The sequence below is a fragment of the Megascapheus bottae genome, chromosome 10 (genome assembly GCF_031878675.1).
Source record: "Megascapheus bottae isolate mThoBot1 chromosome 10, mThoBot2.hap1, whole genome shotgun sequence".
NCBI lineage: Eukaryota > Metazoa > Chordata > Mammalia > Rodentia > Geomyidae > Megascapheus > Megascapheus bottae.
Genome location: NC_143518.1, coordinates 44,945,607 through 45,185,339, shown reverse-complemented (window position 1 = coordinate 45,185,339; position 239,733 = coordinate 44,945,607). Strand labels below are relative to the sequence as shown.

The 239,733-nt window shown below is 39.5% G+C and overlaps 3 protein-coding genes and 1 non-coding gene across 6 annotated transcripts; 1 reads left to right on the top strand and 3 right to left on the bottom strand.

Moving 5' to 3' along the window:
- Positions 1–938: 938 nt before the first annotated feature.
- On the bottom strand, positions 939–25,624 carry Bpnt1 (3'(2'), 5'-bisphosphate nucleotidase 1). Of its 2 annotated transcripts, XM_090341172.1 has the most exons (10): positions 24,760–25,624; positions 17,985–18,112; positions 15,841–15,945; positions 14,399–14,506; positions 13,148–13,196; positions 10,292–10,383; positions 9,187–9,231; positions 6,518–6,715; positions 4,291–4,396; positions 939–1,777 (listed from the first exon to the last, which is right to left on the bottom strand). In XM_090341172.1, the coding sequence occupies exons 2-10, from the start codon at positions 18,102–18,104 to the stop codon at positions 1,629–1,631; spliced, it is 972 nt and encodes a 323-aa protein (XP_090197298.1). In that variant the 5' UTR covers positions 18,105–18,112; positions 24,760–25,624; the 3' UTR covers positions 939–1,628. The 2 variants fall into 2 exon arrangements, with proteins under 2 accessions (XP_090197298.1, XP_090197299.1); XM_090341173.1 differs by lacking the exon at positions 9,187–9,231 and having other exon boundaries at positions 24,760–25,620.
- A 1,809-nt stretch (positions 25,625–27,433) lies between these two features.
- Iars2 (isoleucyl-tRNA synthetase 2, mitochondrial) lies at positions 27,434–68,098 on the top strand. Its single transcript, XM_090341171.1, is given in 24 exon segments — positions 27,434–27,809; positions 29,645–29,767; positions 30,074–30,233; positions 32,329–32,477; positions 32,562–32,611; positions 32,694–32,803; positions 32,882–32,972; positions 33,760–33,875; positions 36,486–36,655; positions 38,334–38,424; positions 40,388–40,539; positions 42,647–42,807; positions 53,923–54,025; positions 54,638–54,731; positions 56,942–57,050; positions 58,741–58,843; positions 59,283–59,408; positions 60,410–60,541; positions 61,580–61,660; positions 61,662–61,687; positions 62,598–62,743; positions 63,515–63,702; positions 66,279–66,423; positions 67,611–68,098. Coding segments are annotated over 24 exon segments (3,039 nt in total). The 5' UTR covers positions 27,434–27,539; the 3' UTR covers positions 67,754–68,098.
- A 2,765-nt stretch (positions 68,099–70,863) lies between these two features.
- Rab3gap2 (RAB3 GTPase activating non-catalytic protein subunit 2) lies at positions 70,864–142,642 on the bottom strand. Of its 2 annotated transcripts, none has more exons than XM_090341169.1 (35): positions 142,414–142,642; positions 128,881–128,948; positions 121,755–121,878; positions 120,636–120,717; positions 118,115–118,162; positions 117,966–118,041; positions 117,605–117,706; positions 116,224–116,323; positions 115,715–115,813; positions 111,229–111,377; positions 109,620–109,699; positions 109,412–109,501; positions 107,418–107,557; positions 106,308–106,524; positions 105,631–105,774; positions 105,298–105,380; positions 104,972–105,036; positions 98,158–98,248; positions 95,751–95,878; positions 93,537–93,750; positions 92,914–93,011; positions 89,291–89,396; positions 87,665–87,825; positions 86,148–86,376; positions 85,056–85,226; positions 84,851–84,957; positions 82,648–82,714; positions 80,851–80,921; positions 77,289–77,324; positions 75,987–76,061; positions 75,364–75,582; positions 73,378–73,467; positions 72,950–73,171; positions 71,962–72,120; positions 70,864–71,155 (listed from the first exon to the last, which is right to left on the bottom strand). In XM_090341169.1, the coding sequence occupies exons 1-35, from the start codon at positions 142,526–142,528 to the stop codon at positions 71,000–71,002; spliced, it is 4,182 nt and encodes a 1,393-aa protein (XP_090197295.1). In that variant the 5' UTR covers positions 142,529–142,642; the 3' UTR covers positions 70,864–70,999. The 2 variants fall into 2 exon arrangements, with proteins under 2 accessions (XP_090197295.1, XP_090197296.1); XM_090341170.1 differs by having other exon boundaries at positions 128,881–128,945.
- Positions 114,262–114,393, bottom strand: LOC150058378 (small nucleolar RNA SNORA36 family). The gene has a single exon (XR_016536910.1). It is a non-coding gene; the product is annotated as a small nucleolar RNA SNORA36 family (small nucleolar RNA).
- Positions 142,643–239,733: the final 97,091 nt, after the last annotated feature.

Here is a 239,733-nt window from a genome sequence, read left to right as displayed (position 1 = left end):
TGATGGTCTTGACTCTTGATAGGTACAAAGTATAAACACAATGCATTCTTTTTCCTATAAACATTTTGGAGTATGTGATATGTGATCTGGAGTTGGCACAAGTCCTAGACCCAAGCTAGACTTTTCTTTGGACCACCTGTGCTGTTTAAGGTCAGATGAGGATTTTTGATGGACCTTTTATTTGTGGCCCCTCATTTCTGTGACACAGTGAGTGATACAAAGAATAACCTCCCCCCAAGACCTACAGTGCCTCTCCCTGTTTGAGAAAGGGTTATTACACACACAGTATGTATACACTGCTACCCTATCTTGGGTTTTTCATAAGTGGAGTGACATCTAAGCAAATCCACTGTGATTTCCCCACTGAAACACCAAAGGAAGAGGCTGGGAGTTTTGCCTAGTGGTAGAGTGCTTGCCTAGCATGCACAAAGACCAGGGTACCACATATATAGAAAAGCCGGGAGTGGTGCTATGACTCAAGTGGCAGAGTACTAGCCTTGAGGAAAGCCCAAGGATAATCCTCAGGCCCTGACTTCGGTCTCCAGGGCTGTAAAAAAAAAAAAAAAAAAAAAAAAAGAATGAAATACCAAAGGAAGTATGCATGCTTCATGTTTTTGTTTTTTTTATTTTTTTATCCTAAGTAGCTAGGATTGCATGTGTGAGCCACTTGTGTCTGGCTTTATTTTTGGGACAGGGCCTTATGCTACTTTTGCCTATTCTGGCCTTATACTTTCAGTCTTTCATTTAACCCTACACAGAAATTTGTTTAAAGGGATAGAGATTTAAAAAATGAAAATCTAGGAATAATACCTGACAATATCTCCCATTGGAGGGAAGTAAGGACATCTTGCCTCAATGAATGAAAATGAATTAATCCCATCGTAAATAATTTATAATTTTCAAATACTTCTAGAAATCTGATAAATAACATAAAAAGCTAGAATCCAATAATTTATTTTAAACTTTCCCCACAAGTATACTGTCAACATACATAGTATTCATAATTGGAGTAAGAATACTTTAGAAATTATAAAAGTGAACTTATTCAACAATTTATATTTTGTGCCCTAAATGAAATCTTGCTTAGGAATGTTGATTATATAAATGATCTAGACAGTTAGATAGAATTAAACTTCCCCCTCCTACTTTTCCACATAAAAGAAAGAGAAGAAATACAACACACCAAATTTATAAATTCTCCATATGTATAAACCTGTCTGGCTGATTAGTTCATAAAATTAAATTTCTTGTTTTGTTTTTTCTTCTTCTTCTTTTTGGACATAGTCTCCTATATAGTCCAGGCTGATCTTGATGGCTTGAGTTTGAGGTACCCTTCCTGTCAAGTAGCTAGTATTTACAGGTATGTGCTACCATGCCCAACAGGAAAAGAATACACACAAAAAAATATATGTCCAAGGATTAGGAGTATTAGATACCTATAAAGCTAAATTATTTAATGCTATTTTCCACTCATAAGTATGAACAGTGAATAATTCCTTCCAATCAGCTTTAAAATGTATTGTTTGAGAGATAACCAAGTAATAAAAGTAGAGTTCTAATTCCTTCCAATCAGTTTTAAAATATATTGTTTTGTGGACCAAGTCCACTAGGCTAAGTAAATGATTCCTTTAAGGAACAAGTGCTTTCTTAACAGACTCTGGGACTCGGCTTGCATAGTAGTCATAATTCCTCAGAGTGGCCAGGACGCCTGCAGAGTTCATATGCTTCACCTCCTTATTGTACTGAAGGGCATTCCCATGGACATCGGTTAACTTTCCTACAGGAAAACATGAACAAAATGTTAGTAGATAATTGGATCATGTTTCAAGTATTTTTGAGGGGTGGAGTAAGGTGCTATATATTGAACCCAGAGTAGGGCACATACTAACCACCATCTCTACCACTGAGCTACCTCTCTGACATAGCCCTTCTAGTTATTTTAATTATTTTATTTTATTTTGTTGTTGTTGTTGTTCGTAGGGCTTGAGCTTGGGGTCTGGGTGCTGTCCCTGAGCTCTTTTGCTCAATGCCAGCGTTCCACTTTGAGCCACAGAACCACTCTGGTTTTGTTGTGGTTAATTGGGGATAAGAATCTCACAGACTTTCCAGCCCCAGCTAGCTTTGAACTGTGGTCCTCAGATCTCAGCCTCTGAGTAGCTAGGATAAGTAAGTCTGAGCCACCAGTACCTGACTCCCTTCTAGTTATTTTTAAATGACCGCTGCTTCTTTAAAAGTATTCAAAAAATTCTGGACTAAATAGTGAATGGCCATAAAAGGTTAACTTAATTCATGTGAAGTTTAAGACGCTTAAGAGCAATTTTAACTAAAAGGACAAAAGATTATTTTCCCTGATTAAAATGAATTTCATTAAGTACTTTCAATTTGTATTTCTTTTTTCTTGGTGGTAATGCTTAAACTCAAGGCCTCATGCATGCTAAGTACAAGCCACCACTAAAGTGCTATATCCCTACTCTCCTAAATTTTATTTCTTAATTATCAGTTTATTTTCTCACTGCTATTCCTGTTTTCAATTTTTTTTCAGCTTACTATATAATTTTAATAGTTTTACAATTTTTTAGGCAAAAATACTTATAAAATATAACAGAATGGTATTTCAGTTTTAATTTTTATCCTGTTATCAAATATACAGAAACACAATCTTACCTCCTTATCATATAATATGCCAATATTTGCATGAGAGGCCGGGAGTTTGGCCTACTGGTAGAGTGCTTGCCTAGCATGCACGAAGACCCAGGTTCCATTCCTTGGCACCACATACACAGAAAAAAGCTGGAAGTGGTGATGTGGCTCAAGGATAGAGCTCTAGTCTTGAGAGAAGTCCAAGGACAGTGCTCAGGCCCTGAGTTCTGTCTCCAGGACTGGCAAAAAAAAAAAAAAGATATTTGTATGAATGGATATAAAATACATTGCATATAGCTTGGTCTAAAAATCTGGGAAGTATTATATCTTATGTTGGAGATTGAATGCAAGCATATGCTAGGCAAGGACTATATGTTGAGCCAGTCTCTGATAGGGAATGAAAAAAAGAGTTGCTAAGAGTATAGTGGTGTCTCTTTGAAGCTGGAAAAAAAAATCATCTTACTAGGTATATATCTACAAGAAATTTTCCATCATATTGTGTGTGTGTGTTTGTGTGTGTGTGTGTGTGTGTGTGTGTGTGTGTCTGTTCTGGGGCTTGAACTCAGGGCCTGGGCTCTTTCTCAGCTTCTGTGCTCATAGGCTAGCTCTATGACTTTGAGTCATAGCACCACTTCTGGTTTTATGGTAACGGATTAAAGAAAAAGCCCCATGGATTTTCCTGCCCAAGCTCACTTGGAAACTCAATCCTCAGATCTTAACATCCTGAATAGTGAGGATTATAGGCATTAGCTACTGGTGCATGCCTTTCATCAGATTTTTAAGAATTTTCTAACTGTGATCTTTAGCACTGATACTGAGAGATTCAGCGACTCCAGCTTACAAGAGACTAAGTGGGTGATGCCAATGGCGGTAAACATTTTACTTTTCAAGGTTAAAACAAAACCTCTCAAGGAATTAAAACCATAGGCTGGGCTCTGGCTATCCTAGCCGCTCAGAGGCTGAGGCTAATGGGGCTCTGAGGATTGTAGTTCAAATCCAGTCCATAAGACTCTTATCTCCACTCAACTACCAAGAATGCCAGAGGCAGAGCTGTGGCTCAAATGGTAGAGGGCTAATCTTGAGCAAAAGAAGCTCAGAAAGTGTCAGACCCTGACTGAGTTCATGCCCGAGGAGGGGGACTTCCCCCCCCCCTTATCCCCCACCCCCGCAAAAACAAAACATAGATAAGGGTTAAATTAAATTAACTGTGCAGATCCAAGTCCCCTCCACCAAAAAAAAAAAAAAAGAATTAAAGTGAAAACAAATCTGCTGAAAATCTATTTATCTATGAAATGAATAGTTGCACTGGATAATCTCCACATTTCTCCTAGAAATCTAGGTAAAGAACATTACTGAAGCTGGATGCAGTGGATAACACCTGTAATCCTAGCTACTCAGGAGGCTGAGCCTGCCCAGGCACTTAAGTCTGTGAGACTCTTATCTCCAATTAATCACCAGAAAAACCGAACTAGTACTGTGGGTCAAGGGGTAGGGCAGTAGCCTTGAGATGAAAAGCTCAGGGACAGCATCACAGGCCCAGAGTTCAAGCCTCATGACCGACAAAAAAAATTATTTAAATGTCTTAATAGTTTTGTGCTATAAAAATGGTTTTTATAATATAGAAACTATTCCCAAATAAAATGGACTAACCTCCCACAGCATGTAGGATTACTTCTGGGGCACAAGTATCCCACTTTTTACATCCAGGACTTGCAAATACATAGGCAGAGGCTTTGCCTTCAATCAGCTGGATAATCTGAAAGATTAAAAATATTAATTAACCTTCAACATGAAATAGATACAAATTAAACATTAAATGCTAGTACTATAGAGCACTTCTCATCAGTTCCTCTGTCCAGTTTCAGTTAAAACCTTTAAATGACATAACACTATGAAGAAATAACAAATGTGCAATAAAATATGGAGACCTAAAGGAGAAAAACATGGGCCAAATAAACTATAGGGAATATATCTGAGTAGTGTTCATATCCCAAGTTAAATAAAGGCTTATTTATGTTATTTTAATGAAGGTTTTTAAACTTCAGTGCTGACCATTATTAGTAAAATATAGGGAAGTAGCAGACAGTACACCAGTAATTCTTACATAGGTGCATGGATGACCAGTCTAACAAGTCTTTCCACAGATCTCAGAGCCAGAGCTATTGCTATGACCTTTTAAGGAGTCATCCCAACCTTTTCTGTAATACTTGTACAACTATGGCCCCTGATACAGCTTGCATGACTATCTAAATAGAAACTTGCTACCAAAGTGACTTTTTTTGGTTATTGTAAAATAATTATTTTTAAAAGTCTCAGAGTTCATATATTAAGAAAACAGACCAAGAAAAAAAAATCTCAGTAAACATAAAATGACTTCAGTACTATTTATGAAAACAAGGTATTTTAATCCTACTGTAGGCTTTTGAATAAACACTTTTTTTTCCCACCTAGCAAATGTGCCAAGGCTTTTATTGTGTGGATAATCATTCCAAGTATGCCTTTTTTGATGGGTAAGGAGCTGAAGCTTTCGTCAGTTTCTTAAAGGGTTCCTGACTGAAAAAGTTACAAACTGCCAAGGAAGGCTTTTTCAAAACAGAAAGGTATGGAAGACTGAGGAACTAATGCTTTGTAGGCAAATGATCTCCCTTGGAAATAAAAGAGGTGATCAATTTTTCTGATTACAAAAGGCAAAGACAAAGAGAAACCATTCCTGTCACTACTTCAGTGAATACAGGAATATATTTCCATCTTAAAATGTTTGTATTTTGACAGGCTCTGGTGGCTCATGCTTGTAATCCTAGCTACTTAGTAGGCTGAGATTTGAGGATCAAGGTTCAAAACCAGTTCTGGGTAGGAAAGCCAGGAGACTCTTCATCTTTGATTAACTACCAAAAAAGTCAGGAGTAGAGTTGTGATTCAAGTAGTAGATTGCTAGCCTTGAGCAAAAAAGCTCAGAGATAGTGCCTAGGCCCTGAGTTCAATCCCCAGAACCAGCACACACATATCTTTTTTTGTTTGTTTGTTTTTCAAGTCCTGGGGCTTGAATTCAGGGCCTGGGCACTGTCCTTTGGGTATTCTCAAGGCTAGAGCTCTACCACTGGAGCCACAGCACCACTTCCAGCTTTTTCTATGTATGTGGTACTGAGGAATCGAACCCAGGTCTTTGTCCATGCTAGGTGAGCACTCTACCACCAGGCCACACTCCCTTGGAATATGAGACTCATGGACTTTCCTGCCAGGGCAGGAAAGAAAGAATCTGGGGTGACTTTCATGTATCAATTTGGAATAATTAGGTGAAGGTGATCAAGTCAACCACATAGCAAATAGGGAGAGGACGGGTGGAAATTAGGCATGCTGAATCTGAGATACCTGAGGGATGTTATCATAATGACATCTAGGGTGCAAATAGATGAGAAAAATCAGGGTTTATGGGGGGAGATCAAATTGGGACCAAGATACTAAACACCTGGATGAAAGAATGGAGGAAGTATCCAGAAAGGATGCAGACAGGTCTATGCTTGGAATCTGTGGAAGGACTAAGAAATAATCCAGAAGGTTCTTGGGAATTACAATCGTTAGCAAGAAGCATGGGCCGTTAACTCAGATACGAAAAATGCCAACCCTAAATGCCACCCCTCTCCCCACCCTGTATGTCTCTCTTTTTATGCCCTACCAAGATTCAATCCAGGATCTTGTGCACACTAAGCACCTGCTGTATAACTAAGCTACATCCCTTTAACCCATTTTTTTTTCATGTTGTTTTACATTTTTAAGCAGATGTTCCCAGCCCAGCTCTATTCTACAGTTTCAAAGAAGTTCATTATTTCCTTCAATGACTCAGTTACATTTCAGAGCAGATGACACATCTTCTTCATACCTTATTTCCAGCTCCTCCGACTCGCAGCACATCATCAGGGTTCATAGCACTAATACAGTCGGTGACCAACTTGTTGCTGTGGGATCGGGTAGTGGTGATAATGTGCTTCCCAGCAGGGGCTTCTTTCAGTTGAAACCCAAAGGCACCTAAACCTAAAACTCCCCAGATTGTCCTTCCCAGCACAGCTTCTGGTCCTGCCTATATAGACAAGGGCAGGGGCGGGGGGGAAGGGGAACAAAGTTTGTAATGATCTGGAGAAGGATGTCAGCTATAAATGGAGTCTTTAGTTGCAGACCGACCATTTCAAACATAGGGCATGTAGTTATAAAAAATAACAGCATGATAATATGATAAAAAAATACAAGAATAATAACACTGATCAAGAACTTGTGCTGAAAAAATAGGCTGATCATTTTCATTGTTATTTTGGTTAGTAGTGTCAAAGGTATTAAAAGGAATTTTTTTTGGTCAATTGTAGGGCTTGAACTCTCAGCCTGGGTGCTGTCCCTGAGCTCTTCAGCTCAGGGCTGGTGCCACTTCCTGTTTTCTGGTGGTTAACTGGAGATGAGAGTCTTTTGTACCCAGGCTGCCTTTGAATTGTGCTCCTTAGATGTCAGCCTCCTGGGTAGCTAGGATTACAGGAGTGAGTCATCAGTGCTCAGCCTTAAATGGTATTCTTGAGTCATTAGCAAAGGAAACATCATATACGGATTTATGATTTCTTGCAAAATGGTTCAGTAATAGCTAATAATACTGAAATTGCCATTTTCAAAAAGGGTACTGAAGTATCAAGGAAAAAAACATTGATCACTACTTTTAGTATCCAAGAAACAGCAGGGACCATGTTACTATGATGAAAATGTATTTTGCTTCCACAGAGATACAGCAAGTACATAGGCTGATACTGAACAGTAGCTCTAAATAATGAGGTCAAGCTTAACTTTTGTACCAGTACATAACAATAGAATCTGTAATTTCCTTTGCAAGAGCTCAAAGAATTTTCAGACACACTGGTGTAAATGGATACATGGAAAAATAGAATCTATATGTCAGAGAAAGTAAATCCAGTACATAAAATAATTATTTTAAAGCCAGCAAAACATATTAATATAGTATATATGTTGTAGACAGGCATATATATCTATATATATATTCTATTCAATGCCATACAAGTACTAGACACCAAACTAAATACATGCATTATCTCATTCACTCAAAGCAATCCAAGGAAGTACAGATTACTATCCACATTTTAAAGAAGAGGAGGAGCCAAGAGCATGGCCTATTGGTAGAGTGCTCACCTAGCATGCATGAAGCCCTTGGTAGCACCTACACATACCTGGAAATGATGTTGTTGCTCAAGGGTTAGAGCTCTAGGCTTGAGAAAGCCCAAAGATAATGCCCATGCCCTGAGTTCAAGCCCCAGGACTGGCAAAAAAAAAAAATTTGCTGTCACTAGGTAAACTGATCAAGAACTCTAGAAAATTCATAACCAAACCCAACTCATGTATGTTCAAAAGTGTCTCTCCTTTGTTCTTTAATTTTTAATTTTTGTTTCTTTTCTTTCTGTCCACTCTCCCCCTATTGTTTTTGATTTGTTTTTCAGTCTTTGGCTTGAACTCAGGGCTTGGGCATTGTCCCTGATCTCTTTGTGCTCAAGGATAGCTCTCTATCACTTGAGCCACACTTTCACTTCTGGCTTTTGTAACAGTTAATTGTGGAGATAAAAGTCTCATGAACTTTCCTGCCTGGCTGGCTTAAAACTGAGATCCTTACATCTTGGCCTCCTGAGAAGCTATTATAGGCATTAGCTACTGGTACCTGTCTTTCTCCATTTTTTAAAATAATTAGGTCTCGCTATCATGTCCAGGCTGTCTTTGAATCCCTTCATTCGTAAGTTTCTCCTTTCCCATCCTCCCAAGTAATTCAGATTATAGGCACATGCCAATTAAAGCAGATAGTCTTTATCACTGAATTAGGCAGCCAGAGTTTACTAGTCAAATGTTTTCATAAGCATCATCTTACTTCTCTTAGGGCAGCACACTTGGTGCTGTTTGAGTGAAGTAAACTCATGTTGTAGGTAGGATTCCCTGGGAAGCAGACAGTGAGACAGGAAGTTGGTTACTAAGGAGTGTGTGTGGTATCAACACCTGTGATCCAAATATTTTAGTAATTCATCTTGCTCAGGAAAGCAATGTAGAATAACATGAAAGTTTGTATCTGACTTTTAACCCCAGGTTTGCTATTTACCCATCTGTGACATTAGCAAGTTAATTGCCTCCGTTTCCTCTTCTTTAAATGGGGATATGGTTTCCTTACAGAGGGTGATCAATATTAAGTCTGGAGTCCATAGTAAGCTCTTATGTTCTTGATAAATTTCAGCTATTATGATGATGATCATGACTGACTAAAATGAAATATTTAGCCTTGAATATCAACACAGCTGAGCCAGTTTTCTGTTTCAATGTGCTGAAACAAGTTTTATGGCATAAGCAAAGAGAAGGAAAAGAGAAGCTAGAGTACAGAAGGGAATGTTGCAAAGGGAGAGGAAATGAGCAGAACAGAAGAAAACACGCTGGTGCACGGGATGGACAACGATGCTCTGGTGCCACAAGTGTCTACCTCTTTTCTATCTACTGGTTTGGCCAAGCCCTAACTATATGTCTCACCTTTGCTTCATTCCTGTGTTCCCTTAACTTCAGCTTTTCATCGTTCTGTGAAAGATGAATACAATTTTTTTTCTAATCTCAGAAAAAAGGGATGGAAATTATTAAGTCCTAAGCATTTAGGTCTTTATTTCTGATAAAAGGTGTCATGCATTAGTGTCTTTAAAGAATTAAATGCCCTTTTTTAAACTATTACATAAAAATCACAATACTGTATCCACATTAAGTCATATTATAAAAATTAATGATCACTTAAACAATTTAGAATGAAAGACTTTCCTAACAATGTATAACTATTTTGATAAGTCTGAAGAAACACATGGTTATAAAGAAGAATCAGGAAAAAAAGTTATATTAGAAGTAAACATGAATCCTTTTTTTTTTTAAATAGAAATTGAAGAAGTAATCATCTTGACTCTGGTTAATTTTCTTTCTCCAAAGGTCTATTGAGGTCACATTAATATAAATACCTCAAGTGTTTCAAATGTTTTATTTCAAAATTTTAGTTTAAAAATTAATATGATTTAGCAGTGTATTCTTGGTTTGAAAGTAACACTAGTCTTTTATACCTAAGGAAGACAGATTCTTTGAAATATAATGGGCAGTCAAAGCAGATTAGAAGAGACAAAGTAAGAAAGAGTGCAAGGGCGTATATCCATTATCACATTGACTCTAATAGGTACCACACAGCATTACCTGGATAGCAATACGGCTAGCATCTTGTCTTGGATGACATGGTTTATTCCTTCAGTTGCTTCAAGAACTACCTAGAAACAGGTGTCTTGATAACTAAGCTAACCAAGAACCATGTCAGTGATTCCCAAACTTTTGCATTTCAATCATAAGTAAATAATAAAATTCAGTGTAAACAATTTCTATATTTGAATATATGAATATATTAATATAGATACTAATAAATGCTTGGTACCAGTACCCCCAGAGATTCTAGTTCAGTAAGTCTAGGGTATAACTGAGGGAAATCTGCATTTTAAAAAGTTTTCCATACGGCTGCTTGTGAAATCATGCTAGAAAACAGTGGACTAGATATCTGGAATGATACCACGGTATACTTACTTAGTTAACATTTTTGTGTTACTGATAGTAATACCTGGTAGTTGTAATAAGGCTGGTTAATGATTCCCGCTATGGCTTTTCCTTCATAAGCAATTCCAATAAGAACCGTAACATTATCAAGAAGACCTATAAAGAAGAGATATCAGTTATACCACTTCTTTGCCTTATGACTCATCACAATACATGGAATGCTCCAAGTTATTTTTCAGTAAAAAGTAAGGAATTGGAGCCAGGTACCAACGGCTCACACTAGTGATTCTAGCTACTCAGGAGGCTGAGATCGTGATTTGAAGCCAGACCAGGCAGGAAAGCCCACAAGACTTTTATCTCCAATTAATCACAGAAAAAGTTGGAAGTGGCACTGTGTCTCAAGAGGTAGAGTGCTAGGCATGAGCAAAAAGGAGCTCAGGAACAGTGCCCAGGCCCAGAGTTCAAGCCACAGGATTGGGAAAAAAAAAAGGAATTGGTAATGATTTGCACACAATTAATTGTACTAAGGGCATAATGCACAAATTATAAGAGCCGACTAGATATAAACAGCCACTTAACTAAAGTAATAGTATAGTTTGTAAACCAATAAGTAGAGCAGCCATAACTCAGCACGTGTGTGTGTGTGTGTGTGTGTGTGTGTGTGTGTGTGTGTGTGTGTGTGTGTCCTAGAGCTTGAACTAAGGGCCATAGTGCTATCCTGTATCATTATTCCTTAAGGATAGTGTTCTGACAATTGAGCCACTTACCACTTCCCAATTTTTGGTGTTTTATTGTTGATAAGTCTCACAGACTTTCTTGCCATGCTGGCTTCTGTGATTCACACGTATTTATTAGATCCCTCTATACCCCTTTAGCTACCATCTAATTCACTCTTTCTTGCTGAATCTCTTGACATATCTGAATTGTTCTCCAGAGTTGCATAACAAGCCTCTAAAGCAAGATTCTCAAAGGTGAAGACTTTTAAGCAGTATTAGAATCAACTTGGTATGAATGTTGCAATACAAATCTCAGGTAATTTCTCAGCTCTAGCAAATCAAAATCTCAGGGGTAGGAGTTAGGGTGTAAATAAGCTTTCCCCTCCCCCTAATTTGTTTTTTGTTCCAGTACTGGTGCTTTTACTCAAGGTTTTACTCTCTCTCTTGGCTTTTTTTGCTCAAGATTGATTCTTTACCACTTGGGCCATAGCTCCATTTCCAGCTTTTTGGTGGTTAATTGGAGACAGGTTCTTTCAGAATTCTCTGCCTTGACTGAATCATTCATTATAGATATGTCTCATCTAAGCACTAGAAAGTTTCTTTCTAGTAATTATGAGAAATTGTCTTTTCTTAAGCTATTCTTGTTTCTTAAGCTATAAGCTGAACCAATATAAGAACACTTATGGGCTGGGAATGTGGCTTAGCGGTAGAGTGCTTGCCTAGTTTGCATGAAGCCCTGGGTTTGCTTCCTAAGTGCCACATAAACAGAAAAAGCTGAAAGTGTCACTGTGGCTCAAGTGGTAGATTGTTAGCTTTGAGCAAAAGGAGTGCAGAGACAATGCCTATGCCCTGAATTCAAGCCCCAGGACTGACAATAATAATAACAATAAAGAAAAAGGAAAAATGGAGTTTTTTTTATTAAATTCTAGTCAGGTGCCAGTGGCTCACACCTGCAATCCTAGCTACTCAGGACAGTGAGCGCTGAGGATTGTAGTTCAAAGCCAACGGGGGCAGGAAAGTCTATGAAAAACTCTATTTCCAATTAACTAGAATAATCCAGGTGTAGAGTTGTGGCTCAGTGTTGGAGGGTTAGCTTTAAGCAAAACAAAACTCAGGGACAGCACCCAGAACCAGCACAAAAATTAAAAAGCTTCCAAAATCCCCAGATTTTGGCTTCTCAATATGATGTTTCTTACTTTTGTGTTGTCAGTTTTGTTTTTTTCTTTATTGCAATGCTGAGATTGGAAATCAGGTCCTCACACACTTGCTAGGCAAGTGCTCTACCACTATAATTTGCTGCTTTCTAATTTTCTTCTTCAAATAACTTTAGATGGGAGAGCAGGTGGGAGGTGCATGGGACAATGGTGGTGACATGGCAAGGGCAGAAGGAGGTACTTGTCATTTCTTTTCTACCTAAACAGAACTGGCATTGAGTGTAGTTCTTTTGGGAACACTGGTTTAATATGATTGATATTCTCATGTACAAATAGATTGTCATATTTGAAGATGAATTTTTCTCCTGAATTTTTAGTAGTTATTTTTCTTGGTATATATGAACTCATTGTGATATTTCATTCATTATTCATAATATGTATATGTAGTCATTATATCATTCATAAATTATTATATACATATATCTAATATGTACTCTGATCATAGTTACCTCCTTCATTTCTCTTTTATTGTCCTTTGTTCTCCCCCCACCCCCACTCTTGTTTTTATTTTTTGAAGCAGCACTTCCCTATGCAGTCTAAACTGGCCTTAAACTTTGATCCTCCGTTCTGATCTCTCAAGTACTGGAATTACAAGCATGGATCACCATGCTTAGACTCCTTCTACTATAACAGTTAACGGCTATGAGTACAAATACAGCTTTAAGAAAAAATCCTGGTGGCTCACACGTGTAATCCTAACTACTCAAGAGGATCATGGTTTGAAGCTAGCTTGGGCAGAAAAGTCACTTCTCTCTAACTGACCACTCAAAAAAAAAACCAAAAAAAAACCCCTAGAAGTGGGGCTATGACTCAAAGTGGTAGAACACTAGGTTTGACCTACAAGAGCCCAGGGACAGCTCTCAGGCCATGAGTTCAAGCCCCATGACCAACAAAAATAACAAAAGATAACAGCTTTTCATCCAATATAGAAGAGCCTGTGTGCACAACTGAACTTCCCATCTAGTGCGATATGAACACAGGAGTGCCGACCTTCAGTGTATTCCTTGGTACCATCCAGAGGATCCACCCAGACGACAAGCTGTAAAGTAAGGATGGAAAAAGAGGAGATATACAAATCAAGGGTATACTACTCCACACATAGATTTGAAAGTTTGAAGCCATTTTTTTCATTCAAAAAATTTAAGATGGGGCCAGGAGTCTGGCCTAGTGGTAGACTGTTTGCCAAGCACACATGAAGATCTGGGTTCACGGGTACCACATACATAGAAAAAGCCAGAAGTGGTGCTGTGGATCCAGTGGTAGAGCTCTAGCCTTGAGAAAGACCAAGGACAGTGCTCAGGCCCTGAGTTCAAGGCCAAGGACTGGTCAAAAAAATTACACACACACACACACACACACACACACACACACACACACGCACACGTGTTGGATGGTATTTTGTAACAGTAAAATACTTTAAAAATTTGCAAACATAGATTAGTTTCATTTAAATTAGACACAAAAAAGGGCACAAGCTCTAGGCTAGCCTAGAAGTGAGATTGTATCTCAAAAAATAAAAAAAGTAAAAGAAAAGTTCCAATATGAGATGTTTAACTGATAACCCTTTGTTGTCACTTGAATGCTAAGCACAATGCTATGAACACACTGAGCTCTAGGTGGTGCTACAGGAGAATTTTCAAAGAGGCATCAAGAATGCTTTGAACCAGATATAGGTATCAGATTTAAAAGTAAAACAAGCCTGGCACAGTGTCTCACACCTGTAATCCTAGCTACTCAGGAGGCTGAGATCTGAGGATTGAGGTTCAGAGCCAGCCCTGACACTAAAGTCCATGAGACTCTTATCTCTATTTAACCACCAGAAAACTGGAAGTGGCACTGTGGCTCAAGGGATAGGGCGTAGGGCGATAGTTTGAGCTAAAGAGCTCAAGGACAATGCCCAGGCCTGGAGTTCAAGCCCCATGACCAACCAAATAAATAAATAAGAGTAAAAAAAAAATAATCAAAAGTCAGCTTACCTTAAAGATACAATTTACATAAGCAGAACAAAAAGTGAATAGTCTATACAATTAGTAGTATTCGAAGAAAATAAATAGCATCTGCTTAGGACTGTGAATGAATCAGAATAGGCTGCCATGAGCCACTAAGATTATACTTGACATGGGTTTTGAGTGAGAGCATACTGCTGTCATGCAGTTCTTATGAACTGACTTACTTTCTGTATCCTCTACACCACAAAACAAACCCCTAGGTGAACAGGTACAACATAAAACTGAAGCTTACATCTTCTTCTTTAATCCGACTGTACTGCGATGGGCATGGCTGCTTCAGTATTTCCTCCCACTGACCGTCTTCAATCAGCTCTTGATCCACTTCCTCAGAAGGCAGGTCCTGCGGGAGAAACACCACTACCAGTTACTGAAGCTGCTTAGTGTTTCCAAAGTACCTTCTGTGTTAGTAACAGAGGAAGCTCAGTATCAGTTTCTACTAGTCCTTCCCACTTACAGCCATGGTTATAGAGCTTTGTAAGTAAATCTAATAATTAAAATCCCTAAAGCAATAATCCATATGTGACTTATCCAAGCTGACTAAATGGTCACAACTTGAGTAAAGCTTATTTAAAGAAAAGAGGAATGAAGACTGAAGTGAAAAAGGAAGTAGGAAAAAAAGAAGGAAGAAAAGAAAGAAGGAAGGAAGAGAGAGGGAGAAGGAGAGAGGGAGAAGAGGGGAGATATTTTTAGTAAAAAAAGAAATGACAATACTGGGCAATGAACTCAAAACTCTGAGCTTGCTAGAAAAGTACTCCACCACTTGAACTATACTCCCAGTTTATGAACATAGTTTAAAAAGAGAAGTAGTTTTATTAATTTTTTGTTTCATTATTTTTAAAAATTAAGTTCATAAGCTTGTTTTAAAGAAATTTGTATTAGCACTGGGGACATGGCTCAGTGGTAGAGTACTTACATAGTCATGAGGCTCTTGAGTGCAATCACCATTCCTGAAAAACAACAACAACAACCAAAATAAAGTAAAACAAAATTTATCCTAGAGCTAGCATGGTAATGAATGCTTTTAATCTCAGCACTGGGAGGCTGAAGCAGAAGAATCTTGAGTTCAAGACAAGACTGGGATACCTAAGAAGATTCAAAACAAAAACAAAACAACAGGAAACTACCAAATCCACCTTATTCTCTTTTACAATTTTAAAGACAAACTAAAACCAAACAATGGAAGTCATTCTATACATTCTATTACATCCCATCCTAGTTCTAGAACTCTTCCTATTTTTCCTGTTTTATTTTGGGGGGGCTGAGAATTGAACCTACAGCTTCACTTATGTGAATCAACTGCTCTTAAACCTAAATGATACTTCTTACCCCTAAGCTTGCTCATCTCTTTTTCTGTGTGCAGATGATCCAATCTGTGGCAGGGAAATGCTCTACCTCTGCTTTACCTGCAGCCCCTCTGTCCATGTCATAGTTTGTATGCGGAGTCCAAAAATTCTAACAGTAAACATATTTCCTCCAGCTAAGGAACTGAGATTTCTGGACTAAAAATGGACTAAAATATTTTCAAATGAGATACTTCCTTCAAAGTTCATGGATATAATGTTACTTAGCCATAATGCTTAAAACTCAACACTGGCAACAAATCAATGACATGTCTGTTATAAATCCACAGTGCAAACAGAGATTAACAAATACTATATCCCTGACCACTCTTACCTCCTCTCCTATAATGGTTAGTTTAGGGAATTTCCGTGCCAATGAAGAGCATATGCTCATTTGTACCAATCGGTCAGCTTTGGTCTGTAGGTCTGTTGCAGAGGTCTGTAACAAATACAAATCTACTGATTTCTAAATTCACGAATTTCTTGTCTCATATATGTGACACTTCGTTTTTAGATTCACAGAACATAATAAAGATAAAGTAGGAATATGATAGCAAACTGAATTAATATGTAATAACATATATTAATATTTAATAACATAAGCCACCTATAGCACCCTACTCCATCTATATCCAGGTAGTCAGATTTCGGACAATGGACAGTTTTGCAAAGGATATCATAACTTCCTTTGTTTTCAGAGTATTATGACCTGTGGCAATTTATAGAAGGCTAGTCAGATGGATTACTTTATCTGAAAAAGAATTCTTACAATACTTTGTAATGAAATAAGTATCACAAAAAAGAGATGATACAAAGGACAATAATAATAGAACTTTTCTTTCTAACTCGGACCCTATATTTCTATTTTCATTAGCTATTGGGCCACAAAGCTGGACCACATAAAATCAATTTAAGGAAAGTGATGCCAAAGGAAAAGAATAATGATCTGGAAAGAAATTATCCAAAATGTTAGCGATGATAATGTGACAAGTAATTTCTATTTACTACTTGTTAACTTTTTCTCATTTTCTGATTTTTCAGAAAAGGAAAAACTTCACCAAAAGAAAAGACAGGGTAAGGAGTGTTGCTCAATGGTTGAAGTCCAGAACTGCGTCCCCAGCACCAGGAAAACACAGCAAGATTAGCAGCCTACTGAAAGCAGCTTCTACTGCTTGCCTCACATGCAGTCATTGGAAAACCTTTTTCTTTTCTTTTATTTTCTTTTTGGTGGGTTGTGGGGCTTGAATTCTCAGCCTGGGCACTATCCCTGAGTTCTTCAGCTCAAGGCTAGCGATCTACCACTTGAACCACGCCACCACCTCCCATTTTCTGGTGGTTAATTGAAGATAAGAGTCTCACAGACTTTGTTGCCCGGGCTGGCTCTGAACCTCAGTCCTTAGATCTGAGACTCCTGAATTGCTAGGATTATGGGTATTAGCCACCAGCGGCCAGCAGAAACTTCTTTTTCAAATCAGTTTTAAGATCTATCCCATATTATGGAACCCAATTATAGGACTTTATGTAATTAATCCTGTACATAGTATTGAATTAAGTCTGCTTTTCTCAGATGATGCAACTGTTTTGAACATATACCCTGTGATCTGACACATTATATTGTTACATTTTATTGACAAACTTGTTAAATGTGTTTTGCTTCCTTTCTTCTCTTTCTTCCTCCCTTCCTTTCTCTCTTTTTTCAAACTAATCTCACAAGAACATGAACATGGATAATTTTGAAAATGGAGAGTCTTTCAGTAAGCAAACAAAATGTGATAAGGAAGTAATAGTAACAGTTAACTAGAAATTGATACTAATCTTTTCAGTTATACCATTAGATACCTTGTGAAATCCAAGAAACTAAGGACTTTAGACAAAGCTCCAGGCTTATGGCATGATTTGCCTATCATGTTTTATTGATATACAACTTGAAAAGCCCCAAGGATATTTTATGATCTGTTAAATGCATATCTAAAGAAAATTCTTCTTTCAGTCTAGTTTATAGGATCTCTTTTGCTGACTCTATACTAGCATTTTAACTCTGTGTGTTGTTTCAGAAGCTTTCATTATTAACTACTAAAACCCTTAAGACCAAATTGTCTTTAGCATTTTCTAAGAAGATACTCATTTATTTTTCCCCAACATTATATCTTGTTTTCTTTTTACATCTTTGCACTGATGTAACCTTGAGTCTAGACATTGGTCAGAGGACATATCATATAAAGATCTTAGAAAAAGCGTGGAGTCATTTTCCTTCTTTTCCCTTTCTCCCCTCCTTTACTTTCCCTGGCAGAGCCTATACTTGTCAGTTGACCTATGCTCTCAGTCTTGAAGGAATTTTCAAAGCAGATATAAAGCTCATTGACCTAAAGATCTTGCAATCTCCATAAAGGAGCCATCAATAACTCTAAGTAGTATTAATGTTTATCCAGATTATGAAAGAATAGAAATCAGGCTCTTAGGAAACGAGAGTGGCAGCACCTTCTCCACAATACCCAGATCTCCTTCGGCAATGACACGTCTGACTATCGTTCCTGCCTTTTGAGCAATGGCATACGATGAAGCCACCAATCTCATCAACACAGTAGGACTGGATGCCATGATCAGTCCTGAAAAGGAATCAAGAAAAATGTCACGTTAATTTAAAAGCCAAATTAATAGTACTATCTACTAGAACTCAGTTCAACACATAATTGTCAAATGCTTACTTGGGACTATCTCAATTAACTGAGTAAAATAGTCAATTATTTATTAAGAGCTTCTTTATTCTACTCAGTAATCTGAATAAATAGGCAGTAAAAGAGACGTGGAAAAACCCCATTTCAGTATTAAGTCTCTCAACACATCTTTCTCACACAGATGGGAAATTTCAAAGCACAAGTAAAACCAGACCAGGCTGCTTAGCCCAGGGAAGTTTTGTATGTGTGGTATGTAATACGCTGTGAAAGATGCTTCTGGGCTTAAAGTACAATACTGTCTGCATCTGAGAAGTTAATGTTTTGGTGAGTTCAGGTAAGAAAACATAAAACTAAATATAATCCAGTGGTGGTGGTATATACATGTAATTCCAGCACTTAAGGGACTGAGATAGGTATAGTGAATAGTACAGTATAGTGAGGGAAATCTTATTACAAACAACAAACAATCCCACAAGAAATATACAAAACTGGTAAGTACCAGAGAACTACAAACAGTACCAAGAATTTAAATGTGTATGTGAGAAAAGTTTTAAAAGAATGAGCATTGTAGCTAAGTGGTAGAAAGCTTATGTAATATATACAGAACCTGCTTGATTCCTAGCACTGCAAAGCAAACAAAACAAAACAAAAAATATTCTAGCCAACATTCTCCTTTGGCACATGATGCCAAAAACATTTCCTAATAAACCTCTTGTACTCTAACAATAGCAACAAGAAAAGATACTCTCACGCTGGCTGGGTGTGGCGACACTATCCTATAATCCCAGCACTCCAGAGGCAGCAGCAGAAAGATTTTGAGTTCCAGGCAAATAGCAGGAACATAGCAAGATCCTGTCTCAAAACCCAAGTAAGGAAAAGGCCTCAGGCTGAAGATACAGCTCATGTACACAGTTCGTATAAAACATTGGGTTGGATATATAACATGGCAAAACAAAAAGTCTACCACATCTAAATAAAATTAGGTGAACATTATTTCATCACAATAATGTAACATGTTATTATCCTCTTTGTTTAAAGACTATATTATATAAAAGATACTATATATTTCAATTCAAAACCTTTTCATGCTACTCTATGAGGATATGCCTTTTAACCTTTTCAAGATTTTTTTCCTCTTTCATCCACATTACAGAAATTAAGAATACTGAAACAAGCAAAGTGTTTGAAAACCTTCAAAAGATGAAACTGAAATTGGTGTACAATAATGCATAGTACCACAATGTGACCAGTAGCTGTCTTGAATTAAGATAAAAATAAAATGGACTTCTTTATGATATTTGAATTGTTTGTCTTATGTCATAATCATGCTGGATATTTTGTTGTTGTTCATTTTTGGTACTGGGGATTGAATCTAAGGCCTTGCCTATGGTATAAGCAAGCATTCCACCACTTGAATTATACCTCTACTATATATACCCCCAGCTACATTAATTTTTTTGACATATGGGGTGTTGGGCATTACACACAGAACAAAGTAGTTATGGTCATTGCTAATTAAGGAACATGACAAATAGAATACAGGAGTAATAAGTTCAACAAACACTTTTTTCTCACATGATTTTTTTTTTGCCAGTTCTAGAGCTTGAACTCAGGGCCTAAACACTGTCCTTGGGCTTTCTCAAGGCTAGTGCTCTACCATCAGAGCCATAGCACCACTTCCAGCTTTTTTTTTCTATGTATGTGGTATCGAGGAATAGAACCCAGGTCTTCGTGCATGCTAGGCAAGTACTTTACCACTAAGCCAAACTCCCAGTCTATCACATGATTTTTTTTTTTATGGCTGTTGCTTTAGCACTTGAGCAATGACTACAACATAGCTTTTGGCTGTCTATTTTAGAGATGGAATCTAGAGGATTTTTCCTGCCTGCACTGGCTTAGAACTTCCTGAATTCCCTTATATCCCAGACCCCTAAGTAGCTAGGATTACAGGGCATGAGCCACCAACACTAGGCTTAACAAACACTTCAACTCCTTTATGTTCATGCTCAGCCATGGATCTGGCAACCCAGACACTTACTGACACGCAAAACCTCTAGCCTTGTCTAGGGATCAAACCCAGGACATTGTGCCTGCTAGGTAAGCATTATACCACTAAGCTACATCCCAGCTCTGGCAAAAGTCTTAAACAAAGGAATGCTTTAAGGTATTAGCACACTCCTTTTGAGTTTTTTGTGCTATATGACTTGTTTTGTGACAGGAAGATCATTTTCTTTCACTGTATGGTGTTAAACATTTGCACCAGTATCCATTACCTTTGAGCTAATTGAGCAATCACTTGAGCCTTGTGAGGCTCAGGAGTGAATAAGCCACTTCCTGCTTTATACCTACAACATCCCTGCAGCTTTCTACTTCCAAAGAAAATCTTTCAGGTACTCACTGCATATTACCTTCCTCACAATGTGTAGCCTACATTTCCAAACTAGAACATCTACTTACAAGAAACATAAACAAGGTTAGATTTAAAGGAGAGAAACAATCTGTAAAGCAATTCCACAAATCATTTGTAGTCGGCAAATAAGGAAATATTTCTACTATTTCTTTCTGAACTATGTACTTTCCTGGTCCACTCTGAATTAGTTATGAAATGTAACTGTCCCCTAGCCCTAAGAGATTTCCTACAATTTTTTTGTTTGACAAATGGATATAGTTTGTTCTTAATATAAAGAAAATATAGTTAATGATATTATCCAAACACAAAATCTGCCAATTATGCCCCTTCCCAGGTCCCAAGGGAGAATGATTTACCTTTTGATGTTAGAGCAGGAGTAAGAGCAGGGCCAACACAAGCTACAGGCAAGTAACTTCCTCTTACTTTGAGGCAGTTCAAATAACACTCTAGGTACTTCCTTTTATATCTCGTTTACACCTTCTGGGTCCTAAAACTCTACCCTTCGGGTACTTGTCCAGAAACAAGTCCAAAACAGCATCTTTGGCAACAGCATGAAGGGTCCAGCTAACAAAAAGGGTCTTTAGGGATGAATATGGTCTTTGTAGTTTAATTGCATGTACGAGAGTAGAAAGATGAAGCCTGTTGAAATTGCTTTAAGAAAAAGGGAGAGTGAAGATTTATTGGGGGCGGGGGAGGGAGAGTACTTCCATCAGGATCCACAGTCTACAAGTGAAGAAATATAACAAAATCTCTCCTTGAACAACTAATGTATGGTAATAAAAACAATTAAACAAAACCCCCAAATCCTACAGAATGGTGATTACCTCTGGTCCATTAGTGATTAATCACTATTTCTGTTTCAACCCTGGTTCTGGTATACATTAGCTGTGTAACCTTGAGAAAGTTGCCTAAATTCTGTGTTGGAATTTGTCATTGCAATTGATAATGGAGCCTTTTACATGAACAACACATGTAGAACATTTGACTCCATAATCATGAAACTATACTGGCTACCTATATTAAAATGATTGCAATTTTTAAAATGGTCCTTATTAGCATATATTAGTTGAAAAGCATTTCAGTGTCATTTCCATACATACACACACACACACACACACACACACACACACACACACACACACACAATGTACCATGAAGCTTACCACCTCCACCTCTCTCCCTCGTTTCCCCTTCCTCTTTCTTTCTCAAGGGGTCAGGGCACTGTCCCTGAGCTTATTTAACTCAAGGATGTCACTCTACCAAGTGAGCCACAGTACCACTTCCGGCTTTTTCTATTTATGTGGTACTGAGGAATGGAATCCAGGGCTTCATGCATGGGAGGCAAGCGCTCACCACTAAGCTACATTCCCAGCCCATCCCTTTTCTCCCCACCCCATCTCCTTTTATTTTTGCCAGTCCTAGGGCTTGAATTCGGGGCCTGGGCACTGTCCTTGGGCTTTCTCAAGCTTTACCACATGAGCCGCAGCACCACTTTCAGCTTTTTTCTATGTATGTGATACTTAGGAATGGTACCCAGGTCTTCGTGCATGCTAGGCAAGCACTTTACCACGAGGCCAAACTCCCAGCCCCGCTCTTGTCCCTTCTCAAGGCAATTTTAGCAGGTCTTATTGTTCTACTTTCATATGTGAATACAAAGAGGTATGTATGGTCCTATTCACCTCATCACCCTCCCCCTTGGCCTTGCTCGCATCCCACTAGTGCCTGCCCTCCAAAATAGCCTATTTTACTTTCCTGTGATTCATTTGTCTTCAGTGTATATTAGAGAGGTTTGTCATGGTAATTCACACATGCATTGTAATTTAGTCAGATAAACCTAATCCATTGTTCCCCAGTCCACCATATCCGACTACTGTTTAATAACTTTCAGTGCATTTCCTTACGCTCTCTTTCTACCTAGTCACCATATGTTTCAATATTATTTATCCTTCATCATTCTCTATCTCTCTTCCCTTTCCTCCTAGTAGTCCCAGACAGTCCCACAGTTACATACATATTCTCTATACACGGATGAAGCATTTGTGTTTCTACATGTATTTATGTGTGTACATGTGTGTGTACATCTATGTGTATAAATGTGTGTGTGTGTGTGTGTGTGTAAAGGCTAGATTTCACAAATGAGCAAAAATTGATACTTAACTTTTCTGAACTTGGTTTATCTACTTCAACATGATCTCCACCTATAACTACGATTGGTTTTTCTAACTATCCAGCAAAGACAAAGGAGAATGGTAATGGTAAGGAAAAAGAATGGTTTACTATAACTTCTGAAAAGGCATTCTGACCTTAAGTATGTAATGTGATAACCAATATGACCCTGAATCTTAGGCTGAGTTCTTTCTCAACATTCTGGGCTCCAAGCTTGAAGTAAATATGAAACAAAAAAAGATTATACAACTCATAAGGCAATTAACCTAACCTTCACCTATTTTAGGAATCTTTCCTACTGCCAGAAGAACTAGTGCAGAAGAACAAAATAAGAGGAATCAAATTGCCAACTTCACATAGCTTTGAAGAGGAATTTATAGTGAGTCCTTTGATAGCTGGTACAGCAGAGGACTATAGTGGAAGAGGTATCTGTAATTCAATATGAAGATGGTAATGAGAATCAGGATACAAAAATATCAGATGTATTCATAATCAAAATACTAAAATCATTTGTTTTGGAACATGGCCAAATAATGCTAAAGTTCAAGGGCATCACAAAAAATAATTTAAAAAAAAAACAACTGTGAGCATGATGGCCAGTTCTAAAAAATGAAAAATAATAGCCCTGTGCCCTTTATCAAAATAGGACATAAAACTTTAGAGAATTTTAGCTAAACAGACAAAGAAATAGAATCACATAAATCCAAATACACTAAAGGTGGTACATTCTCCTCTCTCTCTCTCTCTCTCTCTCTCTCTCTCTCTCTCTCTCTCTCTCTCTCTCTCTCTGTCTCTCTCTCTCTCTGTCTCTCTGTCTCTCTGTCTCTCTCTTTATAGGCCAGTACTGGAGATTGGATTCTGGGCTTCAACCTCTTGCTCAGTTTTTTCTGATCAAGGCTGGTGCCTTACCTCCCACTTCTGGCTTTTTTGGATGCTTAATTGGAAATGAGTTCTCCTGGGGCTATCTTTGAACTTTGATCCTCAGATCACAGCCTACTAACTACTTAAGACTACAGGAATGAGCTTGTAATACTTTCAATCTGTGGCCCAGTGGTAGAGTTCTTGCCTAGCATGCACCAAGCCTTGGGTTTGATTCCTTGGTATCACATACCCAGAAAAAGTCAGAACTTGAGCTGTGGCTCAAGTGGCAGAGCGCTAGCCTTGAGCAAAAAGTGTCCAAAGACAGTGTCCAAGCCCTGAGTTCAAGCCCCAGGACCAAAAAAAAAAAAAAAAAAAAAAAAGAACATTTGCTATTACAACCAGGCTCCAGTGCCTCACACCTGTAATCCTAGCTTCTCAAGAGGCTGAGATCGGAGGATCACTGTTCAAAGCCAGCCAGGGGAAGAAAGTCTGTCAGACTTATCTTCTAATAAAAACTACTCAAACAAAGCCAAAGTGGCCATATGGTGAAAAGTGGTACAGTGTTAGCTTTGAGGACAGAGGCTTGGGGACAGTGCCCAGGCCCTGAGTTCAAGCCCCAAGAATGACCTCCCCAAATTAATAATATTTGCTATTATTATGAAATTTAGTGCCAGGATTACATTTTTCTAAGTTTTAGTGAAGTAAGTTCAAATCTAGTTTTGCTTCCTTGCTTCTACAATCACACAAAAATACCCAAGAGCATGAAAATAACTAAAACAAGAGCACTAAAGAGTATAAGGCTGACAACTACAGCATGTTGACTGTCATACTCGGAATCTAGATTTAAAAGACATGAAAGTACAAGGGGAAAAGGAAAAGGAACCAGGATGGGGGGGGGGGGACAAGAGAGGAATGAGCGACTCAATGTGATCAAAGTATTAATGTCATGATGAAATCTGTTTTGTATACTTAATATTAATTTTTAAAATCAAAGGAAACGATTCTAGATCTGAGATTGGAGAATATGGAGTCAATCTCATTAACCTGTTAAAAATAACAAACCAAACCATAAATCCCTTGAATCTCATCAGTGAAAGGGGGTGGTAAGGGACCATGGTTTGTACCCTGACAGGAAACGTACCGTGAGTCAATCTGCAGCCACGTGAGGAGACAGACCCCGAGGGGTTAGGAAACCCGCGCTGGGAAGCCACCGGTCCCTCGTGGCGTCCAGTACCGCGTTTTCCAGGAGTCAAGAGGTCAGGAGTGGACGGAGGGCAGCGCTGACTCAGCTACTGAGCGTGCGCGAACTGCGGCGCAGGCGCACACCAGCAGACTCCCGGCCTGCCAGGCAACTCCACTTCTCCGGGTTTTAGGCAAAGCTCCCAGTAGGTGTGGGTCTTCCGAAGCCCGGGGTCTCCCGGCTCCACGTGCCCCGGAGCCCCGCTGTGGTTTAGACTCAAATGATGTGGTCTTCAGAGCTGTCAGCTTTGTTATCCATCGACATCCTTTTCGATCTAAAATCTCACTTTGAATTCCTTCCTGTGTGCTCTTTTCTGCCACTCCCAGGGTTTTAAAATGAGAGACAAACCATACCATTGCAGTTGTGTCCGTGGTTAAGGACGGTGACAAATGATCTGGGGCCAACGATTCCATCAATGAGAACGTCAAGGGAAGAAATAAATGAATTTGAGTCCAGGGAGAAGGAAGTTCGCCATATATTATCTATCCATCGATGCCTGTCGAACGCTTGAGACCTTCGTCCAGACAGAGATGCAATGCAAATCAAATTGAGAAGACAGTATGAAAAGAATGTAAAATGTCTGGTTTTGTTGTAGTTGTTGTTTTGGGCCCTTCTTTTTGTGGGGCTTCAAATCTAGACCTGGGCACCGTTCCTGAGCTTTTCTGCACAAGGCTAGCATTCTACCATTGTGAGCCACTGTGGAAACAGAAGGACATCGCCATCACTCAGATAATAAGTTTTAAAAAGAAGTGTGGGGGCCGGGAGTTTGGCCTAGTGGTTAAAGTGCTTGCCTAGCATGCACGAAGACCGGGGTTCGATTCCTCGGTACCACATATATAGAAAAAAGCCAGAAGTGGTGCTGAGGCTCAAGTGGTAGAGCTCTAGCCTTGAGAAAGTCCAAGGACAGTGCTCAGGCCCTGAGCTCAAGCCCAGGACTGGCAAAAAAAAAAAAAAAAAGAAGCGTGGGACTACACAGATGGTAGAGTGCAAAGCTGGCTTTCCATCCAGTGGGATTTTTTTTTTAAAGGCATAAACCACGGGTAGGTGATGTGTATGAGCAAGAAAGCAAGCAAGCAAAGTTACAGAAGCAGAAATTAGCAGTTAGTAATAGCAATTACAAGTCATTAAGCAAACCAACAATTTCAGCAACCATCATCAAGTAGAGCAAGGTTCGCATTCCAGACTGTTCAATTTTCGATTATTTCTGGAATTTCCCGGTGACGAGCTAAAAAGCAAGCTAAGTGTAAAAGTAATAATAAGGTAGTTATGCTCAGTTTCCTTCATTCCTTTCCTTTACTCCTTTTGGTTCCTGCTATTCTCAGCTTCCTCCCAGGGTGCAATTTTCCAGAACTTTCACATTTCGACAGGGCTTTCCTTGGGGTTCCACATTCCCTGATCCTACCTGAAAGCAAGTTGGTTTACAGAAGTGAAATTTGAAGTTAGCCTTATCAGGAGCAATCTTCCCTTTCTCTCTCTCTCTCTCTCTCTCTCTCTCTCTCTCTCTCTCTCTCTCTCTCTCTCTCTCTCTCTCTCTCTCTCTCTCTCTCTCTCTCTCTTTTGCCACTCCTGGGGCTTGAACTCAAGATCTGGATAGGGCTTCATGCATGTTAGGCAAGCCCTCTACCACTAAGCCATGTCCCCTCTCAGGAGAAATTTCATAGGTAATTTTTATAAGCAAGAGCATGAGGTAACCGGTTGGAGCCATTAGGGGTGGGGCACTTCTGCAGCTGTCCAGGAGTTCCACGATTGGGATCACATCTGGGTGGACAGCATTCTGCTGATGCCACTGGAGACTAGGGGTACGTGCAGTTTGGGGGAGGGGGCATGGGGGGTAGCACAGGTTACATCATTCAATTCTGGGAAGGGCTGAGAGTTTAAAAACTACATCTGAAACTAGGTTCTTACACTTGATGGAAACTATATCTAAAACTAAGTTCTTATACTCTATGAAAACTATATCTAAAACTAGGTTCTTACAGTCACAGCACCACGTCTGGTTTTCTGATGGTTAGCTGGCTTTGAACCGGGATCCTCAGATCTCAGCCTCCTGAGTAGCTAGGATTACAAGTCTGAGCACCAGTGCCAGTACTTAATTTTTTTTTTCACAGTGCTGGGACTCAAACCTAGGTTCTCATACCTGCTAGGCAAACACTCTACTACTGATCTGCATCCCCAGACCTAAACAGTCGTTTTATTTATTTGTTTTCTAAATTGTCATTTCAGTCCTAAACAATTAGGTATGTGGATCAGGCTAGCTAGCTAATTGCAAACCTCCTGCTTCACTCGCATGCCGCCACCCCTGGCTATATATATTTTTTTCTAATTATAATATCATAGAAGCGATGTCATAGGTACATTAATCACTGACATAACCCAAAGCAGGGCCCTAGGATTTGAAAGAAGAGGCAGGCTGGAGGTGGGGGGAAATCACCCTTGCCCCGCCCCCCGGAGTCGCCACGCCCCTCTCGGCCGTAACAAAGACCCGGATTAGACTCTACCGGACCGGCCCGGGGAGCCAGCGCGCCCGGCTCCAGGCCTGCCCTTCCAGCCCGAGGCGCCTGCGCACTCCCGGACACCTGGCCCAGGCCTCTGGGGTGGGCGGGGGAGTCCGGAACCCGGGTGGGAGCCCCGAGGAGCCGCGCATTCTGGGGGCGAGGGTGTGCGGCCTGGCTTGCCCCGCCATGCGTTGGGGGCTGAGCCCTCGCGGGCCGGGGGCTGCGGCTGTGGCCGCGGCGGCCGGGAGGCTGTGCGGCCCGCCTCGCTTCCCTGGTCGCCTGGGGGGTCTGGGGACGACGAGGAGGCTTCTGGTGCGCTCGGTCACGGGCGCCAGTAACCAGCTCACTAACCCGAACGGCGGCAAGTACCGGGAGACGGTGCTGCTGCCGAAGACCGGCTTCCCCATGAAGCTGCTGGGCCGCCAGCAGCCGGACGTGGAGCTGGAGATCCAGCAGGTACCGGCGGCGTGGGGCCTGCGGGGGGTGGGGGGAAGCCACCCCCGGGGCGGGAGGGCGGGCCCCCGGGCGCCGGCCTTCGCGGACCGGACTCTTTTTAAGGGCGGACGCGCCTGGAGGTGTCCTGGCCGAGGTGGCGCGCGGGTCCCCCTGCGGGGCCTCCCGGGGGCGGGGGCGCTGCGGTGACAAGTGTGAGGGGAGGGTGCGCCGAGGCCACTTGTCTAAAGGGACAAGAAAGAAAACCAAGCCGAAGCCCAGCTCTGACTCACTGGAGGATGCAGTGGTGTTCACTGCGAGCCACTGTCGTAGTCGGGGCTTCTTCCCACTCCGACTGAGAGGGCAGAGGCAGAGATTCAGGGTGTACTTTCTGTAATGCTTGATAATCTGGAATTCTGGTAGGCTTTAGCCTCAGTATTCCTAGGGCAGTTCGAAATCATAAGTTTGTTTTATGATCCAAAGTGTGTTCCTTTCTGTACTGGTGATCAAAGACAGGATGGATGGATGGATGGATGGATACATAGATACATACATAGATAGATACATACATAGATACATACATAGATAGATACATAGATACATACATAGATAGATACATAAATACATAGTTTTCTTGCTGGAATTGGGGGATGAACTCAAGGCCTCTTACTCTCTCTTTTTTTTTTTTTTTTTTTTGCCAGTCCTGGGCTTGAGCTCAGGGCCTGAGCACTGTCCTTGGACTTTCTCAAGGCTAGAGCTCTACCACTTGAGCCTCAGCACCACTTCCGGCTTTTTTCTATGTATGTGGTACCGAGGAATTGAACCCGGGTCTTCATGCATGCTAGGCAAGCACTTTAACCACTAGGCCAAACTCCCGGCCCTACTCTCTCTTTTTGTGCAAGACTGGTGCTTTGAGCCATGCATCCATTTCATCTTTTTTGCTTGTTAATTGGATTAGACTCTCCAAAAATCAGTATGCCCCCCCTGACTTGGACCCATGATTCCCACATTTCAGCATGTTGTAGCTAGACTCCCAGGCCTTCTGAGCCTACCATCATCGTAGGCAGGCACTCTACCACTCAGCTGCATGCAGCTATGTTTTTGTTTCATTTTTCCTAATTTTCTTTTAAAGTTTTTTTATTTTTTATCTTTTTTACCAGTTGTAGGGTTTGAGCTCAGGGCCTGAGCACTGTCCTTGGGCTTTCTCAAGGCTAGAGCTCTACCACGTGAGTCACAGCACCACAGCTTTTTCTCTGTATGTGGTACCAAGGAATCAAACCTGGGTCTTCGTGAGTGCTAGGCAAGTACTCTACCACTAGGCCACACTCCCGGCTCCTGAAGTTTTTTTTTTTGTTGTTGTTGTTGTTGTTGTTTTTAATCTGCCATCTATATACCAAGAAGTGTGATCCATTTCTCTTATAGATAGTTAATATAACTTCTTTTTCAGATGAAACAAGTCTTTAGGTGATTTGGTCCCCCTCATCAAGGTGAACATGTGGGACTTTAGTGTGTTGATCCAGATTTAGAAAGTGGTAAATATTGAGCTCAAAGAATAACAAGAATGAGATGTGGGGGGTACATGTCCTATAGCCCTGTTAAGATGGTAGAATGAGGGAATGCTGATACACTGTCCAAGAATTGAGTGGTACTGCTAAGCTTTGTAAATTGTGTAAAGTGGATGTCTTTCTGAGTTTAGATTTCAGTCTGAAGTATGCAGTGAAACTAAGGAGAAACATCAGAAACTTAAGCTGTTTATATTTCAGAAACAAATAGACTGGAGCAAGATAAGAAATAAGCATGTATTGGCTGTTAGTCTGTTGTACATATTTGTATGATGTTTAGACTTTTTTTTTTAACAGAAATGTGGGTTTTCAGAACTTTACTCATGGCAGAGAAAAAGAAAAGTAAAGAAAGAATTTTGTCTACATGATGGACCTCCATATGCAAATGGTGACCCCCATGTTGGACATGCTTTAAATAAGGTAATTATAATTTAGATTATGAAACTGGAAGGAAAATATTGCTTAAGTACTCTAGATGAAGGATCACATGATAATTATGTAAACTTACATTGTTGTGTAAACTAAAAAGGTTTTGAGGGGTATTTCTTTTCCATTTCTTTGCTACTTTCTCAGTTTTGGGTGGCTAATTGGAGACTTTCCTGCCAAGGCTGGCTTCGAACTCAGAGCTCAGCCTTCTGAGTGGCTAGAATTACAGGTGCTCAGCTGGATTATAAAAGTGTGAGCCACATGCTTTATATGTTTATATGTTGCGTTTGATCTTTGCAGATTTTAAAAGACATAGCCAATCGATTCCACATGATGAGAGGCTCCAAAATCCACTTTGTGCCTGGTTGGGATTGCCATGGTTTGCCCATTGAGCTAAAAGTACTATCAGAACTTGGAGGAAGAGCTCAGAATCTTTCAGCTATGGAGATTAGAGAAAAAGGTAATATCTCCTTTTAAATGATTTTGTAAATACTTAGATACACTGGAAAAGTCAGGATTTTACCAGCCGGGCCTTTGTTTTGTTGTTTTGGTTTACTTGTAATGAGATCTGTTCGGAACTACTATGTGCCAGAGGGGGGAAAAATTAATTAATTCTTTTGAGAATTTCTGTTTAGAGATGGAAGGTGGAACTTTGTGAGCATATCTATTGCAACCCTTCAGTTGTGTAGTGTCTCTATTTTATTATATTATTTGCTACTATTAAATTTTCATTTTACTACATAGAGCTTAGTGTCTCACCTCAAACTAATAAACCAAAAGTCACTTCTAAAATATTTGTATTTAAAAGAATCATACTTGGGGCCGGAAGTGTGACCTAGTGATAGAGTTCTTACCTACCATGCATGAAGCCCTGGGTTCGATTCCTTGATACCACACACACAGAAAAAGCAGGAAGTAACTCTGCGGCTCAAGTTGTAGAGCTGCTAGCCTTGAGAAACCTCAGGGACAGTGCCTAGGCCCTGAATTCAAGGCCTAGGACTGGCCAAAAAATGAAAAAAAAATATCAAACTAATAATTGTTATTGAGTTTCCCTCCCTCTCTCTTTCTTTCTGCTAATCTTAGAGCATGAACTGTTGGCTTGGGTGCTGTCCTGAACTTTTCTGCTTAGCACTCTACCACTGTGAGCCACAGCTCCACTTCATTTTAGAGATAAGAGTTTCCTGGTCAGGGCCAGGAGTTTGGCCTAGTGGTTAAAGTGCTTGCTTAGCATGCATGAAGACCCGGCTTTGATTCCTTGGTACCACATATAGAAAAAAAGCCGGAAGTGGTGCCGAGGCTCAAGTGGTAGAGCTCTAACCTTGAGAAAGTCCAAGGACAGTGCTCAGGCCCTGAGCTCAAGCCCAGGACTGGCAAAAAAAAAAAAAAGAGTTTCCTGGTCTTTCCTGCCTGGATTGGCTTTGCACAGGCATCCTCAGATCTCGCCTCTTGTGTAGCTTGAATTACAGGGATGAGCTACCAGTGAGTGCCCAGCTTTGCTGCTTATTTTGAAAATGGAGTCTCATAATTTTTTTTTTTTCAGCACTGGCTTTAAGCTTGATCCTCCTCATCTCAGTCTCCTGAGCAGTTAAAATCACAGGCATGACTTACTTGTGCCTAGCTAGAAATTGTTCTATTTTCTGATCACCTTCAAATAAAATATTTTAAATTGCTATTTTAAATTGAATAAATCTGTATTTGCAGAAGTATGTGTCAAATCTTTCTGAAGAATTTTGAGTATAATTAATATATGTACATGTGAAAATAACACAATGAAACCTTTTTTTTTTTCCAGTCCCGGGCTTGAGCTCAGGGCCTGAGCACTGTCCTTGGCATCTCCCAAGGCTAGAGCTCTACCACTTGAATCACAGCACTACTTCTGGCTTTTTTTTTTCTTTTTTTTGCCAGTCCTGGGGCTTGAACTCAGTGCCTGGATACTATTCTTAGACACTTTTGCTCAAAGCTAGTGCTCTGCCACTTGAGCTACAGCACCACTTCCAGCTTTTTCTGAGTTTGCAGTACTGGGGAATCGAACCTACGTCTTCATGGATGCTAGGGAAGCACTCTACCACTAGGCTGTACTCCCAGCCACTTCCGGCTTTTTCTATGGATGTGGTACCATGGAATGGAATGCAGGTCTTTGTGCATGCTGGGCAAGGACTCTACCACTAGGCCAAACTCCCATCTGACAATGAAACTTCTTTGCAGTTAATATGTGCTAATAAAAAATTGAAAAGAGCCAGGCGCCATGGCTCACATCTGTAATCCTAGCTACTCAGGAGACTGAGATCTGAGGATTGCAGTTGGAAGCCAGCAGGGCAGGAAAGTCCCTGAAACTTATCTCCAATACACTATTCAGAAAAAGCCTGAAGTGGCACTGTGGTTCAAGTGGCAGACTATTGGGCTTGATCAAAAGAAGGTCAGGGACAGGTGTCCAGGCCAGAGCACTAGGACCATCAAAAAAAAACATGAAAAAAATAAAAACCCCCAAGAAAATTTTTTCATAGTTACTGGTTTTCAAAAGCCTTTCCTTTTCTTTTCTTCCTCTTTCTTTTTAGCTAGATCATTTGCTCAGGCAGCCATTGAGAAGCAGAAAGCAGCATTTACCCGCTGGGGAATAATGGCAGATTGGAATGATTGCTACCACACCTTTGATAGAGAGTATGAGGCCAAACAGCTGAGAATTTTTTACCAGATGTACGATAAGGTAATAGAGGGTTTCTCTTTTCTTCTCCATAGTAAAGTCCACAGCACAAACTTTCAGCTTCATCCTAGTGTCTCTGTCTTTTAGGGATTGATCTATCGATCTTACAAGCCTGTATTTTGGTCTCCTTCATCAAGGTACGCATGTATGGCTTGGTAATAAAAGTGGAGAAATGGGTGAAATTTCCAAATATTTATGTTTGATGTTTTTAAACCTTAGGACTGCTTTGGCTGAAGCAGAACTTGAATATAATCCCGAGCATGTTAGTCGTTCAGTATACGTAAAATTCCCTCTCTTAGAACCTTCTCCTAAATTGGCACCTCTTGCAGGTAAGATTTATGTGCTTGGGTTTATTTCAAGCTATGGAATTGTAATATGTGCTAACAATTACAACTTTATTTTTTCAGATGGTTCATCTCCCATTAGTGTTTTAATCTGGACCACCCAGCCTTGGACAATTCCAGCCAATCAGGCTGTGTGCTATATGCCAGAAGCAAAGTAGGTATATTATGACATTCTTTAAATAGGAGTCATGCTGCCTTTAGTGTTATGTTAAATTTATTTTTTTCATTATTATCCCTTTAAAAATCAATTGACTTATAACATACTATGTTTGTATAGATTTTATTAATCAGTAGAGGATTCCATTTAAGATCTAACTTTCTTTGGAACATGAGGCATGAAGTGCTTTCTATTCACCAGTAATGGTTTTTAAACTCAGGGACTCAGACTTACTGAGCAGTCATTCCACTGCTGAGTCACACCTCCAAGCTCCCCCCCCCCCCCACTTTTTGTTCTGGGTACTGTCCCTGAGCTCTTCAGCTCAGGGTTACTGCCCTACCCCTGAGCCAAGTCCCACTTCCCATTTTCTAGAGGTTAATTGGAGATAAGAGTCTCAGGTCCTTTTGTGCCTGGGCTGGCTTTGAACCTTGATCCTCAGATCTTAGCCTCTTGAGTAGCTTAGGATTACATGTGTGAGCCACCAAGCCTGCATGGACTTTTCTATCTAGGCTACCATGGAGTTACTGTACATCTGATCTCAGCCTCCTCTTTAGTTAGGAAGACGAGGTATTTGCCATGGCATCCTACCATTGGTTGAGAAGGGGTCTCATGCTTAACCTGCCCTCAAACCTCCGTCCTCATCTCAGCTTTCTAACTAGCTAGAGTTATGTGCATTGAACCATTGCAAATAATGCTGTTTACTCTTCAGGTTTGTTTTTCTAAAAAAATATTATGGCATGTCATTTTCCATTGTTAGTAATTTTCTCCTCAAATTTTATGTCAGGTATGCTCTCGTGAAATGTACCACTTCTGGAGACCTCTACATTGTGGCTGCAGATAAAGTAGCAGCTGTTTCTTCTACTTTGGATACAACTTTTGAGGTTATTTCAACATTTGAAGGTAAAGATTTATAGCTATTCTGTCACAGTCAGATTAGATTGATTTGAGTTCGTTTTGTTGAATGTTCCCTTGGTAAATTGAAACAGATGTGACCTGTAGCTTTCTAACTTTCTGGCATTCTACATTAGATACTATTTTACATTATTCTTTGAAGGAGAATAGATGTTAAATGTGTTAAAAGTTTAGGAAAATATTGACAGAGAGAATAGGTGTAACATTATTTCTGGCAAAAATCCAGTAATAACTTCATAAAATTTTATGCAAAATTGTTAGATTTTTAACATTTTTAATGCCAGTCCTGGGGCTTGAGTTCAGGGCCTGGACATTTTCCTTGAGCTTTGTTGCTCAACGCTGGCACTTTGCCACATGTGCCATAGTTCTACTTCTGGCTTTTTAGTAGTTAATTTAAGGTAAGAGTCTAAAGGCTCCATGCCACAGTTCAATTTCTGGCTTTTTAGTAGTTAATTTAAGATAAAAGTCTAAATGCCTTTCCTATCTGGGCTGGCTTTTGAAGTGTGATCTTCAGATCTCAGCCTCCTGAATAGCTAGGGTTATAGACATGAGCCATTGGCACCTGGCTATTAAAATTGTTTCTTTCTGATTTAATACAACCTACAGGAAAGGCCATAAAGCTTATGTTTTAGTCTATCATTTTAGTAAGAATTAAACAAATTATGTAAGTCATTTCAAAGATGTAGTACTCATTCTACTGGAAGAATTCTTTGTAAACTGTAACTTAAGGTTTTAACATAGTGACTGATTTTGAAATACTACTTTGGAAGTCTGGGAAAGTTTAAAATTATATGTGATCTTTAGTGATGCATCTTTCTTGCTAAAATAATGATAGTATAGATAATGGAAAGAAAAAAAGCCAGACATGATAACGCATGCCTATTATCCTAGGTGCTCAAAAGGATCATGGTTTGAGGCTAACACCCAGGTAAAATTTCTGAGACCTTGTCTCAACCAATGAAAGTGCTTCTTGATGGCATGCTCCTGCCATCCCAGTTCTGTAGAAACTGAAGTAAATAAAATTAGCGTCCAAGCCAGCAGAGGCAAAAAAATAAATAAAATCACTGAAGCAATTAGCGCCCTGAACATCATACAAAAAATGGAAAGACTTACCTAAGTTAATAGAAAAGTCCTCCCCTGTGCTGGGAGTTTGGCCTAGTGGTAGAGTGCTTGCCTAGCATGCACGAAGACCTAGATTCGATTTCTAAGTACTACATGCATAGAAAAAGCTGGTTCAAGTGGTAGGGCTCTAACCTTGTGAAAGCCCAAGGACGGTGCTCAGGCCCTGAATTCAAGCCCCAGGACTGGCAAAAATAAAAGAAAGTCCTCCTGTGAATTTATTTCAAATGTGAGTTTATACTTGTTAGAACTATAAACAAATAATGTTAGCAACATAAAGAATTACATTAGGAGCCAGGAGTCTGGCCTAGTGGTAGAGTGCTTGTCTAGGATGCACAAAAACCTGGGTTCAATTCCTCGGTACCACATACATAGAAAAAAGCCAGAAGTAGTGCTGAGGCTCAAGTGGTAGAGCTCTATCCTTGAGAAAGTCCAAGGACAGTGCTCCGGCCCTGAGTTCAAGCCCCAGAACTGGCAAAAAAATAAAAGGAAGAAAGGATAATACAGAATATTTAAGATCAGATTTATGAAATGGTTTGTGATTTTCACTAAGTAACTTTAGTTGGCTTAGCACTCTCTGTGTAGCACAGGCCAGCTTTGAATTTTAATCCTCCTCAGCTTCTTGAGCACTGGGGTTACATGCGAGTGCTTCATACACGGCTATTTAAGAACATTTGATCTTGTTTGTGTAATAGAGGACTTAGTACTTCTTGCTGAGGGCCTGTGGCATTCTAGACAAGTGTTATACACTGAGCTACATTATGTTTTATCTTTGAGAGACAGTTTTGCTCAGCTACCTAGGATGGCCTCTGATTTCCTGCTTCAGCTTCCTGAGTATCTGAGATTATAGGCTTGTACCTTCTGTTCCTAACCTTCCTATGTTCATACACGTTGCATTCACTTCATATATTCATACACTTTTTTTTTTTTGGTGCCAGTGCTGGAGCTTGAACCTAGGGCCTGGGCACTGTTCTTGGACTTTCTCAGGGCTAGCATCTACCACTTGAGCCACAGCTTCACATTCTGTTTTCTGGTGGTTAATTGGAGATAAGAATCTCACAGACTTTTATGCCCCAGCTGACTTTGAACCACAGTCCTCAGATCTCAGCCTCCTGAGTAGCTAGGATTACAGGCATGAGCCACTGGCATCTGGCTATATGCCCAGAATTTTTGTTGAGATAGAGTCTCAGTAACTTTTTGCTTAGCCTGGCCGTAAGTTGCCATTTTCCTGATCTTGGCCTCCTAAGTAGTTGTTATTGCAGGCATGAACCACCTCAGTAAACTTAGATCCTGTGTGTTCAGCCTCATGTTCTGCTGGGCACATAGCTCATTGGTAAAGCTCTTGCTTAGCTTACACAAATTCCTGATTTTAATTCCTAGCCCTGAAACAAAGAGATGATAACTTGATGTTTTATTACTAAGTTAAAATAGATGAAATTCTATGAAATAATTCTTAATAACGGCTTCCTTTCCCCACAGGTGTAGATTTAGAGAATGGTACTTGCAGTCATCCTTTAATTCCCGATAGAGTGTCTCCTCTCTTGCCTGCAAATCATGTGACTATGGCAAAAGGCACAGGATTGGTTCACACAGCCCCAGCTCATGGTATGGAAGATTACAGTGTAGCATCTCAACACAACTTGCCCATGGTACTAGTCCTTTTTTTTTCTTCCAAAATTTTTTATCTTGCAGAATGAAAGTAATAAATCCTAACAAACATTTTTATTTCTTGCTAAGAATAATCTTTGGGAATTGCTTAAGTTTGTGCAACATCTTAAAGGTTCATTAATTCATACTAATTGGGAAACATTCCCCAGAATTAGCAAAAAAAAAAAAAATCAGCACAAAATTAGAATTACAGAGTACATCTTACTTGAGGACACTTTTTAAAAGTATGCATGCAAGCCTTGGTTTATTGTGTTTTGCAGATAAGTATTTTTGCATTTTGAACATTTGTAGCAAACCTGTGTTCTCCAGTAAAGCAGCTCAGATGACTGTTAGCATTTTTTAGTTGTAAAGTATTTGTTGTTGATGTGGTTTGGTTACTTGTAGGGCTTGAACTCTTGCTCAAGGCTAGCATTCTACCACTGTGAGCCCCAGCACCACTTCTGATTTTCTGGTGCTTAATTGGAAATAAGAGTCTTGGAGACTTCTTTCCTGCCCCAGCTAACTTGGAAGCGTGACCCTCAGATCTCAGCCTCCTGGGTAGTTAGGATTACAGGCATGAGCCTCCAGTGTCAGACTTAAAGTATTTTTTATTAAGGTGTGTACATTGTTTCATATATAATGCTGTCACATGCATAGTAGCAGACAGTATTGCTTCACTGTGATATTCATTTGCTTGCTGCAGTGGTCTGGAGCCAAACTCACAGTATCTCTGAGGCATGCTGGTACTTAAGCCTAAGTGACAGATACAATTAACTTTCAGTCCCTGAAAAATAGCCAGTGCATTTTAAGAATTGAAAAGGACAGCTGTAGTTTGTTCCTTCCTTACAGCTCTATTCAGATTTATTTTTGTCCACTTCGTGTACTTGGGAAGTTTTTCCATTGAGTTAAAACCTCTCTACTCAGGAGACTGATTCTGAAATACTCAGGGTTTTGGTTGTTCTTTTTTTTTTTTTTTTAGTAGTTGTTTGTGGTAGGTCTTTTTTGGCCAGTCCTGTGGCTTGAACTCAGGGGCTACGTACTGTCCTTGGACACTTTTTACTCAAGGCTAGCGCTCTGTCACTTGAGCCACAACACCACTTCTGTTTTTTTCTGTGTATGTGGTACTTGCTGAGGAATCAAACTTGGGATTTCATGCATGCTAGGCAAGCACTCTGCCCCTAGGCTGAAGTATTTGCTCCTGGCCTAAAGTATTTGAGTTTTAAAGCCATTTTGGGCTCCATCTTCAGTTAATCAGCAAAAAAGGTGGGCCGGACACAAGGATCAAATAGATTACCAGCCATGAGAAAGAAAGGCAAGAATCAGAATATAAGGCTCTGAGTTCAAACCTCAGTACCAGCAAATAGATAGATGGGTAGGTAGGTAGGTAGCTAGGTAGCTAGGTAGGCTGATAGAGTAAGCTACCAGTGAGCTAAGATATTTTATTATATTTTATTATTCCTTGTTATTAAACCTTAGGTATATGCTTCAAGAACACATTGTGTCTTTCGTGATTTAAATATTTAAAACTTAAGCATTTCTATTGATTGAATAAAAAGTATCCAGGTTTTTCATACAGACAGGAACTAGGCTGAGATGTTTTAAGTGGATTGTTTTATCAGCAATTATTATATGATAAAAATGACTTGATTGTGTTAATTGTTCAAAAATGATGCCTTGTAGGATTGTTTAGTGGATGAAGATGGAATTTTCACGGATGATGCTTACCCTGAACTTCGAAAGAAGGCCGTCCTTGAAGAGGGAACTGATGTGGGTAAGTATTGCTCCTTTTAGTAGAAATTGTTTTCTAAGAAGCATCCAGAAGTCACCCTTCTTGCTGTTTCCCTTACACTTCCAACAGAAATAAAAGCTAAATAAGTTTATTTAGCCATATGGTTTATTTTACTTATTTATTTTTGGCAACTCTGGGGTTTTAACTCAGGGCCTTATACTTGTGAGGCAGGCACTCTACCATTTGAAACATGTCCCCAACCCCTCTGGAATAGTTTCTTTTTTTTTTTTTTTTTCTTTTTCTTTTTTTCCTTGTGGTTGGTCATAGGGCTTGGACTCTGGTCCCAGGCGCTGTCTCTGAGCTCTTTAGCTTAAACCTACCACCCTACCCCTTGAGCAACAGCGCCACTTTCTAGTGGTTAATTGGAGATAAGAGTTTCTCAGTCTGGGTCTGTCGTGCCGGGGCTGGCTTTGAACTGAGATCCTCAGATCTCAGCCTCCTGAGTAGCTAAGATTACAGGCATGAGCCCCGTGCCCGGTTTTTGTTTTGTCTTTATTTTTGTTTTATTTATTTATTTTTTTTTTAGACAAGATCTGACTATGTAGTTCAAGGCTGGCCTTGAACTTGCTGTGTAGTCAAAGCTCAAACTTGTTGTCCCTCAGTCTTAGCACTCTGGAGTATTGGTGTTATAGATATACATTACCAAGTCCTGGTTACATAGTTTAAAATGGAGGTTAGAAATTTTTTTATTTTGTGCTTCGGAGTAGCTTTATTCAAGAAATGGAAACAGTCAACAAGGAGTAATATAATTTTGGGATAATAAAGGTAATAGTCAATGATATGACTTTTTTTTTTTTTTTATCAGTTTGAGGCCTGGGTATTGTCCCTGAGTTCTTCAGCTCCAGGCTAGTGCTCTGCCACTTGAGCCACACTGCCATTTCTGGTTTTCTGGTAGTAATTGGAGATGAGAGTCTCAGAATTTTGTGCCCTGGCTGGCTTTGAACTTTATCCTCAGATCTCAGCTGCCTAGGTAGCTAGGATTACAGGTGTGAGTCACCAGCGTCTGGCTGGTGACATGATTTTGTACAAGAATTAAGGTCCAGTATAGGCTCAGTGTTGACTGAATGAGACAATCTCTCCCTATTGGACCTCCCCCGCCACAGAGCTGACCCCACCACATGCTTTCTATTAGGATCTCGATGTCCTCCAGGCTGGCATTGTCTTTCTGCCTTTCTTCATGAATCCAGCATGTTAGGAATCCTTTCCTTGCCCACGGTAGTACTGAGGCTAATTTGACCAGGTGGATTGCCTTTCCAGGGTGACTATAACAAATTGCCAAAAATCTGAGGGGTAAACAACAAAAATTCATTCTTTTACATTCTGGAGATTAGATACATGTGATGAAAGTACTGGCAAAACTGTGTTGTGGCTGGAAGCCTGTGGAGTAGTCTCCATCTGCTGATCATGGTTCTGGGGCTCCTGCCGATGCCTGGCTCTCCTGGTTTATAGCTGCAGTATACCATTGTCTGGTTCTGTTGTCATGTGCTCCTATCTCTTCTCCTTTGGAGGACAGCAGTATTGCACTTAGGCCCCACTCTCATCCTGTGTCATCGCTTTTTAATGGCATTCTGAAGACATGCAGTTAAGTAAAGTTACATTCATGGATCTAGTGTTGTTAATCTTTTTAGGGAGAACCAGATCTGGATTTCTTGTGGTTCCTGCAGATCTCTGTAAGACTTATGGTATCAAAGAGTATGACTTTAAATTGCACATTTAGAATCATAGATTACGCACCATCATGAAAGCTATGGCAGTAGTATTTATCTAGGGTCTGATTAACGTTTTACATTTTCAGCCTTTCTTTACCAGTAGATATATAGATTATGTCTTTGATATTTGAAAAAGGGGCTATAAAAGGGGCATCCATTGGCTCAGATTTAGTGATTTTGCAGCTTAAAGTGTTATTCAATTTTCCAATTTTATCTACTATAATTTTTTTAAAAAGTTATAAAGATGCTTCAGAGTGCAAAGAATTTGGTGAAAGAGGAAAATCTGATACACAGTTACCCCTACGATTGGAGGACTAAGAAACCAGTGGTCATCCGTGCCAGCAAGCAATGGTTCATCAACATTGCAGAAGTTAAGACTACAGCAAAGGTAACATGACACCCTTTCATAATGGATTGGGTTTATCATTCTTGCAGCGTCAGCATTGCACTATAGAGTTTGCATATAGAGGGGATTTTTTTTTTTTTTTTTTTTTTTTTTTTTTTTTTGCCAGTCCTGGGCTTGGGCTCAGGGCCTGAGCACTGTCCTTGGACTTTCTCAAGGCTAGCACTCTACCACTTGATCCTCAGCACCACTTCCAGCTTTTTGCTATGTATGTGGGGTACCAAGGAATTGAACCCGGGTCTTCGTGCATGCTAGGCAAGCACTCTACCACTAGACCAAACTCCCGGCCCCATAGAGGGGATTTTTGTTTTTATGTTTTTGCATTCCTAAAATGATAGCATTTTAGACCTTAAAGGACCTTATACTTTAATTCTTTGGTTATACATACACAGCTTGAAGAGGCTATGAAAGCGCTAATGGCTCATACCTGTAATCCTAGGTACTTATGAGGCTGACATTTGAGAAACACAATTCAAAGCCAGCCTAGGCAGGAAAGTCTGTGAGTCTCTTATCTCCAATTAATCACTAGAAAACTGGAAGTGGCACTGTGTTAGTCTTGAGCAGAAGATCTCAAGGACATAGATCAGACCCTTAATTTAAGCTCCCACAATGACTTTGTCCAGTCATTTTCCTACCTAATAGAATAAGATAAGGGAGAAATCAGCACAGAACAGAGTTAGCAAGTTTAACCTTTTAGTGTCTCAGTCCTGTGGTCTCATCTATATCAAGGCAATCATAATGTCTGCCTCAGTGAGGACCCCAAACAGTGACATGTAAAAGGTGTCTCATAAAGTGATTTAAGCTTTGGGTTTCCTTAGGATTGAAACTACCATCTATTTAAAAAGTTGTTGCTGGGGCCGGCAGTTTGGCCTAGAGGTAGAGTGCTTGCCTAGCATGCACAAAGACGTTCGTTCGATTCCTTGGTACCACATACATAGAAAAAAGCCAGAAGTGGTGCTGTGGCTCAAGTGGTAGAGCTCTAACCTTGAGAAAGCTCAAGGACAGTGTTCAGGCCCTGAGCCTAAGCTCAGGACTGGCAATAAAAAAAAGTAAATAAATAAAAATAAATTTAAAAAAAATAAATTAAAAAGGTGTTGCTTTAACAATACCTTATAACTGATGCTCTAGTTAATATATATTTGAGCTCTTTCATTTAATACATACATATATATATACTTATATATATGTATATCTGTGTGAGTGTATTTTTATGAGTGCACATCATCCACAATTAATTTAGTTCTACTTAAAGAAGGAGCTCAAGTATGGCTTCGATAGGTTGAATATATCATACTTTGTTCCACAGCTTGCAGCTGTGGATTTTTCTATAAGCTGAGTTGTTGGTTAGCCTGGAAGTTTGGGATCTTTGGAAAAGTTGTGTGTAACAGTTTATATTTACAAGACTTCTATGTTACAAAGCTTTTTGGTTTTTAATTCCTTTATAGCTAGTTTTTCTTACTGAAAGCACTAGCATTTGTAGCTTGCAGCTCTGCACAGATAACTGGGAAGGTTTTTCCTGAATTGTAAACCATGATATCTAAAATCAGGTTATATTATAGTTCTTATTTGTCATCATTTATAAAATTACTGAGATAAGCTTACATTAATCTTAACTGTAGTTCAATGAAATATACTTAGGTTAAAATTTTTATAGCCAATTTTAGAGTTGGTATAAATCAGAAATACATGTAAAAATCTACTGTTAGATTATTGTTGTTTTGTAGCCCCCTACGCTGGTATTGGACTCAACTTCCTGAGTGCTGGGATTATACCAGTGCACTTACATCTGGCTGTGTATTCTTGCTAGTAATTTGTGACTTTGGTTTTATTTGCCACATTGGTTCTAAATTTTTTTCTTTTTTTTCCTTTCCTTAACTGTCTTGTACTGGGAGTTGAACTCAGGGCCTTGCACTTGCTTGGCACTACCACTCTCGGTGTCGGGTTTGTTTTGTCTTGGTCACTTTTGAGGTAGTTTTGTAGGGGTCATGTGAATTAATATAAGCATCAAAAGAAGAACTACGTTAGGAAAGACAATGCCAGTTCTGATAAATGTATTCTGCCTTTCCTCGCTTGCCTGACGGACCTACTGCAGGAGTTGTTAAAATCAGTGAAGTTCATCCCTGGAGCGGCATTCAACGCCATGGTGGACACAATGGACAGACGGCCATATTGGTGTATATCAAGACAAAGAGCTTGGGGTGTTCCAATTCCCGTATTCCATCACAAGACAAAAGATGAATACCTCATCAACAGGTAGAGCATTTTCTGTCATTTTTCATTATCTGAAGTGGGTTCCTTCAAAAAATGAAACATAGTTTAAACAATTGAGTACAAAATCCTTATGTTTAATTACTTAATTAATTAATTTAGATGAAGTCTCACTAAGTGAGTCCTATGCTGCCCTGCACTCGTGACCCTCTTGCCTCATCCTCCAAAGTTTTGGGATTAAAAGCATGTGCAACCACACCTAGCTATCCAAGCAGGCTTTAAATTGAATATTGTAACACAGCAATTTTTAGAAAAGATTCTTTTTTTTTTTTGTATCAAGGATCCAACCATGATCAGTGTTTATTTAGTTTGATAGCCTGAAATAAAATTTTTCTCTTGGCAGTTAGAATCAGTTTTCTACCCTTTTCATTAGAAATTGAATTGTATAATTGTTTAATACTTAAACAAGTAAGGTAAATGCACACAGTTGCTCTCTCTCCCTCCCTCCCTCCCTTCCTTTCTTTTTTTTTTGCCAGTCCTGGGCTTGAGCTCAGGGCCTGAGCACTGTCCTTGGACTTTCTCAAGGCTAGAGCTCTACCACTTGAGCCTCAGCACCACTTCCGGCTTTTTTCTATGTATGTGGTACCGAGGAATCGAACCCGGGTCCTCACGCATGCTAGGCAAGCACCTTAACCACTAGGCCAAACTCCCGGCCCCCTTCCTTCCTTTCTTTTTCTTTCTTCCTTTCTTCCTTTCTTCCTTTCTTCCTTTCTTCCTTTCTTCCTTTCTTCCTTTCTTCCTTCCTTCCTTCCTTCCTTCCTTTCTTCCTTTCTTTCTTTCTTTCTTTCTTTCTTTCTTTCTTTCTTTCTTTCTTTCTTTCTTTCTTTCTTTCTTTTTCTTTCTTGTCCTAGGCTTGGGCTCAGGGACTAAGCACTGTCCTTAGGTTTTTCATGAGCCCCAGCACCACTTCTGACATTTTTTTTGGGGGGGGGGGGCATGTCATGGGGCTTGAACTCTGGTCCTGGGCTGTCCCTGAGCTCTTCAGCTCAAGGCTGCTGCCCTACCCCTTGAGCCATAGCCCCACTCCCATTTTTTAGTCATTAATTGAAGATAAGAATCTCTTGGTCTTTTGTGTCCAGCCTGGCTTTGAACCTAGATCCTCAGATTACAGCCTCCTGAATAGATAGGATTACAGGCGTGGGCCACCACACCCAGCTCATGGCATTTTTTTTTTTTTTTATGTATGTGGTACCGAAGAATGGAACCCTGGTCTTGGTACCACTGTGCCAAACTTCTGGCACCATATTTCTTGTTTTTCTTGTTTGTCTCACCATTTAGCTCAAGCTGGCCTCAAAATCCTGATCCTCTTGTTGTATTCTTTCAATAGCTGGTGTTGCAGGCATATTCAACAACATTCATCTTGTTTTAGACATTTGTGAAAGATATTGTTTGAAGTCATTATCCCTACCCTCCCTCCCTGTACTGGGACTTGAACTCGGGGCCTTCTCCTCTGTCCCAGCTTTTTCCTTCAAGTCAAATACTCTACCACTTAAGCCACACCAACATTTTCAGCTTTTTGCTCATCATTTTCTAACTTTGGGCCACGATCCTTGGATTCTGGTCTCCTGAGTAGCTGTAAATAATGATGATACTCTGATGAAGGTTTTTTTGATCATTTTTAGACTTAGTGGTATTTATTTACTTACTTTTTTTTGTTTGTTTTCTGGAGATTGATCTAAGAACCCTACACATGCCCTACGGTAATTTTTGAGTTCTATTAATTTTTTTTTTGTGCATTCGTGGGCCTTGAACTCAGGGCTTGCACATTGTCCTTGGACTTTTCTCAAGGCTAGAGCTCTACCACTTGAGCCACAGCACCACTTCCAGCTTTTTTCTATGTATGTGGTACCGAGGAATCAAACCCGGGTCTTTGTGCATGCTAGGCAAGCATTTAACCACTAGGCCAAACTCCTGGCCCTAATTCTTTTCTTTTACTTGGTAATTCTTAGCATCCCTGTTAGAAAGCTAGGTTAGTCCAGGAGTTTGGCATAGTGGTGGAGGGCTTGCCTCAAATGCACAAACACCCAGGTTCAATTCCTCAGTAACACATACATAGAAAAGCCAGAAGTGGTGCTGTGGCTTAAGAGGTAGAGTACTAGCCTTGAGGAAAAGCCCAAGAACAATGCTCAGGCGCTGAGTTCAAGCCCCAAGACTGGCAAAAAAAAAATAAAAAAGAAAGCTAGGTTGTACTATTATTTTATGGATGATAATGACACTGATAAGCAACAGGACTGAGAGAAAACTGGAGCCCACAGAGCTAGAAAACGGAGACTACTGGCTTCATCCAGTTAGTGTGGTCTTTCTCTTGCGTTTCCTGGTAATGTAGAAACGGGAAGGTGTGTCACAGGTGATAGAGTTCACAGGAGCTGAAGACCTGAAAGAGACACTAGCATATGTGTGTGTGTAGCATGCTTGGGAGAGCAGAGTCTCAGGAACTGGAATATGGACACATGGAATATGGTTGGGAAAAATTGGAAGACATGTTAACAAATGAGATTTGACAGCTTTTTTTTTTTTTTTTTTTTTTACTAAAGACTGGTGCTCTACTACTTGAACCACAGCTTCACATCTGGCTTTTTCATAGTTAATTAGAAATAAGAGTCTCAGGGTCTGCTGCCTGAGCCTATACTGGCTTCAAACTGTGATCTTCAGATCTCAACTTCCTGAGTACAGCCATTTGCCAACAATGCCTGGCTGAATTTCAACTTTTATGTAGACATGAGTAGGACTAAGAATGTGTTCTAGTGGAAAAAAAAAGGAAAAAAAAAATCTACTTTCAGAAAGCGGAGAGATTGTTATAAGGTTATTTTAGTATTGTTACAATTTAAAGCTAACTTAAGACTAAATACTGTAGTTTTGCATTTGTAATAATTAAGGGTTTGGTCAATTATGTACTTATAATTTAATACCTTCACTAAGAATTTACAGTGGAGTTCTCATTTAAGAAAGCATGATGGGGCCGGGAGTTTGGCCTAGTGGTAGAGTGCCTGCCTAGCATGCACGAAGACCCGGGTTCGATTTCTTGGTACCACAAACAGAAAAAAGCTGGAAAGGACCTGGTGCTGAGGCTCAAGTGGTAGAGTGCTATGCCTTGAGAAAGTCCAAGGACAGTGCTCAGACCCTGAGCCCAAGCCCAGGACTGGCAAAAAAAAAGAAAAGAAAGCATGAGCTACCGCCAGTGTTTTTCATTCCTTTCAATATTTAGAGGAGAGAATTTCCTTCAAGTGAGAGGTAGACTATATATGTATATTCTATTAATAGGTAAAGCATACTGTGTCTTGTTTTTCTTTTTTTTTCTTATGGTGTTTGAGTTTAAACCCAGAACCTCCTAAGTGCTAAGCACACACCATACCACTTAGCTACACCCCAGTCCTGAACAAACTGATTTAATTGAACATTACTTCAGGTAAAAATATACTTAGTGGGAGTGGTTTACAATTCAGTCATTTATAATTACTTTAGTAAATGTCACCTCTGTCAGAAAAACAAGCAAGTTTCCATTAGATGTCATTTGCCTTTTATTTAGTCAGTTCATCTACCTGGTAGCGTTTACAGACTCATGTCCATTATCTTGCTGTGTTGCTTGCATGGTTGATTTCTGGTTGTGAAGTAGCAGAGACATACAGAATATTGGCCTATAGAAGTGACAGACAAATTCAGCCACACCATCTGTCAATTCATAGGTCATTTTTCTGTACACCATTTGTCATGATGACTCTTTTCCTATTGCATTGTTGGGTGCATTACGTGACATAATGCATGAATTTCCGATATTCTTAATGGTCAGCTTTAGAAAACAGAATGGGAAGTTAAACTTTTTCCTCCCTAATCAAAGGAGAATCAGGAGGTCATCTTTTTCTTTCCTCTTAGGCCTTGCACTGTAGCGCGGTGGTGGCCATCAGAAGTAACAGCAGTTCCACTGGGAATTGCTTTACTGTCCACGTGGAGTTGCTGTTACACCTGATAGCGCCATTACACTCCTCAAATTCCTTCTACTTATTTTTTATTTTCTTTTTTCTGTGTGGGTCCGAGGATGAAACCTGAAGCTCGTCACATGTTAGTTAGGTGTGCTCTACCACAGGTCCTAGAGCTACATTCTCAGTCCTCCTCTCCTCCCTCCCTTCCAAGAAATAATCCCGTTTTTGAAGTTAGTGTCATTAATTATATATTTATTGCATCATTTAGATTGAAATATGATTCTAATTAATAAGAATGAAAAAAATTATCACAAAAAGAGCCTGGAGTTTGGTTAAAGTGCTTGCCTAGCCTGCACGAAGACCCAGGTTTGATTCCTTGGTACCACATACATACAAAAAAGCTGGAAGTGGTGCTGAGGCTCAAATGGTAGAGCTCTAGCCTTGAGAAAGTCCAAGGATGGTGCTCAGGCCCTGAGCTCAAGCCCAGGACTGGCAAAAAAAAAAAAATTATCACAAAAAGATAAATTTAGAAATATTGGTTACAAGGAATGAAAATACATTGATTAAATTTCTTACATTATTTCAGATGAAACTAACCATTGCAATAGTTAACATATATTTAGGAAACTTCAACTTCTAGAAATGAGAACTCTAGTGGAATAAGGCAAGACATTTCCAGTTTAATTGAAGGCTACCTGAGCTCCTTTCAGTTTTTGTTTCTTATAACTACTGACATTTCATTGCAAAATTTTATGTTCGAGAAAAAATACTGAAATTTGTTTTCCATAATCTTTAAAACAGATATGATTAGAGTATAGACAGAATTCTCCCTTGCCAATTCCTTTGTCCTTAAATTCAAGCTTGTCAACAGGTAGGAAACAGCCTCTTACCTCATTCTTACCCTAGGAGATTGCAGAAGAAAAGTCTTAGCGCCATTAATATTTTGCTCCTAAAGACAAAGCACAGTAAGCAGTGGAATGACAGCAGTACTTTCATTACCTGGGAGTCTTAATGTTGCCTGGTTTCCAGTAACATAATAAGCCTTCAGCCCCTTTGATAGCAGAGTATGGAATGGTTAGCTGGTGGTGTAGTTACTCCTACTGGGTTTTCACTGATTGAAACCAAAGAAGGGGCACGTAATACCTATGTTTAGATAAGGCCTCTGAATAAAGTACAAAGTTTTATGATGGACATGCTGCTCTATGACATACAGCATTAAATGGAAGTACTTAGATTACATAGAGATAAGTGGTCACTCCCACCCTTATCAACAGTAATTTATACTGATCTGTAGGTTACAAGTTAACTGTGTATTTGTTTTAAGTACAGGATATTGTTCACAAAATAACAAGGATTCTTATGTTCTAACTGAATCTTAGGGAAATGCTAAGACAAATGCTTTTAGACATTTTAAAGTATGCTCTGTTTCATTAAGAGAAAATTCCACTTGAGTGTTGTGTGGTATAAAAGATATCCAGCAGAGCCATGTCAGGTAGCAGCATAGTGCTTCATGCTTGGCTAGGACCCTGATAAAACTGTAATGATCAGAACCTAACCAACATGTATCTGCTCTGCATTTCCTCACTGTCCTATGAATATCTTCTGAGAACTTGTGCAGCTTTTATTTGTATTTTTTTTCAGATTTTTGTATGTTTATCTCAAGATTTTAGGTTAGTATGTGTGTTTAGTTTTTTATTTAGCTAGTTAGTAATTATTTTTATATTAAACATAGGGTCTTCCTCATGTTTAACAAATGCTCTACCACTGAGGTACACTCCGAGCTTCAATTTTAGCTTTTGGCTTTTTATTTTTGCCAGTCCTGGGCTTGAGCTCAGGGCCTGAGCACTGTCCTTGAATTTTCTCAAAGCTAGAGCTCTACCACTTGAGCCTCAGCACCACTTCCAGCGTTTTTCTATGTATGTGGTACTGCGGAATCGAACCCAGGTCTTCGTGCATGCTAGACAAGCACTCTACCACTAGGCCAAATTCCCAGCCTTTTTGGCTTATTTTTGACACAGGGAATTGCAGTCCAAGCTGGCTATGGACTTGAGATCCTCCTGCTTTACTTTGCGAATGTCTGAAATTGTAGGTGTATACCACCATTCCAAGATTGGTTTTTAATAGTTATACAGACTTGATTTCCATTTATATAGATACCATTTGTGGTTATAGAATTTCTAAAGTGTATTACTAGTTAATCTAAAAGAAAAACAAAACCAAGCAAACTTTATTCTTTGCTGAAGAGACCTTTCTTGAAAAGAAAAAAAAGTATAATTTCTGAATAAAACATGTGTAATATGCAAGGTTAAGGATTTTGGGGGTATCATTGGCATCAGGGATAGAGAAGTCGTCTGCATGCATAAAACCCTAGGTATGAGGGCTGAGAATGTGGCTTAGTGGCACAGTGCTTGCCTAGCGTGCATGAAACTGTGGGTTTGATTCTTCAGTACCACATAAACAGAAAAAGCCAGAAGTGGCACTGTGGCTCATGTGGTAGACTGCTAACATTGAGCACAAGAAGCTCAGGGACAGTGCCCAGGTTCTGAGTTCAAGCTCTAGAACTGGCAAAATAAAAACAAAAAAACCCTAGATATGATCCCTAGTATAATAGGGAACTAAATAGGAGGAAAAATCAAGATTACATTTCCTTTTATGTGCAGAAGTAAATTACACTACCTTCATAAGAAAATATAGTAATTTAAATGACTGAGACTAGAAATGTTTATACTTGATGGGATTTTCCAGTTACCTTAACAATATGTCAGCTACAAAATTGAAATCCTTCTTTGCTTCTTTTATAGACTCAGAAATAGTCTTGAGTATAGCTAAGTAAGTCTTAGAGTATACTTTTAAGGCATTACTGAGTTACCTGGAAGTTAAGGATATGAAAAAAAATAGATCCATTGATTTGAATTAGACATTCTAAAATGCATGTGGATTATCATTTATGGTAAATTTATTCTGTAGTTATTAGGACTTCTTTTCAGAATAACACTTTTCAGATAGCCTTCTTTGCTATAATGTTTTCCTACTGTTTGTAGAAACTGAAGCTCAGAGAAATGCTGTTCTTTATTCCTGTCATTGGGCAATAACTGGCAGGTAGAGTGGTCTTTGGACTCAGTGCTTGCTCTGTCAACACATTAATCTCCTGTGTCGCCGCTGCTTCCCAGCCTCCTGTGTGATTCACAGTCTGTATTAGTCCTTATTAGTCCTCTCCAATGCTCAGTCAACTCCAGAGAATAGAAGTGCAAGTCCACGGGCAGGGCTTGTCAGTATAGATCAGGTAGAGGCGGAAGAGAGAACTAAAAGCAGCTCTGGCCGATGACTTAGACAGCACACTTTCAAGGCCTGCGTGACCGTGACTCTTCTTGCTTGTTATCCCTCATGATTTGAAAAAACCCCAAGGCATAGGCTAGCCCCCTGGCAACTGAATTCCTGTAAATCCCCTGAGGGAATGCTTGCAAAATGTTTGAAAAGTGTATTATGCAAAGCCTTTGGATTAAAGATATTAATCTCATTTTAATATTTCTACCTTATATATGTATATTTCATCTATTTATTTCAATGTATTTCAACTTTAATTTGCCTGAATTAATAAAGGGCAAATGACATACATTTTTGGAATTTCAGACTCATTCTTTTTTATTGAAAATGTCTTAGGTGGTATCTGAGTACAGTTACTATACTTATATATTTGTATATACCTTGTGCCTTTGTGACTGTGCATGTATCTTTTTCATTCTTCTGTTTGGGAGGTAGGGGCAGAGTTGAATTTGTTGCATAGTCCAGGTTGACCTTAAACCTCCAACTACTGGGGTAGAGTGGCACACTCCCAGCTCTCTCTTTTTCTTATGGGCATTAGATTTATTCTGACTTCTATGTTATAGTTGATTTTCTTTAGTTTTTCACATTTTTATTATAGAGCCGCTATACAAAGGGGTTGTAGTTATGTGAATCAGGTAATGAGCAATGAATGCAACTCTTTTTGACCCATGTCTCCCCTTCTGTCACCCTCTCCCAGTTCATTTTCCGCATCATGTCTAGTGAATATTTGTATTCGCTCACCCTTGTACCATGTGCTCTCCCTTAGTTTTCCAAGGTAGTGCATTTTCTTACCTGATATAATGTGCAAATTGTCTTATAGCTCTGTACTTATTTCATAAAAGTTTTTATGATCTTTTTTTTCATGTTTTATGGTCTTATAATAGAATTTTATCTTCATTGCTAAAGTCCATCTGAGATGAGTAGCTATCTTAGCAATATGCATTTTGTGCTCATTTACATTCCTGTCATTTATAAATTTTTTTCATATATTTTTTATTGTAATTAATAGAAGGGTTACATTTTATTCACCAGATAGAAGGTGCATTACTTCACATTCATTTATAAATTCTTCAAAGTCTGATGGTAGCATTATACTGTTCTCAGTCCATCTTTCATAAAATCTTTTTAAGATCTTGTAAATTTCAGTTTTAACTCATCCTCTTTTTTTTTTTTTTTTTTGCCGATTGTGGGACTTGAACTCTGTGCTGGGGCGCTGTCTCTGAGCTCTTCAGCTCAAGGCTACTGCCCTACCCCTTGAGCCACAGCGCCACTTCAGTTTTCTGGTAGTTAACTAGAGATAAGAGTCTTACAGATGTTAGTGCCTGGGCTGGCTCTGAACCGCAGTCCTCAGATCTCAGCCTCCTGAGTAGCTAGGATTACAGGCATGAGCCACTGCACCCATGTTTTGTTTTATTTTGTTTGATTGTTTAAACATTTGATTTACCTATGAATGATTTGCTCTGTGCAGTCAAGATGGCTAAGACACAGATGCAAATTAAGAACTTGGCACTTTTTGCTGTCTGCTTCTCTTTCCACCTCCACGGTCTCTGTGGACCACAGAAAATTCCTAGTTACTTGCACTAATGGAGTGTGATCCAAAAGAGGGTATTTTAGAAGTTAGCTTTATTAAATGTACTTTAATCTTTTATGTGTGTGCCAGTCCTGGGGCTTGAACTCAGGGCCTGGGAGCTGTCCCTGATGTTCTTTGGATTAAGACCACTTCTGGCCTTTTCTAAGTCATATTTGAGATACTGCCAGGGCTGGCTTTGAACTGCGATCCTTAGATCTCAGATTCCTGAGTAACTAGGATTCAGGTGTGAGCACCTATCACCCAGCTCAGTACTTTAATCTTTAAATAGTAATATGAATATATGTTGTGCTAATGATTAACATAAATTTAATTATCTAAATTTACCTGACTTAAACCAATCAATTTATATATATATATATATATATAGAGAGAGAGAGAGAGAGAGAGAGAGAGAGAGAAAGAGAGAGAGAGAGAGAGGGGGGGGGTGAGAGTGAGTTGTGGGCATTGTAGGCATTTTATATATTAGTTCAGTTGATATTTATAACAAGTCTCTTAATAATGCTGCGTTGGAAACACAAATGAAGATTCAGAAGTACAGAGATGCTAAAATGCCTTTCCCAGTGTCACATGAGTGGTTACTACCCCAGGCAGTTAACTATTTTAATAAACTAAGTATGTTATTGATACACTTTTCTGAGTTTAATTTTCAGATAATTTTATGATCAGTTTCAGCGTTCATAGTCTATGCAGTTGGTGGTGTTTGTCTTGTATCCAAGACACTACCCTAAATTTACTGGTATAATCTCTTCTGAGTTTATTCTGAGGGACATATGTAGGTCACTGAATTTAGTCCCATTAAGGCCAGATTCTTTGTGTCGGAATCATGCCCCAGGCTGGAGGTGCTGAGCAGGTTTTGAACAAATGAGTTGGGTTCTTTTTCTTGGCTGAACACTTGTGCGTGGCCTTATGATGAGTCAGAACCTGAGCTTGGATAGTTGCAATCCATTCCATTCTCTAGTCCATAGCTGCTTATGCAGGCAGGTTTGCAAATAGTGATGGAGCTTTTAAGCAGAGAATTCATGTTTAAAGAATGCATCTATGCCAGCATGTATCGTGTAAATTAAAGGATTGAAGGAAAGGAAATTTCAGATCATTGCATAAATCCAGATGAGGAAGGTGAACTAGCATAATGCCATCTGTAGTACTTGAGAGTCAGAAGTGATGAAACATTTTGATTTAATTTGGGCAGGAATTGCTAGAGAGAAAGTAATTAAAAGGTTTCAGGTCTTGATAGGTGGATAGCAAATAGAGAGAAATAGGGAAAATCAAACTGAAAAGGAGGTCAAGGAGAAGTCTTTTTGTTTTTCTTTTGGTTTTATATATCCATTTGTTTTTATTCATATTGAATTTAAGATGGGGACAGTAGCCAAGCAAGCAATAGAAGATTTTGCTAAAACGTGTGAGGAAGTTAGTAAAGATGATTGTAATCCTAGTAGTTAGGAGGTGAAAGCAGAAGGTTTGGGAGTTCAAGCTTAGCCTGGGATAACAAGTTAGGGGCCAGCCTGGGATACGTAGCAAAACCCATACTCTACAATCCAGAACACACATGGTGGCTTTCATCTGCAGTCCAGCTACTAAGGAAGTAGAGATCAGCAGGATTATAGTTTGAGACCAGCCCAGGTAAAAAGTTAGTGAGATCCTGATCTTAGTACACAAGCTGGGCATGGTGGTACATACCTGTAATTCTAGCTGTGCAGGAGTCCAGCTCTGGGGAAAAATATAAGACTATCTGACTTCCTGAAAATAACTCAAGCAGCAAAAAGGACTTGGCACCAACGGCTCTCACCTGTAATCAATCCTAGCTACTCAGGAAGCTGAGATATTAGGATCTGGGTTCTAAGGCAGCGCAGGTAGGAAAGTCCATGGGAATCTTGTATCCACTAAATTGGCACAAAAACATGGAAGCATCCTGGCCCAGAGTTCAAGCCCCAGGACTGGCAAAAGGAAAACAACAAAAGAATATAGACAGGACTCAAATAGCTTGCTAGTAAGTGCAAGTCAAACCCCATTATTTCTGAAAACCCAAAATAGGACTCAGGATATAGTTCAGTGGTAGAATGTTTGCCTCGCATGAACATTTTCTGAATTTTATCCTGAACACCACACACGCACACACAGAAGAAAAAAGTATAAAAACATAGTACCACATTTGAATTTTTAAAAATTTACTTACGGAAGAAAGTAAGAAAAAAATACAATAGGAAATTCCAGTAATTGTAGATTTAGTAACACTGAATAATTATGCGTTTCACCTCCTCCCAAAAATAGCCAAACCATTGAGCATATTACTAAACTAGTGGAACAGCATGGCAGCGATATCTGGTGGACACTTCCTCCTGAGCAACTGCTTCCAGAGGAAGTCTTATCTCAGGTAAGTTTCTGGTTTTATTTAGCTGGCTTTGTGGTATTTCATGACTGAAGGACACTGAAGGACTGTTAGAGTCACTAGTGACCATTTATTAATGGGACATGAGTGAACGGACGTACTGTGAATGGGAAGCAATGCAGTCTGGGAATGGGGATGGAGTTTGGCAGCCAAGTGTTGCATTGAACATGGCAGTGGCATGGTAGACTCATTTGTGATCCCACTGGGGGTCAAGACTGATTCCTACGCACACAATCCATACATCAGGTGTACTTGTGTCAGAGAGACAGCCTCCCACATGACACTCAGAACTGTTCATGAGGGATCTGGCCGGAGGCTGATGGCTTCACACATCCAAGAATTCAGGCTAGAGATTCAAGAGAATCTTAACGAAGGAATTCTCACTACCTTGGTCAGCAGATAACCAAGTGGGCTGAAATTGGTTTTACATGCCAGCGGAGGGAGCTGTGCTGACCTGTGAAATGCCTCTGATGCTTGATATTTTCTTGGGAAATGTGTATTTAGTGTTTGTATTTCCTTATCTTCAGTCCTTAAGACAGTCCTCACTGCATAGCTGTGGCCTCTGTGTAAGAGAGATGTTTTTCCATTCTCCTCTAGGTTGGCAGTCCTGATGCCTTAGAATTTGTGCCAGGGCGGGATATCCTGGACATATGGTTTGAAAGTGGAACCTCGTGGTCTTATGTTCTCCCAGGTAATTCCTAACAATCAACACTGCTAATTAAGAAGTTTTGAGAGTACAGAGGTGTTACTTACAAGAGATCTGTCTATAATCAAAAACTTCTTGTTCTTTTGCTAATCTAGAAGAAGATACAATTTTAGACCTGGAAGCCCCTTAGAAATTATTTAATCCAGTAATTTCCAAATTTGGTTAGCATTGTTGTTGTTGTTACTATATTGAGAGTTGAACCCAAGACCTTACAACACATTAGGCAAATGCTATACCACTTGACACCCGCCCCCCTCCCATCCCTGAAATTTCATTTAGAACTACAACAGATAGGATAGATAAAAATGGGAATTTTTAGCCAGGCATGATGGTATGCACCTGTAATTCTAGCACTCAGAAGGCTGAGACTGAAAGATTCCTGTGATGTTTCTCCCTCTGCTAAACCAGTTTTCCCTCAGCCTACTCACTACATCAAGCCATCCAGTTTATAACTGAAATAGCAAAGTCCTCACCTTAAAAAGAAATAGAATGGCTGTTTGCTGGTGGACATATGCCTGCAATTCTAGCTACTCAGGAAGCTTATATCAAAAGATTACCATTCAAAGCCAGTTCAGGCAGAGAAGTCCACAAGTGCTATTCTCATTTTTGTTTTTGTTTTATTGTTGTTTTTTTGCCAGTCCTAAGCCTTGAACTCAGGGCCCTGGCACTGTCCTTGGACACTTTTTGCTCATGGCTAGTGCTCTGCCAATTGAGCCATGGTGCCACTTTGGACTTTTTCTGTATGTGTGGTACCAAGGAATTGAACCTTGGGCTTTGTGCATGCTAGGCAAACACTCTGCCACTAGGCTACACTCCCAGCCCCTAGAGTGCTATTCTTGAGCACAAAAGCTCAGGGACAGCACCCAGGCCCTGAGTACAATCCCCAATACAAGCAAAAAAATAAAATGATAGAGATAGAGCCTGAAAACAAAAACCAGTAGGAGTTGGGAGGGGAAAAGGAGAGGATAAAGGGGTGAGTATCACTGCAATATTTTATATATGTTGAAAAATAGAATAAAGAAGCACTAAAATTATTTTTGAAGTTGGAGAGAGGTGATAAAAGTAACAAAGGAGCCAGGTGCTGGTGACTCATACCTGGAATCCTAGCTACCAGGGAAGCTGAGATCTGAAGGTCGTGGTTCAGAGCCAGCCCGGAGAAAAGTCCTTATGAGATTCTTACCTCCAGCTACTCAAAACCCAGAAGTGGAGCTGTGGCTTAATTGGTAGAGTGCTAGCCTTGAGCACGGGCTCAGAAACAGCAACCAGGCTGTGGGTCCAAGCCCCACAGCCATCAACACAAAAAGTAACAGGAGGTGAATTTGCTCAACGACAGTGCATACATGTATGGAAATAGATTAAGATCCCTTGTACAAAAAAAAAAAATTACGGAAGCATCAGTTTTCATTAGTGAAAATGTGACTGTAGGAGAGCCAAATACGGTTATTGTCACCTTGCTTTTTGGGGGGTATTACAGTTCCTCTTACAGATAATGCTGTGCACTGGTCATTAGTCATCTGTCCAGACTTACCCTGAGCACTCCAATATAAATGATAAGGTGTCACATTATAACCAATGTTCCACTCTAGCCAACAACAACAAAAAAAGATTAAAGCATTCTGTATACATTCATATGAGATAATGATATATAGACATTAAATGGAGTATTTATGTGCCAATGGAAGGTTTTTTGTTGTTGTTGTTGTTGTTTTGTGGGTCATGGGGCTTAAACTTGGCCTGGGTGCTGTCCCTGAGCTCTGCAGCTCAAGGCTACCATCCTGCCCCTGGGCCTGGACATTGTCCCTGAGCTCTTCAGCTCAAGGCTTCCACCCTGTCCTTGCACCAAGCTCCACTTCCCGTTTGCTAGAGGTTAATTGGAGAAAAGAATCTCAGGTCTCTTTGAGCCTGGGCTGGCTTTGAACCTTGATCCTTAGATCTCAGCCTCCTGAGTAGCCAGGATTACTCTCCAGTTTCTTTGGTTCTGTGTTGTTCTTGTTGTTGTTGGGTTTTTTTTGGTAGTTGTGGCTAGTTAATGATGAGAAGCATATGGCTTTTCCTGCTGCAGCTGAGTTTGAATTATAACTGTCAGCTCTTGGCCCCTGAGAAACAAGGATCACAGGTGCAAGCCACTGGGGCCTGACTAGACATTCATTTTTGTCACTTTTATTAAGTGTCTAAAACAATTTTTTGTTTTTTAGGTACTGACCAAAGAGCAGATTTGTACTTGGAAGGAAAAGACCAACTTGGGGGCTGGTTTCAGTCTTCTTTACTAACAAGTGTGGCAACAAGAAAGAAAGTACCTTTTAAGTAAGTACTTATCACAGGAAGCCCTGTGCTATGTAATATATATGTATGCACAGGCATGATGTTATATTAGTACAACATTTGTAATATTAGAGTTGTTCTTCTATAAGAAAACAGTATGGTCTTCTTTCACATTAGAAGAAGAATTTAAAGTAAGAAAAGAAGCTGGCATGGTGGCATATACCTGTCATTCTAGCTACTCAAGATGTAGAGACAAGAACATTAATTATTTGATATCAGTCTTGTAAAGTTGGTGTGGATCCATCCTATCTGAAAGAACAAGTAGACACAAAATGGGCTGGGGCATGACCCAAGTGGTAGAGCCTGTGCATAGCAAGTAGAAGGCTCTGACTTCAAGCCCCAGTACCTCCAAAGAAGGAAAAAACAAAAAAAACCCAAAAACTCCAGCAAGCAAGAAAGGTAAGAGAAAAAAAAACGGGAAAGAGACGGGACCTCACCAAAGAAGTAGATGAGGCAGATAGTCATCTTAGGAATTATAGAAACAAAAGCCATGTAATGAGCGATTGCTGTCCTTAATGTACTATGTTGTCTCTCATCTCTTTTGCTGTCCCTTGATTATCTCATATTGTTACAGTATCTTACTTTGTTATCTGATATATGATATATTTGTATTTGGTTATTTGAAATTGGATAGGGAAAGAGGGAATACAAGATGAAGGGTGGGGGTAGTGGGGAGGGAAATGGGGACCAAGACATGAGAAAGGGTATCAGTGTATGTGAATTAATGTACTTTCTATCTGGCAATGTAACCCTTCCATTAATTACAATAAAAAATATATGAAAAAAAAGAAATGGGTCATCAGCTGGAATACAGGGGAACAGTTGTAGCTCTTGGACTGTGTGAACTCAGGTGAGACTTAACCCAGGAGTCTAGAGAAGAGTGCTTGGGCCTTCCTTGTGCGACCCACAGCGACTAGTGAACTAAAACATACTTAGGGAATTTTCTTAAACAATGGGTTCTTGGCTAGTACAGTTAATCACTCTTCTTATTCAAATGGGTGGGAAGTTTAATCAGAAAAGTTACCAGCAGCTTAAGATTTTTGCTGCCAATAGTGAAAATCCATCCTAAAACAACTTACATATCTCTTCTCTAATGTGCTTGTTAAATACTCATCAGAACAGCGGATACTAATTCTCTGGGTGTCATTTCCAGGTAATTTTCAAGTGATTAGTGTAGGACATATTTTTCCTTGGTTGGTTTCAGTGACTAGAGTCAATATGTAATAGGCCAGGAAATAATGCGTTTAGTGATTAGAAACCCCTGCAGTTTTCTGTGTGGAAGTGGAGAGCTCACTACTGAGCTGCCCTGAATCAGCCTTTAAGAAAAGCTTTCACTTGGGCAAGGAGTTTGGCTTGCCTAGCATGCACGAAGAGCCGGATTTGATTTCTTGGTACCGCATACATAAAAAAAGCCTGGAAATGGTGCTGTGGCTCAAGTGGTAGAACTCTAGCCTTGGGAAAGTCCAAGGAGCGTGCTCAGGCCCTGAGTTCAAGCCCCTGGACTAGACCCCCCCAAAAAAGAACAAAAAAAAGGAAGATAAGCTTTCACCCATAATCTGTCAAAAAAAATATCTGACTTTTAGGTTTAACTGAGATCTCCTTTAGATTGTACTTTTTCTTCAAAAAGAGCTGTAAGCATGCTGTCGTTAAAGGAGCTGCCTTGCCTTCTTAGGACAGTGGTTGTCCATGGGTTTACCCTTGGAGAAAAGGGAGAGAAGATGTCCAAGTCCCTCGGGAATGTCATTGACCCCGATGTTATCATCAACGGAGGACAGGTAGGTACTGCCAGGAAAAGCCATTTGACTTTTGTTCAAAAGTTCTTAAATTGACAGCCTAAACCTAAAATGAAGTTACTTCAGTGTAAACACACACGTAAAAATAAAACTATCAGTTGGGAGTTGGTGCTTCATGCCAGTAATCCTAGCTGTTTAGGGGGCAGAGATCTGAGGACTGTGGTTCAAAGCCAGCCCTGGCAGGAAAGTCTGTGAGACTCTTTGATTATCTACTAAAAAGCCAGAAGTAGCACCGGCACTCAAAGAGGTAGAGCACTGACCCTATGCACAAAAGCTCAGGGACAGTGTCTGGGCCCTGAGTTCAAGCCTTCCCCAACACCCAAAAAGAAAAAAAGAAAGGAATCAAACTGTCTTATCTCAAGTGTAGCTCCCCTCGTTGGGATTGAGGTCATGCTGTTTTTGTGTCCTTCCTCTACTGCAGGATCAAAGCACGCAGCCTCCCTATGGCGCCGATGTCCTTCGCTGGTGGGTCGCCGAGTCCAATGTCTTCAGTGAAGTCACAATTGGCTCATCAGCACTCAATGCTGCCAGAGATGATATTCATAAGGTTAGAGCCATTCCTCTTCGATTTCTCAATGAAAACTTCCCTCACTCATTGTTAGAAAAATCGATATACACTTTCTTTGGCATGGAAAGACTAAATGAAAAAGAAATTACAAGTTGTGATATTCTGAGTTAATTTGCTGAAAGCATTACTAGTAGCCGGGCCTGGTGGTTCATGCCTCTAATCCAGCTACTTGGTAGGTGGAGATTGGGAGGCAGGCTGAGCAAAAAGTTAACAAAAAGTTAGCAAGACTCCCTTTCACCAGAATCCCAGCACGGTAGTATAGATCCGCAATCCTAGGGGAATTTATTTGTTGGTTTTTTTTTTTTTTTTTTTTTTGTCTTTTCTTTTTTGGCACTGGGGATCGAACCCAGGACGTTGCACTTGCTAGGCAAGTGCTTTGCCACTGAGCTACATCCCAGCCCATATAGGGGAATTTTTGTCTAAGGCTAGCCTAGGCAAAAAAAAAAAAAAATGCTAGACTCTAACTGAAAAACAAAGCCAAAAGAGTTTAAAGACATGACCTGTGTAGTAAACTGCTTGCTAGCCCTGAGTTGAAACCCCAGTACATCAATAAATAAATAGAAAGATGGACAGACATAGATTGATAGATAAAATAACTAAGCTGTAGTCCCAAGAATTTTTTCATAGTTTATTATCACAAAAATACAAGTCTGATGTAACCTTACTCATTTTCTATAACAGACATTTATAATTTAGTCATAAAAATTCAGTACTTGTTTGTATAAGGGCCACCCCCTTTATCATTCTCCATCACTGCCTACTCCACCTCATTTTTTTCTGGTTCCCTTTGCGCATACATACCATTGAATATTATCACTACATTCATCCACCTTTTCTCTCAACAATGGATTTAAAATACTGAATCCTATAAAGTAAGTAAAGGTTGGGTTAAACTTACAGAATTATAGATCAGCTCTTCAATGGAATCTGAAGGACTTGTGACATTTATCTTACTGTACTCTTTTTCTTGCTGTCAATAGCTTAGAAACACACTCCGCTTTCTTCTGGGAAATGTGACTGGTTTCAACCCAGACACAGACTCCATACCTGTGGATGATATGTATGTCATAGACCAGTATATGCTGCATCTGCTTCAGGACCTGGCCACCAAGGTAACACTCGCCAGTCAGCTTTGGGAGGGCAGAAATTCCAGCTGTGGGGTGCTGAATTGTTGAATATTTTGTCTGAATGAGGCAGACCTTGTAGAAACAGCAACTAGAGCTGCTTACACTTGCTAAATTGCACATGCTCTGTCCCTCTCCTCGGTGACATTTAGTATGAAGTGTTTCAAAGGACAAGGAGACAGACATAGGAGGCGGTAGACTAAGCTTTCCCCAGACCTCACTTTCCTCTTCCAATCAGCTTTGGTCCTGAATATGGTTGTACTTTATTTATCTGAAGATGCATCCCTCAGAGGAAAAGAAAGACAGCTGAATTAATCATTCCTGTGTGTCTTACAAAATTTGCTTATTGACATATTTACATACATAGACACAAGGAATTTGTGCTTTCTCAAAATCAGTAATTGTGTATCCTTAAGACAGAGATATACATGTCAGCTCTACTCAGATCAAAAATAAGCCTGGCAGCTGGATGCCAGTGGCTCACACCTATAATCCTAGCTGCTCAAGAGGCAGAGATTTGAGGATCTTGGTTCAAAACTAGCCTGAGCAAGAAACTGTGCAAGACTCTTACCTCCAATTAACCACCAACTAGCTAGAAGTAGAGATGTGGCTCAAGTGGTAAAGCACCAGCCTTGAGTAAAAAAAAGCCAATCAAGAATGCGAGGCCTGAATTTAAGCCTGACACCAAAAAAACATAAAAAACCCCAAACCAAAATTGGCAGGTGTAGTGAGTTGTTGGTAAGTTGGACTCTTAGCTATTTAAAAGGGATGTGATCCTATCACTTAAGTCAGGGGCTGGAATGTAGCTGAGTATAGCTCTTGCTCAGTATGTGAGGGTAGTGGGTTTAGGCTTCCACCCTGCAAACTCACAGGAAAGCAAAACAGCCCGGCCCTCTCCTCCCACCGCAGCCCTGTGCTCTTTTATACCTCCCAGAGTAGAAAAACATAGGAATTTTTCTAAAGGAACATGTGTTATTACATGAACATAATTCCACCTTCCACATTTCTTTTGACTCTGTCCTCTAGATTACCGACTCCTACAAACAGTATGATTTTGGAAAGGTGGTTCGGCTGTTGAAAGCATTTTACACCAGAGATCTCTCCAGTTTTTTACTTTAGCATCATTAAGGACAGGTAGGTATGACTGTCAGAGTAGTTAGCGAGGGTTTCTTGAACATGGGCGTGGGCCTTGCACTTGCTGGTGACCGGGATGGGCCCAGCGCACGATGTGGGTGGCCACAGCCAGCGGCGATGGCGGGAACAGTGGAGGACATGCTCCATCAGTGATGGCTGCTAGGACTGAGTGAGTGCCATCATGCTGTGCTGGGGGGCTGGCACCTCTCCAGGGACACAGTAACATGGCCCTGACCTGGCCTCCTTTAGACGGTGCAGTGCTGAGCCTCAGTGCTGTGTGTGTGGTGTGTGCGGGTGAAGCGCCGTGTGCTGTCCGTCACTCGTGCAGTGGGAGGGAGATGTCGGCCTGTCCAGGCCATGGTTCCCAAGCCCCACGTCCAGGGACTGTGGCAGGGGCGACAGGGCAGTTTGAAAGGCCCCCAGCTTTTTAATCCAGACTGTAGCTGCCAGTCCACCTGAAAGCCAGAACTGGACGTGGCGTGTGGTTTTCTTAAGAAGTGGGCCAACCTGAACATATAAAATAATATTTATCAAAATGAACTCAGGGACTGGAAACCAGGGTTGGTTGGTTGGTTGGTTGGTTGGCTGCTGTTTTTCTTTTCTTTTTGTCTTGTTTCCTCATTTATGTGTCTCCGGGAGGTGGTGAACAGACATAGCCGTGACACTCACTTGTGCAGTTTGGGGGGGGGAGAGGGATCAGGAGGGCAAAACTGGAGAAAACCTGACTTTTATGTAACTGTAACTCCTCTGTACCTCACCTTTATGATAACAATAAAAAAGACTAAATGTGGGCACCCAGGAAGCTGGTAAAGTGGGATCTTGTAGTCTATGAGGCTGTAAGCCTAAACTCCAGCTGGCCCGATATGTGCAGCGCAGGGTGGGGGGGGCGCTGACAGCCGTTCTCATCCAGGCTCTACTGCGAGGCTGAGAGCGACCCCAGGCGACGCTCCTGTCAGACAGCCCTGGCTGAAATTTTGGATGTGCTCGTTCGGTCCTTCGCTCCCATCCTTCCCCACTTGGCTGAAGAGGTGTTCCAGCACATACCTTACATGAAAGGTAAGGCGATGTCTTCTCAACGTGCCCTCCCTTCCCCCATGCGTGAGTTCGCTACTCCCTCCACAGAGCTGCATGCATCTGGCCACTGGGGCCTTCGAGGATGGCAGAGTACCCCCAACCATCTCTAATGCTCCCCAAGTCACAGTAGCAGCTTCAAATGCTGACAAGTCACTTGGCCTTGATGTGCTCATACATGTCCCAAAGGATATTTTACTTTCAGGGCCGGGAGCATAGCCTGGTGGTAAGAGTCTCACCTAGCATGCACAAAGATCCGGATTCGAATCCTCAGTACCACATATTACAGAAAAATCCAGAAGTGACGCGCTGTGGCTCAAGTGGCAGAGCACTAGCCTTGAGTAAAAAGTGTCCAAAGACAGTGCCCAGACTCTGAGTCAAGCCCCAGGACTAGAAAACAACAACAACAACAAAAACCCTTATACTTTTGTGGTAGCTTATTGTTCTCATTATTGAATTAAGCTTTTAGAATAGTAGAATCTATGTAGAAAGGGGGGGGAGGGAAGAGTCACTGTAAATATTATAGCCATAGACAACACTGTTCATATTGGGATAGGACTCTCTCTTTCTCTCTCTCTCTCTGTCTGTCTGTCTGTCTGTCTCTCTGACATTTCCCACCTTTCATGTTTTCAGAGACATAGCCTGCCCCCATGGTAGTTCATCACATGAGTCCCAGAAATACCAATCCCCACTTCGCAGCAGCACGGAATCCTAACGGGCTAGGCACACGTCAATCCGCCCCTCCCTCCTTTACAGACCAGAGCGTCTTCCGCACGGGGTGGATCAGTACCAGCTCCATCTGGAAGAAGCCCGGGCTGGAGGAGGCGGTGGAGAGCGCGTGCGCCATGCGCGATTCCTTCCTCGGAAGCATCCCTGGCAAAAACGCCGCCGAGTACGAGGTCATCGTCGTCATAGAGCCCGGGCTGCTCTTCGAGATCATGGAGGTAGGCTGCCGCAGGGGCCTTTCTTGCTTATAAACATCGTCCTAAGAAGCTGTCGCATGCATTTAGAGGCCTGTGGTGCGGGTGTGCCTACATCTTGTCTTAGGAAGGCATCCTCTGCTGGTGTGCCCGGGCATGCTGCTCTCTCTGGAGGGAGTGGAAGTTAGAAGAGTTTCAGAGGTGAAGGGTTAGAAGGTTGCATGGAGGGAACGTAACAGCAGTCATATCGGAATACGTGAAATTCTCTTGCTTTGTAGTAAGAGTATGGTGTTTTTGAGAATTTTGCCAATGTGGACCAGATTGGAAACGAACTCAAAAGTTTCATCTTTCATTCCATGTGATCTGGAGGAAATGTTTTGTTTTGTTTAAGAGTCTCACTGTGTAGCCCAGGCTGGCCTTGAGCTTTCTGCTTTAGTTTTCTGCGATTACAGTCTCATGTTACCAAGCCCAGCAGAAAATTCGTTATTCTAGCAAAGTATCCTTTACATCTCAGAGCACACATCCTGTTTTTATTTTCCAAAGGCCCATCAAAATTTTCTTCCAAGGAATTTTCTTCCTAATATTCTTAGGGTTTGATTGCCTAGATTAAGCCTAGCACACTAACGAGATCTTTCCCCCTCCTCGGTTAATGCTTAAGAACAGGATTGGCACTGAATGTATTTTTAGTTGTTGTTTGTTTCATTGACAACACTTTAAAAAAAAAAAAAAAACCAGTGTGGCCAGAAAATTCCTTGAGATTCCATCTCCAAAACTAACAGAAAGCTGGGCTGACGTTGTGGCTTCAGTGACAGCACCAGCCAAGCAGGCATGAGACCCTGAGTTTAAATCCCACTCTTGCCCTGCCCCCGCTCCCCAAAAAAGGCTACTACCATCTTAAGATTTGGAGGCTAGGAATTGTTAGCCTGTTCTTTTTTGTTGTGACCTTCTGCTGTCGTAAATAGTAACATGAAGGTTATAGCTTGCTTTGGAATATACCAAAAAAAAAAGTATTTTGAGACTTTTTTCAAAACCACGTGTATTTTCCCTGAAGAATCACAGGAAGTAATTGTCACTTAAAAGTCCTCCTTCTAGGGCTGGGAGTTTGGCCTAGTGGTAGAGTGCTTGCTAGCATGCACGAAGACCCAGGTTCTATTCCTTGGTACCACATACCTAGAATAAAGCCAGAAGTAGTGCTGTGGCTCAAGTGGTAGAGCTCTAGCCTGGAAAATGCCCAAAGACAGTGCTCAGGCCTTGAATTGAGTCCCCAGGACTGGCAAAAAACAAAAATCCTGCTTCTATTCATTCCTAATTGGGTGAACTTGCTGAAACAAAGTATTCGCAGTGTGACAGGTATATATTTTAAGAACGATCTCTATTGAACAACTCATCTGAAGGCCAAAATGACAAGTAAAAGCTGTGCAAGTGAGCCTGGCATGGAGATTCACACCTGTAGTAGCTGCTTTGGAGGCCAAGGATGGGAGGATCATGGTTCCAGGCTAGCCAGGCAGAAAAGCCTGGCAGACCTCTGCTCAGCTAGTAGTTACACACTTGTTGGCAATAAAGTCCAGGAGTCTCCACTTCAGTGAAAGAAGCTGAGCACAGTGCCACAAACTTGCCATTCCAGCTGCTGTGGGCAGTGAAATAGGAAGATGTGCTTCTAGAGACAGACGAGAGAGAGAGAGAGAGAGAGAGAGAGAGAGAGAGAGAGTGAGAAGAGAGAGAGAGAGAGAGAGAGAGAGAGAGGGGGGGAGGAGAGGGGGAGAGGGGGAGGGGGAGGGGGAGGGGGGAGGGGGAGGGGAGGGGGGAGGGGGAGGGGGAGGGGGAGGGGAGGGGAGGGGGAGGGGGAGGGGAGGGGAGGGGGAGGGGGGGAGAGGGGAGGGAGGAGGGAGAGGGAGAGGGAGAGGGAGGGAGAGGGAGAGGAGGAGAGGGAGGGAGGGAGAGGGAGAGAGGGAGGAGAGGGAGAGGAGAGGAAGGGAGAGGGAGAGGGAGAGGGAGGGAGAGGGAGAGGAGGGAGAGGGAGGGAGAGGGAGAGGGAGAGGGAGGGGGAGGGAGAGGGAGAGAGGGAGAAGAGGGAGAGAGGAGAGAGGGAGAGAGGGAGAGAGAGAGAGAGGAGAGAGGGAGAGAGGGAGAGAGGAGAGAGAGAGAGAGAGAGAGAGAGAGAGAGAGAGAGAGAGGAGGGGGAGGAGACACCCCATCAAAAACTAGTGCAAAAAAGTATTGTTCAGTGGTAGACTGACTGACTGCCTAGCAAATGTGAGATCCTGAGTTCAAACTCCACTGCCACATAAAATACCCACAAAAATGTAACAGACATGTAGTACATTCAGTGTACTTCAGGCAGTTTCTGAGTTATTACAGTGCTAAAACAGGTCTTTGTTTAAATATAATATCTTAATCCCCTGCAAATGTCAGAATCATGATACTGGAATAAAAAGAATGGGACTGGACCTGAGCTACAGCTTCACCATTTATTGGTTGGAATCATTTATAAAATGGAGATGGGAAAGAGCATGTGGTGTGTGTGTGTGCGCTAGTCAGGGAAAGCACAAAAGATACTCCAGTAGATAAGCTACCTAGTAAATTCCTGTGTTCATTTCCAGATGCTGCAAGCTGAAGAGACCTCCAGCACCTCTCAGTTGAATGAGCTAATGATGGCTTCACAGTCAACATTACTGGCCCAGGACCCTCGAGAGAGGACTGCAGATGGAATTGAGCTTACTGGGACATTCCTTATCAATTTAGAAGGTAGGAAACATGTGAGAGGAGCAAGTAGTATCTGGAGAACTGAATTATCCAGCTGTTGGTGTGAACTATTCTAAGGGCGCATAGCTGAAGGCGTTGGGAGGTTAAGGCCAGCAGAGGCATTCACTGGACCATGGAGTTACTAAGGTGGAAGCTAGGGCTATGAGCTTCTCTGCATACCTCTCCTATGGGAGCCGTGTGCCAAACCCTCTTCTGTTTTGTTTTGTATTTTTGCCCAGGCTGGCTGCAAAGTTTTTTTGTTTTGTTCTGTATTTTTTCCCAGGCTGGCTGCAAACTCAAGATCTTTCTGCTTCTACCTCCGAAGTATCTAGTCAAAATCTTAATTTTTGCATGACCAGAAATGTTTGTTTTGTACTGTACTTTTCACACCAGATTCATATCTAAGTTTTAGTATTAATGGCCTTTTGTCAATCAAAGGTTTTTTTGGTGCAAATATAGGCTTAAAAAAACCCTTAGTCATTTGGACACTAGTGGCTCACATGTGTAATCTTTAAGTCATTCAGGGTTGTGAGATTTAAGAACTGTCATCCAAAGCCAGCCTCAAGCAGCAAAGTCCATGATACTCTGTTCTTGTCAATCCTGGGGCTTGAACTCGGGGCCTATCCCTGAGCTTTTGTTGAAGGCTGGTACTCTATCACTTGAGCCACAACACCACTTCCAGCTTTTTCTGTGTACATGGTACTGAGGAATCAAACCCTGGGCTTTGTGTATGCGAGGCAAGCACTCTACCACTAGGCCATGCTCCCAGCTCCATCACACTCTTATCTCTTAATTAATAGCAAAAAAAAAAAATTGGAAGTAGGCTTGTGGCTCAAGAGGTAGAGCTCTAACCATGAATGAAAAAGCCAAGCAACAGTGTCTCTGGAGAGAGAGTGTTACTCATCAGAACTGGACCCAGACAGAAAGCCTGCCATGGGTGAACGGGCGTAACTCAGTGATGGATAAAAATCAGCTAGATTAATTTCGTAGGGCCTCCATTCCTTGGCAACCTTCAGTTGCCCAGTACTGCTATCCTGTTATTTTGGCAGGTTAGTATCAAGTCAAATGGTACAGAACCAACCAGGGCAGAGAAAGTCTTAGAAAAAGGAGCACCAACTAAACCAGTTAAGCAGCAGTGATATAAATTGAATGGCCTGTTTGAAATAGTCTCCCTGTATTTTTGTCCATAGGTGGTGATATTCGTGAAGAGTCTTCATATAAAGTAATTGTGGTGCCAACTTCGAAAGAAAAGTGTCCCCGCTGCTGGAAGTACACCGCTGAGTCAGCAGACACCCTGTGTCCCCGGTGTGCAGAGGTGGTTGGTGGAAAGTAGGACTCTGGAGCCAGCAGCTTTGTGGGAACACTCCCACCAGTACTAAGGGGATGTACTAGTACAGTACTGGAAAGACATACAAGGAAAAATAATTGCTAAAGGATGAGGTCAAGGTGCAAATTATAAGAGGTATTTCCTGTTTCTAGAGAAATAATGATGCATATATATACATGTGGTATACATATGTATCTGTATACATATATGTATCTATATCAAAGTTAACACAGACACTAAAAACACTGCCTTCAGTATGGCTCCACAGAATGTTTTATATTTTCTAAAAACCTCTTTTTGACTCAGTGTTTTAGGTTCTGTGATATCTGAAAATAAAGACACTCTGGACAACTTCTGAATGGTGTCAATGCGGCGTTGTGACAAGGAGCGTGTGACTCTGCTGGTAGTGGGATGAGTGGTCCCCAGAGGTGATCTCACCTCTGCCCATGAGCAAGCATCAAGCCTTTCAACAGCTAGTGACAGCTGTATTAGGGAAAAACCACCACATTTATTATTTAAGAGATGAAATCTCTTAATACTTACATTTGTGAATGTTAATAACATGAAAGCTGAAAATTTATTTCACTAATATATAAGTTCACAACAATAAACACAGAAAATAGCAATATATACAGAATTTCACTACTTATAGTACAACAGATAAAAGAATATTTCATAAACAATCCAGTATTGGATTAAAATCTTTCTGAGAATGGCTAATTGACTCAGCAGACGTCTGTCTGTCAAGCTCAGAAACCCTCTGCCCCTGCTGTTGCCAGGAAAGGCCTGTCACTCTTGCTCTAGAGCACTGTGAAAGTACTTGTCTCATAATCAAAGAGGAACACAGCAACTTCCAAATAACATATTGTAAGCTTTTTATTAGTAAATCTTAACTTTCCTGTGATTTTAAATTGCAATTAATCACAGTTTTTTAAAAAGGCAATTCAAAGGATTTATTTTGACCTCTGGTGAAATGTTATAAAACAAAGATTCTCCCCCCTCCCCCCTGCCCCTTTTCCAAACCTGAAGCATTTAGGAGCCTGGTGCTACACTTTTTTATATTTATCTACATCTTCTTTACCTCCTTCACTATGTCTGGGTACAATTGTAACACACAAGTTATAATTATTTGAATATCTTTTTTTCTTTAGCATTATACAGTAGACCATAGCAGTGTAAAAAGTATGTAACTTGAAGGAATGGAGTGTCTACAGAAAGCACTCCTGGTTATTAGCTTCTCCATAGCTGGGCTACCTGTATATTCCTACTTGATGTAAAACTTAATTCTGCTATTTGTAGCTCTTTGTTGTTCTAGAGTGTATATACACACACATATATATATATTAAATTATTATTATTATTTGTTGTCATCCTGAGGATTGGTCCAGGGCCTTCAAACTTTTGGGGGGCTGGCCTAAAACTTGAAATCCTTATGTTTGCCTCCCTAGTTGCTGGAATAGTGGCATGTGCTAAGCCCAGCTTGGTTTTTCTTTCTATCAGATTTATTTTAAAGCCCTTAATGAGGCAGTAAAACATTTAACTGCTATTACCTAACCATAAAACTCAGAATTCAGATTCTATATTGTTAAGTTTTAGGATGTCAAACCTAACAGCAATTCAATGATTTGTTGGTAAAGTTCTTTGAAGTATATTTCAGCTTTTTCTTCAGTATACCTAGATTTGATTATGGAACCTACCAGAGTAAGTTTTTATATCATTATCTAAGATGCAAGTCATTCCCCCCCAGAAAAAAGTGTTAATGGAATTGGAGAATAGTCTCTATGACCCTAAGTTTTTTGACCAGCCTTTTAAATTCTTCTAAATTACTTTCAGAGTATTTTGAGAATGATAAAAACAAATTCCTTAGAGCACATGTAACAAGTGATATATGAAGCTCGATGCGCCTACAGAATCCTAGGCTATGTCTGGCAGGGGCAGGGGAGTTCAGTGAGGCAGGAGAATGGCCTAAGCTCAGGCTCTTTCCTGTGCTGCTTCTCTACACCACCTGCACCTCACACACAATGGTTCCACCACGGCCACTCAACACCCGAGACCTTTTTCTTTCTAGACTTGAAAGTTGATAGCTACACAGACAGTGAAGTTTGAATATTCTGTGTCCTTGAAGGACGTCTTCCTCACCTGTGCTCAAGGCTAGAGGTGGCCTCTGATAAGTGAAGAAAGCAAGATCTGTACCACACGTGACTGAAAAACTGACCCACGGTGGATACCATGGCTGCACAGCGGGGCTACATTCCAAACACACACCACAATACATACTTGTAGAGTGGAGTTCAAAACACCTCTTACAAACTTGGTTAGTTTGGTTTGGATCAAAAAGTATTTATTTAGCACTTGGACTGCTCTAGGCACTGTAAGGTACAAAATCAGCTATACCGTATCCTTTCAACCGGGCTGTGAGGTAGGTTTGCTAAAGCTGGAACATCAATAAGCGCTTTTCCTGAACTTTCCTAGGGGCAGATTACACTACCAATCCTAGAAGCAGACACTTCTAAACACTTGTAGGAAAAATAAAGGTGGACTTAAATATTTTAGAATCCCCTCCCCACCTTTTTACACAAGTTTTACAAGATAATACATTTTTTACAATTTCCTGATGTGGATATGATTTGGCAAAAAAGCAAATCTGAATTACATTATGTTGATTTTCTGGAATTTGCATCTCAGCTCCTCAATTTTGTCAAGGACTACAAGAGTGTTACTTGTGTTCCTTCTGAAGACCTCAGACTCGTTCTCCTCCTCCGGACTGCAGCACCTCAGGAAGGAGCCTGGCGGCACCCAGCACACCCAGGAAGAGAACTGGCGCTAGGGTCAGCCTGTTAACAAACGTGCTGGGCACTATTAAAGGAAAGCAGGGTGTTCCTCTAGCTTTACATATCGTGACTAGACATGAACACATTTAAATTTTGTCACAACAATACCATGAAATGTAGACTTCTATAAGAGCATTCTACAAATTAAAACCACTTTAAACAGCAAAGTTTAACAACAAAACTACTTGAGTTTGAATTAGAACCAAACAATACCTGAATTATTAAGTATAGTATAATTCATATTTTATCTTCAATATTAACCAAAGGAGTGGATTTTACCCAGGATTGCACTTTTTGAAAGTAATATATATTTTTATTTTACAAAAACAAAAAAAGACATATTCCATGTAACCCCAGGTCTTACTATGTAAAATGGCCATGCACTAATTCACGTTTTAGTCACACAAGTTTAGACTAAGTGTCATAAAGAAGGAAGACGTATGGCTTCTACAGCTTCGATGAGGTGTAAGGCTAGACTATACTGCCCGTGGTTTTCTGGTAAAAGCTCCATTACTTTATTTACTAGTTTAGCAGTTGTTGCAATGGGCACTTCAGTGTTTTGCAGATCCTGAGGGTTCTGTAAATGAGATACCAAACAACCCATTAGTTATACACTACCAGGCAATAATGGTGAATGGCTTAAGACCTCACAGTAAATATTTCCCACTAAAAACAAGACAAAACATGCTCTAGAACTAAATGGATTCAAATTGTAGCTGTGTGTGTGTGTGTGTGTGTGTGTTGAACTCAAGGCCTGGGAGCTATTCCTAAGGATTTTTTTTTGGAGTGTTGATCATGGGGATTGAACTCTGGGTCTGGCTTCTTGTCCCTTAGCTATTCAGTTCAAGGCTACACCACCTATTATCCCTGGAGCCACAGCGCCACTCCCAGTTTTCTAGTAATTCACTGGAGATAGATTTTCTCAGTGGTCTTTCATGCCTGGGTCGGCTTTGAACGTGGACCCTCAGATTTCAGCCTCCTGAGTTGCTAGGATCACAGGCGTGAGCAACTGCAACCAGCCTGAGCTTTTTTGTTTAAGGCTTAGTACTCTACCACTTGAGACACTTCCCACTTTTTTCGTACTAAATTAGAGATAAAAGTCTAGGGCTGGGATATAGCTCAGTGGCAAGGCACTTGCCTAGCAAGTGCAATGTCCTGGGTTCGATCCCCAGTACCAATAAAAAAAAAGACTGAAAAAACGAAGTGTCACAGACTCATGCTTGGGCTGGCTTCGAACCCAGATCCTCAGATCTCAGCCTCCTGAGTAGCTAGGATAATAGGTGTGAGCCAATAGTGCCCAGCCAGCCTTTCTTCATGACTATGAGGAAGTACTAATTTACTAAAACTTCAGTGAGCTGATGGCTGTCACCCTCCCATCCTTACCATGGCCTTCAGCCAAGTGCAGAGTGTGGGTGGAAGTCGAGCCAGCAGCTCCATCCCTTCTTTGGTTTGGGTGTGGAGGAGTGCATGGGCCAGCCTCTGCCCCGTCAGCACCAGCAGCTGAGAGGCAAGTACCTCTTTGTCATGAACCTGTAGAATGGCCTGAGGATGTGAAGCAATACCGTCAGCATTAGTTAGTCACTTATTCTAGAAAGTACATGTTGGTGAGGAGACCCTAGCTAACTTTTTAGCAGTGGCCACGTTTATCACCAAAGTAAACTTTGCATTTAAATCTGAATCTCCAGCATGGCGATATTTTCCCTTCATCTCATAGTTTTTCAGTGCAGGACTGTACAGTACCTTGTTTTCAGTGTTTGACACAGAAGGAATTCCAGTAGAGAGGATCGAGCCATGACTGCTGAAGGCACACAGCTGGCTGCGGAATGTACTTGGAAGGACTATGCATGACACGGTCCCTTTTGGGTTCCCCCAGGCTCCCTCTTGCCAGGTACTTCTTTATTCCTTACTAGGTGGGCTTTCCAGTCCTCCATCTACTCAAGCTGGGCCCCACCTGGGGCCTTTGCACAAATAGACTCTGTACTTCTCTCCTTTTCTGTGTGGCTGACTGCTTTTTACCTTAGGGATTCAGGAGTTGTGTCCTCTCACTACCCATTATGGCTCTGTTTATTTTCTTATAGCACTTAGTGCTCAGAGGAACACAATTTATCATGCTTTCTCCCCCTCTGGAAGACTGGCTATTTCATGAAGAACTGCCTGCTTTGTTTACTGTTATGTCCCTGTGTCCTGAGCAAGCCTGGTGGTACATTTAGGAATTTGACTACAATTTATACTTCTTTTTTTTTCTACTTTTGTGCCTCAAAGTTCTAACAAAAGGAAGAGCAAAAAGGTGTATTAGAGACTTTCCTGACTCTTTACTCCTCCCAGTGGTTTTGTAACTTGAACTTCATTAACATTCCCGGGTTGTTATTACCTCTTCTGCTAAGTGGTCAACTCCATAGTTGTAGAGCTCCCCCACGTAATGCCTCCTCACAGCGTCTTCGTTAACCTGAAGGTGATGGGATAAGTCCACAGCCAGCCCCGGCCAGTCCAGGTCTTTCCCAAAAGGAGTGAGTGCTGCCTCTTCTGAAGATTCCCGGTCCTTGGTCACTGAATGCTGGGCTTGCACAGCTGCACTAACAACTTTCAACAAGAACTTGAGAATGGAGAGAGGTACAGCAATGCCTCATTAGTATGGCTTTTTTTCAGTGGTTCTTCCATCAAAATTTTTGGTTACCAAAAAGGAAACTAGCCCTTGAGAATACCTTGAAATACCTTATCCTTTTAAAGGACAGCTAGACCTTTTACTCTCCTGTTTTTCTTCCCAAGAAATAAGCATGGAATTCAGTAACAATAATTTACCTGTTGTCGTATAGAAATAAAATTTGGATCCATTTCCCCACTTGGTAATAACTGAATTGAAGTTAGGTCTTTGAAAAATGCATTTTTTCCCTGCAGAGAAGGAAGTGAAAATGTTGAATATGGTTTAGTAACAGAGGACAAAAAAAAAGATTTTAAAAACCAAGTCACTGAATTATAGTTTATGGTTGACTTTAGCTCTCACCTTAAACAGCAGGGTTTGACAGTTTTACTATTAGTTTTTATGACAATGCTGTAGAACATGGTGGGCAGCCAGTAGTCCCCAGTGACCCCACCTCCCAGGCTGTTCCCGTCCTACGCTCTTTCCCTAGGAGCTGGTGACTGGCTGCTAGCAAATGGAATTAGAAGTGACAGCATATCACTTCCCAAATTAATTTACAAAAGGATTGTGGCTTCTGCCTTGGATGCTCATATTCCCTGTGCCTGAGGAGAGCTGCCCTGTGGAGAAGAACATGTGGCCAACAGGCCCACGAGTGAACACTGCCCCCATTCCAGTTGAGCCTCTACATGAAACACTAACCCACACCACCATGTTACCAGTCACCAGAACTATTACACAAGAAGCATCTACATAACAGATTCCTGATACAAAAACTGAAATTAGGAGGCCTAGAGTTTGATCTAGTGGTATGTGCATGAAGCCCTGGGCCCAATTCCATATTACCATATATATAGGAAAAGCTGGAAGTGGTGCTATGGCTCAAGTGGTAGAGCTCTAACCTTAAGAAAGCCCAAAGACAGTGCTCAGACCCTGAGTTCAAGTCCCAGGACTAGTAAAAAAAAAAACAAAAACACCACCACCAACAACAAAAAACCTGGTGGTAAATGACTGTAACCCCAGGTCAAGACAGCAGGATGTTGACTGTGAGCATACAGAGTTACAGAGTAAGGCCCTATTTCAAAACACCAAGGGCTGGGAGTATAGGTCAACAGCAGAACACTATTGGCCATATTCAGGCTCTGTATTAGATCCCTATTATTGAAAAGCAAATTAACAACAAAACTGTTGGTAGTTTTCAGCCACCAAGTTTTTAGATCATTTGGTAAGCAGTAAAAGTACTAAATCTATGCAATACAAATCTTTTTTAAAGAAAATACTTGTTGACCCATTCAGAATACCTTGTTTAACAAGTAGAGGTAAATCAGAAGACTCACATGAGAAGTTTCTAGGCAAGAAATATACTGTAGAGCAAAAAGCATTGATCTTTTTTTTTTTTTTTTGGTTGGTTATGGGACTTGAACTCTGGACCTGGGAGTTGTCCCTGAGCTCTTCAGCTCAAGGCTACCACCCTACCCCTTGAGCCACTTCCGGTTTTCTGGTGGTTAATTGGAGATAAGAGTCTCATGGACTTCAGGGCCCGGCCGGCTTTGAACCTTGATCCTCAGATCTCAGTCTCCAGAGTAGCTGGGATTACAGGCGTGAGCCACTGTGCCTGGCTAAAATGCATTGATCTTTTAAGTTGGAAGACCAAGTTTCTATCTCAAAACCCACCATTTTCAATCAGATTATACCTTGAGTGAACCACCTTACCATTATAGGTTATCTTTTTGTGATACTAGGGATTGAACCTAGAACCTCACACTTGATAGGCAAGTACTCTACCAACCATTTTTTTTTTTTTGCAAATTACCCTGAATATTTTCCGAAATATCTTCCACATTTTAGATGTAAATGTCTAAAACCACACTCTTTATTATTTACCATGTGGCAAACTCGTTAATAGGTACTTTGTTAGATGGTAATTAACTCATGTGGAAGGCACTAGAATCATCAATCATCCAAGTCAAGGAATTCAAGAGAAAAAGCAAAATTCAGTCAGAACACAATTTCCATATGAGGAATCCTAAGTCCCTTAAGTACGTTCAAAGAGAGAGATATATGTACTGAATACATAGTTCAAAGGGAACTGAATGACTTTTATTGGTCACACCCAAATGGCCCTCCCATCCTCTAGGATATGCACTCACCTTGCTATCAAAAAGGGCCAGAGGCTTAACAGTCTTGAGAGAAAAGCGCATGACTGCATAGAGGATGGAGCACAGGATGGAATGGTGTTCCACCAGCGGGTAGTGGATGTGCTTCTGCTCAAGGGCCAGTTCCACTATAGAGATCGGGCCTTCCACAGACAGCCAAGCATCCTCGGTGTCCAGGACAGGCACTTGCATTTCATCCCTGCTAACGTCTGCCTAAGGGTTTGAAGAATGCAGGACTGCGTTAAGAATTGGACAAAGGGGCCAAGAGTTTGGCCTAGTGGTAGAATGCTTGCCTAGCATGCACAAAGACCCAGGTTCAATTCCTCGGTACCACATACATAGAAAAAAGCCAAAAGTGGTGCTGAGGCTCAAGCGGTAGAGCTCTAGCTTTGAGAAAGTCTAAGGACAGTGCTCAGGCCCTGAGCTCAAGCCCAGGACTGGCAAAAAAAAAAAAAAAAAAAAAAAGAATTGGATAGTTTGCTAATAACCTGATGACTTCCTGAAGCAAAGAGCAAACCCATACTCTGTACCCCCCATTATAGTAAAAGAGTATCAAATCTAATAATAAACCCATTGTTGTTAAGTCTCAAAATGAAAAATCATCTCATTACTTTTACCTCCAATAATGTCTGAAGAAGATCTAAACAGGAGCCCAGGAAAGATGTCATTGCTGTGTCACTCATCCCCACATCCTGTTTCAAAATGGAACATAATCAGTCCTGAACCAAAACTGTTGTTGTTAGAATCAGAAAACAAGAAGACTGCACACATCTATTCACTCTACCCAGAACAAACAGGCAAAAATTTGAAGGCAAGTCATGGACATACTGAAGTTCCCTAAAAAACAAAGTATTCTCCTTTATTCTAAAACTGTGTTATTGAGAAGTAATACAGATGATGCTAATGAATAAAAACAGATGCTAAAAAGTTGTGTACTGGAGAGGAGTGCAGCATGGTAGAGCATGTGCTTGGACTATACAAAACTATGGGATCAGTCCCCAGCATAGACACATCAAAAGGGTACATAAAACCTAGTATTCTTTTTTTGGGCATGGGAGGGGGACTTGAACTTAGGGACGGAGTGCTGTCCCTAAGCTCTTTAGCTCAAGACCAGCATTCTACCACTTTGAGCCCAGCACCACTTCCAGTTTTCTGGTGGTTAATTGGAGATATGAGTCTCAAGGACTTTTGTGACCAGGCTGGCTCTGAACTGTGATCCTCATATCTCAACCTCCTGAGAAGCACTGGTACCTGGCTAGTATTCTTTTTGTATTAGAAAGACAGTACTACATTGCTATCCAACTAACCAAGAAACATGGTAAGATACAGACAGGAGACATGAAATGCTACAATTGAAGGGCCTTGTCTGGTTTCACTGCATCTTTTAGGGACTGAATTGAATCTTCTGAACAAAACTAAAATTCCTTAGCTTCAGAACCAAATACTAGATTCATGTGTCCCAGCATTTCTTAAGCCATTTTTAACAAGATTATTTCAAAGTTTTGAGTGAAAGTACCTCTACTGAGTATATGCCCAATGTCTGTGGATTAGAACCTTATTTAGAGCAATGTTATAATTATACAATGGCTATTACATATATGAAGATTTAAAAAAACTACTCATATATCTCTGCCTCAATCTGATTTTGGAAGGCATAGCATGTTATCTTCCCATTCCAAGTCCAAAGGTGGATGTGTCTTAAGAAGACTTGGTTTAAACATGCTAGCTCTACAATCTGGAAAGGTGAATTAAAATTGGTCATAGTTCAGGACCATTTCTTTAATATAATATTCTCTAATTTTCTTATCTCCTGATATGTCATCCAAATGCTAAAAGGCATAGTTCACCCCTTCAGTTAATAAAGTAGAACATTACCTTTAAGATTAACAACTCTACTTGTAATTAAGATACTCACTTACCCTTCGGCATAATCTATCCTTTGGTGATTTTCCAACCTGAGACAAAAAGGACACAAAATGTTATATTTAAAATTTGTAATTTAAAAGTAACCAGACTTACAAACTACAAATACAACAGTAAATGTATATGGTGACCTGTAACTAATTGATTACCAGTAGGAGGTACAATTAATTTTATGATGCAATTCACAAGCATATCACAAAAATATGACATTGAGCTCCTGTTTTCAAGAGTTTTGTAAGTATTGTGTGAGGGTGGATGTGTGTTTTCACACAGGGTCTTACTACCTAGTCCTGGAATTCAGAATGATTCTGCCTCAGTCTCCTGTGTGGTGGAACTGTAGGCATGTATAAACTCAGATAAAATAATGTACTTTTAAACTACTAAGAAAAAGTTCTTGCTGGGTGTGGTGAGCCTGTAATCCTATAATCCTAGGTCTCAGGAGGCTCAGGGAGGAGGATCTTGAGTTTGAGGACAGCCTGGGCTACATAATAAGACTGGCGAGTGGCGGGGGGCAAGGGAAGAAACGGACAAAAAGAAAAAGGAAAAGAAAACCTCTAAAACTGTGGCCTGTACTTTATACAGCAAAAATAATCATGTCATCTAAAGAACCCAGAACTGTACTCAAGGCTTGTTGATAAAGATGAAATAGTCTTAATCAGAAAGATGAACACTTTAACACGGGCAAACTTGTCTATTTTAGTTATCTTTCCAGCTATAGAATACTTCCTTGATTTACTAAATATATATTAGGATTCAACTATATACATTTACAGTGGGTGGGGGAGGTGAAAATTCTGCTCCTAGAAGCTGCTTCATAAGACAAGAAATTCAGACAGCAGTGGAGAAAGAACTCTGATACAAGTCTTCCTCCCCTCATTACTCTTAAGATTAGTGCATAGACTTTGGACAACTTAGCGCAGCCCAGTCCAACAATATATTGATAGAATATTGCCAGAATTATCTTTTAAAGCACATATCTGAGCAAGTAACTTACAATGTGCCAATGTTCTTTATATTAAGCAATGGATTCTATTTATTCTGCTAAGCAGAGCCTAATTCTGTGCAGTTTACATACATAGAAAATTCAAACACACTGTGTACACACTGTGTGCAAAAGAACATCCTCAAACTCAGATAATTTTACAAATTATTTTTTTTTGTGGAGTTACTCAATTTTTACTCAGGAACTTGCATTTGCTAGACAAGCACTCTACTACTTGAGTTATACTTCCATCCCTTTTGGGGAGTTATTTTTCAAATAGGGCCTCATGCTTTCTGCCTGGAAGCTGGCCTCAGACCATGATCCTCCTATCTATGCCCCTATGTACCTGGGATTGAAGGCTTAATTCATCATGCTCAACTCATGTGTTGAGATGGAATCTCACTAACTTTTGCCCTGGTTTACCTTCCTGCTCTCTTCTTCCTGAGTGGATATGAGTCTCACATGAAGCACACAGTATCCACCTCAATCCTGTGGGTTGACTATGAACTGTTCTCCATAGGCGTGCGTGTTGAGTGCTTGGTTTCCGCTAGCGGTGCTCTGGATACTTTAGGAGATGGGGCCTAAGGTAGGAGATGAGGTGCTTTGAGGGTTTCCAATCCCTTTCCACTCCTCCCCCTCTCTGCCTGCTTCCTGTCTGCCATGAGGCAAGCAGCCTCCTCCTTCAGCATGCTTCCACCACAATGGTCTCCTTAGTACAGCTTACAATCAAGATAGCCAAGGATTAAGGGCTGAAATCTCTGATATTATGGGATAAAACAATCTTCTTTATATTGTTTATGCCAGGAATTTTGTTACAGAAATAAGAAAAGTTACTAATAACACTTAGCTTCTCTTTTATTGCTATAGCCTAAAATCCAAGTAGTTCTTTGAATCCAACAAGTCACCTCCAGTACTGGAAGACATTTTTCTTCTGACCTGCTTCAAATCATCTACCAAGCTTCAAGACAGAAGTTTTACTACTTGTCTTCTTTTAGCACTCCCCAAATTCCTTATATTACTTTCTCCAATTAAAAGAGGGAAGTCAGAAGTGATGTAGAATAAGAAAATATCACAAGGATCAAAAGAAGCAAGTTGTAAGGAAGTAGTTAAGCAGGCAAGGAAGAGAAATACGGGAAAAGATGGTAAGATTTTTTTTCTGTGTATGTGAAATGCTAAAGCTGTTTAATACCAGGACCTTATTCACACTAAGAATGTGCTCTACCACAGAGCAATAACATCTGCTTCAAAACGGTTAGAAACTGATCAGTACCATCAGGGCGTGGTCACTGTCACTGAACTCTTTTTGCTCAAGGCTAGCACCTACCACTTTGAGCTACACACAGCTTCCAGTTTAAGCTTCCAGTTTTCTGATAGTTCACTGGAGTAACTGGAAATTTTTCAGCCCAGGCTGGCTTTGAACTATGATCCTCAGATCTCAGACTCTCAGAAGGAGGAAGCCATAAGCTCCCAGCACACAAAATATTTTCAAGGGAAGCAGGAGTTGTGGTGCTAATCATGACATCAGAGTGGTTGCTGTCCCTGTACATTTAAAAGACAGCTGTCAACATATGGCAGTTCTCTTGATGACAGATTAGTCTACATCACTGACTGGTCAGTAAAAAGTACTAACTGGTCTCTCTGACTACATGGCTTGATGTTGGACAGATATTCCAAGAGGCAACCAGATTCTAGTCTTAGAAGTTGAATTCTATGTTCATATGCTGAATTCTATGTTCACATGTTACATTTATTCCCAATCTACTCATGTGCCTGCACAGTCATTGTAATTATATGACTTAATTAAATGATGAGATATGAAAAAGGGAGTTGTTTACATCAGTGCTATGTTTAAAACAATTTACAGAGAAAAACTCTTACAACTCTTGGAAGACATATACTGTTAAGGATAGATTATAAACAATTTTAAGATTTTGCACTTAGATTGTATCACAGCTTCAAAGAAATATGATCTCAATGTGGAGACATTTATTATGAATGAGTTTATTCAAGAAAATACCTTGACTATAAATGCAGAGATTGGTAAATTAAGCATATAATCATGTTTGCATTTAAAGTAAAATGTAAGTCCTTATTAGAATGAATCAGTCATCATGTCTTTTGCCAAAAATGTCTTTGGACAAGGCATTTTTGCTAAATACTATGCTCTGGCTAGGGAATCCTCCTCAGCACATTAAAATGTCAGCACTGGAAATTAATTTTAACACAGAGTGAATGAACTGAAAAGACAGCAAGAAAAAAAAAAGATGGGGGCTGATGGCTCATGCCACCAGGCTGAGATCTGATTGTGGTTCGAAACCAGCCCAGCCAGGGAAGTCTGTGAGACTCTTATCTCCAATTAACCACCAGAAAACTGGAAGTGGTGCTGTGGGCTCCAGGTGGTAGAGTGCTAGCCTTGAGCTGAAAGAGCTCAGGGACAGCACATAGGCCCCAAGTTCAAGGCCCAAAATAAAAAAGGGTCAACAAGACTCAGTGGTAATGATCTTTCTTACACAAGGCAATTAAATTAAGGGAACTAATGAGTAAAACACAATACATAACATTCAAAACTACCTTACCTTATCCATTAAGTATGTAGCAGAAGAAAATCTTTTAGCCAAGAATGTATTCCACATCATCAGCGCAATGCCTAGATGGTAGGGTGAAAGACAAGTTGGAAACAGAAAGCTTATGTGTCACTGCATTGTACAAGACAAACTAATATCCTAAACTAAACTACTATCATTTCTTATGTCTTACACAATGTTTATGAGGTTAATGAGACCTTTTTCTTAAAAAAAATCATCATTTTAAGTGGTTGTACAAAGAGGTTACAATACCATATATTGGGTTATAAGCACAGTAACCCAACTGGTGGTATCATGTTGATCAATACCACCTCTCCCTACCTTCGAGTGACATAGTTCACTTCTTACATAATATACCATGAATATAACGCTGCATTTGTTCTCCTGTCTACCCTCCTAAACATGTTGCTGCTGCTTGGTATTCATCTTTTAAAGCAGTTCATTAGTTTGAACTCTTAATGAAAGTCAAAATGAGTCTGTGGAAGAGTACATCAAAATGGCCAGTAAGAAATGATTTACACCATGACTGACGAAAAAAAAAAAAAATAGAAAACCAGGGCCGGGAGTTTGGTCTAGTGGTAGAGTGCTTACAAGCATGCACAAAGACCCGGGTTAGATTTCTTGGCAACACATACATAGAAAAAAGCTGGAAGTGTTGCTGTGGCTCAAGTGGTAGAGCTCTGGCCTTAAGAAAGTCCAAGGACACGCCCTGAGTTCAAGGTCTAGGACCGGCAAAATAGAAAATCACAGTAAGATAGTACCATGTAACTACCACAAACACTTTGCCTGTCTACCTTCCTGTCTATTTGTCTTTGCAAAGCTGGGGATCAAGCCCAGGGCTTCATAAACACTAAGCAAAGCTCCACCACTGTGACAAATGTTTTAAATAGTAACACCAAATGCTGATGATTATGTGAAACAAATGGAGAATATATTACAGATAGAGTAAACTGACAAAAATCACTTTGAAAACTACTTGTGCAACATGAGCAACAAAAGATATGTACAAGATTAAACATTTGAGGAATGCCTAAGTCACAATTTAAGAAAAAAATAAAGTTATAAAAATGACTTAAATCTGAAGCAAAGTTTCAAGCTTTCTATTGATATATTCACTAAATGGTATCAAAATTAAAAGAGCAAAGATCTAGGCAGCATAAACCTAACATTTTAACCTGGTTGACAGATGAAATTACCACTAATGCCCTTTTCCCCAGGAGAACATTTTTGTAAGTTAAAAGGGCAGAACTTTGCATAGAGCAAACATCTAAGTTAGAAGGTTGGGTGAACAAATAAAAAATTATGAGAATAAGGTATGTGAAGACTCACATCCTGTTAAAGCAGGACTTTTCTTCTGAACTGACTTTTTTTTTTCCAATACTGGGGCTTGAACTCTCAAGGCCTTATACTTGATAAGACAAGCACTCTACCTCTTAAAAGCTATGCCACCAGCCCAATCAGTGACATTTTGGACCTTAACGCTAGCAGTAGGGACTGAACTCAGGGTATGGGGCTTGTTAGCAGGAATAAAATAGAGCCTTTTGGCATTCGCCAGTTTGGAGGTAGGGTCTTGCTTTATGCCTGGAATGATCTGCTTTGCTCCCTGCCCACCTCCTGTGATTGGGATGACAGGTGCAACCACACCACCCCAGTCCCCACTGGTTGAGATGGGAATCTCACAAACTTCTAGCTACGGCTGGCCTCCCTCAGTGCCAGCCTCCTAAATAGCTAGGATTACAGGCTTGCGTTACCACACCCAGTTATTGTTTGGGGCACCTATTTACTTACCATTCTGAACATGTGCATTAAGAATGTGCTTCAAGTGTTCTATTGACCTAACAAAATAACGTGCTTCCTTATGAACAGAAAAAAAAAGAAAGGGGGGGGGGGAAAGTTATTTAAGAAGTGCTTCAAATACCAAAGGGAGACTTCTTACATACATTTCTGCATAAAGCAATTTAATGTCGCAATAAAAACATGTTAACTAGGTAGAGGTGGGAGCATCACACCAATCAAGGCCAAGTTATTCTATATAGTAATTCCCAGACCAGCCTTGGCTATATATCAAGACCCTGACTCAAAAATCAATCAAACAAGCAATTACAACAGCAGGAAACTATAGAATTACTTAGGTAAGAAGTTTCTTGTGATCAAACAACATGGTTAATTCCTTGAATCTCCCAGATCATACATACTGGCATGAAGATTCAAGCTCATTGTTTTTTGCATAACCACACAAGTTTTTTCTCCAGTGAATTCTTCAATTTCATACAGATGGGAAAACAATGCCTTTACTCTTACAAATGAAATCCCTTCATTCAGGAATAGCACCTAGGCCCTCAGTGTTAAGCCCCAGGACTGCTTCTCACCCCCCAAAAAGTAGAGATTTTGTTGACTGTAGTGATCCATGACTATAATCCTAGCACTTGGGAGGTGGAGGCAGGTAGAATGTGGATGTGTGGACAGACTGGGCTAAACACTGAGAGCCTGTCTTTATCAACAAACAAACAACAAATAGTTATGATTCCCATTCAGGGGATAAAAGATATGGATCAAGTAGCATTAAAACGATTGCCCTATGTAGATACCATTATTTGCTTAAGATTCAATTGATTAAGACCAATCCAGTATTATTAGTGTCTTCCTTTAATATGCAAATAATTATATACTAATGGTTTAGGAGGCAGAAAGGATACTACTACTACTATTAAAACATTAGTGTAAACTACATTATCTTGGACATTATTTTTTTTGCCAGTCCTGGGGTTTGAACTCAGGGCCTGAGTGCTGTCCTCAAGAGCTTTCTCAAGGCTAGCATTCTACTACTTAAGCCACAGCACCATTTTTGGCAATTTCTATGTATGTGGTACCAAGGAATTAAACCTGGGTCTTCATGCATGCTAGCAAGCACTCTACCACTAGGCCAAACTCCCGACCCCTGAGATTTTTTTTTAAATGAGAATTAACCTAATGTACAGAAAATATAGAAAAAACATGTTGATTAGAGAGGGGTAATTTAACAACACAAAGTAGGGAAGTCTAAGTAAGGGGCTGACTGACAAAGAGATATCCTGGTGTCAATCGGAAGGGCAGACTCCTTTAGGAAAGGGGTCAGGGTGTTAGACAAAAAGTAGGTCATAAATCCTGTGATGAGATGGGATCCAATCCATGTGGGATCCAAACCCAAGCTTGGGGCCTCCTTATGATGCAGCTTCCAAACCATGAATGCTCAGAGAGACATGTGGCTACAGAAAGTAGAGGAAAAGGAAGCCAGGGCAGCAAAGTGTTGAGAGGGCAACAAGGCCAACTGTGTACACCTGACGCTTTCTACTATTCTTCTGAGACACAGACATCTGAACAATCGCATAGTCAGCTGGCATCAGGATTTTCAACTTTTCTGTCCAGTACTGGACCTTGAACTTGGGGCCTGAGCACTGTTTTGGGGCTTTCTCAAGGCTAGAGCTCTACCATTTGAGCCAGAGCACCACTTCTGGCTTTTTTCTGTGTATTTGGTACCGAGCAGTCTTCATGCATGCTAGGCAAGCACTCTATCACTAGGCCAAACTCCTGGCCCCTGGGATTTTCAACTTTTATCAAGATGACTTTACTAAGAATATTTTATTAGGTAGATGGCATCTCACACTGAAATTCAAAAGGATAAAAAATGTACTTGTTACAATTCACTAAGAAGTTGAGCAAAACACATAAGCTTTGAATAAAGAGATAAATTATGATGCTTATTTATTGGTGGACATTTAGCAGATAAAACTTCTCTGTGCCCTACTTTTCTAGAGTGAGGATAATAACTCCCCACTTTTCACAGTGTAGAGTATTAATAAAGGTAACTGAAAAAGGCTGAGTACAGTTACTATACAGAAACACCACAACAGGGGAAATCTAATGTTTACAGTAAGTTGCTCCACAGTCCCATAAGCACACACCAGGAGCAGAGAGCATATGAGATCAGGATGAGTCACAGTAGGGATCTTACCTCTGGGTCTTTATTCCACTGAACAACGTACTCCCAGCAGCAGTGTGCATGCAACACATCGAGCTCGAGGCTACAAGGAAACTGCTCATAGGCTAAATGCAGCAATTCTGAAAGTCAGAAGAAAGGGTTATATTATTCTTTCCCAGTGAAGACTCCATGCTTCTTTCTACTCTGGATTTCAAAATTATCATTATTTGAGTATCACCTGGTATGGCGCCTAAGTCCGCCTCCTCCTCTGACATGTCAAGGAGACATTTGTTAATTCCTTCTTTGAGTTCATCTGGATTTTCTACATCTCCTTTATTAGCCAGTTTTAGCAGTTCAGGACTGAAGTCCTGTTTAAATACCCACTTGGCTACACTGTCTGCAATGCCACCTACAGGTGAAGGACAAAAGACAAAATGAAAACTTGTAGAACATGAACCTGAGGGCTTGGTAAATGGAGCCAACACAGTGCTTAGGAAGTCTATTTTTGAGTTCAAAGTTTACAGCACTACTGGACTTCAGCAGGTACAATTTGAAATACACCTTTTCAAAACTCTTATAGGATAACTCTTGAAAAGACCTGCCCATCAAATCTCTTAAGATTACCTGTGATTTAAATACAGCTAATTAAGACTTCTAATTTAAAAAAATGAGAAAACAAGTTGATAAAATAAAGACCTAGAAATACTTGGGTATTTATAAACCTAGAAATATAGGCATCCTGGTATCAAATGGCTAACAGAGCTGATAAGAAAAGTGAGCTCCCAAAGAAGATAGAAACTGAATGATACTCATAATCCTGAACAATCTAAACAAAGCAACCACAATGTCTCTGCCAGGGTAGAACTGATACAGAAGAAAAAACAAAAGCCACATGTCCTCACTTACATGGGAAGCTACAAACATGATCTTCCAGAAGCAGCAAATGAATGAGATCAGTAGAGGCTGGGATGTATATGTGTTGGGGGAGGCAGGAGAGGAATGAAGGATGAAACGAGGGAGTTCATAGGAGGAATAACCTCTACTGTTAGACATAATAGGGTCAAAACAATCAATTAGATTTTTTTAAAAATATCAAAAGCCGAGAGCTCTGACTATCCCTAACATAAAGAAATCAATCATCTATATCTGTTCATGGCAGGCTGCACACATATTAAAACATCACACTATACCCCATCTATGTGTATGATTAGATTTTATATTTAAGAAAATAAAAATGCAAAAACAGTAAGAATGAAAAGAGGAATAAAGTTTTGTGGAGATCAAGAACAAAAAGATACAGATACAAATGCTGAAATAAATTTAGGTTTACCTTTTCCTCCTTCTAGCAATTTTTTAACAGAAAGCCTGGGTAGTGGCTCTGCTTGCAGCAATGATACTTTGGAGGTTTGAGGGCTGCCCTTCGTGTGAAGCAGAGTCTGAAGTAGCAGACAATCCTCCAGCTGTTTCAGCAGAAGTTTCCAGTATTCCGTGTCAAGAGAAAGAGCCTCCCAGGAATCAGTGAGGGCCTCGGCATCAGCACCCAAAGCTGTTTGGGAAAACTAAGAGAACATACTGACGTGAGTCCCTGCTTTTAAGGAGAAAGCATGGACAATCAGGGCAACATACAAAGGCCGTCCCATCTCATTGGATGAGAGGAGGATGCTTACAAGGGGTCCAGTAGTAATGGCCCAGTTCAACCTTTCTGGGTCTTCTTTGGGAAAGGTCAGCTTTTTCTTTTACTTTTTCTTTCTCCCCCTGGTGCTGGGGCTTGCAGTAGGTCCTGGGCACTATTCCTGAGCCTCTTTATGGTCAAATCTAGCACTCTACTACTTGAGCCACAGTACCACACTTCCGGTTTTTGCTGAGTACTCTATTGGAGATAGGAGTCTCACAGACTTTCCTGCCTGGGCTGGCTTACAACTATAATCCTCAGATCTCAGTCTCCAAGTAGGATTTCAAGTGTGAGCCACTGGCTCCTGGCTGGGTCAAGCTATTTCTATCATTCCCAATCAGGATATTGACCCAATCAGAATGCATTGACCAATGTAAGAAATACATCTAGAATTTCTTTCATCATTATAAAACCTGTCAAGCTAACTATTAAATTAAGGCTAGGCGTGGGGGCGTGGCCTAGTGGTAGAGTACTTGCCTAACATGCATGAAGCCCTGGGTTGAATTCCTTGGTACAGGGAAAAAGCCAGAAGTGGTGCTGTGACTCAAGTAGTAGAATACTAGCCTTGAGATGGCACAAGGACAGTGCCCAGGCTTTGAGTTCAAGCCCCAGACCTGACAAAAAAAAAAAAAATTTAGCCTAAAGTTACAAGACTGACAATGTTAAGCGAATCTCCACAGGTCTATTTAGGTGTCTCTCCAAATCAATGTAACAGTGAAGCAACAAATAAAAAACACTATTGATCCATTATGAAATATCAAACATGTTAGATGAGTTGTTATAGTAGAAATTTAAAAGCTCAGGAGATAAGGAAAACTGCCAGAGCCAAAGGTAAGTAGGAAATTCCTATCTGAGTTGTTCAGTGTGAGGTTAATAAGAGGTGGAGTGAAGAAAGAGTGAAGACAGGTTTAGGATAAACCTGAGAAATGACAGAACACACCTTGACCTCTTTTAGATGAGGACACTGAAGCTAAGAGAGTCACTATAAGGGACATGGCAAAAAATCAACACCAACTTCTCTTCCTCAAAATACTCTGAACAAGTAAGTACCTGCTGGGCACACATTTCAAATTCTTCATATCCTTTAACAGCAAAGGCAATGCACTCCCAAGAGAGGACAAGCATCCTTTAGCTGACTGGACAATATGGAGTAAAGCCAGACAGTGCCCACTTACTTTTTTCTCTATTATGTTGTTTGATATCTGCGCAGCCACAGAATGCCCAACGTGAGCTGACAACAGAGCAGCTCCATTGTTCTCAGACTGAACACAGGCCACACGCATCTGTTGCCACCAAGGGGACACAGACTGGGAATCCCAGGTGTCATCGATGGCCACTAGGAGACAGGGAGGGAAATAGAAAGTAAAACCTCGCCTTGCCAAGTTTCATTTTACTTGTCTAATTTTTCATATTCAAAACTAATTTCCCCAAAAACATACTTGCTGTTTCCAAACATAATGGAAAATCTTGCAATGTATTGTATTCACAACACTTTTTATTTTTTCCAGTCCTGGGCCTTGAACTCAGGACCTGAGCACTGTCCTTGGGTTTTTTCAGGGCTAGAACTCTACCACTTGAGCCACAGCACCACTCCTGGCTTTTTTTCTATGTATGTGGTACCGAGGAATCAAACCCAGGTCTTAGTGAATGCTAGGCAAGCACTTTACCACTAGGCCAAATTCCCAGCCCTATTCACGCTTATACCCATTTGTTTAAGTCATCATGTTTCTGAATCAAGTGTTATATCCTTATTTTCATCACTCCTAAAAACTATTATTGAAAAAAATTTTTTAGTCAGTCATGGAGCTTGAACTCTGGGCCTGGGCGTTGTTCCAGAGCTCTGAAGAACTCAAGGCTACCACCCTACCCCTGGAGCCACAGTACCACTTCCAGTTTTCTAGTCATTAACTAGAGATAAGAGTCTCAGGGACTTGGGGCACAGCCGGCCGGTGGCTCACACCTGTAATCCTAGATACTCAGGAGGTTGAGATCTGAGGATCAAGGTTCAAAGCCAGCCTAGGCACAAAAGGACCTAGACTCTTATCTCCAATTAATCTCTAGAAAATGGGAAGTGGGGCTTGGCTCAAGGGCAGGGCGGTAGCCTTGAGCTGGAGACCTCAGAGACAGCACCCAGGCTAAGTTCAAGTTCCATGACCCACCAAAAAAAAAGTCTCTGGAACTTTAGTACCTGGGCTGGTTTTGAACTACGATCTTCCAATTTCAGATTTTAGCCTCCTGAGGAGCTGGGATTACAGGTGCGAACCACCATACCTGACTTGAACATTTTAATAAACTATTGCTTTGGCAATTCCATTGGAAATAAGCAAAACATTTTCTCTACCAAAGACCACCATTTTCTTACTGAAAAAAATATCTTGTTTGCATTAGGTTATATTTTGCTAATAATTCTCATAAGTATTTTATTCATTACAAACTCCCTATTAATCTATTTTTTTAGACTCTCTACAGTGAAGTTTTGCATATATGTGTGGTACTGGATTTGAACTCAGCACCTTTGTATTGTCCCTGGGCTGTTTTGCTCAAGGCTAGTACTCTACCACAGCTCCAATTCCGGCTTTTTGCTCAATAATCAGGGGTAAGAGTCATAGACTTTCCTCCCTGGGCTAGACTGAACTGAGACCTTGGCCTACTGAGTACCTAGGATTACAGTTGTGAACCAGTCACTAGGCTTTACAGTGAAATGGAGAAGAAATGTTCCTCCTTCCTTGTTCTTGTGGTATTTCCAAGAACAGCAGCACAGGTCCTGAGAGAACTGACCTACACATATAGCAACATCCTACCTTTCATCTTGCTCAGGAGGGACAGCATTGTATGAAGACAGCAAACAGACTGGGGTTTATCCAAAATGTCTTTTTCCTTGGAAAGCCATACACTCAGGAGCAGGGACTGAAATCAAATTTAAAATCTTGTTGAGTCAAAAACAACAGTTAATGCAGACAGTATCTCCTGTTGTTTAGGACAGCACACACATATGTAAAGACAGGCAGCCTTTTCAGTTGGTAGTTGAGTCTACATCCAGGCAGTGCGAAAGCCAGACCAAAGCTACCTACTACCTAAGAGACTCTGTGCCATGTCGCTATCTCTCCTTTAGCTTATGCACAGTCTATGAAGGAAGGCGGTACTAGGAAGGACTCTGCTGTGTGTGGATCTTGCCTTGCTTGGCCCATATACATGCTGGGGACATGACAGCAGTGAATAAGCATTGAAAACTAGCAAAGTCTCTCTCTCTCTATTTTCTTTTTTGCCAGTCCTGGAGCTTGAACTCAGGGCTTGGGCACTGTCCTTGGACACTTTTTGCTCAAGGCTAGCACTCTACCACTTAAGCCACAGTGTCATTTCCAGCTTTTTCTATGTGTGTGGTACCAAGGAATCGAACCCAGGACTTTGTTCATGCTAGGCGAGCATGTTACCATTAGGCCACACTCCTGGCCCCAAAACTAGCAAACTCTGTTAACAATAGTAGTAAGTAACATTTCACACAAAATCATGTAAGGCAATAGGAGTAACTTTTAAGGTATGCTGGAACCAGTGTTACCTATTTAAGTTTGCATTCTTAAGTTACTCCTTAAATTTGTTTGTGGGGAACTGTGGGATAATGAAAGCTTAACAGCACGCTATCACAGGTATAGCACCTGTAAGGTGCCTCAATGGCTCCCAATGCTGTGAGAATGACGCTAAAATAAAATAAAAAGATATACTCGACATGCATGTCACCTCCCCTGAGCTTAACAACCTCTGTGGCAGGGGTGGACATCAGATCTCAGAACTGATAGACCCAGTTCCTAGCTTACCAATACTACACACTGAGCAGGTTAGAACCATAATGTGGACCTTAAGCGGCTTGGCTCTTACCCAGCTATCTTCTCTTCCTTTAAAACTTTGCGGCGTCGATATACAGATACACAAATATACACATAAATTTTTGTACGTCTTTAACTTTTACATATATAAAATCACATTCTCTACTTAACAAGAACCAAGTTCCTTCCTTACTTCCTTTCTTCCTCTACCTGCTCCCCTGCCCCCCTTCCTTGACAAACTCTCATTACATAGCCCAGGCTTACTTCTAACTCATGATCCTCGTGCTTTAGCCTCCCAAAGTGCTGAGATTATAAGTGTGCACCTCCTTACCAGGTCCTAATTTCCTTACGAATATAATTCCAATGAAATTATCATTTAAAATGATTTTAAAAATCAGAAAACAGAGACATAGACAACGCAAATGTTGCTCAAATTAACTCAACGCAATACAAACTAGTCTGTGCTTAACTTATTGAAGTATCTTAACTCTGAACTTCTTTCTTTGTAACTTTTTACTATGAAATGACTATAAAGTCACTGGTGATAAAAACAAATACACAAGGAAATTTCACTAACTCTTCCCACTGTCTCTCCTAAGATTGAAATCAAGATTTTACTCTGGTAAAATGCACAGAACTCATTTAGATTCCATCAGTTACATGAATATATGCATTAATTTGTATATGTACATCTGTATAATTTGATTAATCTGTGTAGTCTGAGAGTAATCATCATTATAATGAAGACATCAAGATTCTTTGTTTCCCCTTTAGAGTCACAAACATCTCCTGCCTCAACTCACACTTAGCTCTGACAGCCACAATTCTGACATCCATTTCTCTCATTGTGTTATTTCTCAACAGTTACATAATAAAATGACAGCAGGATGTATCTTTCCTCACAGAGGCAAAATGTCCAAATCCTGCCTGGATTAAAAATGTGTGAAAGGGGAGTGGTGGTAGATATGTCTGCATGTGTAGTGCAGGTAAGGGAAAACTGTTGATGAAGGTAACTTCGCTTGCTCTATTCAGAATAGGCAAATTTAGTATTGTAGTTTTCTCATTAAATGGGAAAATATCTTGCAAAGTAATGTAGACAGGCCTGGAACTCACAACTCTCTTGCCTCTACATCTCAACTGTTGAAATTACTAGGGTGTGAAATCATGCCTCATTACACGATTCTTTTATATTACATTTGTTAGTGCATGAAGAGTATATCTTTAAGATATAAGTAAAATCCAAAAATAATAAAATCTGTTTTAGCTTATTCCTTTATATATATTTTTATATATTATATATTATATACTATTTATTTATTTATTTTGCCAGTCCTAGGGTTTGAGCTCAGGGCCTGGGCACTGTCCTTGGACACTTTTGCTCAAGGCTAGTGTGCTGCTTGAGCCACTTCGGCTTTTTCTATATATGTGGTATCAAGGGCTTCATGCATACTAGGTGAGCACTGTATCACTAGAGTACACTCCCAGCCTTTAGTCTTTTTTAAAAAAAAAAAAAAACAGCAACAACAATAACAACAACAACAAAACGCTTCTTTTGAAATGCTGGGGATGGAACCCAGGGCCTTAGGGATAGCACTCCCTGTGTTGCATCCCTGAGCTGCGGTCCTGGCATACCATTTTTAGTTCTACAATACCAACTTTTACTGATGTTTGAATTCCACTGTGAATACATTCACACCTGACAGATTCTAAATTTCTTATAGGCCAACCACAAAATATGCTTACTGAAGTTCACAGAGAAATGGGGCTGAGGATTGAGCTCAGTGAAACAAAACCTTCCTGACAAGTGCAAAGCCTTGAGTTCGGTGCTTAGCTCTGCAAAAACAAAAGAAAGCCAAGCATGGTAGCTCATGCCTGTAATCCTAGCTACTCAGGAGGGCTGAGATCAAGATTCAAAGCTAGCCCAGGCACTAATGTCCATGAGGCTCTTATCTCCAATTAACCACTAGAAAACTGGAAGTGGTGTTGTGGTTCAAGGGGTAGGATGCTGATGAGCTCAAAGACAGCACCCAGGCCCAGAGTTCAAGCCCCATGAGCAGAGTTCAAGCCCCATGAGCAAAAAACAAAACAAAACAAAAAAATTTACAGGGAACTAACTGGCATAGCATTACACAGCTATAATCCCAACATCTGGGAGTCTGAAGCAAGACTGAAAATTCAAAATCCATGTAAGTAAGCTGCACAGTGTAAGATGTGATTCAAAAAAAAAAGGCAGCGCTGAGAGCGTTGCTTAGTGGTAGAGTGCTTGCTTAGCATACACGAAGACTCAGGTTTGATTCCTCGGCACCACATACACAGAAAAAGCCAAAAGTGGTGCTGTGATTCAAGTGGTAGAGCACTAGCCTTCAGGAATGCTCAGGACCATGCTCAGACCCCAAGTCCAAGCCCAGGACTGGCAAAAAAAAAAAAAAGAAAAAAGTAGACAGGTAACATAAAAATACAATAATCTCATATTAAATATGGTGATTACAAGTTTCTTCAATCATTTTTAGAAGACTTTCATGTATGCTTTATGGTAGGCTAAAGAGCAAATACAAAACTCTTCTGTGTAACAGTTGTAAGGAAGGACAGCACAAGACCCTTACCAACAACTGCTGAGGGCTAAGGCCAGCAGACTCTAAGGTGTGACACATATCCCCCGTGGAGCTTTCTCCATGCAAACATTTCCAGAAGAAGAAACTACCTAGTGAAATGAAAATGGAACACATTACTCAATGACAAATTAGCATTTGGACTAGTATTCTCACTGAGCGGCAATCTAGAATTCTAGCACAAGAGAAGATAAATTAATGTTTTTTTATTAAAGCAGAAAACAAATCATTACATGCCTCAACTCTGTTTCTTCAGTACATTCAGTAATATTACTGGCATGACATCGTGTACACATCAGCTTTTGCTAACCAAATTACACATTAAATTCTTTGGTAATTATTACCAAAAGAAAAAAGTATTGTGTGCAGAGTCTGGCTTAGTAGTAGTGTTTGCCTAACAAGACCCCCTGGGTACCACATACATAGAAAAAGCTGTGCTGTGGTTCAAGTGGTAAAGCTCTAGCCTTGAGTAAGTTTAAGGACAGCGTTCATAGCCTGCGTTCAAGCCCCAGGAATGCCACCTCCCCCACCAAAAAAAAAGAAGTCTTTGATATGCTTTATATTCCCAGGGTTTCTTCTAGAAGGGGGAGGCAAGGAGAGCTTATCACTTCACCTACCTAAAGCCACATACTCGGCCTCACTAATCTTCTTTATGTTGAGCACATCTTTTTCATATTCTAAATATTCGAGGAATGTCTTTACAGGCAACACACCATCCTTATCATCGGAAAATCGGACACAGGTTCTGGTGGTCTCTTGCTTGTATTTATCTAACAGTGTCTGGAGCTTATGTAGTTCTTTTTCATCAAGCCTTAGCAATACAGCCAAGTCCTTAAAAATAAGGAATAAAAGTTCTCAGACAAGTATATCTCTTTCTATAAGCCCCATTATCGAAACTGAAATTCAAGGCTGCAAGCAAAAGATGACTATTTTATTAAACATGTATTATAAAGAATACAGAAAAAGAAAAACTCTAAGGGATATCATCTGTAACTCTTATCATTATGAGAAAACTGAAGAACAACTTGAAATTAAATGCTTTATATATTAAATAAGGTTGACAGTATAGATAATTTTCCAATAATTCTTATTGTATCTACAAGTAGGTCCTCTAGATGGCTCTTAGGGATCCAAAGATTTCAAATTCATGGAGAAAACATGCCAATGTTTTTCAAACTAGTAGTCAAACTATTTGTATGTGCCATATACATAGAAACAGTTCCTGAGATTACTGTCATCTTTGTGGAAACCATATAAATTCATCATGGAAAGCAAATCTTCCTTTTCTGTATGTAACATAAAGCAGTCTTTGGGTCTTGTCATGTAGCTTAGGCTGGTTTGAACTCTCCATCCTCCTGCCTCAGCCCCCTCAAGAACCAGGTACCAGGTGTGTGACACCACACCTGTGTATAAAGCCATATCCATAAATAAGAAAAGTTTCTTTGTTATTTTAAGCTACTTTTTTTTTCCCCAGAGCTGAGGACCGAACTCAGGGCCTTGCACTTGCCAAACAAGGGCTCTTCCACTGAGCTAAATCCCCAACCCTTAGGCTACTTTTTTTAAGTACAAGCCATAAACTCTCAAATGTATATTAGCAGTTAAATATACTAAATTTACAAGTGAGTTTCTATGTCCTATGTCCCAGAATCAGTCTAGAAATTGGTTATCTATTTTTGAAGGATCTGAATAAAGATTTCTATAGGAAACAGGATTTTAACTCTGAAAGTGTGCTTTAAAAATAGCAATGTACCAAATGATTTCTTTAACATTATCTCTATATCCTTTGGGGTCTCTTGTGCAAATGTAAACCTGCAATGGTCTATATATTGAATAGCCAAATAGAAATTATTTCTGCACACACACACACATGCACACAGTAACTACCAGGGGCTGGTAAGCTCACACCTGTAATCTAGCTACTCAGGAGGCTAACATCTGAGGACCAGGGTTCAAAGGTGGCCTGGCTTTAACAGTTCATGAGATTCTTTTTTTGCCAGTCTTGGGCTTAAGAGCTCAGGGCCTGAGCACTGTCCGTGGATTTTTCTCAAGTGCTCTACCACTTGAGCCTAAGCACCACTTCTGGTTTTTTCTAAGTATGCGGTACCAAGGAATCAAACCCAGGTCTTCATGCATGCTAGGCAAGCACTCTACCACTAGGCCAAACTCCCGGCCCCATGAGATTCTTTTTGTTATTGTTGTTGGTCACGGGCCTTGAACTCTTGGCCTGGGCACTGTTCCTGAGCTCTTCAGCTCAAGGCTACCACTCTATCACTTGAGCCACAGCACCACTTCCGTTGATGAGAGTCTTATTTTCAATTTAGCACCAAAAAAGTTTAAAGTGGAAATGTGGCTCAAGTGGTAGAGCACTAACCTTGCTCATAAAAGCTTAAAAATAGTGCCCAGTCCCTCAGGACTGGCAAGCACACGCGTGCGCATGCACACGCACACACACACACACACACACACACACACACACACACACACGCTCACACACACAAAGGCATCTTAAAAAATATGTACAAGAAAAAAAATGAGTCTTGAGTAGGAAAGATGAATTACCAATAAAATTTGATGGTCATGTATAAATACATAAATTTAGCAATAAGGCACAGAGAGCATCAAGAGGCCTGATAGAGTAAGTATACCTGTAATCTTTGCAAAAAAAAAAAATCCTTCATTTTCTACTTGTTTACTAAAAACTTTAAAAATAATCAGAGATTGCTAAGATTCTAAGATATACAATATAGATATAGAATATAGATTATTATATCTACATAAGTATAACTACATAGCTATATATAGATATAATTCTAAGATATAGAATTACTCACATTATCAGAGAATGGTGTGTCTGAATGAAAATCAAGAGAATTTAATTGACTGACAGACTCATAAAGATGTAGTAATTTCTGTTTATTGGCACAAAACTGGAACAATCCTTCATCCACTGACTCAAGCTCTAAAAATAGAAGGAAAAACATATTAAAAAGATAAACTGAACAGGTTTTTATCAACTTGTTTCCTGGATATACTATTATACTAATTACGAGAAGCTTAAGCAAAGGTACTTTTTCCATTATGGTAAAAGTGAAGCAAAGATATTTTTGTAAAAACAAAAGGTATTTTTTCAATTATGATAAAAGTACACAGCTTTTAAATGAAATGACCTGCTCTAATAGTAGGGGAAAGAGAAATGGGGGGGAGGGACAAAAATGTTTTTGTGGGTCTGGGAGTTTGGCCTAGGGGCAGAGTGCTTGCCTAGCACACACTAAGACCCAAGTTCAATTCCTTGGTACAACATACATAAAAAAAGCTGGAAGAACTCGAGCCTTGAGAAAGCACAAGGACAGTGTTCAGGCCTTGAGTTCAAGGCCCAGGACTGACAAAAAAAAAATCTTTGTATAATACCCAAGTAATCTGGAAACATGTTTCCCAATATCCCACTCATCTGTAACTTCTATGCAAATACAGAGCCTATGCAAATACAAAGCCTCCTCTTATTATTGCAGTGGTCAAAGATAATGAAATTCAACCTGAAACTGTGGACTGTAGCAAATGTACCCTAAAAAAGGCTAGCAAAGTGACTGAAAGTAGAATTTTATTTCGCTTAATATGGTTTAATTTTGTTCAACATTAATGCCAGGGAAATGCATTCTACAAAATATATTTTTGACTAAGTGTGGTATTATCCATTAATGATCCTAGCTGTTGGGAGGCCAAGGCAGATGGATCATGAGTTTGAGGTCAGCCGGGATTATACAGAGAGTTCTAGATTAGCCTGACCTCCACAGACAGTGAGACTATTTCAAAAACAAAACAAAAAACATTTTGGTAAAATAATTCAAGTATTTTATCTAATATAAAACAAATACTTGTTCTGTGAAAAGGCAGACCATAAAAAAAAACTTCAAGTAATCTTATTTAGGATACAGTAACATGGGAAACTGAGTTCTTACCATGATATCAAAATCTGGCATAAAAACTAGAAATAGTTAAAATTCTCATGTGTAAGTAAGACTTGAAATTGTGATCACCTTTATAGTTTGGTTTACTCCCAGCCCCGTGCCAAGTAATTTTTCATTTAATAAATTTTGATATTTTATTAAAGTCTTTGTAGAATAGGGGGCTATCTTAAAAGAGGTTATTCCTAACCCAAAAAAAAAAAAAAAGAGGTTGTTCCTAACAAGCTTTGTGTATCTGTCGATTAAAAGCCAGCTTTATATATTGAAGGAAAAAGTAATGAAAAAGAGTTCTCAAAATTAGAAGCTTAGTGATCACTTCGGCAGCACATATACTAAAATCAGAAAATTAAAGTACAGGAAGAATGAGGAATGATGTATAAGGTCGCTATGGCTTAACCATAATTAAATACAATGTTGTTTTTATGTAGTTAATATGACAACCAAAGAATCATGACTAATTGAGTACTAATTGAACCCTACAATTTGGATTTGGGAGGGCCAAACTGTGCTCATGAAAGAAAAGGGAGGACAACATTGATGCTAAACACTAAGAGAACATTGACTTAAAGAATGTTTTTGATCATTAGTTCAGTCAAAATGGGATTACTGGGCCAGAAGCATGGTCTAGTGATTGAATGCTTGCCTAGCATACATCTTGGGTTTGATTCCTTGGTACCACATACACAGAAGAAACTGAAAGTGGTGCCATGGCTCAAGTGGTAGAGCAATAGCCTTGAGAAAGGCCACGGACAGTGCCCAGGCCCTGAGTTTAAGCCCCAGGACTGGCCCAAAAGAAAAAAAAGAATGAGATTACTTGATAATACATGTCTGGAATTTCTTTTATCCCACAAATTAAAGCAAAAGATAATGGAAGCAGAGAACCTGGCCACTGTTTGTATATCAATGGTTGACTTCTCTAACTGCCAGGGCTTTCACAATTTTTCTCCAACATGATTCTCACAACTGTGGAATGAATAAAAGCACTTCCAACAAGAAATAGTAATACATTGAGAAACAGCTTTAAGTGAACATCAACTGCATATATAGAGAACAACAGGGCCCCCAAAGATTAAAAGTATGAATGTTTAATATATATATATAGCTTTATATATAAATAGGTCTATATAAATATATTACATATTTATATATGAACATAATTCATTATATATAAATGAATTTCATTATATATAATGTCCACATTAAAATGATACTACAAGCTATAATGACATATGTAATTTGAAGGGAAGCAATTACCTTCATCAGTACAAACTATTACCTTGATTTTTTAAGGTATCCATTAAAGTCTCAGTGATATTTTTAAGACAGGAGAAAGGTAAACGTTCACTTCCCAAAATGCTTTCCAAAGCCTAGAAGAAAGACATTGAATAACACTAGTAAGTATAAGGCAACAGTTTAGTTTTCGGTATTTTATATTAATACTTTAATCATCCCTGTATTTCAAAAGGAATTTCATATTTAAGTTGTTATAATCTATTTACCAGAGGACAAAAGTGACTTGAAGTTGAGCAGTAAGCAATATGAATCAGTTTTACATCTCAAGAAATAATGTGGTAAGCAATATGAATCAGTTTTACATCACAAAAAATAATGTGGTACGGTGAAAATCCAGATTGAGAAGGATACAGTTAGGAGAGAACTAATACTTACCAGAGTAGCAGAGACAAAATGGAAACAGACAAAGCTATTCACCAATCAGAAAAGTATGAGTAAGCCTTCTCAGGTATAATGAAAAGCAGAGGCTATTGTCATGCCAATAATGAGAACTACCCAACTTAGAGCGTATTCAGTAGATATGTGTCAAGTCAGGCTGAGTATCTCCATTATACCGCCTAACCTGTCTGCCACTCTTGATACTAAAGTCTTCAAATTCAGAAGCTCCAAACTTTCTCCTCATGTCCAACATTGCAACAACATAAGAGTTAAAGTTCACATCTATTCTTTCATTAAACTGAATTATAACTGATGAGACAAAGTAATTTAAAAGTAGACAGACAAAGGAATCAAATCGGACAACACAGTAAGATCTATATTTGTGGGAGGGTGGCCTGTGATTACTACTTGGAGGAAATAAAGCAACCAAAAGACCTCAGGACAAACATAATCTGTCAACTATCACACAGGTGAGTTTATGTTTTTCTCAGTATCCTGCTGACTGTTCACCAGAAGTCCTTTCTAACCTCCAGTAGGGAAAGGTGGTAAAGAGTTGAGAGTTTCCCTGAATCATGTACATTCTTTTTTTTTTTTTTTTTTTGGTGGGAAGGGGGTCTGTTATGGGGCTTGAACTCTGGGCCTGGACACTATCCCTGAGTTCTTCAGCTGAAGGCTAGCGCTTTACCACTTCAGCCACAGCACCACTTCCTGTTTTCTGGTGGTTAACTGAAGATAAGAGTCTCATGGACTTTGGTGCCCAGGCTGGGTTGGAATCCTGACTACCTAGGATTACAGGTGAGAGCCATTGGTGCCTGCTTCATGTAAGTTCTTCAACAAAGATTCTTCCCTTCTTCTAATTTTTCTAGATAATTAGCAATTTTGCTATTGGGTTTGCTAACATTTTAAATAAAATTCACACTTTCATAAGTGATTCAGGAGCATAGCTTAAAAAAGAAAAAGATGAACCCAAGGAGAACCCAAGAAGACAATTTGTACTAGGCTAAAGTCCCTCAATTTTGTTGTTTCATCATGTAAGAATACCAACAGCATCAGAAACGAATTGCTGGGTTAGCTGGGTGTGGCGGCTAGGCCCAGGCCCAGAGTTCAGGTCCACAACCAACCCCTCCTCCTCTTGCCACCCCCCAAAGAAAAGAATTGCTGGGGGCCAGGAGTTTGACCTAGTGGTAGAGTGCTTGCCTAGCATGCATGAAGACCGGGATTTGATTCCTCGGTACCCCACATACATAGCAAAAAGCCAGAAGTGGTGCTGAGGCTCAAGTGGTAGAGTGCTGGCCTTGAGAAAGTCCAAGGACAGTGCTCAAGCCCTGAGCTCAAGCCCAGGACTGGCAAAAAAAAAAAAAAAAAAGTATCGGTGTTTTGGGCCAGGAGTTTGGCCTAGTGGTAGAGTACTTGCCTAACATGCACAAAGACCCAGGTTCGATTCCTCGGTACTTAGAAAAAGCCAGAAGTGGTGCTGAGGGTCAAGTGGTAGAGTTCTAGCCTTGAGAAAAATCCAAGGACAGTGCTCAGGCCCTGAGCTTAAGCCCAGGAGTGGCAAAAAAAAAAAAAAAAAAAAAAAAAAAAAAAGAATTGCTGGGTTATGACTCTCCTGATTCCCTCCCTGCTTTTCTCTGGATGCCCACCTTATCATCAGTGCCATCTTTTTTTTTTTTTTTGCCAGTCCTGGGCTTGAGCTCAGGGCCTGAGCATTGTCCTTGGACTTTCTCAAGGTTAGAGCTCTACCACTTGAGCCTCAGCACCACTTCTGGCCTTTTTCTATGTATGTGGTACCAAGGAATTGAACCCGGGTCTTCATGTATGCTAGGCAAGCACTTTAACCACTAGGCCAAACTCCTGGCCCTGTGACCAAGCTTTTTTACCCTGAGAAATATGAAAGCCTATGAACAGTCTGTGTAATGGAAAATCACATTTTACAATGAGACAATAAGGTATATATATTTTTTGGTGGTAGTAGAAAAGTCTTTGAAAAAAATGAGGGCAATAAAATCACTCTTCCCTAAATTCTCCTGTGAATGTAGCTATACAATAAGAAGAAATAAACATTTTAATTTCTGCTGTGACACACAGCTTCTAACCTCCTGTAATATCTTGAGTGCCGAGAGTGCTAAAAACATCTTTTTCTTTCTTTCTTTCTTTCTTTCCTTCTTTCTTTCTTTTCTTTCTTTCTTTCTTTTTTAAAAGCTTGGTCTCTGCTCCAGTTCCTAAAACCCATTCAGGCACAGATGCTTTTGTTTTAAAACCCAGACCCTGGGTTTTACCAAGTGGTCTCCTGGATAGTTTCAGGATGGGGCTGGGAATCATGCCACACATGTGATTACAGAATTGCAACTTTTAGCCCCACCTTTTACCTCCCAGGAAGTTTGCCAAAGGGTGGGTTGATGGTTAATAGTTAATGCTGTAATCAATCATGCCTAATGAAACCGCCATAAATACCTGATAGGGCAAGGGGTGGGGGAAGCAGCACGGTGGCTCACACCTGTAATCCTAGCTACTCAGAGGCTGAGATCTGAGGATCAAGGTTCAAAGCCAGCTCTGGAACAAAAGGATCTGAGACTCTTCTCCAATTAACCTCCAAAAAATGGGAAGTGGGGCTTGGCTCAAAGGTAGGGTTGTAGCCTTGAGCTGAAGAGCTCAGACAGGCCTAGAGTTCAAGCCCCATGACCACCACCCCAAATAAAAACAAAAACAAATAAAAACCCTGATAGGGCAGGGTTTGGAGAGCTGCAAATAGCCGAATACACAGAGATTCTCAGGCATGAATGGCCCTGAGAGGACAGGAAGCTCCGCACCCCTCCCACATGTCTTGCCCCATGCATCTCTTCCTTCTGACTGATTGCCTGAAATCCTTTGCAACATCCTATATGATATGTGGGTAAGTGTAAGAGCTGCCCTGAGATCCGTGAATTCTGTACCAAGTTAAACCCAAAGAGAGGGCACAGTAAGACAACCTGCTACTTGTAACTGGTGAGTGAGGCAGGGTTAATATTACAGGAACTAACCCTCATCTTGTGAAGTCTGGTGCTCTCTCCAGGCAGATATTCGAACTGAAATAGACTGGAGGACACCCACCTATGCCAGGTGGAGAGATCAGTAGGGAATAAGAAAAAAACACTGGTTTATTCCCTTATATGCTCATAGTAGCATTATTTTAAATTCCATGACTTATGAAAATTAAGTATCTGGCAAGGCTCCCACTTGAAGAGTAAAAAAAAAAACTTGGAGAGGGGCAGGAGTTTGGATTAGTGGTTTAGTGCTAGCCTATGTGTGTGATAGCACACACATAGAAAAATCCAGAAGTAAATGAAAGGACCTCCAGGATATAGAAACAAAAGTCATATAATGAGTCATTGTTACCCTTAATGTACTATGTTATCTCTCATCTCTTTTGCCGTCCCTTGGTTATCTCATATTGTTACAGTATTTTACCTTGTTATATGATATACTGTATATATGCTTATTTGGTTATTTGAAATAGGATAGGGAAGAGGGGAAAACAAGATGAGGTGTGGGGTGGGGGGAGGGAAATGGGGACTAAGGCATGAGAAAGGGCTATCAATGTTTGTAAAGTAATGCACCTTCTATCTAGTGAATATAATGTAACCCTTCTATTAATTGCAATAAAAAAAATATAAGAAAAAAAAGAAAAAGCCAGAAGTGGTGCTGTGGCTCAAGTGGTAGCATTCTAGCTCAGGCCCTGAGTTCAAGCCAAAAAAACCAAAAACCAAAAAAACCTTGGAGAATTATGACTAAGGTACACAAAGTAATTAGAAAATAGTAGTCTAAAAGTTAACTGTAGGGCCGGGAGTTTGGCCTAGTGGTAAGAGTGCTTGACTAGCATGCATGAAGACCGGGGTTTGATTCCTCCATATCAAATACATAGATAAAAGCTGAAATGGTGCTGTGGCTCCAGTGGTAGAACTCTAGCCTTGAGAAAGCCCAAGGACAGTGCTCAGGCACCAAGCTCAAGGCCCAGGACTGGCGCAAAAAAAAAAAAAAAAAAAAAAAAAAGTACAAAAGTTAACTATATAGACAGAGCTGGAAGTATATCTCACTGGTAGAGCAGTTGCCTAGCATGATAGAAGCCTTGAGTTGGAACCATGGCACTACAAAAATAGAATAGAAATTGAGAGATTGCCATGGGATTGAAATGTCACATAAGAAGTTATGAAATCAAGATATGAATAGACTTATGAGGGCCGTGGCTAGAAATAAAAGAAGTCAAAGCTGATTATAGTATTATAACCCAACCTCAACAAAGCTAATAAACACCTGGCAATTCCACTTTTAACTAAATGCTCCAGAAAAACACTTGCAGATGTGTTCCAGGAAACATGTACAAGGATAAACATGGAATTATTGTCTAAATAGCAACATCGGAAGCAACCTACCTGTTTATAGACAGAAGAAAATGAATAAACAACTTAGTCTTAGAGTGAATTCACATGGCATAAGAAATGAACTATATCATTTCAACTGTAGCTTCATATATCACATGGATCATTCACAGAAATAGTAAAAAGAAAGTATGTTAGAAGAAGACACAAAATATATGCACATTTATACAGCTCAAAACAGTAGAAAATATACCAAGAGTGTTACAAGTGATGTAATTCATAGGGAAAACACAAATTTTGCATTGGGAGATCACAAGGATGCAGAGGATGAAGCTGAAAAGGGATACCCAAGCCTCTTCAGAGTTCCTGGTAAGATTCTGTCTCCTGGGTCAGGAGCATGGCCTAGTGGTAAAATGCTTGCCAAGCATGCATGAAATCCTGGCTTCCATTCCTCAGTACCACATACCCAGAAAAAGCCAGAAGTGGTACTATGGATCAAGTGATAAAGTGCTAGACTTGAGAAAGCCCAAGGACACTGCCTAGGCCCTGAGTTCAAACTCCAACACTAGCAAAAAAAAAAAAAAAAAAAAAAAAGATTCTGTTTCCTAAGGAGCCATATATACTTGTGCATATTATTATTCTTCTTTTTTCAGTGTTTATTTTAACAGTCAAGGAGATCATTGCTCAGCTAGATGGTTGAAATCTTTGCTTATTTCTTCAGATTGCTTATTAAAGAAAATTTGTAGGAAAGTTAAAGAAAATTTATAAAGTTAGTTTGTTGGTTTTAGTCAACATGTTTTAACAAACATGTGTTTTCAGCTAAAAGCCTTGGTTATTATACCTAGCTTGATTTTTTTAACAAAAGATGATTCACATATATTTGCTCATTCTGTTGATACGCACTCTTTAATTTTTTTTTTATATTTTTTATTGTAATTAATAGAAGGGTTACATGATATTTGCCAGATAAATGGTGCATTAATTCCCACACATTGATACCCTTTCACATGTCTTGGTCCCCATTTCCCTTCCCCCCTCCCCCACCCCTCATCTTGTTTCCCCCTGTTCCCTATCCAATTTCAGATAACCAAATACAAATATATCCGATATATTAGGTAACAAAGTAAGATATATTATTATTCTTTAAATATGTTATGTATGAGAGAGAGAAAGGAAGGTAGAGAATGTGAGAGCAAGTACTTGTCTGTGTGTGTTGTATAATATAAAACATGAGCACCTATGTAAGGCAGAACTAATGAAGTTATAAAAAAGAGACAATAGGGGCTGGGAATTTGGCCTAGTTGTAGAGTGCTTGCCTAGCATGCCCGAAGACTGGGATTCGATTCCTCAGTACCACATACATAGAAAAAGGCTGGAAGTGGTGCTGTGGCTCAAGTGGCAGAACTCTAGCCTCAAGAAAGCCTAAGGACAGTGTTCAGGCCCTGAGTTCAAGCCCCAGCACTGGCAAAAAAAGAAAAAAAAACCCTGAACCCAGAAAGTTCTGGGGGTGTGGCTCAAATGGTGGAATGCTTGTCTAACTGAGCTTAAACCCCAGTACTGCCAATACATTAAAATATATATAAATATATAAATATATATATATAAATATATATATATATATATATATATATATATATATATATATATATATATATATATATCTGGCCAGGTGCCACTGGCTCATGGCTGTAAATTCTAGCTACTCAGGAGGTTGAGATCTGAGGATCCTGGTTTGAAGCCAGCCTGGGCATGGAAATCTGTGAGATAATTTATCACAGAAAAAGCCAGGAGTGGCACCATGGGTCAAGTGGAAGAGCACTAAGCCTTGAACAAAAAGAGCTCAGGGACAGTACCCAGGCCCAGAGTTTAAGCCCCAGGACTGGGAGGAAAATAAAAATCAGAATCTTAGACAGAAAAAAAAAAAGTCAATAGACTCTGGAAAATGAGATGGGATAAACATCAATAAAAGGGAATTTAAATTTGTCATGTGTGGAGAGAAATAGGCCAATAAAGGTTTTCTTAGGAGTGATGGTTAATAGCCACTTAATGGGAAAGTTCACTTACTTGTTTTTTGGTTGCAGGGTACTTAATATCAAGAATTAATTCCTTTATTTCTGTTTCCATCATATCTATAAAGAGAAAAATCAAAGTAGAATTTTCACTTTTTATTTCAGTAAAGTATATCTCTGAAGAAAATGGCACATGTGTATTGTCACTCTAAATGCTATTGCTTACATCATCCTTTTATTGCTATAGCATCCCCCAGATGGCACACTTCATCCTTACAGCTCGTACCCAAGAAAAAAATATGGGAGATAGCAGGCAACTATCCCCCTGATTTAGACAATGACAGGATAGTATGAGCTATTATTTCATTGACATTTCCTTACCTGGATCGGGAGATTTGACTTTCAGTAAAGCTGCTAGTTTCTTCACTAAGTGCATGTCCTTGGCTCGTTCACTCTTTTTATCACTACAATAGTAAATACAAGTTTACACACACACACACACACACACACACACACACACACACACACACACACACAAAGGGTACAGAATATGAAACTATTTCTGCAAATTCGAATAAAACCCAACTTTCTTGCTTCTTTACATGTTCCCTATTTAATGTTAAAGTAACCTTCTGGTGATGAAATGATAAAGCCTTCACTACATTACAAGGCACAGTGAGCTAAGGGAAGTAGAAGCTAGCTTAGTAAGTTTACCTGAGAGCTAAATGGAAAGGAACATTCACTGTTTTCACGCTTGCTGAGATGGGGTCAACAAGGCAGATCTGGTAGGTCTGCGGCTGCCAACTCTGACTGGTAACGTTGTTCAAACCCATTATTTTATAGCCAGGATACAGTAGCCTAAGGAAATAATATGCAAAAAATGGCAAAAATATTAGAAAAACAAGACATGCCAAAAGGTGCTTTTATAATAGCCAGGGGACACCACACCATCATCAACTCAGGAGCATTAGCAAATGAATATTGATGCCAAAAGCCAGTAAAGTAGGTCTTAACTGACAGGCATTGACCTTAAAAGGATCTAGAGAACTAAATAATGAGGCCTGTGTTCAACAGCACCCATCATCACTAGGAGAACATGAAATAAGCTTTCATTTTGTGTCTCTAATTCTGAAGAAAGGGACAAATGGCTATGCCAAGCTAACTTTCAATCAACTGTATCATGGCATTTTTAAAGTAGTATTTTTTTGTTATTAAATACTTAATGACACATCAGGTACTCACAGGAAAAAAAACTATATAAAGATTTTTATAATTCTCCAGCAACTTGCAATCTTTCAAGTTGCTTTAATAAAAAAAAAAAAAATGTTTTCAATGAAAGCAACCCTGTATTTCTTTTCACAATCAGCAAAATGCTAGAGGTTGCAGCTTACCTGCAATGCTTACCCACGTTGAAAGCTCCTACTCTAGGTCCTTGCTGTGTGCTCCAGACTTCTAAAATTCCCCTTCTTGGTGCATAAATCACAAGGAACTGAGCTACTCGACTGGGACCCTGAGTATTTCCAAAGGGTGAAAAATCCACTTTCTCTGGTACTCTTTCATGAAGGTCCTCTACAATTTGAATCCATCCAATTTGTGCATCTCGGTACCCTTGGAGACGCAGGAAAAGAGAAACTATTAGTTATTCTGGACTTAATGGTATCTTCTTGAAGCAATGGAATACTTAAGGAAGAGAATCAGAAAAATTATAGAAGTATATTATCTCTATTATGAATAGATTCAACAGAAAGGATAATATAACCATCTGTTACAGAAATTTACCAAATTGTAGTTTTTTATCATCTATATTTGCTTCAGAGTATTTGTCTTTAGAAAGAAGTACTGGGTATCATTGAAGCTTTCTGAGACATTTCCCCAAAACTAGCCCTGCTCCTATTCCCTTCCTCCCATCTCTGAAAGATTCCTTCTTCTAAAAAAATTCTGGAAAGATCACTAAGTTTAGCTTCCAAATAAAGACCAAGTTGAATATGAGCATATATTACTTCTTTCCCAGCATGAAAAAGTAACTGACAGAACTATGAGTGGGGCAGCTTCATGGGGGGAGACTGGGTCTGAGGAATCCATGATGTGACTGTTAGTCCTGCACTTGAGTATGTTCTACTTACACCTGAAAGACACTGGCACAGTTACTGGTAAACTAAGTGGACTGATGTAGTCATACAGGTGTAACTAAGTCAGTGATGATGGAGTCTGCCCATTTTACTCCCTTAAATCTGAAAGATTCGGCATTATACGTTTAGGGGAACCTCTGATTCAAGAGTAACTTTGTGAGGGAAATGAATGGAGAAAGGGCAGGAAACTGAATTCAGACATTGAAATGACAGTGAGAATTGAAAGAAAGTGCATAAGGTAGAGGTAGAAATTATAAAACTCAAATGTTGCTGACATACGTTTCTGTTAAAAACAACAAATATAAACATAAAAGATTAAATACTCTTATCAATCCAAATGAATTAATTTTTTCTCAATTCCATAGGAAGTACCTTTCCACATACGTATTGCAATTCCTCTAGTTACATCCAATAAAATCACCCTGCCAAAATCATCTGTTACTGCTGCCAGTGTGTTACATGGAGACAGAGAGATGCTTTCCCCGTGGCGTCGAGAATCTGGAAGTCCAAATCTGTTACAATTAAAAAAAAAAAAAAAACTCAAATCACATTTAAATCAGGAAACTTAGAATAAATGAAATGCACAAATAAAATACACTTCTGTTTTTATATAAAGAAATACGAATCTTGACAAGGTTACTAGTTAATTTACAAGCTAATTACATATAATAATATAAAAATTTGCAATATAAAAATGTATAAGAGAAATAAAACACAGTCCCATGTAGGTTTCTGTACAGCTATTCATATTTATAGACACCCCTTCATAATCAAGTAAAGTTTAGAATGCTCTGCTCCTACCCAGGCATCTTTTGTCTATTTTAAGCTCTTCTTCCTAATCTGTGCTTTCTGCTAGGTAGCATACTATGCTGACAACATGGTATCCGCCTGAAGCAAGAATTTTCCTTTCAATGTTCTTTAAAATGCTATTTATTTAAAATCAACTTTGCTAAGACTATGAGTGAAACAGATGTACTGAAAAGGATCAGAAGAGAAAAATTCCTGAGCCAAAGTATTCAACATTCTGTTATATTTTACTTGAGATACACAGAGCAATCTGACCGATTTCTTGACTTTTCAGTGAAGTGTGTAGGAAATGTGATATGCTACATATGCTACAACATCACTTTTTTTTTTTTTTTTTTTTTTTTTTGGTGCTGGTCCTGGGGTTTGAACTCAAGGCATAGGTATTGTTCCTGAGCTTTTTTTCCTCAAGGTAAGTACACTATCATTTGAGCTATAGCTGCATTTCTGGATTTTTTGGAGTTGACTAGAGATGAGAATCTCATTGACTTTTTCACCTTGGGCTAGTTCAGAATTGTACTCTCTGTAATCTTCAAATCTCAGCTTCCCAAATAATTAGTTGTAAGCCACCCGCACCTGGCTGCTAAAATACAATATATACATACATACATACATATTTTTTGACCAGTCCTGGGGCTTGAACTCAGGGCCTGAGCACTGGCCTGGGGATTTCTCAAGGCTTGAGCTCTACCACTTGAGCCACAGCACCACTTTCAGCTTTTTCTATATATGTGGTACTGAGGAATCAGACCTGGGCCTTCTCAGATGCTAGGCAAGCACTCTATCACTAGACCAAACTCCTGGCCCATACAATATAATATCTTAAAGTACAGTGAAAAAAAAACTTCAATATATTTTATTAACAGCTTGCTTTGTTTAGGTGAATAGCTTTAAAAAGAGAGGTAGGAGCTACTGTTTCCTTTAGGATGGTACTTCATATTAGGTAAAAAGAGATAAGACAAAAGTAAAAATCATGTTTCCTCTCTACAAAAAAAAAAAAAAGAAAGAAAACAAAAATAAATCTCACAGATCCAATAGCATATCCTAAAGCCCTACTAAGGTAAGAAAGGAAGTACTAGTATTCTGAAGAGTGTTGGAATACAAATGGCTGTTTATTCACTCATTCATTTTCAAGACAGGGTCTCACTCCAAAGTCTAGACTGGCATCAAACATGTGATTTTTCCTCACTCAGCTTTCCAAGTACTGACAAAAAAATTTAAAATCACTAAACAGCTTTTAAAGTCTGTACAACTCGATGACAAACTACAAACACATTTTAAAGTAAGAAACACAAGAGCTATTGTTAGACTAAATTTTTCATGTTTAAAAGCAGTTTACACATGAATCTTGAGTACTTGCCACGTGAGAGCCAGCTGTGTATGACATAGGTAAGAATCACTACTCTTCTTTTGTATAGTTAGTGAGACTAAGATCCACATTGACGGTTTTCAGATGCTCCCCAAGATTCATGAAGTCAGTAATCAATTATGGGCACTAAAAGGCCATAAATGCAATAAGGCACATCTATGAACACTAAAAGGAGAAACCTGGCAGAACTTGCCTTACAGCTAAAGGGGTAGCCGGTTCCATCTTGGGCTTCTGCTTCTGGACAGCTTCTTCTTCATGCTTGCTTTTCCAACCAAGCCAACCACTGAAAAGAAGAAAAATTAGAATAAAATTAGAGCTTTGGGGTTTGTTTTTTAGTAAAGACTATCAAAATATAAGCTAAAATCAAGATACATATTAGATTATCTCTGTTACCAAGTTACCTGGCAGCATTAAATAGAGCAGAAGTCAGTTTACTTGCAACTGCTAGTGCAACATGAGATAGTAACGGCTGTGTGCTTCCCTGTAAGACACAACACACATACAGAAAACTTAGTAGCTCCAAAGAAACAAACCTAATGTCTAAACAAGCCTACTTTAAAAAGGAAAGAGGGCTGGGAGTTTGGCCTAGTGGTAGAGTGCTTGCCTAGCATGCATGAAGACCTGGGTTCAATTCCTCGGTACCATATACATAGCAAAAAGCTGGAAGTGGTGTTGTGGCTCAAGTAGTAGAGTTCTAGCCTTGAGAAAAAGTCCAAGGACAGTGCTCAGGCTCTGAGTTCAAGCCCCATGACTGGCAAAAAAAAAAAAAAAGAAAGAAAGAAAGAAAGCTTTGAAAAATTGCAAAACCTGGACTAGCAGCTCAGATTCTTTCAGATAGTTAGAACTTCATTGTAGGAGTGATTAAAAAAAAACAAAACAAAAAAGCCAAACTGGCTGTGCATGGTGGCTCATGCCTGTAATCCGACCTACTCAGGAGGCTGAGATCTGTGGCTCATGGTTCAAAGTCTTCCCAGGCATTAAAGACCTTGAGACTCTTATCTCCAATTAATCACTAGAAAAGACGAGTGGGACTGTGGCTCTACGGTTAGGGTAGGGTGGTAGCCTTGAGCAGAAGAGCTCAAGGATAGCACCCAAGTCCAGAGTTCAAGCCCCATGAGCCACACACACAAAAAAATCTTACTCTTAATTTTAAAATAAAACCAGTAGTCTAACCTACCTCTAGAATTTCACTCCTTAAAATTAAAATTTAGTTACACTAATTGATGATGTAGGCCATTAAGATAATATTATTCGAGCTGTGCTACGGATTTCCCCATCTGCATACAACTGGCTCTTGCCCTTCTTTGTAAAAAAAAACTTTAAGTATTTTTACAAGTTTGGCAATTCTGAATGCTTTTTAAGTGAGAAATAAGAACTGTGAAACCTAAGGCCTAATTTTTCCCCTAATTTAGGAAGCAATTTTCACTACATATATCAATATGCTGGTAGCTTGTTCTGTCTTTACAAGCCTTCACTCATTCAAATCCTCAGTAGGCTGACATAATTAACAATCTTGAGCTTTTGACTACTGCAGAACATAAAAAAAAAAAGCTACAAACAAACTCAAGTCTTCAGGAACAAAGGTTTTTTGTTTTTGTTTTTGTTTTTTTTGATTATTTAATCCTTTTCAGCTACTCTAAACAACTTATAAGAAATGTAGTTGTGGGCCAGGAGTTTGGCCTAGTGGTTAAAGTGCTTGCCTAGCATGCATGAAGACCCGGGTTCCATTCCTTGGTACCACATACGTAGAAAAAAGCCAGAAGTGGTGCTAAGGCTCAAGTGGTAGAGCTCTAGCCTTGAGAAAGTCCAAGGCTCTGAGCTCAAGCCCAGTACTGGCCAAAAAAAAAAAAAAAAAAAAGAAATGTAGTTGTGAATTATAGCGTCAACTGAAACATGGAAATATAAACTACAAGTCTTTCTAAGACTACATCACTGTATCACTGTCTGCAAATTTTAGACAAGCTGCAAACAGAAAGTGTCCCTACTTGTGATCAGCGCTGAGACACATACCTCGAGAGCATAGAAGAAGCCAGTGAATGGATTGGATCCTACAGTGATATACTGGGACATGGCAGGTGGGCTGTTCTTAATTGCTGCATTAAATCCTCCTATATTAGAGGCAGTCTTCATTTGATCAAAAGGCGACAATGTCATAATACCTAACAACACACACACAGAAAAAAACTTCACAAGATTTGAATATACTGAAATGACACTAGCATTGTAGATCATTCTGTGTTTACTTCAGTTGTAGTCTAAGATACCATGTGTTTAGTTTAAGACAGTGAGGTTGAAAACTACAAAATCAACTTGCTTTACATGTCTTTGTATAGTGAATTGTTATAAAAAGAAATGTAGTGTGGGAGAGGATCTGCCTTTTCTTTTTTTTTTAGACAGGGTCTGGCTATGTTGCCAAGGCTATCCTTGAATACCAGGGCTCAAGAGACCTCTCACCTCAGCCTTCTAAACAGCTGGGACTACAGGAATGAACCAATGCACCTTGCTTGGAAACTTGTATTATAAAATTTGTTATTAAGGATACTGTATTCTGAAAAGACGTTAATAATTTATACTCCACCAAAAATGGCAGAGGCACCCGAGCTCCGTACCACCCCAACTCAGTGGAAATACATTCTTAGTCATCTACTTTGCAATGCAAAACCTCCAACCTTTTGTAATGCAGTTACTTTCTCCAAGCCTTTAAAAATAAAGAGATAGTTGGAATTGCTGATATCTACATGCTTGTATGCATCACCGATTCTTCTGAATGGCAGAGAGAGAATCGGGAACAGTGAGCTTGGAGATCTAGGAAATGTAGGCCTGCTGCTAAGTCCCAAAGTGATCTCAGGCAATGTCTTCAAACTTGGGCATTTATACGGTATATAAAGACAACTGATTGGGAAGACGTGAGCTCGGAAGTAGCAGAATGGAAGAGCTATTGTCCCATTTTCTATTATCCATACATTAACTTTCATATGTAAGTACTGCCGCCACTTTGCCCTTTCGCTGTCAAAAGACACATTGTTCCTGAAGAAAAGTCCTGGAAAAGGAAATTATTTTAGTAATTATAATAAACCATTCACTGCATTTAGAGGTTAAAATGATCTAATAAATCCTTGTAAGTCCTGGACTATAATAAAACATCAGAATACCTACCTCACATTTGTGACTAAATTTAAGATTCAGCATACAAAGCAGTGGCCCTGTATGATAAGACTCACATATGTACATAAAAAATGTTCAAAAAGGGAGCTAGAAAAATGAATACGAAAACCAAGGAAAAATAGGTCAGGACTGGAAATTTCTTATAAAAAAATGGAGATGTGACAATTCTTTTTATAATTTTCCTTGCTGTGATTTTTAAATTAGGAAGCAGAAATGATGATGAAACCTAAACATAACTCAATTTGACTTTTATCTTCACCATTCCACTTCAACTGCTCCCCCAAAATAGCCAATAGAGTGTTCTGTGTTGTCACGTCCAATGGCCCTTATCCTTTCTTGAACTCTATAAGGCATTCCATAGCTAACCCCGCTCTCCCCCCAATTTGTTGTTCTGTTTTGTTGTGTTGTTTTTTTTGTGTTATCTTGATTTTTTCCATATATTTTTTATTATAATAGAAGGGTTACATTATATTCACCAGATAGAGGTGCATTACTTTACAAACATTGATACCCTTTCTCATGTCTTAATCCCCATTTCCCTCCCCCTACCTCTGCCCCTCATCTTGTTTTCCCTCCTTCCCTATCCTATTTCAAATAACCATATATGCATATATACAATAAATCAGATAACAAGGTGAAATACTGTAACAATATGAGATAGCCAAGGGACAGCAAAAGAGATGAGAGATAACATAATACATTAAGGACAATAATCACTCATTATATGGCTTTTGTTTCTATATCCTGGAGGTCCTTTCATTTAGCATCATACTATATGGCCTTATGTATCAAGGTTTTGCTCTATAGCAAATCTCTGCTAGGAGAGCCCAAGGTTTCTACTGATTATGACAAATGAGGGAAACCATTGAGCCTATGTTCCTTTGAGTCTGGCTTACTTCACTTAATGTGTTTTTTTTCTAAGTCTTTCCATTTCCTTACAAATGTCTCCCCAAATTTGTATCTACAATCACACTTCTTCCCTGAACCTCAGACTCATGTATTCAGTTTGCCTCCTTGATACCACTAGCTCAATGTAGAGCGACATCAGAATTTAATCTGCACAAACACAACTCTTGCAAAACACACTTCACTCTCTCTCTACTCTCCAATTCTCTGCTTCCACACGCTTTTCTTTTGCCTTAAGCAGTACCCAAAGGAATATTTAAAAATATATTCATTCCTCTCAATTATAATCCACCAATTTCACCCACTGAATTTTTGATACAACTCAAACTCCTTATCCCTGTGTGATTTAAACCTAAACTCTGACTCACAGCTGCCACTCTTCCACCTCATTCCTACCTCTCCACTTGGGGCTTTTTGTGGGTTAACTAGCGGTAAGAGTCTCAGGGATTTGCCTCCCTAGGCTGCCTTTGAACTTCAATCCTGAGATTCCAGCCTCCAGAGTAGCTAGGATTACTGAAACGAGTCAATGGTATCCATGTGTCCTCTTCGGTCCTAACAGTCAAACCCTACCAACCCTTCTTTTTTTCCTTGAATACTCTCAGAGCTTTAAGGTGCCCAGGCAGGCTTACATTCTATTTTTTTTTTCTCCTTAGAATGCTTTTATTACAGTTCTTCTCAGAGCTCCTTTATCCTGCATATCTTGATATCAGTATGTGTTCCATAGATAGACCCGTCCTTACCAGTCTACTTAAGTGTGCATCTTACTCTTTATTACAGAACTATTTTAATGACACCACCTTTTTGCTCATTTAGTTCCTCTATTTGTCCCTCATCACTATATAATGAACTTCATCTGGGCAGGGGTCTAGACTATTTTCTATTCCTGGCATCAATATTAGGCATAATAGTTTCTTACTAGACTTTTGTATAAAGATGTACAAAATAACAAAGTTCTTACATCTTTGATTTTTTGTTTGTAGGCTGGGGATTAAATGAATAGAAATGGGGTTTCTATCCAATCATTTTCCCCAGCCAGTTTCAATGTCCCAAAGTTTAATTAACAGAGCAGGGAAGACATCCTGAACTGAACTCAACACTTTGGAATTTTTTTTTAAACTTTTTGGTCCTACTGAGGTTTGAACTTAGGACCTCACGATTGCTAAGCAGGCACTCTACCATTTAAGCTAAATTCCTAGTTTGACACTTGGGGATTTTTAATGTGAGCATTTGTTAGAAAAAATGTAAAGATATAAAACAGAATGCAAACATTAGATGGATCTTAATTTTGATCCAATCTGTTATTCTTCTTTTGATTGGAGAATTTAGTCCATTAATATTTAAGGTTATTATAGAAAGAGGTGTCATGTTTCCTGCCATTTTCTTGATTTCCTGTATTTTATTTTTTTCCTCTTCCTGTGCTAAAGATCCCTTTACTAAATGGATCTTCTAGTGTTTTTTGTCTAATGCGTTTCTTTGATTCTGTTTTCTTGAGATTGTATTCCTCCCTTTAGAATTCTTTGCAGTGCTGGTTTAGGGATCATCAATTCCTTTAAGTTTTGGTTCCCCATTTAATGTAAATGATAGTGTCTAGGTAGATCAGTTGGGATTGACAGTTGCCTACAATAACAATCACTATGCTAAAGTACTACAGTGTTGTTTTTTTCCCAACTAGACAATGCTTCTAGGCAACAGACAGGGTATCTTTCACCTCCATAGTCTCTATTGTCTCACCAAGTAGCCCCGACTGGCACTGAATTTGCCATCTCTTTGCTTCAGTCTCTTGAATGCTGTATTACAGACATGCACCACCATATTTGGCCTTCATCCCTGTACTCTTGATGCTGAATCCAATAAGTCCCAAAACACTGTTATAAGCAGCAATGTAACAATGTGCCTTTTTTTTTTTTTCCCCCTTTTGGCCAGTCCAAGGGCTAGAACTCAGAGCCTGGGCACTGTCCCTGAGCTTCTTTTACTCAAGGCTAATGCTCTACCACTTGAACCAAAGCACCACTTCTGGCTTTTTTGTGTATGCGGTATTGAGGAATCGAACCCAGGGCTTCATGCATACTGGGCAAGCACTAAGCCACCGTCCCAGTGAGGAAACTTGCTTTTAATATATATTCTGCTGGTTTGAGGGTTAGATTTTTAAAAGAATGATTTATATGATCAGTATAAACAAATTAAGTAAAATAGTGAATGACTTAAAACTGTACGATACTATTGTTGAGAACATAATTAAATCCTTACTAAAATAACTACAATCTCTTAAAGACACAAGCCCATGATTTCTGGTCTGAACTAACTTTCCAATGTGTCACTGAAGGCACTTCATTTTTTCATACAAGAGAAACCCATTTCTAATAAATGAAATACTTTAAGCATGTAATAAGTAAATGAAAAAAGAATTTAAACTAGTAATGCTTACCAATACTAGCATGATCAATAATAGTGTCAATGTCTTGTAGACCCCATTTCTTATAAGCTAAGGGTGGTGGTTGTATGTTCTCATTCCCTGATGCAGCAGCTGTCAAACATAAAGACATTCCATACTTAATTATAATAGATAAGATGAAGTTTTACCAAGAAAAGTAAATATATAAGTTATTATTTTAGAACTAAAACTAATAATAAAGCAAAGTAATGAGAGAAGGCATAAAGTAGGATTTCTTTCATAACATGGTAACATATACACAAAATGCAAACATTTCTTTGAAAGAATAACTTGGTGCAGGAGATTTTAGAACAATCAAGCTTAGAATTTAGAGAAAACCACAGAAATACTAGAAAACAATTAAAGTCAATGTGAACTTAACCTGCATCTGATGCCATGTAAGCCATTTCTCCTAGCACACTGAGTCAGTGAAGATTCTGCAAGCATGGCATATTACTTAAAACTATCAGCAAAAGTGAAATATGTCCTGACCAAAAAGTTACCTTTTGCTACCTGATTTCGACAAGCACGAAGAGACTGAAAAAGGCTAAATCCATCAATAGTCACAATGGCAGCTGGATACAAGATACTCAATTCTTCATTCTATTTGAGAAATAAAAAGTGAAGAAAATAATACATTTTCTTGCACAGATATAGCAAATAAACATTTATTAATACAGAAAGGTTATGAGTAATATAAAATTAAATACTATGACCAAACTGTCAACTATCTGATTATATCGTTTCCTTTTCATATCTTTAGAAACTTCTCTAATCTCTCAAGTTAATTCTAAATTTTATTTAGGTTTTAACTTAATTTACAGTTGGCCAGTCTGCCTATTTACCAGATTCTTGTTATTCTGTAACACAGGTTATCTTTGTTCTCAGATATTTTGAACATTTTGAATATTCCTTCATTCTTCTATCTGACACACTTTCCCCTTTCTCCATTACTCAAGGTTTAATTCAAAGCTCACCTCCCCATTGAATTTTTCTTATTATCCTGGTTCTACCATGCTCTCCTTCTCTAAACTTGTATGGTTTATTCTGCCTATAAAAAATGGCAATAAACTGGGAATTTCTTTGTACTGATTAATTCATTCACAGGTATTAATAGATATCAATCTACTCATATTTATAAATATTAATCTCTTACTAAGTCTAGGTCAGTTCTTCTATATCTCACATATATGTATCCTGCTATTTAAATCAATATTACATGCATATAATACATGCACCAATTTACTTGAAATCTTTTGAAAATTAAATAGTCAAGAAAGGAAGGTATATATAATACATTACATAGAAAGATAGGTACATTATATAGTTTGACCATAATGATGCACACCAAATGAAGGCATATTGTTAAATGTGGCTTTATAATGACTTTTTTTGGGGGGGGGGGTTGTCATGGGGTTTGAACTCATGGCCTGGGTTGCTATCCTTGAGCACTATCCCTTAAGGCTAGCACTCTCCCATTCTGAGCCACAGTGCCCTTCCAGCTCTAGAGTAGTAAACTGAAGGCAAGATTCTCCCAGGGTCTTTCCTCCCTGGGCTGATTTTGAACTGTGATTTTCAGACCTCATCCTACTGAGTAGGCAGAATTATAGGCACATAGTGACTTTTTAACTATAACACCAGAACTTTTCTTCTGCCACATGTACTTCTGACACTTAAAATTTTAAAGATATAGTTATATATGCTACATTTTACATAACCAAGAGTACGATGTTTCATTTTAAAAGACAAGTGAACTAACATTTTAAACTCAACTTCAAATAGATAAAGCACCATAGTTAACTGTGACAAGTATCTTTGTTTGCATTCCAAAAAGCAGAAACTGCTTCCAAGTAATGCCACTGTTGCTTCACTCTTTTGCACTACCTGCTCAGTCACACCAGGATGTCGAGGGATTTCATAGGTTCTGCATTTAAGCTGAAGCACTGTGTCTTCATTCAAAAGTTGTGCGAGCAAAAGCACACCATTCTAGGAAGAAGCACAGAGGATTCACCTTATTTTCTCATCAATATGCCTGAACAAGAATTGCAAAATACATACATAGTACCATTCTCCAGTAGTTTCCCATGCATATTAGCTGTTCTTTATTCAGAAGAATACAGTTTCCCTTCTCTGTATCTTGAAGCAAACTCTCTCCTGTCTCTCCTGGCCTTAAACCCATGCATTACATGCATTACTACATATTGCAATCAACTAGTGCTTTCTTACTACTGAAAACCCGACTCACCTCAGTGTAGAAGCGTACGTAGCCTGAAGTAAAACCCACCACAATGCAGGTCCAGTCAGGGCGTCCAGTGGAACTCCTGTAACAAAAGAAATTTATGATCCTAATGGCCAAATATCAAAACGAAGAGATTAACTCTAATTTATTCTTACCTCTTTTGACTTGCTAGTGGGATACAGAGGGCACTAGTTACACGTTCCCTAAAAATGAAGAACAAAATTACAAGCTTATCCATTGAGCTTATCAACTACTTTTATTTCTTTATAATTTGATGTTAAAAGATAATAAGGGAAGGGGACCTTGTATAGCAGTTTTATTGGATATATAAATAAGAACACAGGGCCTGGAGTTTGGCCCAGTGGTAGCGTGCTTGCCTAGCATGCACGAAGACCCAGGTTTGATTCCTCGGTACCACATACATAGAAAAAAGCCGGAAATGGTGCTGAGGCTCAAGTGGTAGAGCTCTAGACTTGAGAAAGTCCAAGGACAGTGCTCAGGCCCTGAGCTCAAGCCCAGGACGGGCAAAAAATAAATTAAAAAAAAAAAAAAAAAGAACACAGTAAAATTCTAGCCAGGCAATGGTAGCTTATACCTATAGCTATTTGGAAAGCTGGGACCTCAAGATCACAGTTCAAGGCCAACCTTGACAGGAAAGTCCATAAGACTCTTATCTTTAACTATGAAAAAGTCAAAATGGAACTATGACTCAACAGTTAGAGCATTAGCCTTGAGGGGAAAAAAAAAGCTCGGGGAAAGGCACTGAGTTCAAACCCCAGAATTGGCACCAAATTAAAAAAAAAATACAGAAGATTAAAAGAAACCAAACCACTTCATTCACATAAAATATAACATCACATTCATTTGAAGTTCATAGCTGTTAAAAGCATGAAAGAAAACAAAACTTTATACATTTAACTGATTGTATGTAGAAGCAGAAAATCTCAAATGATCACAGTTATTTCTCACAACTTCCTATCAGCTAAGAACTTAAAAGGCCATTCATTGATAGAAATGATATTGGGGAGAAGGTAGGAAAAACCATCAAACGTAACATGCACGTTGTATCTATTTTAGGGATTTACTGTATTTCAACTATTTTGCTTTTTTATGTTTGTAGAAATTGACCCTGAAAACCAAATGTAAGAAGATTAGGGTTGACATTCTTTTAAAAAAGATACCTTCTTGATATGCCTTTGTCAGGGCTGGGAACAAGTGGTTTATGCCTGTAATCCTACATACTCAGGAGGCTGAGATCTGAGACTCATGGTTCAAAGCCACCCAAGGCAGGAAAGTTCATGAGACTCTTATCTCCTTAACCACCAGAAAGCCAGAATTGGATATGGCTCAAAGTGGTAGAGCACTAGCTTTGAACAAAAGTGGTCTGAGACAAAGCCAGGCCTAGAGTTGAAGCCTTATGACTGACTCACTATCCCTCCCCCCACCAAAGAAAGAAATACTGTCAGAAGCTGAGCAACCAAGTCCTAAGATCAAAACAACTCCTATTAACTGATTTTTCTTTTAGCTTGCCGAACCTTGCGACCATCACCTGAATAAAAACCTATAAACACTCCCTGCTCATTTATCATACCTATAATAATCAATAAATTCTTTTGCTTGTTATATTTCAAGTAATAAATTGTACCTTATATTTCAGACAGAAATAAATGTCATTAAAATGCTAGACTAAAGGACTTTTTATCTTTTATTTTGATAACAGTAGAAAATGTTCATTGAGTATCTACAATGTACCAGGCAAATACTAGATACTTCCACTTGTCTTTTATTTGAGTTCAAAGTCTAAAAGACCTTCTAGTTCATTTTGATCAGATGCTTTAAGTCATGAAAATAGTATTTGGCTCAGGGTTCTAGACCAATGGCTCCATCATGCAATATTTAGAGATCATAATTTTAGAAGTTTCACTAGGTAAGTTGGGAACTGAAAGGTACTTACTTCCCTAAGTACTTACAACTGAGAGAATTAATGTACCGTGGGGCCAAGAGTATGGCTTAGTGGTAAGAGTGCTTGCTTAGTACGCTTGAAACCCTGGGTTCGATCCCTCGGTATCACATACACAGAAAAAGCCGAAAGTGACACTGTGGTTCAAGTGGTAGAGCACTAATCTTGAGAAAGCCCAAGGACAGTGCCCACGCCCTGAGTTCAAGCCCCAGGACTGGTAAAACACACACACACACACACACACACACTTAATATATCACTTCAGACAAAAGCTCTCTACTAGTAAAAGAGAAGAAAATGACTGCCCTTGGTTTTTCTGGATGAATAAAATTAGTAAGGGAAAAGACAAGAAGTTAAAGGATTTTATGGGGATCTTTCTGAATTCTTCCTTAATTCTTCACTAAACCAGATTTTAAAGAAAATAATCAGGGACTGGGGACTGAGCTCAGTGGAAGAGCACTTGTCTTGCAAATGCAAGGCCCAGAATTTGGTCCTCAGCTCTGCCAAAAAAAAAAAAAAACCTACATGATGAATAAAATTAAAAATTTTCTGACTGGATCATCTCTCTATAACGTCTAAAGCTACAATGCATATACAGTTATATACAGTTACTATAGATTTCAAATGATAGAACTACTTAATCGGGTCCCTTGCAAATATATGTATTTCAACAAGCATTTAACACTATGACACACCCAGAATTAACTCAAACCTACCCTTCTTCAACATTCAGAGAACCACTCCAACCAACAGCAAATTGCATTTCTTCCTTTCCTTTATCACTGCATTTCCATTTTGCTGGAAAAAATTAAGATACCATATAAAATAACTACACAGAGAGAATAATGTTTACTCTGCCCCTTTAAGGTGATGATTATAAATTTTAATAGCTCAATTATTAATTGACTTGGGTCTTTTTATAGGCAAATATAATACTTTAAATTTAAGTGATTTTTCTTAAACCACCTGGTTTCCTAACCCTCCTCCAATTAAACCCATGCAGTATACTATTTTATGCATAGTTCTTGCAGTACAAAATTATAGTCATTCCCATACACCATACCACTCATCTCATTTATAATATTTATATTCAGATGGTAGACATTTTTCTATTAGATCTGTGTCACTTGAGATAAACTTAACTTGATAAGACCATGCCATAGTCATTTTACATACAATCTTATTTTGTTCAGTAAGTAGTCCCATATCTTATAGATACCCAAATCTTAATTTTAATCTTCAAAGTCTATGAGCTGAAAATCTATGCCCCCAAAACATACGTATAGTATTTTAAGTTTTTAATGGTAGCTAGAAGTAAAACCAGTTGTACTGTTATTAAAAAGAAGTCAGTGACCTTTTCAGCACTATCACTTGTAATAAATGGGCAGTAGGGGGGCCGGGAGTTTGGCCTAGTGGTTAAAGTGCTTGCCTAGCATGCATGAAGACCCGGGTTCGATTCCTTGGTACCACATACATAGAAAAAAGCCAGAAGTGGTGCTGAGGCTCAAGTGGTAGAGCTCTAGCCTTGAGAAAGTCCAAGGACAGTGCTCAGGCCCTGAGCTCAAGCCCAGGACTGGCAAAAAAATAAAATAAAATAAATGGGCAGTAGTCAGTATTGTCTCTGAAGGGTCATATAGTGATAAAGTATCTTATAGCCAAAGAAGGGAGAGGGAGAAGCAAACAGAATTTTTTAAGGAGGGAAGGAAATAGAAGCACTGCTTCTATTTATAGATGCCACTATATAGAATGAACAAGAGAAATATTTGGAAATACCCTATATACTATTCCAGTCTACAGATTCAAATAAAAATGGCAGAAAACATTAGAGCACTTACGCACTAGAAACACAGCTTTTTGTTCCCGAGCAATAACCATAAGATCATTGGTTGGAGATAAGGATAAAACACAGTCTTGAAGCCAGGAAGTTCTTTGTGTTTTGCACGTATTTCCTTCTTCTTCCTACGAGTAAAAATAAATTTGTCAGAAATATTGTGTGCTTCAACTCAGTCTTAGTGTGTAAGGGGTAAAAACAGAGGAAAAAGAAAATCTTCAATTGTTTTACAGTATATAATATTCCTTATCAAAACATGTCAAAGATGATCAACAAACAAAATATACAATATAAATTAATCTGTCTTGAACACTAATGAAAAAAATCTAAACAAACAAGCCAAACATTAGAAGAAGGATTATTTCTGGGAACCAATCTTGGGAAATTCAGTAAAGAGCATATTAAGAACAAGCTATGACACAAGCAGCTAGATGGCGAAGAAAAAATAATCATTACCTTATGACAGCTATGGTTTTAGGACCTGTGAAAGTATTTGATAAAGTATGATGCTTGCTTTTTGTTTGACCTACAAGGTATTATCTTTCATAAATTGGAAACTTAATATGTAAATCTTTATGATTACTCAAAGAGTATAAAAAGGTTTTCTTTGAAACATCTCTCTCGTATTCCTGTATTCTAGCCACCTAAGGAATGGAACCTAGGACTTCATGTATGCTAGGCAAGCACTCTACACTAGGCCAAACTCCCAGACCAAAAGATGTAAATTTTCTATGAGCAGTTTACTCTTCTCCTTGGTACATTTCCTGTTTGGTTGCTACTTTTTTTCCTAACTGATTTGTCCACTGAGACCTTATCTCTGAGGTGAGTCAACAGAGGAACAAAAGTTCCTGAAAAGTCAGCTCAGTGAACAAGGCAGGAAGCAGTAGAAATATAAACAACAATAACAACAAAAAGAATGTGGATCTGTCTAAAGTAGTTCCTGTGTCAGATCTTTTTCAAGAGAGCCTCAAGTCAAATGAATAAGCACCTATTTCAGGATGGATCACAATAAACAACAATTAGCTTTTATAACAAAATTTCATTTCTTTTTCTTTTTTGTCAGTCATGGGGTTTGAACTCTGGGCCTGAGTATTGTTCCTGAGCTCTTCAGCTCAAGACTAGTGCTCTACCCCTAGAGCCACAGTGCCACTTCAGGTTTTCTGATGGTTAACTGGAGATAAGAGTCTCATGGACTTTTGTGACGGGGCTGGTTTTGAACAACATCCTCAGATCTTAGTCTCCTGAGTAGCTAGGATTACATATGTGAGCTACTGGAGTCAGGCAAAATTTCATTTCTAATTCATCAAGAAAGTTCAGGCATTAAACAGGCTCCACAGAACAATGCTCTGAGAAGTTTAGTAGAGCATAAACACACATTTGGTGGCTGACAAGCTGCTGGCTCAGCATTTTGTTTCATACTATAAGGATATCTGCCTACCTATTACATTTTTAGAAAAATCTTCCATACTCATTAGGACCACAGTCACTAATATTGGTCTCTTGAAGCTAGTGATCTTAAAATAAAAGCATTAACTGGCAAGGTAGTTATTTTCCCAAATAAGTCAAGACATTGTAAAAAAAGAATTCAAAAAGCATCTTACTACTTACTTAAAGGTACTACATCAAAATGACCTTAGTTTTCCACAAAAACTAGTCTTTAATTTTTTTATTAAAGAAGTTATTAACACTGATTTTTACATCATATTTCAAATGACATGTTTAACAAACAAGTGTTCAAGAAGGGAATCTCTATATACAATCACTGGCACTTAGTTTTTAGAACATAATCATAAAACATTATGTCTATAAAATCATAGGTTTTTATGTCTATGTAGTTGTGTTTATATTTCCACTACCATGTCCATAGCACTGGGTATGCAACTATTGAGTTCTCACTCTTGTACTGTTTGGATCTAATAGCCACATATTAAGGATACCATGCGCCTTTTGTTCTTTTTGATCTTGACTTGTCTCACTCAACATGATTCGCTCTAGATTCATCCACTTCCCTGCAAATGTCATTATTTTATCTTGTCTGTTGGCTGTATAGAATTCCATTGTGTGTGTGTATACCACATTTTCTGTATCCATTCATCTGCAAAAAACTAGTCTTTTTTAAAATCTTAAAAAATGTATCTACATTGATAAAACATAATCCCCGATGGGCTGGGTTTGTGGCTCAGGGATAGAAAGCTTGCTAGCAAGCAAAAGATCCTGGGTCCAATCCTTAACACTACAAACAAAACAAAACAGAAAAACACAAGGAACATAATTCCTATTTGTGGAAGAAGTCTATAATTTTATTTAAGTGAGGCCTACACTTCAAAACTTCATCTTTCAATTAAGACCACTGAAAAATTTTCTTCAGTGCACAAATATGTAATCCACTACTGTGGATTATGAAAGAACTCTTCTTAAATAACAACAAAGGCAAGCCCAGGCAGTGTAACTGTGTTTCTACACAGGGCTCTCTTTTCCAAAGCAAGGTAGGTGGATGGAGAACCTGGCTGAAAAAAATCAAGAGTGGCCGGAAGCTCTTGAAGGGAGTCTGGTCTGTCCCTTCTGAACAAGCCAGTCTCCTACAAGAGCACAAGTTTTGGGCCCAAATACAGAGCTACTTTGGTTTAGATCAATAGTGTAGTCCCAAGCCCTCCAACACATTGCATTGTGACCCAGCCCATGTGAGTTTTTTGTTCCATAATCGTACTGGGAAGTAGGTTAAACCCCTGTTTAAGTGTGTCACAGATTTGAGCTGTGGTTACCTGTTTGCTTATTCCATACTGATACAATATCCACAAAAAAAACAGAGACCATAACAACCTGGACCTTTTTCTCAATCATGAACTAACTGTTCCCACAGTACAATGAGAATCCCAGCAATGGGAGGCTAACCCTTTTGCAGGTGAGTGATCCATTTGTCACCATGTTTATTTTCATTATCTCCCATATGGATATAATAACTTCTTGCTGAGATAAAAGTAATTATGACCTGAATCTGGTCCTTGGGATATGCCATAAAACCAGAACCGCTCCACAGAGACAAAAGATTTCTTCTGTCAGACATTCTGTTCATGGGCCTGTGAGCTGGCAGGACAGCCCAGGGTCCTCATGAAGTGCTAGGATATAGTCATATTGCATACTGCTCTGCTGGTCTGCAGACAGCAACCTTCCTCTAGTTGCTAGCTTTACTCCTGCATTCATTTTTCACTTCTCACCATGTCTCTGTGTGCTGTTCTCTTCATTTCACTGTTACTATCTTTCAAGACTTGATGTTCTTCTTGCTGCTGGTGCTATCACTATTTCAGAGATACAATGCTGGGGCCAGAATGCATTTTCTTCACTAAGCCCTTACGATGGCTGACACCTTGGGAATCAAAAAGGCTAAAGATGCTTTCTTTCCTAAAAACGGCTTTTCCAGATCCCTGGTACTAAGTCTCTCTAAATTCAAAACCCTTTTACTCTTTAATGCCATAAAAATAATAAACTACTTCAAAGAACTAAGGGACTTGTAGAGATAAAAAGAAGTGTCCTGGGGTTTTAACAGTTTGCTGCTGAATTCAGTAGAAGCAGTTGGCCTCCAGGTCAGCCACATTCAGTGGTGGTAGCTGTCACTTATCTGTTCCCTATGACTCTAGTCATAAGGACTAAACCAAAACAGCTCTCTAGAACCAAACTAACAAAGAATAAAGCTTGATTACAATAGTCTCAATACAATGGCAACTGACAAAACCCAATTATTATGTGTTTAGTTATAAGCCCTTGATACAACCATAAGCCAACCACAGTCCACGTCAAGACGTTCTACTATGTTGTTGGCATCGTCACTAGTGTGAACAGACCTCAGCTATACTTTCAGGGAAGGTAGGTTTTGAGTTTGCTGATATTCCTAGCAAAAGAGAGTAGAAATTTCCTTTCCGTTCTTACCCCCTACTGGGTGTGGGAGATCTAGTAGAGCTTTAATGTAAAATAAATAAAAAAATCCAAGGCAACAAAGATATAAGCAAAAACCAGTCTTTAATTATATATGAAATATTCAGAATAGGCAAATTCACAGACAGAAAGAAAATCAGTGGTTCCCAGGGGTTGGAGACAAGGGTAGCACAGGACATAGATGGCTGATAGACAAGGAGCAAAGAAACACTACAGAATGCCAACATTGGTAATGGTTGTGTAAGTTTGTGAATACTAAAAACACACTGAACTACAGGGTACATGAATAAATGGTGCATGGATTATATCAAAACTGCACATTAACATGAAAACAAAACTGCTAAAATCTGAGTAATTAACATACACACTAAAACAACAAAAGAACCAATGAAAGAGTAACAAAAGAACTAAAAAGACATGAGGCAATAGACAATAACAAGATGGCAAATATGAATTCAACAGTACCAATAATTACACTGAGTATGAAAAAATTAATCACTCTAAACAAAGGTCAAGTCAGACAAGATCCAACAATCTAGTTTCTACAAGAAACATCATTTAGATTAAAAGTCTTGAATAGATTAAAAGTAAAAGGATAGAAAAGAGATACAGCATGATAAAAAGTAACCAATGGAAAGCTGATGTGGCTCTAATAAAAATCAGACAAAATATGTACTAATATAACAACAGACACTAGATACAAAGAGAAATGTCTCAGAGTGAGAGCTATCAGGAACATATGACGACTATAAATGTGTATGTACTTCACAATAGAATCCCAAAATACATGAAGCAAAATGTGACAAAGCTGGAAAGGAAATACACAATCCCACAGTAACAGATGGAGATTTCAATGTTTGTCTTTCAGTAATAAAACTAGTGGTCAACCAGAAAGAATATAGAAGATATGAACATTACTGCCAACTTAACCTAGTTAAAATATATAACCCTTTATCCATCCATAGCATAATGTATATTCCATTCATACATATGAAACATTATATAGGGAAGGCCATATATAAAGCCATAAAACGATACACAATAAATATGAGGTTCAGAAGAATACAAAATATGTTCTGATAACATCAGAACAAAATTAGAAGTGATTGATACAGCAGTAGGACAGCTGAGGGGATGGGAAATTCATTTCTTCAAGCAAGATTTTCAGAGTCAGCACATCCCAGTCTTCCCAGAGGTCTTCCAGCATGGTTACCTGCTCTTCCTCTGCCTATGGAGTTCTTCCATACATCTTTACTCCCTGAGTATGTCTCTACTTCTTAATACATTCTCCCCCAAACTTGTTATATCCTCATCTCTCCCACTCAGTATGACACATCATTCACTCAGTTCTCAAGCCAAATATCCAGGAGGGTGGGTTTTAAAAAAGTCTATTATAGTTATCCTTAAACATTAGCAAAATTAAAAGTACTCACTTCCTAGGAGTTGTAACTTATCCCAACTGTTTTATTTATTCCACACCAAACCCCAGGTCAAAAAAAGTCCACTCTGGGGTTTTTTGTTTCATTTTTGGTGGAAATGGGGTTTGAACTCTGGGCCTCATGATCAGTAGGCAAGTATTCTATCCCTGAACCACACCCGTAACCCCATTTTTTGCTAGGTATTTTTGAGAGAAAGGTTTACTTCCTGCCCAGATATGGACCTGGACCACAATCTACCTATTGTAAGCTTCCTATCATTGATGGAGTCACAGGCATACACCACCTTACCCAGCTTCCTCCAAGATAGTCTCACAGATGTTTATGCCAAGCTGTGTTAAACTTGAGTCTTGTCAATTTGAGCTTTCCAAGTAAGAGGCACACGTCACAATGAGCAGCTATGGTTTAAGAAGGAACCTCTCAAGTAGCTACAATTTCAGGCATAAGCCTGGTGAAAGAAGTTACTATTATTTTTAATCTACAAGTAGTATTCAGAAGTTTCCGTTTGACATGTCAGTTACAAGTATAATGCACCCCGACCTATGTAATTCCTTTCATCATTCTCCCCTATTTTTTGAACCCCACCCACATATTTTTAAATTTTTAATGTCACTTGCCTCATTGGAAAGTCTTATTGTTATCTACAAAACGTACCCAGGGCTCACCCACTTCTTATATTCACTAACACTACTTTAACCAAGCCACCATCGTTTCCTAACTAAACTACTTCAACAGATACCTTATTGGCTTCTGTGCTTCTGCTTTTTCTCCCTACTTCAACTTATTACTAAAAGCAACCACAGTGAGCTGTAGAAATCAAAAATCATGAATGTGTGTTCCCATTGCAATTAGAATAAACTTCAAACGCTTTTCATCAGGTCTGCTTACTTTTCTGACACCTTCTTATAGCAGTTTCAATTCCACCAGCCTGTTCCTTCAAACAGGAAAGCCCTTCCTTCCAGGGCTTTGTGTTATTGTGATGGGTTGCCATGATGGGTTGCCATGGCCTAAAATACTCTTTGCCACATTTTCACATCATTGATTATTTATTGTCTTTTACATCTCAGCTTAAATGTCAAAACCCTTGAATGCCTTCCCTAACCATAAAATGTACAGCAGTCACTCCTTATTATCTCAAAACCATTTTAATTTTCTGCATATCTATCACCACCATTTGATACTTTTATCTCTCCTTTTTATTTCTTTCTCCCCACTAGAGTATAAGCTCTAAGAGGAGCAGGGACTATAAGACCTACAATATGGTGGGCACAACAGATTTTGTTGAATTACTAACAATAAAATACAATTTAAAAAAGGCCTAAAATAGTAAACTATAAAAAATTTTAATCCTAAAATGAGCATTCTCTATCTAGCCCATTACTACGGTTGGAATGTGGCCCTTAAAAGGCAAGTTCAGATCTTAATGTGAGGAAGTGAGACCTAATGAGAAGTCAGAAGGTCCTGAGTTTAAGATCCAGGATCTGTACCAAAAAAAGAACATGAGGTCCTACATTCATTTAATACTCAATACCACCATGGAGGTAAAAAAAGAAGAAGAAGAAGAAGAAGGAGGAGGAGGAGGAGGAGGAGGAGGACAGAAGGAGGAGGAGGAGGAGGAGGGGGAAGAGGAAGAGGAGGAGGAATAAGTACAGATGTCTTTAATGAAGATTTTAAAATGTCAACCTAATATGGGAACCTGTTACCATCACTGGAGAAGAAAAATGTCATTGTCAAAATAACATGGGTACGTATTAAAAGACTTACAGGTTCTTGTGGGTCTGTTTCTTCCCATGCTCCCCAGCCATCATCTTCCCAGTTTGTTGATTTACCTGCTTAAAAAAAAAATAAAAATGCTTACATAAAATATACAGCTTCACGTACTTTAAAATCATTTCCTCTAACTGTAATAGAACCAATCCCCATATAATGCTGATGTTAAAAAAGAAAATAAGCCAGGTGCTAGAGGTTCATAACTACTCTGAAGATTGTGATCTGAGGACCATGGTTTGAGCCATCCTGGGCAGAAGTTTAAGAGACTCTCAAAATAACCAGCAAGAAATCTGAACTCCTGAACTGGAGGTATAGTTCATCAGGCAGAGTTTCAGATGTAAGCAAAAAGCTGAGCCAAGAGTGTAAGGCCCTGAGTCCAAGACCTGACTTCTGAATATGTGAATAAAATCATGTACACATTATTCGAACCTTAAGATACTGAACATAAGTGGATCAACATTTATCAAACTGCAAATGGCAACTTAAATTTTTTTATTTATGTGCTGCATGTCTGCTAACTTAAGACATTACAAAAAATACCGTATTACAAAATCACCTAAAATTTTATTTATTTTTTTATTAAAGAATTTATTAACATTGATTTTTACATCATATTTCAAATGACATGTTTAATAAACAAGTATTGAAGAAGGGAATCTCTATATACAATCACTGGCACTTAGATTTTAGAACATAATCAAAATTAGGCTAAGGGTTTGTATATCATAGATACATATTAATCTATGTAATAAAACATTATGTCTATAGAGTCATAAGTTTTTGTCTATGTAGTTGTGTTAGTATTTCCTGTACCATGTCCATAGCATTGGGTATGCAACTATTGAGTCCTTGCTCTTGTACTGTTTGGATCTAATTGCCACATATTAAGGATACCATGAGCCTTTTGTTCCTTTGGTCTTGACTTGTCTCACTCAACATGATTCAATCTAGATTCATCCACTTCCCTGCAAATTCCATTATTTTATCTTGTCTGTTGGCTATGTAGAATTCACCTAAAATTTTATACAGATGCCTTTCAAACCAAATGTTTCTTCTTCTTCTTCTTCTTCTTCTTCTTCTTCTTCTTCTTCTTCCTCTTCCTCTTCCTCTTCTTTTTCTTTTTGCCAGTCCTGGGCCTGAGCACTGTTCTTGGGCTTTTCTCAAGGTTAGCACTCTGCCACTCGAGCCACAGCACCACTTCCAGCCTTTTTCTATGTATGTGATAGCAAGGAATCAAACCTGGGTCTTCATGCATGCTAGGCAGGCACTCTACCACTAGGCCAAACTCCCGGCCCCCAAATGTTTCCTAATAAGACAAGGTATCTATGAAAAAGAAAATTAAAGCTTTGAAACCAGATCAATTCAGTACCTCTTTCTCATACAGAGAGTGCTATACTTGACACTAAATATTGGAGGGGTGAGCAAAAAGTGAATTAAGACTCTAAACATGAGTTAAAAACTTTTCAGGTATACTTGGAAAAAAAATAACAGCACCAATAAGAAAAAGTAAAGAAGCAGAAAGATGCAATATACACAACTAACATGAACTGGGAACATTTCTACATGCCTGAGTGCTTATAGACATTAATTCAACTAAAACATTACAAGGAACCTCTGAAAACCCCATTTTACAAGGAGAAAAACAGAGTTTAAGCAGCTTGTCCATATCACATAGGACTAAATGGTAAAGCAGAATTTGAATTCAGGACCACACAAGTTCCACAGCCCATGCTCCTAAGAAATATACTACTCATATTCCTACTATTGCTCATGAGGAAGGAAAGATTAGGTTTGGTACAGTTTACATTTAGAGCCAAAAGTAAATAAGGGCTTTTAATTTTTTAGGTTTTTTTTCCTGATTAAAGTATGAACATTAAAGTATGTCCAAGAGCTTCTTTTTTTGTTGTCTCTCTTGTTTTTTTTTAACTGAGAAGATCACAGTTTGTTCTTTGCAAACATAATCCAGATAGGAAATTGAATTCATTTCCTACTGCACCAAGAACAGCTGTCTTATTTTGACTTAATGGAGGCAACTAGACCAACTAGACAATCCCATTTACAGTTTTAGAATATGTACTGTCTCCTGCACAGGAAATTAAAGTCCATGACTCACTTTGGAATTGGCTATTAAAAATAATGTGTATACCAAGGTACCAATATATCAAGAAAAGCATGAAGGTCAGCTAATCACCCACTCATTCACTTCACAAACAACATTTTTCATGTGCTGGACATTGTGCTAAGTGCAGGATATATAAACGCAAATAAGACTTCAAAAGGCTCAGTTTGAGCACAGAACCTCTGTTGAATTCTGTTAAAAACGATTTTAAAAATCACATTTTTTCCTTTTAATGGTATAAAAAGTACCTGAGTCAAGTCATAAATGACTCATCCAATCAAATTGAAGACAGCAGTAATTTGGACTTCCTACCCCTGCAGAGAATCACTATTCTGTGACACAATTAAAAATATTCAAGATTTAGAGAAATATTTTAAGCAAGAATTTGTGCTCATTAAGAATTTATCCATTTTTCGGTAGTAGGAAGCTTGACTAGGCAGCTTTTGAATAGGAAGCTTTTCTCAACTAGAAAGGAAATTTTTGGTTTTGGGTTTTTTTTTTCAGTCATAGGGCTTGAACTCAGGGCCTGGACACGGTTCTTGAACTTTTTTACTCAAGGCTAATGTTCTATCACTTTGAGCCACAACTCCACTTTTGGTTTTTAGGTGGTTCACTGGAGATATGCCTTTCCTGCCCAGGCTGGCTTCAAACTACCACCTACAGACCTCACCTTCCTGAGTAGCTAGGATTACAGGTGTGAGCCATCAATGCCCCAATAAAAGATAATTTAATTGGGGGTGTTCCCACTAACATTTTTCAAAAGGAGTCAGGATAAAAACAGATTAAAGGTGTTTTATAAACTGATGTAGCATTCCAAATTCTGGTCAATTTAAATATGGGAAACATTTTACAAATTAGACATTACCCTTATGGCTATTTCTACACAGCGCCAGTGATCTAAATTTTGTGGCATCCTTGAAAATCATTTAGTATGTTTTGCAAACTGTTATTTGACAATTATAGTCAGGTGATAAAAAAGTATTAGACTCCCAACACTTTACTGAAGTTATTCCTCATATTGTTATTTATTTTTTTTTAGGTTTTGTTGTTGTTGTTTTGCCAGTCCTGGGCTTGAGCTCAGTGCCTGAGCACTGTCCTTGGACTTTCTCAAGGCCAGAGCTCTACCACTTGAGCCTCAGCACCACTTCTGGCTTTTTTCTATGTATGTAGTACCCAGGAATCAAACCTGGGTCTTTGTGCATGCTAGGCAAGCACTCTACCACTAGGCCAAACTCCCGGCCCTCTCATATTTTTAAATTATGCAAGCAAGCCAAGAATAATCTCTAAAGGGAAAAAATTTAATAAAGATGTCATTCATGTAAAAAGTTTTATTCAGGCACAATTTCTCTTTTTGATAACTTTTTTTGAAGAACAGCGTTCTTCTACTGATACAAGTTTAACTTTTGTCTGGTCAGCACTAGGGTTTGAATTCAAGGCTTCATACTTGATGGGCAGGCTGCTCTACTTTTTGAGCCACATTTCCAACCTGTATCCATATAATTAGTATTGCGGGGGTGCGGGAGGAGGAGGAGGTCAGCACTTGAGTTTGAACCCACTTATTCCAGCTTGCTCTCAGTTTGCTTGCTTGTTCCACTAGCATTCTACCACCTAGAGGGTAATTTTAACTGGTTTGTCCTATTTATTGAAGCAGTAGCAGCCACTAAATATCCCATAGGCACTTCTATACGTAACAATGACATCAACTGCCTCCATCTTTCACTTAGTTAAAGGCAATCAAACAAAACAGACCAGAAAACTGAGAAAGCAGCAGTCATATTCACTGCCGTCATAAAAATAAAACTACAGAATCTTTTGTAGATCTCCCTCTATGGGCATCCTGAGAATCTTTACAATAAAGAAATTCAGATGAGTTACAATTACTATCAAATTTAAGATGGTACTATTGTCAGGGACTGTGGTTGGGGGGTTTTGCATGGTTCCGGGAATCTGAGTTTCTTCATCTCTATCTCTGCAAATCAGATCATGGATAATGTGCTAAGGTACACTAAATTAGAAATTAAATGCAATGCCATTCTAATCTGATCCTCAACATCCCTCTTCTCTAGGCCCTCCATCATTCTTTTCCTAGTTGGACTATGATTCACTAGTGGGCAATCTAACAGTGCTGCCTAACAGAAATCTAACGTGAGCCACATGTGTAAGTTAACTAGTCACATTTAAGTAAAACTATATAAAATTAAACTTGATTTTAATGTTTTGGCATAATTTAGCAGTATGTCATAATTTTATTGAAATCGGGGGAATTTATAATCACACACACACACACACACACTGCATTTTACATTTAGAGTATGCCTTGGTTCCGGCTAGCTATTTTCCCAGTGCTCACTAGTACATGTGGTTAGCATATATTCAGACAGAGCAGGTCTAAAACAAGTATGTATCTGGAATAAGATTGCCTGAGTTAGATGTCCAGTTGTATTCTAAAGAGTTAGAGGAATTGGAGCCAGTTTCCTCTTTAATAAAGTGGGATTAGTAACTATATCCCCTTTACAAAATTGTTACAAACTAAAGCTCTAAGAACATACAGAGCTGGCATAGGACAGAATACTGCCTGTCATAAAGACACCTAAATATTGCTGTTATAATGATGAACTTTCAAGTACACCATTTTCACACACATATCTCTCTCATGTTAGCTAAATGCCTTCTCATTTGCCTTACCTCTGCATATCCAACTTCTCCAGGATGAAGATTAAGTCCTCATGAAGTTTGCTTGCATCCAACAATGATCTCTCTCTCTCTGTGAAACTACAGCATTTTTTTCCATATAATTTTCATTGTAATTAATAGAAGGGTTACATTACATTTGCCAGATGGAAGATGTATTACTTCACATACATTGATACCTTTTCTCATGTCTTGGTCCCCATTTCCCTCCCCCCCACCCCGAAACTACAGCATTTTATTATGTTTCTCATTCAGAATTCAATTATATTCTCTTCTAGATCATATGTGGCATTATTTATTAACTTATAAATAATTATGAGAATATTTAAATCAGACACTTATCTGATTTAACATAAATGTACATCTATTTGATCTACACAACTATTAAGCTCTAGAAATACATGAAATGAGCATCTTGTACCTGTGCATTTACACATGTACATGAAAATTATGCTAACTACATCATAAGCAATAAATACTTGCTAAATGAATAGTCTTTGTCTATAGAAATTGTTATGGAATTTCCTCAACAAACAAGATTAGAACTACCACACAATCCACCATTCTTGGGTATCCAAAAGAATCAAAGTCAGCTGCAATAGAGATATCTACCACTCCTGTTTAACAAGAGTTTATTTCTATTCACAATAGCCATGTTATGGCTACACTACCCTACGACCCAGACATACCACTCCTAGGCATCTACCCTGAGCATCATAACCCAGGATATGATAAGGACACCTACACAGCCATGTTTATGACTGCGCTATTCACAATAGCCAAGCGATGGAAACAATCCAGATGCCCTACTGCAGATGAATGAATACAAAAAATGTGGCACATATATACAATGGAATCCTACACAGCCAACAGACAAGAAAAAATAATGGCATTCACCGGGAAGTGGATAAAACTAGAGCAAATCATGTTGAGTGAGGTAAGTCAAGATCAAAGAAACAAAAGGTGAATGGCATGAGAAGGGGTATCAATGTATGAGAAGTAATGCACCTACTACCTTACGAATGTAACTGTAACCCCTCTATACATTATCCTGACAATAAAAAAAAAGGGGCGAATAGTCTCCTTGATGTGTGGATATTAGATCCAAACAGTACAAGAGCAATAACTCAATACTCAGGTACTCAAGGTCATTGACATGATCTTGGAGATATAAATATAACTACATTAGACAAAAAAATCTATGATGGGATATATACTCTATAGACATAATGTTATATTACATAGACTGATATGTATCTATGACAATATAAACTCTCAGCTTAATTTTAATTTTGTTCTTAAATTTATGTGCCAGTTATTACATATAAAGATCCCATTCTTGAATACTTATTTGTTAAACATGACATTTGAAATATGTAAAAAGTCAATATTAATAAAGTCTTAAAAAAAACTTATAACACACTGCGTTATAGTTCTTCATTTCAAAAAAAAACTTGTATCACCTCTAACAAGAGATCCAGTATACTGTATATACATTTATTTGATTATTTGAAATAGGAAAGGGAAGGGACAAAAACATGAGAAGGGGTATCAATGTATGAGAAGTAATGCACCTACTATCTGGTGAATATAATTGTAACTCCTCCATATATTTCAATAAAAAATTAAAAAATAACACAAAATCAATTTGCTTACTAAATTACACATAACTCTCAATTCCTTCTCTCCCTATCTCCCTCCCGCCTCTTCATTCCTTTCCTCTCTTCGTTGTTACAGGATCTCCTTTATAGTACAAGCTGATCTTGAATTCACCATCCTCCTGCCATTACCTCCAAAGTGTTAGGATTACATGTATGGTGGTATATACAACCACACCTGACACACTCCAATTACAAAGGCCACTGAAATCCAAAATAAGCAGCATGCCATTCCAAAGAAGAAAAAGCTTATCATATCATTCTTAATTAAGTTGTACCAGTACTCTATTGCACAAAGTTTATCTTTCCAACAGTAAATAAAACAGGTAATACTAAAAAGAGCCCCACATGGCAAATATTTCCTACTGGAGAAATAGAAACACTGATGAGAATGCTTCTTGTTACTTTTATATCATTATTTATATCCAGATGTTGCTTCCAAAGTAGTCATTTTATGACAGGTAAAATTCTAGATATAAGCAAAGTATGGTATATATGTGTTCTGTTTTGTTTTAGCAGTACTAGTGACAGAACTTAAGGCCTCTCATTTGCTAGGCTCTAAAACTTGAGCCAAACAAATCATTAGCCCATTTGACACCGGTTATTTTGGAGATAGAATCTGATTTTTATGCCCTAGTCTATCTGGACTACAATTCTCTTATTTGTTGTTCCCCTATAGTTTGCAAAAAAGGTGCGTATGCACAGCCAATGTCTAAGATGGAGGTCTCCATGCTTCCTCAAACCACAATCCTTGCATTTCTGCTCTCAAATAGCTCAAATCTTCATATTTGAACAGAGCTTCTCCATTTCCTATATAACCTACTGACAAAACTATATTTCTGGCTATAAAAGTAAACATATCTAAATAGTTTTAAATCTTTAATCTTCTCCAATCAACCCTTAGGGGGATGAATTTTCCTTAAAATTTATTTTCTTCATATTCTCAGAACTTAAAATTCACACATGATCAAGGTTTTTGTTGAGAATTCTGAGTCTTCAAGAAGTTTGCCAGCTTAAACTATTTTATCTAGCTCAGTTGCTGAAATTATCATTCACTCCTTTCATTGCACAGACTGAATCAAAATTTCTCCTAAATACACTGATCTCCAACTAACCTGAGATGAGAAACAAAGGAGCAAGGTTAAATTACAAAGTGATTAAAAATACTACCTCCTCACTGGTCATTAACCTGATTTGCAATTTCTGTTTTTTAATACCCATCAATGAATAGGACTGTTCTGAATCATTCATTAGTAGCAGAATCATAAATTTTTGTTTTTACCCTTATCAAAGTTTTGCCTTGGGCTTGGAGTGTGGTCTAGTGGTAGAGTGCTTGCCTTGCATTCACGAAGTCCTGGGTTCCATTCCTGGATACCAAATGCACAGAAAAAGTAAGAAGTGGTGCTGTGGCTTAAGTGGTAGAGTGCTAGCCTTGAGAAAAGCCAAGAACAGTGCCCAGGCCCCAAGTTCAAGCCCCAGGACTGGGGAGAAAAAAAAAAAAAAGGCTTTGCCCATAAATAAATGTAGCCACAATTTCCTACCAGAAATAATTCCATAAAGGGATTATACTAGTATAACAAGCTGTTCAGTATCTCATAAATAAACTAAATGTTCAAGCTATGTAGAAAACAATCTTAATTATCAAAGAAATTTCTGACACTACTGAGGATTGAACCCATGGCATCCTCATGCATGCCAGGAAAGCACTCTGCCACTTGAGCCATGGCTCTCCAGTTCCTAGATGTCCTAATTAGGCATATTTCCAATGCATGAACTATTCTACTAACAAAATCTAAATAAGAAATCCAATTTTTGCTTTTGTTTTTTGTGGGTCATTGGGGCTTGAACTCTAGGCCTGGGCTACCACCCTACCCTTGAGCCAAGCCCCACTTCCTGTTTTCTAGTGATTAATTGGAGGTAAGAGTCTCACATTCTTTAGTGCCCAGGCTGGCTTTGAACCATGACCCTCAGATCTCAGCCTTCTGGTACTAGGATTGCAGGCATGAGCCACCGTGCCTGGCTCAATTTTTGCTTTCTACAACTCTATTTACTTCCCCAAATGCATCATTCTAATATGCCTTTGAAGAATCTGTTATCCATAAACTGAGTATGTTTTTCATTTAACAAGAACCCGAAGCTAAAAAGGAAATTGAATCTAGAAGTAATACAATTAATTTGACAATATTTGAATGAGTATGTTAAAATCAAAAACTAAATGAGGAACTGAAATGTACAATTAATTTGACAATATTTGAATGAGTATGTTAAAATCAAAAACTAAATGAGGAACTAAAACCATTAAATGTTAGGAAAAAGAAAACAATTTAATTTCCATGGTCTAATAAAAGATCTTCTTAGCACAAGGCAAATTCACTTCCATTTTTGAGACAAGAAAAAGATAATGTACTTGTTTCTATAAACCTCTAGAAGATATGACTTATAAATAATTCAGAGTTCAACAAATTTCAGTTAGCTTTTTGGGAGGGGCTCAGGTAAGGAAGGCTTCACAGAGAAGCAGTACAAAGTCAACAGTAACAACACAAAATTATGTGGTAGCCCCATACCTCATAATTTTCTTTTCTTTTTCTTGCCAGTCCTGCAGCTTAAACTCAGGGACTGGGCACTGTTCTTGGGCTTTCTCAATGCTAGCACTCTACTACTTGAACCATAGCACCACTTGTAGCTTTTTCTGTGTATGTAGTACTGAAGAATCCAACCCTGGGCTTCACGCATGCTAGGGAAGCACTCTAACACTACGCCACACTCCCAGCCCCTACCTCATAACATTTTTTTAAATTGTCAGGGTAATGTATAGAGGGTTATGGTTACATTACTTCATAACTTTTTATGCCGCACAACTACCAGGCTTTTTATATTTCTAGGGAAATAGACGAGAAGGAAATAAACTTCATATTAACATTTTTCCTTAGGAAATAAATATGTAGTAACCAAAAATTAGGTAGTCAAAAATGATAAACCTAAAGAAACTCTAAATGCCCCATTCTTTTTGTTAAGTACTAATATATTATGGCACAAAGCAGCATTTACTATATTAACTCATTTTACTATAAAAATTTTATGGACAGCTGTGGAAAAATTACCAACATAAAAAAGATGTTGTAATTTTAGTCTACTGAGTTGTCTGATAAATATTCTCTGTAGAAAAATAAGCATTTTTAATAATAGCTATTCAATTGGGATAGGATGACATTTCACTGTGGCTTTGATTTGCATCTTCCTGATAATTATTTTATTGTGTATTTTGTCATATACTTCCTGGCCATTTGTATGTTTTTTGAGAAATGTCTATGCTATGCAAGTCCATCTATCATTTTTTAAAATAAAAATCATTACTATTTTGCTATTGAGTTGCTTGAGTTCTATGTATTACTAATCTTAGAATAGTAAATGTTTTCTCCCATACTGTAGGGTATCTCTTCAACTCTGCTGATTATTCCTTTGGTATATAGGTGATCTATAGTTTGACATCATCTCATTTGTCAGTTTTTGCCAAGTATTCTGATACATTCTGTATATGTATTTATTTACTTCTTGTCCCTCTCAAATGTGAATTTCTGAACTGTCTAGTCTAGAAGTCATTACCCTTTAAAATTATGTCAGTATATGTTAAGTGAGTCTTACTACTACCGGTCTAGAAATCAGTCTTCCTCAAAATTCTGTCCATGTGTATTAGGTGGGTCCTCACTATGTTACTGACACCCACTCCTGCAATTTCAAAGCAGTAATATCATGTTTCAAATCTCAATAGATGGTATTTGATTTAACAAACAACAATGTGGTAGTTTTCATTTTTGTAACTATTGGGAAATAATAGTTTGTGATCTTTTAAATGTACAAATGATTGTCTCATTTTATAACTGCAGATACAAAGAAGCAGATGACCATACTGTTTATTATCTGACAAAGTAAAGAATTTGGTGTATTATGATCTGTGTACCTATGTAACCAGATTTCACAATATCTACAGCTGCTGTCTATATTAAAAGTACTACTATTAAACCAAATGACAAACCTCTATAAAATGCATGATTAGGAGTTTTGGTTTTACCTATTTTTTAGATATGAGCTATATGAATGAATTAACACTATCAGATTAGAAAAAAATTAAAAACCTCAAGAGTTTTGCTTCTCAATAAAACAATCAGTTACAATATTAATATTTAAAAAAAAAAAAAGCAAAAGCAATCACCATCAGCAGTTTATGTCAGATCCTACTTCATTTTGTTTCCCTGGTGTCAGGGATGGAATCCAGAACCTTACACACGCATGTACCATGGACTCTAGCAAAAGATACAATTCTAGCTCCATTTTTTTTTTTTTTTTGGTCATGGGGCTTGAACTCTGGGCCTGGTTGCTGACCCTGAGCTCTTCAGCTCAAGGCTACCACCCTACCCCTGAGCCACAGCCCACTTCCCCCAGCTCCACTTTTTAACTTTTTAATATTTCACTGCAACAAAGGCTCAGGGTGCTTACCTCCACCCACTTTTTTTTTTTTAAATACTATAGGGTTTGAATTCAGGATGGAATGGCTGGTAGGTAGGTACTCTACTGCTGAGCCTCCAGGCCTTTTTTGTACTGGTCATTTTTTTTTTTTTTTTTTTTGCCAGTCCTGGGCTTGGGCTCAGGGTCTGAGCACTGTCCCTGGATTTTCTCAAGGCTAGGGCTCTACCACTTGAGCCACAGCACCACTTCTGGCTTTTTGCTATGTATGTGGTACTGAGGAATCGAACCCGGGTCTTCGTGCATGCTAAGCAAGCACTCTATCACTAGGCCAAACTCCCAGCCCTGTACTGGTCATTTCTGAGCTATGTACTCACATCATGTCCAGTTGTGAACCTGAGCCATAATCCTCACAATCTTTGCTTTCCACCATAGCTGAGATAACAGATTCATGTCACCATTTCCAGCTTTGATTGAGAAGGGGACTTGAATATATGCCTTGGCTAACCTGTCCCCTTACCTGCTGGAGATCAAATCCAGGACTTTGCAAATACTAGGCAAGCACTCTACCAATGAACTTCATCTCCAGCCCTTATTTTTCCTGAGACAGAGGTTGAGTTCTATAGCTCTTGCTGGCCTAAAAGTTGCAATTATCCCACTTCACCTCAAGGTCTAGGATCACAGATTGTACCTCCATGCACAGCCTAGTTTTTCCGTCTTTGATATACCCTTTCACTCTTCTTCTCAGTAACTTCTAGTTGAATCCTAAACTTCAGTGTTCCTGTAAGGTCACATCTTCCATACCCAGTTGATTTCACAGTACATAAAGTCCTTTAGACTGAAATGGCACTTCTGATGACTACCAAATTATTAGGTCTGATTGAGGAATCCATACTGAGTTTTTTAGACTTTCTGTTTCTACTGCTGGACATACTCACCTAGACACAATACCAACATTATAAATGGGAAACATTAAAATGTCTGTTTCCCCCTCTCTTATCATATATCCTTGCCAAAGCCAAAGCCAGTCAAATTCTTTCTTACCAACTACATTTCCCATTACCACTTTCATTAGATCTTGATCCTATACCCTTAGTATGAATTCTAGCCTTCCCTCTCAAACGCTAAGGCTAATACAAGCTCTGGTGATTTCTTGCTTGAATAACTGAACAGTCTCCCAACCCATTTTTCTGCTTCCTATTTTCCTTCCCCACTGTTGTCACAGCTGCTTACCAATATTCAACAAACTGTGTTGATTATATCAGGTAGACACCAACCAATCATGTTATTTCTCTGTTTAAAAGTATAACAGAGGCACCCCACAAGCTTTATGCTTGATTTAGCTCATGATAGCTTTATCTCTCCTCCTCCTCCTCTCACATCCTCTCTCCAGCCATTTACCCTTTCTGAGTTCTCTAAATGCTATGCCGGTCCAGGCCTTCTCCCTTCACACATGCTGCTATTTTACCTCCAGCATGGTACAGCAATTACTTACATGTGCCTCTATTAAAAGCCATAAGGGCGTAAAGAACAGAAACTACCAACCTTAATTAGGTTGTCACATCAATGATTGCCACAGAGTAAATGTTTATGCAAGGACACTTTTGATGTAATTACCTTCCAAATTGTGTTGACAGGCTGAGACTGGCTGGAACCCACAATTCTACTGCCTGAACTTCCTGAGAGCCTGAGATATCCCCTGAATTTTGGGTTTTGTTTTTAAGTGGGCCTGGTGGCATTATTATAAAGCAAAACGTACTTCATATTGGAAATGCAAATAATAAATAAATAAATAACAGGAAACATATGCCCTTGCAAAAGACAGCAGGTAAGGAATTCTGAGGAAGTACAAACCATTTACTAAGCCAGCCTTGGCCTTACTGTTTGGTAGTAGGAAGGCATCTCACCTCCGTAAAAGCATATTAACTTTTCTTAGTCATGTCATTCATTTATAACCTCTTCCCAACAGGTTATTTTTTCTTTTTTGGACTTTACTCACCACAGTAAGAGTCCCTTTTACTCATCAAGCATCCACTTATTCTTTAAATCTGAATGAAAGGCAGGATGAGGGAGAGGGAGAATGTGGGGTGGGGGGAATGACCAACATCTCTGATAAGGTAGGTGACATAAGCCACAGTTCCAGGGATGGAGAAGAGTGGGCAGTGGGGCAATAACAGGGTGGGAGGGCCGACATCTGACATGGTCACCGTGCGAGTAGCAGAGCACGCGGGGGTGGGGAAGAGAAGAAACTCAGGAAGAAAGCTAGGCATGGGTGGGAGGGGGTGGGAAGCGGAGGAAGGGCAGAGGCCCTGAAGATGCCAGACGCAATTTGGGAGCGGACGGCAGAGGCGGAGGAGGAAACGGGGGAGGGAGGAAGACGAGCGCGACGCGGCCGGGGCCCCGGGGCCGCCCAGGATTCCAGCGGCGGCGGGCAGGGCTGTCACCCGGGGCGGGGAGGCACCGCGGCTGCCCCCCCCCGGGGCCAGAGGGCCGGGCCCCGCGACAAGCAGAGGCTGGAGGACCCGGGACTGTCAAACCCCGGCCGCGACCCCGGGGGGGGGCACTTATTGGGGTGACACCGGGGGTGGGGGCACTTACTGGGGTCCCTCCGCAGGGCGCCGCTGGGGGTCTCCTCCCGCAGCTCAGGGAAGAGGAAGTCCCGAGCGGCCTGGAGGTCCTGGAAGTAGCAGAACTGGACGATGGAACAGGCCATGGCGGTGGGGGAAATCCCACTTGTGAGTGTGGGGGGGGAACTCACTTCACCTGATCACGCCCGGCCCCCCACCAGCTCACCGCGGCCACAGCCAAGCCTCAAAAAGCTTCTGCCAGCCCGGGGGCGGGGGCGGGGGCGGGGAAAACAAACCGGAAGTTGTCAGCGCACTTCGAGCGCGGCCCAAGAGCACCGCGCATGCGCGGGGCCTCCCGGACGGCGAGGGGAGGGGGCGGTGCTTAGGCCCTGGTCCGAATCACGTGACGAAGGACGCCGCAGTGGGAGAGTCGGACGACGCCTACGTGGCTGGCTGTGGGCTTGGTTCCAGGGCCGGTTCTGCTCCGGCAGGGTGAACCCCTTTCATTCATTCTGGCTTTAGCCGGAGATGATGTCATTCACCTGTCTTACTGTCAGCCCTTCCACCGCTGGGCATTCAGACGTCGGACCTGTCCTATTTAGGAAGTGCTTAAAAATAATTTGCCCTGGGAATAGGCGGAACGCAGAGTGAACACGCATACTAACCGGATTCTTTTGCAAATGCACACTCTTTTTGGAAGTTCTTCTCCGTCCCTCGTCCAATTTGAGTCATCAGGAATGCCGTTTGGGGGAGTGACTTTCTTTTTTTTTTTTTTTGCCAGTCCTGGGCTTGAGCTCAGAGCCTGAGCACTGTCCTTAGGTTTTTCTCAAGGCTAGAGCTCTACCACTGGAGCCTCAGCACCACTTCTGGCTTTTTTTTCTACGTATGTGGTCCCGAGGAATCGAACCCGGGTCTTCGTGCATGCTAGGCAAGCACTCTACCGCTAGGCCAAACTCCCGGCCCAGGGGAGTGACTTTTTGAGACCAGATCTCATTTTGTGGCCTGCCTAGCCTCCCTCCTCAGTGCCCCAAGTGCTGAGATTAGGCACAGGCACCACCATACCTGCTTTAGAACAGAGGTCAACCCATTTTTTTTTTCATGAAAAATGTGGTGATGTTCATATTAGCACAGAAGGAGTATAACCAAGTGCACACTTGCCAAAGAAAATGGTCCTCTACTTTTTGGGACAGAGAAAATGACACAGGAATAAGAGAAAAGGGAAACATATTTGATCCATTGATACATTTCTGCCTTGCCCATATGTGTACATTGCCCTTATAATAAAACAGCTGTGATTGAGTGCCCAAGTTCTTAATTCCTTCTTCTAGAGCAGAATGATTTTTTATTGTGATTAATAGAAGGGTTATGTTATATTCACCAGATAGAAGGTACATAACTTCACAAATATTGATACCCTTTCTCATGATGTGGTCCCCATTTCCCTTCTGCCCTCTCCCCCTCCCTATTTGAAATTGGATAGGGAAGGGGGGAAATCAAAATCAAAATCAGAATGATTTTTTTTACACAAGATAACAATTTTATTTTATCAGATTGCCAGGGATCAGTTCTGTAATGTAAGGGCTGAATTAGATGTCCTACAAGGTTATTTCAAATGGCTGTGACTAAAATTTTATAATCAAAGCTTCATAGAGAAACACTGGTGGTGGCCAGTATTCTTCCATCTAAATAAATGTAGCACTCAGTACAGCAATGGAATTCTGATAAGATCATTCCCTAAGACTCTAGCTGCTAAAACGAACTCGGGAATGAAGATTAAATTTAGATTCATAGCTTTCTTGAGTGAATAAAGAGCACATGACACTTTGTGGAAAAATACAGTGTCATTTCATGAGGATTATTCAAGTCCCTGTTCAGGTTAAAGCATTTTGTGGAAGTAATGCCCTTGACGGGTTCAGCTGGTTTTTGTTCTGCCCTGAGGCCCTCATATCCTTCCTGGTAGTGATCACTTAATGTCAGTACTTCTTCCAAGTGGTGCTCAAAAGGCTCATTCATGTGTTTTGAAGGACTTTAAATATCCTTCACAGAAATTACAGCACATGCTGAACTGAACTCTTCCTTGGGAAGTTGTAAAATTGCAGGGGAGTTTCTGCTGCCATGGTTTTTGTGGCGTGTGGGAGGATTGTGCCAGACTGTGAATATCACTTAACCACAGAGCCAGCAGAAAGCACATTATGGAAAACAAAGACAGTGGGGCACGGTGGCTCACACTTGTAATCTAGCTACTCAGGAGGCTGAGATCTGAGGATCAAGGTTCAAAGCCAGTCCAGGCACAAACGGAACTGAGACTCTTTTTTTCCAGATTTTTTATTGCAATTAATAGAAGGATTACATTATATTCACCAGGTAGAAGGTGCATTACTTCACATACATTGATACCCTTTCTTATGTCTTGGTCCCCATTTCCCTCCCTTTACATGTCCCAGCATAGACGGCATTGCTCCTAAGCATGAGTTTGGAAAAGTTCTCAGACCAGAATAACAAGAAGGGTTCAAGTACTAACGGAACTTTCCTCCAGTTTTTATTTCTGCGAGTTCGTTCACCAAGAACTGATATAAGAAGCTTAATGAGGATGTTCCTTGTTAGTCCTTAACAGCAGCTTGAAAGCAAAGGGGTTGAGCTTCAGGACTGGATGCAAACTGGGAGAGATAAAGCAGGTACTTAGTAGAGTGAGGAGGTTTCAAGTCTGTCTCAGTTCCACAAGCAGTCAGTTTCATGACCTTGGACAAGGCATTGCCATCTTTTGTTTGTTTTTCAGTTTATTCAAGAACTACTTCTGCATGCCCATAGGAATAGCTGGAGTATCTATGACCATAAATACCAATAAAAATAGTCATGTTAGAGACGGAGACAACCAGCATAGAGACAGGTAAAAATATAACAAAGTCTCAGAGCAAAGAAAAAGACCTTATGGGCTTGAGATTCAATAAAGGCTTTTTGGAGATCATGTCTGAGTCTTGAAAGCTAATTTTAGGTAGCTAGTCAGGGTGGAAGGAGGACAAATATCCCTGGCACAGGAAGAATTACTAAGAGAAACTTGGGAATAGCAACTGCTTGTGTGTACAACAGACAACAGCACTTGTTTCGAGAGTGTAAAGTATGATAGGGTGAGTTGGGGGCAGGGAGTTGGCCCACAGAGATGGCCTGAATGATTTTTTTTTTTTTTGCCAGTTCTGGGCTTGAGCTCAGGGCCTGAAGACTGTCCTTGGATTTTTCTTAAGGCTAGAACTCTACCACTTGAGCCTCAGCACCGCTTCTGGCTTTTTCTAAGTATGTGGTACTAAGGAATCGAACCCGGGTCTTCGTGCATGCTAGGCAAGTACTCTACCACTAGGCCAAACTCCCGGCCCCTGGCCTGAATGATTTTATGCTTCCTCAAATTTCATTTCCTACAGAAATTTAGTACTAATTAATATTTCTTAATGCACTTAAATTTGATATCTTCTTTGGTTCATTTTCCTCATTAATGCTGATTTTTTTTTCATATCCTGCTTGTAATCTGTGACTGTAGGAGGGGACAGGGTTTTATAGGCTGGGAATGGGAGTATATTCCTCTGATCCAGCTTCCATAGTATACATAATTTACACCAGAGGCACTATTTCTGTTGAATTTTCATTTCTCTTCCCCTTTGCTAAAACAGTCTCAGCTAGTGTTTCCCATAGCTCAGGAGCTCTGCTGAGTGTCCCTCCCCACACCCTCTGATTTCTCTCCTTATATTGACTGACAATAATCAATCAAATGTCTTTACTCTTCTTTTCCAGGGGTGACTGTTCTGCTAGCAGCCACTGATGTCCCTTTTACATAACATTCACATTTGAATTTTTTTACAACTATGATATTGTCTATTGTCCTAATTTAGCTGAGTCTTTTTTTTGTAGCCATGCTCTGTCTTTCACAAGAAGGCATCTAAAAGATCTGAGCCATTCTGAGATATGGAGTCACTTGTGTAAGTAGTTCTTTTACTCAGAAAACTTGGAAATCTTAAAAAAAAAAACAAACCCAGCTGATTCCTTTGTCTGACTTCCCAGGCAAAATTAGCCACATGGGGCCTCTACAACATTTTTTTTATTCATTTATTTAGACAAGGTCTCAGTATGTGGCCTAGGCTGGCCTGGAACTGGCTATATAGCTCAGGTTGGCCTTGAATTCACACTTTTCATACATTTACCCCCAGAGTGTGCCATGATCCTTATCTTCTCCATGGCTTTTAAATCTATGTATCTATCCTGTCTTATGGTTTATCTGAAGTTCTGTCTCCCCCACTAGATGGTGATATCCTCAAGGGCAGGGATCATAACCTATTTGAAAAATTCATTTGTTCAACATTTAAAAAAAATTTAATAGCCTACTAGGTACCAGGAGCTAACTATATGACTCGTTCCTAACAGGAAAGAAAGAAATAGATAGGATACATAGATAAACAGACAAATAGATCATTTACTCCAAAGACAGACACAAATAACTCAACACACAGTCACAGTTCCATTTGGGGGATTCAGTGCTGGGGTGGCACAAAAAAAAAAAAAAAAGAGGGAACACATTCTGAAAAAGACACTTCTTTCTGGTGATTCACCCTGGAAAAATTATCTTAGCCAAGAATAGAAGATTTGAAGGTTTGAACAGGTGTTAGACAGGCATAAACAGGAGGGCGAGTAGAATGGGAGCAGAAAGACTATATTCTTAGTCACAGAAGAAATAGCTCTGACCTGGTCATGAAAAGAAATAATGTCCGTAGAGAAATGTTCTTTAGCTTGTCTGGAACTTAAAAGGAAAGTTTTAAGATGAGGCTGGAAGCTATGAATGATGGTACATGGCTATAATCCCAGCACTTGAGAGTTTTAAGTTCAGCATTAGCCTGGACTACAGAATACATTCAAGACCACGATAAGCTATGCTACTAAACTCTGTATTAAGAAAATAGAAAAGAAGAAAAAAGACTGGAGAGGTAAGAAAGGGTAAAATGACTTAAGGGCAGAAACTATAGTCAAATTTGTGTGAGCCTAACAAAGCACTAGACAGGCAAATGAATAAATGCTGTGGAAGGGAAGAAGAAAAAGGAAGAATGGTCTAGCATTCTTTTGAGTGGTGGGTAAGTGATATGAAACACAACTCAATCTCATTGGACAGACAAGTCTTACCCACAAAAATAGGTCAATAGTAGGCTCCCTAAAATACAATTCCAAAAGAGTATGATACAAGTGGATATCATTTTTTGTCTCTGTGTTTGTTTGTTTGTTTGATTGATTGGTTGCTCTTATGAGACAAGGTTTCACTATGTAGCCAATGCTGATTTATAATTTGTTATGTTTCAAACTCATGATCCACCTGCCTCAGCCTCCTGAGTATGCTAGGATTATGGGCATGCCCCACTCACTCCACCCAGCATTGTAGAAAGGTGACAGGACCAGATGTTGTCAGGGAAGCCTGCGTGAAGAAGCACCTGAATTGTGGGATGGTTGTGCTTTAATTAAGAAGAAACAAATAAATCAAGAATATGGGAGAAATTCTAAACCTATATAACAAAACAACAAATAAATATCTTTATTAAAAATGGGGAATTAAATAGATATTTGTCCAAGGAAGAAATATAAACGGCCAATAGGCATTAATAAAAGACAAATCATTAGAGCAATACAAGTCAAAACCACAAGATATCACCTCACTCCAGGATGAATGGCTTTTTTTTTTTAAGACAAAAGAGGGTCTGGGAATGTGGATACTAATTCATGAAGTCCAAAATACAAATGGCCAATAGATATTTTATGGCACCTCAAAGCAACAAACACTGCTTCTTTTTTCATATTTTTTTATTTATAATTTTTTATTGTAATTAATAAAAGGGTTACATGATATTTGCCAGATAGAAGGTGCATTAATTCACATACATTGATACCCTGTCATATGTCTTGGTACCCATCACCCTTCCCCCCACCCACCATGCACCCCCCCCCCCCCCCCCCCCCCCCCCCCGTCTTGGTTTTCCCCCCTTCCCTATCAAATTTCAAATAACCAAATACAAATAAATTCAATATATCAGATAACAAAGTGAGATACTGTAACAATATGAGATACCCAAGAGACAGCAAAGGAGATGAAAGATAACATAGTACATTAAGGACAACAATCATTCATTAAATGGCTTTTGTTTCAGTATCCTGGAGGTCCTTTCAATTAGCTTCATACTATATGGCCTTATATATCAAGGTTTTGCTCTATTGCAGATCTCTGCTAGTAGAGCCCAAGGTTTCTACTGGTTATGACAAATGAGGGAAACCATTGAGCCTAAGTTCCTTTGAGTCTGGCTTACTTCACTTAATATGGTTTTTTCTAAGTCTTTCCATTTCCTAACAAATGGGTCGATGTCATTTTTTCTGACAGCAGCATAAAATTCCATTGTGTACAAATACCACAACTTGTTAAACACTGCTTCTTAAAAGATCCAAAGTCAAAGTAAACTGAAGCATTTAATTCATTCAGAAACCACTTATTCTGAAGTAACTTTGAGTCTGAAGAGACAGAAGAGACAGAAGTTTGGACAACAATTTGTAAGCATGAATGTAAAACACTATTTGTTATTGTGGTTGAAAAAAACCAAAGCTAGGAATTTCAGATTTTTCAGTAATTTCCGCTGAATCAGTAGGGTTTTTTTGTTGCTGTTGTCAGTCCTTGAACTCATTGCCTGAGCATTGCTCTTCGGCTTTCCTCAAGGCTAGAGCTCTACCATTTGAGCCACAGTACCATTTCTGGCTTTTTTTTTGTGGTACTAAGGAATCGAACTCAGGTCTTCGTGCATGCTAGGCAAGCACTCTACCACTAGACCAAACTCCCGGCTGGGACCAATAATATTTTACATGTAGCTCTAACAGTTTTCTGTTTATCAAGAAATGCTAATGAGGGGCCAGGAGTTTGGCCTAGTGGTTAAAGTGCTTGCCTAGCATGCATGAAGACCCGGGTTCAATTCCTCGGTACCACATACATAGAAAAAAGCCAGAAGTGGTGCTGAGGCTCAAGTGGTAGAGCTCTAGCCTTGAGAAAGTCCAAGGACAGTGCTCAGTCCCTGAGCTCAAGCCCAGGACTGGCAAAAAAAAAAAAAAAAAAAGAAATGCTAATGAGTTCTTATTTTTATCAAAGAAAATCAAAAACAAGAAAGAATTAAATCATAGAGGCCTCACAACCTGCTATCTTTTAATTTTTGTGGCAAGGAAATGATTTACCATTGTCTTTATAATCAGAAATAACTATTGATTATGAATGTTTAAAATTACTATCATTTCTAAATGATAAAAATTTTGAATGATAAAAATTAAAATGATAGAAATTATAAATTATAAAAATATAAATGATAGAAAAGTAATATGAATTTTGTATGTGGAAATGAACTACCACATTTTTTTTTTTTGCCAGTCCTGGGCTTAAGCTCAGGGCCTGAGCACTGTCGTTGGACTTTCTCAAGGCTAGAGCTCTATCACTTGAGCCTCAGCACCATTTCCGGCTTTTTTCTATGTATGTGGTACCAAGGAATCAAACCTGGGTCTTTGTGCATGCTAGGCAAGCACTCTACCACTAGGCCAAACTCCCGGCCCTCACATTTTATTTTTGAAAGATGTGTTACCTTATTTTTTTTTTTTTTGCCAGTCCTGGGCTTTCAACTCAAGGCCTTGACACTGTCCTTGGGCTTTCTCAAGGCTAGAGCTCTATCACTTGAGCCACAGCACCATTTCTGGCTTTTTTTTTCTATGTATGTGGTACCAAGGAATCGAACCTGCGTCTACGTGCATGCTAGGCAAGCACTCTACCTCTAGGCCAAACTCCCGGCCCCTGTGTTACCTTATTTTACACACTTATATGAAATTATTTTATGTGCAGATGGGGAAATGCTCACCCTATACCCTATAGCTATACCCTATATTCTTTGGAGAATAATATTTTTAATAAAATATGACATTAAGCTCTGTAAAATAGCAAAATTCTATTTTGAGAGTTTCTTTCCCCGAAGAAAGTAAATTTCAAAAGTGCTGAGATGTTAAGCAATAATGAAAATAAAGGAATTAATAATTCATTAATGTATTAATAAATATTTCATTCCTAAATGGAGCCCTGGTTAGTGCATGTTAATTTCTTAGTAAGTGGAATTCTTTGAATGTTTTGTATATCTCAATTTTAAGTATTTAATATTATTGACCATAGGTTCTTAAATAGTGGTTTTTTTAAAAAAAATCACTAACAATAAAGAAAAGGGCAATTTGACAAGTTTAGTAAAGGAACTTATTAATAGCATAAGATATTTAAAGGCTAGAATATGTATCAGACACATCCTAAACTTGGTTACTTTGTTCTAATTAAAACTCTTTTCCCTTGAAAACCAGTGGTATTTCTCACAAATTATAGTCTCTATAAACCGTTAGATAGAAATAAATACTCAAAATTAAATCAGAATAAATGAATTTGCAACTTTAAAAAACCATAAAAAGAGTTGCTTCTTGGAAAAACTTAGCAAAATTCACAGACCCTTAGCAAATCTGACCAGAAAAAGAAGATAACACACCCAAATAAATAAAATTAGAGATGGAAATGGGAACATCATGACAGAAAAAAAGCAAGATTCACAACTATATAAGGGAATACTTTGCAAACCTTTATGCTATCAAACTGGAGAATCTGGAAGAAATGGAAGTGATATTAATATACCCAAACTAAACCAAGAAAATTTAAACCAACTAAATAGACCCATAATAAGTAATGGAATATAAATGGCAACAAATGACCTTCCATCCAAGAAAAGCCCAGGACCAGATGGATTCACAATGGAATTCTGTAAGGCCTTCATAGGAGAACTCACTCTAATACCCCTCAAACTCTTCAATGAAATTAAAAGCAAAAATTCTGCAAAACTCATTCTATGATGCTAGCATAACCCTCACCCCAAAACCAGATAAGGGACTCATGAAGGAAAGCAAACTATAGATCCATTTCTTTGTTGAACATTGATGCAAAACTTCTCGATAAAATTCTGACCAACCCAATTCAACAACTAGTCAAAGAAATCATTTTTTTTATAAAAGATCTTTCTAGTTTTTGTTTTAACTGTGTAAATATATTTCATTATACTCCAACTTCTCGTAGTTGATTTCAACTTTTCATGTTGTTTTGTTTTGCTTGCTTTTGTGTGGAGCTTGAATTCAGGGCCTTGGCACAGTCCCTGAGCTTTTTCACTCAAGGCTAACACTCTACCACTGTGAGTCTTAGTGCCACTTTGGTTTTCTGGTGATTAATTGGAGATATGAGTCTCATGGGGACTTTTCTCTTCGGGCTGGCTTTGAACTGTGATCCTCAGATCTGAGTATATGAGCTCCTAAGTAGCTAGGAACATAGCCGTAGAGCACTGGCACTTGGCTACCTCCTATGTTTTTAATAACTTTGGACATATTTGTTTTCCTTAACCATGATCCTCTTGATTACTCCCTCCAGAATAGCTGTAGTGCAGTGTGAGCCACTGTGCCTGGCTCCGGATCGATTGTTTCTTCATATTTTGTAATGTTGGCCTGGTATCTCATCTTTCGCAGAATTTATTTGTATATTCCAGGTTGAAGACATAGTTTGCTGCCTCAGGTTTTGATTTGCTCTACACAATTGAAATTGAAAGTGAATTGGAAGTGAAAAACAAATTTTAGGTTGATTCCATGACTGGCTTTGAGGGTAGATAGATTCTCATGGTTGTGATATTTGTGGCCAGAACTAGGACTGCTCAGAAAAGCCATCTTGTTAACCCCCTCAACTGAAGGTGGGTTATTTTCTTAACTGCTCTTTCATAAAGATAGCTCTTTTAGGATCCTAGTTTTATGAAGGAGGATTTTTAGTTCCAAACCCTGCTTTGAGCTCACCCCAGACATGTTTCTCATTTCCCTGATGGGCACTAAATCTCCATGGATTACCACGGCTTATAGTGCTAACTGCAATGGGGTGGTATTCCTGTCAGCTCACAACATACTTGTCTGATTTTCAGTTTTATTTCTACTTTCTGGCAACTGGGATGTTCTCCTCTTGGTGTCCTTAGCCATGATTTTAATATAACTTATTATATTTTGTCTGGTGTTCACAGAGCTTATAACTGAAAAATCTAACTGATATTTTAGTCTTCCTTATAGAATCAGAATTATCCCAAAGTTTTTTTATGTGCCTGCTGTCTAACTGGGAAGAAAAAATATACAAGAGCAAACCATCAAATCCTAAAAAGTTAAGTCAGTGCCTATATTTAAAAGATATCCCATCTTTGCCCACTTTTTTTTTAATTAACCAGCTTGGGTTTCTAAGTGCCAGGGAAGGCATCAATATAAAACTAAAGAAAATATAGTTTTGCTTTTTGATTTGAATCTTTACCTTTCCTTGTACTCTCTGACCCTCGTTATGTAATATAACTGGCATCCTTCTTTTCTACTTATAAATAGAAACATTGGCACCTGAGGTTCAAATGAAATGACAGATAGTAGGTGAGATCTCCCTATAGACTATAAAACAGGATGCTAGTTATCACTGACTACTTGCACGTAACGATAGGACAGAGGTTGTTGCACTTGCTTTTATTCTTTGTAGTTGAATTTTTCTGAGAATTATGGATCTGATCCACTCATAAACTTTGGAATGTTAAAATTCTAATTGATTACTTGATTATCATTTTTATATCCATAGAAGATAAATTTCCATAAGATTGAAGACAGAAAAAGACCTTTCTTTTTCTCATTGAAGAGCAAGACTCTTCTGCCAGGCTCTGGTAACTCATGCCTATAATTCTAGCTACTTAGGAGGCTGAGATTTGAGAATCATTGTTTGAAGCCAGCCCAGTCAGGTAAATATCCTAGATGCTCATGTAATCATTTCTTCTATACTAGAAGATAACATCCGAGAGGGTAAGAAACATGAATTCTTTCATCTTTGGTGCTGTGATCCACAACAAGCACCCAAGAGTTAGTACATGCTTAACTAACATTTCTGGAATAAGTGACTCCTGACTTTCTCTTTTTCTTCCTCATTCTCCTCCTCTTCTCTCTTCTATTTACATATTTACACCTTTCCCAAATGTTCCTACCTATGACAGATTTGAAAAGGTATAATAGCTGTATTTCTGCCACCTACTGGCTGGATATGGTATCTTGGGGAAGAGATATCAGGGCAGCTACATTTGCATACAGGAGATTCATTTCTTGTGTTTTGTACTCTCTAGGGCTTTGACTCATAAAGGAGTAATGTCATTATCACTCAAAGGATACTCCTCCTCACCCCCCCCCAAAAAAAAGGCTTTGCTTTTTGTTTTTTCCCTCTCTTCCATTAGGACTTGAGATTCTCTGAGTTTTCCCCCTACTTCCAATGAACCGCTAGAGGGGGCAGTGACATGTGAAGTCTCTTCCCTGGTCAGATGTATAGTAACCTGAGCCAACTTCTTCCATTCTGCAAACAGTCAGATGAAGGGATTGCCTGAGGTAACAGCACTGGTCAGTGACAAAATCAGGCATTACAGATTTCTGCTCCGGGATTCTGCATTGCAGTACACTCCTGCCGACCTCCAGTTGTGGGAAGGTTCTTACTGGATTCAGTGATATGGATCCGTTGTAAGGAGGCTGCTAAACTAGACTGCCAGTGTCATCATTCAAGTGTGTTTATTAATGATCCATCTATAAACGTGTTAGCTGAAGGGAGAAGGATAAGATAATGGGAAGTGGTGCTGACTTTCAGCACTTGTAGGGAACAAGATGCCCGACATAGTACTAGCAACTGTCATTTTGCCATCAAAGCAGGCTTTCTTTCCATCACTCTTCAGTTCTTCCCCTCCACCTTCGTTCAACCCAGAGGCATGGGCCAATATCATCACTGGCTCCCCATTTTTGCCCAATACAGTGATTTTTTTTATGGGATAATAGGAGTTCTAGTGGAGTCTATCAGAATGCTTGCTTGGGGTTTCTGAGCTTGAATCTGGAAAAACAGCTGTCCTGTTTTGAGGGTCATGTTTCATAGGCTATGAAGCTAAAGAACCACGGGCACTTTTGAACCAAAGACAGAAAGAAGGCTTGCAATGGAGGCAGAGCAGAGTGCTGGGGTTACAGGCATGGACGACCATGCATATCTAGGTTAACAAAGCTTATGAATCAGTAACATAATCTATTTTTTTTCTTTAAAGTTAGGTTGGGTTGGATTTTTTTTTTGTCACTCACAATGAAGAATTTTGACTTTTTGAAAGTTACCCAGAAATACCACCTCATTAAGTAAATGGACTCTCTGTTGTTACTATGGGCAAAGGTGTCTTCCTCTGACTGTGAACTTTAAATACCAGCCTTGTGCATGCAGAGTGATCAGCTCTGTTTCTCCTCCCTGTTGTCTCTTTTGGTTGTCTCTCCAACAAGGAAGAATATGGTAATGGGGCAAAGGCCACGACATGCCCTACAAGGCTCAATCCAGAACATTCAGCTTGAGTTATGGAAAGCAACATGGTACTTCTCCACTGGCTTGGGATGGCAGTTATGGGGTAACAGAAGAAACATCAGACAGAGCCTTGGGGGATAATCACTTGGTTCCTACTCTTGCTTTCTCTCTCTAACCCCAGTTATCAGGTTATAAAAAGTGATCGAACAACATGATCCAAAGTATCCTTTTGGCTCTAAAATTATGTTATCAAGAATGACTTAAATACTCCCTTTATAAAGGGCACATTTGTCCAGCTGTTGTACCTAAACAGAGTCACAATTAACTTCATTGTTTTTTTTTCTCATTCCCTCTTCCTCTCTTTCTCCCTCCTCTACCGCTCTTCCCTTCCTACCTCCCCTTTCTCCTTTCTTTCCTTTCCTCCTCCTTTTCTTTTTTCTTTTTTGTTGGTCCTGGGGCTTGAACTCTGGGCCTGTTCCTGGGCCTTGTCCCTGAACTCTTCAGCTCAAGGCTACCTCCTACCCCTAGAGCCACAGCTCCACTTCCTCTCCTCCTTTTCACTGCCTGCCACTCCTCCACCTCCATCAGTCCATAGAGCAAGCCAGGTGTGAAAGTATCTTTCAGACAAATCATTGCTCTGGCACCAAAGTGCCGCCCTGCTCTTCTTGTCAAATAATTTCTTGCCCAAAGGGCTGAATCCAAGATATGGCTGGGAAAGCAAATCCCTTCTTCTGTAATATTAATTACTGTGAGGCAGCAATTCTGTTCTTCACGGCCTGGGAAGAAAAAGCTCTCCTCATGTTCTCACCTCTGCCGCCCATGCTCCCTCTACACATCCACCTTCTGGGCTGTAAAGAGCCAGGGTTGCTAGGAAACCAGGCCTAGACATCGGGCAGTAGAATTAACAAGGGAAGCAGATCCTTTCTGGACTCCTGATCCAGTTTTAAAAGACTGAGTTAAAGTATATGTGGAGGTGGCTGGGAAAGGGAAGAGGAGGGCAGGGCAGGGGGCATTTCGGGAAGAGCTTATAGACCAGCAGATGTGCAGGTTGAGGCACTGCATGGATGAGCGCATGAGGTTGTATAGATGGTAAAGACACTAAGGCTAATTGCTCAGACGAGGAAAAGCGCCTGGTGACCTGGAGTGAGTACATCGATTGGTTCCCACTTCCCTTAGCCCTGACACAGCAACCCAGCTTTTCCAGGATTGCCAAGATCCACGTGACTATTTGGAGCTCTCCTTCCTGGTCCTGAACTTATCTTCAGGAAATACCAGTCCAATTGCATTTGTATCTCTCCATGTTACTGCTGAATAGGGATCCTAATGGGAACCCTTCAGGGCTCAACTTTAAAGACACAAAGGTACTCTGTTGAACTGGTCTTGCTCTTAGCCAGTGTCTGGCACGTGGGTAGAGTACAGTAAATGATTACTATTATGCTTGTTCTTTCTAGTGGATATTGACTGTTCTTTCTACCCCGTAATACTTTGCTTGGATAATTATTTTGAAATGATTATTGATGTCTTGACAGTGGACTTTTGTCTTTTTTTCCTATAATTTGTGCTATTACCAAAGGCTGAAGTCAGGGCCTCATGCTGTTGTTTGGCTTTCTTGTTCTTGGATGATGTTCTACATTTTGACCAACATCTCCAGCTCTGCTCTTTGAATATCTTCTATCCACCTCCCCAAAAGCTGGCTTTAAATTCCTGCATTTATCTGAGTAATGTACTTAGGGCCAATTCATTTCAGTCCATGGTATAACTCACCTCAACATTTTCTCGTATAACCCAAACCTGACATACCAAAATACCTAACTCTACAAAACATGAATCACATACAAGTTCCATCTTGCCAAGAAAAAGCCACCTCCCTTCCATGCCTGATTTTCAGTTGTGGAATATTTCAGGTTTGTGGAATGTGGCATGTGGCCTGTTCCAAAAATCAGTGCAGGTAGTGGGCGGGGAGGGGTGTCAACAAAACTCTCAGGTGAGTCAACTCTTAGCCGCTGACCTGTGGGCAGCTGCTTCAGACTGAGGTCACAGCTGCTGTTCACAGCAACAGCTACCAAGTGAAGCACAGTGGTGGCAAGCTTTGCATTTAGGAGGAATCATATCCTAGAATGATGTAATGTTTCCAGACAGGTGGTGGTTTAGGTCACAGGAGGTCTGACATCATCGGTAGCCGGGGCCTTCCGGGAATGCTGCCTGTAGCTACTTTGTGAGGCAGACACAGGAACCCAGCTCTTTCTTCTCTAAGAAAACAAAGCAGATCACAACAAAAGCGATGTGCCAGCTTCAAAAATCTGAATAGTCAGATCACAAGGGAGAAGAAAGAGAGTTGTAATACTTACCCTAGACGTGCTAAATGCTCACTCTTCAGCACTCAGACAAATTGATAATCACAAGGGCCTTGAAGGGCTTTATCTGGTTCAATTTACTGCCTCTCAAGAAGATCATACCAAAACCTCAATACCTATGCAGCCCTCCAGACACTCGCTGCAGAAACTGCTGCTAAGTGCTTCCATTGTCACTGTGGATAAGTATTTTCAAAATAATTTTCCTTGTTCCTTACTGTTCTAAGATGATGGGCTGTTTAAAGTAGCTATCGTACTTTGAACAGTGGGGTTTATAACAGATAGAGAAGGAAATGTTTGACAGCAACAGCACAGGAAAAGAACAAAAAGAGATAAGTTAAAGCATCTTGTCAGATTTTACATTATATGTGAAGTACGCAAAGTTTATTAGAAGCAGAAGACAAAAACAAAGCATATAACGAAGTATTGAAAGTACTCAATTTAATAGATGGTGGGAAGAAAGTATGCAAAATTCAAAAGACCTGCAGCACAAATGGCAAGACTTACACCCAAATCATATTAAAAACTGAAATAAGTGTAAATGAATTAAACTCATTAAAAGACAATGCTTGTGTCACACTGGACAAAAAGCAAGTATTTGTTTACAAGAGATATAACACTGAATAGAAAGGTACAGGTTAGTAACAAAAAGACAAGAAAATGTACATCATACAAGCACTAAATATAAGTAAGCAGAATATAATATAAAAGAGAAAGAGAGAAAACAAAAATAAGGGGGGGGGGAAAGGATCAGTCCTAGAGGTACATTGTTAATTGTCATTACAGATAAAAAGAATAGAGGAAATGGAGAGAAATAAATGATGAACTAATGTGAACTTTTTTCTTGAACTTGAAGGACATATGTCCCCCGAATAAAAGGCCCATAAGTGTCCAAAACACATTAAATTAAAAAAATTGAAGTTAGGAGCTGGCATAATCCTAGCTTTTCAGGAGGCTAAGATCTGAGGGTCACAGTTCCCAGTTTGAAGCCAGCCAGGGCAGGAAAGTCCATGAGACTCTTATTCCCAATTAACCACCAGGAAACCAGAAGTGGAGTTGTGGCTCAAAGTAATACAGTGGTAGCTTTGAGCAGAAAGCTCAGGGACAGCACCGAGGCCCTGAATTCAAGACCCACCCATGACTTACCAAAACAACAAAAAAAACCCACATTTTTCACTAGAATATCAGTTATAGAGCATGCTAAAAATCCTCAGAGATAAAAATACAATATTAGGCACAGATTCTGGGATGAGAGTATATCAGATTTTTCAATAACATGATTGGAAACAAGGGCTTTCCAAAGACAAAAATGTTTGTCAATCTATTATTCTATTCATTCAAGCTGTAATCAAAGAGTGACACTAAATAAAGGATATTTTTATCCATGTACAATCCCCAAATTTTACTTTCCCTTTCTGAAAGCCATTAAAGAAAGTACACCAACTGAGAGAGGAGCAGAGCAAGAACGAGCATCAAAGAAACAGAAGGTCTAACACAAAAATGAAGAAAATTTACAGGAAACAGAAGCATCCTAAATTCCTGACTTTCAACCCTTGGGCATCTTCAATTCCAATTGCGATAGAGTAACAGAGCAATCCAGGCATGACTTCCCATTTTCTACAGGTTAATTGGAGATAAGAGTCTCAGGTCCTTTTGTGCCTGGGCAGGCTTTGAACCTTGATCCTCAGATCTCAGCTTCCTGAGTAGCTAGGATTACAAGCTTGAGCCACCGCGCCTGGCTAACACATTCTTATCCTCACCCCTTCTTCATGCTATGGGGAGGACGTGGGTAAGCCCTGCACTTCTAAGTAGAATGAAAGCCACGTGCTAGGATTTTGTATGCAGAGACCAAAGATTTTGAAACGACAAGATCACTGGAAGAAGCAATATCTCCCAGAGCATGGATGTGAATGAGGTCATTTTCAGTGAGACTGTACCCAAATGTAGCATTAGATAGCATTAAATTGCACATTTGAAAATTCAGCCATTCTTACTACCTGCTTTTTCCCTTGTTGAAATGATTGGGTTTCTTAATGTACAAATAATCTAAGCTAATTACTGCCACCACCTTCATGTGTTTATCAAACTCCACTATACCCCAGATAAACATCTCCAAACACAGATATCAGTTTATACCAATGGAATGAAAACATGTCCCTGACACAGCCCCTTTCTTATTCTCCTTTGACTGTGACCAAGTGACAATCAACATATCAGTGAAATCCCCTTATATTACCCAGGGATCTCTCTTTTAGCTCCTCACCTGCTCCTACATTCTTGGTTTTCTTTCATATGGCTATAGGTGCTGTAAAGAAAATATAATAAATATTTTCATTTCTTATGCTGGTCTGAGTGTAACTTCCATAGTTGTAAAGAGACCCATTTTTTTTTTTTTTTGCCAGTCCTGGAGACTGAACTCAGGGCCTGAGCACTGTCCCTTGGACTTTTCTCAAGGCTAGCGCTCTACCACTTGAGCCACAGCACCACTTCTGGCTTTTTCTATGTATGTGGTACTGAGGAATCGAACCTGGGTCTTCGTGTATGCTAGGCAAGCACTCAACCATTAGGCCAAACTCATGGCCAAGAGGCCCAATTTTTCAAAATCAAAATGATCTTGAAATAATACGGAATTGTTTTAATAACATGGAAAAATACATAGTAGCTAACTAAAATATATTTTGAAAGTCATTTCTTAGCTAGCTTGTCAAAACACAAGGGAGAGATGGGAAGCAGTGTAGATGAACAATAAATTTTCATGTGACCCTGGCTCTACAGGAGGAAAGTATATTTCTGTTCACAGTTTTGAAAGTTTGAGCTCATGGTTTGTTAGTCCTGTTGCCTTGAGATATGGTGGAGAAAACCCATTCTTCTTATGATGAAGAAGTAAAGGGGAAGTGGGACTTAAAGCCCCATAATCCTGTTAATCGCATACCCCCCAGTACCTGAAAGACTTCCCTCTAGGTCTTACCTCCTAAAGGCTCCATCACTTCCAATTGTGCCAAGCTGGGGATTAATACAATACTGAGGTCTCAGGGGGCTGGGGATAGAGTGGGGAAGAGACCCAGATCCAAGGCATATCAAACCAATTACATTCATCATGCCTCTCTATTTTGAAGGAGAGACATCAATAATAGCAGTTATTCCAATTCTAACTCCAGTTCTAAGTATTTTATTGAAAACAATCTCACTTCCAAGAGTGAAATTATAAAAATGATATCCCTTTGCTTCATTAAATTACTCACTCTGCAAACGTTCCTTCCCATCTTTCTTTCCTTGGCTTAAAAAAACTTTTAGAAATAAATGAGCTGAGACATATTATTACTCTCTCCTGATTTTTCACAACTAATATTTAACCTAAGATCCTGGGGAGTTGGTGTCTGTTCCAAACAGATTGGATAAGCCAGCAGGAGGTTTTCAAAAAAGATGGTTGAAAAAAATTTAATTGCTGGCATCAAGAACAATTAACTTTCAGCTTTCCAGATGTAGGTGGATTCTGTCCACACATATACCATTTAAAATTTAATTTTACACCTTCAAGTTCTTCAAAAGAAGACAATTAATGAACTATAAGAACTGCAGACAATTTTAATTATTCACAATGCTCCCCCCTTTATATAAAATGTGCCACTGAAAAGAAGGAAGGGAAAATTTACCAAAAATTTGCCAGGCATTACTCTTCCTTGAATTTTCATAATCATCATGATAAGTGGTACTATTGGTGGTGATCTGATTGGTGCATCCAGAAGAGAGTCATAATTACTCAATCACTGAGTGGTGAAATTAACACAGGAACTCAGGTGTGTTTGACCTTCTGTCCTGCAAATTCCAGCATTTTCATTACAATCCTACCCAATGACTGATTCTTTTGATGACAGATTAACCTTATAACCTTGTCATTAAGCTGATAATCTAAAAATTCAAAATTCTTAGTAGTCCAGAAGCTGAAGTTTTGGAGCACTGGTGCAATGCCACAAGTCGAAAATTCTATACTAAACCTTTGTTTCATGCAAAAATTATTTGAGATATTATATAAAATCCCCTTCAGGCTCTGTGTATAAGATGTATATGAAATATGTGAATTTCATATTCAGATTTGTCTTATCCCCCAAAGATCTCTTATATATGCAAATATTGAGCCCCCCAAAACAAAAATTCGAAATTTGAAACATATCTGGCCTTGTAAGAGAAAAAAGAAACAGGATAATTACTCTCAGTGATACTCAAATATAATCATGGAGGAAGTGAACATGTTATTAGAAGCTATGCACTATCAATTATTAATTAACAAGGCAGACAACCTGATGGTTTTCCTATTTTTTAATATTCTAAACATAATAACTACTCATGGTAGGGAGTGCTCCTCCAATCTCATTACTTGATATATTTCTTTCCTATACTTTTTTTCTGGTGGCAGAATCTCTCTATGTAGTATGGGCTGGCCTAAAACTTGTTATATAACTCGGGCTAGCCTCAAACTTGCAGTCCTTCTGCTTTATCCTACTAAGTACTAGAATTACAGACAGGCATCACCACATCTGACTGTTATTCTTGTCTTTTAACACCCATACATATATGTGCATTTAGATTGATATATACATATATGCATATAATGTACTATATGTATAAATGATATATACCCATGTAGTATCAATAATAATGCATATATTCACTAGATGGGTTCACAATGGCCATCTATAGTCTGGAGAGCCAGAGAAACTGGTAGCTTCTCAGTTTAAAAAGTTAGAGGCTTAGAATGTGATAGTAGGTAATATGCAATGAAGTCTTTTAAGAACTTGATATTGGGGCCTAGGAGTTTGGCTTAGTGGTATAGTGCTTGCCTAGTATACAGGAAAATCTGGGCTCGACTCCTTGGTACCACATACATAAAAAATAAAAAGCCAGATGTGATGCTGTGGCTCAAGTAGAAGAGCTCTAGCCTTGAGAAAGTCCACGGACAGTGCTCAGGCCCTGAGTTCAGCCTCCAGGATTGGAAAAAAAAAAAAAGAACTTGATATTGTATTGCTTTTACAGAGTACTGTGGCTTAGCTACTGGAGGAAATATAGAGTAACAAAACCTTAGCAATGGTTAAAATTGATCAGGGAAGATCAATGGAACTGGCAATGACTATCCTTGGCTGAAACTGAAAAGAGAGGAAAGAGGTAATGATGGGAAGAGAAAATTATGAGTTGTGTTTATGATAAAAAAAATAACTGGATTGCCTGTGTGACATCTAGCAGGACATTGAGTATCCATCTGTTTGTAGTGGCATGAGATGTGACTGGAACAGGTATGTGGAAAGTAGAGTAAATAATGAATACAGGTGTCCAATCAGACTTCAACATGAGGATGAAAGTGAACAGGGGAATCTTGGGGAATGTCAAGCTGTTGTCATGGAGCTTGAACTCTGGGTCTGGGCATTATTCCTGAGCTCTTTAGCTCAAGGCTGTTACCCTGCCCCTGGATCCACAGTGCCACTTCTGCTTTTCTGGTGATTAATTGGAGATAAGCGTCTCAAGGTCTTTAGTGCCTGGGATGGTTTTGAACTGTGATCCTCAGATCTCAGCCTACTGAATAGCTAGGCTTACAGGCGTGAGCCACTGCACCCGGCTTAAGTAAGACACATTTTAAATAATATTCAACAACAACAACTAGAGAAAGCCTGTCATTGAAGCTAAGTAAGAAGACTTTCAGAAAAGTCAGAATAGTCAGAAAGGTCAAAAAGAAAGCAAGTGAATTGTGTTAGGGATTGGGAGTTGGTGTTTGCGTCCATTTTGTGTGACTATAAGAAACAAACCTGAGACTGGGGTCATTTATAAAGATGAGAAATTTGTTTTCCTCATATTTCTGAAATCTTGGAAGTTCAAGATCAGGGCACTTTCAGGTTCTATTATTTGCTTCCAAGATTGTGCCTTATTGCTACATCCTCAGGAGGTGACCACTGCTGTCTTAAGATGGCAGAAGATGGCAGAGCAAGCCAGAAGAAAAATATATGAAGCCTATTTTAAAAGAACTTTTATCTTATTTATGTGCAGAAGAGCTCTCTCAGCCTAAGACCCTATTTTTATTTTCTTTTTTAAAAAATTATGGAGCCTTCTACATGTATATAAACCAGATCTTCAGCCATAGGGGTTTTAAGGAAATTTCATATGTATTTCTGGGACCACTTAAGTATCCCACTTCTTCATGTCATTATATATTGGCTATTAAGTTTCAACACATAAAGTTGGGAGGTTACATCTCCAAACCATAGCAGAAGAGGTTTTGATGACAACAGTTAATATTTAACAACTAAAGAATGTTCCAATACTATTAACTTCTTCCCTTTAGCTTCCCCAGAGAACGGTACACATAGGAATATCAAATAATAATCATATTAAAATTTCATTAAAGGGCATACCAATGTCAATAACTCTCCATGCAGCTTTGGTGGTGATAAATGAATCTCTGAGTTAAGCTTAAAACATAAATGGGACTTCCTTTTATTTCCAACCCTTTCATACTTTAGGTCAAATCTAAAGCTTAGGATTGTACCTACCACTGGATAGCTACAGGAGGAAAGGATGCTGAGGTGAGTAAGACCTGACGGAATCTCCAGAGGAAGGGCCAAGTTCACTTATCCATGAAGCCACATGAAGTACAAAAGTCAGCGGGAAGGGGAGACATTGTTCAGAAAAGAATTATACTCACTACCTGACTCATGTAATGGTAACCCCTCTGTTTATCATCTGTACAATAATGATAAATATAAAAAATAAAAAAGTAATACTATGTGCTGTGACCTAAAGGAATTCTGCCATTCGGCCATTGCATATTCGGCCTCCTAAACACATGGGCAGGTCTCTTGAAAGACTACAAAACAAAGGCTGTCTATTGTATCTTATTCCTTTCAATGGAGGAAGCAGATTCTTTCTGCTCTCTAGGAAGTGAACATAAGTGCAGCTCAGACAACAGGATTTGGAAAACTGCACTTTTCTAAGAATAGGCCCTGTCATTCATGAGGACAGTCTGAAGCAGTGCTTGGTCAAAAGAATTTTCTGTGTGGATGGAAATGCTATTTAAATCTGTACTGTCCAGTATGATAGCCATTGGCTACGTGTGGTCATTGAACACTTGAAAAGTGCTTAGTGTGGCTGAGGAGCTGAATTTTACTTTTAACTTTAACTCATTTAAATTTGAATAGACCTGTTTGGGTACAGCTGATCCTATTAGACAGTAAACTGGGGATCATGTGAAATCATCTGGTGCACCACAGATGGAAGAGGTTGAAAATACCTAATTTAGAAATTAAGGATGCTAAAAAGATCTGAAAGGTTTTGAATAGAAAATTTCACAAATGACTTCATGTATTGAGGCACAGTTAAAACATAGGCATGTGTTGGGGGCTCATGCCTGTAATCCTAGCTACTCAGGAGGCTGAGATCTGAGGATCATGGTTCAGAGCTAATCCAGGCAGGAAAGTCTGTGAGACTTCCAGAAAACTGGAAATGGCACTGTGGTTCAAAGTGGTAGAGCACTAGCTTTGAGACAAAAGAGTTCAGGGACAGCACCTAGCCCCCAAGTTTCAAGCTCCCCCCCCATCAAAGCAAAAACCATAGGCACGTGGTAAAGTAGTTGGTGCTTGTAGTTTCATTTACTTCAGAGGCGGAGGCAGGAAGCTTGAATCTGAAACCAGCTTTAATTTCTGAATTAGGTATTTTCAACCTCTTCCAAGTTTACATGGATATGGTCTAGAATAATAGATCAAATATAGAGGGAGAGTCTAAAAAGAGAAAACAAGTATGCAATGAGTTCTGTGGTGTACCAGATGTTTTCACATGATCTCTAGTTTACTGTCTAATCAGGGTAGCTGTACCCAAACAGGTCTATTCAAATTTAAATGAGTTAAACTTAAAGTTAAAATTCAGCTTATCAGCCACACTAAGGTATTTTATTATATATATTTATTATTCTAAAATCTAAAAAGAGCCTAAAACATTTTTGACCCCAAGGTTTTCAGAAATGGGGTACTGAACATAGATAGTTCATAATACCACAGATTCCTGGTATAGAAAATAGGTATTGTGTATATATTTATTTGTTTATTTGAAATAGGAAAGGGAAGAGGGAAAAACAAGGTAATTGGGAGGGAAATGGAGACAAAAACATTAGAGGGGGTATCAGTACCTGATGAATGTAACATCCAGAAAATAAAAAAATTACTGGGAACACTCGAAAAAAATAAAATAGGAAAGGTAATAATCAGTAGTCTATTATAGAGATTATTATTATAATCAATGATAATGATGATGATGGCTCCTGAACTACTGTCTTCCTTATAATTTTCTTGATGTTAATCTCAAAATGTCCCCGAAATTTTAACATTTCCATTTCTAAATCTGATCCCTCCTTGTAAAGGATTCATAGAGTTCTATTTAAGAAAACAGAGTCAAAGATAAGAAGCTTAAGCTTGGTGAGGTGGCTCATGCCTGTAATACTAGCTACTCAGGAGGCTGAGATCTGAAGAGCAAGGTTCAAATCTAGCGCTGGCACAAAAGGACCTGAGACTTTTATCTCCAATTAACCTCTAGAAAATGGAAAGTGGGGCTTGGCTCAAGGGTAGGGTGGTAGTCTTGAGCTGAAGAGCTCAAGAACAGCACCCAGGCCAAGTTCAAGCCCTGTGACAACCCCCCCCCCCCCCGAAAAAGAAGGAAACTTAGGAAATCTGGATATTCCCAGAAATAGGCTCATATTCTTTCCTGTCTACATCACTGAATTTCTACAGCTGGAGGTACCCTATCGCTAGTGATGACTGGGGGCTTCTCAGGAGGGAGTACAGCCCTTTCTGAATGATCCCACAGAAAAGCCACATAAGCAAACTGGCCACTACTATGTTTTGTGTGTTTGTTCATTTGTTTCTTTTAGCAGTCAGGAGACTTCAGAGGGGAGGGCGAGACTCAGCACAGAGTATGCACCAAGAGAGGCTAGTGGGACCACAGTGTTTCCTCCAAGTCTCTGTATTCCCTCTCCAATGATTTCATAATGCTGTGTTCTCCCTGAATCCTCACTCAGCAAGCACCTCTGCCTACCACCCTTTCTAATACTCTTGCTCGTGGTGAATCCAGCCATAAACAGATGTTCCTTCTGCTGTGTGACCTGTGAATGCTTCCAGCAAATATTAAATCAGCATTTTCCAGTAGGATGATTAAGAGGAGCTTAGGATGAGACCTGGTTTTAATGCAAGCCAACTCCACAGAGGCCATTAGCCCTTTACTATCTCTTCCCTTGCCTTTTTTCATATAGGTTGTCAAGGAAATAGTCATGATGCATGCATGCCCTCTGTTTGAAAAGTTGGGAACTACAGTCCCATCCAGGGTCCCAGCAATCCCTTCTATATATTTGCCTTTCACTCCCTGGTCATATACAAACAACAGAAAGTCACCAATAATTATGATTTCATTGTGGTTTTTGGCTCTACTTATTACATGGTCATCTTCTCTCTTGCAATTCTACAACAATACAGGCAACTTCAATCTCTGTCAAAAATAAACTTAGGTTCTAGATACTTTGTCTATACTATATTGGTTCCTTTCCTATGTTGGTGAAATAAGCAGTATCCACTAAAACTAATGTCTGGGTAGACACACCAATCACTGAGTTCTGTCTGAGAGTTGAGTCTGAAAACAGAGCCCCACTTACAATGTAACATAGACGTTACAAATGTCTGAAAGGTGACACTCTGGGAAAAATAAAATAGCATTGTGGGAGGTGGTCAATGCATGTCTACCCTCTGACCTGACCTCTGTGATCTGATAGAGCGCAAGTTTATTTGGGGACCTATGACATAAGACAAGAAAATGCACATCTTCTGGATTCCCAGAACTGTTCCCATATGGGGAATCATTTTTCTTCCCAGTAAAAATTGTTCACAAAATGTGGAAGTGAGGTTTAACTTGTCTTTGTAATGTTGGAGATAAAGTCAGTGGTGGCCCACTTTCCAGACAAGGCAAGTGACCCTGAGAGAAAAGTTTTTAGGAACTTGCTGACTTAATGACTTCATGGCTTGCAGACTTGGCAATCAAAAAGCCCATGAATCTGGGAGGTCTCTAGGCAGAGAGGGTTGATAAACAGGATGGTAGAAGTGATACAACTATCGGATAAGGGAGGATCATGATAAGTAAAAACTGTGTGTGCCTGAAAGCATACACCTACATGCTTTTCTGCCACAAAAGAATGAAGCTGGCAGAGACAAAAATTCTACCGATCCCTGTTGGGAGCCAGAGTGGAATCAAACTGTACCTTGATTTGCATCAGACAATGGCTTTATTGTCTTATTGTTTTCTGGCCTTATTCTGTTTAAATGACCTGAGATTTACCATATGAATGTAACACCTGGAAGTTCCCTGGGTCTCAAGGAGGGAAGAAGCTGGAGTGAAAAATAAACGCGGCAGTCTTTACCTGGACTGCGGACATCCCGGACCCGGTGTGTCTGTCTCTCTTCTATTTCTTCCTAGTCCTTGCCCCCTATTTCAGGAACCCCAATCTGCGAACCCTGGTTTGCTGCCGGTTGGCCCCGGCAGATCCCAACATTATGGGATAGGAAAAAAGAAGAGACAGGCAACATCCAGGAAGATTATACAACCCATTGTACTCAGTCAGTGAGGGACAGGAAGAGGTATCTGTCTGCTCACCACGAGGACAAATGCTTGCCATAACTACTGTGGGTGTGCCTGCCCTCCAGATACCTGATCTTTCAAGATGGCCAAGCAAGCATCATTCTTGCTGTCCTTCTTACCTCTGAGTTTGTTCTTTGAGCTTGGACAAGTGAATGTGTTTCTCATATAGCCAAGCTTCCAACACATCAAAACATTTGTGTTTCTTAGATTGCTTTAGGTGGACTTAGATCTAGCAAGTAAGAGAGCAACTGCTTGGTGAGATCTGAAGAAGTGCGATGTGGATGGTGAGAGCTGCTGCTGAGCTCTCTTTGAATGAAGCAGGTTTAGATTCACAGGTTAAGTCCTATCAGCATGATAGTGCTGCACAATCTCCAGCCACGATGGAGGTCAAGTCTGTCCCCAGAATGTGTGAGCCCTCCTGGGCTCAACTTTGTCTTGACATTCTTATCTGCTATTTACAGGCTAATCCTGTCATTAAAAAATATGACTTCTTCCATTTACTAAAATCTATGCATAGGAGGGAGTAAAACCCAGTCTAGATACTTCTACATCAGTTTTAGAACCTACCTAAGACATGACCTCTCTTTTCTTCACCATCTGGTCTTTCTGGAAACATACATAATTCATAACTAAAACTTCTCAAAGGTTTGATCCAAGTGTATCTGCAGAAAAGAGGAATTATAATATTAAGAAACTTTGAAAATAGTCAAAATAAAAACTTTGAGAAGCAAAATGTTCATAGTACATGAACATATGAAAGTGAATTTCTAAAAAGATAACAAAAAGGAGTTCCAATATTTGATCTAAAGGATAAGCAGAATGGTTATGATATATAGAAATAAAATGTTATTTCTTAGTGTTTTAAATTGATTTCAGGGTTGCAATTGGTTTTGTTTCCCTTTCATCATCTCCTTCTCCCTTTGAATGAACCAATTTACACATCGCCACCTGTTTTATTTGTTAGGTTATGATTATATTTTCCCAAGATTATAATTGTTAATGTCAGGCTAAGGGACAGTGGGAAATGAAAATGGCGACCTATAAGGAAAAGGCTCTCCACATGTGCCATCTCTAACTGTAAACACATCAACTACTTAAAATTTCAACCTCTCTTTTTGTTGTTGTTGGGTTTTAAATTTTGTTTTTGTGTTTCTTTTGGGCAGTACTGGGATGGTTTGAATTCAGGCCTTCCTTTCAGTAGGCTGGCTGTCTCAATCATTCAAAAAAATTTTTTTTTGGTCAGTCCTGGGCTTGAGCTCAGGGCCTGAGCACTGCCCTTGGACTTTCTCAAGGCTTTACCACTTGAGCCACAGCACCACTTCTGGCTTCTTTTTTCTATGTATGTGGTACTGAGGAATCGATCCCTGGGTCTTCGTGTATGCTAGGCAAGCACTTTAACCACTAGGCCAAACTCCCGGCTCCATTAAAAAAAAAATGTAACCACCTTTATGTTGATGGTTTTGTTTTTCTGACTGGGCTGATTCATCGTCATTGAGTAGTTCTGATTACAAGTGTGAGTACCTGCACTCAGTTAATCCTTGTAGGTTTATTTTTCAGAGCAGTTTCAGGTTCCTAATAGACTTAAAACTGTATATATAGAAAGTTTCCACTCTCTCTCTCTTTCTCTGTCTCCCATGCAGGCACAACTAGTCCCCTCAACCCTTCCACATATCCAAGAGTAGTATTACAATGGAAGAACATGCAACCATTTAGAGTCACTTCAACTGCAAGTTCTAATGGGCAACAAGCTCAATATCAGTGACTGGAGTCTCTACCTGTTTTTCAAAGCCCTTAAGCTCCCCAATCGTCTCTTGAATGCCTATACTCTAATGTAGAGAGTGTTTCCCAATTGGGGCCTGTGCAGTAAACATGTGTCAGGTATGTCTGTTGTTTTCCAGCTTTCTCTCTGCATCAGAACTTTTTGTTATGCCTGTTTTCCTGAGAAATACAGTGCTTTACATGGCCACAACCACTTATTTATACTCAATTGCAGGCCAACGTGCTAATGAGTGTGCCCTTGGAGGCAAAATAAGCTTACCCAAAGGAAGGGCATCCACTATTGTGAATTTCAAGGAGCAGGTTTCGGGAAGCCAAAGGGGCAGGATACCTCTGGACTCTAAAGAACCTCTGAAGCCACATCATCCAGGAGGCTACCTACTCTTCAATGTGAAGAGGGAGCTCTATATCACTTATGGATGTCCTTTTCTTCACTATTTTACATTTGAAAAGCAAGGAGTAAGATTTTCTAGAAGGGCGTCTTACTTTACCTTCCTTCTTTCCTTCCTTCCTTCCTTTCTCCCTTCCTCCTTTCTTCCCTCCTTTTCTTCCTCCTTCCCTCCCTTCCTTCCTCTTTTTTTTCCTTCCACAATGGAAATGAATGAAGCAGCTTCTCAGTTCATTTCTTCAGGCAATGCTGCTCTTATGAAGTTTAACAAGTGGCACTCTGAAAGGAAAAGGCAAAGTGTATGAGTTTATTATGACCTTTATTGGTCTTTTAAAAAATGTGTGGCAGACAATTTACTACTACTACTAAAATATGTAAAGTATTTTATTGTAAATTCTATATTGCCAATTGACTCCTCTTGCAAAATGCTTGTGTTGGTTTTTGTGGAGTTCATATATCCACAGCTGATCTATGTTGCATTTCAATCATCTTAGGACAAATGGAGTTGCCTCTCAGTCCCCTAAATCTTTTCCTGACCCATTTATTGTCATAACACCTGATATGTAGTAGAGTATTTACTATTTATGACCTCATATAAATTGCCACCATTAATCTGAGAGCTCTTTCAGCTCTAGTAATATCATTTTTAAACTAATGATTTTCTTTATAAATGGGCTTGCAGATTACTGAAATTGTAACAATAGGCGCTTGTGAATGTGTTATATGGGAATTCATTTGTGAGATACAGAGAAGCTATGTTTTGCGAGGTCAAATTGGGAGTCTTTATTAGAAAGCCAGCAACTGTAGGTGGACACAGGTCCCAGAAAACTTGCAGCCTTGAATACACTTGACACTTAGAAAACTGAGCCATGAGAGTAGGAGAATAAAGAAAGAGCAGAAAGACAATCCTAACCAACCAGATTAACTCCAATGGAGAGTTGAAGGGGGGGCACCACGGAGACCTGGGGAAAGCCAGGAGACATGTGAAATGGCACAGAACCATACCCGAGCGGTTGGGGACCTAAATAGGATCATGGTCAGGGGGCAGGGCCACAGGGAGCTCCAGAGTCTCGTGAGTACATGGCACGGGTCTGCCAGGTCCAGTAACCTATTGTCCATGTCCCTACCCTTGTCTCTAAGAATTCAGGCATGCTATCAGCTGGGGGCAGGGGTGGGAGCTTCACCCTCAGCCACCGAGAAGACAAGGTGGCACAAGTTAAATCCAGTTCCCTATTATTTACCACGTTACCAAGATGGTGGCGGTTAGACTCAGTATCCTTATTTCCAATGGAGCTCTTTGTCATACTTCTGCCTTTGAGGATGGCAGCCACCTGGCTGGATTCTTTGCCTCCCAGAGGATGTAGTGTTTAAGAAGCCAAAGTACTCAGTAGTGTGTGCACTCTGTTGTGTGCTGGACATGGGATCATTTCACTTTCTGACATGCTCAGACAGCAGGTAACAGAAAAGGTCAGGATTGGAGATGGCCTCCTTAGAATACCAGCTCAGCAGCCACATACATTGTTTAGTTCTCAGCTCAAAGATAAGTGCTAATTTTTTTCCCTGAGAAGCAAGTGTGGCTTTGGCTCAGAAAGATGGGACATGAGCAAGTTAAAGCAAGGCTGTTAGGCGCATTTTTTCAGGCCTGTGCCTTCCTTCCTCTACCTGGTTGGTGCAGCATGATAATGGCAGTCCCCATTCTTCACTGTCTAAGTTTGGTTTTCACAAAAGCCTGTTCTGGAAGGAAGAGGTTTTTTTTTTCTCTTCTTTTGAACTATAAATAGCATCAACATACTTACATGTGGAGGAGAACAGCAGGGAAGTGTCTGTGTGCTCTTTATTCTTTATTAATCTCTCATCCAGGAACCTATAATTCTTTATCTGCTATCAGTAGAAGCACAGTCTCCCATGAGACTGGACTAAAGAGCACATGATTTCCCCTTTCTGATTTTCTATTGATTCTTCAATCAATTGCCCTAAAGTTAAGCTTTGTATTTTTGCCAGGTAGGTTGCAGTGAGTTGCACTTAATTTCTTATTATTAATGCTACCACTATTAATGTCATGACTTTAGAAAGGACAAGAAAGAGGCAGAGCAGGAATGTGAGAGCAAGAAAGGCAAAAATAATAGTAGTAAGAAGAAATCAAACTTTATGTATTTATGTTTGTCAGTTGTGGAGCTTGAACTCGGGGCCTGGTGCTGTTCCTGAGCTTTTATCTCTCTCTCTCTCTCTCTCTCTCTCTCTCTCTCTCTCTCTCTCTCTCTCTCTCTCTCTCTCTCTCTCTCTCTCAAGGGTAGCACTCTACCACTTTGAGACACAGTTTCACTCCCAATATTTAGGTAGTAAATTGGACATAAGAGTTTCATGGACTTTCCTGCTTGGACTGGCTTTGAACCATGATTGTTAGAGCTCAGCTTCCTGAGTAGCTAGAATTACAGGCATGAGCCACCAATGCATGATTTTTATTTTTGATTGAGGTAACTTTCACATAAGTAGCCTTTTTAACCATTTTATTATTTATTTATTTAATTTGGGTTTCATGATCCAGGATAATATATATATATTATATTTATGGTAGCAGTATAATACAAGCATATTTTAGTGCTTTTGATTTAACATTTTTATTTAGTTTTTTAGCTTTTTACATATATAATTATACCTTTAAGTGATAAACTATAGTATAGTATAATCTAATAATATAACCTCAAAATGGCCTGAAGCTGCCTCAGTCTCCCGTGTGGAATTAATAGGCATGCACTACCCCACTTTGCCTACCCCTTTCAAAGTGTACAATCCAGTTGTGCTTAGTATATGCGCACTCATTATTACTAACTCTAGAACAGTTTCACTGCCATCCAAGAAACCCTATACCCATCCCCTTTCTGCCTCTCTCCCTACTTGCTGGCAACCACTAATCTACTTTCTGTCTCCGTGAACTTACGTAGCTAATTTCTATAAATACAATTATACAGTGTGTGGCTTTCTTTTATAAGGATAATTAATTTTCAAGATTCATTTATGCTGTAGCATGAATTGTAAGTTACTTTTGAATTTTAAGAAATGGTGGATTTCTTCTACCCATTTTTATTTGGCAGGCCATAAAGTAGTTGCTATTTAACAAACTTCAGATTTGGGTATCTTAGTCAAGTTCCAAAGAAATGGCAAAGAGGATTACAAGAGATGAAGAAAGTTCATCTACTCCAGATACATAGCCATTTCTCCAGGAGATCAGGTACAGTGTTTTTTAAGGCTTAATTATATTTTAGCTTGTAGTTACTATGCAGTGAGCATTGCCAGGGTCTTGGCTGAATAAGAACCGCTGCAATACATTGCCTCTAATTTGTTTTATTTTCTGATAGACACAAGAAAGACAAAACAATGGCAATGCAGAAACAAAGGTTATGACTAGAGAGAAAAATGGAAGCTTCTTTTAATGCATGTGTAGGATCTCCAGGACTTTACCACTTGTAAAAATAAGCACTGAACTCTTGACAACTCTGTCAGGGGAATAGTACTCTGAGAAATTTTTCTTAAGCATTTTCCTGGGATTTCTGTGTCATGTCACTAATGGGTACAAGAAAACAAAATCATTTATTAGCTTCTTATTCATCCTTCTGCTGCCACTTTTTCACTAAGCTTTTTATTGGATCGAAAGCTCTTTGGGAGAAGAATTCGATTTGTGTTTGGATAAACTCAAATCTCCAATAGTTCAAAGGCCCTCGTGTGTGCAATTTTCAGACTTCAGACATCTTCCTATGCTGTTATATTAGTCACAGTAATTAATGTTAGATCTCAGCAAATTAGCTTCAAGATCTCAAGGGTTTAAAACAAAGGATGTAGTCCTTGCTCCCATCATGACTCACCACAGATGTGGTAGTTCTTCAAGTAACTTCAGAAACTCAGTCTTCCTCTGTGTTTGAGTTTGCTACATTGTGTAGTCCATTTGGAATTCCTTCTGTCTATCTTAATGGAGCCAGCAAAGTGAGGCCAGGCACAGGAGATAAGGGAGACTTTATCCTGTAGGCGGTATCACTTTGAATTGTGATCCTTTGGTCACTGGAAAGGGTATGAAAGATTGAGGTTTGTGTTACAAAGCCAGCCTCTGGATGAAGAAGGACCATTCTATTTTGCCATTCTACACAGATCCTTCCTTTTCTCACAGCTAGGCAAAGGCTAGAACATAATAAAGCTTTGGTGAAGGTTTTAGTATCACAGAGGGAATTTTAATGCAGAGAAATATAAGCGTGGTGTTAGCCAGATAGGATATTACTAGTCCCTATAGGAAAAAAAATGCCAGCTCACAGGAGGTGACCTCTAAGCTCTAAAGCACAGTGCCTTTAGAACGTAATTATGGGACATCAGTTTTTGTTTTATTCTCAGATTGAGTTAGAGTAACACGACATTAGAGGCACAATCAGTATAGCATATATATTGCTAAACTTAATCCAGTTCTCTTCTGTTTGAAACAGCACCCATACCTCTATGTTCTTGCTACATGTTGTGATCATAACAGCAACCCTTGAATATCCTTATTTCAAAGAACAAGCAAGACTTAATTTGTGGAGTGATGACTCTAAGATCATAATTAGCAAGTCCCCTAAAATGAAATATACTATGTAAATGTTCAGAATCTTTTGCAGCTGGAGAGTTACAATACCTCCGCTCAAAAAATTTTTTCAACAAAATCTAAGGCTCTCTAAGTAAATGACAATATTCTGTTAAACTACTGTAAGAGCCAATGTGTAGAGGATTTATTGGACCGCCACTGGACCCAGGGGCAAGAGGTAAATCTCTTTCACAAGAATTCAAGTTGTTAGCAGTGAAGCTTGTCTGTGGTCTTTCTTACCGTATTACATAGCTTCTTACTTCCACAAATTGGCCTCTGCTTGTCAATGAAAAAGTGGAAAATGTTACACAGTATCTAAGCTTATGTTATTTCAGTTCAGTAGCTTTCAGCAATTTCTAAGGGTTTCATAGACCCAATTCTAAGTTTAAAAAGAGATTTGGTCCATCTCGGGTGGCTATTTATCTTATTAATGACAGCCACAGAAAAGTGTCCAGATGGTATAAACATCTCTGTCATTGTGCACCCACTGGTTTGAGTGTTATTTCTAAGACCTTTGTGTTTTCCAGAACAAATGTTCCTTGGTCCAGAGGTAATTTCATATTCTATTGCTCAAAAGTTGATTTTGATCCTTGTCATTAAAATGCCCAGGTTTGAATTTGGATCAAAACTCACATTCCTTAGTTTTGCCCAATCTGCCAAGTCCAGAGCTTGGGAGTTCAGTCATGACAGGACAGCTAGAGACCTTCTGTGTCCCCTTTCCTACCCAGCTCCTGATGTTGTGGTCCTTTGTCTTTAATCCTTACTTCAACCACGCACCATGGGACGTGTTCCTTGTATATAAAAGGTCCTCAATTAATATGTCTTAGAATGGATAACTCCCTACTGCATTTGGACTAGATTTGATTTTCTTGATATCCTAAGCCAACCTACCTTCCTTCCTTCCTTCCTTCCTTCCTTCCTTCCTTCCTTCCTTCCTTCCTTCCTTCCTTCCTTCCTTCCTTCCTTCTTTCCTGCCTTCCTGCCTTCCTGCCTACCTTCCTGCCTACCTTACTGCCTTCCTTCTTCTTGCTTGAACTCTGGAAGCTCCTTCTGGAGCTTGAACTCTGCTCTGGGCCTGGGCAACGTCCCTGAACTTCTTTTGCTCAAGGCTAGTGCTCTACCACTTGAGCCACAATGCCACTTCTTGTTTCTTTGAATAGTTTATTGGAAACAAGAGTCTCATGGACTTTCTTGCCCAGGCTAGCTTTGAGCCTAATTCTCATATCTCAGCCTCCTGAACAGCTAGGATTATAAGCATGAGCTACCAGAGCCTGGCTAAACATTTCTTTTCTATTGTGAATTGACAGAATTTAGTTGATTTGTTATTGTTTCTTAACTTTCTGAAACTTTCCCAACTCTCTTGATGTGCAGAATTCATTTTTACCTTCTCCATGCCACTTAAGTAAATGGTTTATATTGTCAGTAAATTGTGTCACAAAGAATTTACTCGGGCCAGGAGTGTGGCCTAGTGATAGTGTGCTTGCCTAGCATGCACAAAACCCTGGGTTTGACTCCCAGGTACCATGTACACTAAAAAAAGCCAGAAATGGTGCTGTGGCACAAGTGGTAGAGTGCTAGCCTTGAGCAAAAAGTGTCCAAGGACAGTGCACAGGCCTTGAGTTCAAGTCCCAGGACTGGCAAAAAAAAAAAAAAAAAAAAAAAAAGAATTTCAGTTCCAGTTACTCAGAGTCTGCCTACCCAGCTAGAGTGTAACTGCTTACATGAAGGGTTTCTCTATCTTTAAACCTAAAGGCACTCTCACTGCTGCCGTAGCCCCGTGACACCTGCGCCAAGAATCCTGACGCCTGGTCAACACAATAATGTCTGAGCTGATTCCTGTGGTTGCCAAAGCCACCAAAATTGCTGAAGAAGTTATTGGCACCAGAAGGTCTGCATGTTCAGCATCTCTTGAAGCTTCTACATAAAGAGCTTTTGTGGTTTCCCTTTGCTCTTTTCCTGCAATCTCCAGGCTGGGTCCTTGAGGAATAGAGCAGGAGGATGCTCAGCGGGATAGATATAGCCAGGGGAAAGGGTAGTTCCCAGCGAAGCCATCCATCCCATCTCAGACAGATGCCACCAGATGTGACAGAAGACAGCATCCTTCATCTATAGCCTTTTCCCTGGGGCCCTGTACTAGTCCACATCACCCATACAGTGTTATGAATTAGTAATGCGCATCCATCCTTTAATGGCTTGTGAATAACACTACGTATTTACAACATGCTAAAACCCAATATGTTAATACTTGGTTTTTAATATAAAATATGCCTGTTTTTCTAGCCTAATTTAGGCATTTCTTAGTGTATTGTTTTAGGAGGTTCAAAAACAAGAGTTTGAGGTTCCCTCAATTTGCAAGAAAGCCCTCTTGCTCCCATCCATTTTGTCCTTTTACTCTCCCTTCTCACCCACCCTGTCCCTGGACCACTGGTTCTTGCACTAGAAATTTCTTTCCTAAGCAGGAATTCTTTCCCAGGAGGATATTCTCTTCCTTGTCTAAGTAAATTTCTGGGGAATCTCCCCGACACCCACAAGGACTAGCACCATGCCTGAGTCCTGGAGTGAACCATCTTATGTCCTTGCTGTGTTCCCTGCAAGAAGAGGAATGAATCGGGAAGGACTTACCTAAATGAATCCAGAAGCTTCATTAAATTAACAAAAACAGCGTTGACTGAGCAGATATGGTGGGGGGGGGGGCCTGTATCTTGGATGTGTTTCCTGTCCTGACACAATTACCATGTTTCCACAGTCACACCTTAAAATCTTGTTAGTTTGAAGTTTAAGGAATGCTAAAAAAAAGAAGAAGAAGAAAAAAAATCTGTGATGATTTAAATGAGTAAAGTTTGCCGGAGTGTCCCATTTCTGTTTATATTTAGGATCCTACTATATTGGTGATTTATGTCCTCTAAATCCCCTGGGATAGGTGTTGGAATGCTTGAGAAGCTGGCGAGAATAATCAGAGCCAGGTAATTGCTTACGAATGTGCAAACTAGCCATACCTTTTGTCCTGCTGCTGACCAACTAATCCAAGCAGATCATCTTATACATGGCATCATCCTTCCACTGGATGTGAAGCCCATGCTTCTGAGTAGTTAATGGCATTACTGATTCACTGGCTATTTTAGTGAAAGGCAGCACCAGTGTAGGCCTGCCTGGAACACAGATGCAAAGCTGGGTGGCCTGATGCTATCTTAAGTAACTGGAGCATTGCTTCTGGAAGTGAGTTGCTGCCTTTAAATTATTCAGTGAGCCTTCCTCCAGTTCATAGGCCTTTTGCAACAGTAAAGAATGCAGCAGTCAAGAGTCATGATAGTCTTAATGCAGCAGGACTTACTGGGAAGAAGAAAACAAGAGGAGAGAGAAGTCACCAGGGGGATGATGCCAAGAAAGGCCTAGAGCTTTGTAGAACTTGTGCTTGCTCATCTCCTTCTCCAGATGGGAATGCTTCAAGAGAAGCAGAAAAGGTGCCATGACTTCTTGTAATCAGTGTCACAACTGTAGTCAGGAGGCATTTGTTCATTTGGGTGCTGGTGCATACAATGTTCATGGGGCTGTTTCTTGTTAAACTATTTGCTCCTTCTGGAGGAGATCTTATCAATATTATATATCTAGCTTTGGCACTTAGTAACTCTTGATTAAAAAAAAGCATGCTAAATAAAATGAGCTTGTTTGAACTTTTCCTTTTAGCTCTATTATACAGTCAGCTTCCAAAATCTATCATATAGTCAGATTACAAAATCTCTTTCACTTGATTACTTGGTTCACAGTCCTTCATGTGCTTGGAGTAGGCCTTGTTTTCTTTAGGTTGGAAATAAGCCATATCAAAGGTATTAATTGCTTGGAGAATAAGTGCTTAAATAGTCTTAAAGCAAGAGATTAGAATTCTTTAGGTTAGGTCAAAAAACTTTTCTCTCTATCCTTCTAAATTTACAGGGTTAGACTTATGAATAAAACGGTAAAAGACAAATTAACAAGAAAAATTTAGAGATGTGTGCATCATTATTCCCAAAGAAAAGTACAGTTCAAGAATGTAGTTGGTGTTGGGAGTTTATATTACACTTTAGGTTATACAAAGATAAAGGGATGTTAGGCTAAACAGGAAAGGTAACTTGTGGGAAGGTGACCAAGAAATATATGTTAAACTATCATTGCTTATTAAGATGTATTTATAAAAAAAGATATGTTTACAGATTTGAATTGGAGCCTTAGGCCAACAGCCTCTATTTTCCTTTTGAGATTCATGTCTTGTCCGTGTCATTCTTTATGGCCCATACAGGGCTTTGTATCTGGAAGATAGTAACTGCATTGTATTAAAGCCTAAAGCAAATGCCATAATGTATTTTCTTGGCACAGGGGTTTGGATTGAGTTATAGACTAACTTAATCAGTGTGGATTTCTGGATGCTCCTTCAGAGTTCTTAATCAGAGACATCAGGTGTGCTTTCTATCATATTTGAACATATAAGAAAGGTATTTACAGAGCAAGAGTGGATATTTTAGTTTCCTAGAACCCATCTAAGCTGAGTCTTGGGACAGGAAGAAGATAGGTCCTAGAGATCCCTTGAGCCTCTGCAGCACCACTTGTTTGAACTTCTAACTTTCCAATAACATGGGCCAGTGTATTCTTTTTGGTGTATTCCACTTTGTGCCAACCACTCTGTTACTTGCAACTGCGAAAATCCCAATGTGTGTATTGGATTAATCAGATTTATTCATTATATTCAAAGAGTGAACACAGGTTGATAACTGAAAGGAAAACAAGATTTCAGAGGACACTGGAAAGTCAATGGATTATGTGCAACAGATTCCATGAAGTGAAATCTATTATGTTCTGAATAGGGACACGCAAGTGTCTGGGTCAACAGTTGCTTATAGTCCAATGCACTATGTTTAAAGTTTAATTTTTGGATCATTCCCAAACACTCTTGTTAAATGCATAGTTTTAAAATCTAAATATAGTATGCAAGCCTTCCCAAGGCCTACTGACCTTCTGAGAAATATTTGAACCATAAAAACCAAAAATAAACTAAGTCCCTTTTCTAGAAGATTCAGCCATCTAAAAATCCAACAGGGGCTAGATTCTTAGCAGTTCAATTTACTGAGTCTTAGTTACCATTGGCAACAGAGTTATTTTGAGCACAGGCTCTAACATTGCTTTCCTTTTCCACATTCTTTTTGGCAAATGGGTAGAAAATCTATGGTAACCTCCCACGGTGAAAATATGAGATTATTTCACATAGTCCCACATTCATAATAAGTTTCCCCTCAACCCTTAATAAATTCTCAGCATCTTTGGCTTTGATTCTATTATTGTTTTCCATCCCTGCTGATCTGAACACCAGGTTCTCTCATGGTTAGAGGTTCCATTTATCCCATGCAAAAATATGGTATGGTGCTGCTGATTGGATGAGTATTTCATGAAGAAAAGAATACAGAGGATTAAAAAATGATGTAGGGAAGGAAATATTATTTGGAGCAGATTGAGAAAACTCACTGTTAAAGTTAAACCCCTAGAGAGCCTAAATATTTATTTTTTCTGAAATGTGGTAGGTTATTCTCGTAAATCCTTTTCATTCATATCCAGGAAATTTGGGTTATTATTTTGTAGCCATCTTCAATCCACTTCTATATACCTAAGGCAAAGTCAACTGGTGATAGATGAATTCACATGCATAGTTCTATGGGAAGAAAATCTTAGTGTTTGATAAGCTGAAACTTTCTGTTGTTGAACATATGGTCCAAGTGATTGAACACTGAATTATTCCTCTAAAATTTGTGTGTGTAATACTTTTTCCTATTTACTTGGGTCCTTTAAGACAAAGGAAATTTCCTGTCCTGGGAAGGAGAGTGGCCTTGTCCATAGTCCTGACCTGAGTGAAGTCCGGGAACTGAAGGCTTATCATGTGGTCTGTGATTTCCTATCTACATAATGTGAACTGCCTTTGAATATTTGTGGCTTATTCCTCTGTACTTGAGTTCCCTTCATTTATAAGTGCCATGTTAGACTTCAGCCCTTGTCTCTCTCTAATTCTACTTGCAATCTGCAATCTGGGTGGATCTTGACAGGCATAGCTCATCTCTCCTGTAGCTGGTATCAGCCTAAAATGGCTCAAAGACTAGGGGCTAGCATCTGAAGGCTTTCAGTTACATATGTCATTACTTGGTGGATTCAAATAACTGGGATCCCTGGAGAATCTTGCTCTAGCTTCATGTCTCTTCCCACTTACAGAGTGGAGATAGGCCGTATAGTAATTTTAAAACAAGCCTGATCTAATCTCATTCCTGTTTCTCTGCCTTTGCTGACCTATTTGATGACTTGAAAATAAAATGAATATTACTTTATGGTTGGAGAGAGAACAGCAGGTCTAGATTTAGTTACTCTTAGGTAGTGTGTTCAAAGAGCCAATGAACCCCACAAACAATGGCCCAGATCCAGTTGATAAGACATCCAGAACTTTTGGGCCAGAAACTCTTCTATCTTAAATGTGCCCCACAGCACGAAGCATAGATTGGAATGGAGGCACACTACAACACCGCCGCTTTTCTTGCAACAATGGCAATACAAACATGCGGCAAATCTTCCTTCCAGAATCCTGCCACTCTTTAGATTTGTCACAAACCTCAACAATGACCACCCAATAATGTCAGCAACTGCTTCACTTGTCTAGAAGCTCTTGATAAAAAGGCAATTTTGTCTTGCTTTCATTTGCATCTACACAAAACTAAAGTAAGTGGTTAGGTTTGTGGGAGTCCGGATGGAAAGAGGTAGCTCTTCGATTCTGGCGGGAGGGTGGGGGGTCACAGGAAGACACCAGTGTGGAGTTGGAGATATGAATACAACTTCCATGCTGACAAGCCAGGATTCTTTAAATATGAGAATAAATCCAACATAGGGAGAAGTTAAATATTTTGCTTTAGCATAGCTCATTTTTATGATTATTTCTTATAGAGGGTTAAAAATCAAGCCATAGAAAAGTATGCCTTTCTTTGCTGGGACAACATGATCTTCAGTATGCTCGGCAGAGATGTCTGAGGCCTAGTCAGAGAACATCAGAACAGTCCCCAGTCCACTAATGTATCATAAGTGTCGTGTTGTCAGGGAAGCAGAAGGACTGACCACAGTCCTGACAAGCAGACTTGCATCAAGGCTGCCAGATATTTGCATTTATCTGATACACTTTCTTCTGGTCCTATTCTCTGGCATCTGTTCTGCTCCACTATTCCCCAGCCAAGAGACTTGACCATTGTCTTTCCCTTCCATTCCCTTTCCTTCACTCTGACCATAGCTCTAATGGGAACCTACCCACTCTTTGTGTTGCTGACTTTCCTGTTTATTACTTTGCATTTCCCAGCTTTTTCTCGACCTGGCAACATGATCCTTCAATAGACTTTATCAGGTCAGCTCCTGACCTTGGATAGCATTCAGACTTTTAATTAGTCATAGCCTTGCCAGGAGACTGTTAGTGCTTTTCTTTGGCACAAATTCTAGCTGATTTGAGGTTGAGTGAAGAGCCTCTATACCTGTGGTTCTTGTTCCATTGTGTTGACTCAACACAACTCAGGGATGTGCTCAATCTCGTCTGTAATAGCATCTCTTCAATAGTGACTTGTAATAAAAGTGGGTGTAGAGGAAGGTTGAGTAAGCCCTCATAGGGCATATCAAATTCTTCCTGTGTAGAAGAAAAGGCTTACAGAAAAATAAAATCCCCCCCTCTGGCACATGTATTTTTGAATTCAGGACCTGAGTGTTGTCCCTGAGCTCTTTTGTTCAAGGCTAGAATTCTACCACTTTGAGCAACAGCTTCACTTCAATTTTCTGGTGGATAAGACTCTCTTGGGGGGACTTTACTGTCCTCCTTGCCTTTGATCCAAGATCTTCAGATCTCAGTCTCCTGAGTAGCTAGGATTAAAGGGGTAAGCCACCAGCACTGGGCTGTTCCTTCTTTAGAAATCACTGCTAAGAGCTAAGTGAAATATACCTTATAAGGGAACTGACCAGCATTTTGCATTTCTTCAACAGGAGCCAGAGATACCAAAGGGCTGTGGTCTGGAGAGTGCAAGAGTCTCCTTCCCAGGAACCTACAAATTGTGTGATATTCTCTCTCTTTCTCTTCTCACTCTTATGACAAACCAGTGAGGGATGGGGTAAAATTCACCCAGGAATCCTAGAAAGAAAATACTTTGTGAGAAAGTTTGGTGGTGAAATGGCTCAGTGCATGGTGAGAGGAACAGAGGAGAGAGAGAGTCTTTTTTCTTGCTACTCACACCCTGAGTTGTCACGTTTCTGGTCAATTCTCGTATTCTCTCTGCCTTGTCTTTATTTAAGCTCACATTTGTACCACCAGTCAGCAGCACACAGACCCTTTTAAGTACTGCTTCTGACTCACATGACTTCCTGTCACTTAATGTCTATAGAGTATCTTTCTGGCTGCTACGGGTATTTCCTTAAGATTGCCATTACTGCTGAGGAATTGGTGGGAAAGGTTACTACTCTCTCTCAATAATCCTACTTTTCAGAAGGAGAATTGGAACCCCACCACAGTAATGCCATTTTCAGTCAGTCTTGTGGCCCTTCACACGTGATAAAAGGAACACCTGCAGGACTTCCATGCTTCTAGATCAGAATATTTACATTTATGGAAGGAACTCCCTTTAGAATTTCCTATTCCTTTAAAATTTCTTTTAAGCAAAGCACAACTAGTATTCAGTTTGGGGATATCTACAGCTAATATAAGCATTTGGAGAAAGCCATACCACCAACATAGAGAAAATGCTGGCATATGAGACAAGGGTGAGTCTAGTTTATGTGGCCTAATGCTTCTGATCTGGTGTTGTCCATCCTGAGAACCAAATTTTGTTTGTAATATAGGTCAATTTGCTATAAATACATTTGTCAATGTGCTTATTTAAAGTGATTATTTAACTATAGAGTCTATAACCTCAAACATTTCCACAGTAGAAATTATTGAAGTAATTTTCCAGTGTATCTAGGAGAATTATCTTTGTTCTGATATAATTGGCTCATTCCAATTCAGGTTCTGCAGGAGTCCTTTACTTATACCTTAGACCTGGGGTTTGTTTCATCTCTGTAAAAGCTGCAGTGGCTCAAAGTTGGCTATTAAGTACTGAAAATTTATCAGCTGCCATTTAGAAAAGTTATTGTCTTCTAACGCCATTTTATTTTTTTTCCTTTTTTGTTTTTTATTGTAATTAGTAAAAGGATTACATGATATTTGCCAGATAGAAGGTGCATTAATTCGCATACATTGATACCCTTTCACATGTCTTGGTACCCATTTCCCTCCCCCCCACACCCCCCTCCCGTCTTGGTTTTCCCCCCTTCCCTATCAAATTTCAAATATCCAAATACAAATAAATTCAATATATCAGATAACAAAGTGAGATACTATACCAATATGAGATAACCAAGGGATAGCAAAGGAGATGAGAGACAACATAGTACATTAAGGACAACAATTATTCATTATATGGCTTTTGTTTCAATATCCTGGAGGTCCTTTCAATTAGCTTCACATTATATGGCCTTATGTATCAAGATTTTGCTCTATTGCAGATCTCTGCTAGTAGAGCCCAAGGTTTCTACTGATTATGACGAATGAGGGAAACCATTGAGCCTAAGTTCCTTTGAGTCTGTCTAACGCCATTTTAAAAACATGTCAATTGATAGTTACCTATCACTAAAAAGAGAAGTTTCTATATCATAGTCATTTGCCAGCAAGAAAAGGGGAAGACAGAGTGCTGAGATCTGGGAAGACCTGGTTTATAGCCCAAAATGTGTGTAGCTCTAAACTGAACTAGAAGGCCTCCATTGCAGGAAAATGTCAAAGGTGCTAGCAGCAATATTATTAAAGAACTCTGGTTGCAGTGATTACAGAACGCACGGTTTAGCCATTTCACCGGCAAGGCGGCTCTGGCTTCAGAATCACTTTTCAAAATAAGCAAAATGTAGTTTGCAGTTCTGGCTCTCAAAGGAGCTAGCAAACAGAATTTGGAGAGTTAAAAGACTGAAAGGATTAGTGTTAAGAGAAGATAAGTGTTAGTCACCTTGGCCAAATTTGAGGATGATCACATTCTTTTATCTGTTCATTAACTTTATACAATGAAGCTTATCTCTATGACAGCAGCTTGGTTTTACACATTATGAACAATTTTCTTTGCAACCACGTGCACTGTCATCTCCTCCCTTCTCCCCAAACGTCTCACCAAAACCGTAATATGTAGGTCCTGCCTAAGACACATTCCCCAAATTAGGTTCTGTAGAACTCAGCTCCATGAACTATTAGTAAACACTCCTGCAAGAGATAGTACGCTGTGCTGAAAACATGAGAATGCTGGATTGGATAAAAGGGTTCGTTTATTTCAGAGCTTTTAGTATGTTAATACCCAATTTGCACAAAAGGACATAGCATGCACATTTCTCAAAAATGTACAATCATGATGGGCTGTTTTGTGGTATGTGCGTGTTAACAGTAGGAGTTTTTTCAGTGAACCCAAAAGATGGTTTGAGAAATGTTGGCCTAAGAAAATTCTTCACGCACTATCCTGGAATCGATCCTTTTATGATCCAAACCCAGACGTAATGATGACTAAATAAGGGATTTAAAACCCAATGTTTTTTTCTTGTTGTTCTTTCTACTTCTGTATTGGAGTTAAGGGCCTGCACTTAGATGCAGATTCCCGTGTGAATTCTGGTGTACTCTCTCTCACTAGTAGCCTCAGAGTCCAGCATTCAAGAGTTTGTTCACTATGAAAGCAACCTTCTCAATTTTGCCATCTGAGTTATGGTATATGAATATAAATAGATAAGACAAAAATTGCATCTCTTAAGATCACCTACCAATACAAATTATTCATTACTTGAACTTACTAATTTATGATTTACCAGCATATCATGTCTCTAAATCACCTATCTCTGTGTATACATGACATTCAACACTTTATCATAAAATGTAGCCTAAAGTAACTATGTATTCTAATCATGCTTTGAGTAGGGGAGGTTAAGATATGCTATTTGGTTCATTATGTTTATTGTATACATTTTTGACTTACAATATTTTAACTCATAATTGATTTATTGGAATGTAATCTCGTAAGTCAAGGACATCTTATTTAACTGCTACTATAAATTTATAGTATTTTTCCCATTATTCTCATTTTACTCAAAAAAAGGAAGGAAGGGAGAAAGGAAAAGAAGGAGGGATGGAGGGACAGAAGACCAGATTTAAGGAGACTAAGCAGCTTTCCTAAGTTCACACTGCTAATACTGGCAGCACTGAAATGAGACCTGCATTTCATTTACAGCAAGAGCAAATTTTCATATTTAATGGACTTCACACAGGAGTATATAGTCCTCTAGGGTCTAAAAAATTGATTTTAGGGGTATACAATGTGTATAGTCTTAAGGAAATAAATTTCTATTTCTTTAACACTCCTCATTGAGATATTCTTTTTTATTGAATGAATCCGAGTTCACAATGCTCTTCCTGTTGCTAACTCACTTACAATCTTACTATAGGCACAACACCTAAGGATGTAAAAACCTTCAAGTGTCTAGCAGAGAAAGGGCTTTCTTAGGTAGAGAATCAAGGTAACACAAATCCTAAGCTTCCTGCCTTTGCTAGATTTACAGTTATTTTTCCTAAAGGAAGAGAGAAACTTTCCCTATGATGAAAGTTCTCATTCAGACATATGTATAGCGGGGTAAAGGATAAAAGAATGGGCAATTATGCTGAATAATCTTGCTATTTTATCCTACTCATTAAGTCTTGTAGAAATAAAGCAGAGGCAATCAGTAAAAACTACAGAATGACAAAAACTCATTTCCTAAAGCATTTGAATGTAAACTTTTTTTTCTCATCTGTAGTCAAATGAATATTGCTTATTTCTTTATAGGTAAAAAGCAAATTATCTCTGACAATAGTTTAGAGCAGTGATACAAAGTCATTTAAATGTTACAAGAAGCTTTTACATGAGTAAAAAGTAGATAAAACTTTTATATGTTTTTTTTAAAAATTGGTAGTTAAAAACCTATATTATAAAATTATATTATAAAATATTTATTCATTACAATTAATGTTTATTTCATTTCATTAAAATTTAAACTGAGTTTTGATTCATTAATAAAAAGCCATAATATGCTAGTGGCCAAATGTATAGTCAGAAAACATCTAATTATGGTTCATATTACCAAAAGATGAATTCCCAATATAATTTTATATGTTATTACAATCAGTATTTACATAAGCATTTATTTCACTTGATTTTTTAAAAACAAAATTTTAAAAATACTTGTTTCCTTGAATGATAGAGGTCAAACTTAGGTCTTGTTCCTGCTCTACAAGCACTCTACCAGTGAACTACCTTCTCAGTCCCAATTAAAAAAAATTCCATTAATATTTTTTTAATTGCAGACATGATGAGGTGGGATTCCATAATGCAAAGACAACAGTGTGTGCACAAGAGGGTGGTGGGTATAGGGGAAGAAAAAGGAAAAGAAGTGCGGCCACACTCATTCTGACACATTCCCTAGACACTCCATAATGCATCTGTTTTGTACAATATGTAAAGCATAATTGTTTCTATCCAAATATAAATTAGGCTTTGTTTGTCTCTCCCACATAGATAGTTGACAGATAACTAGGTAGTAAATAGGTGATAGATTGATAGATAGATTGTAGATAGATAAATTGACTTGAAGTGGGGTAGAAGTGTAAAATTTAACAAATTCCATTTATTGCTGTCTTCACAACATAAAGAACCAAAGAACAGGACCCATCTGTTAAATATCCTGTACACTTTACATGCAACACTGCTGAATAAAAGGGGGAGATAGGATTAGTTGTGATACTGATGTTTTTGTAATACTTATGGCTAACTTCAATTTCCTGAGTATGCACAAAAGCACAAGATTTTTGACTGGAGATGGAAGGACACATCCTTAAATGGTAATTTTCATGGCTGGCAACTGGAAAGATATGTTGCTCTGTAAATACACTCTCAAGATATGATGAATATGCCTTTTAATTTGGAAACAGATTGGGGATGAGAATAGAGAAAAGGATTAGGGTGAAACAGAAATTTATGGGCTGTTTTCCCTAATGAGGATCCTAGACGAGACAGAGGAGCCTAGCAAAGAATGAATTGCTGTCTTGTCTCACATTTGTGATTCTTGTGCTAAAAATGTATAGGCCGTGTGTGTGTGTGTGTGTGTGTGTGTGTGTGTGTGTGTGTGTGTGTGTGTGTATTGATGGTCCTGGGACTTGAACTCAGGGCCTGGGTACTATCCAGCGCTTGAGTTTTTTTTTGTTCAAATCTAGATCTTTACCATTTGTACCACAGCTCCATTTCTGGCTTTTTTGGGGGTTGGTTAATTGAAGTTAGGAATCTTACAGATTTCCAGAATGCAGAATGGGCTGACTTTGAACTGGGATCCTCATATGGCTCTGTAGCATAATTTGAATTTATGTACCGTGATATTTCTAGTATTGGTTTTAGGTCCAACATTGCTTTTGTTACCTGGGAACTTTTATGTTTCCATGGGATTTTTTTTACTTGCTTTTTCTATTTCAGTGATGAATTTTAGAATTTTAAGGTGGATCATGTTGAATCTACATATTGTTCTTGATAGTACAGCCATTTGCACAATAATGAGTGTGCCAACCCATGAAAATGGGAGAACTTTCACCTTCTAGTGTCTTCCTAAGTTTATTTCTTTAAATTTTTATAGTTCTTGTATTTTAGAAGCCTCTTATGTCCTTAGTTAACTTTATTCCTACTTAGGCTTTTGAGGTTATTGTGAATGGGACAGTTTTCTTGATTTCTTTCTCAGTCTTTTATTGTTGGTATTCAGAAAAGCTACTGGGTTGTATATGTTCTATCATGGTATTTCACCAAGGATGTTTATCAAATTTAAGAGTTTTCTTTGGTGTACTTTTGGAGTCTTTTAATATACTATTATATCATCTAATAATAGAGGTAACTTGATTTTTTTCTTATGTCTTTTTAAAATTTCATATGCATTATTGCTCTGGATAAGAAATTTAAAGCTATATTGTAAAACACCAGAGTAAATGTCCTTATATCATTCTTGATTTTAGAGGAAATGCTTTTTAGAGGAATGCTTTTTCCTCAATGTTGTTGTAGTCCATGTTGTCTGTAGATTTGTCATATTTAAGTTTCATCATCTAAGCACTATTTACCATAGCAAAGATATGGAACCAACCCAGATGCCCCTCAGTTGATGAGTGGATCAACAAAATGTGGTATTTATACACAATGGAATTCTATGCTGCTGCCAGAAAGAATGTCATCGCCCCATTTGAAAGGAAATGGAAAGACTTAGAAAAAAAATCACATTAAGTGAAGTAAGCCAGATTCAAAGGAGCATAAGCTCAATGGTTTCCCTCATTTGTCATAATCAGTAGGAACCTTGGGCTCTCCTAGCAGAGATTTGCAATAGAGCAAAACCTAGATACGTAGGCGGAATAGTATGACACTAAATAAAAGGACCTCCAGGATACAGAAACAAAAGCCACATAATGAGTGATTGATGTCCTTAATGTACTATGTTATCTCTCATCTCTTTTGCTGTCCTTTGGTTATGTCATACCTTGGTATTTGATATATTGTATATATACTTATTTGGTTATGTGAAATGGAATAGGGAAGGGAGGAAAACAAGATGAGGCTGGGGAGGGAGGGAAATGGGGACCAAGACATGAGAAAGGGTATCAATGTTTGGGAAGTAATGCACCTTCTATCTGGTGAATATAATGTAACCGTTCTAATGATTACAATTAAAATATATGAAAAAAAAGAATTTTTGCATCTATGTTCATCAAGGTAATTAGCCTATGCCTTCTTTTTCATTATTTTTGTGTCTTTATCTGGTTTGGGTATTGGAGTAATATGAGTTTAATAAAGTGAGTGTGGTAGAGTTCTTTATTTTTATTATCGTTAAGTGGTTGTACAGAGCTTGAAGAACACTGGTTCTAGTTCATCACTTAACAGTCTGGTAGAATTTGACAGTGAGTTCTTCTGCTCCTAGGCAGATACTTTATTACTACATCAATATTATTGCTTGTTACAGGTTCCATTAACTGACTGATATCCTCTTGAGTAAAATTTAGGCTGGTCATATGAATTTAGAAATTTATCCATTATTCTAGATTATAAATTTACAAAGTAGTTCCTCATAATCCTTTGAATTTCTTTGATATTTGTTGTTCTATCCTCGTTCTTATCTCTAATTTTATTACTTTGTTTCTTCTCCCTCCTTTTTTGGAAAGTGTGATTAAATACTTGTTAATCTTATTATTTCTACAAATCATATGTTTGTTTTTGTTTCACTTTTTTTTGTACTTTTTTAGTCTTGAGCCACTAATTTCTGTACCAAGATTTATCATTCTACCTATGAATTTGGGTTTTGCTTATTCTTATTTTCTAAGAGCTTGAGTTACATCGTTAGATTATCTATTTGAAATCTCTTTTGTTTCTTAATGTAGCTATAACTTTTTCTCTTAAAACTACTTTTTTTTCTGCATTTGTTTATAGGAAAATTTTAAAACCTCTCTTCCATTTCTTTGATTGCCTGCTCATCATTCAACAGTGTACCACTGTTCAGCTTCCATGTTTTTAAATATTTTTATGATTGTGTTGTTTTGTTTTGATATTGCTTTCTAGCTTTCTTCTATTGTAGTCTGATAAAATGCAGGAAGTTATTTCTACTTGCCTATATTAAGACTCGCTCTATGACCCCCAAATAAGATCAGTTTTGCAGAAACTGGTCTAGCTGTTGGATAGACTCAAGCATGCCTGGAAGGAACAATAAAATTCAATGAATAAATGATCCAGAATCCTACAACACCTACTATTAGGAATGCACCAAATATGCTGGCCTGCGACACACCTACCCCCTCAGAGGTGGACTTGAGTTATAGCAGTGAAGGAGAACCGCAATCTTTGCTACAGAACATTTAGTAACTTGCAAGTTGACACATCCCTAAGTAGCTAATCCTATTAGATTGAACATTCAGTGAAATCCAAAATCACAACTTCTTAAAACTTGAATTTAATTTTTTATTGTAATGTATAGAGGGGTTGCAGTTATATTCATTAGCTAGCAGGTGCATTACTTCTCACATAGGATCACAACCTTTTTTTTTTTGCCAGTCTTGGAGATTTATTTAACTCAGGGCCTGAGCACTGTCCTTGGGCTTTCTCAAGGCAAGAGCTCTACCAGTTAGTTGAGCCACAGCACCATTTGCAGCCTTTTCTATGTATGTGGTACTGAGGGATCGAACGTGGGTCTTTGTATATGCTAGGCAAACACTCTACCACTAGGCCAAACTCCTGGACTAGATCACAACTTTAAAAAAAAAACACACATTTGTATTTGTATTCTATTTATTAATGTAATGCAATGTTTTTAGAATCTTGATTTGTAGGCCATATGGGGAGATAATGTTTGAACTTTTCTTAAAGATCACAACTCTTTTAAGTGACGACTGATTCCCAGTATTTTGCTGAGTGCTTGGTATCTATGAAAATCTCAATGGATATTTGTCAAATAAATAAGAGAAACAATTGAATGAGTCTCCTCCTCCCTTCTTTCTTCTAAGAACAGAAGTTCTCTAACCTTCTGAACATTTGCAACCAGCTGAGGTGGTTGAAAAAGTATCCATACTGGAATCCCATCCTCAGAGCAGACTAAATCATTTCTGGGGTCCCTGACATCCTTGAGAGCTTACAGTTTTTAATTTCAAAACCATTACGTTACTGACAAAAGGTAGTGTGGATCCATATTTATAGTTTAGGTGGAAAAACTAATTTCAATTGTGGAATCCAATGCTCTTATTTGTATCGAATGACTGGATGTTCTAGAGTCCTTGTAGAAAACCTCAGTGTATTAAAATTCCAGTCACATGGATTCCAGCACACTTTCCCCACCAAGAAGCTATCTTAATGGAGTTCACAGCCAGGCCCTTCAACTGCGTCTCTTCACTGTTGCCAGTGAGTGCACTGCCTGACATCAGCGGTGACTCACAGGGCTGCTTTGGAGGCAAATCTGCTATTTGCCCAGTAATCCTTTCAGCAGAGATCAGACATCTGTTGGGGAAATCATTTTTATGAGACGGAGGAAAATCTTTCCAGTACTCAATTGGTTAATGCAGGTGGATGTTGCTTAGGTGTAATATTTATTTTATTATAGATCATATATTTAATTTGTATTAGGGCTGACTAAGGTCCTGAAGCTCCTCTACATTGCTCTCTGTTTCTAATGCCCTCAGCAAGGACATGGGCAGATTCAAGCAATGGCGCTCCCTCTCTCTCTCTCTCTCTCTCTCTCTCTCTCTCTCTCTCTCTCTCTCTCTCTCTCTCTCTCTCTCTCTCTCCCTCTGTCACTCTGTCTCTCTCTCTCTGTCTCCCTGTCTCTGTCTCTGTCTCTGTCTCTCTGTCTTTCTCTCTCTCTCTCTCTCTCTCTCCCTTTCTCTCTCTCTCTCTCTCCCTCTCTCACCAAAATGTTCTCTCTTGCTGTGTTGTCTGCTAATGCATGCCAATACAAAGGCTTCTGGAGCTTTACTTGAACCAATTTGTATTGATAAACAGGGACACATTGATCATGCTTTTAAAAACCAGATAGCATCTCCTTTCTTCAGACAGAATTAATGTCTCCTCCTTTGAAAGCATCACTGATTTGCTGTGTGTGTGTCTGTGTCTGTGTGTCTGTGTGGAGGTGTAGGTAGGAGGAAGAGAGACAACACCATCCCATTCAGGAACAGATTCTAGACTACCATGGTTCTGATTAGAGCCAAGTGATTCCAGTGTTCCTCAGGATTAAGGCATGCACCTTAGGCCTGGAGTAGAGACAGACCTATACTTACTGCTGTTCCCACACACCAGGGAACTTCCCATATAGAAAGGCTAAAGGAAAGAGCCAGAGTGCAGTTGTTTGCTTTTGGATGTTTTACATCTCTTCAGTTTGTATTTTAAAATTCCCTTGGGTTTAGAAACCTCTGTCTGCTGACCTTTTTATGTCAGGCTGTTATCCTTCCTTTATGTCAGATCATTATCCTTCATTATCCTTCCCTGAAAGCATAGTGAAATGTAGTTCCCTCCCCACCCCCACTCCTTTTAACGGAGTGTGGTTTTAAATAGGGTCTTTTAAAAACAAGCTCACTTGTAGCAAATAGAAGTCTTTCCTGTTTCTCATATTGATTGAAGAGTTGTAACTTACAGCTTTTGGAATTTCAACTTCCTTTGCTCAGCCTTTGTTTCTGAAATACTCATATCAAGCCTGATCAGGTTCCCATGATCCCTTGCTTCCCATATAGAGAAGATGGAGATGGGCATTTGCTGTTCTAAGCTGGGTTGATCCTCTCTAGGGCCATATTTCCAGTTCCAATTAGTAGAGGCTTTGGAAGAACCCAAAAGAACAGCTGGAAATAAACCCAGAAGACCTAGACCAGAAAATAGATGTGAGCCACAGTGAAGGATGGAAGTCAGAACTTAGATGAAGCACAAGTTCGTGTCATTGGCTCATAGCAAGTCCCAGGGTTTCAAGATCCAAGGGAGAATGGGAACAGTCTGGAAAAAGAGATGTGTACGCATATTCAGTAACAAGGGCTTTGTCTTCTAACTTCATGTATTTTGAAGATTATCACCAGGGAAGAATCCTAGACAAGGTACTAAAGGCAAAAGCCCTAAATCCTTGTTTCCAAGAGTCCCACATCAAGGTAAGAGACTGTTGGTTATAGTCATAGGCTACTACCATAAGGTTCAAGCCCATCTGGAGTTGTTACCTCTGAAAGGGAAGGTTGATCACCCCCTTCTTCTCCCCTCATTCATAATGTTCTCCCATTTACATTTCCTAACAACCCTCTCTTGCTAGATCCTCTCCCCCACCCCCCATAATCCCAGAAGATATTACTAGCTATTTAGCCTCATGTAGAGAACATGGATTATTTTTTAGAGATTGGTTTAGGTTAGAATTAATTCAACTTACTTTTGAAATGTTTATTCATAGGATAAATGTCACTGAAGTAGTCCTTTGAATCACAAACCATATACCCCAGAGTCATCTAAACTTACAGTTCCATGAAGCAATTTCCTGTGCAATGACTTTCTCAGGTAGAGTGGAGGACATCCGCTTAAGTCTGTTCACATTTCTCATTTTCTTCACAAAATAATCACATTCCTTTTTGGATGACGTCAGCACACAAAGCTTTCAAATGTTTCACCAAGTTTGTAGTCTGGAAGTTATGAATGACAGAATCAGGAAAGCTAAATAAATAGATCAAATAATTTGATTAGGTGACCAAGTAAGTTAGGGCAATGTGCTTTGTGGAGAAATTAAAACATCCCAAGCACATTAAAGAAGTCTAGAAATCTACATGAAGGAACCTAAGTTAGTTTATTTTATCTAACTCTTGATTTCTAAGCTCACCCTTGGATGTACTGAAGAAATAGTCTGTGGGGAAATCATCTGGGAAAAATGATCTTGATTGCTAAAAATGTCTTTGATGATTGCATAAAAGTCAGCTTCCCCATAAATGTCATCTAATAGTTTTCATTCTTCCCTCCAGAATTAGTAGGAACAGGTCAAACCCTTACTCCAGAGGTCACCCTTCTAGTGAGAAGAAACTGACCTGTTTTTCAACAGCCAGCTCTTGACTAGAAATAAATACAAAATAGCCAAGTGCGGTGGTGCATGCCTGTAATCCCAGCTATGCTGGAGGTAGAGATCGGGAGGTTTACAGTTCAAGGCCAGCCCTTTGCAAAAAAAGTTTGCAGATCTCGTCTGCATAACAGAAAGTTATCAAGGCCCTTATCTCTAGAAAAGGTGATATACATTTGTAATTGCAGCTAGGAGGATTAAAGTCTGAGGCCATCCCAGAGCAAAACCATGGAGGCCCTATCAAAAAAAAAGCAAAAATACAACCAATAACTAAAGAGCTGGCGGTGTGTAGGCAGCTTCAAGTGCAAGGCCTTATGTTCAAACCCCAGTAATACCCCTCCCTCAAAAATATCTTCAAAAGCTTCAGTTACTAAGACATGAACACGGCGCCTTAGCTAACATCTCACCATCCTCTACAGATTGCCCTGACCCCTTCACGATGGAGTGGCACAGTTCTCTAGATATGATTGCAAATGCCGTGCACCAATAATTTCCCTGGATCTGGACACTGCATTTCTGTAAATAAGGCCGGTACAGATCACCTTAGCTTTTGCCAAAGCCAGCTCGGTTGTTGCTTCATCTTTATATGATAGGAAACTAAAGCCTTCAGGCATTTCCCCTAGCTGGCCAAATCAACCCTTCCCATTTACTATTCCTAGAATAGATGGAATAGTTATAAGGCAGGACACATATTTTTCTTATCATGTCCTTACTTCCTTCTTTTCTCTCTTCATTTCTCTTTCTTCCTCCCCTTCTTTTCCCTCCTCCCTTCCTCCTTCCCCCTATCTCTTCTCTCCTTCCTTTCTTTGTCAGTACCAGTACTTGAACCCAGAGCCTCACACTCTTGCTTGGCTTTTTCACTCACAGCTGTTGCTCTACCACTAGAATCATACTGCCAGTCTGACTTTTTGCTGTTAGAATCTCAAGGATTTTTCTGCCTAGGCTGACTTCCAGCTTTAATGTTCTGAGATTTAAGCCTTCGGAGTAGCTAGAGATTACAGCACTGGGCCACCAGTACCCAGTTTGCCTTGTCCTTTCTGAGCCTCACCAATAGCCAAGGCCACTTAATTTCCAGTGATGTACTCAGACAGTCTTTGTAGGCTACAACAATTTAAAGCTGACATGAAGAGATAGCTGCAGAGGCAAGCTCCATCTCTGCAAAGCCGTGCTCTTCATCCCTGCTGCTGCTCTCACTCTGGTTCTGTCTAGAATCAGGGCTGTTGGCTCTAGCCTTCGAGACTGCATATCAAGTCATTAGGTCACCGCCTGACTTTTTCCCAAGATCTATCTATCTATCTATTTATTTATTTATTTATTTATTTATTTATTTATTTATTTATTTTTGCAAGAGGCACTGTGCCATTGTTGGCCATCCTTGAAACCCTGACTAGTGACTGCAAAAGAGTTAGCTGGAACTTCCATCAACATGACTCCTCTGGTGTCACATGCCTCCTCTGAGGCATGTGATTGTTAGACCGCTCTGTGGGCCAGGTCTCTATCTCAGCCTTTATCTACCTTCTTAAAGAAATCTCTCTCTCTCTCTCTCTCTCTCTCTCTCTCTCTCTCTCTCTCTCTCTCTCTCTCTCTCTCTCTGCCATTTGCAAACTTCTTTCATGAATTACAAACATACACTCACTACCTCTCCTCACTCTTGCACCCGTGGCAGACATTTGTAATCACAGTTTGCTTTCCAACTCACCCTGGACACCCTAAGAGACAATCTAACACCTACCTACCCTAGGTAATCTTTCCCTGTCAAGTAAAATTTTTATGTAAGTCAAAACCTATTTGCTACTCTGCATTATATTATTTTGTCTCCAAAAGAGTGGGCCTATCCTTGCCTTGTTAGTCCTACCTTAAATAACATTTTTTAAATATCAGTATTTTCATAAATATAGACTAATCTTGCTTTAGGCATGAATATTTTTCTTTCAGGCATGTGCCTCTCTTTCATGTAGGCAACAGTTAAGGATCTGCTTGTCAGACTTCTCAGGTTCAAATCTAGATTTGGGAAGCATACTGGTTGTATGATCTTGGCCAGTTTACTTAACCTTGTGAACTATGAATTTCTTATCTATATCATGGACATATTCATAGGATTCCATAAATGGAGTTGTTTTGAGCATCAAATGGGAAAGGTTACAAAAACTTGGAGTATGATACCTAGTATGCATTAAGAATTCAATAAATATGCATTTTAAGTACACATAGTCCCAGTCCTACTTAATCATTGGAATTGTTCAGGATTATATTGCCAACATCATGTTTAAAATTATTCTGGAAACTTTCACCTTCTATTAAGCATGTTCCCCTTTAGAACTTCTGGTCATGGTATTTTGCCTCTCTTGTCTCTGAGGATCTGACTTCTGCTGTCTGAGCCAAACTATTCCCAGAATTCCCTTCCTGGGTTCATGAACTTTAAGTTGATAGGATCTGCAGATCCTAAGGTATTATCTGCCATGTCAGCAAACAGTTGGCCTCATGGGTGACAGTCCAAGTAGTAATTCTTCTTATGCCTCCTTTTCCCTGCCCTGTGAAGCCACCTAAAAGAAAGAATACCATTTCCTCAGACAATCTGTGCAGTTTACATGTAATACAAACCACATGTTAGGACCAGGCCCAGGGACTCTGGAGCTTGCATTTCAAAAAGGAGCAAGGCACTTTCTGTTAGGAAGGCAGAAGCCAAGTGCTCCACATGGAGTGAGTTTAGATGGAGCGGGTGGCAAGTGCTAGAACTTCATTCTTTAAGTCTGGCTGAATCCCTCTCTTCTGAGGTTGTTTTCAGAGGCCCTGGAGCTGCTAATGAAAGGGTCACATCCAGTGCACACACTGAGGTGCCTAGGAAAAGGTCATTTCCCACAGGAGGCTGGAGAAAGTATTCGTCAGTAATTATGAAAGGGCCCTAGAGCAGATAGTAGGGAATGGACCTACTACACAGCTCATAAGGTACCACCCATCCACTCTTCCACTCACCATTCACCAAACCACACTGTTCTCTTTCTTGTTCCCATACACCCACCCTTGTTAACATACACACTCCCTTCCCCGTACCCTCCTTCACTCTGTAGGTTGCATGGCCGAGATTAGTAGGCAGAATAAGAGCAGTGAAGTTAGGAAAGAGATGATCTCAACCAAGCCAGGCAAGAAGGTTCCTGAAGTGGCAGACAAGGCACATTGAGAACTCAAGACCAGAAAAACTAAAAAACAAAGCCTCAGACAGGTTGGACAGGCAGAATAGGACAAATCCAAGTAGTTATGCAAGCACAGTGCCTGAGCTAGGTCTGCAAGGTCACAGTGGCCCAAAGGTTCGTGGTTCTACAGGATCCACAGAGCAAGTGATCTGAGGCAGTGGCCCAAGAAAAAGAAAGCATAAACCCACGCCTCGGTCTTCATGTATGTTCCCTTCTTACTGTAGGTGTCCTTGAGTCTTGGAGTGAGCAATTGGTTCTGCAAGAAAAAGAACAGAAGTCATTGTACAAGAAGGGACCCAGCCAGTGTGAGTCCACTACTGCAGAAGTCCCCTTGGCTGTGGAACATTTTGTTTGCCAGAAACAAACACAGGACAGTGGCTCAATCACTCAAATGCCTGGGACATGGCTCTTGCTTGTAAGAGGTTTCCCGCTGCAGTGGGAGCCCAGGCTGAAGACTCTGCGGGCGTTAGGATTTGTTGAGAAGGAGTGCAGAATGTGGAGAGAAGTAATGAGTGTCTATAAAGAGCTTTGAACTCTCCTTCCTCTATGTGAATGCCAAGCATCACTGTCATTAACATGCTTTGAGCTCTCTGGATAAAAGGCTTTTGTCAGGTCAAAAGTTGGGGAGTGATAATAAATGCTGATGTTTGGAAAGGGCTGTGGCTTTCCAAAGGACTGCTGACCAAGAGCTCGTCATCGGACCACTCCTGCAGCCCTGCTGGTCTATCTGCCAGAGTACTTGAAACAGAGAGAGAGAGAGAGAGAGAGAGAGAGAGAGAGAGAGAAAGAGAGAGAGAGAGAGAGAGAGAGAGAGAGAGGAAAAAGATTCTAAGAACAGAAATCTGAATGTGAAATTCTAAATTTCAATTAAATTCAAATTTCTAGAACCTTACTCTCGCGTCTTGTACATTAGTGATCTCAGCTAGTGTTGTCAGCTCTTTATATATATGTACCAAAGTCAGAAGAATCCAGAAACTTCTAAGGAAGATTCTATGCAACTTTGCTAGCTCACCTCCCTTCCTTAGGTTGAGAACCAGTGGGTATTTCCTAAAAGACAATGAATCCCTTAAAAAGCAAGCAAACAAAAAAACAAAACCTCTGAGCATCTCTAGTAGTACTCGTCATCTCAGCCAGTCTACTGTGATAAGGTGACGTCTTACTCCTTCCCTTTTTCTCTCTTTCATTTTGATCGCAAATCTCCAAGAACAGTGCCCTATTTCAGGAGCTGACGTCGTCCATGGCCTGTCCCACTGCTCTTCCATGCCTTGTCATTGGTTTGGGCAGGTCAACTTAGGCCATGTCTCTCCCTGCCCAAGCTCTCAGGTCCCACCAACATCATATAGTCCCCGGATCTAGTGACACTGGTCTTCAGCACAGGGCTCATGATGCTGGTAGTTCAAGTAGTGACATTCTCACTAATTGTGTTCAATTTGAACAATCACTTCACAGTTGTCCATATCTCCATTTCAGGAAATGACTCCTAAGTTTTGGGAACAAGGATCCCCCAGGCTCCAGCAGGAAGCTGGTGGAACAACTCCTGTGGATCTCCTGTGTGAATCTGGACATGGCTGGCTTCTGTTGGTGGGAATCCCATGTTAGCAGCATGTGTCCCTTTATTGGAACTCCCGGGAAAGCCCCACCATCGTGGGAACTAACCATTGGAGCACACCCACCTATTTCTGCTGGTAAGTTGGGCTAGACTTTCTCCCTTTCTATTGGCTTACACTTTCTCCATGTGTTTCTAAGGACTTATCTTCCATGTGGCCTCTGTGGGAAGCTGCCCTCTGAGTTAGCTGACAGTTCACCTTCATGTGGGGTGGGTTGGGAGAGGAAGGGTTTAGGAAGCTATGATTCATATGTAGAATCTTGCCTCCCAGGATACAGAGGTGTCTCTGACAAACCACTGAAAAGTAAGCATGCCGAGTTATGGTGTCAATTAGGGGATTTTAGCTGAGAGCAACAAAAACTGATCTTATGAGTGAGAAGTAAGCTTATTGGAGAAAAACAGAAGGAAATGTTCCACAGTCTGGCCTTAGGAGGTTGCAATGAAACCCAGTCCTAGGACTTCAGTTCAGGAACCCACAGTCCATCTTGATGTATCCTTGATGGCTGAAACCACAGGATGTCACCTCTGGTGACTTTGCTGCAATCAGGGACTCAACTCCCCAGGAAAGAGGATCTGCTTCCTCAAGAGAGTGTTTCTGTTCCTGTAAACACAGCCTGGCGAGCAGGGGGTTATGGGTGTCTCCCTGAAGTTTCATGCAGAAGAAAGGGGTTCCTCTGAAGTAAGAGGCTGCTGTTCCCCTCAGCAATGCGATGTTTAATAGGTAGAAATTGATGGACTTTCTCTGTGGTTCCTTTGCTGAACATGAACTTCTTACTGAATCTGCCAAATTCTCTCGTCCATGGTGATTATACTTTTGGTAGAAAATGAATAAGGGTTAGTGATACCAGCCATGACCAAATAATTCTGCACAACAGATGCTAATTAGCTCATGAAACTTGAAGTCATGACACTGGAGTCATAAATAATCAGTTTGAATGGATCTAGTTCATTATCTAAGGATGTTGCTCTCTCCCTGTGTCTTTCAACACACACACACACACACACACACACACACACACACACACACACACACATTTGTTTTCTGGGGCTTCCTGCTTCCTACACACTTAGCTGAGCAGGATGATGCTCTCTCACTCCTGTCGCGCTGGTGAGTAGCTGCCTGTCAGAGATTCACCACAGAGTGTTAGGCTGAGCTCAGCAGTGCCATAAAAAAAAATTGAGCCATTATTACAGCTATAAAACAATAGAGTCAGACCATACACTCTGCAAACTCTTATCTGGTTCTGGTGATCATACAACTAATCACTCAAAAAGTTGTCCTGTCTAGTTGGGCACCTGTGGCCTGAGCCTCTAATTCCAGCTACTTAAAAAGACTGAAGTCTGAGAATCACAGTTTAATGGCAGCCTAGACAGACAAATCCAAGAGACATTTATCTCCACTTACCTAGCAAAAACAAAAAACAGAACTGGAAGCATGATTTCCAGTGGCTTCCATGGCTTTTCCAGTGGTAGAGTGCCAGTCATGAATGAGAGTTCTAGGCCTAAACACAAGGCTAGTAGTAGCGCGCGCACACACACACACACACACACACACACACACAATTTCATAATAACAATAATGTGGCATAGGCCAGACACAGTGGCTCAAGCCTGTAATCCTAGGTACCCAGGAGGCTGAGATCTGAGAATTGAGGTTCAAAGCCAGCCCGGGTTCTGAAGTCTGTGAGAATCTTATCACCAATTAACCACCAGAAAACTAGAAGTGATGCTGTGGCTCAAGGGGTAGGGTGGTAGCCTTGAGCTGAAGAGCTCAGGAACAAGGCCCAGGCCCAGAGTTTAAGTTCCATGACTGCCAAAAAAAAAAATAAATAAGAAAAAATAAAATAAAGTTGCATAGATCTTAGTGGTAAAACTAAAATCCTTGGTGAAACTAAGAACAAATTTCAGATTTACACCACTGTCAATTACTGTTATGTAAATACTCTCCCCGTGAAGAATTTAGGCTACCAAAGTTGGGAAGAATTGAGAAACAAAATTAAAAAGAATTTCCCTTACACATGTCCAGTGCACTGTAGGGTGTTTTTTTTTTTTTTATTACAATTGTGTCTTTAAGTCCTCTGGTATCCCCCCAAAGTGGGTACTAGTCTGATCTTCATTTTGAAGATCAGAAAACTGAAGTTCAGAGAGATTAAACAATTTTTCTAAACTTATACACAGGTTTTAAATCTAAGTCTATTTTTCCAAAAAGATGCTCATTGATGGATGAAGAAAATCTGGGAACCTATGCATTTCTTTCTTTTATTTGGATGAAACAAAGAAGAGTTCTGAATTTCATTTCAGTCCAATTTAATTTCACTGTCCTTGAATTTAAAGTGTTCACAGAAATGCATTTTACCTCTCTATAGCCAGAGGGAAGTAAAGAATACTTCTCTTTGTCAGACTTATTTCTCAAGGAAGTGAAGAATATAGGGTACCTTCTACTTGTTTTGTAGGGGAAGACACAGAAATGATTCTGGAGTCCATAGTGAGCATCACTTTTTGGCATAAGCTGAGCTTTTGTTATTCAGACTCTTTCTAAGCTTAGAAAATGTCTTCAAGATTCTTGTATGGTGTACTCATTCCAGGCTAAATTTACTAGGACCATGAATCCAGTTATTTCTATTTTTTAAAGAGGATTCTTTACTCTGAATGAAGTGTATGTTTTATCCTTGTGGAGAAATTATACTCACCAGCCATGGAAGTTCATTTTGGTTGTTACATGCTTAAGGATGCCATTTTGAGAACACGCACAAACACACACACACACACTTTTATCCATTAATTGAGATTTTACTAGATTAAGAATAAGCCAAATCACTTTCTTGATTATTATGGTGATAGATTAATCACATTTGCTGATGACTCCATCTGTAGGGAAAATTTTAATACTTTTTTTCTCTCTGACATAAATGTGGTGAGGAAACTACTGTTTTGATGACCTTGGAATTCTTTAAAATCTGTTGTGTATGAACAGCCTGAAATTGGCTACACAAGTTTTGAAAACGAATTGTTGAAATGACAAAGAAGACAAGTGAATTGACTCATGCTAATGTCTCCAGATGGTGCCTAGCAGAGCACACAGCCCGGTCCTTTGTCCTTGACATGTCGTGCACACAAGCATCTCACATTTCAGAGGGCATCTGGACAAGCTTAGTGTGTTCTTGAAAAATTTGCTACCATAGACTCATTCCTGAGAAGTTTACATCCATAGGGGAAGTTCAAATCATTTCTTCTCTACTGGACTTCCAGCTTATTAATCCTTTTAGCCAATGGAAAAGGAGACTATTAAGTGCTGAAGATCAGTGAGAGTTTGAGGGCGTATTTGTATATCCTTGGGGGTACATCTTGTCCCAGCTACAATTCTGGATTGTACCCAGAGCTTATGGCTAACATTGTTCATCTGTTTGTACCCTATTACACAAGTGCATCCACACCAGCTACTGATGAACAGTTTCCATGACAACCAGAGTACTACCACTAGTCTGTTACCTCCCCACTACAGAGATGAAAAGGATAAATGATCATAAGGTAAGAAAGGCTAATATTAAACACAGGAGTTAAAAGGAATTACAATTTAACAATTCATAATTCTTTAATACCAACATCCAAAGTAAGTGGTCAAATTTTATCCCACCTTTGATGGTGAGTATTATTTTCTTTGTTTTTTGGAATGTATCCCAGAGAATCTATCTTCTTTCTTTCATTAACATATTCTAGTTTCTATAAGGCAATAACCTAAAATAAGGTTTCGTAAGGATTCTTCAAGAAGCCGGATGTAGTGGCTCAAACCTGTAATCCTAGCTACTCAGGAGGCTGAAATCTGAGGATTCAAGTTTCAAAGCCAGCCCAGGTAGTAAAGTCTGTGAGACTCTTATCGCCAATTAATCACTAGAAAACCAGAAGTGCTGCTGTGGCTTAAGGGGTAGGGTGGTAGGCTTAAGCCGAAGAACTCAGAGACAACACTCCGGCCCAGAGTTCAAGCCTCATGACCCACAAAACAAAACAAAACAAATGAACAACAACAACAAAAAAAAACAGAATAAAAGAACTCCAGATTCTTAAAGAACTATCAGTCCTCAGAATGTTTTCTTCTGATTTTGTCAGTTTACCAAGATTCCTGATTCTTTCTTCCTTGTTATCTCTCATCTCTTTTGCTGTCCCTTGGTTATTTCATATTGTTATAGTATTTCTCCTGGTTTTCTGATATATTGTATATATGCGTATTTGGTTATTTGAAGTCAGATAAGGAAGGGAGGAAAACAACATGAAGGGCGGGGGTGAGGGGAGGGAAATGGGGACCAAGACATGAGGAAGGGTATCAATGTATGTGAAGTAATGCACCTTCTATCTAGTGAATATAATGTAACCCTTCTATTAATTACAATAAAAATATATGAAAAAAGAATGACATTGACTGATAAATGTAGAAGAAACAAAGTAACTGATGACTTAGATAAAAAGAATAATGGTCAGAAAGATGGTTTTAGAATATTATTTACTATTGCTTCTCAAAACTTACCTAATTAATTATAAAAAGCCATTTGAAAAGCTTAGATCACCCTACTTTTTTCATTGTCTGACTTATTTATTCACTTAACTGTTATTTTTATTCACATTTAATGTGTCAGATATACAGAAAGGAACAAAATAGACAAGTTCTCAAAGAGATTATATAGGTGGCTTGGCTATTTTCCCTTAGCCATAGGGAATTAAAATAATCATGCCAAGCCAAAATAAGGGCAGCAAACTAACCAGGCTTGCCAAAAATGTTTCAGATTAAGATTCTAGCTTCTACTTAGGGTAAATTCAGAAAAGTATGTTGGCCAAACCAAAGAAAAGTGAGTTTATGTGGCCATATTTCTGGGTCTTCAATTCCATTCCATTGGTCTCTGTGTTTCCTTTCATGACAGAAGTATGCTATTTTTGTTACTATAATCTGTAGTATAAGTTGAAGTCAGGTTTTAGAATCCCTCCAACATAGTTCTTGTTGTTGAAGATTTCTGAGCAAAACTTTTCTTACTGAGATCTGGGGGGGGGGGGGGGTTTCCTGCATAAATGCTTTCCAGTTTATCAAATGTCTTGGTTATTTTCAGAGTTCTGGAATGCTTGATTTAGGCAATTTTACCAGTTGTTTGGTTCTTTTTCTTTTTCAGTATTTTTAAGGAAAGATTTACCAAGGTTCTCGCTTCACCATTCGGAAAAGTGCTTGACACTTAGAATTGTAATTACTTAAAAGAAAGCTTCAACCACAGAAATGAGATGAATTTCTTCTACATATGAAGAAAAAACTACAAGCAGTTAAAGGTGTACTCATATGACCTAAAAGAAAATTAATCCAATTAGAATTATCCTCAGGTAAGGAACATTTTAGATTTATCATCAAAAAGTGTTTAATTAGCCAGGCACTGGTGAATCAGGCCTGTAATTCTAGCTACTCAGGAGTCTATAAGTTCTGAGCATCATGGTTCAAAACCAGCTGGTTAGGAAAGTCTGTGAGAATCTTATCTCCAATTAATCATCAGAAAGCTACAAGTAGAATTGTGGCTCTAAGTGGCAGACTAATATCCTTGAGTTCAAGACCCACAACTGACCAAAAAAAAAATGTTTATAACTAAGCTTCCATTTGGTACTCCTATATTATTCTTTTTAAATTGTTTTAATATGTTTTATTATCTTTACGTAATTGTACAAGGTGGTTTCAATTTAACATGTCCTTGTATACATTAACATATGTGGAATGCGCATGGACCAGTCGGCTTTCCCATCATTCTCCACTTCTCTCACCTATCCCAGCCCCACCTGTCTCATCAGCGTTCCCAGTTCCATTTTCATACATGTACCTTTGTAATGTGACTGTACTCACTCAACATTGCTTTCTCATTTGTCCAGCCCCCTCTCCAGAGTCATTTCTGTATTATTCTTCCCATATTTCAATCAGGGAATCACTAAAGTCATTTTAACCTGCTGAAGGGTCTGTCTTTCCTTGCTTTGTCCTCTAAACTCTTTGAAACAAGATAATATTTTAATAATCAAAGTAGTTCCTCAATATATGAAAAAGTTCGTAGTAGGTATTCAGTAAATTATTACTCAGTATTATAGATACTTCCAGAATAATCTAGGCTAAGAGCACTTACGAGCTAGTAGTGCCTAAATTGTGGGACAATCTGAAATTCACTTCTAAACGACCGATCTTGGCATACAACTTTCAGAAATTAATTTGTGTTGTCTTTTTATACACACTTTACAAGCAATTATCATTAGCGGGTTTGGTATTGACTTCTGAGCCAGTTTTCTTTCAAGTAGCATATTCCCTAAAGAACAGTGCTGAAGTAATCTTGGGTACGTCTGTTGTGTTTAATGACATCTTTTTTTTTCCATATTTTTTTATTGTAATTAGTAAAAGGGTTACATGATATTTGCCAGATAGAAGGTGCATTAATTCACATACATTGATACTCTTTCACATGTCTTGGTACCCATTTCCCTCCCCCCCCCACAGCCCCCACCTGTCTTGGTTTTCCCCCCTTCCCTATCAAATTTCAAATATCCAAATACAAATAAATTCAATATATCAGATAACAAAGTGAGATACTATACCAATATGAGATAACCAAGGGACAGCAAAGGAGATGAGAGACAACATAGTACATTAAGGACAACAATCGTTTAATAACATCTTTGTAACTTGTTCTAACCTCTGATGTGTGTTTGATATAGCTTGAATAAATTACATTTATCAACTATATCAAAAGTAAATGGCATAAAAAGCTCAGCACACTTGTTAATTAGGAAATGCCTAATTGCAAAGGAGTTAGTATCACATATTTTAAATACCCAGTTATTAATGTGTACTTATAAGCTGAGTTGCCACCTGGGATAGTAAGCCTTCTATTATGGCAGTAAACATGTGAAAACAAAAGAAAAAACATTTTTTTGGCTCAGTGTTTTGGAGCTTCCAGTCCACGATCACGCAACTCCATTGTTTTTAGGCCTGTGGCAAGGCAGCCTAGCCTGGCAGGAGTATGTGATAAAGTAAGAACTCCTGGCCAGCATGTAAAAAAGAGGAAGGGAAAGCAGCTAGAACCTCCCTCCCCCTCTCAAATACATGTTCTTAATGACTTGAACACCTTTGCCTAAGCTCCAGCTCTTAAAGATTCCACCACTTCCTAATAGTACTAAGCTGAGGGCCTAGCCTTTAATACATAGACCTTTGGCAACCTTCCAGATCTGAACTATTGACACTAGCTTTGTGAAAGTCCGTCTGAATGTAGGGACAGAGGTATTGCTCTCCCTTTGTTTTCTTGCTCTCAAGGGTGAAATTGCCTTTCCCTCTAATTTTATGTGGTGCAGAAGATTGTGATAGACAATGAGAATCATTCAAGTCTGGAGACAATAGGAAGGAGATAGCCACATTGGACAAGGTCAGAATGTCTGCGTTTCTTGACTCACACCTGCTCTTTGCCAAAGATGCAACTGTCATCCATGTAGTTCAGAAGAAGTAATTTCACACTTCAGGCATTTTTTTAGCCATCTCATGTCTTCAAGCCTCTCTCCTTTGGTTTTTAAAAGGAAAAATGGTTTTCCCTCATGGCAAACTAAGACCTACCTTCTCAGTCTTCATTTCTTGGCACTGTATTGCTCTCTATTCCCACTATTAAGCAACCTGGGTATTTATCTCCTTTTGAAAGATCTTTTAGTTTACCTATCACAGTGCAAGTTAATCCTTGGTGGACAATCATATAAAAGTATAGCATCACCACCATGCTTTAAAATCCTGCCTATATTGATCTGAAAAATAATCAGATATACAAATTTTATTTCGATCTTTTCTCATTGAATATTCATAAACTCTGAAGGTCTAGCCTTAGATATTATCAGCTTAGCACTAACCAAGTAATCTAGGAAAAACAATTTTGTAGGCACCATGATTACCAAAATAGGTTTAAGAACTTGGCATCAGTGACTCATGCCTGTAATCCTAACCACTCAGGAGGCTGAGATCTGAGGACTACAGTTGGAAGCCAGCCCCTGGTCCAAGAGACTCTTATCTCAATTAACCACCAAAAAGCGGGAAATGGAGCTATAGCTGATGTGGTGGAATATTAGGGACAGCAGCCAAGCCCCAAGTAAAGCTCCAGCATACACCCCACCCCACCCCCACCTCCACACACAAACATGTTTAAGTCTTTTGAGGCACAGTGTTGGTATGCAGCCTAGGCTGGCCTTGATCTCACAATCTTCCTGTTATTGCTTCATGAGTGCAGTGTTAACAGGCATGTGCCACCACTTCTGTGTGGTTAAAGTCCTCTAATATTTGTTTTGAATGGAGAAATACTTGGTGATAACAGTTGATAACTGTCTAGCAAAATTGATGATTACAGTTATGGAAGAAAATGATTCATTACAGTGAAACAGTTGAAGAATCTAGATCAGACAACACTCCATGGTTAAGCTGGTACTTAGATTCAATTTTAAGTGATAGGTAAAATTTTGATATCCGGCGTTCCTAATGGAGGGTGGTGAGAAGGAAGTGAGCATGCTGAGGAGGTGCATTTCTACCCAGGTCAGCCACAGTCCCTGCCACCGGTGATAGTGGAGAGAGAGGTAAGAAGGGGGCAGCTAACTACCAAGGATCTTAAATATTTGCCAGTAAATTTGGATAAGTTTTCTACTAAAAAGGGAGAGGAGAAAGTAATGAGGTAACCTCTGAGATTATCAAAAAGCTGCCTGGACATGATGTAACTCTGTAGGGTTTTCTTGTTTGTTTTTGTCTGTTAGACTAATGTTTCCCATGTTAATGGCAAGTTCTGTAAGAAGACCCTCTTTTGATAAGGCCATGCTGCTGGGTAAATGGAAGTCCTAGAGCAAATGAGCAGAAACATGTGGCATCTTCTAGCAAGGGCCATGGAATATGGCAGATCGTCCTAAGTCTTGGGTTTTAGGGGCCATCCTAAGAAGGTTTTTGAGATGGGAAGAGTGAGTTTAAGTAGTTCAAGTGCTTTGGGGTGTGATGAGGGGCAGGAAGAGAGCCATTCCAGATTTTGCACAAGTTGCCAGTCTAGGTAGTGTAGATACTCTGAGACTATCACTCTTGCATCTTAACTTTTACTTTTCTTTATTCCACCCTAACATGCCCATCAATGACCCAGCATTTGGCAATTATGATGGTGTTTACTCAGCCTGCTGATAGATTCCTATGACACCAAAGAAAAGGGGACATTTTCTAGGAGAAGAGATATGACCATGCTCTTTCCTTGCAGAGGTGGCAAATGTCTGATCCTTAAAACACATTAAGTACTTGACAAGATAGATATATAGGCTTCTTATATGCTTCTTGTGTGCTGACTGCAGTCACCTGCCAGTGCCAATCATTTTATATGACCTGTAATAATGTTATAATTAGTCAAATGGCCCTTGGCAAAAACAAAAACAAAAGTCTCCATCCCTGCCAGGTGCGGTGGCTCAAACATATAATCCTAGCTACTCAGGAGGCTGGGATCTGAGGATCAAGGTTCAAAGCCAGTTTGGGTACAAAAAGGACCAGAGACTCTTATCTCCAATTAACCTCTAGAAAATGGGAAGTGGGGCTTGGCTCAAGGGTAGGGTAGTAGCCTTGAGCTGAATCGCTCAGGGACAGCGCCCAGGCCCAGAGTTCAAGCTCCATGTCCCACACACACACAAAAGTCTCCATCCCTGATTTCCCTGATTCTCTAAGCAGAGGTACAATAGATTTTACAACTATTCCCATAACAATTAAACACTACAGTCTGGAAAATCTATACATAAGTGAAATTGAACTCTAAACTTCTGGACCCTGAGAAATCTGACACCCACTTTATAATAGCCTTAGGTGTTTGGGGAGGGCCTGCATGGTCCTTACACAGCAGGAAGGGAAGAAAGAATGCCATGTTCTCATATGGCAGAAGAGCTAATGGAATCAGACCCACTCCAGGCCCTTCATAAGGGCCCTAAAGCTAAACCATGAAGGCTCTGCCTTATGATCTTGGTCACCCACTAAGTGACTACTCTTATTATTATCTCACTGATGAATTTTGAGTGACATAATTAGATTGTAGTTGGTGGCTTGTGATCTGCTATGGACTAAATGTTCTTCCCCAACATATATTTGTTGAAGCCGTAATCCCTAAATGCAATGGTATGTGGAGGTAGGGCCTTCAGAAGTTACTTTGACTTAGGTGAAATATTAAGAGTATAGTTTCCATGATAGGACTAGTGTCCTTAGAAAATGAAGAAGGAACAAGAGGTCTCCCTCTCTGACCCTCTTTGTCTCCTTCTTCCCCTCTTCTTCATCTCTCTCCTTCCTTCCCTGTGGGCATGTGCTAGGCAAAGCCTTGTGAGATCATCTGCAAGAAAAGGACCTTTCCAAGATGGAACCTATGCCGGGACCTCCATCTCAACTTCCTGCCTCCCAAACCACAAGAAACAAATGCTTGTTGTTTAAGTTAATCAGTTTATAATCATTTGCTGGAGCACTCGAAAGCAAGGCATTCTCCCTTCTGACATGCAGGAAATAGTCTAAGATCTGGTTTGGGTGATACATGAGTTTAGAGGTTCCAGTCGTTGATGTTTACAGACCTTAGGAAAGAGTTTTTGGAAATTTGGACTGATCCAGGCACTTTGAATTGTGCCAAGGATTAGGAAGAGCAAATTGGAGAGTGTTCTGTGGAGAGTGGGAAGCAAATTCCACAGGCCGTGACCAACAATGCAGACCCAAGTTGTGAATTTTAGTCCAAATCACTGGAAACCACCGGCCCTAAGTCTTCCTCACAGCCCAGTTCTCCATATTCCCTCGCTGTATCAATCCCAGGATAGATAATGTAACAGAAAAGGCAGCACCAACTTCTAGCAGCTGCTAGCTTACCCAGGAAATAAAACTCTGGCCTGGATCTCCTTCTCCTCTCTCTCAAGTGTCTTGTGTTGAACTTGGAAGCAGCACCCTTCTCTCCTTCTATCATGAAGGTGTAAAATTTCATGAGAGGAGGACTATTTCCTTGGTGCATCTCTACCAGCAGAGCTATCTTCTCGCCCTCCCCCCCCCCATTCCCAGAACATGTTTGTTGTTTTTAGGTAAATCCTTCCTTCCTTGAAGAAAGAATAGGCTGCCAGTTTGTGACAAACACTGGAGGCAATTCCTTGAGTCTTCTTTGAAAAGATGTTTCTGGGAGGGTGCCAACTCCATTTTATAGGGATGGCAAGGCTACAGATGGAACTTGGAAATAAATGATTGCCTTGGGCCAACTCCACAGACAAACGATGAGCTAATTTCTACTCAGTATGAGTGTTATGTATTTGGCTGGTCAGAATCTGCCAAAAAAGTTCAAGTTCATATGTTTACAGCTCTAGCTCTCCTTATGTCTCTCTGGCTTCGTTCAGTGCTTGAATAGCCCATTTCTTTATGCCTAAGGCTGAGCACTGTGAAGTCTTTTACTCCAGCAGAGGTGGTAATCAAGCTAATGAAGGAATACTGAAGTTGAACAGAAAATATTGCATGGTGTGATGTGTATGTGGGTATGAGTATTCACATATCACTCTCTTTGTGGATTATTTGAAGCACATTTATCTTAGTTGGATTTCAATTTATAAAATGTCATGCCCTTCTCTCCCTGTCTCTTTTTATAAATTCAAGAAAGTTAAATTTATAGGGTCACCTAGACAGAACACGATGTGTTTAGGAAATGCCTCAAATCCACAGTAATATTTTCTTGAACCAAATGTGTGTGTAGTAGTCTCACATGGTGAAGTGGTTTGTGTTTCTGGACATTTCCATATCAAAAAAATGAGGTATCTAAAGTATCTATCCCTTCTGAAGAACTAAACGGCTTGATGTTAGAATAAGAAACCAAATTTTATTTCTCAACTTCTTCTTTAAAACAGCTTTTAAAATGAGTATTTCATATAACATAGAATTAACTAATTTTTAAGTGGACAATTCCATGATTTACAGACTTATGCAACCATCACTATAGTCTACTTCAGAGCATTTTCTTCTCTGCAAAAGGCAAACTCTGTACTTGTTAGCTGTTCTCCCCTTAGTTCACAACCATAAATAATCACTAAGTAATGCCTAGTCCCAACCTTAAATCACCCTCTATTTTTTATCTCCAAATAAGAATGAATCTACTTTCTATTTTTCTCTGGTGGACCCTTATCTTAATATAATACAATATTTGGCCTTTTGTGGCTAATGTTTTTCACTTGGCATGTTTTTAAAGTTCATCCATGTTTTCTATTTCATTACTTTATTCCTATCTGTGGCTGAATAATATTCCATTGAATAGATATTCCACAATCTGTGTTATCGACTGGTTAGTTTATATACGCTTGGGTTACTTCTACTTTAAGGCTATTATGAATAATGTTGCTATATACAAGTTCTCATGTATGCTTGCCAAATATAATAAGCCTTTATTTGTCAAATCACTCATTTATCTAGTTTCTGTGTCAGTTGTCATGGATACTGTTGGTGCCCTATCCAGTCAATACAAAATAAGTAACTAAATAAATGAATGAATGACTAAGTAAACGTGTGGGGATAGCTAAATCAATGCAAAATAATTTCAAATAACATATGAAAATTCTCCACTGTCCAGGAGGTAGAATACAACTTTCCACTCCTTAGATGTGGGTTACACAGAGTGAATTTCTTTAAAAAAAAAATACAGTATGGAAAATGTGAGTTAAAGAGAAACTTCAAGGCAGGGAGTAAGGCCTCTTGGTAGAATGCTCACCTAGCATGCACAGTGCCCTGGGTTTGATTCCTTGGTACCACATACACAGAAAAACCCAGAAGTGGCACTGTGGCTTAGGTGGCAGAGAACTAACATTAATCAAAAAGTGTCCAAGGACAGTGCCTACGCCCTGAGTTTAAACCCCAGGACTGACAAAAAAAAAGCAACTCCCTAGGGTTATAAATCAGCACTATCTCAACTGATGATTGAGCTTTCTATCAACAATGATAAATCACAAGATCATATGACGCCCTAATCAGGAGAAAGAAGGTGGCATGTACTTGTGTGTTTTTCCTCCTGAAAGCAGAGAACCCATGTCCAGTGCCAAGAAAAATACCAGGCAAATTCAGTTTGGGGAACCTTCTACAAAATGTTTGATGGCTACTCCTCAAAGCTGTTAATGTCATAGAAAAGGGACAGTCTGAGGAAGTGTCAATAGCAAGATGAGTGTAAGGAAACATAATATGGTGTCCTAGATAGGCTCTTGGACTAGGAAGGAACATTAGTGGGAAAGAATGAGGAAAGCTGAATAAAATACAAGCTTTAGTTACTAATGTATCACTCATGGTTTAATGTGGCACATACTCATTACATCATGATGTAATATTAGGAGAAACTGATGCAGGGCCCATGAATCTCTGTATATCTCTGTAAAGCTAAAAATGAAATGAAGATATCCTTTGGTTTTCTGACTCCTATTCTCTTTTGCAAGTATCCATTTCTTATCAAGCAGAGCATCTTGGAGTATAGCCTGTAGCGATTTTTACAAAGTAAAGGAGTCAACTCTGGGAAGCCACAGAAAGAACAGAAGGGCAGTGACCTGGAACCCAGGAATCCTCCATTGTCTATCTCCTCCTATGACCGTGGACAGCTCAAAAGTCTCTGCAGGGGGCCCTATGCTCACAAAGCTGTGAATGAGCAGTTCTGAATGGATGAATGGCAAGATCTCATCTGGCCTGAAGATCTAGACTTCCACTAGTTCAGACTGACAATAGGGAGTCTCTGAAAGCAAGCTTTCTTTCCTATTCACACCACATTTTCCCCAGCAGCATATTCCATGAATCCACAGGAATCTACTCCCAATTTCTGATGCAGGAATCAGATTGTCTTTCAAAACAAAAATCAAATCATATCACTTGTCTGAATAATCACTAATTTTTCTCATTTCACTCACTAGAAAGAACAGCCTTCTTTCAAAGGTGTCTGAAGTCTTATGTAAGGTAGCCTTTCACTCCTTTCTGGAATAACTCACTTTCAAATCCTCCTTAGCTACTCCAAGCACACCAGCCTTCACGAAAATATGAAGTACCCTCTGATATCAGGACCTTTGCATTGCTAATTCCCTGCATAAAATGTTTTCTGTTTGAACCTAGTACCGGTAGCTCATGCCTGTAATTCTAGCTACACTGAGGGACATGGTTCAAAGCCAGCCCAAGCAGGAGAGTCCATGAGACAATTATCTCCAATAAACTACTAAGAAAAAGCCAGAAGTAGCACTGTGGCTCAAGTGGTAGAGCACTAGCCTTGAGCACAAAGAGGCTTAGGGTCAGCACCCAGGCCCAGAGTTCAAGCCCCATGACCAGCCCCCCCCCCCCCCGCCCCGCAAAAAAAAGTTCTCAGTCTGGAGTCACGCTTTGTTCTCATGCATCTTCCAGTCACTGAAGCAAAGGGGCTAATTCTGTATTATTCTACATAAAACAGCAACCACCTCCTTACTTCACTTCTAGCTCTCCCTCCCCACCCCAACCACGGACATGTCCTAGAATGTTCTTGAAAATCTTATTGGATTTCTCACTGTAGAATCTTGCACAATTTATGAGTTTCTTCACTTTTTGATAACTGTGTTGCTAAAGAGTGTATTATCTTCAAGTCATCTACTGGGAGGTAGCTGAGCTGAAGTTCAAATTCACTTAGGCAATGCTAGTCCCAGGGACCTCTACTACAGATGCTGTGCCATACTGAAAAAAAAAATATGTCCTAAAGTATTAAACATAATTTGAAAAATGAAGAATCACTTAAGTATCAAATTTGACATGTAGGGCAAGAAAATTCCATCCTCTGCAGATCAGAGGATGTTTGGGCAGGAAAATACCTTCCTCTGTAGTGTCACAGAAAACCCTGTGGTCCCACCCACTTATGTCAGCAAAGGGCCAGGTGGGAGCCCACAAGCCTATTCCAGCAAGCCATAAAAATGATCTCCCAATGGGAAAATCAAGTAGGAGCTAGAACCTTCTCTGTTCCAGGTGGTCCTGAAGGATCCATCCTTGTCCTCTGGGATGGTTTCAGAAGAGGAGTGTGAGGAGCGTGGAGTGTGGACTTTTATACTGCCTGGTTAGAAAGAGCCTCTCATCAACGGAGAAATGAGGACAGATTCCCAATGCTTCCTAGCCATGGAAAACCAAGAGAGGCCAGGAGGTCACCAGAACTCTCAGTCCTGCCAAGATGTACTTCGAAGCAACCTAGTTTGGCAAAAGGTGGCCCACAGGGGAGAAGGCCAGGGTTGATACCGTGTTTAATTTTCAGAGGCTCATAACACACTGTCACAAATATCCAGTCGCAATTAAATATCACTTACACCAAGAACTAAGAGATTCTCAGCAGATTAAAAGAAATCAATGATGCCAACAATGAGAGAGATGTTAGAATTATCTGACAAAGATTTTCAAGTAGACACTAAAAGAAACACTTAGCCAGTTGTTAGAATTATGTGACAAAGATTTTCAAGGAGACTCTAAAAGAAACACTTAGCCAGTGGTTAGGAACACACTTGAGGCAAAACCAAACATCAACAGCAACCAAAAAAGAGTTGAAAAGAACCTGAGAATAAAAGTCATTACTAAACATTGAAAAAAAGTTCTACCAAGGTGAAAATAAACTCAGGCTTTGTTTTAAATGCTTGAACCGTACCATCAGTAACACTCAAGTGGAGAGTAGAGACAAGTGGATACACATCGGCATCCAGTCTTGGTTCCTAGAGTTTAAGTGGTCAGAAGGGAGGGGATTGCACCAAACCTAACCTGGACTGAGTGAGTGCTCCCCAAGTCAAGAGCAGGGAGTGATGTGTTAGAACCCAACAGTCCAGAAGGGAAACCAGGGGCAGAATTAGAATTAGGGCAGGTCTGAAAGACCTGGGACAACACACAGCCTCTAATTAAGCAGCCTGGGGTGCTAACCAAACGGGTGGGATTCTAGGAGGGAGGCTGCGGAAGAGTACTCAAGGATCCAGAACAGGCAAGCAATTTAGTAATAGCAACAAAACAGGTCAGACGATGAATTAATGGGGACATAGAGACAAGAGGAGGTGGGCTGGCCCGAGCGCTTTGCTTTGTTGCAGAAGCTAATATAAGCTAGGTTGTTCTAAAGAGGCACAGAGAGAACGGACTGTGGGGAAGATAATGTAAGCTAAATCATTAAATTCTATAAATTCCACGTGATTAAGGGTACAGGTGGCTTATTAATGGTAAAGCCACTCAAAAATCTTCTTTACACATACCCTCATTGCATTGCATGCTGTCATTCAGAGGTGGCAAAGAGGAGAAAATCAAATCTCCCCCAGGATGTCTCAACTCTCCATGCCATGTCCTTCAAGTCCTGGCCATCTGATTCCTCATGTCAGTTCTCATCTTCCATTTTGCATCAGTGCCACCTCATCTTAATGAGTAGGCTTGTGCTTTTAGCTCCCAGGAGACGGCAGCAGGATGTGGTAGATGGTGATACAGGATCGGCGAGGGCTGACAGTGGAGGTGAACAGCTGGCTCACCTCTTACAAGGCATTTATGATATCCTGTCACCTTACCACCCACAGTTGGACCCCAACCAACTGATCATCAACTGTGACAATAGTTCATTGTTTTGTTGTTGTGGTCGCACTTCCTTGTTTCTGCAGGACTAATTGTATTTACTCTTCTACAAACATACACACACACACACACACACACACACACACACACACACACCCCACATCCTGTATATATCCATATGATGGGTAAAAGAAGATTTCTATCCTATGTTAAGAAAGGTTTTTTGTTTTTGCTTTTTGCCAGTCCTGGGGCTTGAACTCAGGGCTTGAACTCTGTCCCTGAACCTCTCTGTGCTCAAGACTAGCCCTCTACCACTTGAGCCACAACCACAATTCCAGCTTTTTCTGAGTAATTTATGGAAGATAAGAATCTCAGGGCAGGCCAAGAGCCTGGCCTAGTGGTAGAGTGCTTGCCTAGCATGCATGAAGCCCTGGGTCCAGTTCATTGGTACCATATACAGGAAAAGCTGGAAGTAGTGCTGTGGCTCAAGTGGTAGAACACTAGCCTTGAGAAAGCCCAAGGACAGTGCCCAGGCCCTGAGTTCAAGCTCCAGGACTGGCCAAAAAAATAAAAGAGTCTTATGGGCTTTTCCTGCTCTGGCTGGCTTTGAACAGTTATCCTCAGATCTCAGCTCCCGGAGTAGTTAGGATCCACCAGCGCTAGGCTAAGAAAGCCATTTCTAAAAATAAGATGATAAAGACCAAAAAGAAAATATATATTGAGATGGTTAAATATATTAACCAAAAAATTTTCATAAGACTTGGTTATCTCCAGATAATGATATTTAAGTGAGTGCAGTTTATTTTTCTCACTGTATTTTTCACATTGCATATCCTATGCAATGAACACTACTAAAACATGATCAGTAAACTAAAAAATTGCAGCATATAGATGTCGCATTTTAGAATACAATAAAGAATGCTGTCACATAAATATGAAAATGCTCAGGTTTTAACAGTTCTTCATTCATATGCTATCTCTCTGAATATTCTGGGTAAAATTCAACAAAATGATTGGGAGGGGATGGGGGGAGGGAAATGGGGACAAAAACCATGAGAAGGGTTAGCAATGTGTGAGAAGTAATGTACCTACTACCTGGCGAATGTAACGGTAACCCCTCTATATATCACCCCAATGATAAAAAATAAAAAAATAATTTTAAAAATAAAAATAAGATAAAATACAAACAAAAAATTCATAAGTTAGAGTTTTTAAAAAGAAGCACTGAAGAGAAGAGCAATGAAGATGCTCTCTGCACTTACCCAATTAAATGCAAATAAGATAACCACAGGACACACTGTTGTGAGTGCCTAGCAAAATGCCAGAAATTAAAACAATTTTAAACACATACAGAAAGAAATCAGTATGATTAAAATTTTATTCACCTTTGAAATTACAATTCTACTGCTAGTAATTGCTCTTGAGTAAGTTATCATAACTTTGTTAAAAATACCAATTTTACCCCAAACATCTTTTCTAGTGGAAAAAAAATTCAAGTGTTCCCCAGAACAAGGGATTCAATTATGGTATACTCATAAGACAAACAAAAACTTGATGAATACGTTTTCAGAGAAATACCTAATGTGAGATATATAAAATACAAGATATTTTGGTTTAAAAAAAACAGTATATAAAACAATCCTTTTTTTTCATTCAAAAAGAAAACTCATGTGTAGAAAAAGGCAAGCAAGATATATCTATCACATAGAGATGATTACCTTTAATGGTGGAATTAAACAGTAATTAAGACCCTGTATTTGGCTTTTCTACTATGTTAGACGGTATTTTCTTCAATTAACATATATTCTGTGGGAAAATATTTAAGTGGTGTTTGAAAGAGTTAGCACCCAGCATGAGCAGATAAAACAGGCTGCCTGCTTTGTAGAACTTGTCACCCCTTTACAAAGGAGGAAGATTATCTTGCTGTCATGCCTGAAGACCACTCAATCTCACATTGCAAATCTGCCCTTCATCAGATGCAAGCCCAGCTCGCAGAACTTCAAAACAAAAGTCCAGAGAAGGGTTTTCTCTTCCGGGTTCAGAAGGACAAATACAATGTTTTCAGAGGGAGGTGGAGGGAGGAGTGGAGCTGCAAAAAGGAAAGAAAAAAAAAAGAAGCCCCCAAACACAAAGACTACTGTCATAATTCAGTCTACAGATTATGAGAAAAATATCCAGCCCAGGAAAAAACACTCCCTTGGTCTTTCAGGATGAATTTCTTTTAGAACTTCAGGCTGCTAAAGGTGGTAGTTGGATGAGGGGGTGGGTGTAGGGGGTTTGTATGTTCCATTTGGTTGGTTTCCACCTAAATAGCATGGAGCCAAAAGAAAAAGAGAAAAAAAAAATCCATAACGAATTGGCCCTGTTGGAAGGGGAAATGCTCTAGGGACTTTTTTCTTTTCTTTCTTCTTTAAAGTGCAGAAGGCACAGAGAGACAGAGACTCTGCACCCTGAAGGGTAGTATTTGTGTTTTGGCCAATTCTCTTTCGGACAGTTGCTGAGAATAGCTGCTGAGATTAGCATGGAGGGACCCACACTATATTTGCATCTGAAAGTGGCTGAGGCAGCATTTCTACACCAGGAGATGGCCCTTGAATCAATCCTCCAAGAGACCTCTGATTTTGTCCAAGAAATTGTCCCTACCAGACATTAAATAACCTATCCATCCAGGAATCTATTATGGTTATTCCTCAATTCTTCCTGTTTATTTGCTCTTTTTCTTCCTGCATGCTTGGTTGTTCCACTTCATTCACCAGACAGGGAATGTGGTCTTATATCCCTTTATTTTATCATTCGAAAAGTATGTGAAGGAAAAATGTAAAAAAAAAAAATGAACAAACAAAACATGCACAAAAGGGAAGCAGTCCTTGAAGTTTTACAGATTACATCTCTCTGGCCCAGAGAATGTGACTGATTATTTTCCTCCTTGAGGATGTAAATGCAGGGCCTGATTGTTCTGTGACTCTTCTGAATTATTCTCATACAAGTGTGTGTGTGTGTGTGTGTGTGTGTGTGTGTGTGTGTGTGTGTGTGTGTAGGAGGGGTAAAAGAAGAGAGCAAAGGAATGGAATTCCACTTCTCAGAGGAGGAAAGATTGAAGGAAAGTTTTCCCAGGCTTCTCGTGGGTCTCCAGGGAAGACTGAATTGCATAATCTCACAAAAATGTGAGAACAACCCCCGCCTCTATAAGCTCTGATAATATATGGTCAGGGGATTAGAGACACCAAGAAACATATGTGTGTTTCCTGACCTGAGCACAATTAAAGATCCTGATTGCAAAACCTAAGTGCTTCAAGACCAAAGAACTACAGACAGGGGAAATTTAATTCACCATGACAGAATCCTTCCACCACCTGGCTTACATTTATAACAGCTACCAGGGGAATCCAGAGGCTCACTAGTGTGTCTTCCATTGCTTTGTAAACTCAGAAGGTCTATGCCAGAAATCTAGCCCTTTATTCTGATGGAGATTGAATCCACAGGTAAAGACAACTTTTAAGACATGGCTATTTAATTGATTTCCATTGATGAGGCCTAAGTCTAATTTCGGGATATTTGATTCTTTTTTGTTGTTGTCCGTGTTTAACATGTGTTGGTTATTTGCTGTTGTTTAGCGAGGCTGAGCTGAGAACAGAACTATTGGGCTTGGGGCCCGTGGTAACTGCTCAGAAAGCCTCATTTACAGGGTCCTAGGGGAGGTCCAGCCCCACCAGTGGGAAGAAGAATAGACGACTGGCATAGTAATAGTAACCCTGGAAGGAAACAGAAGCAGGGGTGTATTAAATCAAACTGTTGTGTGTGTGGACTCTACTGGTGTCATGTACTGTGTTGGATCCATACACTGGTCATGAAAAGATAAAACAGGGCTCAGTTCTTGCTCTTAAGAATGTCACAATCTATAAGTCAGCATAATGTTCCATATCTGTAATCCTAGTATGCTGGAGGATAAGGCAGGAGGAACATGAGTTCAAGGCCAGCCTGATCTACATAGTGAGTTCAAGGATAGCTTGTGCTACCAAATAATTTTTTAAAAAGTCAAAATCAAATGGTGAATACACATAAAGAGTAATACACATCATTTTACAGGGATGGAAAAATGCCTTAAAAAGTTCACAAGGAGGGAACGGGAGTTTGGCCTAGTGGTTAAAGTGCTTGCCTCGCATGCATGAAGACCCGGGTTCGATTCCTTGGTACCACATACATAGAAAAAACCTGGAGGTGGTGCTGAGGCTCAAGTGGTAGAGCTCTAGCCTTGAGAAAGTCCAAGGACAGTGCTCAGGCCCTGAGTTCAAGCCCAGGACTGGCAAAAAAAGAAAAAAAGAAAGAAATAGAAAAAAAAAAGTTCACAAGGAGAGAGGCAGCAGAAGATGGCAGAGGTGCTGGGGTTTAAGTTAACCAAAGGTCCTCCATGATCACAACTTCAAAGACCTGAAAAAGGAAATTAAAGTAGTACTTTATTGGGAATGTATAGTAAAAGACTTTGACACTGGAATGAGTAAATAAAAGTTTGAAAACTATTGGCTTCAATTATTTCCATTTCTAGGCTCAAGTTACCAGGTGATTTTTTTTTAGTTCATTGGGTAGTTTGGTTAGCAGGTGCTGGGAATACCTGCCCTTCTCATCTATCACTCATGCTCAGCAAAACCAGGACTCTCTAGCTCTACAATTTTCTGACTTCTGCTTTTATGCCACAGGTGGAAGATGAGACAGACAACTAGGAAGGTGAAACCACTTGTCCCAGGGCTAGAAATATTAATGTGTTTCCTAGCAGAAATTAAGGAACAAAGCACAAGCCTGGGATATAGTTCAGTGACAGAGCTCTTGCTTTGCCTGCATAAGGCAAGATTCAGTTTCTGGCACAGCAAAAACCAAAAAAACAATTATGAAAAGACAAATTTGTCATTGGCTTAGGTGTTGTACTAGTAAGAAATTGACCTAAGCCTTTAGCAGAAAAGCAACAAAAATTACAAAACCTATTGATACAAAAAATGCTAAAAAGTCATAAAGTGAAAATCAGAAGGGCAAATGAATCTGTCTAACTCATGGTTTTCCATGGAATTTCAAAACCAGATAAACTTGAATTAAAAATGCCAACTTTCTGGGCCGGGAGTTTGGCTTAGTGGTAGAGTGCTTGCCTAGCATGCGCGAAGACCCGGGTTCGATTCCTTGGTACCACATACATAGAAAAAAGCCAGAAATGGTGCTGAGGCTCAAGTGGTAGAGCTCTAGCCTTGAGAAAATCCAAGGACAGTGCTCAGGCTCTGAGCTCAAGCCCAGGACTGGCAAAAAATGCCAACTTTCATTTGCAGGGAAGTGGATGAATCTAGAGTGAATCATGTTGAATGAGACAAGTCAAGACCAATGGAACAAAAGGCTCATGGTATCCTTAATATGTGGCTACTAGATTCAAACAGTACAAAGAGCAAGGACTCAATAGTTGCATACCCAATCCGTGGGACATGGTATCAGAAATATAAACACAACTACATAGACATAAAAACTTATGACTCTATAGACATAATGTTTTATTACATAGATTGATTTATATCTATGATAAACAAACCCTTAGCCTAATTTTGATTATGTTCTAAAAACTAAGTGCCAGTGATTGTATATACAGATTCCCTTCTTGAATACTTGTTTGTTAAACACGTCATTTGAAATATGATGTAAAAATTAAATGTTAATAAATTCTTTAATAAAAAAGAAAAGAAAGAAACCTCCAACCCAGAAAAAAAAATGCCACCTTTGCCCTTATTTGCTCTGAGATCTGATCATTCATGGAGCCTGTTTAAGTCCATCAAATGCAGTAACTGAGTTGCAAGGAATAAAAACAAATGTTGGTTACTAGAGGCACAACCCAAAGATATTTGTTAGAAGGAAACAGGTCCTTCAAAAATGAAAATAAGAGCTAAAACTTTGGTCATGTGAAGGACAAGATTCAATGGAGTTTCAGGGATCCTGGAGTGATAGTTACCCCCTTGAACTTAGTTGTGACAATCTTATTCTTGCTGCTTTTGAATACTGGTTACATTTCTACACAGCATGGGAAATTCTACTTGACCTGTGTCCTGTGATTTTACAGCATTGGGTTATAAATCCTAGTATTATATAGAATAGAGGGAAGGTTGATCCTCAAAGGAAGGAAAGCTGGCTAGCCAAAATGACTAATATCTCTATATAATCATTCTACTACCTTATCAGGAAATGGAAATGAAATCACAGATCTTGGGCTGGAGAGCTGGCTCAGGGGGTATGGCACTAGCCTAGCATGTGCAAGGTTCTGGGTTCAATCCCAAGTATGGGAGGTAAATAAATAGATAACACTCATACGCACATACATGATAAAAAGTAAAGCCATAAAGCTCATAGGATTGTTCTGAAGATTAATTGAACAAGATAATGTTTGAGAAATTGTGTGATAGGATGAGGTTGTAATTCAGTGGTACAATGCCTGACGAGGTGGTTCAATCCTCAGTGCTGTAAACAAAACAAAAAAAGTGTGTGGCACAAGGCTTGTCACAATTAAATCTTTTATAGTGTTTATCATTGTTATCGTGAATTATGTGACTTATGAGTTACATAAATCATGACATCATCATCATCATTAGTAGTAGTGGTAGTATTGTCAGTTGTGGAGCTTGAACTTAGGCCCTGGATGCTGTCCCTCAGCTCTTTGCTCAAGGATAGCGCTCTAGCACTTTGAGCCACAGTGCTACTTCCAGTTTTTTGAGGGGTTAACTGGAAATGAGTCTCATGGGGACTTTTCTGCCCAGGTTGACTTTAAACCATGATCCTCAGAACTCTGCCTCCTGAGTAGCTGGGATTACAGGTGTGAGCCACCAGTGTCAGGAAAATCTTGACATTATTAAAAGATGAGAGTCTGGGTTGGGGACATATAAGGTGTTGTGTTCAATTGTCAGCACTAAAAGGGGGATTAGGGGAGAGAAACCAGACTGTTCTTATGGAGATGTGGCTTTAAATATGGAAATCTCCTACAGGATCTATTTGACTGAATGTTAATGCTGGCATAAATATTTGGAAGAGAATGTGATAATACAATTTCTTCCAGTGGGAAATTTAATTATCCTTGTTTTGTGCACAAGGTCTCTTCCTTGTTTGCGGTCATAAACCCAATGACTCTAAGTACGAACTTACAGAGAAAAATCAAAAATTAAAAAGAAAGTGTTCTTATAGGTCACTTCTCTCCCACACTGTTCTTTCTAAAATTTCAAGGTTCTTTTTCTGACTTCCCTACATTCCCTACAACAGTGTTGCATCAGGAAGGGAGGAGTCAATGCTGCCTTTAAGGACGTGTCCACATGACACCAGACTGCTAGTCAATACTGTGGGACAAAGAAGCCAAACCCACAGACAGAATTTCTATAGTGAATACAATATTTTAAGTCAGTGAACTGAAAGGTATGAATGATAAGAACATTGCATCCATTTAACCTCAGAGTTGGTATTATTTTGTCCCAGGGTGGATATACAGTCTCTGCAAATTATCACCAGCCAAACATCAAATGCTTTCTACTATGGGTTCAAGGTCTGTGAATGATGACAAGTATGGGTGAAAGAGAAAGGCAATGTGCATGCGTCTGGACTGGGTGAAGAAGCAGACAAGTGCAGGTGGCTGTGGCCATGGTTTCAGCGTTGTTCTGCCAGCATTTTTATCTCTCTGGCATTGTGCTTATCTGTGACCTAGGACAACTTATTCCAGAACAGAAGTCTCAGGAGAAAGAGCCTTGAGATGGGAGCCGTTAAGAGACTAGTTCAAGATGACCTGCAACATATGCAGAGAAGGTCTCTGTCATCCTGAGTCCCATACAAATAAAGCAGATGGCTCTTGCTTGCGGGCAAAAGTGAGTGGTGCTGATAGCACGTGGATAAGGTTCCTGCTGACAGGGCAAAATGGGGAAGTGGAGCAATAAGCTGAGTAATTAAAGCAACAGGCCCACTGCTATCTGGTGTCGCTAAGAATTTCAGAAAGATCGAGAAGCATAGCTTTAGCAAAACATCTCTTGGATCTATGGAGTTTCTTCCAGCTGAGTTTAGCAATCTATTCTTCCCACTGGCAGCTTTGAACTCATCGAAGCCTCCCAAACTGACAGACAATAATCTACACAAACACTCAGGGCTTATCCTGCCCTCTTATACTCTCGAACAGAAAATGCTTCTGTATAACACCTTAATTACAACAATAAAGTTCTATTTTAAAAATTAAGCTGGGCGCTGGTGCTTCATGCCTGTAATCCTAGCTATTCAGGAACCCGAGATCTGAGGATCTCAGGTTCCAAGCCAGCCCGGGCACAAAAGGAACTGAGACTCTTACTTCCAATTAACCTCTAAAAAGCGGGAAGTGGGGCTTGGCTCAAGGGTAGGGCAGTAGCCTTGAGCTGAAGAGCTCAGGGACAGTGCCCAGGCCAAGTTCAAGCCTCATGAGCCACCCCTCCCCCACCTAAAAAAAAAACACTTTCACCAAACTGTCAACATTTTTTGACAGTCTCTTCACTATGGACATGAAGTAGATGACAACTAATCTGAAAATTAGGCAGCTATTTCGAGCAGTGTTGTTTTTTAAACCATTATGTTCTTAAAAGAAGACATCAAATTAAGTGTTGGTAAATGGTATGTAGAGTGAGTTATAAAACTACTACAAATGTGTTCAGTTGGAAAACAAGGTAAATTTACTGTATAAACTTAGGACATACAAACACACACCCATACACGTGTGTGTGTGTGTGTGTGTGTGTGTGTGTGTGTGTGTGTGTATGCGAGCGCACGCGCATGGTGGGGTATTCAGTGGATAAAATGTTTAGCAAGTGAGTCTTTAAATAGCAAGGACCTTGACTGAGTACCCTGCCTTGACTTTCTAGGGAAGGCTTAGCTGAAGTTTCCCGGGTAACTCGAGAGTAGCTTGCACACTACTCCTGTTCCTAAACTCTCCTTATCTCCCTCTTATAAAAATCCTTGCTCTTTCACTTCCAGTCCTTGCTACCACTTAGAACACCATCACTACAGAAATCAAGTTCCAAGTCTTCTGCAATTTTCTCACAAATTCCACAGTCTTCATTGCTGAAAGTCAGTGGTGGAGGAGAGGCGAGGAGAGCTGTACCTGTGGCCTAGCTGCCCCTCTGGAGGGCCTTCTCGTCAGGTTGCATCCCTAGTTCCTTTGATGTATTAGAAATCAAAGACCACGTAGAGAGCAATTTCTTTCCAAACATGTCTCCTTTAGGTCTTCTAGAGAATCAGTTATTCCTCCTATTAATATAACTGTAGCTCTCTTTCTTGTGAAATACTTTCATCTGCTTCATGATGCTGCTGAAGGAAAACCCACACTCTGCCCTCAGTCACTCAAACACCATCTTCTGGAAAATTGACACAAAAGTATCCAGCATTGAGTCTGAGTACTGGCAGTGGAGAGGGTAAGTTGTGAGAATAATCTCAGCTGAACTTATCATCCTCATCCTCATCATGTATTGAGCTTTGGCTCCATCACTACTACTAGACACTTAATTGGTTGCTATATGCCAGGCAATGACCTTGAGCTTTACTTATATCATGATATTACAGTTTATCATAAACCCATATGACAGTTACTACTTCACAAAGCAGAGACTTGAAGACTAATGAACACAAAGACTAATGAGTTGTATTCATAATCATAGCCAGTAAGACCTAAAATCTTTGATAACCCATGTCCAACTAACACCAGTTGTTTATATATTAATTTGACTACAGTCAGCAAATGTGGTCAATTTCTTTTCAGAGGAACTTTCATAACCTTGATGTTGAAAATGCAAGGTATAGTTACATGCTATTTACTGTTAGCATCTGATCAATCTCAGCTGCTTACAATAAAGAGCTGGGGGTATCGGTATTGTCAGCTGTTTACTCTAACTAAAATGGTGTTTGTTTTGGTCTTAAACTTTCCCTTCTGACTTGCTAAGTGAATTTAATGCTCCAAGGAGGTGCCAAATTGGCAGCCCGCAGGAAAAATTCCACTATTTATGCAAGAAATGGACGTAAGGGCCATGTGCTTCAACCCTAACCTTGAAAGACCTCCTTTGCAGAACATAAGGTTAATACGCCCTCTCCATCTTACTCCATCTTTGGCCCTACCAAGCCTGTTGACGTAGATGTGAGGCCTACATCTGTGATTGTGCTCAGGCCCTGAGAGCTATGATTGTCCAAGTCTACTTGTATATGAAAATCACCTGGGGACTTAAAAAACTGGGTCCTGGGCAGTTTACCAAACTAATAGATTTTTTAAAAAAAATTGTAGAATCTGAATGTAAAATGCTGCTATAAGCCTAGGAATCACCACAGTTGGGGAGAGTTCTATCCTCTACTGACCATGTCTCTGCTTTCTTTTGCACAATGAGCAGCCATCTGCCTGTTTATTTATCCTTCCACCTTTGTGTACGTATTATGAAACCAGTGTCTTCCTAGTTTCAGAAAACCAGGAGGAAATGTCAAGCTTTGTCAATTGAAGTCAATATTTACTTGAGAAGTCTTATGGCACATTTGTGGCAAATGTTAGCTTAAATTGCTCAAAAAATATATAAACTTTAATCCATGGTTTATATTTAAGTACAGCCTCAACTTCTACAATATATTCACATTTTTGTTAACATATTTTCCTCATTATTTCTTCTCCATGTGTTCCATTGTTTGCTTATTTCTCAAGAATTGTTTCCAGAGACTAGAAGAGAAACAAAGCAAAAGCATGGTTAGAAACAGGGAAAAAAATCCCAGTCTCTTTGATAAAGACTAAAATAATAAGCTCATTGGCCCTTGTTTAAAAGAAATATTATTAATACGATAACCTTGTAGAGGTACAGTATGATTAATGCAGAATTGGCAATGTTGCAAAATTCATGAAGATTGCAGGTAAGAAGGAAGATATAAATGCTCAAGTTCTTTTGCATGTGATGGAGATTGGGAAGAAAAGGATGGACAGAGAAAAAGTGTGCACATAATCTTGACTTTAGAAGTACATAATATGATCTCCTTTTCTCATCACTGTATGTTTTAATCAATTATGTGTAAAATGTCTTGGAAAAAGTCCCCTAATGATCTTATCCCAGCAGCTTGAGTCAGAAATCTGGGAAAATACACTCTACAGAACAATTAATATTTGTCTAGGGTAAGGACTTACAACTTTAGAGAAAGTGGTTTAGTGAATAGAAAATTGCAGCCGAACTGAGATTACAATATACCTATCCTTTTTTTTTTTTTGAACAGATGTTTAGGGAACTATTTACCTTGACCTTAGGATCTCTGAACATCTCTTTTAACAAACTGCAACAAATTTTATTCAGATCCTCAATCCATGACAGACAGAAGCTGTGCTTTTCTCAGGTACCAGGTGATAGGTAGAACACCTATTATTTCCCTCCCACTGTAGACACCACAAGGAATTTGGGGACCACACCCAACAGGATGGTTTTCAAATCAAAGGATGAGTACTCCCACAGGACTCTCTCCTGAATGCTACAGTTCTTGATTTCTCTATTTTTCTTGTCTCTGGTCAGGTCAGGTCAGGTCAGGTCAGCTCAGCTCAGCTCATTATCCTCCTTGAAGCACCTTTATAAGGTGTTCATTATAAGGATGTCATCTATTGTAGCTGTCATTTAGACTTCTGAGGATGTGATTTGTCCTCCCCTCGTCGGGCTTGTTTTTCCCTTGGTAACCTCTCTCTGGCAGCCCTACCTTCTGCCCTACTCATCCAGGACTGTGGCCAAACATTCTGAGTCCCATATCTATCATACAAAGCAAGAAGCTTCCTCTCTAAGACAAGTCTCTTTTCTTTTTACTATACATTAAAATACTTCAGAATGGTATGTTCGAGACAAAGGATACAAAAAGCAAATACAGTGGCAAAAGGTAATAAATCAAAGAAAAAAAGAACCTCAACCAGTACAATTTAAAAAACTTGTTTTTTTGAAGTTCATTTAATAAGCATTAATTTATATGATCATATGCACATAGTTATTGAGCCCTTGTGATCCTCTCCTGAGAACACTCCTTTGGTCTCCTTGTGTGAATGTTTAGCATGCAGTTTATTTAATCATATCCAGGTATAATCACTTGTCTTTTATTGTCCATTGGATTTACATTTATTGGCACATTCTAATGATTACAAATGAAGGAAACCATGCAGCCTATGTTTCTTTTGTCTTGTATATAAGTCTATCTGGTTTAGGGAGAGGAAGGGGAAGCACAAAAATGGTGGAACAAAAGGTAGACCAATTCAGCAGTGATATTCACATTATATTGGCAATGAACTATACAACTTGGGGAGGGAGTGGAGAGACGGGGAGACAATGAGAGACTGGGTGACCCTGTTCAAAAGCAATGTACTCATTACCTGACTGACGTGACTGTAACCCCTCTGTACATTACCTTTACAATAAAATGTAATAAAATAAAATATGTGCCTCCCAGAAACTTACGAGTGATCATTGCAATTGAGAGCCCCTCCCCTCACCCCTGGAAAATGCAAGTCAAATTCATTTTACAATCCACCTACTCTGACAATACCCAGGCAACCCTACCTACCCTTCTTTGCCACACATTCCCATTTTTGCTCTCAAGATATTGACAAAGATGCTTCCCATTCCTCTTTCTATAAAATCTTACCTGTAGACACAGCATGGATGAGGCAGGATGGATAAGGCAACTGGGAAATCAGAAAACTATCTGAAATCAAACCAGTCAAATGCTTAGATTAAAAAGAAACCATTGGAGCAGGAGAAGTTGGATTCATCATGTAAGCACTCACCCACATATATTCCTTCATTATATTCCCCTTCCTTTAGATGATAAATGAGTTACAATTTCCTTAAAGGAGTGATTTGATCTGAGAATAAAACATAATTCTTTGGCCAGAAGGAATGCTTAAGGTCACAGAAGTAAATGCCCAGGAGGGAAGATCCTTTGCTAGAAAAGCAGTCTAGACACATTGCTTCCTTTTTAAAGTAATAACATCAAAACAAGAACTTAGCAAAAAGTTTGAGGGTCACCCAGTTAAGGTATCTAGATAAAACTTCAGACTAGAATCTCCTACCTTAGACTATGAATAGCCCAGGCAGAGGACTGCCTGTTGAGGGTCTTAGCTTCTTCCCTGTATGTGCGTGACATACAAAATCAAAGCTCTGTAGGTCACAAGGTGCTTCTTTCTCCCTTTCTGTTTCTCCGACTGTACTTAGCTGTATTAAATAAACATATGCTGGCTTCTTGCCTTGTGTGTTGTTTAAATGGCCTCAAAATTCTTTTCACCACTGAAACTGAGAGTCTAAGAAACAGAGAGAAATTGGGACTCTGGGTTGAGGATCCCTCCCTCTCTCCCTCTTTCCCTCTCTCCCTCTTTCCCTCTCTCCCTCTCTCCCTCTCTCTTACTTCCTCCTTCTCCCTCCTTTTATTGGAGAATCCTTTTTACCCCCAACTTGTTCCAAGTGACATAAGGAAAAAGAAATGAAAAGTTCCAAACGTCCTACATATAAATCAAATTGTACCCATCCAAGGAACATGATGCTGAGGAAATCACAAAAGGAATTATTTTATCTACAGAATGAAAACCATAGCATCTTGGTCTTCAAGGTTAAAGGATAGAGAGGAAAGGTTAGCTAAATGTAATAATAATAATAATAAAAAAACCCAAGGAAGACCTTTAAAGATGTAGCTCCCATTAGCCTAAGCTCATCTGGCCCTTTCTAACGTACTGCCCAAATGGGAATTTTGGAGGGTTGGGCTGCCTCCAGAGAAAACAATAGCCAGCAACAATCTCCTAAAGAAGGGTAGTAATGAGAGTCACAAGCTCCATATGATGAAGAAAATGGCATTCGCTTTTCCTCTTGAATGAGATGACTATGTTAATCAGGATGTTGAAACTATCAGAGCATTGTATGTATGTATGTATGTATGTATGTATGTATGTATGTATGTATGTATGTATATATGTATGCATGTATGTATATACCAGTCTTGGGGCTTGAACTTTGTGCCTGAGCTATATCCCTGAGCTTGTTTTGCTCAAGGCTAGCTCTTTACCACTTGAGCTACAGCTCCACTTCTGGCTTTTTCTGAATAGTTTATTGGAAATGTGTCTCATGGACTTTCCTGTCCCAGCTGGCTTCATACCATGATCCTTAGATCTCAGCTTCTTGAGTAGCTAGGATTATAGGTGTAAACTATTGGCTTCTTGCTGTATCATAGCATTTTAATTGACCCCAGATGTAGAGAGAACTATCAGTTCATTTTGTAATTCCTGGATCTTAATGACTGTATCTGGCAGAGATCAGAACACACAAATCAATTTATTTATCACATGGTAATGATTTCTCTATATATCAATGCTTAATGAAGTCACCTTTTGAGAAGGAAATGCTTTGGAGATGCACTTCAAATGCAAATTTTAACTAATTAATGCAAGAATGACTTTAAAGGAAGAAAAGAGTTTGAGGCTTAAATTCTAAAATAAATATCAGAGGGCACTGTAACATAAAACCACAGCAACTTTTCACAAAATGTTGGGGGACATCCAGTTACATTCAGGATTGAAAATGAATTGATTATTCTATCTTCATAAATCACTCATTTTGTGATATTCTATTGTAGCAATATGAGACGAGTGAGACAATAGCCTTCCTTCATAATGTTTCAGATGACTTCATATTGGCCACCATTGAGAAAGAGAGAGGGAATAATAGAACCAAAGAATAAAACAATCAAACTTGAGAATTCCATTTAGAAAGAACTTTGGGTGTGGCTACTGGCACAGGGCACTGACTGATGGCCAGGACATTTGCAAAGAAACCATGAGTCTAAATTTTCCAAGACACAAAACAACTACTACTTTCCAAACTTGCTTTACTTCTATAAAACCCCCAGGGAAGACAAACGCCAGTGCACCCTTCAGACATGAACAGGGAGATTCCTGGCTAGAAAAATAAATACAACTTTAAAAAAAAAAAAAGCAAACCAAAAATATATCACCACCAAGAAGAACCGGGGACCATGGTGAATGAAGAATAAAAGAGGATTTGTTTTTCCCCACAGAGAGTAGGATAATGGCCTAAAGTACTTGTATTCCAGAAAGAAATCCTTCTTAGAAATTACTCTAGCAAAGGACCAAAGTTGCTTCTACATCTCTCTAAATGAGAGTTTTTATGGACAACACCTTTCATGAATTCACCGTTCTTTATGGGTTGTATATGGATAGCAAGTAGGATATCAGCAAATGGCTTTTAATCCAAAGTGACAGATCTCTAGACTAGAAACGGCCATGTCAGAACTTGATGGTGAAAATCTTACATCTCTTGGGGACCTTAGAGTTTTTTGGAGTGCATAGACAGGACTGGATGTTGGAGGTCTTGTGAGATCTCAAGCTACCTCCAGCAGCCTGCCTATGAGGGAGGGAATGTTAAACACAGGATTATTAGAATGGGGTTTACGGCAGTGACTAAACAACTGCTTAATCTTTCCTTTTCTCTTAGCATAGAGTGTAACCATGCCATCGAATTTTGTCCAGTGGCCCATGATTGAATATCATATCCCCTGTTCTGTTCTAGACATGACCCTCAGCATGTTTGGTAGAACCCTCCTTATTGGTTCTCTTCTCCTTCACTTTTCATCTTGGCTTTGCGGAGCCAGCAGAGAACTCTGAGGAGGCAATGGAGGTAGATGGGAGGAATCAAGACGCGAACACCCACCCTTGTGAGATAGAACCCTTCAACCTGCACCATCCTGTGACAGAAGTGAGAAAGAGCCCTATGTGGGATTTAGGCCATGAAATTTTCAGCATGCTTATCACAGCGGTTTGCCTCCTCTTACTGAGGAAAGCAGATTCAGCATGATCAAATAATCTGTTGTTACAGCTACACAACTATCAAGAGGTACAGCAGAAACATCATTAAAGCCCCCCAACTTGGGCCTATGGAAAAATATGACTAGGATCACTTGGAAATGTTCCCCAAATATAGATTTTTTTTAAAACTCCTCCCCTCCCTCCCCACTGTCCCTCCCCCCCAATGGCTGTTGCTCTAGTTCTTTCTTTTTTTATTTTTATTTTTGCTTTTGGAGTGATGGAGGAGAGGAAGGAGTAAGAGGGGATCTGAATCTATTTTTTCCAAAGCTCCCTGGATAGTTTTACTGCCTAGCCAATGTTGAGAAGCACCAAATGGCAACAGCTATTCTCCAACATATCATCTGAGCTCCTGTGAGAAATGTCAAGTAAGCAGGATGGCCACTTAACTACTGCCCAATCCGAGACACTTCTGAGAGTGAAAGAGAAGCTATTAATAGTTACACCAATCAGCTAGACAGAAAATATGACTTTCCCAGGCAAGCTGGCACATGCGATGACAAGATAGGACTGCTGTGCTCTCTTCATTAAAAAAATGCTATTTCCTATTGAGAGAATTTCTGGTTTTCTCCAGAGTACTGTCTTCCATCTGGGTAGTGCAAAAACGGCCTTCAGCTGAGGAGCAAAGCTGACGTCTAAATGCAGACTTAAAGGGGAGGCTCAGATGCTTGGAGAAATGTAATTGGAATATCTTAGAGCTAACTAGAGAAGTGAGACTATAATATTTGCAATGCTCAGGAAGACCTGAGAACCACCAAAGAATTAAAGAGTCAACGTAATCAGTGGAAAGTAGTGGGGACTCCTGACTGGGGCCAACAGAGACTTAGAGGCAGGCAGAAAACAGTTAAGATTCAGGGTAGGGAGGGAGTGAAAGGCCCTTCGTTACTCTGACAAGTAAAGATCTGTGCCACAACCTTTGGGAATCGGTAAAATCTACTGTGTGCAATTGAAGCTAAGGATAAGCCTGGAAAGGAAATAGCAGAGCTCAACTCATATTCACTGTAGGGGCCACACAACAATCATTTTGGTGTTCTCAAATGAGTTGTTATCCTTCAGCCACTTACTAGCTGAACATTTCTAATAGACTTTGGTCTCTAAGTCTCTGTTTCTTGGCCCAATGGGAATATTATAGCTCTACCTACCTCACAGGGTAACTGCAAGATTCATCCAAGATGATATGTAAATAGTCATGTTCCAGAAACAGGAAGGTTTATTGAAAGACAATGTAGACAATGTTAGTGTTTGTTAATGTTATTAATAATGAATTAATTAAACACAGTTCCTTAGGATATGTGTCCATTTTCTTTGTGAATTAAATTCATCCCTGAAAGAGATTAGCTATGATTCTCTTTTGGGTTATTATTGTTGGTGGTGGTGGTGGTCAAGGGGCTTGAACTCAGGCCCTGAGCGCTTGTCCCTAAGCCCTTTTGCTCAAGGCTAGCATTCTGCTAATTGAGCCATAGCACCACTTCTGGTTTTCTGGTGGCTGATTAGAAATAAAAATCTCACTGACATTCCTGCCTGGGTTGGCTTCAAACCATGATCCTCAGATCTCAGTGTCCCGAGTAGCTACGATTACAGATGTCAGCCACCACACCTGGCTAGCATTCCCCTTTATGTCAGGTGTGTGTGTGTGTGTGTGTGTGTCCTCTAAACTTCATATATCAGTATCTCCTGGGGCTGCTTGGTGAGAAACTGTATTTATTCCAGGTTTACTGATGATCTACTAGTGAGGCCTGATAGTTTTGAACGGGTATCCTCGATGATTCATACGCACCATGTTCTGAGGCTAACTTCTTTAAGCAATAAACCTTTACAAATCTTCTCTGTAGTTAGGAGGTTAATTTAGCTAACAAATACTATTTGATTTTGGAGGAGAAACTAGTGAATCTATCAATACCTCTCCAAGGCTAACAGAATTCTCCACTGGAGAATCAAGTCACTTGTGTCTATGGCATTATATGTTTAAGGATCTTCGTCAATTACCAAATGCAGCCCAACTGTGGATCCTGACACCTAATTTGATTGGCTGCAGAGGTATAAAAGAGAAGTTTCTACCTCCATTTTGCAAAGAATAACCTAAAACAAACCACTGGGATATTTCTTCCTTGGGGTATCACTCGAGCTTATGGATATTCCATATCCATAGTCTTTGGACAGGGTCTCATTCAAATACAGAGAAGCATTGAAAACATTTCTGGGTACTGGTGGCTCACAGCTGTAATCCTAGCTACTCAAGAGGCTGAGATCTGAGAATCATGGTTTGAAGCCACCCCAGGCGGGAAAGTCCGTGGGATTCTTATTGCCCATAAAGTACCAAAAAAGCCAAAAGTGGCTCACGTGGTAGAATGCTAGCCTTAAGCAAAACAAGCTTAGGGACAGTACAAAACCCCTGAGTTCAAGCCCTAGGACCAGCACAAAACAAAAACAATTTTTACATCTCCCCTCTGTTAGATACCAGGAAGACTTACTTCTTTTTGGCACCAATATTTATTTTATTCTTTCACCCAATATGTCTTGTTAAGTGCTCCATTACATATTTTTCCTTTCTAGAAAACAAGGAAAAAATACTGAATAAGACATGGACAGCCTTTCAAGATAAGGCAGCTATGACTATAAATCCTAACTTGTCAAGACTTGCTTACCCTATCCCAGACTGTTTTTGGATATTTCTGTGATGGCTGATTTTACGATATTTCTGTGATGGTGAATTTTACATTGGCTTGGCCATGGTTGAGAGATAACCTTATTCTGGGTGCTTCTGTGAGGGTGTTTTGGATGAGATGAACCTCTAAGTTGGTAGAGTTAGAAGAAAGAAAACTGTTCTCCATAAAGTAGTGTGCCTCAGCCAATCATAACAAGTTCTGAATAACAAAAAAGAATAATTTTCCCCAAGCATGAGAGAAGCCACCAGCTCCTTGCTTTTGAACATCACCTGCAACATAAGTGCTTTCTGGCTAAAAGCAGTATGTCCTTGGACTGAAACGGGAACATGACTTCTCCACAATCCAGGCTGTTAGCCATCTGCTGAGTTTAGACTTGCCAGCCAACATGACCACGTAAGCTGATTCCTTATCATTTCTGTCTACCAATATGCATATATGTTATACATATATGGATAAAATATCAGTGCTCTATTTGTTCTATTTCTCTGGTGAGCCCTGCCATACAGTTTCCTAACCCAATCACTGAATCCAGTAGGCAGCCACAACTTGTTTCTTAGATTCTCCATAGCAGTTCCTTGCCTTACTGGATGGATGATGTAAAGGTAAGTATGGACCTAAGAACCAATAAATTAGGAAACCACAGAGAAATAAATGCACCTTCCCTTCATTTGAGACCTCTAATACAAACACACAGAGAACTTTAAAGGATTGAGCAGTGGGAGGCAGTAAGTTTGTTTCTATAATCCATCGAGGTTACTGCAGAAGGTGGAAGAGCTCTACCCACTCACCAACGAGGTCTGGAAATACGTGCTCTCATGAGCATGCTCTATTCCCACTGAGCAGTGGCAGGAGGGGGAGTGGTGAGGGCCCACTCACCCCTTCCATGTGTCCAATCCTCAAACATTTATTGGAAAGCGTAGTTACTGTGGGAATGGAGACAAAACTAAGGAGTGAGGCATGCTGAGTCTTGTTTTGCCAAAAAAGCTTTTCCAAGACAGATCAAACTCCTCATATAATAGAAGCAGTGAGCAGTAAGTTCCAAAGCAGCATGTACCAAAGTGGATCATAAACGTTGAAACCAAATTGATTCTTCAATCTAGCACTTCACAGCTAAGAGATCTTGAGGAAGATTACTCAGCCTTTCTGAGTTTTTCCTCCTCTGAATGAAAAAGGACCACAGTACCTAACCTGTTAGGGGTTCTGAGAGGTAAGCATGCAGCCATGTGAAGTTCTTAGGGTAGAGCATACTGAGCATTCATTGATAGGTCTCACTGCTGTTATAATTGCTATTCTGCATGAAGAATGAAATAATGAGACACTTCAGAGAGGTACTGGAATCTTGATTCTAACTCTTTGTTATCTTAAAAGACTTGGCATGAAGCCAGGCACAGTGGCTCACACCTGTAATCCTAGCTACTCAGGAGGCTAAGATCTGAGGATCTGAGTACAAAGCCAGCCTGGGCACTAAAAAAAATGTCTGTGAGACTCTTATTTCCAACTAATCACTAGAAAATGGGAAGTGGAGCTGTGGCTCTAGAGGTAAGGTGGTAGCTGAAGAGCTCAAGGACAGCACCCAGGTCCAGAGTTCAAGCCCCAGGACTGACCTCCCACCCTTTGCCAAGAAAAAATAGACTTGGTATGGGGTTTTATTTTATTTAATTAATTTATTTATTTATTTTTGGTCTTCCAACATTTAGAGCTAGGAGAAAGGAATTTCCTGTTGAAAGTAGCAAGAGAAAGAGGAAAGAACATCTTCAGGCCTTGAAGCAGTAGTCAGCTTTGATTATCAAGAGAAGTTTCTAGAAGAAATACATTTCCATAAGCTGAGAAGTATTCTATAATTCATTGCCTATTTTTGCAGAAATCATTACAAGTTTTTCTAAACTTAAGTCACTATTTTCCTTAAGAGTTTCTGTATGGGCATTTCATCTTTAGGCCATGGCTTATACTCTTAAGTATTTATTAGGATCTCCTGGAGAGTTTGTTAAAAATGCAGGCAGCTGGATCCTCCTCCACAGCTTCTAATTGTGCAGGTCCAAGGTTAGGACCATAGCATTTACATTTCTAACAGATTCGCAGGAGGATGTGCTGCTGCTACTGCTGCAGGAGCCACAGTTTGAGAACTACTAGGATGATTCAAGTGACAAGAGACAAATGAGAACTGCTGGAGGAAAAAAGAAGAAACAGTTCATTAGCATGCTCGCTTGCTGTCTTCTCTGACCTACTATGGCAATCATTGTCTGCACAATACATCCATCAATTAATCATGCCTTTTTTGACATTTCTTCTCTTTGCCTGAATGCTATTTACATCTTTTTGTTGTGTCTATGCTTAAAGAAGCAGGCAAGAGAGACTGTACCAACAGTGGGAAAACCAATGGGAAAAAGGAGGAGAGAACTCAGATCCAAGGGGAAATAAGAGAAAAGTAATGGAGTAGGCCAGAGGATATTCCTGTGGGAAGATGAAGGTAGGACTGAACTCAGGCTACATCTTAAGATCTAAGAGGGAAAAAGCCAAGGGAAAGAGAAGTCACACAGGGTCTGGGGGGTGCCACGTGGGAAAGCCAGAAGTGGTGCTGAGGCTCACGTGGTAGAGATCTAGCCTTGAGAAAGTCCAAGAACAGCACTCAGGCCCCGAGTTCAAGTCCAGGACTGGCAAAAAAAAAAATCCTCATCCTCAGATCAGGCTCCTGAGTAATAGTTGGGATTACAGGTATGAGCCACTGGCACCTACCTAGATAGCACACATGTGTAGAGCAGAAAGTAATTAGTAACATCTGTATGTACTATTTTTTTGTTTGAGTACTTCTGCTAATAAATTATAAACAAATTTATAGTAAAATGGTATCTACACCCTTGTTACACAGACAGTAGCCTAATCCAGCTCATGTTTATGTGATCTCTTATGTTTAATCTTGTGTTATTCTGTCCATCATGGCTTCATGAGCCAAAGATTATGTTCTATAGCCTCGGTGTGTGAACTGTACTATGATGTGTGCACAGTAATAAAGTTACATCGCTTTTAATGTACCCCATCGTTAAGTAATGTGTATAACTATGTGTACAACTCTACTCCTCTTTTTGAGATAGAATCTTACTATGTATCCTAGTTGGCCATGAATTTGCAACCTTCCTGTCTCAACATGCTAAGTACTGAGATTATGGTGCTCTGTGTATGTGTCTGTGTGTGGGGTGGGTGTACACGCATATATACACATGTGTGTGTATATATACATACATGTATTTTTGCTTATGTGCATTTCCTATTTGCTGACTCCTTGAAATGAACATTGAATACTTACTTTACTCACATTGTACTCTTATCTTTCTGTCCTCTTTCTAATGTTTATTTCAGTTTTAATTCTTTTATTAGTCACCTTGAAACCTTTACTAGTCGAAGATCTCTATTTCTTTCTGTGTTGACATTGTACATGATCATTTGATTCTACATTTCAGAAAATGAAGATATTTTCTTTACCTATGCTATTATACTTTTTTCTCTCCCTACTCCATTTCATCCCACATACTGGGAAAATCTTCCTACTTTTACATTGTGTTGAAATTAACATTTACATTTGCTTCAGCAAAGCAAACCCTTTTGTACTGACCTCATTGCTGACACTAAAAGTGAAAAAAACCCCTCATATCATACATTATTTTGATTGGTTTATGCTATTTTGAGGCCTAGAATTACTTTCTCTTCCAGTAGAAAGAGCCATGTGCTAATTAAAATAAAATGTTCCTAGCTTCAGGGTCAAAGGATGTTCTTTTTTTGTGTGTTACTCAAAATCTCAAGATGTTTTTGTTTACTTAATATTTGATCTATGTCTTTCTTGGATCACTTTTTGTTTTGCCTGGAGACACTAATTTTTTTCTGTCATATATTTTCATGATATATCATATCTTCTTGTTTCTTTACTCTTTATTTCATCTTAGCCACTCTATAGTATCTTTTCCAGAGACCAGCTTCTTCCTCTAGTCATCCTGCGTCTAGTTTAGGCTATAGCTTCACAACTGGTATTGGACAACTCTTCTCTTTGCTTTCCTGAATTTTGTCCATTGGATTCTGTGCATAATCTTTCTTGGTTTCCCCCTAATTTCTGTAGCTTCTGTTAAATAAAGTTGTAAAGGCCATTGATTTGGAGTCACTTCCTGTACTGGGCCCAACAGGCTAAAATAATCTGCAATCTAATCACCGTAACAGGTTTGGTTGGTTGCAGGAAGCCTTGGCCAATGAACTAAGCTATAACAAATTAACTGATTGATAGACTAAGCTGTAGCCAATGAGATTGCTCTCACTGTCTTTCCTCTGCTTTCTTATAAGTACTGTCTGTTCATATACTTGCTTGATAGTTCTAAGGACAAGCTCTGTTACTGAAAGCTTCCCAGTAAGCAAATAGTGCTGTTGTTTTTTCTTTAATTATTTCATTTTTCTTTGCTCAAATAAATTCTCCTAAATGTAAGTAATTCTCCTTTTTTCTTTTTCTTTTTCTTTTTTTTTTCTGGTCATGGGGCTTGAACTCTAGGCCTGGGTGCTGTCCCTGAGCTCTTCAGCTCAAAGCTACCACCCTACCCCTTGAGCCTCAGTGCCACTTCCAGTTTTCTGGTGGTTAATTGGAGATAAGAATCTCAGGAGCTTTAGTGCCGGGGCTGGCCTTGAACCTCAATCCTTAGCTCTCATCCTTCTGAGTAGCTAGAAATACAGGCTGAGCCACCATGCTCAACTTAGTAAATCTCCTTTTAATCTTTCTTAAGAAGAGATGAAGTTTTGAATCTTTGAGAGCACTTTACTCTGCCAAACTACTTACCCAATGCTATGCTATATATGGACCTCTAGGCTAAAAACTTTTATTTTGGTCGGTCATGGGACTTGAACTCTGTGCCTGGGTATTATCCCTGAGCTCTTCAGCTCAAGGGTTCCACCCTACCACTTGAGCCCCAGCACCACTTCCGGTTTTCTAGTGATTAATTGGAGATAAGAGTCTCAGACTTTAGTGCCCAGGCTGGCTTTGAACTGTAATCCTCATATCTCAGCCTCCTGAGTAGCTAGGATTACAGGCTTAAGCCACCTTGCCCAGCTAAAACCTATTCTTTAAAAAAGATAATTATTTGACAGTCCCTTGTTACTGAAGAAACAGGATATCACCTTGATTTTTCTGTATTCGGGGAGGTTTTTTTGTTTCATTTTTTTCTGTAAGTTTTAATATCATTCATCTTTGCTGTCCTGAAATTTTATGCTATGTGTTGAGCTGTGAGGTCTTTTTCATTCCTACTGGTCCTGGCTTTCTTCACTTTTCAAAGTTGAAATTTATTGCTCTTCTAAAGATTTTCTTCCTTTCATTTGTTCTGCATGTTTTCTTTTCCTTCTAAGATTCATATGTCTGACTAGATCTCTCAGTTTGTCCTTTTACTTGATCTGAGAGATTTTCTTAATTTTGATTCCCAGTGCTCATACTGGAAATTTTACATTCTTTTCCATAGTGCTTCATTATTACAGATGCTTTATGACAACTTTTCAAGTATCTCTCCCTATATTAAGTGAAAAGTTGTGGTAGTTGTTAGTTCTTTCTTGGGGA

Excerpts from the sequence above, each read along its gene's own strand:
- Bpnt1 (XM_090341172.1), bottom strand. The coding sequence starts at position 18,104 with ATGGCATCCAGTCCTACTGTGTTGATGAGATTGGTGGCTTCATCGTAT. Across the intron at positions 10,384-13,147 it reads TACCAAGGAATACACTGAAG|GTCTTCTTGATAATGTTACG; the intron begins GTCGGCACTCCT and ends TCTTCTTTATAG. Across the intron at positions 6,716-9,186 it reads AACACAGGAATGAAGCAAAG|GCAGGACCAGAAGCTGTGCT; the intron begins GTGAGACATATA and ends TTGTCTATATAG.
- Rab3gap2 (XM_090341169.1), bottom strand. The coding sequence starts at position 142,528 with ATGGCCTGTTCCATCGTCCAGTTCTGCTACTTCCAGGACCTCCAGGCC. Across the intron at positions 121,879-128,880 it reads AAACAGACCCACAAGAACCT|GAAGAAGAAGGAAATACGTG; the intron begins GTAAGTCTTTTA and ends TTTTACTCGTAG. Across the intron at positions 87,826-89,290 it reads CCTCCTGAGCAAGATGAAAG|TGGCCATCGATGACACCTGG; the intron begins GTAGGATGTTGC and ends CCTGTCTCCTAG.